At 48.7% G+C, this 232,290-nt stretch overlaps 6 protein-coding genes across 18 annotated transcripts; 4 read left to right on the top strand and 2 right to left on the bottom strand.

Moving 5' to 3' along the window:
• The first annotated feature begins 19,804 nt into the window (after nucleotides 1-19,804).
• Nucleotides 19,805-26,493, top strand: FTH1 (ferritin heavy chain 1). Its single transcript, XM_074998021.1, has 4 exons — nucleotides 19,805-20,044; nucleotides 22,074-22,220; nucleotides 24,239-24,364; nucleotides 26,165-26,493. Exons 1-4 carry the CDS (start codon nucleotides 19,934-19,936, stop codon nucleotides 26,327-26,329), a joined length of 549 nt encoding a protein of 182 aa, XP_074854122.1. The 5' UTR covers nucleotides 19,805-19,933; the 3' UTR covers nucleotides 26,330-26,493.
• Nucleotides 26,253-48,149, bottom strand: LOC142014832 (bestrophin-1-like). 2 transcript variants are annotated; one of them, XM_074998009.1, is made up of 10 exons: nucleotides 48,081-48,149; nucleotides 42,663-42,822; nucleotides 40,506-40,600; nucleotides 40,106-40,339; nucleotides 37,379-37,533; nucleotides 36,679-36,756; nucleotides 33,417-33,569; nucleotides 32,690-32,770; nucleotides 31,340-31,491; nucleotides 26,253-29,919 (listed from the first exon to the last, which is right to left on the bottom strand). In XM_074998009.1, exons 2-10 carry the CDS (start codon nucleotides 42,812-42,814, stop codon nucleotides 28,704-28,706), a joined length of 2,316 nt encoding a protein of 771 aa, XP_074854110.1. In that variant the 5' UTR covers nucleotides 42,815-42,822; nucleotides 48,081-48,149; the 3' UTR covers nucleotides 26,253-28,703. The 2 variants fall into 2 exon arrangements, with proteins under 2 accessions (XP_074854110.1, XP_074854109.1); XM_074998008.1 differs by lacking the exon at nucleotides 48,081-48,149 and adding an exon at nucleotides 46,962-47,188.
• A 21,565-nt stretch (nucleotides 48,150-69,714) lies between these two features.
• Nucleotides 69,715-98,991, top strand: RAB3IL1 (RAB3A interacting protein like 1). Of its 3 annotated transcripts, none has more exons than XM_074998019.1 (11): nucleotides 69,715-69,839; nucleotides 81,420-81,669; nucleotides 82,220-82,315; nucleotides 83,450-83,527; nucleotides 84,808-85,023; nucleotides 90,397-90,525; nucleotides 90,643-90,755; nucleotides 91,855-91,878; nucleotides 94,323-94,422; nucleotides 95,831-95,897; nucleotides 96,221-98,989. In XM_074998019.1, exons 1-11 carry the CDS (start codon nucleotides 69,829-69,831, stop codon nucleotides 96,301-96,303), a joined length of 1,167 nt encoding a protein of 388 aa, XP_074854120.1. In that variant the 5' UTR covers nucleotides 69,715-69,828; the 3' UTR covers nucleotides 96,304-98,989. The 3 variants fall into 3 exon arrangements, with proteins under 3 accessions (XP_074854120.1, XP_074854119.1, XP_074854121.1); XM_074998018.1 differs by lacking the exon at nucleotides 69,715-69,839 and adding an exon at nucleotides 81,295-81,330; XM_074998020.1 differs by lacking the exons at nucleotides 69,715-69,839; nucleotides 91,855-91,878 and adding an exon at nucleotides 81,295-81,330 and having other exon boundaries at nucleotides 96,221-98,991.
• Nucleotides 98,992-99,131: 140 nt separating this feature from the next.
• Nucleotides 99,132-129,955, top strand: LOC142014834 (uncharacterized). Of its 7 annotated transcripts, none has more exons than XM_074998014.1 (3): nucleotides 99,132-110,911; nucleotides 111,249-111,393; nucleotides 127,788-129,955. In XM_074998014.1, exon 1 carries the CDS (start codon nucleotides 105,796-105,798, stop codon nucleotides 107,161-107,163), a length of 1,368 nt encoding a protein of 455 aa, XP_074854115.1. In that variant the 5' UTR covers nucleotides 99,132-105,795; the 3' UTR covers nucleotides 107,164-110,911; nucleotides 111,249-111,393; nucleotides 127,788-129,955. The 7 variants fall into 7 exon arrangements, with proteins under 7 accessions (XP_074854115.1, XP_074854112.1, XP_074854114.1 ...); XM_074998011.1 differs by lacking the exon at nucleotides 127,788-129,955 and having other exon boundaries at nucleotides 99,132-110,528; nucleotides 110,693-110,911; nucleotides 111,249-114,446; XM_074998013.1 differs by lacking the exon at nucleotides 127,788-129,955 and adding an exon at nucleotides 112,034-114,446.
• Nucleotides 129,956-130,174: 219 nt separating this feature from the next.
• LOC142014830 (acyl-CoA 6-desaturase-like) lies at nucleotides 130,175-175,389 on the bottom strand. 2 transcript variants are annotated; one of them, XM_074998004.1, is made up of 13 exons: nucleotides 175,106-175,389; nucleotides 166,853-166,963; nucleotides 165,118-165,315; nucleotides 163,958-164,059; nucleotides 161,026-161,151; nucleotides 151,355-151,415; nucleotides 150,570-150,646; nucleotides 150,282-150,379; nucleotides 148,970-149,066; nucleotides 145,623-145,702; nucleotides 144,367-144,492; nucleotides 141,618-141,689; nucleotides 130,175-132,315 (listed from the first exon to the last, which is right to left on the bottom strand). In XM_074998004.1, exons 1-12 carry the CDS (start codon nucleotides 175,310-175,312, stop codon nucleotides 141,638-141,640), a joined length of 1,335 nt encoding a protein of 444 aa, XP_074854105.1. In that variant the 5' UTR covers nucleotides 175,313-175,389; the 3' UTR covers nucleotides 130,175-132,315; nucleotides 141,618-141,637. The 2 variants fall into 2 exon arrangements, with proteins under 2 accessions (XP_074854105.1, XP_074854104.1); XM_074998003.1 differs by lacking the exon at nucleotides 130,175-132,315 and having other exon boundaries at nucleotides 136,054-141,689.
• A 24,155-nt stretch (nucleotides 175,390-199,544) lies between these two features.
• On the top strand, nucleotides 199,545-222,454 carry LOC142014831 (acyl-CoA (8-3)-desaturase-like). Of its 3 annotated transcripts, none has more exons than XM_074998005.1 (12): nucleotides 199,545-199,868; nucleotides 208,683-208,793; nucleotides 209,382-209,579; nucleotides 210,651-210,752; nucleotides 210,957-211,085; nucleotides 215,696-215,756; nucleotides 215,850-215,926; nucleotides 217,392-217,489; nucleotides 217,823-217,919; nucleotides 218,493-218,572; nucleotides 219,184-219,309; nucleotides 220,032-222,454. In XM_074998005.1, exons 1-12 carry the CDS (start codon nucleotides 199,674-199,676, stop codon nucleotides 220,081-220,083), a joined length of 1,326 nt encoding a protein of 441 aa, XP_074854106.1. In that variant the 5' UTR covers nucleotides 199,545-199,673; the 3' UTR covers nucleotides 220,084-222,454. The 3 variants fall into 3 exon arrangements, with proteins under 3 accessions (XP_074854106.1, XP_074854108.1, XP_074854107.1); XM_074998006.1 differs by having other exon boundaries at nucleotides 199,864-199,993; XM_074998007.1 differs by lacking the exons at nucleotides 208,683-208,793; nucleotides 209,382-209,579 and having other exon boundaries at nucleotides 199,546-199,868.
• The last annotated feature ends 9,836 nt before the right edge of the window (nucleotides 222,455-232,290 follow it).

The following is a 232,290-nucleotide window of genomic DNA, read 5'->3' as shown; positions in this document are numbered from 1 at the left end:
GAGACTGTCCCTCTTTTATCATATGTTACCGTCCCCCAAAAAACTTGCTTGAGCCCTAGGTTCAATAACTCCTCCCCACAGGCTGGGGAAGGGGCCTTCAGACAGACAGGACTCTCCCCAGGACTTCAGTATGCAAACCTCTGTTATGTATTTCCCCTTTTTCCCAGACAGGCAGTTTCTTGAGCTGGCATTTGCTGGAAGTTACTACGTGGCTGAGGACTAGCTATTTGTGCAGTCATGCTGAAAATCTCAGCTGCATGTGAGAATGGATTTTGCTGACGGCGCCTCTGCATTAAGAAAGGGTGCTGCAATTCTGGTTTTTCATGTGATTTAATTGCAGAAGTTGTGTTCATTTGTACATTGCGTCCTCCGGAGTGACAGGGCATGCACCAGGAGACTGAGTCATTCCCCCGCCTCCTGTTATTTCAGCTGATGTCAGTGCTTACATAACTGGCACCTCGTGACTGAGCGGAAAAACCCTTTTGACCCTTCCAACAGCCTAAGAGTGCCCCTTTCTTGTTACACTTACATCAGGGTAAAGGCAGTTAAGCTCTGAAGTGAGGGCACCTTTAAAATGGGATCTGCGGTTCTTTGGATCTGTAAACACTAAATGTGCCGTTAGTGCTCTGTGAAGGGAGTGGGTAGCTCAAGATGGGTTGCATCTCTTTTTTTCCCCAGCCTCAGTCAGTAGAGATGGAAAGGTATTGGCTGTTCAAGGGCTGATAGGGAAATGACTCTTCAGTCCACTTCTTGGTGGACAGTATCAGATCTCTTGAGGGCAGCCATGAGGCTGCTTGGGCTGTTCCTATTCTGGGGATAAGAATTTCACTTCCAGTGGTGTGGAAACATGTTGGGGGTGGGGAGGGGTTGAAATCCACTCTCTTTACTCCTGTCTACCACCCCCTGAGCTGAGGCCAGCACCAAAGGCTAGCTTGGGCCCCTGGCATGTTGAGGATAGCAGCAGACCCTCCCCGCAGCATGGGAAGCCAGCAGTAGAGGCAGTCACGGTGTGAGATGGCAGCTGGGCCCTGGTACAGGGGGCTGGCAGCAGAGCCCATAGAGAGCAGGGAAGTGGCCGGGAGTCCAGGGGCGCTGCAGCATACCCCTGTACTACTAAGTCCTGCGCCTACGTTCACTTCAGGCTGCTGAGCTAGCCTTCCGAGCCTTTGCATGGACTGGGCCTGCCAAGGGATGTATTCTCCAGCGTGGTAGGACTTTCCTCGGCTCGTGCTGGTAGATAGCATCTAGTCTCCCTTTCCCATTGGTTGGGGCTCAACATTCCTGTGGCAGCTTTTTCCTTTTCATGCTTTCTCCTGCCCTCAGCTTGCTTTGTACTTATCCTGTACTCATCCTGCTCTCGCTTGTGTCAGCTCCTAGCTTTGCTGCCCTCGCTGACCAAAGGAAAATCAAGTGATTCTTCTCCTTTGGACACACCTTATGTAAGCACCATAAAAGAGGTTAAAGGCGCTGCATATTTAGCTGCCCCTAGCATGACATGAACGCATCCTACTCAGTCCCCGTCCCCAGAGGCAAAGCCATTGCCTCCCTCTGCATATTTTTGTTCCATGTGCCTTTGGAAAACACTTGACACAGATGAATCCTAGGGGGAGTGTAACTGCTAGCAAAGCAGCTGAGAGCAAGAGGAAAGCATCACAGACTAGTGCTACGACCCCCATGGAAACTGTACTAGTGCCTTCAGAAACTATTTCTACAGAGCAACAAAATAAAAGACAAAGATACAGGCACGAGTAGCAACACTAGTGGTGCAGTCCGCTTCAAGGCTGTGTTGAATAAGTAAGGAACTGGCTTTTGCCTGATGAACTAGAAAGTTACTGATTAACTGTCCTCAGCCTTAGTGACTGGCTCAGTCAGATTATCTTCCATAATTGAATCCATCCTTGAGTTCATGTAACCACAGAGCTGGGAGGGCAAGGAGGGCACGTCACATTTCTCAGCCCAGACGGAAACTAGGTTGGCTAAATCCTAAGGAACCTAGAATGACTAGAGGAGTCTGACAGCCTAGTGGCACCTCCACATACACATTTTATTCCCCCACCCCAACCCCCCAGCTCAGGTTGGCTCTTTGTGTTAGTTATTGGAAATGTGCTTGCAGTAGCTACTGAAAAGTTGTGATTTATGGGTCTGCTCTACTATCCATGGCAGTGCATGGAAAGATAGATCTTTGCTTCAGCAGTTCTTAGGTAAAGACTCTTGAGGCTGGAGGTAAATTCTGCTGGAGCTAATTGGTGTCTTTCAGGTTTTTTTAAGAGGGCTCTAGGCTAGGGTAGAGGGCAAGGATCACTTGCTTAACAGCATTTGCTCAACAGAGATGGTGACGCTCTCATGGGTGAGCCACCTCTTCCCTCCCTCCTTTCTCTATAAACACTTCACCCACAAGAAAACAACTTGCACGCTATACCTGACACCAGGGCTACTGCTCTTTGCCTTTCACCGCTACTGTAATAAAAATGTTAATAATCTACGCAACCCACTCTTCTCCTACGGTGATGCTGAAGTCTGGTTTCCAAGGGATGATGATACTCCTGGGATTCATACTGAGTAAACAGATTGTTTCTTCAGTCATCCCTCAAAAGGAGTATTTAGCCCAAGCTCCATTCTGCAAAGTTGGAGGCTGCTGGTTAATTTGGGGAGGGAGGTAATCCAAGAGCAGCTTCCTGCCAAAGAAGAAGCTGGGAAGTTCTCCTACCAGCTTGTGACAGTTGTAGGCTCTGCCCTGTTGATTTGTACACACATCTCAATTCAGGCTGGAGGAGAGACCCACAAGAGATGGTCTTTCCTGGTGCTCATTACATTGATATGATCAGCTGTAATTTTATTGCTTGAAACCAATCATATGTGCACCTCGCAACGACGCTTGCCACTTCTAAGGCCTTTGGCAGACATAGCATGTGGAGGAATCAGATCAATGTTTGTGTAAGTGATTGGAAAAAAGATTCTACCACTTCTGTGAAATCTCCACAAGCTGCCATCCCAGATAGCTCCTGCTGGCCGAGAGATGAACATTGGAATGAGATGGAAAGAGAGGGAGATTTCTGGGAGATGCTTGGGGCTAAGACACTACCCTGTTGGTGCCAGCAGGTCTTAGGTAAAGACTCCTGAGGCTGCTGGCATGTTACCAGGCAAGAGTGATTTGGGTAATGAAGGGGAAGCAATTGCTTCTGGCAACAGCTTCAGAAGTGCTGATTCAGCCAGCAGCCTGGGCTGGCTGCAGCAGGTTCCAATCCTCATCTTGCTAACGGGTTCCTCCTAAGCATGTCTCACCTGGGGAGTGGTAGAAAAGTAAACTTTTTGAATCAGTGGGCCTGGACTTCATGCTGGTTCCCCCAAAGCAAAGTGCTGCTAATCCAACAGTGGTGCCCTGTCCTGTCATCTACCTTACCTCAGTAGCTGGCACAATGTTCCTGCCCTTCTCCTTGGATACTTTCCTCCACCTGGACTAAGGGCTGGCTGGAAGGAGGGACTGAGCTAGGCTAGGGTACTGCCTGTTCCCCAAGAGCTAGCCTGGTCCCTTGCATCACAGCAGCCCCTTCTTTAAGGCTACACCTACACTAGCACACTACCTCAAAGTAGCCTATTTCAAAGTAAAAACATTGAAATAGGCTACTTCAACGTGTATCGTCTACACATCCTCTAGGGCTGGTGCGTCAACATTCAACATCGAAGTGGCTACAGGAAACATTGAAAGGAGCCGCCACAGAAGGAAATGCGGAGCGTCCACACGCACAATCGCTCCCCATCAAAATAAGGGGCCAGCAAAGCCTGCGGACAGGGTCACAGGCTGGACTAGCCCTTCTGGGGCAACAGCAAGCTGCTCCCTTAAAGGGCCCCTCCAGACACACACACCCGGCACAGCACGAGGTTCGCAGAGCCAACAACCAGTTGCAGACCCTGTGCACACAGCATGGACCCCCAGCCGCAGTGGCAGCAACAGCCAGAAGCCCTGCGCTAAGGGCTACTGCACACAGCGACCACAGAGCCCCGCAGGGGCTGGGCAGAGCGTCTCTTAACCCCTTAGCTGATGGCCGCCATGGAGGACCCCACTGTTTTGATGTAGAGGGATGCGGATCATCTACACATGCCCTACTTTGATGTTGAACGTCAAAGTAGGGCGCTATTCCCATCTTTGGATAGGAATAGCGATTTTGACGTCTCGCCACCTAACGTCGATTTCAACGTTGAAATAGTACACAGCACGTGTAGACATGACGCATGCTATTTTGACGTGCCAGCTACTTTGAAGTAGCCTGCTAGTGTAGACACACCTGAGGTTCTGTTCTCATCATTAAAAGCATGAGAAATTCACAGTTCTATACAAAAATAATAAACACTACAGCTGTTTCATTGCTGAAGGTTTCTCACCAACCTGGAGCGTTTTTTGGCCATGGTCTAAGTACTGTAGGATCATCCAGGGTATTTCTTCTACAATGCATGGCTTGTGTTCTGAAACGTGGAGTCTTCTCGGGCCCAGTCTACTGTCTCTGACTTTAGCTGTTCAGTTCCCTTACTCTCTCCTGCCCCATATTTCCTGTGTGTGTGTCTGCATCTCCCTCCTGAGTTTTCCTGAAACCCCTGCTTTACGACAGAGAAGCTCTGTGTCTCATTCGGGAATTTTCCATTCTCCAAACACCAGCCCCCGGTGAGTGAAGCTGGGGCAACAGTTACTCTTATTCACTCCAAGAGCTGATAGATTTTCAACAATCAGCTGTTGTTTCTAGTCTGGGAGGGATGTGCTTAAATGCTTGTCAGCAGTGGTGGGCACAGAGGAGCATTCTGTGATTTATAAGAATTTCATAGCGTCAAAAAGAGTCCAAACATTATAGACATTCCTCAAATCAGCGTACATACTCCAAAAGGTGAATAAACAGACATTTTCAGATACTCCGGTATATCCTAGCAGGAGCGCACCTGATCTGCAGACGAGTTGAAACCACCCCACCACCTGTGAATTTTTCTCCCCTTCAGATTAAGGTGAGGAAAATCTGTCCAGCTCTCGTCTTCTACGCTACAAGGATAACCAAACTATGGATGTAATCCCTATTGTTCCTCTAAATTAGTCATGAAATGTGTGCCAAAAAAGCACAAGGGCCATTGTCTGGAAGTTCCCCAATAAATACTTCCTGCCACAGAGAAATGGTGACATGGATTTAGATTTTAGTGAGCTGACCTTTGTTAAGGGAAGGACAATGCTGCTCTGTTGTCAGGTGACTGAATGTTGTGAAATGAAGTGGCAGGCTCAGTTCATTTCCTAATGGACATGATTCTCGCATTCAGTGTTAGTGCCTTTGAGCCCAGCCCTGCTTCTTTGTGTAGACAAATCCCAGAGCCTGAAGGCATGTTTGGACATGCTTGAGCAAGTTTACTTATTGAGCAGGTAAAGTGTGAGCTGCAGCAGCTTTCCCACATTGCTTTCCCGAATGTGCCTCACCTCTAAACCTGAAAGTGCTACTCTTAGTTGGGAGGTGAGTCTTAAGTGGCCATAGCCAGTCTTTCTACTGAGACTGAGTATCACTCCCACCCTCTCCCAAGCTCGTGCTGTTCCTGGACTGGACCGCTCCAGGGGAGGGAAGGGGGGGCTGACACTGGGCAGGGAGGCACGTGACTTCCTGTGCCCGCCCATACATCACCTCTGATTCTAGAGCTCCTGTTAGGATATATCGGAGTATCTGAAAATGTCTGTTTATTCACCTTTTGGAGTGTGTGTGCTGATTTGAGGAATGTCTACAACGTTTGGATTCTTCTTGACGCTATGAAATTCTCATAAATCACAGACTGCGAGGGTTCTAGGGTTCTATTGTAACCCACATGTCTGCTGGGCGTCGTTCACTGTCCCATGTAGTGGCACTTGAGAGAGAGCGAGAGAGAGACTGAGTTTCCTCTACAACCTTAGCTGAGCGCCAGATGGCTTTTAGCTCAACTGCGGGGGCTTGCACACTAAGCTCCTGAGGTTGCAAGTTCCATTCTGCCTGTCAGCAGGTACATCTACACTGCAAAATTGTCAACGTAATTTACAGTGGGATACAACCACTGCAGTAATAACATGGTTTGCAGACATCTTCTCTTTATTCTTGAGTTGGTGGTACCTGTTCTCACTAGGAGTGCTTGCATGGATCATGCTGTCAGTGTGGGCTACTGTGGGATGGCTGCTGAACGCAAGTAACAGTTGATGTAAGCAACAGTCTCTAAACTGATGTGGCATTGATCTAATTACATCTACTTTGACTCTACGCTGCACGTGGAGGTGGAGTTATTAAAGCAGAGTAGCAGGGCGCTTAACAGCAACAGGAGCAGAATTTAAGTGTACACTAAATCCCTGAGTTACACGGAGGTTGTGTTCCTGCAACCCTCCGTATAACTCACATTTTTGCACAAGTTGTGGGGTAGAGGGAACCAGGCTGCAATCTGGTTCCCGGCACCCCTGGGCTTGCAGGAGCTGGGAAGCTGACCAGCTCTCTCAGAGTGGCAGGGAGCCGGGAACCGGGGGGCAGCCTGGGTCCCGTCTCCCCACTGTTTGCAGGACCCAGGAAACTGACCAGCTCATGGCTGGTCAGTTTTCCAGTTCTCGCCAGTGCAGGGTAGCCTGGAACCAGACTACTAGGGGACCCAGAAAACTGACCAGCCATGAGCCACAAGCAGCAGAGAGCTGGGAACCAAGCAGCAGCCTGGCTCCTGGCTCCCTGCCACTCCCAGAACCAGGAAACCACCTGTCAGGGGCGGCAGCCAAGAGGCAGGCTGCTGTCCTGATAGGATCAGTAGCCTGACTCTCGGCTGCCACCCCTGACAGGAGCGGTTTCACGCTCTGGTCAGGGATAGCAGTCGCATTAACCCAAAACATGCGCAGTTCGGTTGTGGATATCTTGGGGGTTTACTCTACAGTAAACCCTCAATTTAACAGACTAATAGGGGATGTCCATTAAACCTGAAAGTCCATTTAATATGACAGTTTACATAGCACCCCCCCAGCCACGCTTTCCGAGCTCCCCTCCCCCCAAAAAAATGCCCGTGACTCACCAGAGCCAATGAAGCCACCACAGCTGCCATGCACTCCTCCCACCAGGTGTAGGGTGCATACGCAAGTGCTTTCTGCCCTCACATGCACCCCACCCCTGGTGAGAGGAGCACATGGCGGTGGCAGTTCAGGCTGTGGCAGAACCCCCTCTGGCTTTGGTGGCTGCTCCAACCACGGCAGCTCTGGTACTTTCTTTGGGTGGGGAGGGACTGGTAGATTTAGCAACTTTGGGAACAATTGTCCATTGTTCCCTAAGTCTGCTAAATCGGGATCAGTGAAATCGAGGGTTTACTGTGGACACTTCCATGGTTAGGTTGACCGTAGTTAGGTTGACACAAGCTGCCTAGTATTGACCTAATACCTAGTGTAGACCAGACCTGGAAGGTAATTTATATCACATATTTTGGACCTATTCTGAATTTAAATTCATACTGAAGTATCTTCATTTAATGTGACTTAAAGTTGCTGTTACACTTTAATAACATTTTATTCAAAGGCTGAAAAGTTAATACATAAACATAAACATTGAGGTTCATCAACCATCCATCTATTCAACATCTGCACTAATAATATCTATTGCCAATCCAAAGCTTCATAAAATGCCAGGAAGCTCTGATGTACAGCAGTCCCTTGATTTACACAAGGGTTCTGTTCCCACGCACCCTTGTGTAGCTGGAATGTCATGTAAGTCAGGGAGGCGGCTTCTTCCCCAGCAGAGCACACATTCTGCAGCCAGGGAAGCAGCAGGAGCACCTGGAGCTCCTTTTGAAAGGTAAGTCCTGGAGTGGGGAGGGAGCTGAGGAGGGTTAAGCCTGGAGGTAGGCTGGGGCCGTGGGGGCAGAGGGATTAAGCCTGGGGTGGGTTAGTGCTGCAGGGGGGGCAGGGGTGGAGTTGAGCCAGAGCTGTGGGGGTGGGGGGATCTGAGCCAGAGCCACGCCCAGGGGTAGTGGGCCGGAGCCCTGCTCTGGTGGTGAGCTGGGCCATGGGAAGGGGATGTTGAACTGGAGCTGGAGGGTTGGAACTGGGATCGAGGTGGGGTTGAAGCAGGGCCAGAGAGGTTGAAGCAGGGCGGGAGGATGGAACCGGAGCTGCGCATGTGGGTTTGAACCAGAGTGTGGGTGCGGGGTTGTTGAGCTGGAGCCACACGAGGAGTGGTGAGCTGGAGCCAGAGCCAGTGTGGGGGGTTGCAGTGAGCCAGAGCTATGTGTGGCATGAGCAGGGGTAGGGGTCTGATCCGGGTGGGGGTTGAGCCAGGGCTGGGGCTGGGGGTACGATTTTGAGTTGCGCTTAACTCGTGTTAATGTGAGTTAAGTGCAGCTTGAAATCATGTACTTCCAGGGTTTATTGTACATACAATAAGGCTAAATATGTTCTCTTTTTTTCCCTCCCAAATCCAAACAGAATACCACGTATTAAGAGATGGTATAGCTTCTTTAGCATCTGTGTCTTTGTATCCACATTGATGGTAAGACTGTACAAGAACGAGATACGTTAATTCATTCTCTTCTCTTTTCATAGAAATCTGAAAACAAAAGCTTATCTGAAAAGAAGGATCTTCTCGTGCATATGTGGCAATTAAAGCTACAATGTAATTTCTGATGTCTTGGATGCTGACAAGGTACTAGAATGAAGATAGTAATGGACAGGAGTTGATCAATTTTATGTAGGCAAGAAACAAGTGTGATTTTTGAGCTTAACTGTTTTGTCATTTGAAAGAAATTATTTTAAAGTAAAACAACAAGTTTATGATGTTGCACCTCCATATCCTTTATGGAAATATGTTTTGAATATGACTATGCCTAACTCAAATAAACTAACCTTGTTATCCCCAGCCTTGCTCTGGCTTATTTATACCTGGCTCTGCAGATTTCCATGACCAGCATCTGATGAAGTGAGTCTTTGCTCACGAAAGCTCACGCTCAAAACTTTTCTGGTAGTCTATAAGGTGCCACAGGACCCTTCGTTGCTGTAACTCCAATAAACTTTATGCAAAATGTGGCACATAGCCTGTCACTGAAAAGCTAGTAATCCCCTGAACGTGCACACTGTTATTTGGGAGCCTGTATCATTCCTGCATTTAAAGTTAAACATCTGGGCTATGTCTACACTTGCATTCCTCTTTCGAAAGAGGAATGCAAATGAGGGAAAATGAAAATGCAAATGAAGTCCTGATTTGCATATTGCACACTTCATTTGCATAATCTATTTTTGAAAGAGATTCTTTCGAAAGAAAAAAAGTGTAGACAGGGCTCTTTTGAAAATTAACACTGTCTTCGAAAGAACCCTTCTTACTGAAACAAAACAAAATGAAGGGTTTATTTCAGGGAGAAGGGTTCTTTCAAAGACAGGGTTTATTTTCCAAAGAGTCCCGTGTATACCGCTTTTTCCTTTTGAAAGAATCTCTTTCAAAAAGAGATTATGCAAATGAAGTGTGATATTTGTGAATCAGCACTTCATTTGCATTTTCGATTTCCCTCTTTGCATTCCTCTTTCGAAAAGGAATGTAAGTGTAGATATAGCCCTGAGGTATAAGCCTGTTTATATATTTAGATGTGCTAATGAAAGTCATTGGTAGTTCCCAAGGAACTTAATGACCATGATCCATGAATAGTCTTGTTCTTCTTGTAAGCCTAGACTATGGTTAGTCTGCTAAGACATGTATCGAGGTCACTTGATGCTGGACCCCATTTTGGACATGATGTTTTACCATGGTGGGTATGAAAAGGTTGAAACTAAACACAAAGGATTCCCAGCCTGGGCAAAATCTATTTGTAGGCAGGAAACCAAACAACAGAGGAGTTGCCAGATATCAAGACACCCCCAGCTTACCTCCAAGATACCAGCTGAAAACATCTCAGACTGACCAGAAGCAAGACCAAGACCATGCTAGGAGGCTGCCTAGCTTGTGAGAAAAGATTATTAGAACTACTGTAGCAAGTTTCTTAGATTATTAAGTTTAAGTGGCATGTTGTTTTATTTAGCTTAGTACCTTATTTTTATCTGTCATCACTTCAACCACTTAAATTCTACTTTTTATTTAATAAAATCACTTTTGTGTACTATTAAGCCAGTGTAAATAATTGTTACTCGGAAGGGGGAAACACAACAGCTAGGCATAGCTCTCTCTTTGCTAAAGGGAAGAACAAGTTCTGAACTTGTGCTGTATAAAACTTTTATGCAGAGTAAGATGATTTATCTGGGGCTCTGGTCCCATTGAGGCTATACACCTGGATTCTGTGTCCACTCCCTGTGGCTGAGCCTTCCCAGAGCTGAGCTGCTTTCAGTGTCTGTGCTGCACTGCTCTGGGTGGTGAACCCAACTCTGTGCTGTTGCTGGGAGAGACCAGAGCTTCTGGGCTCAGGAGGTCAGGCTGGTGCTAGGGTGCCCCCCAAGGCAGATAACTTGATCAGCTCATCAAGTGGCAGTCTCAAGGGGATCTCTGTGACTGAACCCATCACAACCTTAAGTAACATTAAACAGAGTTGTTGTGTGCATTTCACTTTTTTTTTTTCAAAATATTGGATAATATGGAGATGAGAAATAAAAAGCAAACAAGAGACACACAAACAATGACAATAATATAGAAAATGCCAAGGCTATGGTGCATGTTTGGTTATGAGGAAATATCAACATTAGATTAAATGTGGCTACTGCAACATAGCGAATTTATTGTTACATAAAACTGATGCTTGGAAATCAGGGATGCTGAAGTCAAAGTCCACGTTAGGTGACGGGGGTTGTTGAATGTTGATTAATTCACTACCACAAAGCCACATAAATCACCACCTAGCAAGCAACAACAAATTCATATAGCTCTGATCAGTTATGAAATAAAATTATATTCCTCTCATTAACTACACAAATGAAAAATAAAAAGGGTATTTATTTGAACTATACGTATATCTAGGCCTCAGTGTGGACAACAGCCACTGTGGGCCCCAGGCAAGGTGGGAGGGGAGGTGGAGTGCCTCACTCCAGAAAGGGCAGGGCCATGGAAGGGGTGGGGCCTAGGACAGTCAGCCCTTAGTGCCACCTGGACCATGGCACTGGCCCCTCCCCCCCATCATAGCCATGCAGAGCAATGCTGTTGCTGCAATTCAGAGGCCAAAAGCTCAGGCTGCTGTCAAAGTAGCAGCCCCCAGGACTAGAGTTCCAGGCCCCTTTGAAACACTGGGCCCTTATGCAACTGCCCCCCTTTTCTCCCCATCAGTGGACTTGAACAGGCTACACTGGAAGTTAGTATAAAATCTCCACAGGTTTCTTTGCAAAAGTGTTCTAAAGAAAAGTCAGACTCCAGAGACCCAGTTTTAAAACCTCTCTCTTTCTTTATGAAATATTTTTTTACCTCACTCTCCTGCACAGAAAAAGTGAAGTCCTCCTACACTCTAGTTTGCATGCTTGGTATTATTTTCTGTACAAAAAGACTTAACAGATGTTCCGGTTCTATTCCTTGCTTAAATGCAGTTCCCCCAATGTAACTTTAAAGCTCCTCCCGAATACATTTTAGTTTTCAGCCTGAGGACTTTTCCCAGGAACTAGAAATCCTTTGAGATCCACCCTTTCATACTCAGCCTATTTAATATGTATTCAGTGAAATGTATTGTCTATAATCTGGATTTCCTAATGTGGAAATCTGCCACTTTGCAGAAATGGCTGTAGAACTTTCATAATATACCTTCTCTGGAAAAATCCACATGTAAAACTGGTGCAGTGGAAGGAGGGATGTTAGAGTAGAGTTGTATTTATGAACTAGCTTAAAGAACAAACACAAACCCCAGATGGTCTTAATAAATTACTTTTCAATCTCTCAGTCAAGGCTGGTTTCAAATTTCCACTCTTGTGACCAGCCTGTGAGCTAAGCTACCTTTGGTTTTGTGTTAATGTTAACAGCTGTAAACTGACTTGCGCTGGTGTTTACCATAAACCATAAAAGGATGGCAATTTTCCAACAGGATATTTCGCTGGAAATATATTTCACCTTGTTTACAAAACTCTTGGTCTCATCTGTAGAAATTGCCATGTATTTTATAACTATGGTACCTGAGGATCATACCATTTTCTGTTTTTGATGGGATCTGGACCTCTATTTTATGTGTAGCTTCAAGTTCTGATCTTCCCTATCTGTTGTTATTTTCTCCACTTAGCCAATGGAAAAATTATTATAAAGCAAGAAAGGAAGTTCTTAATTAAAACAAGAATATGAGGCAGCTGTTACTGGGTGACATTTCATAAGAAGTGACTTTGATGGGGATAATTCTATGAGAGCAGGATCTAATCCTGTCTTGACTCTCTTGCCAGCAGGTATTCCCAGATAGGCACGTTGTCAGAGAAGATAACTTCTGTACAGCATATCAGCCGAGAATGTGCCCCCCAGGAGGAAGTGAAGTAAATTACTTGATCTATTTATTATGTTCCACAAATTGTCCTGTAGCAGCTTGTGAGTCTTTTACGTTTATGTATTGCTCATAGTTATTAACAGAATAATATCTGGAGATAAAAAATTGTACATCAGAGTTCAGAGAGTATTTGAAAAGGGCGGTACAGGCTGTCTTGCAAAATGTGATGGATGTTATCCAACTCCACTTCAAGGTCTTAATCACTGATATCCAAACATTTCCTCTACATCAGCATCCAGGGAAGGGCCATACAATTGTTCAAGAGTGTTTTCCTATCTGCTCACAGCTTCCTAAAGTCATATAACCCTCTCCCCACCCCCTCCAGGTCATTTTGTGATGCTTCATTTCTCCAAACCTTTATTTTGCTGGGCACGTGAGCAATGTGAATGTCAAGCGAAAAAACCTCCCTCTTGAATTTTTCTTCCGAGCTTTCCATCACCTCATCTCTACCTTCTTCCAATGAATACAAGTTTCCTTGAAGACAGGCTCAACTCCTAACTTTTCCACTGTTTCTTTGATTACACTCACAGCATCTTCATGTCTGTTGTCTCTAGAGGCCACAACAAAATCAAGGCACCTTCTTTTCAAAGTAGTGGCAGTCACAGTGTCCATCAACTGAGTTTGTAATTCCTTGATTATAACATTTTCCTGGAACAGAATATCATGCCAAGTCACAACTGAGACTAGAAATTTGAAGTTAGTAATCTGGTTTGCCTGAGTTTGTGCCTTGTGTTGGATTTCAGCCTCGCTTTTACTCAACTGCTCAAATCCCTCAGGTACTGTAAATCACCATCACTTGATTCCTCACTGGCCTTACGCTGTCAATATGGCTCTCTCAGATAGTGTCACTACACAGCTTCATGGTCAGATTCATAACATTGTCTATGAGGATATTCTGTCTGATAGTTGAGGCTGAAAAGCAAACATCCATCCTTTGAAGTACAGTAGACACCTGAGATATGCGCATCTTGGGTTAACAGGACTCTGAGTGAGGGAGGGGGGAACTGACCAGCGCTGCTGTGCTGGTCAGTTTCCCCACTCCTGCCAGGGGTGGCAGCCAAGAGTCAGACTGCTGCCCCTGAGAAAAGCAGGGAAACTGCCCCTGTCAGGGCGGCAGCCTGACTCTCAGCTGCCGCCCTTGAGAGGAGTGGGGCAGCACAGCCTGGAGTCAGGCTGTCACCCCAAGGAGCAGGAAAACTGACCAGTACATTAGCATCAGCAGATTAGTTTCTTGGCTCCGAGTTGCGTGAATTTTGACTTACACGGACAGGGTTGCAAAAGAATGCAACCCCTGCATAAGTCGGAGGTCTACTGTACTCTGAGGAGAGACACTGAATCTAAGATGATGCTGCCACTGACACAGATTGATGGAATAGCACAAAGAAAGCGATTGGATTCAGTGCAACAATCCTTGTCTAAATGCCACCTTTTCTTCCCTTTCTGTTCACACCATTATCGTAGCCCTGGCTGCAGAACCCTGAAGCTTTACTGTATTCTCATTCCAAGAATTCATAAACAATTCTGCTAGGCCTTTCCAACAGACATGTGAACAGACCAGAAACAGCTAGAATGATCCTTTACTTGGGCACAGCCATCCTCATTATCAACAAATCTTACTGTATATAATATCTTTTCACTGTGACTACTGTGGGGAGTGCAGTTCATTATTACAGCACACCACTTTGCTTTGCTGAGCAGCATCACTATGTTATCAAGCACCTTCCCTGCCATAATGTCAGTCAAATCATTCTGAGTTGTTTTGCTGCTGTAATGGTCTTTATGCACTACTTGATGTAGATGCTCATGCATGACATTGTCCTATTTCCCAAGGAGTTCTAACAACTGGGGGGAATTACCATTATGATCAATGAACAACTTATCCAACGAGCCAAATTATTCTTGCAAGGAAGAAAGTAATTAAGATCAAATGCTCAAGCACATTCCTCCCATGTTGGGTTTCTGCAATAATAATATGATGGTTTTCTGCTTCTATGCATTTATGCAGCTTGAGCCTGGTTCAGCCTGCATCCATTTGGAGCAGACCATAAAATCTCTGGGTAGCCTTTAATTTTGGTTCTAAGCATCAGCTAAATTGTGCTAATAACTGTACCCGGAAAGCACATGCAATGATTTGGTATTCTTGTCAAATATTTTGCAACAATAACAGAAAACTTTGTGAGCTGATTTTGAGTGAACTGGCCGACACCAAGTCAGTTTCTCACCATTGTGGAGCTCTCTTGAGCAGTGTGACTTTGAGAAGTGTGGCTTCTGCTCATTTCCTGGCAATGTCCTATCCTCGATTTTTCCTGGCGTCTACAAAAATTATATGATCAATATCAGCAGAATTTATGATTGCTGGCCATCAGGCTCTAATGTGTCGATTTGTGGTGTGAAGTTTTTCTCACTGCTGTTTCTCTTATCCTGTGAGGCTGCTTCTTCTGTTTTGTTCCTCTCCTTTTCGTGTAAACAGACGTTTTTGTCATTACTCCTTTTTTCTTGTGAGCCTGTCACAGGACACACCACTGATCGCTGGACTGGCTCCTCCATCTGTTACTTGGAGATTAAATAGAGGTTGACCTCTCCCACCCACTACTCTGAAGTTTGCACACTCTCTCTGTCTCTGCTGTCTACCCTGCAGCCCCTCTCACCCATTTTAGAACCACTCTGTCCTCTTCAAGGTTGAACACTCCTGCTGTCACTGAGCATATTCCCCCCAGCTCTTGAAATTTAACTCATCAATAATCCCAGGCAGTCCTCTTTCTCGCTGCCTCAGTACCACTTGTTCAGTGGCTAGGAGGGAAACCTGGGCTTGGTTTCTTCTTTGGATTCCAGCCCAGTGACCTACAGCTTAGCAGTCTGGGCATTCTCTCTCTCTAGCCTCACTCCTCTATCCCTGGGCATCTTCCTTCTACTGGTTCCCCTTCCCTCCCTGGGCCTACCAGTTCCCAAAGTCTTCTCCCTCTTCCCAGGGAGTGATTACAGCCTGCAGTCTCCATTCACTCCTCCCTTTCTCCTGGGAATGTCTGCCTTCTGCAGTCAGATCCTGGCTTTATAGATCCCACTTACTCCTACCCAGCTCGGCCTCTTTAATTATGTACTGAATCTGGCCTGCATTAAACCCTGCACAACAAAAACAGCATAAGCCCCTGAAGCCTGGAACCCAAAACAGTCACTTGCCTTTAATCCAGACTTGGGTGCAGGAGTGGGGACTTAGTATTGCTGAGACACATAGTTACTTGGTGTGTTTCAGCTCCCTGACCAGATAAGAACAGCTCTTTATATCTGGTTTCTATGTTTACAAGTTTGAAATTTACATTCAACAAATAGTCTCCAATATTTACTTAAAATTCACAGTTCCAGGCAACCTTCCTGCCCACAAACTCATTCTCTGAGATACTCATATCAAAGGAGACAAAGAAACAGTCAACACGCATTTGATCACATTAAAACCTGAATTAGTTTTCATGGAAACTTCAATGCACAATTTTTTTGCCCAAAGTAAGGCATCTGCCTTGCCATAAAACTTGCTGAACTTTGCACTGAGCCAACCAGGTGTGACTTCTCTTTCATAATCCTGCATTTCAAAGTCCAAAACACGCTCCAGAGCAACCAATTAAACCATATTCCCCACAGATACAGAACTGAGCTCTGCACAAACAGGGCTCCACCCAGCTGCCTTATGCTGGGCACAGGTGCATTCTGAGATCATCCATCCAGTCCTGTAACTTAACAGCACTTTGGGGTTTCAGTAGCACCATTTATCAGAAAACCTCAAAGCATTTTGCTCACATGGTCCTCTTCTTAAAACCCCTGTGAAGAAATTAAGTGATACTGTCCTCAGATTTACTGACACCCAGGCCCGTGTTCTAACCACTAAATCACACTTCCTTCTGTGCAAAATTGCTGAGGTATAAATAACGAGGGATCTGGAGACATTGTTTTGGATGGGCTTCTGTCTAAAGCTACACAAGGATTCAACAATCTGGAGATTGTGTAGGCAGACAATACTTTGATGTTGGTTTGCCAGAAGCATGGGAAATGACTCCATCTTAAGCCCACAATTCAATGGCATCTACCTGCAGAAGCTGCCGAGGACTAGCGTAGGCACTAATTGATGAATGACTGGTGTTCCCCATATGTTAGTTCAGTCTCTGGGCAGCTGTGGGCTACCCAAGTATTTGTATGTGTAACGGGTTACTGTTTCCTTAGAAAGAATATTAACAGAGAGGGAGCCGTGCTAGTCTATATACTATCAAAACAAAAAAGCAGTCAAGTAGCACTCTAAAGACTAACAAAATAATTTATTAGGTGAGCTTCTTCAGAAGTGGGTCTGTCCCATGAAAGCTCACCTAATAAATTATTTTGTTAGTCTTTAAAGTGCTACTTGACTGCTTTTTTGTTTAGAAAGAATATGTTTGGACTTTCAGGTTCTTTTTCCTTGTGCACTCAGTAAAACCACTACAGACCTAATAGGGAGATCAAGAAAGCATTGTGTAAAGTCTGAAAATGATTGTGAACTTGCAGAAGTACTCATTAAATTGAAATAAAAGACTAGGTAAAAACTTTCTTAGAACACATTTGCTTTCAAGAGCATCCAGGAACAGTGAAAGCAAAATGCTACAGAGAGAAGAGTCTGAAGTAAATATGACTCAAACATTACCAGTTCTAGAACAGTATTGGGAAAACAAGTGAAAAACACAACCCTTGAACAGTTTGAATGAATATTTCTGGATAGATGGCCTAGAGGGAAAAAACTTATGCAATGCAATCATAAAATCTATTGAGAACAACAAGAAGTCTTGTGGCACCTTATAGACTAACATATTTTGGAGCGTAAGCTTTCGTGGGCAAAGACCCACTTCATCAGATGCATCAGATCTATTGGCATTACAAATATGAAATTGCTGAATTCGAAGGTCTTCTTCACAAAAGACAATATAAAAACATAACAGCATGAGGTCTGAAATGCTACACTTACTTCATTGTGTCCACCTGGCTATTGAGACGTGTAAGAGGAAGAGCCCAAGATGTGCCCAAGTCTCTGACCAGGCATAAGTGTTGTCGTTAAATCTAAGGTTTACCACTGTGAAATCTACAGTCAATATAGAAAACAGAATGTAAAAGAACCTGTGAAACCACACGACAGCCTTGATCATCTTTAGCCTCAGGATGGCACAGAACTATCTTGAGTTACCTGGGAATGATTCTCTCTTATTACTTCAGTATTTTTTAAATTGTGCTCAGTTTGTTTACCAAAAGATTGGAGAAGAGTAAATAGCACTGGCCCACAATTCACAGGTAATTCATTTTGGCAGTTCTGTTATATTAGTTCAAACATACCTTGTCATTTGCACTCAAAGGGATTATAGCAGGCAAGTTAGTGCAAACAGGAAAATTCTTGATTCATGAGAACTACCACTTTGTAGGATCAACATTAGTATTTCTAAAATGTTGCAATGCATTGCATAATAATTTTAGAGACTCATGAGCAAAATAAGAACTTTATTGTGAACATCTGGCAAACTTCTTGAGCCAAATATAATAATAGAAAACCGAAGTAGTCACAAAGAGAGCACTATGGCAGACAGCTACACATAGGAAAAATCCTGAGACAAGAATGTCAGTTACTTCTTTTACAATTCAAGGAAAATGTAAGATTTCAAACAACAAGAGGTCAGCAACCTGCCACAGTAATTGATCTGCACTAAGGTCACGTGTCATAACCACATGGTCTGATGGTCAATTCTACAGGAGGAACAGAAGACACCTAAACAAAACCAAGAAGGACACTGGCTGTTTTCTTAGGACACCCAGAATGCTTTTGACTGTATTCCTGTACTGACAAATGTAACATATACACACATCCAGTTGCTGACAATGAAAAACATGAGCCACTCACTATAAGCTCTACAAATGACAAGGAATCTGGTAGCACCTTAGGCTACATCTACACTAGACATAGAAGTTGACCGCTGTTACAAAATTTCAGCTATGCCAATTGTGTAGCTAAAAACGATTTATCCACAGTCGACTTCCATGTCTGTCCACACACCAGGTCGACCATCCTTCAACCTTCCTTATTCCTCATCTCTAGCAAGGAGTACAGGGATCGATTTTGACCCCTGGGAGCATAATTTCGTGCATGTGCGAAATGATACTCCCGAAGATTGACCCTGAGCAAGCTGATCTTCTGCTGTAGTGTGGCTCTAGCCTTAGAGATTAACGGATTTAATAGGGCATAAGATTTCATGGGTAAAACCCACTTCATCAGCTGGACTGGTGTGTAAATACAAGGGCAGGTATAGATGTAAGAAAATTACTGCAAAAGAAGTTACTGTCCATCATAAATTAGGGTGATCAGTCAGGGTGGTTGTGGCTATTCATTGTAGCTGATGGGGAGATGTGAATGACCATGGAGGAGAAATCTAAGATGCTACAGGGCTCATTGTTTTTAGAGTATCAGAGGGGTAGCTGTGTTAGTCTGGATCTGTAGAGCAACGAAGGGTCCTGTGGCACCTTATAGACTAACAGAAAAGTTTAGAGCATGAGCTTTCGTGAGTTAACTCACTTCTTCAGATGCTGGTCTGATGCTTGTTTTTAGAGATATGGACTATCATGGCTCTCTCTCTGAGATTATAAACTCTAGACTATGGATCCATCTCGATGACTGGACAAGGTACCTGCAACAGGAACTGTTTTGAAAGCAAGCAAATATTTGATCAGAAACCTCAAAGCACCTGTTCCAGTCATCATGATTTTATCATGAGTCTCCTGACAGTATCAGGATCTGGGCAGCCAGACAGCCCCCAGTAACTAGATCGGAGGGGCGGGGGTCAGATACCATGACAGCACTTATGTTCAGCACTAAAATCTGGGCAGTCAGATGCCATGGCTCAGCACTGGTGCTCAGTACCAGACTCTGGATGGCCAGGTGGCTATGGCTCAGCATTGGTGCTCAGTAGCAGCCCCTGGACGGCCACACGGCTATGGTTCAGCATTGGTGCTCAGTACCAGGCTCTGGAAGGCCAGGCTGCTATGGCTCAGCATTGGTGCTCAGTACCAGGCTCTGGAAGGCCAGGCGGCTATGGCTCAGCATTGGTTAGCCCAGCGAGTACTGCAGCGACGTTCATCGCCCCGCATAGGGCCCGCCGTCCTTGCTGGGGAGGTTGGAGAGACACGCCCGTTGCCATCGCACACCCCTCAGCGGAATGCGCTGAGTCACGCTGAACCAATAAACCCCGGTCCCTCCGCGCGGGGCAGCTCCCAGCAGCCGCTCTACTTCCTCCCCGCTCCCCCCGCCACCGCCTGCGCGCGCGGACTGGGCGTGGCTAGCTGCGCGCTCCGTGACGTGACTCTATAAAGCTGTCAGCAGCGTCCGACCGTTTAGACCGCGCGATCCAGACAGACCCGAGCTCGGAGGTTCCTGCTTCAACAGTGTTTGAACGGAACCGCCGCCGCTCGGTCCCTGCCTCCGCACCCGTGTCCTCTCGGCTCCCGCAGCAGCATCGCCATGTCTTCTTCTCCATCTCAGGTGCGCCAGAACTACCACCAGGACTGCGAGGCGGCCGTCAACCGCCAGATCAACCTGGAGCTCTACGCCTCCTACGTGTACCTCAGCATGGTAAGGGCCGGGCCGGCGATATGGGGGGGCTCCTACCCGTACCTCAGCATGGTACGGGCGGGGCCCTTCCTACGTGTACCTCAGCATGGTAAGGGCCGGGCCGGCGATATGGGGGGGGGGGCTCCTACCCGTACCTCAGCATGGTAAGGGCCGGGCCGGCGATGGGAGGCGGGGCTCCTAACCGTACCTCAGCGTGGTACGGGCCGGGCCGGGCCGGGCCGGGGATGGGGGGTGGCTCCTAACCGTACCTCAGCATGGTACCGGCCGGAGGGGCCTCCTACGCGTAGCTGAGGATGGTACGGGCCGGCCCCCTCCTGCGTGCACCTCGGCATGGTACGGGCTGGGGGTGGGCGGGTGCTACGTGCAATTCGGCATGGTATGGGCGGGGGGGGGGGGTGTCGGGTCAGCCCCTTATGTGCGCTGCTGTGTGGGGAGGGGAGGGTCGCAGCGCGGGGAGGACGCTCCTATGTGTGTGCAGCGGTAGCACGGCGAGGGCCGGGCCTGTTCCCGGTACCCCGCCAGGGTCGGGGGGAGCCCCGATCTGGCCCCGGAGCCAGCTTGGGTGGGGCCTGGGGGACGTAGCGGGGCCGCGCTCGCGCCTCCTTTGTTGTCGAGCCGGCGGAGACAAGAAGACGCCTGCCGCTCCCCCCGGCCAGGTCTGTGCCCGCCGGGGAGTCGGCCCCTCTGGGCCCCGTGACGTAGTTGCTTGGGGGAGGAGGTCTCATGCGGCGGCCTAGCCCGTGGCTATCTTTGCGGAACAGGCTTTTGTTCCCGAGCTGCCCGGCAGGGCTGTTATCGCGCGGAGCCTGCGGGCGGGTCCCTGGCCGCCGCCTCCGGCGGAGGAGGAGCGTTGGCTCCTCTGTTTAAATACACTTATGTGACTGGTTTAGTACCGCTGGTGAGGGGCAGTAGTGAGGCGGTTACGGGCTGCAATCCATGTATATTTAACGTCTCCTAATGCAGTCGGATTCTCCTCAGAGCTGCCACTCTGAGCTAAAGGGAGAAGAGCAGGTTTTTGTCCTTTACCACTCCTGTCAGATGGCAACCAAATAGGTGTCGTCTGCTCTGTAGGCACTGCTATTTTGACCTAGAGAGCTCCCAAATGCTCACCTTCGTTTTAGCTTCCTTGTATCACTTCCCCACTGGCTTATAAAACTGGTGTTGGGATGAAAGAACGCTTGCAAAGGGACTCTTAAAGAGCGTCTCAGTCACTCAGAAGTTGATTAGACTCTTGTAGTTTTCCAAATAATCCCACTGATAAATGGGCAGCTGTCAAAGATGCACTGAGGTGCAGTTAACAGAATGTGGGTTGTTTTTTTTTTTTTTTTTTTTTTTGCAACTTTAACATCTGACCTTAAAACCTTCTTCGAGAAGATAGTGCTGGGCGCTATGCAGAACGCAAAACAAAATTCAGTTTAGCAAAAAAAAAAATCATCTCCAAATGGTCTTCATCGCTCATATGTTTGATTTTTCTCCAAAAGGTAGACTGTAACTTCTATAACTCCCCTTCTGAAAAAGGGCTTAGCAAAGAACAAAGGCACTTGAACCCAAAAATGTGATCTGAAAGGGTTGTGTCTGCTTTTTGCTTCTTTAAACTATTAATGGAGCACAATACTAAACTGTAAGCAGTATCCATTGCTTGCTCGTGATGGTAGAGGTGTGTAACATTTTTCATACAGACTAAAGTAAGCTCTTCAGTTTTTGTTTCTACTGTCATTTTTAACAGTATGTGCTCAGAAGGGATACAGTTCAGCTGTGGAAGGGCTGAGCTATGACTATATGTATTCAGAGAAATCTGGCTTCGTACCTCAGGTGAGAGGGAGCATAAGGGTGAAATGGATGGGCATCTGCCTTGTGTGAATCACCTAGGGTCAGCTATCTAGCTGCAGTTTGCTACAGAGTGAAAATTACTCAAACCCAAGTGAGCTACCTATCTTGACAGCTATTGCATGGAGAATGCAGGCAAAAGTGGGAATGACAGTTCAGTTGATCGAGAAAAGACATGCTGATATCTGAATTTTGCTTTCAGTCTTTCTATTTTGATCGGGATGATGTGGCTCTAAAGAATTTTGCCAAGTACTTTCTGCACCAATCCCATGAGGAGCGTGAGCATGCTGAAAAACTCATGAAGCTGCAGAACCAGAGGGGCGGTCGCATCTTTCTGCAGGACATAAAGGTTAGCAGCAATACTAAGGAGACATTTCAAGGGCAGAAAATGCAGAATGGTAACTTGCTGTTGTGGTCTGTACCCAGGCTGGAAGAGGACCCCTAAAAGCCAGTGTGGGCAATCTCAAATATTGGCTAATCATTAATCCGTCAGGAGGCATGTAGATGTTTTCTATTTTATCAACTCACAAACAGACATGGGAGGTCAGGGGAAGGAAAGTTGCAGTCCACAAATATAAATACAAACATCTATGATCTTTAGAATACTGGTACTGAGGAATAAAAGTCTCTCAGTGTAAAGTAGTATGTGTCGTTTTTTGGAAACCCCACATAGTTCATCTAAGATGACACACACAAAGCTGATTTTATGCTGTACAAGAAAAAAATCGTCTTGACCTGTATCTTGTGGATCATACCAATTGGAGTGCTCCCTCAGCTCAGCTTCTGTTTTATCTTGCCAGTGATGCTAGTGCTCTTACATTTTTTTGTTGTCAGGGAAGTATGAATATTATGGTGTTTCCAGGCACAGGCTGTGCCTTTGAATGCCATGGAAGTAGATTAGGTAAGAGTCTGTAATCAACGTGTCATAAGTCTAAGCCACTGGATAACTTGCATCAGTCATGTGATGTAAAAGACACTATTTTAAAAAAAAAAAAACTTCATTATGAGCTTCAGATTTAAAGTAAGACTAATTAATAAAAGCATTGTTAGCAACAACTAAATACTTACTCCCAGATGCTTTTGAGAATTGGCCTGGCCAGAAGATAGCATGAGTTGTGAGGCCTTTCAGTACAACAGAATATCTCTTAAAATCAGGTGTCAAGAGCACTGGCCCTAGCATAACAAATAGTCTTGTTCTCACTATTTCACCTTTTTGGACATCTGGGTTGGCTTAAAGTAGCTTATCTAGTTGAAGACCAGCTTTCCCTGTAGAGCTGAACTGCTGCTGAGTTGTAAGATACTAATTCCTAGGCTGTACCCTTAGCCAGCACAGAAGCTTCATTTCTTTGATCCTGCAAACAAGGAGGAGCCTTCATCTTCTATCTGAAGGCAGTAACGCCCCCACCTGCGTTGGTGCTGTGCCTTGCCCCCCTACTGATTTGGATAATGCTGAAATCCCTAAATACTAGGCCTTAAATTAGGAGTTATGATTAATGTCAGAACTTCAGGAGGGAGACACTAGTAAGATTACTTGGGTGATGTTTAGATAATATGGTCCTAATAAAAACTTGGATAGAATTTGGACTTTTTACGCTACTGTAGTGACATACACTTTTTGGTTTTGGTTGTATGGGGATGGGGAACCAGTACCCCACAGGCTGAATTCAATCCACCGTTTGCCTTAATTGCTGGCCAGGCTTGAGGCTTGCCCTTGCCCCACACCTACACACACTTGCAGTCTCAACTCCTCTTGCACCCATTGGCCAGGAATTGGAGCCCAGGGGAGCAGAACCTGCAAATGCAAGGTAGTGTGGAGCCACCTATGCTCCCCTAGGTGTCTGTGCCAGGTAGACACCCTGTCCTCTGCGCCTCCCACCCAGGCACTTCATCCTGCTACTGTGCCCTACCTCCTGCCTAGATGCTGCACCATTAGCTTCCTTCTCTTGGTTTTGGCCCCACAAAATTTACTAGTCTTGGGCCACCAGCAAAGTTAACCCGGCCTTGGGGTGGGGATGCTAAGTTTCAGTGCTCCGTTTCCCCCAAGGGGCTGATGTGCAAGGGGTGTGAGGGTTTTCTCTTCTCACTTGGGGGCCACACCAGTGGAGGGGTAAGATTTGCTTCTCTGTTGCATGTTGCCCCAACTGGTTTTTCTATATGTTAGTGTCTCCCAACCCAAAAAGGTTTCCCACCCTGAAGTATCCTGCTAAGATGGGCCATACGTCACAAAAATAACCTGTCAGATTTAAAGGTCTTCAAAGTCCATACTCTTAGATTTTAAGGAACTGAATTGCTATTCCCCTCCTCTGCTGTTGTGTGTAGCCTCTGATGGTAGCTAAGTTGTGATTACATGTGTTCTCCTTGTGTTAGAAACCAGATCGTGATGATTGGGAGAATGGACTGACAGCAATGGAGTGTGCTTTGCACCTGGAAAAAAATGTAAACCAGTCACTCCTGGATCTGCACAAGCTGGCAACTGACAAGAATGACCCTCACGTAAGTGGGAGCTAAAGCTGTGACTGCAGTGTGGTTATGCAAGCCTTTGAGTGGGGGAGGTGTGTAACCATGCAGTCTACAACATTACGAGCTGGGACTTTTCCAAAGCTGACCAAGGGATGGAATTCAGAGTTCTTTCCCTGCTTTGAAGGAGGGGAAGGTGGAAATGCAGTATCTTAGCCCCATTCCTTCATTTAGTCTAAGCACCTTATGAATACAGTTGATGAAACTGATGGGTAGTTGAATGGGCTGATAGAGCACTGTGGTGTGCATGTGGGTGGCATTGGATGGTCTTGAGGAAACAGTCTTGTTCAACTGTAGAGAACACTTAACATCTTCCTGGAAAGCTGACTGATGATGCTTAGGTTCCAGTGATAGGATGAAAAAGCTTGTTAAGCTTACCTCTTGGTAACCTCGTGACTTGCTGTGGAATCCTGAGTCTCAGATTAATATGAATTAAATAGCTGTCTAAGATGCCATGAAGCTTTAGCTCTTATGCATGGCAGATAAAAAGGTGGTTCTTTTTCCCCCCCCCCCCCCCCCCCCCCCACTGGAGACCTCCAGGTTCAGGAATGCTACAGTTTTATAGACTCCTCAAAGCTGGAAACTTGAATAGAACTTGTAGGCAAGTGGGCAGAGATTAGCAATGCAAGCAGATGCATGATGCAAGTCTTCTGAAATTGAATTTTAGAAAAGCAGGAGGAAGCAACAAGATCATGGGATTGAGTAAATGCTTCTAAATGTAGCTAGCCTTTTAAAATAAATGCAACTGAACAGTGTAAGTATTCAGAGTGTAAATAGTAGAGGTTTAGAAATTTAAATACAGGGGGGCTTCCATAGCTCAACATAATGAAAGGTGTAAGACCCAGACTGTAGCATAGTCTTGGAAGAAGGTGAAAGCTGCTTCAGAGTTGGTTATGATGTTCGAATAAAACATCCAGATGCCACATGTGAAACCTGTTTATCCAATAAACACCACAATGTTTACATGGGCTTAGCAGCTTTTGTGTACAGAGCTGTAATGTGGAGTACAGGGCATGATTTCTAAATTACACTATTGTGCATTAATTGATCTGTAGACTTCACTGATGTACAATCACTTGAAATTATGCAAATTAAAGCAAACTAGAGAACATTACAAAGATTACTGATTACAGTAGTGTGTACTGTAGTGGGAGTATATAATGTATACAGAGAGCTCCAAAACCACTGGAACATCAGACCACAATTCCCTGTACATTTGTGTGGCTGCTCAGGGCAGAATCTAGTGCCAACCAACTGATTAGTGGAATGCCAAACACAAACCTAGCTGTTATCTGGGGATGCACACTTAGACATGCTTTGGTGTACATTACTTATTCTGCACATGATGTTAAAGATTAGAGGGAACATTGCTTCAGACATACACAAAATACAACTTAATGAAATTGAGCTTCTGTTTTTCTGGGGTTTACGGCAGGGCACTGGAACATGTCTAGGTGTAGGTGATCTGGGGGGGTCTTCTGCTTAAAATCATTTGGGATGTTTCAACATCACTCTAGTAAATCGAAGGCTTTACTCCTTTGGATCATACTCTTGAATTGCAAGTCTCAATAAGGGAGTGGAAATACAGTTCTTCCCTTAGAACCAAGTGGTAGGAAATCAAATCCTCATGTTAAACTGACTGGTGTAGTGACATGTCCAGTTATGCTCTGGAAAGTTCCAAATTTAAGATCCATTTGATTCCCTCAAGGTAGAATTCACCAAACAGGAGTTTAATGAATAAATAGTAATGAGTTAATGTCTTCTCCCCTCTTTCAGTTGTGTGACTTCATTGAGACCCACTACCTGGATGAGCAGGTGAAGGCCATCAAACAACTTGGTGATCATGTGACCAATCTGCGCAAGATGGGGGCACCCAAATATGGGATGGCCGAGTACCTCTTTGACAAGCATACCCTGGGGGAAAGTGACAATGAGAACTAAAGCCTCAGCATAGGCCTCCCATGGGTTTCAGTAGGTCTCCTACTTTACTGCCCAGCAGTGCATGCATCTTCTGTTTATCTAGATAATGTCATTCTGTACCAAAAATCACACTTTCTTTGTGTTTGTAACACCTTACACCCAATAAAGTGACTCGTTTCAAGTTAGTTTCATTTGCCTTGCATTGCAATACATTAAACCCTCAATTTTTACAGACCCTGACTTAGCAGACTTCAGGAACATCCATTTCTCTCCCCAACCCTTGCTTCCAAAGGTGGCTGGGGTGGGGTGGTGTCTATAAAATCACTCTCTTCTCCCTCCCCCCCAAAAAAAAAAAAAAAAAAGAAATTACTGTTAGTGCAGACTGGAAAAGCTGCTTGCTGGAGCTGCCATGCATATGTGAGAACTCTGCCAACTCCTCCAGGCTGTGCAATGGCCCCTCCATCTGCATGTGGCAAAGCAGCTTCAGCTGTGCACAGTGAGTGACGGTTGGGGAAGAAGGGTGGGAGGAGCCTGGCAGGGGGTTGGTGGGCTGGTAAACCCTTGCATATAATGAACTTCTAGTAATAGTGGACAGCCTCTCCCCCTCCTTCCGTTAGTCTGTCATTTCAAGGGTTTGCTGTAATGGAGGAAATCCTATGTCTGGAAGCTTCATAGCACATCTTACCCTGGGATGATCCATATCAATATATTAGCTGGGTGACTGAGAGAGGCAGATCTTGCATTATTGACTGGGTCCTATGCTTGTGATCAACTCAAAGGAATACCTTCAGCTTAGAGTGAGTAGGAGGGGCAATGTCTACCACTGGGACATACTGTTGGGAGTACCGAACCCATGTGTACACATGCTCCTACATAGGAGGCTTAGCTAATATTGTTGGTACAATGGAGGTGCCTTAGACCTAAAGTCTACAGCGAGGGAAGCTGTGAAGGAGGCTATCAATAAAGAACAATCTCTGCTGCACATGTTCTCTCATTCTCCAGTGTTTGATATCTAGATACCATCCCCAGAAGCTGTTCTTTCAGGCACACATGAGGTAGCTTTTCAAGCCAGGTACTTCAGTCAACTGCTCACATGACAATATAAAAAGTGAGGATTAACTCTTCAGAAGGGGGTCTTCAGGCTGCCTCCAATGACCTTTCAGAGGGAAGGGAGCACCATGCTTCACTTTGTACAAAGGGCAAGCTAAGTGAAATCCTGAGTGTCTGTGTTACGTAGCATAGAGTGAAAAAAGGTAATTCAGAACACCATCAGTGAACAGTGAGTGCATCAGGGTTGTGGGTTCTGAAGCCTGCATACTGCAGTATAGCTCTTTACAGCTTTGACCTGTAAAGTTTATCAGGTTTACTGTAACTTGTAGTTCAAAATTATTCTCAGTGATACCAAATATTTATACAGCATGATTTGGTTTTTAGAGATTTCATTTCAGCTAGCAAAATGAGTGCAACAAAGGCAAGGTATGTGTAGGGCCTTTAAATGGCAAAGCTGCAGGAACTAGATTGAGTGAGGGGAGGTGTGGTCCATCTATGGCTTCTCTTAGAACTGCAATGGGCACCATGTTAGTCATCCCTAGCTTGTTATGTAGACTGATGTGGCTTGTTGAAACTGCAATGAGGAAGTAGAGCACCTGTGTGCTTGGGCTCAGCTTGTTTTCTCTCACTGTGACATAACAGGATGCTAAGGTGGTTTTCCATTCCAAATTATTTTTAAATCTTATCTGCCATAAACTACTTTTTTTAACATGAGCTAACAAAAATCATTAACACACTTAGATTAATGAGCTGGATGAAGGAGAAGAGGTGAAGTATTTTGGGAAGGAGAAATGGTTGGATTGTTGGAGGCTGTCCCTTAGTTATTCCAGTACTTTTCTCCTCTGGACATCTGTCAACCCTACCTGTCCCCAAACTTTGAATGTCTAATGTTTACATATATCTCCTGCACTTGTTATAGTCTCTTTTGTGACAAATATTAGTAAGGTTAGCTGGTGGTATGGTTTGACATTCCAGGTGTATTTAAGACACAGACTTCTGATATAATCTGTTTCTGCATCCAAGCTGCAAAAAGGCAAGTGTGCCATGTTACTTCATTCTCAGGCACTTGCAATTTATGAATGTTATAAGTTCTGTAAAATCATCTGTAGTTGAATAGTTTAACAGCATTGAGTTCATTGCAGTTAAATCTGTGGTGCTGTGAACATGTCCATGGTGTCATCCATCAGGTACTGTAACTCTCCACCCATTGTCAGTATGTGGTTGGGATGGTTGTGTTGTCTCTTTGCGGAAGCCTTGTACATGGTAAGCACCCAGGTTTGGTGTAAAGACACTGCAGTATCAGTGGGTAACACAGCAATCAGAAGGAACCAACTGGTCTCTTCATTTAACTATATCTATCCACCTTCCCTTCATCACGAACATTTTCGCTGGCTTCCATAATCACTTCCATCAGTCCCACGTACTCATCCTCTGCTAAGAAGATACCAGAGTCATTAGGTGAGGGACTATCTGCTCTCCTCTGTTCCTCAGAGTGGTGAGCATGAGCATTTCCAGTTCCTGTCTCTCTCCCAGTCGCAGAAGCCCCTGTGGAACCCTGGACTGGGGCACTAGATGCATTATCTGAGCAGGGACTGGGAACAGTGCCTAAATTCCCTTTGTGAGACCTCTCAAGCACAGGGGATGTCACTGGAGTGAAAGAAAAGAAAGGCCCACTGCTGCCAGGGGTTCTTGTACTGGGAGTATGAAAGTTGCTTGGATTATCTGAGTTTGGTGTGGCTGCTGGTGTCATGTTCTCCAAAGTTAGCAAGGGATGTTGGCGGCCTTTCAAACCCTTCAGGCTCTTGAAGCTGCCCTGTTTTTCGTGCTCTGGGGACTCTGTTACGAAGGGAATTTTGGGGCTTTCCAATCCTATTGATTGAGGTCCTGGAATGCTAACTGAGGCAACCTCATTTGTTTTCTTGTTCAAAGTGTTCTCTTCCGCTTTTACTGTCACCACCAGGGAGTCTGGGGCTTTGTCTTGGTCTCCTGGCCAAACGAAAGTCTGCTTTACTGCAGAACCAAGGGAGCTCTGGCTTTTTTCCACGTCGCTAATCCTGGAAGGGGACATGTTCATGATGTTGTCTCTCGCTGAAGCCGAACAGGCCATGATGCTGGAGAGAGCAGGGGGCTTCTTGCGTCCTTGGCGTCTGGAGGGGAAGATCATAGGGATGGAGCTGATGGGGGTCTGTGGAGCACTATAAAATCCAGGTCTTTCATAGAAAGGGGTTGAAACGAAGGCATCAAGCTCTCTCAGTTTTCTATCATCATTGTCCCATTGCTCCTGTGAGCTGGAGCCGGGGTTGGAGGAGTCTCCCCTTTGCTGATTGGTGCGGCAGGAGCTTACAGGTTTGCCCACATCCTGGTACAAGTAACGAGGGAAGGGGGACAAAGGATCATTCCTCAAGCGTGGCGGGTTCATCCGGGAGGGTGACCTAGAGAAACTAGGTGACTGGACCCCCAGCAGGCGTCCCAGGTGTCCCAGCAGTGGTGTCGAGTGGTTTGCCTCCTCATTCTCTTTAATTTGCTCCAGCGGCTGGAATTCCATCTCTTCCTTCTGCATGCTGGAGAGAGGCAAAACGGGCTTGTTATCTACAGTGACTGAATGCTGGAAGGAATTTTCCTTGAGTGTTGTTGGAAAGGACCTTGAGTGGACTTTTGTCTTCCACTACAACACACGGTAGAGATCTGTGAACCTCAAAGGGGAGGATTCCAGCACTGACAAACCTCAGCCCCTGATGTCTTCCTCTGTATTGCTACATAGTAAGCCCTTGAAATACATGGCTTCAAGTTGTGCGTAACTCATTTAACATGAGTTAAGCACAACTTGAAGCTGCTGTATGGCCCCTTCCATCAGCAGCATTGTGCCACTGGAGGAAGGCAAGGAGAAGCAGCCAAGGAGACTGACCAGCTCTGGTGGGCTGGTCAGTTTCCCAGTCCCACAAGCAGAGGGGAGCTGGGAACCAAGCGGCAGTCTGGTTCCCAGCTGCCCTGTGCTGGTGGAACTGGGAAACTGACCAGCCATGAGCTGGTTGGTTTCCTGGGTCCCATAAGCAGCTGGGAGATGGTTGCCTGCTCCCTGCCACTCTGGGAGCCAGGAAACTGACTAGCCCTGGTGGGATGCTCTGTTTCCCAGGTCCTGCAAGCCCAAGGGAGCCAGGAACCCAGGCTGCTGCCTGGTTCCTTCTCCCTCTCTACTTGCACGAAAATTTGAGTTATGTTGGGGTTTTCCAGTCATGGAACAATTGGACATCACAGCGCTCTCTGAGGAACACTATCTTTTTTACATCATCATACTAACTATGAGGAACATTACTAAAGGAAATGCGTAACTCAAGGGTTTACTGTATGGGGAGCAGTATCAGACACGCAGCTGTTGACAGTCATATTGGAGACAGGCAGAGGCATCACACAAGAGGATGCAAACACAATCATATTTTGACTAAAGCTAGGTCTAGATTTCAGGCTTCTGTCGGGAGACCTCCAGTCTCCCGACAGAAGTCTGCCACTTCAGGAGCCTTCTGCTGGCTTTCTGGTCTTCCTCATTCCGCGAGGAAAAAGGGCTGTGTTAGCAGAGTGAGTTTTTCTGAAATTTGGTCCTGTGGATGGGCCAAATGTGAGGAAAGCCTCTCTTGATGGAAGTGTCAGCAGGAGATACGCAAATGTGTTGTGCAATTTATGTATATTTTGCTGACAATTCTCGGTAATCTAGTACATTTCCTCAATCAAATTTCTCTGGGCTATGCAGCCACAATGTCTCACCATGATTTCACATGCAAAAGAGGATTTGTGAAACGCTGAACTCCAGAGGGTGGACATTTGTGGCAGGGGAAGAACCACTGCCCTCCTAGAAGAACATTTATAAAGTCCAGAGATAATTTGAAATGCTGTGACCCAGGTCTGAGGCATACACATGGCCTCCACTGGTAATTTTGTGTGGTAGGAAAGGGAATTGTTGCTCCTATGGCCTTTAGCTTCACTCACCTAATGTCAAAGGTAGAGCCAAGAAAGGATGTCCGCTTATACTCAGCAGTAGCCGCAGTATAGGGTGGCTGGGGATAGGATTCATTCCAGTATAGGTCCTTCTCCATGAGGGGCAGATCCTGATGCATATCGTCCACAGCTATCAGGGAGACCTGAAGAGAATGATGGGAATCCCTCATTTGGGGGGGGATGCTTTCATTCTGACTGGTGCATTTATACAAACATGCTCTTCCCCAGAGAGCTGGCAATTTGTGTAGGCCCAAAAGGAGAGAAGGAATGCAATAGGAAACCACCCAATGAACAGCTAGCTGGGGTCAGTACACAGATTGTAATGTATCCAGTGTTGTTTAAATTGGAACCAAGGGGAAGGTGAAGGAGGCTGAGAGCAGGAGAGTACACAGCGGTGTGCTTCAGGAGGGATTTGAAAATGTGGTTTGTTGGCTGAGCCCCAGGAGGAGGGAGATTTCTTCTAGGCACAAGAATCAGTGTAGAAAAAGCATGAGGACGTTGGTGAGAGAAGGGAGTGGTGGGCTTGGGAAGGGGCAGGAATGGCATAGCACAGCAGTTCCCAAAGTTTTTCCAGTCATGGAACAATTGGACATCACAGCGCTCTCTGAGGAACACTATCTTTTTTACATCATCATACTAACTATGAGGAACATCAGCTCATGGGAATAAGGGGACTTCGAAGTAAGCAGGGTCCTTTCGAAAAGGAGCCCCGTTGAGACGAGACGCGCGGCGGCGAGGTGCGTCAATTTCGAAGTGCTGCGGCTGCCCGCATGCTAATGAAGCACTGAATATGCATTTCAGCGCTTCATTAGTAAACTTCGAAATGGCCATTTGCGTGACCATTTCGAAATTTGGGGCTAGTGTAGACGTAGCCAGCATGAGCACAGGCCTCATGGATTGGCTAGAGAGGGACACAGCCCCTCCCACACACACACACCAGCCAACATGCAACCATAGCGGTTTATGCAAAAAGTCGCATGCTCCCTGGAAAGGTGTGAGCCAGTAGGGGCAGATCTTGTCCCGCAGTCTTTCATGTGGGCTGTTTTGTCAGCTACTGCAGGAATGAGGCGCTGGGCTGCTTTGTGCAGAAAGTCCTTTTTATCTCTCGTCTGCTTATGCCTTCCCCTTCCTCTGACCCCTTGGTCTCACACACAGCACTTGGCCCATCTCTAATGTATGCTGCCTGCAGTGCCACCATGGGTAATGGAGAAGAGGTGCCAAGTGAGTGCACCTCTGAAATGTCTTCTAGGGTTGGGAGACTATTTGTCTACTGAGTCCCAGAGTGCCCCACTACAGCTCTCATCACCGATGGCTGTGTGTGGGCTCAGGCCCCACCCTTACCTGCAGATTTCTGTCAATGAGCCAGTTGGTTTCAAAATCATCATCATCCTCTCCAAAGGGGTTGATGAGTTGTTCAGCCACCTGCACATTGAGAGCACATGGTTCAAATCCCACCCTAACAGAGTCACCTGTAAGGCCAGTGGGAGTCACAGTGACCCAGAAATAAGCCAGGGCAGCATGTCAACTACATTTCCTTTCCAGGTCAGTGGCAGAGGGGGGCTAACGGGAAGCTAAGCCACCACGTGGCTGCTGGGACAGTGAGTGCTAATGTATACCTCCACTGTTTACTGTTGCACTTTACTAGTCTTGCAGTTGAGATGGAGAAAGCCAGTACTCCCATCCGCCAGCCACCGCATCTCCTGGATTCAGCTGCAGAGCAATTCTCTGCAGGGCCAGTGAAGCTCTCTGCCTCTAAACACATCCGCATGGGCCCAGGTGGTCTGAACCTCGGCTTAGAAGGTGATTCCAGATCTCCTGCAAGGTGCTGCATTCAAATAGAGGGAAGACCTTGGAAGCACCCTCAGCCTCTGCTGACCTAGAGAGAGAAAGCTAAGCACTGGGACTGGAATGTGGGCCTGGTGCATGGCAGAGCCGGGATCACTCAGACAGTGGAACTTCCCCCAGGGCGATCTTAGAATCTCCTGCTGGCGTCTGGAGTCCATTCCAGGCATCCCAGGTTGGGGAAGGAGGGCTCCCAGTGGGTCAGGCCTTGTTTCCTTGGACTCACCTTTAACCAGCCAGCATAGAAGAAGAACTGCAGGAGCGTGAAGACGGGCACAAACAGATCCAACTCATGGCCAGGATACCCCTGTGCTGGGTCCAAGAACTGCCGGCCGATGAGACAGGCCAGAAAGAAGCTGTACACAGCCACTGTGACCACCTGGGGATGGGCAGGGGGGTGCAGTAAGAAACAGCTCTCAGTTCCGAGCTTGCTTTTCTTGCCATCCTTCTGCAGATGCCCCTCCACCCTCCCCAGACCACTGGAAACTGATGAGGTGCTGTTCCCTCTGTGGCTTTTCAAAGACTTTTAAAAAGGCAAAGCCAGGGGCTTCTCTGAGTGGGCACTGCTCTAATCCACCCCCTTGCTCTTTAGCAGGACCGTGTCTTTCTGCTGTAGCCATCTTTAAGTGAACCTGTCCCTCCCACACAATTATCTGGCACTTTGCATTTCAAGTCAGTGCTTGTCTCTCAGTGACTATATAACTCTGGGGAAAAGCGTGGAACTGGGATGGTTTTTGGAGTGGAGAGTGCTGTGCTGCACCCTTCCTTCCACCATCCACCCCTCAGAATTGGGGCCAGCCCCAGGACTCTGTGTGAGGAGCCCATGTCCAAGACCTAGCAGCCAGGGGAGTCCCAGCCCTGGAGCCTCCAACACTGTGCTGGCAGCTTGTTGGTTCCCTGGAGCCAAGAGGGACGTGGGGCTGGGGTGCCAAGCAGAATCTGGGATCAGCAGTGGCACCCTCCAGGCAGCAGCGGGCCTGGCAGCCAGCACCCAGGCAGCAGACATGCAAGTCAGTGGCTAGGACCTAGACAACAAGGGCATGGGTCTAGGATGCCCCAAACCTGGAGGTTCTGCAGTGTCTCCTGCACCTGTACACCCCATGGCTATGAGGGTAAAACTAGACCCAGGGCCAGCAACAAAACCACACCTTCCAGCAGCAAAGCACAGGTCTTTAGAGACATTCAGCAGCAATGCGCCCAGTACCCCATGGCTACGTCTACACTAGTGAGTTTTGTTGACAAAACACACGGCACATCCACATGACAAATGCGTTTGTCGATGGAACTCAGCACTTTCACCAACAGCCTTCTGCCCCTCCTCCATGCAGCACAGTGCATTTCTAGACAGAACCTGCCAACAAAAAAGCTGTGTGGACGCTGCAGGGAGCCTTCTGTCGACAGACAGGGCTTCTGGGTCACTGGACAGCCCTGTCTGCTATACTTCTGGTTGGCTGTTCTGTCGAGAGAGCAGCCGGTCAGTGCGGCAGTTCTTTGTTGACAGAGTGGATCGACCGAGCCATCCGCTTTTGTGTGTGGCTCCAATCCTTCAACAGCAGTTTTGCCAGAAGTTCTCTTCCAATGGTAGCTTCTATTGGCAGATCGCTGTAGTGTAGACACAGCCCTTGAAGGCTGGTGAGGAAATTAGGCACCAATTGCTTGACCTGATGGCAGCTGTACAGCAAGTCAGCAGCAGAGCTGGGAAGCACAATCTGTTCTCCCTCCCTTGCCCCTGGAAAATTCCCCCGAGTGCCCAGTGCTGGGGTGACAAAACACGGCCTTGTGGGGTGAGTCATGCCAGTTCCACCTGCAGGTGCAGAGAGACCAGCAGCTGGGTTGCAACGTGCTTGCCGGACCAATGGGTCTCTTTGCCTACTGGTTCTCAACTGAAAGAAACGAAGAGCAGGCCAAATGCTGGAGTTGGCTACAATTCCCAGCAGGGTCATGGGGAGGCACCTGCAACGTTGCCAACCCTAAAACATTTAAAATTCATGAATCAGGCTGCAGAAAATCATGGGACTGATTTAAAACTCCTGAGTTTGTTGGCTTTTTAACTCACTTTTTCCTTTGCCTTGTGGTTTCTCCACCTGCGGGTTGCACCTGGGGGACATTTTCAAGCTTTTCACCGCAGCCATCAGGGCTGGAAATGCACTTTCTGTATTTTAATGAATACTGATTGAAGCATGTGACCTCCTGAGGGCAGAAGCCGGGACTTTCAGAACAGCACCAAACAGTGGTCTGAACAAACCCCCTGGAAAGCACCCGAGGGACACACAGGGATGTGTGGCTCACAGTGTGTGAGGAGAGGACTCTGGGGCCAGATAGATCAGACAGAACTCCCACAGCATGTGACTGGCAGCAGAGAGAAACTGTTTTCTTTCCATTCTCAAGGCTGAGGAGCCTGCAGAGAGACTCTTCCTCAAGTGCTCAGCCTCCCACCTCAGCTGGCTGCTCTTGCTTGGCATTCTGGGTCTGAAGCTGGGCTAATTAACCTGTGACCCTGTGCCTTCGTTAGCTCCTCCCGGACACGGCTTCAGCTGTGGAGGTCCCTGTTGTTCATGGACAGTTAGTCACCCCGAAGAGCTGAGCACCGCAGAGCTGAAACCGGTAGTGCAGGGCATGTGTACAGCGTGTGCACCGAAGGGCGTGAGCAGAGGTGGTATAGCACTGTGCCATGCACACCAGGAAAGCATCCGATGGCCACGCATAGTTTCATAGCTCCTGTCAAACACTACTGTGACTAGCTGTGGCCTTGACATTCTTGCGCCTTTGATCCTGGTTTGCAGGAGACTCAGCTTTGCACCCGGCTCTAAATAAATCCCACAGTAACCTTTGCAGCCATCTGGAACAGGAGTTGTTCCTCTTTCACAGCAGACCACATTAATGGGAGTGATCATTACCTAAGCAGCTGCATTGTAGCAGACAAAGAGGGGGCTGGCGCCAAGCTGGGGTAGGAGCCAGAGAGCTATCGAACAGTTAAAGAGCTTTGTGCCTGACCGATAAACAACGTTCTCTGCACACACACAGTGCAGACAGTATCTCCCACTCCGGCCTGTGCTGCGTCCCCAGGGCCGGCACAGCTGAGTCCTGGGGCTCAGGTTCCAGCAGTGTGGAGTGAGGGGAAGCTTATGTGTTTCCAGGCTGAGGCACAGGCGCTGGGGGTGGCTGGAGATCGAGTGAGTGGGGATGCATGGGGGCCCTCCATGGGTTTGTTGTGCGGTTCTGAGGAATGAGGATGTGCCTGCCCGGCCTCAGTGCCTGTGTGCTGGGGCACGTTTGCTACCCAGCGGGGAAGGGTGTGTCTGTAGGGTGTGAACTGGGGTTCCATGTGTGCACATGGGGTGTATCTGGGGATTCATTGGGGGGTGCATATAGAGGCCATGTGTATTAGAGAGCTGAGGCCATTTCCAGCACACAGTTTCTCTGAAGGCAGCAAACCTCTTTGCAGAGGCCCTGGTGGGGAGGGGCTGCAGAGGGCCTCCTGCACTCACCTGCGTGTAGACCAGTGGGATGCTGATCCAGTCGTACCCATACAGCCGACCACACTGGCTACGCAAGGTGTTTAGTTCCTGGAGTGGGGAACAAGAGATTAAAAGGAATGGCCCCTCCCCGGAAAAGCTACCTCAGGCTGTCACCCCTTTGAACTGCCCTGCCAAGGGGACCGTCACACTCGGCAGGCCTGGGAATTCACTCTCTGTAGTCAGTCACTCCTGGGCTTTGCCCATTCTGAAATACTGAGCTGCTGGTCCTGCCCACCACCTGTTGGATCTCAGGCTTGCCCCACAGGGAGCCTTTTTCAAGTGGAGTCGAAGGGGATTCAGGGCCTGATTCTCCTCTCACACGGGTGCAAACAGAGTCAACCCTCTGGAGTCACTGGCCCCATCGGGCAGCTTGAGAGAAGAACCACGGTCCTTGTCTCGTGTCCTGGGCCATCTCGCACAATTGCTGGGCTAGCGACCCCCAGGGTGTCCTGCACTATCGTCTCATTTGCTCCCCTCTAATGAATGATCGATTTGAGCAGATCTGTTTCCCATTGCAGTTTACAGTGTTGCACAAGACATGTGATGGGGCTGTCCCTAGCGCTCCCCCAGCACTTCCTGCTCCCTGGACTGATGACCAGTAGGAGGTCCCCAAGAGAAGAGCAGGGCTGGTTCCTTCTCCATGAGCCCTCCGGCTGTGGCTACAACTCACATTCAGGATGCCCTGGAGCAGCACGCTGTCCCGGATCCTGCCCTCATTCCGCGCCTTCACAGCCAGGTTTGAGAACCACACGAAGGGGATCCAGAACTTGTTGTGGGGAGAGTTCAGGCTCTCAAACTTCTTGTGCTCTTCTGGGGTCATGAGGCCTAGATGGACAAAAGGCAACTGGGGAGGAAGACAAGAGAGAGGTCCCAGCCTCTCCTTTCTAGGCTTTCATCGGCATGAAAAATCCCACGGATGCCTGTGAGAGGGATGCTGGGGGACCCATCAGGAGACTCCCATGGAGTTGGGGAAGTTGTGCCACTCCTGGGCTGGTGGCCCAGTCTCTTGTGGCAACTCATGTGCCTGTCTCTCCTTGCCTCTGGTCCCACAAACCATCAGGCCACCCAGCTGAGGGAGCAGTTCAAGGTGCAGAGCCCTACTTAAGGCCTTGGAGCCTAACAGACATTCTGATTGCCTTTCATGGAGTATTGGCAATGCAACTCTGAGCTCTTCACCGCCAGGCCCCCTCCCTCCGGCTGTGTGCCACAATTTCTACTCTACGGGTCACGGTTGCACATCCTGGGTGGAAAATTAGAGATGGGCTTGGTCCTGCTGCTGCATCCCTTGTGCCTCTCACCCAACTGCTCCTCACACCTACGTTGCACTCAATGGCCCAGACCCCTGGGCCTGAGCAAACTGATCAGAGCAGGACCAGATGGAGCAGGGAGAGAGCGCTAAGCCTTTGGCTAAGCCTGTCCAGGCATCAGTAGTGTAAGCAGCTCTAAGTCATGCTGAATAATCTGCACAGTACACCTGATAAGAATTAGTATAGTTCCTTTTGGTAAATAGGAGGAATTGCAGATGGGGAAACAGGCACGGCACAGCTGTGATGTGCTCAAAGTCAGATGGTCAATATGAGAGCTAAAGCAAGCAAATTGCTGGCTTCCAACCCACTGCTCGGAACAAACCCCAGAGCAGATGCTGTTGGATCTAGATCAGTGGGTCTCAAACTGTGGGTTGGGATCCCACAGTTGGCCATGCCCCTGTTTTAATGGGATCACTGAGGCTGGTGTTAGACTTGGTGGACCCAGGGCCAAAGACTGAGCCCCACAACCTGGGGCCGAAGCCTGAGTTCATTAGCCCTGGATGGTGGGTCTCAGGTTCCAGGCCCTGGCCTGGGGTGGTGGGCTGTGGGTGAACAGGCTTCACCTTTTGTCATCAGAAGAGGGGGTCATGGTGCAATGAAATTTGCAACCCTCTGGTCTGGATCAATATCACCCAAATGGCCTTTAAAGTCATGACGTACGATGACATCACTGCTGAGCTCTCTGGGGTTACCTGCATTTACTGGCTGTCAGACTTCTCTGTGCTATGAATTGTCCCGTATGGGAGGGAAACCTGACGTTCGAGGTGCTGATTTGTCTGACTAACAGAGCCAAATCATATTGAACCAAACCAGAGAAAACAAAGTGAGAAAGTGGAGTTGAATGAAAAGCAGTGACCCTCAACGCCACCAGGGGGCGCCCCAACCCCAGAAACCGGTGCAGAACCTGCATGACAACTTTGTGTGTGTTTCACCTGCTTCAGTCTTTTAATGTGCACTTCCTCCATCCCCCTCCAGTATATAAATTGTCAGTAGCCAGCACCCTCCTGAGCATGCTTTACCATGCATGATCATGCACAGCAATTACGGATCGTGGCAAAATCCAGCCCACTGCAGGAGGCCCACAACCACTGAGACTCCTGTGGCAGGCGCAAGCTGTGCAGAAGATGCAGCTGGTCGTTTGCAGGGGCTGTGGGGCATGTCAGCGCAGCTCATGCATAAACCGCAATAAGAAAGGGAGGCCCGAGACCTGAGAGTTTGGCCACTGACTTCAGTGAGAGCAAGAGCCCTGTTCTGCACAGGGACCCCACAGTGACAAACCACAGCCCGGAGCTTCAGCTCTTTGGAGAGCCCCTCAAAGCTGTGGTCACAGGAACAGACTCACAAGAGCACAGCCCCAAGCCTGCAGTAGCCAGAGGGTGTGTCTGTGCATATATGTGTGTGTTTGCAATGGAGGAACAATTAATTGGGGTCAGCAATTAGCTTTCTGTTGCACTACTTTTAGGGATGCCATATTTGACCTTTCAAAAGAGAGGACGCCCCAGGGGGAGTGTATCTGTATCAATATCTACCAACTCACGTTGTATGAATATACTATATATTATATAGCACATTAATACAATGTGAGTTGGTAGATACTGATACAGATACACTCCCTCACAGGGGTGTCCTCTTTTCTATATAGTAACCCTACTATTTTGAAGCTCAGGCAACATGACTTGCTAGGCCTGGGTCCTTCTCAAAGATGCATTGTCTCCTTGGTAGCAGTAACAAGGGGGCTAATGATACAGGGCCAAATCTGAGCAATTCCTGGATGTTCTGGCTGTCCTCAATCCCCCAGAAACCCCAGTGGAAAGGTCTCAGCACCTCCAGCAGTCACTTAGCACCTTACAAGATTGTGCCCATAATACTCTTTGCCTGGCCCTTGAACTTTGTGTTTGGGACAGATAGATTAATTTGGAATTCCCGGATTGTCCCCCTAGCCCTGGTCTCCTGAGCCATGTGGATTCCAGTGGGTATCTGTGTATCATGAGGTTGTTCCCACCCATGCTCATATCAGCCAGTCCTCCCAGGACCGTAGCAGCCTTTGGCTCAGGTGCAGTAGCCGAGCTGAGGATGGCGAGGGCGCCTACCTGCCCTCACGATGTGCTCCATGCTGGGGAAGCGCTTGTAGACAGCGGTGCTGACGGAACGGAGGATCAGCACGCTGCAGAGGTTGCTGTAGCGCATCAGAGTGCGCCGGAGGAGGCGCCCGTACTCGTCCTGCCCATCCACATTGCTGGAGACCAGATTCATGATGCGGTCGGGCCACGGGATGCTCTCATACTGACCCCACCAGCGAGAGACCACTAGGGCCACATAGAAACCTAGGGTGGAATTGGACAAATGAGCCATCTGGGTAGCTGTCCGACACAGCAGGGTCTGAGGGGGAGGAGTGGCTAGCTATCTCCCCAGAGCATCCCAATGGGCTGCAGCGCAGTGTCTGAATAGGAAGGGGAAAGGCCATCCTATTCCCCGCCCCACATGCCTTACCCAGCACAAAGGACACAGGGATCAGCTCAGCATAGTTGTTACAATACAGAGCCAGCTTCTCGAACATCAGCCTTTGGCTTGCATTCAGGATCAGCCTGAAAAGGAAGCACAGTGGCACAGTCTCACTGTCTGCCACCCAGGAGACTTCACCCTGCCCTGGACGGGGGTCCATGAACAAAGCCAATGACAGTCCTATGCTCTGGGGTCCATGGGAATCCCTTTGCTTCTTAATGCAGGAGACATGTCCAAGGGAGCTCCCGGGGACACGCCACATAAATCATCTTGCCCTCTCTTCTAGGAGATATCTGAGCTAAGGAGAATGACCCATGGCCAAGGCAGGAGATACTGCCTGGCCTGCAAGGAGGCAAACTCACAGCCAAACCAAGGCTGCTCGCTTAGGTGCTGCAGTGAGTGAGCCAGTGCTCAGGCATACAGGAGCATCCTATCACCAGGCAGGGCCTGTGTCAGATCACCCCACACGCCTGTCGTAACCAGAGGGACTGAGACCTCATCTGGGGTGAGTGAAGTCTCTGCTCTACAGCCTCAGCTGAGAGCTAGCTGGCCTTTAGCTCACGTGGTAGAGTGCAGGGCTTTAGACTCTATACTCCTCACAGGTTCTATCCCTGGTACCGGCAACCCAGGTCTGTCAGCGTTACATACCCATAGTTCCACAACCCCAGCAGAGCTGTGGAACAGGCTGAGCAACAGCATTACCTGCCAGGAGTTTCCAGCTATCACACCAGACTCCAGAGCTTGAGTCCAGGCCCACATTTGCCTTGTGCCTAGCTGTGATCCCATGCTGCAGCCCCTAGGCCTGACACCTGCTGTCCTCTTCACTGGGCCATACCAGCCAGCCCAGGAGCGCCATGGTGGCCAATAGAGAAATGTTGTACAGTGCCAGAAAGGAAGCACTGAGCTGGGTTTGGAGTTTAAAACCAGTGTAACCTCTATCCTGATGCCCATCAGTCAGTCTTGAATAGTCACAAACTGGGAAGGAGCCACTGCTGCCATTATGCAGAGCTGCTTTCCTGCCTCAGCCTCACTCAGCCACATACACCTTAGCCCAGTAGCCCCAGTCACTCTGGTTGCTCCATGAGAGACGCCAGAGGAAGTGCCATGCTGTTCCCACACAAGGATCTCTTCCCAAAAGTGCCCTGCAGGAGGTTATCCCCTCTGTGTCTACAACCTAAGTCCAGAGACACCATCCTTGAGGGGGTGAGGGCTGTTCTCTGTGAGCGCGCAGCCAGCTGAGCTGGTGTTTTTTTAACCACAAACTGCAGTCTCCTGGGAGGATGGGCATCCATCAGGAAGGAGCATCACTGAAGGCGTCTTCGATGGAGATCGCAGAAGTCCCGTGTTCCCTGGTTTTCTGAGGCTTCTGAGACTTCTGCAGCTGCTGGTGCAGCTGGACACAGGGCTGTCTGAAAAGCTGAGGCAACCTTGGGCCAGCCACACTGGCTGCTGTGTGGGTGGCCCCAGGCAACTGGACCTGGGTGCTGCCCTGAAGCAGTGATCCAGGAGCAACAGTGATGCTCCTGTCTGCCTCTCCTAAGCAGCTGTGGTGGGAACCGTGGGCCATGCCCCTGCCTTGGAGCAGCAGTGGTGGAACCCTAGGCCACAACCTCCCCTCCCCACCTGAAGCAACAAGGGGGGGAGCCCACTTCCCAGAGCATCTGCAGTGCGCTGGAGCCCCTCCCCCTGAGATCCTAATATTTAGTCAGGGTGTTCATAGCACAGATCATGGAGAGGTGAATTTGTGCGTATTGCCCATGAAATTTCCTGTGACTAAATCGTAGCCTTGTTTATCAGCTATAACTTACTTTCCTTCCAAGGAGAAATCATGCTTCTTCTAAGGAGGAGGGTCACCCGGCCTATGTGTATCTCCTAGTTACCAAGGAGAGACTCGACTCCCATTGAGAAGGACAAGCTTTCAGGTAGTATCCTCTTCTGGAGCAGTGGGGAAGGGGCTTCCCTCTCTACACCTCTCGCTGGATCCAGGGAGCAGGTCTTGGGAACCAGAAACTCCATGGTACACCGTCACTGACAGAACTCCTTGCCCAGTGCCGTTGTCCCCATCCCCACTCTGCCCGATCACCCATGGTCACAGTGGGCAGAATGTCTGGCCCTCTTAGGGCTTGGCTGAAAGCGGAAACTTACCTATAAGTGATGCTGATGCCAAAGTAGAAAGTGATGAAGATGAAGAACTCACAGTAGAGGAGTTTGTAGATACTCCCTTTCCATCGGAGCAGAAGCCGTGAGAAGGTGCCCAGGTGGGCATCAGCTACTCGATTTGTGTATGTCACCGTCATCACAGAGCCTGTGAGAAAGAAAACACGGCAATGATTTAGAATTTCATGGCCTGGTCACGGGCAATGCACACAAATGCACGAACTCACCTCTACATGATCTTCTGCAGCCATCAGAAAAACCTGCTAAGGGGCGAAAAGGGGCAGGCCTGGAGCATTATGGCAGGGAGACATGGGACTGAGCTAGCCAGGGATTGCTATTCAGTGTAGGGACACGTATAGAAACAGTGCCAGTATGAGTCCATCCCAGCTGTGCATAGAAACTCCCATTTGTCTCTCCCTGGGGCACACCAAAATCCATCTCAGGGAGGCAGAGAAATCTAATCCAGAGAATAACATTGATGCCCATGGCTCAAAAGCAAACAGTCCAGTCCAGCAGGAAGCAGTGAGGCCAGCCTACACATGCTGGAGGGAGGTGAGCCGGTTAAATTTCCTACCAGTGAAGTTGAAGCTGAGCCTCGACTCTTTAAAGGACAGCTCTCCACTTTCCCCCATTTACCCTTAACTACGTGTTTACACCATGCCCATCATCCCAGGAGCCGTGTGTCTCTGGCACGTGTGGGTTTGCTGTCTCAGGAGAGATGAATCTTGTGAAAACACACCATGTTTTTCATATTTTTTTCTAAGGAATCTTCAAAGGACCCATTAGTGAAAGCCTGGGTCAGACGGGTCTTGTATAACAGATCTGTCTCTACCAACCTAACCCACTGCCTTCTACAGCAGAGCAAATTTTGCTGCAAGCCAAAGCCTGGCCATATCCCAGGCCAAGCAGCGGGCAATGGTGCCATGGGGGAAGCTGAAGGTGTGTCCAGATCTCTTTGGAAGGAACGCTCAGACCTTTTTTTCTGACAAATTCTTACACTTGTAACTGGGTCAGTTACCTGGACAGCCAACCTGCTGCAGGGAGCGAGGGAAGGATTTGCCATTTCCTTCCTCCCTTCCAAGACAACACACTATGAATGCCATTTTGTGTTAGGATTGGTAGCTAGCTATTGCCACTTCCAGCCATTGAGCTATCTTGAGGGCTCAGGGACGGAAGGGGATGCTGTTATTTCAGTGCTTTCAGGTGATGCTGGACTTACAGCCCTGGACTGACAGCATGGCCAATGGCAGTGCTAGCTGCCCCACCCCAAACACCCCTGTCCTGACTTGTAGGGCCCCAAAGTCTTCTTGGTCTCTCTTCAGACATAGCTGCCAAGGGGCAGAGCTGGGCTAGCTGTGATGGTAGCTTTTGACCTGTTCCCTGAGTTCTGGGCTGGGAGCACTAACTCCCATCACTTAGACCTCAAAACAGCCACTTGGTATCAATATTCAGTCATTACCTGACCTAGGCTAAGTGTATACTGTGTCCTAGCAGCAAAAGTCCCTCTGTCCATTACCAGTTCCTTGAGCTCTGTAGTCCCCATTGGATGTGTGGCAGAACCAGCTTAATGTATCTGCAGGCAGGAATGAGAGAGAAAGGGTCACACCTGCTGCTCCGGAAGAGACGGGCGCACAGGCCTTGAGCATGAGCCACTGGTAGCTGCGGTTGGAACGGAAAAGCTCTGAGCAGATGCCAGGGAATCGGTGTTTGGCCCCCGGGGCTATTTGTACAGGGGGAAAAGGAGAAGACAGGTAAAGGGAAGAAGAAAGAAGGGGCAGAGGGGAGTGAGAAAGGTAGATCAGAGAGAGAGCCTGGGGAAGAGGGAGAGAGGTAAAGGTGGGATCAGGAGACAGAACAATGGAAGAGAAAGTTTGGTGGCAAAAGTGAGGGTGGGGCAGCTTGTTAAGAAATGTTTTAAATCAGGCTTAGGCACGTAGCCAGGCCTACGCAGCGATCGTTTAAACAGCTCTGAGGACAGCAAAGCTTTCTGACCCTCAGAAGTGCGCTGCCCCCACAAACAAAAGCTGCAGCTTGAATTAGAGCTCTTTGATGAGGGCACATGGTGGAGGGGTGTGGGTGGGTGGCAGTAAAAAGTCACCCACTATGCTTGTCCCTCTGGCTCCACTCACATCACCTTTGGAGAGTCTTCCTCCAGTGTGACCTCCCCAGGGAGAAAAACGCAAAGGCTAGGAGGCCAGGGAAAGCTTCCGGTAGTTGAATTCTCCTCATAATGCGCTGAAGAGGCTGGGGGAGTTGGACCTCTTCCTTTGAAGGATTACCCTTCCTTCGAGTTACGTCAATGCTTGCAGTTGCTCAACCTCACGGTTTGCAGCTTTCCGGTGTTTATTTTAAGTGTTTCTGCTGAAGGAGGTTCAAGATGAAGACATCTCTGGTGTATGTTCCAAAGCTGAGAAGAATCGGCCCCTTGTTGGCAGCTTCAACATAATGCCTAGGGTCTTTAGTCCATTCGCTTCAAAGGGCCCTGGGTCAGGCCCTAGAAATGCTGCCCAGGGCTGCTGCTCAAACGATGTTCACCAGCATTAAGTACAGTATGGAAAGACTTCAGCGGGCTTTGCATCAGGTCACTGGGGATTTAAGGACCAATGAGACCAATGATCAACCAGTGAGAAAAGTGTGATCCCTGCATGTCTAGGCTGTGAAGGGCAGCACAGCAGCATCTGTCTGTTTATTTGGAAGAAGGTGTATGAACCCCCCCCGCAACACGTTTGTGCCCTGACGCGCACTGAGCATAGGAGACAGGGCCTCATGCAGGAACATGCCTCGAAAATGCACTGAGCATAGGAGATGGCACCTCATGCAATAACATGCCCCATCGCCCCATGGAGAGGGTGGATAATAGACTACAGGTTGAACCTCTCAAGTCCAGAACCCTTGGGATCTGACCGGTATCGAATGAGAGAATTTGCTGGACCACAGGAGGTCAGTATTGTCTACCACCATTACCAACATTCCCACAGCTTACTGGGCCCTGAGAAGAGATTTAGGGGTAAATTACAGCTAAATAACATCACGGAGCACTGAGAGCCAGGACTGGTGGTTGTAAAGCAACTTCACAGGACTGCAGGTAACTTAGCCACACCCCATGATAAGGGGTCGTCTGGCTAATTAAAATCATGCTGGACCACGGACTTTGCTGGACCAGAGGATGCAGGACTAGAGAGGCACAATGTGTACATCCAGGTTGTGAAGGAAAGTGACTCCAACAGCACAATGGACAGAGGAGTGAATAGTTCACAGCAAATAATTAATTTAATTAGCATCAGTTCTTTTTTCTGACCACAAATTGCTTAGGAGCTGCTTACAATGTTCTAGCGTTCATTTGCTACGCCAGGTATTCACTGCCCCCTTACCTAGGAGTGGTCTCATCTCATAAGGACTAAATGATCGTCCAAATGCAAGCAGCATTGGTTAGTTGTACAGGACATAGATCCCGTAAGATGTAGTTTTGGATCCCTCTTTGGATGAGCCTAACTCCTAGAATCAGGTTTGTGAGCTCAAATTTTGCTTCCCACAAATGTTTTCTAATAGTTGCTTAAACTGGTTGCTCTGTTTTGCAGCCATCCTGGCTAGGAAGGGGGTTCCCAGAATAGTTCTGGGAAACTTACACCTGCAGAGTGATTTCTTCTGCACCTTCAAATAAAGGCGACTGGACAACTTTCTGCAGGATTTGCCCAGCACTAGCTAGTGCCAGCACCTTCCCCCAAGGCTGCTGGGTGGACGGGTCTGTCCTGGATTTGAAAGACAGCATAGCATCCCCTGAGCTCATGCGTGCCCAGGGTAGGACTATACCAATTCAAGCAGCACCTCTTCAACCGTCAATTAAATCATAATATCATGTTGAGGGAGGAAATGTGTTCAGGATACAAAATCAGCCACTGCAGTAGCACAGTGTCTGTTAGTGGCATTGTGATGCTTAGTGACTAGGTTTCTAGCACAACCCTGAGTGATGATAATAGTAATTAATAAGAGTTACAGCACCATAAAACTGAGGTAAGGAAAAATTATCAATTCTGGCCTCTACTGGACAGACTAATTCAACTTACGCAGTTAGAGACGTGATTCTTTTTTCACATTCATGAATATTTATTAGCCATGTCTTCAGCTGCTAACTTTTGTCAGCTTGTGAATATCTCACCCCAAATGAGGTTCAGTGTGTGCGCGCGCACGCGCACACACATACACACACATGAATGCACAAACACACATACCCCCTTGAAGTGCCTGCCCCATTAATGCTCCCACACTGCAGATGCTCTTGAAACCAACCTTTCTCCTGAGAAGTAGACCAAGAACGCTGGGGGTCTGCGTTGGTGACCATCTCAAAAACCAACTCGAAGACCCTCCATCCCAAAAAAGGCAGTGTGGTTACTCCTCCTGAAGACGCTACTGCTTTGCCAGTCTATTTTGTGTTGCAGTCCCTGGGACAGTTAGCTGAGTCAGCCCACACTATTATACCAGAAATTTGCACAGCTGGGACTTTTGCCCACCAAATAGATAACGCCTCCTGGAATGCCCATTATACGGGTACATTTTCAGATCTGCTTCAAGGACTGAGAAGGCGAGTTGCAATGTTAACCACTCTCTAACTGCCAACATATTGGCTGTACACTTACACACTTACAGAGCTATTTTGGGGGCCTAGCACAAGAGCTGGCTGCGTTGAGTGGCTTGCAGACACTCCCTTCATGTCTCAAAGCACCCCGGGAGACTCTTCCTTACATAATTCAAATGCAGAATCAATTTTTACCAAACATGGAAAACTTAAGCTCTTCTCTATGTAAATAATGGCTTTTTCCCACCTCCGTCTAATTCCTTTGCTGCAAGCCCAGGGGACGGACCATTTCCCACGTTTTTTCCTTTCACACAGTCACTCGTAGGGTTAGGGTAGCTTCCCTGCCCTCCTGCCCACAGGAGTGGGAATATTGCAGCACGGAACTGGATGGGGAGCTTTCTGTCAAGGGAAGAGGGGGCCGAAGGGCCAGATGAGTGTTGGGACCTATTGGCATCTGGCACAGACAAGCAGAAAGAAAGAAAAACACTTGCATATCAGGTATGCTGAGTCTGCACAGCCAGAGTCCCACCTGCCCTGCATTCTGTCAGCGTGAGGGCTGTTCTCCCAGCCGGTGCCTGGCTTCCCACTGAAGGGTTCTGGTCGTGCCATTTGGCGTGGCTTTCACCTCCAGAAATGGATGGAGATTTACCAGCTCTCATAGCCCTCCCACAGACAAACAGACAGACCCTGTCAATTGGCTATAGCAGACAGACGGGCACTAATATACCCTGGTGATGTGCACCGTGTAATACTACAGGTAGCTCCATCAAGCAGGGAGGCCCTGAGGGAATGTTTCCACCCTGTGACAAAGCCCCTAGGATGCAGGTACTCACCAACACAGGCATCCAGACAGCGCCGGAGACTTGGGAAGTTTGGTTCTGCATGTGTCTTTGCTGGGTCCTTTGTCGGCACACACCACCCCCCTCCTCCCACCGCCCCCTCGCCTCATGGGGGATTGAGCCTGACAGAGACCGGGTGCGCTAAGGAGCCTGAAACCCACTTGGGAGCTGCAGCTGGTCACTTGATTCTTTAATCCCACTCCCATTACAAAAGAGACTCTTTCTTTTGCGCCTTCCCTTCTAATCTTCCGAGTAAGCCCCGTGTGTTTACAGAGGCGGCTGGGGGTGGGGGGAGGCAGGGCCGGCTGCTGGTGGCTGCTGCTAAGTCCTGGCACAGCGGTGGTGGCCACAAGAAGAGAAGCATTTTCCTCTAATTCTTTCCTGTTTGGTTCCTTCCTGTGTGTCACGGTCTCACGGGAGCCTCAGGGATTAAGCGGGGTTGGAATTTTCCACAAATGCTGGAGCATGTCTCTCCCTCATGACCTACACGGCCCCACCACGGCCCAGCTGACCGGTGCGAGGGGGGCGAGAAGCCTTGCCCTTGTGCCCAGGGAGAGGTACGGATCCTCCCCACCCCCTCAGCTGCTCTGTCTGCCCCACCACCTGGCCTCTCTGTGGCCTGTGGTTCCTCCACTTCTGCACTCCCCAGCACCATGGGGCAAAGTCCAGCATCATGGGGCTTTCCCCACTGCAGAGCCATTCTCTCCCTGGCTGAATCCTGCCCCTCCAGCCCTCCTCTGCCCTCTGCACTGCCTCTTCCCATCCCTGACCAGGGCCTTGCCACTGTGCCCTGTTTTAGCTCCTAATGTCTGATTCCCTCAGTCCCCTCCTCTCTCTGCTGGCTACTCTCCTGCGGCCTGGCATAGAATCTGGTAACCTCTGACATCTCACCCTCAGCCCTGTCTGTCTGCCCAGCTAACACCCCGTTTCCCTCCTGCCTTTGCCTCCGAATTCCCTGTGTGCACTCACTCGATTCTCTTTCCTCCAGCTCTCAGGGCTCCCTCTGCTCCCTTTACCCTGAGGAAACCATTCTTGATCATCAATAGCCACTCCTTGACCACACCGAAGGGCCTGTTCCTCCTCCATCTATCTGCTACATCACTGCCTCCTTTTCCTCCATCTTGCCCTGCTCTCCTTTGCCACCCCAGCTCTCCTGTCTCTAACATCTCACTGGCTACGTCTACACGTGAACGCGACATCGAAATAGGCTATTTCGATGAATAACGTCTACATGTCCTCCAGGGCTGGTGCCGTCGACGTTCAACATCGATGTCAGGCAGCACCACATCGAAGTAGGCGCTGCAGGGGAACGTCTACACGCCAAAGTAGCACACATCGAAATAAGGGTGCCAGGAACAGCTGCACACAGGGTCACAAGGTGGACTAGCGCTTCCGGGACAACAGCTAGCCGCGCCCTTAAAGGGCCCCTCCCAGACACACTCAGCCTGCACAGCACGCGGTCTGCAGAGCCATAGGCACACACACCTCGAGCAACGCAGTCATGGACCCCCAGCAGCAGCAGCAGCAGCAGCAGCAGCCAGAGGTCCACCCAGCCGCCCCTGTAGGAGCAGTGCTCGCCCTGCTCCATGCCATGCAGGAGGCAGCTGATCACATCCTAGCCACAGAGGAGAAGCTGCCCGCAGGGGAGGAGGAAGCAACCCCCAACCCTGCAGCCCCCCGGCCCCCCCGCCTCACATGCTGCCGGCTGTGGAGCTACCCCACGAGCACCGACTGGTGGGAGCGGCTGGTGCTCAGAGAGTGGGACGACGACCGCTGGCTCCAGAACTTTCGCATGAGCCGGCAGACATTTCTGGAGCTGTGCCAGTGGCTCACCCCCGCACTGAGGCACCAGGACACCACCATGCGGCGTGCCCTCAGTGTGGAGAAACGGGTCGGCATCACTGTCTGGAAGCTGGCCACTCCAGACAGCTACCGATCCGTGGGCCAGCAGTTTGGCATCGGCAAGGCCACTGTTGGGGCTGTCCTCATGGAGGTAAGAGGACCCACGGTGGGCGGGGGAGGGAGCCCTGGCGGGGGAGGGGAGCCCTGGCAGAGGAGAGGAGGGGAGCGGGGCCCTGGCAGGGGAGGCCACACACACCCTGCACACCCCTCATTGGTGGTCTCCCATGTGCTTCCCCTGCAGGTCGTCCACGCCATCAACGCCCTGCTCCTCCACAGGCTTGTGCGGCCGGGGGACCCGGATGCCGCCATCGCGGGGTTTGCCACCCTGGGCTTCCCCAATTGCTTCGGGGCTCTGGATGGGACCCACATCCCCATCCGTGCCCCGGAGCACAGTGGAGGACGCTACTTAAACAGGAAGGGCTACCACTCAGTGGTCCTCCAGGCCTTGGTGGACAGCCGGGACCGCTTCCTGGACATATATGTGAGCTGGCCTGGCAGCACCCACGACGCCCGGGTATTCTGGAATTTGGGCCTGTGCCGCCGGCTGGAGGGGGGGACCTACATCCCCCAGCGGGAGATCCCTGTGGGGGACACCACCATGCCCCTCTGCGTCATCGCAGATGCGGCATACCCCTCCGGCCCTGGCTCATGCACCCGTACACGGGCCACCTGTCAGCCAGCCAGGAGCGCTTCAACATGCGCCTGAACCATGCGCGCCAGGTGGTGGAGCGCACATTTGGCCGCTTCAAAGGGCGCTGGAGGTGTCTCCTCACCCGCCTTGATGCGGGCCCCACCAACATCCCCCAGATTGTGGGCGCGTGCAGCGCCCTCCACAACCTCTTCGAGAGCAAGGGGGAGGCATTCTTTCAGGGCTGGGCTGTGGAGGCTGGCAGGGCCGATGTGCAGCCACCCGCTGCCCCCAGTCGCCAGGTGGACCCCGAAGGGACCTGGGTCCGGGAGGCCCTGCAGGCCCAGTTCGATGAGGCCGCGGGGTGAACGCTGGCAGGCCCCCCACTGCACCCCCCCCCATCCTCCACAACACTCCCTGCCCCTACGCCCACACCACAGAGCACCCAAGAGCACCCCCCCCACTTTTCTTGTAAATAAAAACAGACGTTCGTCGAACCAGAATACGTTGAACTCTTATTATAATCATACTATTTACAGCCAAAATAAATATTATATATATATGTATTATAAGATGACAGGAAAAAGAGGGGAAGACAAGGAAGGGGAGAACTATTTACATGGGGGGCAGGTATCATCATAACATAACAGGGGTCTAATACAAACTATTTACAAAAGACAACTGAAGGGGATATGTACAAAGGGAGGGGGGCCACGTCCTGGGCCCCACACCCCCTAATGTCCAGCGCTGGGGGTGGGCAGCCATGACCCGCGCCTCGGCCTCAGCCCTGGCTGGGGCTGGCTGGGGGCCAGGCAGACCGGGAGATATGGCCGGCGGGTGTCAGCAGGCCCCAGGTCCCCCTCAGCGGAAGGGCCCTCGGTGGCGGATGGCGGTGCGACGGTGGGTGGAGCAACAGGTGGAGCGGCGGGTGGAGCAGGCAGGGGGGGCAGAGCAGCGGCCGGTGCAGCATGGGGGGGCCAGGTAGTCCGCGATGCGCTCGAGGGTGCACATAAAGGCCCCCCATGCCTCCTGGCGCCAGGCCAGCACCCGCTCCTGCAGTTCAAGGTACCGCTTCTCCACCCGCAGGCGCTGCTCTGAGACCTCCAGCTGCCGCCGGAGGATCGCCAGCAGCTGGGGGGTCCGTCGCTGTCCAGGAGTGCTGGCTCCACCGTCGTCTCCGCCCTGGGGCCGGTCGGTGCTCCACCGAGGGGCTGGCCTGGACTGATGGCCCCGGTGGGCTCTCCGGGACCACTGACACCTCGCCGGCGCTCTCCGGTCCCTCCGATGGTGCAGCTGCGGAACACCGGGGGGGAAGAAGAGTGGAGACAGCCGTTAGTGTGGGCCCCGAGCCGTGGCCCTTGTCCCCCCACCCCTCTGGTGCTGGTTCCCCATCCCCATCCCCGGGAGATGCTGTTGCTGCTGATGGGTGTCCCACCCCCTGCCCCCGGGGGACCATAGGTTCCACTCCCCCCATCCCCAGGGATGGGGCATGGCACTGTTGTGCTGCGGGGGCAGGGGCTGATGCACTCCTCTGAGGGACATGCCACTGCTGTCCTTGGGGCCATGGTCATCTGGGCATGTGGAGGGCCCTGGTCATGTCTGTTACCCCCGCCCCTCAACCCCGGGGGTGTGCACCGGGGAGGTACATACCTGATGGTCCACTCCCACGGTCGGGGGACACCCGGTGGGCGGATGCCCTGCTGGAGCTCCGGGATGGGATGTCTATCTGGAGCCCCCATCGCTGGAGGAGGATCCCCCCCCCTCCTCCTCCTCCGGTGCCCCAGGGGTGGGCTCCTGGGGGGGCCCCTGGGGTGCGGGGCTTACCTCCAGGGCAGACTCCACCTCCGGGGCCTGCTGGGGCTCGTCAGCCGAGGTATCAAGAGTGGCCGGAGGGGAGGAGGTGGGCCGGGGGCCCAGAATGGACCTGAGCTCCCTGTAAAAGGGGCAAGTGACGGGGGCGGCCCCAGATTGGCCAGCCACATCCCGGGCCCAGGCGTGACCCTGACGCAGCTTCTTCACCTTACTCCTGATGTGGTCAGGAGTGCGGGCAGGGTGACCCCGGGCGGCCAGGCCCTCGGCCAGCCGAGTGAACGCATCCGCATTCCGCCTCTTGCTCCCCATTACCTGGAGCACCTCCTCCTCACTCCAGAGCCCCAGCAGGTCCCGAAGCTCAGCCTCCGTCCAGGAGGGGCCCCACTGCCTTTTGCCAGGCTGGCTGCCGTGTTGGGAGCCCTGGCTCCCCTTGTGGTGGGGGTGCCGTGGGGGCACTTGGGGGGCTGGAGGGCGCCCATCGCAGCGGGGGGGTGTCTGTGGCTGCAGAGGGGCGTGCAGGCTGGCCGCATGGCTGGGCTGCCGCCTGCATGCTCTCTCAGCTTCCTGCACAGGAAGGCAGGGGGCGGGGACCTTTAAGGGGCCGCTGCACGCGGCAACCATCAAGCTCAGGGGCTGGAGAGAGCGTCTCTCAACCCCTCAGCTGATAGCTGCCATGGCGGACCCCACTATTTCGATGTTGCGGGACGCGCAACGGCTACATGTGCCCTAATTCGACGTTCAATGTCGCAGTAGGGTGCTATTCCCATCTCCTTATGGGGATAGCGACTTCGATGTCTTGCCGCCTTACGTCGATGTCAACTTCGAAATAGTGCCCGCCACGTGTAGCCATGGTGGGCGCTATTTCGAAGTTGGCGCGGCTACTTCGAAGTAGCCGGCATGTGTAGACGCGGTTACTATCAGACAATCTGTCAGTCTTGTCCTCACTGGCTCCTCCTCCCCTCATCTGTTTTCACTGCTGTTGCTCCTGACTGAGTTCCCTACTCTTGTCAACTTACCCACTCTCACTGGGGCTATGTCTACACTAGAAGCATCTGTGGACAGAAGTTATTGTTAACAGAGAAATATCGACAGAATCTCTGTCGACAGATTGCTGCTACCCACCATGCTCTGTCAATAGAGAACTGCTAGATTGCACTGCCCTCTGGCGACAGAAAGCAGAATGGCAGCTCTTCAAACAGGACTGCCCAGGCAACCAGAAGCTCTCTGTCCACAGGGTGTTATGCCTCATATTTTTGAGGGATAACTCTGTCGAGGTAAACACAGAGGTCTGTCGAGACTCTATCAACAGAACACCCTCTGACCCCTTCCACTCATGCATCTGATGAAGCGGGTCTTTGCCACAAAAGCTTATGCTCCAAAATATCTGTTAGTGTATAAGGTGCCACAGGACTTCTTGTTGTTTATATGTGTAGATGCTCCCTGACAGCCCCGTCTGTTGACAAAACTCTCTAGTGTAGACATAGCTTAGGTAACCTTGTCTGCTCTACCCACTGTATCCCAGGCTGGTGACTTTCCATTCCCAGCCTCTGCTCTGCTGCTCAGTCTTTCTACACCTGCTTCTCCAACACCCAGTGCTGGGAACCCAGCTATTACCTTAAACACTGCAGGATAACCTCAGCTCCTCATCTGTGGTCCAAAGCCCCCCACTCTCCCTGCCTTGGTCATCACCCTCAATACATCCTCTTCTTGCCTCCTCCTCCTTCCCCAGCTTTACAACTGCAATGTCATTCTCACCTCTTCGGTCTCCTTGCTTCCACCCACATCAAGGCAAATCCATGCCAAATTCTACTGCAGCATCTCCTGGGGCATCCCTAAACCCTGTCAGTCCCGGGCCATTCCAGCTCAAACCTCGGCTACTCCAGCCTCCCTGGAACTCCCCTTGCTGTCCTCTTTCCTCCCACAGTCTATCTAAATGCTAAAGTAAACTCCCTGCTTGGGCCTGCTCAGACCCAAATCCCCCCATCACCTTCTACACCAAGTCCAAGCTTCCCATGCTCAGCCTCAAAGTCTCCTGCAATCTCTCCCAGGCTGGCATTTCTGCCCTGCTCATTTTCACTGCTCACCGACAACCACCCCCTTCTTGCCATTCTCACAGTCTCGTGTTCAGACCTCTTTGCAAGCTGCCCTTCAGGCTCAGAACTGTGTCTCTCCTCTCACCTGCCCCTATCGTCCTTCAGGTTCCTCTGTAAAACTCTCCCAAGAACCCTTGCAAGAGAGACAAGCGCAGCATCTCCACAGCTTGGGTCTTGCCCCACCATATGTGCCTTGAGCTATGACATGCAATACTATGCGCGTCTCCATTTAAAGCAACTGGGGCAAAGTGTTTTAGCAGCATCAGGTAACGAAGCTCTTTCTTCTGTGACTGGCCCAGGGTTTCACCATGGATGAATGACAGATTACAAAGGGCAAATCCATGTTCGGACACACATGTGATGACATATTGGCACCAAAAGGGTTAACTGGAGTTACCTCAATTAAGGCACATGGCTGCATCTGGAGGGTGCTGAAGATGAAGCCCAACTGGGAGGTGAGCATAAAGGGAGGAAGCCGGAGGTGAAGGAGGCCCCAGGGAGAGAGTAGAAGAGCTTTGGAGGCCTTCTCTAGTTTCTAGAGAGAAGGAAGGACCTAAAGAGAGAGGCAGATATTCAGGAAGCACAAGGAGAAGCTGTATGAAGGGACCTGAGGAAGACCAATGATGGGAGGAACTCAGCTGATTGTAGCCTGCCACAAGGTGGAGAAGAACTATTGAATTTGGAGCTGAGTCTCCAGGTAAAAAGCTTGGGAGGAGTCACTCCACATAAGAGCAGGAGGACAACCCACCAAGACCAGGAAGGGCTGAAGAGTCTTCAGAGGAATGGTTCTGTATAGCGGCAAGGAGAGACTGTCTCTATCTAATGGCTTATTGGATGCCTTGTTTACTCCAGAGGGGGAAAACCTCCAGAGTGATCTGGTCAGAGGGCTAAGAAATGAGACCACAGCAGGACTGGTATGAACTGTGATGGGTTAGGTCATAGAAACCCCCTTCAGACTGTCACCTGACATGCTGATCCTGCCTACCTGACCTCAGGGGTGCCTTGACACCCTGGTCTGTTGAGCCAGTGCTCTGGTCTCCCCCAGCAAAGGCAAAGAAGTGGGGGTCTCAGCCCACAGCAGAGTGACATAGACACTGGGAGAAGCTCATCTGTGTGATGGCTCAGTCACAAGGACTTAACACAGACCTCAGGTGCATAGCCCCAGTAGGACAAAACCCCCAGATAAATCTGTCCTACTCTACATGAAAGTTCTACACAGAACAAGCTTGTGTTTTATTCATTCCCTTTGTCAGTGACAGAGAGATGCATAGCTGTCAGGTAACAGTTATTTACACTGGGTTTGATAGTAAACAAAAGTGATTTTATTAAATATAAAAGGTAAGATTTAAGTGGTTAGAAGTGAAAACGGACAGACCAAAGTAAGTTAATTAGCTAAATAAACCAGAACACACCAGCTAAGCTAAATGCCCTACTGCATGCTATTTTTTACTTTAACACTAATTTGAATCATCTTTCTCACAAGCTAGGCAGCCTTCTAGCTTGGGCCCCATCCTTTCCCCCATTCAGTCTTAGATATTTTCAGAAGGCATCTAGGTGGCAAGCAAGGGGTGTCTTGGTGTCTGGCAACTGCCAACTCCCACCTATTGTTTGGCTCCCTGTCTACAAGTAGATTTTGTCCAAGCGAGGGTGATAGATAGAGGAGAGGCCAGCCAGCTGCTGGTGGGGGGACTAGCAAAGCTGGAGGGCCAAATCCAGCAGCAGGGGTGCACCACTGCCCTCCTGCACTCACTGGCTGTGGGAGGAGGGAAGTGCAGCAAAACTGAGAGCTGTGCGAATTGAGTCTGCCTTGCTGCATTTCCCTCCTCTCCGCTGCCTGTGAGTGCAGGTGGGGAGAGCGGACCTCTGCTGCCCACACTGGCCATTCAGCCTCACTAATCCCTGCGGCTACCTTGGCTGGGGGACAGCAGAAGGGGTTGAGCCAGGGACCTCCAGCACTTAAAGAATAAGCGACTGCTGCTTGAACAAAGATTAACTCACCTAATTAGCTGCTGTAAGGGATTCGGAGGATTCCCAGGAGAGTTCTGTGGAACACAGGAAGTGGGGCAGATGTACAGAAATTGGGCCATGCCTTTAGTGCTGTGGGTGGGAAGGAGCTAGACCACTCACACCCCCCCATGACTTCTCCAGGTAGCTCAGCAGCTGGTCTCAGCATGTCATGTTCCATACACCCTCGGACTCCATGTTCTACATGGAGTATTATTGAAGGGCACCAGGAAAAGGGAGAATAGGCAGAGTTGTGCTGCAAGCAATGTGACTATCTGGACAGAGCCATGCCCAAGGCTCAATAAACTTCCCTCAGCATCCCTCTTGGCTAGCAATGCTGCCCCAAAAAGCACTGCAGTGCGGGGGCGCTTGGTTAAGGACTGAGTTGTCCACCTCTCCTAGGGTGTTGGGGAGCCCTGTATTTAAATCACCCCTTCAGCTCAGGGGGCAGCACAGCGGGGACTCACCTGGAGAGCAGGACTAGGACAGGGCAGGAGACTGTACTCCCAGCAGTGGAAGTTATGGGAAACATGCCATCTGTCTGTTGGACACCGGGGGGGACTTTGCTGCCCCCATCCGAGAGGAATGTAGCAGGTCTCCTGTGGCTCTGACCTGCTGTGGGGACAGCATAAAACTATGCTGTATTTAGTATCCAAGTAAACAACACTGGGGCGACTAGCTTGCTGATGGTATTCCCTTCTCCCATCCCCAGATGGCCTCAGCACTTGCAGACACATCTGGCCCTGAGCAAACAGCCAAGTTGGTACCTTACCACACACAGGAATGTGTTGTGCTGTCAGGAGAGAAACTGGGCTGACCTTTGTTTTGTTGTTTAATGCCCCTTTGCATCTTACACCTCTAGCTCTCAAAGGCCTTTGCAAAGTCAGGCGGGATCAGGCGGGAACTGGGCCCCAGGGAAGGGAAATGGCCAAAGCTCTGCACTCTGTGACTGGCTTGAGGTGGGTGGGGAAAACTCAGGTATCCTGACTCCCAGCCCTCTGCACAATTTATTGAGCCTAAAGCTGTCCCTTGAACAGATGTTGCTGCCTCGCAAACTGTCCATGAACAAGCTGGTTTCTCAAGCACTAGGTTGTGAAACTCAGCAAAGTTTGTTCAGTTGAGTTTATGGTCCATGTCACTTCCTGGTTCTGAATACCACCACGTTTGGGTTACACAGGCTGCTGGGAAATACTCAACAATATCCCAGAGCAGACTAAGAGAAAAACAACAGGCATGGAAACTTCGCTAGGATGGTATTACGAGAAAACTGGCTTTGAGGTGGCAGCGACCCCTTCACTGCTATGTACGCTTTTATCCAAACCTCAGGCTACTCCTAGGTTGCAGCCTTTATTGCAAGCTCAGAGCTTGACTCATGCTCTGTGGAATCTCATGGGGAGATGGTGGGCCAACTTTGAGTGCAATCTGGTGTCTGGCTTAGGATTCTATTTCCTAATCAGGTGGTTTTCTGGAGTTGGGTACTTGGATTTGTTTGTTACATCTGCTCTCCCAAGGTATGGTGGGGGAGCTTTCTGTTTTAGCAGAGAAGAGAGAGCTGGATTTCTCACACCACTGTTATTCTACCTGACTGTAGCCCCCAGCTGAACTTTTCCTTGAGTTTTCATTCATGGGAGTTCACAGCATTTCACCCTCTCTCAATTCCCCAAAAGTTTTGCTTTGAGTTTCTGCTCCCACAGGGGTGCAAGAAAGGAAGGGATGGTTTTGTGGGTGAGGCAAGAAATCAGAGTTCGAGTTCTGTCTCAGCCACTGACTCCCTGTTTGGCCCACGGCAAGTCACCTAATATCTCTCTGCCTGGGCTCCCAATCTGCAAAACGAGGATAATAAACTTTCATAGATTCTAAAACCAGAAGAAAGCATCAAATCATCTAATATGACCTCCTTTATACCACAGGCCATTCCATTTCATCCAAAAAACAAGCAATCCTGTAGCACCTTAAAGACTAACAATTTTATTTATTAGGTAATGAGCTTTCTAGGGTAAGACCCACTTCGTTAGAATTCATTAAATTTCATCCATTCACTCTTCAGTGACACAATAACTTGTGGTACGGCAGCAGGATAATGTATACCTTTCAGTGGGCACCATTCCAAGTGCTAGGCCTCAGGCCCGCTGATTTCCAGCAGAGTAATTCCTGTGATTCACCCCACTTTTAGACTGCATTTCACAGTTACAGCTTTCCTATTGACAAATTGTTGCTTTAGCTGGCTCAGCTGGTTTGGCTCCTGCTTTAGACTTCCCTGCATGTGCCCCATGAACAGTGTGAAAATGCTGTGACTCCAAGCAGCTCGTTCAAAACACAGTATTGTTAATGTAGCCAATCACAGAGGAAAGCATTAAAACAACACGGTGCCTACACCGAGGTTGTCAGAGCTGAGTACTTCTCCCAAGCCTTGGGGCTTGTCCCAGGTACCCCCCTGCTTTTGGTCACTGGGTTACAGTCTGATCCTCTGCAGAGCCTGCATCCCCATTCCAGCTTCTGTCTGTAGCTGTTAACTGTCTCCAAATTCTCTCCTGTAATGGCTCCCTGCTTGGATTCCCACAGGGTCCCCAGCCAGCCTGTTGATCAGAGTTTTGTGGGGATACTTTCGAAGCTACTGACATCTGTATTATTTAAGGATCAGCACCTGAAGGTTATCTGAAGCCATTGTCTGTTTCCTGCAGAAATGCAGTGTTGAATTTCCTACAGCTATGTCAATCCATCCAGGACTGAGTTAATTTCTGGCACCTCTATAACAGACAGCACCACAGTGATCAAACCGACAAGGTACACATCCCCTTCCTAAAAATGCTACAGAATGATGCCTCCCTCATTCTTCATGTCTTGCGTTGGGCTAAAGGACATCTCCAGAAAGGGCTTCATTCTGCTCTATAGACTAGTACCAGCTCATAGCAAGAGATCCATCCTTATGCCAGGAGCTAGCAGTCCAAACAGACTGACAAGGGAAGTGCTATTATCCCCTTTTACAGCTGCAGCACTGAGGCACAGAGGGACTAGAAGCTTACGTTGGTATAGCTGTGAAAAATCCACACACCTGTGGTGCAGCCATACCAGCCTCACCCCTGGTGAGAACAGCACTAGGTCAGTTCTAGTAGGCCTGATCTACATGAGGAAGTTAGGTTGGTTTGAACTGCATCGCACAGGGATGTGGATATTCACACCCCTGAGTGATGCAGTTATACCTAGGCCCTGGTGTAGACAGCGTTAGGTCCATGCAAGAATTCTCCTGTTGCCCTAGGAGCCGCTCCTTTCGGAGGTGGAGTATCTAAGCCAGTGGGAGAACCCAGGGTGTAGTAGTACTGGGGTCTCCCATTGGGGTAGGTAAGGAAGTGCCACAGTGGTACAGGCCAGGCAGTGCAGCATTTTATGTGTGGACCTGCCTGACGGGCCCAGTCTGTGACGGTATTCAGGCTCCTGGTTAAATAAGCAAGAATTCGGTATCCACAGATCTTTTAAAAATCTAGACTAAAACACCCAGCCCCAGGATCTGAGTTAGTGCTGGAAAATGAACCTGGATTTCACACATCCCAATGTGGTTCCTTTCTATAAATCCAACACTTCTCTCTTCCACCTTTGGCCGAATCTATTGGCCGAATCTAATAAGGAAGGCAAAGTTCAGGCAGAGATTATGTTAGGAGAGGGGGCAGTGCAGTTCTCCTTCCTCCACTCTGCCTCTCCCAGGTCAGGACTGTCTCCTGACTCCCCCTCCTCTTTCAGTTTGCCTTAACCCTTGGGTTCAGGCTAATCCCTGCTGCAAAAAATAGCAAGGTCCCAGGTCTTTCTCAGGAGCCTCTGCACAGCTCCGAGCTGACAGGAAGCACCAGCATGGTGGTAGGTCTCTCTTCAGTGCCCAGACAAGGCAATTTCTGCCAGCATCCACATGAACAATGTGGCACTGGTGTCACAACTGCACCAGTCCTCTGCCCTTCCGTCAGCTTCATTTGGGAATTTTGCTCTTGAATGCTGTGTCCCTCAGCACAGACTGGCTCTTTCATTCTGGTTCCACGGCAGGGGCTGCGGTTGTTGTGTAATGAAGACGGATTCCTTATTGCAGGTCTCCCCTGCTTAGTTTCTCTGAAATCTGAGCTCCCGAATCCAGGGCTCCCCAGGGATTTTCCTGAAAAACATTCCAGCCAGTTGTGCAAAGATTCCACACAGCTGGCTGAGGCGGGGAGGGAGTGCAGCAGAAGCCTGGATTTCCACTCCCTTGTTTTCATTCTCTCATTTTCATGTCAATAACATCCTGTCTGGATTTGCTGGTTTTGGGCTGCCTTTAGTTCCCAGCCAGGGATCCTCTGCTCTGTTACTTTAGAAGTGGAGGAACTGGCTGGTGCTGATCAGCATATTCTCACTCAGACAGGTCCTGTTGTTACCCAGGATAGAGTGGCACCTTGATTACAGCGAACATTGGGTTCCTGGACATTTATACCTTGCTCATAAGCTGGAGGGAGGGGGGAGAACACAGGCAGGGGAGCCGAGCATTGGAATGAAGGAGGGTACAGAATCTTGGGAACAAGGGAAGTATGATGAGGTCTTGGATGGAGCACAGTGCCCAGTTCTGTGGAAACATTTTAGGAAAGATGGGGATAAATTAGTGCGAGTCCAAGAGAGAACGGCTTGGAAAGCCCAACCTTGTGAGGAAAAGTTAAAGAAACTGGGCATGGTTAGTTATGAGGAAAAAAAGATTGATGGAAGGAAGACCCAAATGTGGCACGGGCTGTTATAGAGATGATGATGATGATGATTGTTCTCCATGTCAACTGAAAGTAGAACAATAAGTAATGGGCTTAATCTGTAGACCAAGAGGGGTCTGCCCCAGGAAAGCTTATCACCTAATAAATTATTATCAGATAATTTCTAATCAATTATTATAATGAATAAATAATAAACAAATGAATGTTCTAATAAATTGTTTTATTAGTCTTTAAAGCGCTACAGGACTGCTTTTTTGTTTTATGAAGATACAGATTAACACATCTACCTCTCTGAGATTGCAGATTAAGGTTCTATATTAGGAAACCTTTCTAACTACACTTGCAGTTAAACTCTGGAATTGGCTGTCAATGGTGGTTGTGAAATCCCCGTCCTTGGAAGTTTTTAAAAACCGTCTGGAAAAAACATCAATCAGAGACAGCCTAGGCTTATTTGATCCTGTCTTGGGGCAGAGGGCTGGACTTGATGACTTATTGAGGCCTTGTCTAGCCCTACATTTCTGTGATTCTATGAACTCTAGACCAAAAAGAAACTGAACTAAAACGTGGTTGAGTGCCTTTGGTTTTCAACTCTTATTGCCACTTGTCTCATGGTGTATGTGTGGCATGTACTAGACAATCTGTACTGTGGGGGTCACCTGGTGAAGACATATCAGGGTCAGTCCAATGCTCAGGCCCTGCTGTTTGCAGACTGGGACTAAGTCTAGGCAGCCTGGGGGTGCACATGTAACTCACACACGTAAGGTTGTGGTTAACTGTCCAGTGTAGTGGCACCTGGACCAGTTACACAAAGAAAGAACAAACCTCCTCTACAGCCTTAGCAGAGAGGCAGCTGGCTTTTAGCTCAAACCGTAGAGGCTCCTGCACTAAGCACCAGGGGGTCCCAAGTCCGCCTGTGGGTGGTTACACACACAGGTCCAGTTCTGCCCTGATTGAGCTTAGGATCAGTGTTAAGACCTGTTTCTATGATGAGCTGCAGGTGGGGTGGCTCTAGGCCAGGGCTTGGCAACCAAAATAGCAAGCAAAGCCATTTTTTTTTAATTCAGCAAAAACCTCAATAATTGAAGCGCCGCAACGCATGTGAATACGAGATGGCCCCTAATAAATAACATCAAACCATGTGAATTTTCTGAGTCACTATAGGGCTCATTTGCATACTTGGCTTAATCTAATTCTTGACCTTCCCCCCACTTCTACCCCTCTACTCTCTGATTTGCTCACCTTGATCATTTTTTTCTGATTTGTCCTCCTTGATTGCTGTTTTTGGTTCTCTGTGCCTTAAATATTGAGTCCGTTCTGGTCTGGCTGTGGTCTGAAGAAGTGGGTCTGTCCCACGAAAGCTCATCACCTAATAAACTATTTGCTCGTCTTTAAAGTGCTACTTGACTGCTTTTTGTTTTGATCAAACCATATGGTTTGTAACCCCTGTTTTAAGAACAGCACACACACGACTTGTAATGTGATAAGTGTCTACAGCAGGATGTTCATCATTTATTGAAAATAATCAGGAGATGTTTTTTTTTTTTTTTTAAATTTTGCAATTACAGGATCAGGAGCTACAACAAAGTCCTTAAAGAGTGGAATGCTGCTCTGGAGCCGCAGGTTACAGACCCCTGCACGAAGCATTTATCACTGCCATTGAGCCTGTGCAGGAGGGGAGAGAACAAGAAGGTTTCAGGGCATGAAGCAGAATGGTGATTTGAGTGTTCTCATTTAGAAATGTGTGGACATACCAAGCAAGGGCATAGCCACAGTGAAAAGTGCAAATAAGGCGCAGTGTTAGTGGGAGGACATACAAAACAAGGGCCTGATTCCCCAGCCACTGCCATTGGCTCACTGGGAGGAACTCATGGGCATTGCTTGAGCAATTAAAGCCAGATTGCAAAGGTGTTTAGGAGTCTAAAGATGCAGGTAGGCAGTGGCTGCCTCAGGGCATTCTCACTAGCGTCTAAGCAAGGCCAATGCCTGGCTCCCACTGATCTCACATCCGCTTAGGTGCTACTGAAAATCCCAGCAGGCGCCTGCCTGCCTACCTGCACCGTTAGACTCCTAAAATACCTTTGTAAATCTGGCCTTGGGCTCCACATGCCATGATAACACTGGTGAATTTGGCACCTATTGGGCCTAACCTGGGATAGTGTGTGTGAGGTGAGCGCTTGAACCACAGCTACAGCCACCGTAGCCACAATGGCATAGCTATGGCACCGTGGCGATGCGGCATGACCCTATAGTGGGGCCACACCCTACAAGGATAGAAGGAATTTTTCCATTGCCTTAGGAACACCACTTCCCAAAGTGGTGGTAGTTAGATGGACAGCAGCGTAGTTCCATTGACCTCGCTGTGTCACCAGGGTTACGGCAGTGTAGCCAGCTACACGGCTCGGGGGTATGGATTTTTCAGGCCCTCAACATGGTAGCTAAGTTGAACTACGTTTTAAATGTATACCAAGCCTCAGATGCCCCCAGTGATGGGTGCACTAGAAATACAGACCTTCCTGAGGGAGATGATTAAATGCAGCAGAGAGCAACAAGGGTGTTAATAGGTCTCAAGAATCAAAGGGAAACGTTTAGAGGTTTTGTCTCACTGAAAAAATGAACAGGAGGTGGGGGCAGCTTTAGGCATTCTGGAGAGGACTGATGCTGCTGGCAAGATGGCTGTCCCTGCCATGAGCTGGTGCGAGGAGACAAGGGGACTTGCCAGACTCTCTCCCAATAACGGGTGGTAGGAGAGTGAGCCTATGGAACAAGTTACTGAGAGAGGCAGGCAGCAACAGGAGGGAAGCCAAGATTAACTGAGCTCAGCAGACAGACATTTGGGTGGCTTGGAGAAGAGGAGGACAGTGGGGGTGGGAGGGCAGTAGGAAGCTGGTGGATGTAGATAAGATACAAAAGCAGAGGTGGTTGGATGGGAGTGGGAGCTGCTACCATAGGCCCTTCAGATGGGGGTGGAGTGGAACGCTTGGATGAGGGTATGTGGTTTTTCTAGGTTGGCAACTTTTCTCTTGTATTTAGAGCAGCCCTGAAATGTTCTGTCCAAGTTATTTTTCAATGAAAAATGGGAATGGGGAAAAGGTAAATTTACCTCACCTGTAGCCTGAAACCTAAGAGCATCTGTTCTTTGCTCTCGGCTGTACACTCCTTGCTGTTCTCTCACCCTCACACTCCAACTTCTTTGGGTGCTTAGAGCTTCAGTGTTTGTCCTATCCTGAGCTGTCCATCCTTGGCAGATGGGGTGGTGGGATGGGGCGGGGGCTGGGGGGGGTTGTCCCAAGGATAGTCCCTTCTCTTCTAATGCTCTCCCACTCCGGCCAGTGTCTTTCTTCTTGTCTTTGCCACTTTCTTGGAAGCATTTTCCCTTCCACGTTCCAGGATCCTTCATTCTGATAGCCAGCACTCCTCAGAGTTAATTATTACACCGGGTTGTAAGTTAAAGACCTGCCTGGCTGAGATGACGAGGTGTTCCCTCCTCTCAGCTACTTCTTGAAGATAGCAAAGGTTAGAGCCACGGAGGCCTGGGCTGTTGGGCTCGGCATGGGAGGCTGGCTGGAGCTTTGGGGCTTCCAGGCCTCTGTTGAGGTTGCCCTTGACGATGCTGTGCTGTCTCTTCAGAGATTTTGGCCTGAATGGATCCTGAACATGTTGGAGCCAAGGGCTGCCTGCTGAGCAGTACCCCTCCTCTCCTCTGCGGATGACATGGATTCCTGTGAAGGTCTCTGCCATGTGATCACTCCCCTCTCCCACCACATGCCGTCACCAGCTGTACTTGGCAATGAACTCGGGGACCCCTTGTTCAGCCCCTCTTCCTTCGGCTACCTGTCTGGGCCTGAGACAGGGGACCAGGCTGCTGAGACCCGGAGACCTGCTGTCCTCACATCTGAATGCTCCACCCATGTGCTGCGCACCCAGGAGGAGCCCACAGCAGTGGAGAGGTAGGAAGCAACGTTGAGGGAAGGAGAGGCAGGTAATGAGCCAACTCTGTGGGGGTTTCATTGGTCTGGGGGTGAGGGTGACAGTGGCTAGGTGCCTGGGCCTTGCCTGAGGAATGGCAGAAGGGGACTGAAAGGGCATTTGATGTGGCCTGATGGTGCCCATAGGCTGTGGATATGGCAGAGTACAAGGGAGGTAGCAAAGGACAGCCCATAGATTTATAGTGTGCTTGTTTCCACCCGCAGTATTTTCCCAAAGTCCAGTTGATCCAGATCCCATTGTCCCTCCTCTGTTCCACCTTAGAGGAGTTTGAGGAGGTCTTCAGCTTTCATCCAGATATGGGGAGTGCTGAGGGGGGGCCTTCATCTGCTACTTCCTTTTTATTCTATATGACACCTAAAGGAGTGAGCTATGGTGGTCTATCTTTGGTGGTCTTTGTGATGTAGTGGGGGATACATGTGTGTACCTGAGTGGCTCACAGAGGGTGTGGGGCTCCTGCTGAGGGTAACCTAGGTGACCAGGTGACACCTCTGTACTGCAGACAAAGGAGGAGGTGGAGCCTGAAGAGTTTGAATTGGAACTTGGAGTTTGAAAGCAGTTAGTCTGGGCTGGGAGAGAGAGAGACAAAGGAGGAGGCAAGTCCCCAGCTCTGGGGGCCCCTCAGAGTCTCCTCTCCTCAACAGAGATTGGACTGGCTGTCTCTGCCTGCTCTACTGACTCTTCTGTAAGATGCTGTGTACTGTCAAGTAATAAACCCGCTGTTCTCCTGCTGAGTGAGAGTCACTCCTGCCTGCGGATGGGGTGCAGAGCTTGGGGATGCCGAACCCCATCACAGTCTTTTACATAATTTGGTTTTCAAAATCATTTTTCTTCTCGTTTTCAAACCTTAATCATTGAGTTAGCTGTGCCAAAACAGAGCACTACTCCAAATTTCTCTGTTTTATCTCTTTTCTGTAAGGTCCATTGAGAAGCAATCCTATTCCAAGTTCATCTTATTTTTCTGGCCCATCTTGTTTCAGTCTTTCAACATGCCCCCAGTTAGGTCAGTTTTCAGGACTGTACTTGATCTGGTGATTGTCTCTTTTTTGGCTGATTTTATGAGAAGCAATCCCATCCCAGGCACATCCTGTCTTCCTGTCACCATCAAACCTTTAGTTTGCTATAAGTTAGGATGAAAGGAAGCTGTATACTGGATTTGATAGTCCTAGGTGTTACCATTTAGGAGGCATTCTTGATCAAACTGACAAACTCTCTGAAATATATAGTAGGTATGCAGTAGTCATAGTTGTACGGATTGACCTCCTCTAGTCAGATACCCTCAGGACCTGACCAGTGCCAAACCAGAGAATGTGCCAGACCACAGGAGGTCAGTATTGTCTAGCAGTATTACCAACACTTTCACTGCTTACTGGGTTCTCAGAAGATATTTAGGGGTAAATCAGAGCTGAATAACAGCACTGAACACTGAGAGCCAGGACTGGCAGCTGTAAACAAACTTTGTGGGCCCACAGGAAACTTGGCAACACCCATGATAATTGGACATCGGGCTAACTAAGATCATGCCAGACAACAGCTGTTGCCAGACCACAGAGGGCCAGACTAGAGACATTCAACCTGTAGTATCCAGGCATTGAGTAATTGCAAATACATAACCTAAACAAATGGTAACTTTTCTTCTAGACTTTAAATATAAATACTAGCTTCACAGGCTGGAAAGACCTGAAAATGTGTTGAAACATGAACATAAGCCTGATTCCCTCTGTGCCTTGTCATTCCGCAGGGTGCATGGTAATTCTGCTTGAGTGAGGACTGCAGGAACTGGCCTGCAGACAAGGAGAAATGTTTCAAACCCCTCTAGGATGGGAGCACAACACCCAGTGCAACACAGTGGGGGAGCGGGAGAGGGAATTTGGTCCGATCAGTTACCTGAATCAACTACTTAATACTTTCCGCAGCACTGGGGGTGCGTGTGTACGTGCGTGCGTCTGTCCATCCGGGAACTATGGAGCATTGCCCCCACCCACTGGGAAGAAGCATGCCCTGGTGATTGAATAGTTGGAGCTTTATCCTGGGCTGTGGGAGACCTGCAATCAACTGCTGCTCCACCACAGGCACCCTGCATATGAACTCAGGCAGGTCACATAGGCTACGTCTACACGTGCACCCAACTTCGAAATAGCTTATTTCGATGTTGCGACATCGAAATAGGCTATTTCGATGAATAACGTCTACACGTCCTCCAGGGCTGGCAACGTCGATGTTCAACTTCGACGTTGCTCAGCCCAACATCGAAATAGGCACAGCGAGGGAACGTCTACACGCCAAAGTAGCACACATCGAAATAAGGGAGCCAGGCACAGCTGCAGACAGGGTCACGGGGCGGACTCAACAGCAAGTCGCTCCCTTAAAGGGCCCCTCCCAGACACACTTTCATTAAACAGTGCAAGATACACAGAGCCAACAACTAGTTGCAGACCCTGTATATGCAGCACGGACCCCCAGCTGCAGCAGCAGCAGCCAGAAGCCCTGGGCTAAGGGCTGCTGCCCACGGTGACCACAGAGCCCCGCAAGGGCTGGAGAGAGAGTATCTCTCAACCCCCCAGCTGATGGCCGCCATGGAGGACCCCGCTATTTCGATGTTGCGGGACGCGGATCGTCTACACGTCCCTACTTCGATGTTGAACGTCGAAGTAGGGCGCTATTCCCATCCGCTCATGGGGTTAGCGACTTCGACGTCTCGCCGCCTAACGTCGATTTCAACTTCGAAATAGCGCCCAACACGTGTAGACGTGACGGGCGCTATTTCGAAGTTACTGCCGCTACTTCGAAGTAGCGTGCACGTGTAGACGCAGCCATAGTCTTTCAGAGCATTTCTATGTAGCACAAACCCCACACACCCCAAACCTGGGACCAGCAGTGAGTCTCAGAGCTTGGGGCTGCAGACTTGTGCCTACAGTACAGGGCTTGTGCTAAGCTGCTAAGAACAGCTGTGTAGATGCTTGGGCTTCAGCTCTGAGGCCTGAGTGAGGGGGCAAAGGCAGGGGCCTTTCACAGCCTGAGCTCCACCCCAAGCTGGAATGCCACTCAGCTACTTTTAGAAGTCCTGTGGCACCTGAGAGACTAACATATATTTTGGAACATGAGCTTTCGTGGGCAAAGATCCGCTGTGTCAGAAGTGGGTCTTTGCCCACAAAAGCTGATGCTCCAAAATATCTTAGTCTATAAGGTGTCACAGGACTTCTTGTTATTTTTGAAGATACGGACTAACTCGGCTGCTCCTCTGATAGCTATTTTTAGGGCTGTTGTGTGAGCTCAAGTCTGAAGAACTGGTGCTTGGAGCATCTCCCTTGCTGTTGATTTTGCCAGGTAGGCGTATACCCTCACTTCAGTTCCCCATCTGTCAGATGTTGATAATAAGATTGCACTAGCTCCCAGGGGTGTCGTGAGGATACATATAATAAAGAAGGCAAGGCACCCATTTGCTACTGTGGTGGGGGTCATATATATCCATAGAGACCAGTCGCTCAGGTAAGTCCTTTTGCTCAAGAATTAGCTCATGCTGAGAGTGCTGGAGGACCCCAAGTTCCAAGCACAGGTAACTAGTGCCAGGGGGGCATGACGGGGGGGAAAGGTGCAGTGGGAGTCACCTAGAGGAAGGGGGCTTGATGAAATAACCATTTACCAATTCAGACTTTGGTGGGAGCGTAGGAGGTGGTGCTGTAGGCCTGTCAGGGGGATCAGCTACACAACTGGGCTTGGCCTATGCAAAGCCCACAAGTGCTTGGTTGTTATAGTGCCCCCTTGAAGACACAAACCTCCATGGAACTCAGCTTGGGGTGGAGGAGCTGGACAGATCCAGCGGGGATCCTTTTAGTGCAGCTCTTTTAGCCCAGGTTCTTGGGCTACTAAACTGCCCAGTTTGGCCCTTGCAATGAGCAGGGTGAGACCTGAGCTACGGTAAGTCCATAGTGTAATAATCATCATGCAAGTAAGAGCCTGACTCAACAGCTGCTTCACTGGCCTAATACGCGGAGGTGCCCTGCACAGACTCGGGTCCGAACCGGTTCCGGGGGAGGGGAGAGGCCCCTAGTTTTGCTGTCGTGCCGCTGCCTCCCAGCAGCGGGGACTTCTGCCCAAAGCCTCGGCATTACCCGCTGGCCTGCTCCAGCCCAGAGCAGCTAGGGGACTGGGGGTGCTGCTGAGAGCCACTGCTCCCCCTCCCAGCCAGGGGGCGGCTGCAGCAGCACCAATGGCCGAAGTCTCCATGCCCGGGTCTGCAGCCAGGCCCCGCCACTGATCGCCCTCCAGCCGGGTGGGGGGGTGCAGCGGAGCCCCCGAGTGGCTGTGGTTTACCCGGGACTGAGCGCGGGGCCCTGCGGGGGGGAGGGGGGGGCAGCCGCCGGCTTTGCCCGGCACGGCGCGGGTGAGCCCGGCGAGAGCCGCGGGCCAATGGCGAGTCACCAGGGGCGGGGGACGCGCCCGCTGCTCTCGGAGCCGCCCCGAGGCCATGTGACCCCCCTCCCCCCGCCCCGGCAGCGGCGCCCGGCTGGAGCGGGGGGTTCAGCCGGCGGCGCCGCGCCCGGCGGAGGGATGGCTACGGCGCCCCCGGCGTGAGGACTGTGGCCGGGGCCGGCACCGGCACCAGCATGTGGAGCGGGTAGGTCCGGAGCCGGCGGCTCGCCGACCCCAAACTTCCCTGCGCCGGGGCAGCCGCGCGTGTCCGGGGAGCGCCCGGGGAGCCTCTCCCGGCTCCCCACCGCAGCCCTGCGCCGCAAGGCGGGAGATTCCCCCCCCCCCACCCACTGCGCACCCCGCCCGGCTGGGCGCGCTCTCTGCCTGCCCGGGGCTGCCCCGCACAGCTACTGCTCCTGATCCCGGCCCCGCTGCTTGGGGCGCCCCGCGGGGGTGGGCGCTCTGCGGTCCCCCCTTCTGCGCCGCCCGCTGCAAAGTAGCCAGGCGTGCGGGAGGCCCGCAAAGCGAGAGCGGGGTGCGTCCGAGGAAGGCGCCGGGGGGCGAGACACCCCGATGAGCTGTTGGCCCCCCCCCCCCGCCTCCGCGCGAGGGCAGCGCTGGCCCTGCGCCCCCGGGTTGGGCTGGGGGCGCTGAATGAGTGCTGCGGTCTGCCCCGCAGCGCCTGGGTATGACTGAGCACAGCCGGCTTGGGCGAGCCCTTCTGGGGCCAGGCTGCCATTGCAAAGGGAGGAGGCGTCTTACTCCCCCAGCTGCTGGTGCCTGCCGCTGGCCTTGATCCAAGGGAGCCAGTGTTCTCTGTCCCAGCCCATCTGCGTGCATGTGCATAGAGAGATGTGTGGGCGGGGGCGCGGTATGTCCCCTGGAGCCTGAAAAGGTTTGGAACTGCACAGACCCAAAGCAGGGGGCACATTAAAACAGCAGTGATGGGAGCGGGGACCTTAGTTTCTGCGGGATTCGTAAAGTTTCTAGGTCCACCAATCGAGGAGGTTGTTTTTCTCAGGTCACTGCTGTGAATTTACAGCTTCCAAGCAACTGAAACTGCCCCATCACTGAAAGAGGCATCTGCTGGAACCGGGCTAGTTCAGGTTGCCCAGGCATTTCCATTTGAACCTCTGGGTTTGAGTTTCTAATAACGTGCCACGTGGACTAAATTTATCCAGGTCTGATTTATTTTCTAGAGTGAGTGGGGATGTGCCTGTCTGATACCAAGTCGGTGTAAGTCAATGTACCACAAGAAAGCAGCAGCAGAGTGCATTTATGTGTAGCGTTTTTCAAATGGAAAATACTGGATGTAACCTAATTAGCAACATCTGCAATAACAGCCCAGCCTGTGTCCCAGCTGTTTGCTGACTATAAGGAAAATGCAGGAAAGATGAACTGCAGGCTATAGTATAATTGGCAGGTAGCCAGCTGTTTGTTATGACAGGGCACAAACCTTTCAGAGGCGTACGCAGCGACTGCCTGAGCAGGTCAGGTGAAGCGGGCACATGTCTGAGGGTGTGTATGGAGGCTAGTTGGCTGTACTGTGCTCAGTCGGTACCAACAGTGTTCTGCTTTTGAATCTGCATGGTGAATCCTTCTTCCCGCTGTCTCTGCATGTGTGGTTTTCAGGCCTATCTGTGTCAGGAGATCAGAATAGGAGAGCCAGGATCTGCTGTCTGAATTCAAGTGCAGAGTTGGGCCAGAGAGACAGAGGCTCAGGCAGTTCGTACAGGAAATAGCTCTGTCAAATCAGCTCCACAGGAAACTAGCGAGGCCCGCTGGAAAAAGTGCGGATCCTGCACATTTTTCTCTTTTTCTACAGATTCCAATTTAAAAAAAAAAAAGTTTCTTGCTAGTACTTCCTATTGTGAAGAGTCTACAAAATATCCCCAACCATCTGCGGAGTACAGGTTCCAGCCAGTCTGGCAATAGCAACAGCAAAAGATATGAACCTCCATCACCCTCTTGGACTTGGTGAGATTTTGGTTTTGGATCCCCACTAGAGCAATAGAGAGAAAGGATTGAGTGCCCAGTTGTCCCATTTACACTGCAGCAATGACTGTGCTGAGGGACTAGTTACAGCAGGGTAGTCCCACACAGCAATGGAGCTAGGGGCACGCTGTCTTATGGGACTGCAAGGCTTCCTCAGCAATGGAGTTGCATCGTAGGCAGTGCTAGAAATGTCCATGGTGATGCTGCTTTGTTCATTCCCTGCTTTGCAGGCTAGGTAGCAAAAGGGTTCTCCCAATGGCTTCTCATCTTTGTCCCTTTAGCAAGACGGCACCTGCCCTTCCTCAGGAGAGACTCAAGGCTCCTTCATTTAACACCTGTCCAGATTGCTTGGAGGGGAATTGGGGAGCTGGCTGGGCACAAGGGCTGTTCTCTATTCCTGGATAGTCATCTCTGCGCTGTCTAGAGTAGCAGACCTGGGGCCGGAAACTAGAACCTAGAGCTCTGCACCCTGGCATTCATCAGTGGAATTGTTGCTTGGGAGTCATAAGTAGGTATGAAGTGCTAGGGAGGCAGTGTGACCTACTGGTTAGAACGCAGGACTGTGACTGACGAGCTGGGTGCCTGTGATACCCTCTACACAAAGCATGGCGTGAAGTCTGTTAGATGAGGTTGTTAGTGCAGCAGCAGCAGCAGCAGTCTGGTGTTTGACAAATGGGCTCTTTTATGCTGGGCGCCATGTGTCCTAGTCAAGTGCTACTTCGTCACCCTGTGACTTGGAGAGAGCCAGTTACCCTCTGTCTGCCATAGTGTGTAGTCTCCCTATCTGCAGAATGGGGCTATAATCCCAACCCCTCAGGAATGGCATGAGGGCTATTTAGATAAAATTGGTAAAGAACTCCCCAGTGAAATGGGGCACCCCGGGGTTTGCGTGATCACGGCTGCAGCCTAGTTCCCTAACATAGTTCCACAAGGGTAGTGTCCTGGCTACAGGACAATGCCAGACAGCTCTTGTGCAGTGTATCAGAAAGCGGGTACTGTCTAGCGGGTTACTGGAACAAATACCCGTGTTGACGGCACACCTGTAAATGGTGGTGTTCCTCGTATAGCTGTCACTAGCGACACCTTAAGAGCTTGTCTACGCTCCCACCTTCCTTCGAAGGAAGGATGCTAATTAGGGTGTTGGGAGTTTACTAATGAAGTGCTGCCGTGCATAGGCAGCACTTCATTAAGCATATTCCCCCCCCACGGCAACTTCGAAGTTTTAAACTTCGAAGTACTGACATGCGTCTAGCCGCAGGTCACCCGCCGGTACTTCGAAGTGCTGGGGCAACTTCAAAGTCCCCGTACTCCTCAAATGAGTCCCCTGACTCCTATGCACGGCAGCACTTCGTTAGTAAACTCCCAACACCCTAATTACCATCCTTCCTTCGAAGGAAGGTGGGAGTGTAGACAAGCCCTAAGAGAATTGGCCATTAGGTCCACTGTCCATGCTTGTTTGTACCTTGTTTCCCCTGGACACCTGTAATTCTTTCCTCATCTGTTGGTCTCTGCATTAGCTTTTCCTCCATCTCATGAAAAAGAAGACATAAAGAAAGCTTGACTGGAAAGAGTTGGTAGTTCCCCTCTGGTCTGTTTCCTGATTGGTGAAGGACTGTTCTGGCAATATGTTCTCCAGAACTCTATCCAATCTCATTTAAAATTTTCAAATTCCATCCCACTGTTTACCAGACTATTAACAGCTGAATAGACCTCTCTGTTCGGACAGCTTTGCTGCTTTGTTCATTATTTATCCTTGGTGCGGCTCCATTGATTCCTCCAGCAGTATGCTGGGGAGGGGTTGTCTCATATAGCTGAAATGTGTGTTCCTTTGATTAGCTTCATCTCTTTCCTTCCAGTCATATACCCTGTTAGCTCACCCTGACTAATTCTTCTCCTGCCTTCATGTTTGTACCTTTCAAAGACTCTATTCCCATTTTCTTTGTCATCATTCGGGCAAATTGTACGTATTTATGTTTGCTAGTCTGCTCTCCTACATTAATGCAGCCAAACAATTAATTATTTTTCTTGCTGTTTTCCAAATCCTTTCTGATTTGCCAGCAGGGGATTTGAGCTGGCCAGAGCTACATGTAATATGTATACTTGATATGGTCTCACTAGCTCCGCAAAGAGAGAAGCTGTCTCCTGGCTGTTCGCCATGTAATATTCTTTCAGGTGTGCAATCCTGAAGGTGCTGTAGTTGCTTATTTTTGCTTCCATGGCATTGCAGGCTTCTTTCTGTGTTGTAGATTGCTATGAGTTCACAATGGAAAGAGTCTTGTTAACCTCAGTTGGCTTTGGAGCAGGTTCTGCCTCCCCCAGGTATATTAATGCTTCTCTAGTGCCTCCAGCTGATTGAATAGCTCTGTATGGATTAGTTTTGCTCTGAGGTATTACCTCTCATTTCTTCTTGCAGACACTCATTTAATTTCCTTCCCATTCCTTCACCATACCCTTCTTCACTTGCTGTAGTTTTCAGCACTTTCCAGTTTGGTATAGTCCACATTTTAAATTAGCAAGCTTCCCAGATCATTAATGAGGCTGTTCAGTAAAATCTTGCCTAACATACTGATCTTTGTCATGTTTCGCTGGACAGCAATCCCTCTTGTCAAGCTGCCATTTGTCATTCACTACACCTTGTTTATGGTCCTTCAGCCACTTTTCATTCCACCCATGTGACAGCACTCTTCTATTCAAGCCAGCTGGAATGAGATTTGCCTTGTAACTTTTTGTGTGACTCTCTCATCAAATGCTTCGCTAAAGCCCAGCTATGCAGTCTGCATTCTTTCTGGTTTTGTAATTCCATCCAACATACCATCCAGTTTGCTTGCAATGATGTGTTTTTAACAAAGCTTTCCCATTATCTTTTAGATGCTTAAAGATTTCTTTCTCTGTGTATTTTTTGTGTAATTTTATGTGGCACTTGGGTTGGATTTATCAGGTGGCAATTGCCAGGATCTCACTTTCTTTCCTTTTTCAAAGATTGGTTCCACATTTTCTGTAGTACCTCTCCAGTTCTCCCATGATTTGTCAAATACAATTGTCAGTTGTTATCTATTTCTGTTAACGTGTGGGATTCATGTCGTCCATCCCTTCTTCCCTGTCACTCCCTGTCCTTGCTTTCCAATTATTAATCTATTTATCAACAATTGAGAACAGGAATCTTGTCCTGGCTTGTGAAGAACCTAGCTCCCTAGGGCATGGATCCAACACCTCCTGAGGCTAGTGAGTCTTTTTGTTGCACTGGAGGAGGCTTTGGATTAGAGCCTTCATGCTATATAAACAATAATCACCATAGGCTCTTCAGTGCAGCCTAATCAGCCTAACTTCTTCCCCTGGTTTCTTCCTTCATGCAGAGACTTTTAAAGAGGAATTTTTCTTCTCAGCCTTTTGGGTTTAATCATTCATTTTGCTCTCTTTTCCCCCTCCCCCCCATTATTAATGGCGTCCTCCCTCATCCCAACAACAATGTTTCTGTGGGCCCAATCCTCCTTTTAAAGTCAACGACCCCACTCTTTAAATACCCCTCTGGAACCACCCCCCCACTCATGCATCTGACGAAGCAGGTCTTTGCCCACGAAAGCTTATGCTCCAAAACATCTGTTAGTCTATAAGGTGCCACAAGACTTCTTGTTGTTCTCGAAGCTACAGACTAACATGGCGACCTCTCTGATACTTCACTCCTGTTCAATACACCTTAAGCCGCCAGCAGCACTCATTCTCTGTGCTTTCAGATTAGTGGCTGCTCTTGTCTTTTCCTCCCACTCACTAAACCCCTGTTTCCCTGCTCTACACCTCTCCTCTCGTCACCAGGGTCTCTGAATTGCGTAGGCTGCTGCTTGTCCTTCGCTGGCTTCTGTCCCAGAGCACTTGTGCTCTGCCAGACCCGGTCTCATCCAGCCTTTTCCCTTCTCTCAGCCTTTCTCCTTTCCTTTTTTCTCCCTCCTGATCTTGCTTTGCTGCTTTACCTTCCTTTTGGATCCTGCTCCGCACCCTCCCACGTGCTGTTCCACCTCCCCATTACTCTCATCTCTGTTTCCCGCTTCCTTGGGGTGCAGCCCCGGGAATGGCATAACACTCACCATCCACATCTAGCTCTCAAGGGGGCGGAGCCTCCTCACAGGGCTACAGGCAATGATTATTGCTGGACACCGGGGTCGGCTGCGTCAGTGCACCTGGAAGGCACGCTGCGCTCCCCTGGCTTGTTGTATCTGTGGCCGTATTGTCTGAGAACAGTAGTGGGTTGCTGCTTTCCTGCTGGAGATCACTGACAGATTCCACTTTAGAGCTGTGCATATTCCCCAGCTCCCCAAGGACCCTCACCACTCGTTGGCTTCGCCTGACAGCTGGGTTCCAACCTTGCTGGAGCATTTCCCTCGCCTTCCCCAGCAATGCTGCCATCCATGTCCCTTGTGAATCCCTAGCTGGAAAACGTCCCTTCCTGACAGAGCCCTCTTCCCCTACTAGCTCTCCTGATGAAGAGCTGCTGGGCCTCAGGCCTTGTCTGCACTAGACAGTGGATCAGTGAGGTAGCTGTCAATTTATCGCTTCCACTTTAAACGTGGTACCTCAGTCAATGAGCTCAGTCAGGGTGATGCTCCACCAAGACGAGAAGGGTAGCCAGCACTGATGGGACAGCAGCCCCCACCAACCTTAGCGTGTGTAGCTGAGGTAAATCAGTGGTGCAGGTAAGTGTAGAGGAGGTGTCTCTTGGAGATGTCTCTTCAGGGAGATCTCAACTTGGCACCTGGGCCCCTCTTTCTGCTGTGGATATACTTGCCAGCCCCTGAAATCAATAAAGAGACAAAATAGAGACTCGTCTGTCAGCTCAATGGTAATCCACCGGACCAGGCAGCTTTCTGGGGTAGCCTGCTGAAAGGGCAGTAAATATTTACCCCTCTGCAGTTGTGGGTGGCTGCTGTGCATGTGGTAAGTATGGGTTTGTGCTGGAAGGTGTCGAGGGTTCACTCTCAACACAAAGTTTTGGATCACACAGGAGCCAGTGCCCTTAACTTTAGGTCCATTGTGTATTTGCCTGTATCCCACACAGACTTGCCAGTGTCTTTGTGTTTTTTTATTGTAAATTACATCCATCAGAATTTTGGATCAGGGCACTGGGATTGGGGGCAGAAGCAAGGCCACATCACCAAACCCTGGTGCTATGGCCAGCTTTGTCCCATCGAGTGAAGTAACGGGAGCTCTGCGGTTCACTTCACACGTGAGTCTTGCAGGTGAGACCTTAAATATCAAGGCCAAGGCTTTGAAAAGAGACCACGACTCTCCCCGGGTGGTCTTATTTCATATAACAATGTATCAGGGACTATAACTTTGTGCTTATATGGTACCTTCCCTTGAATGTTCTCAGTGTGCTACACAGACATAAATGAGTTAATTATCCTTGCAGCACCCTATCAGCTAGAGGCAAACGTTATCCGCATTTTAATGGTGGGGAAACTGAGGCACAGAGGAGTGACATGACTTGGCTAAAGGCATGCAGTAAATCAGCGATGGGGCTGGGATTAGATCTTAGAATTCCCGTCCCAGTACTCCAGTCCTGGGGCCATTCTTCCCCTTGTAAATCTGTCACTCTGTCCTTTCAAGCAACCTTCATTGTTGTCTCAGTTGAGATTTTAGCCTCGATGGGTCTCATTCTTGGGCCCGGGAGGGTGGATGTCGTGCTGCTAATACAGTACATGCAGCTTCTCTTTCCCATCCGGGTTTGGCTTCCTGTGCTATGTATAAAGGAGGTTTTTACTCAAGGGTCCATTTCAGATTTTGGTGGGGGGACAACTTTAAATGTGACTACAGGGACGATTTAGGTGCCCTCAAACTCCAGTTGTTTGGCTGATGATAACTTGGAAATTAGTTGATAGGACCATTGTATCTAATTACTCTAGAAAGAAAGCAAATTACGTAAATATTAGACCCACTCTGCTCTGATACTACCCTGTTCTGATTTCTTGTGGCCCATCCTCAAATACAGTGGTTCTCCACCAGGGTGTGTAACCCCCTGGAGGCTCCAAGCAGGTTTCAGGAGATCCTCCAAGCCAGATCCTCTGTGGTGTGGGGCCCAGGCATTTGTCCTTCTTCCGACCCATTAACATCAGCACTAGCTTTTATGTGCAGGAAGCCAGTTGTTGTGGCACCAGTGGGCCATGGAGTTTTTATAGCGTGTTTGGAGGATCTGAGTAAGAAAAAGGTTGAGAGCTCCTGCCTTAAGGGGGTCTGATCAGGTTGAAAATTTTAATGTGTGTTTTACTTTGTTCCTAACTCTTACACACAACAACTGAAACACTTGTAGAAAAATGTGGATAACTTTCCATCACTTTTTTTTTCTGCAGTTCACCAACCTTGGAATAGATCATTTAACTACTGGAAACATCCTATCCTGCCCTAGAGCTGTAGGGGTGTGAGCCCACTACAGATAGTAGACTAGGAAGGTACTTTAAATAGGAATGAAATTGACACTTTCAAGTGACATTCGTAGTATTGCTAGCCTCTGATGTTCAAAAATCATGAATCAGACTCACCAAGAAGTATGAGATTGGCATTAAATTCAAGAGACTATATAAAAATAATAGATATGGAGTTTTTGTTTGTCTTATGTTTTTGGAATCTTTAGAGTGCACTAAGGTCAAATTTTGATACTTTCTCCAAAGGCAGAAGGGCTAGAAACTTTTTTTTTTTTTTTTTTAATGAAAAATGAAAGCTGAAATCCTTACAGATCCTTTTGACTCCAGAACCTGGGGCTGTAAGGAAAATATGTCATGAACATATCCTGAGATTCATGACAAAATCATGACAGCTGGCAGCACTGCTTTAATTTCTGTTTGAAGGCTAGTGACTTTCCAGAAGGCTCTTAAACACAGCAGTGCAATGACTGAGTTGCTGTTAACTGTCACAGGAGAATATTTATAACACTAAGAAAAGATCATGTTTTAAAATCAAGAAAAAAACTGAGAGTTTGGAGATAGGAAGGAGGTAGAAAGGAAATAAAAAGGCATAAGAGGTCTGGGCAATTCTTCTTTTTGAGAGAAGGTTGGGGTTCTCAAATCTTCTGATACTTAAGTAAAATTTCTATTGTTGTCCGTGTCTCCATGCAGAGATATTAACTCAGTAACTGTACACTGATATATCTGAGTCATCTTATTCAGTGCTATACATCTTATATACATTGGCGCAAGGACTACATTTTCTGGCATATTCTGAATAGTGTTGATCATGCAGATGGTGACCAGAGCATAATGCAAATCGTGGCAATAATTGTTGACTTCATGTACTCTGTGGGTGCGATTTCTGTTCTGGAATTGGTCTGGATACAGCTTCAGCCCTAAGAATTTAAGCCATAAACACATTTTATACTCGTACTTTTTCATTTCTTCCTTTTCTCAGCCTCAGAACAAAAAAATGAACAAAATGCTAAAATGACACAGCAGGCATTGCTATACAACCCAGCCTGGAATAAGATCTGCCACTCCTTAGGGGATAAGTGATCTCCCTCATCTGACTCTCATTCTCTCTCTCTCATCCATCCAGACATCTGTGCTGCTTTCCATAATGTCAGCCAGGCTGTCCTTCCCAGCCAGTGCTGGGACGGTTTGCTGGATTCTGAGAGAGTTGGCCTTCTGTCGGTTTTGCTCCCATTTACTGCAGTCTTCTTTTGCAGCTTACAGGAGAGAGAGAGGGTGGTTTGCAGAGTAGAGAGTGAGCTGTAGGTTCTATGTCTGCCCATGGATGTCCTGTCTGAGCTCAGGCCAATGCCCAGCAGTGCCAACAGCCACTGCGGGCCTGCAGGGAAGGTGGTCCTAGCACAAAGGACGGAGCCATGGGCAAAGGGGTGGGGCTTTGGGCAGTCCGCCCTGCCTGCACCCCCGTGCTCCCACCAGGCCACATGCAGAGTGGCAGTACAGCACTCAGCGGCATTTCAGAGGGTCCCGGATCTCCAGCCGCCACTGCTGCTACTTTGGCCCTTTGGAATGCTGGGCTTGGGGGCAGGTGTCCCTGTTGCGCCCCCCCATCTCATCCGCAGAGCTGCCACTGCCTTAGAGACATAGTTACAAACGTTTTTAGGCACCCAACGCCACCTCGGTGCTTTTGAAAATCCCAGGGGGCCGAAATGCTTTTGACAATCTGGTCTTTAGTCTGTGTGGGCCTTGGTGCCCCACGTGTTCGGGGATAACATCGCAGCTCTACCTCCCCGAGGGGCTGTGAGGAGAAATAGGTTAGACCTTGTGAGGTGCTCGGGCTCTCTGGTGATGGGGCCACACACGTACCACAGGGAACTTCTCTGTACCACTGCTCATCTTTCCTTGGCTTTGGGCCTTTCTTTTCACTTGTGCCCCTTGAATCTTCCCCCTTTCTGAATGTAACCTTGGCTCAGAGGGCTTGGCTGTATCTCCGGGAGTACTCGCTACTCCCCGCCCTGGGATTCCTGTTTTACAAGCTCATCTAATGACTTCCAGACCCTTAATTTAATCACCAGCCTTTTCTTATCTTAATCCCCCTACTTCTCTTAATAAACAAAACACTGACTCCCTGCCCTGGGGCCACAAGCTAGGAGTGGCAGCTCTTCTCTGCAGAACTCAGTCCAAGCTCAGTGCTGGCAGTGCAGCACTCCAGATACAGGGGGATCGGTTCAGAGGCATAGCCTCTGTGACAAGTATCAGAGAGGGGGCCGTGTTAGTCTGTATCTTCGAGAACAATAAGAAGTCCTGTGGCACCTTATAGACTAACAGATGTTTTGGAGCATCAGCTTTCGTGGGCAAAGACTTCTTATTGTTCTCTGTGACAGTAACCTGGTCCTTGCAAGAGGCTCCTGGGCCTAGTGTGTGCCCTGGTGATTCTGTCCTGGTCTGTGCTTGGAGACTTTGTGAGTAAGACCAAGTGTAGTCTCTGATCTCATCAGACTAGTACCTGACCTGTTGGAGAGCTGAATGGGAGGAAATGATTGTTTAGGGTTTTCCCTTCCTAGAAACCCCCTGCGGAGGAAGCATGAATGCAGCACTGTCGCCCACAGGGCAGCTGAGCGAATCCTGCCTGTTGCCTTTAGCATCACCCCTCTCTGTTCAAAGCGACGCTGGTATTGGGGAGTCTGTGCTGCTTCTCCAAACTGAGGGCACGTGGGATTGGGATGGCAAGGGAGGAAGGCTGCGAGTTGCCACGCCTTCCTGGTTTTGCCCCTGAAGAGACCAGGTGGGTTCGATTTCTCGTGCAGGGGAGCTGCAGGCCCCGTAAGCATGGAGCCCCAGCAGTCCCTTGGCTGCCTGCTGGGCCTGAGTGCCCTTCATGTTCTCTTCGCCCTTCAGCCTGTTTGCAGCTAACATCTTGCTTGGCCGTCTTGCAGCCCTGCGGCAGTGGGCCAGAGGTGTGCGCTGCTCAGCACTCTGGGACTTCTTTGTGGATTGCCAAGCCAGAGGCAGAGCCGAGCAGCGCGGGGGTGAGATACCAGCACAGCACCATCCAGCTGGCCAGCAAATGCTGCTGGAGACAGTGCTGTTGTGACTCAACTGAGCCTGCTACGTCTCCTGATCTCAAGTACTATGTTGGCCCCTTGTCCTTAGAGCTGTTCACACTTCCTGCATAGTTGTCATTTCCCTAGGCAGTGTGGTCCTTCTCTGCGGTGGCTGTTAGCGGAAGGCTCGTTTCCGCTGGCGGTGGGAGTGGGAGAGCCTTCTGCCAAGAACCCCTGAAATGACGAGATCTAGGTGGGGCCATCAGCTGCTTGCATCCTGCTGCTGTCCACACCCCGGATCCCTGTCCCTTGGCTCATGTTTGATGTGCTTGTGTCCTGCAGCCAGGCCCCATTCAAGGAGAGCAGCCAGCAGCTCAAGAGGCAGCCCGTGGTGGAGCAATGGAAGCCACTGACATCATCCAGTGGTGGGAAGGAGCTGCCGCAGGTGGAGCCTCGCTGCAGGGAGACAGGTGGGGGAGATGACGACCAGGCCACAGCCCAGCTCAATGTCTCCCGCCTGCGCAGCTCCTCGGTGGAGATCCGTGAGAAGGGATCGGAGTTCCTGAAGGAGGAGCTCCACAGAGCACAGAAGGTAAAGCCGCGGTGCGGGCATGTTTGGAAGATGGCAAGCCCACTATGGCAAGAGGGGGTACAGACAGGTCTGCTGATGGAGGAGGGCAAAGGGGGCGGTTCCTCCGGCCCAGAGTTCCGGTCGCTGCAGCCGATACTTTGGCTCCAGCTGCATGCAGCTCTGTGGGAGCGTTGGGGGCGGGAGGCAGCCCCCTGCTGCCACCTTGCCCTAGAGCTAGCGGTGGCTGTCAGCACTACTGGAAAAGACACAGGTGACGTGGGTAGGAAGGGCTGGAGTTTACGTGGGCTGGAAGGTGGGAGCGTGCACTGAGGTAGCCTAACAACCAGTACAGCGTGAGCATCTGGAGTGACTGGGGCGGGAGTCTGGAATCCACACAGATGTGGTGTGGGGAGCAGCAGGAGCCCGTGTAGAGCAGGAGGGGACGGTACGGCACCGTGGGATGGGAGAGAATGAGGCATGTGGAAGAGGGCAGTGCCATCTCCAGGGTATGCTGGGGCCTGGCACAGGCAGAAGCCCAGCATGCCCCAGTCCCCGGGCACCCCCTCTGCAGGAGCTGAAGCTGAAGGATGAGGAGTGTGAGAGGCTGTCGAAGGTCAGAGAGCAGCTGGAGCAGGAGCTGGAGGAGCTGACGGCCAGTCTGTTTGAGGTACTGCTCCCCTCCCACTTGCCCGGTGACTTCCTAGACTGAGCTCGCTTGCTCTGCCCTGGGGACAAGCTCTCTCCTCGCTTTGCCCAGGCTGTGCTGTAGAGCTGGCTGCTGGGGCAGGATGGCAGCTGTGTTAATGGAGAGGGGTAAGCTGGGGCACTGGTATGGGGAACAGGCATTCTCCCCTCCCCCTGCTCTGTCTCCAGTCACCCCGGCGGCTCTGGCAGGAGACATGAAATGAAGCAGGTTGGGTATTCGTGGCACTTGGATTTTCAGCCAGCCGTGCCTGATGCGGGAGCTGTTCTAGGAGAGGCCAGTGTTTGAGTTCCCCTGCTCCCATCTAATGGCTGGTCCACACCATGATTTAGTCAATTGCTGCTGCCGAGGAGCTAGGCAGCTGGGTCCTTTTGCTGGTGCCCCCTGCTTGCTGCAGCTGTTCCCATGTGGCGCATTCTCCAGTCCTTTCCCAGAGGCCAGCACCCAGCCCTTGCCCAGGGAGAGACACCCCAGTGCCCTCAGAGCAGTGCACCCTGGGAGCCGCTTTCCTGCATTCTGGTGGAGAGACCGTGTACTGCAAGGGCACCCATTCTTGTGCCATGGCTCAGAGGAGCTCCCGGGCTGGGAAAAATCCTGTCTTCTAGTAGCCCATGACACTCAAATTCATGGCGCTGGCTAAGGGAAAGTTAGGGCTTTACTGTGCCAGTGGGACCCGCCTGCCCCAGCGGTGCTCCCTCTTGAGCTGTGCGCCTCTGCGTCTGTTCGGGAGAGACTCCCGTGCTGCCCAGCTGAGTAGCAGAGCGTCCACAGCTCGGGTCTTTGTTTCTACTGGCGGCGCACATTCACACCCGCCTTGGTGCACGTCGGAAACGTACTCGGCACTTGGGTGGAACCCTGGAGAGGGAAGGAGCGTTGGCTGGGGCGGGTAGTGCGCTCCGAGATCCCCACTGTCCTTGGGCAGGCTGCCAATCCCGCGGCAGCCACCTTTGAGTACCCTGCCCCCCCCGGGAGAACGGCTGAGCGGCATGCGGAACCCCAGGGTGCAGAGCAGGGGTGCAGCTTGGCTTTGTGGGATGGCTCCTTGCAGGGGCTGCGTGGCTGGGACGGGCGGTGGGTAATGGGCTCTATCCACTGTAGGAGGCGCACAAAATGGTGAGAGATGCAAACACTAAGCGGGCAGCGTCGGAGAAGCAGCTGCGGGAGGCGCGAGGAAAGGTGAGGACTCTCCAATCCCTGGCCGTGCCGTCCCGTGCCATGGTCCGGGGCCTGGGGGCGGCGACGTAGCTGAGGGTCACTTCTCATCCAGTCTCCTCCCAGCGGGACCTCCCAGACTCAGAGCTGTCCCTATCTGTAGGATGGTTCGGGGCAGCCGCCCCAGGCCCTGTGCTTTGATGGCCTCCACAGTGGCCACCTCAGTCACCCTATGGACGGGACCCGCTGGGTTGAGGGTGGCCTTGGAGATTTTCTGGGGGGCCTGGTGTGGGGCGGCATCAGGGTTGGGCCCCGTGCACTCAGCATAGTGGCAGGAGTCAGGGACCTGCTGCCGTGGCGGAGCAGAGCGCAGCGCGCTGGGAAATGGGCTTCAGGACAGGAGCTAGCAGGCTATTGGGGTGTGCTGCTTCCCATGGTGAGTTCAGGGCCCGACCATTGCTTCTGCCCTGCACCACGCCCCCAGTAACCCCCCAGATCTTGTTGCCTGCGGGGGGAGGGCTCGGGGCACTGGGGGCAGGAGGTTGGGGGGTAGGTCTTGGGGAAAGGGTGGAGTGGAGGCAGGGCCTGTGGCGGGGAGGTGTGTGCCCTGGGCCTGGGGAACTGGGGGCGGCGGGAGATCCAGGCCCCACACTCCCCACAGATTACTGACCTGTAGGCATTCAGCCAGTCTGTCGGCTCTCCACACGGCCGCCGCGCCGTGTGGGGAAACGTGCCACTGAAGCCAGCAACGAGTCCAGCTCTCCTATGAGAAACAAGGCCAAGAATTTCCCAGGGGCCCACCCGAGCAGAGCTGAGCAGCAGTGGCAGGTAGCTGCAGTCTGTTGCCTTGCAAATGTGAGGACAAGCTGGTGCTTGGGGCACTGTGGATAACGGAGACTGGGGAGGTAGGGAAAGGATCAGGACGTACCCTGGAGGCACGGCGCACCCCTGCTGCTGGCTCCTCATCGGGATAGGGGAGGCAGGGTCTCTGGCTGTAAGGCTTAACCACTCCCTTCCTGTGTAGGCCGGGCTGTTGGGGTTGTGGCGAGGGATGGGCAGAGAAGGCTCTGCACGTTGTTTCTGATCTGTACTGGTTCTGTTCCCTGGCGTGGGATTCTGGGACGGGGCAGGGGGGCGGAAGAACTGGATGGATGCACTGGACGGATCAGAAGATGTCTCCTAGTTGGAGGGTGTGGCTGAGAGGTGCAGATGCCCCTGGATCCTGGCCATGCATTGCCTGCATGGTGCAGGGGGACTCTGCTGGGTGGAGGGCGTGGCATTGCTGACTCTCCTTTGTCTCCCAGATTGACATGCTGCAAGCAGAGGTGACTGCTCTGAAGACCCTGGTGATCACGTCCACGCCTTCCTCTCCAAACCGGGAGCTGCACCCCCAGCTCCAAAGCCCCTCCAAAGCTGCCTTCAGGAAAGGGCATGGGCGGAACAAGAGCACCAGCAGTGCCGTAGTCGCAGCCACCAGCCAGAACCTGCCCTTGGAGTGCGTTAACGATGAGTGCAAAGAGGTGGGTGAAATCCATTCATCGCATCAGCTGTGGCCCTGCGTGGATGTGAGTCCACATGCTGGGTAGGGAGCTGGTGCAAAGATCTTCTCAGGGATTTCCCTCGAAGTCTACAGAGTCTATGGTTTCTGCATGGGGATGCTCTCTGCCTGTAATGTTCACAGTAATGCCATTAGTGGAATATAACCCAATCCTTGGAGCCTTGCTCTGCAGTTTTTCCCCTAGCAGGATTCATTTCACTGTGGGTTCAGGAGAGAACCTCTGTAACCAGCCTGTGTGTCTTTGCAGGACTTTTCTGACTGTATGGGTAGGGCACTTAGCTGCATTGGCATCAGGCTGTAAGCGCCTACTGGGAACTGGCTTTCTGGGTCAGCTTCTGCAGTCTAGTGGCTGCTCTGGATAATGCTGTTTGCTTTGGTTTTCCATCTGTCTAGTGTGGCCTAGTGGTTCGATCACAGGCCCGAGAACCAGAATTTCTATTTTCTGCTCCTTTGTTCTACCACTGCCTCACCAAGGACCTTGGACAAGTCACCTTCCAGGTCTCATTTCCCTTCGTTCAAAGCCTGAATAGGGCCAGGCTAATAAATGCAAACCGCTTTTTGGATACTCTTTCCGTTAACATTCTGTTAATTTCCTTCACCAAGTTTTATGTCCCCCCGTTTCTTTTGCTCTTCCTGAACTGTGGTGTAAGTACAATGTGTTTGCCCCAATTTCTCTTTCTGCAAACAGGGTTATGGCTAGTTGTGCGAATGCACCTTTGCACGAGCATTCGCACGGCCGTCTGGAAAACTCCTACTGAGTGCGAGAGCTGGCGAACAGGAAGAACTTTGCCTCCACCACCAGCGCTCAGGAGCATTGGTGTGTCTGCAGCAGGGAAGGATTTCAAAAGCAAGGGGGCTCTTGGCTCATTTGGTTTTTATCTAGAATGCAGCCAGGGAGTGAGGCAGCTAATCAGACCAGGGAGAGGTAGCCAGAGAGAACTGGGCTGACCTCTTGGCCGTCTCAGTTGTGGGGTGACTTCAGTGAATAGCAGCAGGGAGTGAGGGAATTCAGTCAGTGCAGCACAGTGTGTGCACATGTTGACTCTGTGTGTGAGTTGAAAATCAAAGGAAAGGTCTGTTAAGTAGCCATAAAGTCTTGCTTCAGAGGTATGCATCCACCTTTCTCTTAACTGGGTAGAAAAGAGCCCACAGACGTTGAAATTAGAAGCCCAAGTAGGCAGCCAAGTAGAAGAATCCTTCTTGTGGCAATAAGGAAGGAAGTTGGTTGTTATGCCCGGCTACCTCTCCCCACATGAATCAGAACTAGGGTGCCCATATCTCTCTGTGCTGAGTATGGGACCCCTGGTAAAATTACTCGTATTCAAGCAAGCTGAGTGGCACTGAGTCAGAAGTATGCAGCACAAATGTTCAAATGAATGGCGAGGTGACTGAGCCCCTGTTTAAAAGAAACACTGCTTAGATGGAGTCTTGCTATTTATAAGGTTTTAGGTTCACACAGGGAGAGGTGAAACACCCCCACATACACACAGGGGAAGAGATGACACACTCCCATAGCCCTCTCTCACAGAGGGGTCGGGGTGTGGCTGTGACTGACCCAAACCTCCCTGCCTGGTGCTCCCCACCCTCCAGGCCTGGCTGGGCCTCCAGGATGGACCCATCTCTCCTGGTACCTGGTGCTGTATCTTCCCCAAGGAAACCTGTGGAAAGGAGGGTGTGCAGGGTCACATGTCCCCTACTGAGATGTCTGCCAGAACATGGCCAGCAGCAGCCTTTCAGCATTTTGCAGGCGGGAAGGGACACAAGATGCTTCCAGCCTCAGGGGAAGCAGGGGAAAGCAATGGCTGCGGGCGGGGGATGCAGGGGAAAGCAATGGCTGCGGGGGGGGGATGCAGGGGAAAGCAATGGCTGCGGGGGGGGATGCAGGGGAAAGCAATGATTTTGCCTGTGTCCTTACAGAACTCATCTCCCTCCTGCTCCATGTGGCTGGAAGCAGCTTGTCCCCTCCTGTCCACGCAGTGTTGAAAGGCAGTTAACACCTCCAGGCTGCTGCTATCCACGGATGTAGCCAGTGGCCAGGAAGTGACTGGGCCACAACATGGGCAGGAAGGGTTTAAGCCCTAAGGATGCACTGTGCACCAGGGCCCACGGAACCTGACTGCAGGAGCATCAGTGGAGGAGGCCTAGGGGATGGAGCAGCCCTGCACTCCCTGGGAGCAGGACCCATGGGTGGATTGGGGGCAAGTGAAGAGGGTGCTAAGCCCCTGCCAGGGGGCTGTTATTTAGCCTGCTGGTTTGGGGTATGTATAGGCTGGGAATCACTTCCCCCTGCATCAGAGGGGCGTCCATATACCAGTGCTGTGTGCAACTTGGGCACATGGAGGGCTCTGCTCCTGGCCAGCACCCTGGGCTGGAAGGTCCTGGGCTTTCCCAGAGTGCCAGCCTGGCCAGAGGTAGTGGAGGAAAGCAGGAGCCTGCAGTCAGACTGCTGGTGAGCTGAGTGCTCCTACCACGAGCTGGTTCTCTGCGCATCCTGGGGAGTGGGAGAGCCTTGTGGGGGAGGGAGGGCACAGAGGAGCTGGGGGACAAAGCAGGAAGAAGGGGAGCACATAAAGGGCTGATGGATGGGCAGCAAATGTGACATGTAACTGGCTTTTGCCTGACGCCTGCCCACACTCATCAGCGCTCGCAGCGGGCAGCCTGGGGTGGGGCCTTGCTGGCTGAGAGCAGGCATGCCACAGGGACTGCATTGGTGGACTAGCAGGGGAACAGCCAGACCTGTGCGCTGCTTCTTCATGCTTCTGTCAGCCATGCATGCCCGTCCCCATCATCCCACTCACCTCTGGTGGGCATGCAGCTGGCGAGCAGGGAGCCAGCCAGCGCCAGGAGGGGACCTGCCAGTACCGAGGAGGGGAGACAGAAAATATGGGACAATTTGCCCGTTTTTAATAAGAAGTCAGAACACCTGCATGAAGGCTGAACTGCAGGACTGTCCCTTTAAAAACAGGACATCTGTCACCCTAACCCGGTGATCTAGGCAGAAGCAATAGTCTATAACTCAGGGGTCCAGTCATGCAGCTGGGCTGGCGACTCGCTGATATCGAAGAGCTAGCACCACAGGTTGTACCGCGTGCTGGGTATTGGCTGAACAATGTGACACGGGGACAAACTTATAAAAGTCCTGTTCTGTTTGTATGCAGTTCATGACCAACAAAGGGCTGTCAGTTGTTTGCTCTAGTTGTGAGGGCCAGTCACTGCAGGTCCACAACTGATGGGAAATTCTTGGATGGGAGGTGCTGGTGTAGTGCCAATGATGATGATTTGCCCTTTCCTGCTCAGTAAGTGCATAATTCTGGTTTGGTGTAAGCTGTGTGTTTATGTAATGCCAACAGGCCCCAGTTGTCTGCAGGCAGAACCAAACCTGGGACCTCTGGAGCGTCTAGTGCATGAACTAAAAGCCAGCTGGCTATTAGCTAAGGCTGTAGAGCAGACTCCTTATTCTCTCTGTTAGTGGTTTTGGTGCCACTGGCTGGGACAGTGAGCCACGCCCAGGAGATGTGTGGGTTACCTTTACACAAGGGATTGCTATTGGTGCAGCTAGCTGCTGCTTAAAATCCAGGGTCTGCAGTTTCAAAGCTGACTAGTGTGTTTGGATGCCCCTGTTTTCAGGTGCCTGACTTGAGGAACATTTATGGAGTCTCAGGGTTGCTCAACCCTTTGGGAGAATCAGGTTTCTTTACGGCAGCTCTCAGTGGGCACCCAAAAACTGAGGAACTGCAAATCACAGGCCACTTGTGAGAACTTAGACCAAAGAGGGGCTGAGGAGCCTGTGACCTTGTGAGAGGCACTCCGCATGCTGACTGGCTGAACTCGAGTTTTCTGCATCTTCTGAGTCACATTTTTGCCTTTCTTTCTCTGCCTGTCCCTCTGAACTGTTGTCTTGTCCGTTTGTCTCTCTTCTCTCCTCTCGTCCTTCAAAGTCTGGGGCACCCACTCTCCTCTCTCTGCTCCTCTGCATTGTCCCGGGGAAGGCCATCCACATCACCTACGAGCCAGGCTGGCAGTCCCTGCTGGCAGTTTCTTCCTCATCGTCCTCCTTGCGGCAGGTAACTCATGCAGCTAGAACAGATGTGGCCTAGAGGACAGGCTGAGGGTGGGGTGGGATTCATCAGTCTCTTACACCTGCAGCGTTTCAGCTCTCCCTTTCTTTTCGCTGACATCCTTTTGTTTTTGTTTGTGTTTCTGTTTCTCTAATTGATTTCCATTGTGTGGCTCTGGAGTGGTCTCCTGGCACCAGGTGAGCAGTCTCTGTAGCACAGAGCTAGTGTGCTGTCTGGGTAGACTGGGGCCTGGGCTGCTTTATTCATTACATTCTTTCCATGCTGGGCTTGTTTTGGTTTTTTTCCTCCACATACTCCTCTAACACACTGTCTGTTGGTTGTTTAAGGACAGGCCCAGGCCTAGGATGGTCCTGTCATGGCTGCAGCCTAGAGCAGAGACATGTTGAGGTTTGCTGTTGGACTGACGGGAATTGCAGGGCATGCCGGGACAAGGTAGAGAAGCAGGATATGTATGAGAGAGACCAGGGAAGAGGCAAGATCTGCCTTGGCTCCTGCACAGCAGCAAATTTGAGTTCCTCTGTAAAGAGGAATGGGTGAAGCTGCTCCCATGCCCTAGAAAATGACTCCCTCTCTGCAGAGAACCCATAGCAGCTCTAATTGTTCAGTGGTTGGAGGGAAGGCTGCTGCTTACAACCTGATTTCCCTTCTGTGCATGCCCTGCTGCTTACAGGCCCCATTTGGGGACTACAACTCCCAGAATGCCACAGTTCTGGGCTGCAGGAGCACCAAGACTTCTGGGTCTGGGCCCATCCTTAAAGATCTGGCACACTCTGCTGCAGAAACACAGTGATGATAGAAAGGGTGATGGCTGTTCACTGGAGGCTTTTCTCTGACGCACCCCGTTGCTGTATGGACCACTTCCTCCTAGGGGATTCTGCCTTCATGTCCTGACCTTCACTGCCATTGTGGACTTAGCCCTGCCTAGCCTCTCTGGGGATGCAAGGGGAATTTGGTCCAGTCGTGTGGTTGGTGGCTGCCTCCACCTGCAGGGCCTCTGGCTTGCCTTTGGGAAACTTGGACACTTCACAGGCATCAGACTGAGCTACCCTCCCTTGGTTGTGTTCATCTGTCAGAGCTGGGTGGCAGACGAGGCAGCTGTGGCGGTTTCCCTGGGAGCGGTTCTGCTTTTCTTGCCGTTCCTGCTTGGGTTCCAGGGCAGCCGGTAGTTGGGGAACGGGTGTGTTAACTCTTGTGGTGTCTTTTCCCCAACCCCCACACCTTCTCTTCTCCTGTGTCTCCCCTGACGCTCACTGCAGGTTGACTCTATCCTGTTCGCCGAGTTCCAGGCCTGGAAGGAATCACCAACTCTAGAGAAATCCTGCTCATTCCTGGAGAGGATTTACCGGGAAGATGTGGGGCCCTGCCTGGACTTCACCAAACAGGAGGTGAGCGCTGGAGCGGAAGTAAGGACTCTGCTGTTGCAGACTGCACTGGAGCTGAGGAGAGGCACACTGGGCGTGAGCATTACTGATCTCAACTCGGGTCTGTGTTTCTTGCTGTAGCTCTCGGAGCTGGTGCGGGAAGCTGTGGAGCAGAACACACTCACCATAGAGCCTGTGGCTACCCAGGCATTGCCTGTGGTGAAGGTGTCAGCGATGGAATGTGGCGGACCAAAGTAAGGAATCTCCTCCCTAGCACTCCTTTAGCCACCACAGCCTCACCGCCAGCCTCCTCGTAGGCGATGGCAGCTTCTGTCCCACGAGTTGGCTCAGCTCTGCCTCAGTCCTCTCTTAGCACCTGAGCAGTACTGGCTAGTAGCTGAGTAGTCGGTGACAGAAATGCCTCTGTAAGATAGTATTTCTCATCCCATATGAAGGCCAGCATGTGATCTGGATCCAGGCACTTACTGATGGGGCTGGTTTAACCATGTGGAGTTGGAGGCTGTGGAGTCCTCCTGAATGTGGATTGGAAAAACTGTTTGCGAGTTCACAAACTCTCTCCAAATGTTTTTTTCCTTTAACTTAAACTCGGGGAGTTGGGAGGACCCAAGGGTGAGTTGTTTGAAAACATCCTCAAGAGCAAAATTTGCTAAGTGCTGAGGTTAGGAGAACCCCCAGAAGCTGAGCTGGAAGGATTGGGTGGCCTGCAGGTGGCGGGAGCAGATCCCCCTCCCCTCTTGCAGTTTTTCTCATGCCTGTGGCCTATTGCATCCAAGTTCACATCAAATTTTTGAACACATGATGCTGCATGCCACAGGTGGGTTTGAATTGGGGCAAAATGAACTCACCCATTTTACCTCCCTATCTGTCACCCCGACCTCTCCTGAGAGCTGCATCGACTGATTTCAGATCACTGCTGTGACAGCTTGGGAATCAAACGTCTGTCTCTCTGCGCTCCTGATGTTACAGGGGATAGCTCACCCAGCAAGGGCAGTGGCAGGAAATGGGTCCGTCCAATAGGGTTGCAAACAGACAGGGGTCAGACTCCTGAGCTTTGCTTTTCTTGATCAAGAGAGAGGATTTCTCTTAGCTATTGTGTTTAGATCAGCTTGGGTTTTTTTCCCCTGCTGCTGGAAGAAGCTGCTGCTAAGCCAGAGGTCATTTGTCATGCCATGTGGCAATGACCTGAATGACATGTAAACTTCATGGCAAGCTGTTCCATATTCTCTTTCTTCCCAAAACAATCACCCTGTGAATATCAGTCCTATGACGCAAACAGGCCATCCTGTGTCTATCCTGACTGGTTACCTTCTGTTCTTTTGTCTTTTCTCACAGTGGGTTCCGGTCACAAATTGTAACGTAAGTGATTTTTAGCCAATGATTAAAGATCTGTGGTCCATTAACAAGTTACTAACTCACCTGGGTACTAATGATCTTGAGGCTGGAGTTCAGGCAGTAACTTTTTTCAATTCTGTTAATATGCTGGAAGGTGAATTGAAGGCTGTACTTACAACACTTTGTGACAAATGACCTAAAAGTGGCTTGTGATTTTGGTACCATCTTGAGACAACAGAAGGGGGCCTGGTTTCCAAAGGGTGGCTGCTCAGTGCTCTCTGAAAATTCTGTCCCTTCGGTCTGTCTCAAAACCCAGGCAGCCCAAATGACTCCTCATTTCAGCAAGTGTTGGCCAGGCTTCTGCCTTTTTTTAGCCAGTTTCTGTTTAAATCCTTGCTAGTGGGGGAGAGAAGATAATGAAAGCTGCTCACAAGTGATCCTGCCATGTCCCCACCTTGACGAATTTTTGTTTTTCTGCTTGGTTTTTGGTTTTCTAGCTACTTTCACAGCTCAGGCACGGTGCCCCATGCAGGCCAAAGGTGTGGGGACCGAGAAAGACAAGATGATGGTTAAATGCTGACAAATCCCTTTTGGGCTGCGTGGAATGATGCTGCAAATGACCTGGAATGTCTTAGAAAATGCCGAAAACTTGAGTTCTCTTCACATGCACTTGAATGAAGTCAGAGATCAGGATACCTTAGCATCTCCTGACCTTTTACCTGGAAGGACCCCCTCAATTTTGGGTCAGGCCTCTTCTGATTATAGTCCACCATAGAGTCCCTTTTAATGTCACTGCCTCCAGGATACCAACTGCAGGCGAGATGTTCAGTGGAATGTAATTGGGGATGAGCCCCCAGTGTGTAGTCCAGGTGGTCATTCAGTGGAGATGCCAGACCCCAAGCATATTCCATTTTTGCAGCAGATGAGATTTAATTTCTAACCCTGGTCTTTTTTATGTTCATGTTTTTTGAAGTTAAAAGTTAATGTTTGAACTTGGTCTCTGTGTGACATCACCCGTGTCAGAACCAACTGACTCTGTACCGTGGGGTCTAGCAGAAGAAAACACAATTCAAAGGACAGTGAAGAAATGATGCACTGACTGGAAGAGAGGATGTGTGTAAGGAGCGACGGAAGGAGCTATGTACTAGCATGCTGGAAGAGTGTAGCCCCTATGTGGCTGGGCCATGGAAGAGGTTATCAGCCTTCAACTGTCTCCAGATAATGGAGTTAGTCCTTTCTAGATCAAGGCTAAAGACCTGTGTTTTGAAACTGCTTTCAGTTCCCACTGACAACCCACCCACTGCGTGGTCCTGTGCACAGGACCAAATGAAGAAGAACTCTGGTAATACTCCCAGCGCCTTCAGTGGAAAAGTTGCTTGAGCAAGGGTCCTGGGCTTTGTCTCTGAGCAGAGTTATTCTGGACTTACACCAGTGGGACTGAGCTCAGCATCTGGCCTTTGGATTATAGATACAGTCAGTACACCAGTGAACTGAGGGGAACATTCACCATCTCAGAAGATGTAGGAAAAAGAACAATGACTTTAAAGTTAAGGAAGAAGGCCTAAGAGGGATGCTCAGAGCAGCTGAGTGCTGAAGGTGCTGGCCAACACACCATCACTGCAGAGTTCCCTAGAAGGTTGGAGACCAATGAGAATGCAGTAGTGAGAGATCCTGCAAAATGCAGGGGTCAGACTGGATGGTCCAAGTCGCTCCAGTCCCTCAGAAGATCTGAATGATGGAAGAAGGAATGCATTCTACAGCCAACCACTCCCACTGTGGGAATAGTAGAATGGAACAACTTGAAGTTTGGAGACGTCTTAGTAGATGTCTAGAATGGAACAACTTGAAGTAGGGAGTATTGTGCCGTGTTTGTACCTGGGGAAACTGAACCACAGTCTAAGTTGGGCATGTGCCTGCAGGCTGCAACCCTGCACTGTGCCGGGTCCCTGGGATGGTGTGGATAGGTGCCCTGTGGCACTCTGACCAAATCGATCCAGCCCTGAGCGATGGAGTAATGGCCTCTCTCCCTTTTACTAGGGCCAAGTTACCCACCCGTGCATGTGTGATGGAGGAGCTGTAGAGAATAGACACAACTCATTACACTTGTTACATTGCTCTAGCCTAACATCGTAACCACTTTTCTTCTGGCTTCTTGCCGGCACTGCATGTCTTTCTGGTTTCAGACCATACACGGGAAGCCCTGAAGTGCAGAGCCCTCAGTCAGTTTGCATAGCTGCTGGTACCTCCTGTGGAAACCTGTTATGATAAAATCCTCCTGTACTTGCCCATTCTTGCAGCTTTTATTCCTGGCAGCAGAGAACTCCCAACTCCATCTTCCTCTTTCTTCTCCTGGGCTCTGACTGCCTCTCAGCTGCTGGGGTTTGGCTTGAGGAAGCTACTCACTGCCACGCTCTGTTCCTCCATGGAGCAATCCTTTGCTGAAGTGTCGCTTTCGTTTCTCCCCGCAGGAAGTGTGCTCTGAGTGGCCTGTCCCGTGCCTGCAAACACCGCATCAAGCTGGGGGATTCTGGGAACTATTATTACATCTCGCCATCCTGCAGGGCCAGGGTGAGTCCTCCAGCATGCCAGGGGCCAGCTGTCCTCTCAGCTTCTTCCAGAAAGAAAGCAAATTAATTTCTGGGGTAGTGCCACAGAAGTCTGTAGGGGAGAATTTGGCTCATAGAGTTGGGTTGGTTCTCAGTCACTCTGCATCAGTCGTGCTCCTGAGTTGTGTCGTTCATTTAAGACAACAGCAAGTTTGAAAATATCTCATTATTCCTCTCCTCTCCTTGATTTGATTGTCTGTGGAGCTTTGGTTTCCTTTGTCAAACACTATAATTAACTGTTCCTTAAATGCCGGGTTTCGTTACTGTGCAATGAGGAGCAATAACTCGGGCTGTTCTGGAAACAGAATCTCCTTTTACTCTGGAGGGCTCTGAAAAGGTAAATGATTCAGTGCTGTTACGGCTCTGAGACAGCAAAGCACTTAACCAAATGGTTATGTTGCAGAAAAGCTCCGGAGCATTTGCCCAAAGTATACAGGCGTGTTTTAAGTGCTTTGCAGCTTGGGGCCTCAAGGAGCAAATCATTCCCCAGAGCACTCACTGCCTGGGGTAGGGCTGTGTGGGTGTGAGCAACAGAGCTCATACTTTGTCACTTTAATAAAAACAGTCCAGTTGAGCACCTCCACTCCTTGCACAAACAGTGTAGTTTTCCATTAGGAAAGAAATTCCCGTGTTATGAAAACCCCCTTCTTTCAGCAGAGCCCAGTTGTTCCTTTCAAGCTGGCGTGTTCACAACGTCTAGGGCATGTAATTCTGGCTCGGGATGTTTCAGTTATAAATATTTTAGTGAACCTTTGCCAGCCCCTTTCTCATCTTCAGGCAGCATTAATTCCTGGTAGCAAATACGTATAAATATCTGCCTCTCTCCTAGCCCCAGCTAAAAATACAGAGGATTGAGAAAGCTGTTTTCATCCATGATTCTCAAAGTTCAGCCGTATTGCTGTAGATGAGGAAATAGAGGCTCAGAGAGGCAAAGTGACTTGCTCGAGGTCACACAGTTCCTCAGTGGCAGAGCAGAAATTAAACCTTCCTCCCCCTTCCATTTACTCCCAGTCTAGCCTCCTACCTGCACTTCCCCTGCATATCCCATTTTATTCCCCTCCTCCTGCCAGGGAGAGGCCCAGGGCTCGGCATCAGGATTTCTGAAGGCCGCAGGGACGCTCATTGCTCCTCTTGCTTCCAGCTGGAGTTGAGGGTGCGCTGTACCTGTGACAGTCAGCCCTGTGAGCACAGAGAATTACACCGAAGCACTGAGATGGACGACAGAGCTGCCAAACTCTGCAGCCTTGAGGAAGAGGGATCCCCCGACCAGTATATCTGCATTTGCCTTGGCCAAGCCCTGCTGAGCCTGCCCCATGCCCTTGGTGAGGCCGTTCTGGAGCAGTGACTCTCTTTCTCTCTCTCTCCCTTAGATCACAGCCGTATGCAACTTCTTCACCTACATTCGCTACATCCAGCAGGGCTTGGTGAGGCAGGATGGTAAGAGGCAGCTGGCAGGGTAGCTGCTGTCTTTGGTCAATGGGAGTTCCTGAGGGCTGCTCCCTCTCTCTGAATGGGACTGGACTCCTAAGCAATGAGGGGGAGAGGAGGATGGAAAGGGCCCCATACTCATAGCTCCCCCTAAGCAAAATCCCATCCTGCAGGGCTGGTTGAGCCGGATGGGTCATTCCCGGGGGTCACTCCAGTCTCTGCCTTCTCTCTGTGTGGAATTACGTCTCACCCATGGGGGAGGGGCTGAGCCTGGTGGTTCACAAGGCACCCAGCCCGGGGCTTGCTAACCCTTCTGTCCTTTTCCTTTGCAGTGGAGATCATGTACTGGGAAATCATGCGGCTCAGGAGGGAAATGTCCATGGCCAAGCTGGGCTTCTACCCCAGCACGATGTAGGCTGGGCTTTGCAGTCTGAAGGGAGCCGCCCAAGCACGAACATCGCGTATTCCAGCAGACAGAAGAGCATGAAGTGGTGCCTCTGCCGATGGGGTTCCCTCCCTTTCCTGGCCTGCCGTGAATCCACCCGGGGGAGGAGCACGAGTTCCCTTATCCAAAGGCCCCCTTGCTGCTGTTCTTCCAATGCCGATGAGATGCAGACATGCTCTCCCTTCCCCTCGCCCCCCAGAGACGGGCTGGTCCTTTGAGCTCTGGGGGCATGGCCAGCTCTAATCTGTGTCCATAGTGGACCCTTTTCTCTCTGCTGCCTATAGCCAGTTTTTAAGATTTTATACGTGACTTCGCTTCTGCAGTTTCTCTTAGACCTTCCACGGAGGAGGAGAGTCCTGGGCTTCCCTGTTGGCCATGTGCCCTTCAGCACCAAAGTGCAGGTGGGCCTGCCCACATCCCTGCCTCTGCCTGAGTGAGGCCAGGGTGCAGTACTGTCCAGCTGTGCCTCCCAGCCCTCACTTGGGTCCCTGCAAACACCTGTACTGCACAGTAACCTCACTGAGCCATACAAAGCATGTCTTCCAAGCGCTTCTCTGCTCCTCTGGCTGTTGCCTCTAGGAGTCACTTTCCATGTGCCCAGTCAGAAAGAGAGGGCTTTTCAGCTCAGGGTTTGGTTTTGTAATGCAGCTCAGAGCTGCTGCTGGAGGAGCTACAGCGTAAGCCAAAACTCACTGCTCAGGGCCTCGGTCGCAGTGCAAGTGGAAATTGCAGAACAGAAAGCTGCCCACAGCTATGCTGAGGTTGGCTGTAAATAGGCTGCAGGCAGTGCTTCTTCATGTCCTTGTGAGACAGTGGTGCCCTGCTCTCGTCTCTGCAGGAATGAGCACCTCTCTATTGCTCTGCTGTGTGCTCCAGTCACTGACTGATGCCCCCTAGCCGCTCCTAGGCAGTGGCTTTGGGCATTCATCTCTCTGCTGTCCCAATACAAATTCCAGCCTGGGGCTGTCTCCTCTCTGGCTGTCTTTATAGCTTCAACTCAGGCACTCACTGCTCAGTGGCCAGTTATAGGCACAGGCTCTAGGCTGTTACTTTTGTGCTGCTCCATTATAGATTAAGACTAGAAGGGACCATTAGATCGCTTACTCCAAGTTCCCTTAGAACCAGGGCTTTAGTTATTCCTGTATCGAACCCTAGCCTTGTCAGTGCTTCCTTGATCTTCTCCCAGCTCCCCACCTGGGAGCCCTGAGACACCACTGCCTGTGCGTGACAGTGCCTGGGGCATCCATCGCCTGGTCCCCTACAGCTCACGTCTCCCCTCTCACTGATGGTAATATAGATGTATATGCAATAGTGCCGGGGGGGCCTTTGGCAAAGGTCATTGAGATCCTTGGATGCTCAGTTAATTATACACAGTGCTTTACAGAACCTTGCAAAGCCATGATCCTTACCTTGGAGTGTTTCTGTAACTGAATAATTAACCTCACCTACTGTTCGTCATCTCAGCTGCCATCCTGTGCTGTGGCATCATCTCATGTGGCACTGCTTGGGCTGCGTGGCTCTGGGATGTAACTTTGCTGCTGTCGGCAGAGCCACGATTCAGCCCGTTGGCACCCAGACTGATCATCTGTGACCTTACAACCTCTCTCCAGAGGAGCTGCTAAACAAGTCACCGGATAACAACGTGCAAAGGAAAACTCTGCCTGAGCGGCCTTCCGTTCTGCTTGCTGGTGGTCTGGGGTTGGGGAGTGGGGTTGGAGGGGAAATGGCAACAGAGCCTCTGTGCTGTTTGCAGGTCAACAGATGCCTCGGTGTGTAAGGGCTTCTTGAGTGCTGGCAGCACTGCTGGGAGAGGTGCTCCTTTCTTCATGCCAGTGCTGGCTGTGCCAGGATGCTTTGCCTGGTGGCCCTTGGTGCCACCCTGAGGGCCTACCCCTGCATGCTAAGGGTTGAGTCATGAGTGAAACAGGGAGTGACCTGGGAGGGTGATGCTGGAAATGCTCCCATTGTATCTGCTCCTGCTTGGAAGAGGGCTGGTGTAAAACAAGCACCCAGCGGTGGCCCCACAGCTTGGCCTCAGCTGCGTTGAGCACCGGTGAGACTGCAAGATCTAATTCCTCTTCAGCTGCTGGAAATACTCCCTCTGCCTCTGGCTGAGAAAATATTGGCTGTTTTCCTCAAGGGAAGATGTTTTACACAGAATTACTGGGGAGGGGTGTTCAGGGAAGAACCAGGCTCGGGGCCGGAGTTTGAGCTGGTATGAATCAGCGTCTCTATGACTCCAGTGGAGCTATTCTGGCTCATGCAGGCTGAGAGTGGCGCCCCCCCTCCACCCCCTCGCCAGGGCTCCTTGGTTCAGATGTCAGCTCTTTCCTTGAAGTGCCACCTGGATCCATTTTTCTTTGGTTCCTGTGGTAATTTGCTATGTAATGTTGCTGGATTCCAGGCTGGAGTTCGTGGCAGGTCAGCTGTGGGTGAGGTGATCCCTCTGTGTCGGTTTTCCTGTCAGTTTGTAAAGTGGTTTGGGAGAAGAGCTAGAGAAATGAGAGCTGTTGGTGTGGACACTGGGTTTTGACTTAACCTCTAAACCAAATGTGTTCACTGCTCTGAAATTGCTCAGTGTAAACAGCAGGATGGCTGTGCTCTTCTCTTTATAAAGAAAAATAAAGCTTTGCCTGGAGGAAGAATCACAATTCTAGACTCCATATTTGGCTTGGCCACACTAAGGAGAGAAAGGAAGCAGTTCAGTGGCCAAAATGAGGAGCCAAATCTGATGATTAGGTGGACTAAGGCTCCTCAGGATAAGCTTATGTAGGGAGCTCGTGGAATTACTCCCCTTGGTACACCACTCTGGTTTCCAGCGCTGCTTAGATGAGGAGATGCCCTGGTACCACTGTAAAGCCACAAATCGGGGATAATGGGACGGTTGCAGTATTGCAATAGGAACAGGGGACACCATGGTGCTGTTACCTTAAGAGTGGAATGGCAGTGATTGTGTAGCTAGTTTGAGAAAGTGAGTCTGTGCCTCCCTCTAGTGGAATAGGATGATAATGTGTCAGCTACCTTCTGCAGCTGGGAGAATTAACTCTGAGCTTTGTCGTCCCCTCTCTTGACCCTGGGGCCCCACAGAACTTAAAAGCACCCCACCACTAAAGTTCTGCTTGAAAAAAAACTCCATCATCATCAATAACCGTGGGCTCAGCGCCCGTGGGTGTCTGATGCCTCTCTCACTATGTCCTTCCATCGTTCCCTGGCCAGTGCAGAGCAGCTTAGTTTCTGTAGACTAGCTCCACACCAATCTCATATCATCTGTCCATTCTCTGTGGGATCTGCCTCTCTTATTCAAACCGTCCATTATGTCAAATACCAGGGTCTTGATTTTTCATTCATCATACATTCTGCAAATATGTACAAATAGTTGTAGCTTCCGTTTTATAACCTTCTGCAGCAGGTTCTCTTTCGGCTGTATCTTCCTATATAATTCCTCATTGGTGACCTTCTGCATCCATCCTATTCTCAGAATCTTTCTATAACAACTCTTTTCAAACGCCAATATTCCTCTTTTCGAATCTTTCGTTATCACCCATGTCTCACTTCCGCACAACATGCTGCTGAATACACATGTTTTCAAGACACCCAGCTTTGTTCTTAAGCTAATTGCTTTGCTTTTCCAGATCTTATCCATCGCCTTCAAACTTGCTCTTGCTTTCGCTATTCTAATCTCTGTTTCCTTCTTACAGTCTAGATCATACGTTATGTTCCTCCCCAGATATGTGAACTTCTCTACATTTTCTAGTTCAATACCATCAACACTGATCTTCCTTCCTATTTTCTTATCTCCAAATACCATTGTTTTTGTTTTATCGGTGTTCATAATCAGTCCGTACTGCTTCCCTTCTTCGTTTAACACCCGCGCCATTTTCGCTAGCTTCTCCTCATCTTCCTCAATGATAACTATATCAGCCCTGAACCTCAAGTTGTTAATTCTTTTCCCATGCACAGATATCCCTTCTACCTCTTCCTTGTTCTTGTCCATTGCTCTCTTCAGATGTGCGATGAAGATACTTGGTGATATTGGATGTCCTTGTCTCGTACCTCTACTTGTTTTAAATCAACTTCCCAGCTCTCCGCATGTGCTCACTGCTGCCTCCGCATTATCATTGATATCCCTCAACAACCGTATCAGTCTGCTATCCACTCTGTATGACTCCAACACTGCCCAAGTCTCTTTCTGATCTGTACTGTCAAATGCCTTTTGAAAATTGACGATGCAAGTGTATACGTTTTTGTTCTTTTGTTGAGCTTTCTCCACTATCAGTCTTAGTGCCAATATCTGCTGTATGGTACTTCTATCTTCTCTGAACCCCACTTGCTCTTCTGCTATATGTTCTTCTATCTGCGATCTTAATCTCTCAGTCAGTATCATCATCGGCACATTATCTAGATGACTCGTTGGGGCAATCGCTCTGTAGTTCTTGCACTCTAGTGTACTTCCTTTCTTGGGGATTGTCACTAGCACAGATCTTGTCCATTCCTTACGGGCCTTCCCTTCTTTCCATGCTATATTACATAGTTTGGTGTATTTCCTGAATCATGCTTTCTCCACCGTATTTGATCATCTCTCCCATGATCTTATCATTTCCAGGGCTCTTGTTGTTCTTTAGTCGTTTCACTGCTTCTTCTACTTCCTCCTTCGAAATATCGGTCTCGCTGTCGATGCTCAGGGGAGATATCTCTTTCAGTTCTTCAGTCAGTTTCTCTGAGACACTCGGGTCCAACTGTGCTTCGTATAGATTGGTGCAATATCTCATCCATCGCTGCACAATCTTCTCCCTGTTCATGAGCACTTCTTTGTTCTCATCTTTGATCACCATGTGCTTCGGTTGCCATTTCCTATTAATATTCTTAATTGTCTTATACGCTTTCCTGGTCTTACGTTCGCCATAATACCTCTCGATATCTTCACATTGCTCATCTAACCATTTCTCCTTATGCTGTCTGGCTGCTTTCCTTACCTCATTGCATTTCACCCTATATTGCTGTTCTGCCACCTCAGAAACATCTCTTCTGATCTTCAGCACTCTCTTCTCTTGAACCAACTTCAGTGTCTCCTGGGTAATCCACTTCTTATTGATCTTTTCTTCTTCTGGAACAGTCTGCTCAATTGCCTCTTCTATAGCGATGGCTATCCCTGTGACTCTTATCCAGGTCTTTCTCTGTGATGATATTCTTAATCTTCTCTTCAAGCGCTGTTCTGTATGCATTCCCTGTTTTTTTCTCACATAGCCTCGCCACGTCTCTTCTTTTCTTAAACTGTATCTTACATTTTTCTTTTGAGTTTTATCTTGATGTTTGCGACCACCAGACTGTGGTCTGAGTCTATATCCCCTCCTTGGAAAGTTTGGCACTGCTGCACTGATGTTATCCATCTTCTTACCAAAATCATATCTATCATTTTCTTGGACTTCCCGTCATTCAATCGCCATGTCCACTTCCTACTGTCCTTTAGGAGTCTCGTGTTGCAGGTCACCATCTCATGCTCTATAGCAAACTCTAGCAGTTTCTCACCTCGTTCGTTTCTTTCTCCATATTCAGACCTTCCCATGACTCTCTCCCAACCTTCATTATCTGTTCCAGCCTTTGCATTCCAATCTCCGATGATCTACACATCTTTCTTCGGTGTCTCCTCCACCGTCTTTGTCAAGTCTTTATAGAATAGCTCAGTCTGTTCCTCCATACTGTCTGACATGAGTGCATACACCTGAATGACTGAGATGTTGAATGGTTTTGCTTCGAATCTTGCTACCGTCATTCTTGCACCACCAGTTTGTATCCTAATAATGCTCTTCTAGCTGTTTTGCTAAGAAGGAATCCAACTCCTACTTCATGCTTTGTTTCATTCCCTGACCAAATGACTTCACAACCGCATATCTCTCTTGATGCCGTCCAATGCATCTCTGCCAGTCCAAGTATATCACATCGGTATCTCTCCCATCTCCTTCCGAAGCAGCTCTGATTTTCCAGTTGCCCACAGTGTTCGGACGTTCCATGTTCCAATGGATCGCATATGTGTTAGCTGTAATTTTCTTTCGGTAGCCAACTTATCGACCCAACCCCGATCACTCAATTGATATCACGGACCTTGTTTATCTGGGCGATGTCTGAGCCGGCATCTTTTAACATTTAGTTGTAGTGGCATCAGATTTCATTCGTATTGTTTGACAGTCAGCGCATCAACACACATCTGACCAACCCTCCTTCATCCAGGCTTGGGACTGGCCTGGAGCTCGCAGTGGCTTCGTGGTGGAGTTAAAGGTTACAAATTCCCTGACTGCCACCACCCACGTGCAAAACACCCCTTTCTAGAGCCCAAGAAGAGACACTTGAGATGCCTCCTTGTGGGTAACTCCAAGCTCTTAACCCTCCCTCAGGGGAGAGAGCTTGATAACAAACTGCAACCTCTGAATGGCTGACCTTTCAGTCCTAGGCTTGTGCACGAGAACATCCTGCCCTCTAAGACAGAGTTTCCCACGCTTAAATCATTTGCATACCCCTTTTGGAAATTCAGCCGTATTGGCGTGTGCCCAGTGCTGTCCCAGTGCTTATCTCCTGATTTTTAATAATTTATTTTCTGCTGTATACCCCTTGAAATCCTTCTGCGTACCACCCGTGGTATGTGTATCACCCTTTGGGGAACATTGCTCTAGGACGCAAGAATAAGATCATAGGTTTGAAAGGTGATTCATTAACAAAACCAAGAAGATGTACTTTGTAATTATACATGGTTGCTCGGTGTTACAGAGCAACTAAAAAAAGTAAGATTAAATACCTGGGATTCAGTTTAAAAGTTAATCAGCAGAGTAGATAAAATAGCCTAAATCCTGCAAACCAAACCCAAAGTTAAAAAGAAACTGGTCACATTTGACTAAACATCTTTCTACTCACATATCTGTTGTTCCAGGAGTCATCTGTAGGTATGAGTGTTATGGAAAATGTCAACACCTGGTTCCAGACTTAATTAATCTCTGCTTCTCCTCTCTCACCCACACAAAGGAATGCCAGGCAAATCACTGCTTCCATTAAAAAAAAAATCACACTCTTCCTATTGGCTAACCTGGACCCTTGCCAACCTTTCCTGGAGATTTTCAGGCACCTGCAATCTCTGGGTTTAACCTTTACAAGTGACTTAGCCAAATGCTGGGACGTTTAAAAAAGGGGTAGTAATGCTCTCATCCATCCCAAGCTCAAGAAGGAATAGATGCTGGTGTTGAAGGTTATTGGGTTCAGACCGCACTGTTATCCAACAGGCAGGTGGATTATAATTGTTCTATGGGTAGGGCAAATGCTGAGTTTTAATGGGTTTGCAGCACTTCTGCCATATGAGGACCTGGTGACTCAGAAAGGAACTCAGCAAATCAAAGGTGAAAAAGGTGCAGGCTGAGGTCAGGGCAAACAGTGTCGAGGAATGTGCTAGAGTCTAAAGCATCCATAGTGTCAGGGTCACCCTGAGCCTCCAGTGGGGACCAGCTGCAAGAGGTCACCTCAGCCAAATGCCATTCCCCATCATTGCTGAGGTCAAAGATGCCCTGGAGGTCAGTTTCACTTAAATATAAAAGGATCCTGGGCACTTTTCAGCTCGGTGCTTTTATAGCAGCTTGTTCACTTCAGCAGATCTGGAACCTGTTGCTATAGCGTCAACGTCCAAACTTCCACTGACTTCCGTGGGGCAGGAGAAGCCACTACAAGCCAATTCCCATTTGTGCATGATCTCAGCACTTGGGCTTTGGCAGGGGGTGTGGGACTGGTGTGTGGCGCAGCGTGGCCTCCACTGCTGGTTAGAACATGCACAACTGAATGGGAGTCACCCTTTCTCATGGGGGTGGGGTTAGAGTTAATTAGTGGCAATTTAGCTTCCTACAGGCTTGGGGGAAGTGCCAGGGGTCAACTGTACTGTTGCATGTACAGCCGGGCTGGAGTCAGATTTACCTGAATCTGTAGCTTGATTTGATTGACCGGAGTAATTAGCTGGGGGGAGAGACTACGCACACTCAGGCTATGTCTACGCTTGCAATTGATAGGTGAAACTTTTGTTCATGGGTGCTTAAATCCTTCCTCCTCTCTCCAGCCCTAGTGACAAAAGTTTTGCTGTAGTGAGTGTGAATGCTGCTTTGTCAGGAGGCACCCTCTGCTCAGGGAGGCTAGCAAGCAAAATACTACTACTTCGAGTGGTCCCCGTGGGTGCTCCACATTAGGTGTCGGGCTCACCCCGGCGCAGTAGATCGGAGACTTCCAGCTGTATCTCCTTGGGTCACGCATGTGCCAGTACGTGTTGGTCCTTCACGTGCTTTCGGTCACGTGCGCGATCCAGGTCCACTCCAGTTCCTCTCAACCGCCAATGGCTGCAGACGGAATCTGCTCCGGCTCCAATGCCTGAGACAGATAAATTTGTTATAATATAGTTACTAGTTTCTTTCTTGTTTTCTAAGACTGTTAAAGTTTGTTTCCTGTATATAGTTTAAAAAAAAAAAAAGAGAGAAAAAGAAAAGGAAAGAAAAGAAGAGGGGGAGAAGAAGGAGGCCGCTGGTCGCTGTCTTGGAGACTGTGAACATTATCTGCTTTGTTGGCTATTAGTAGCCATTAAGTGCCTTACTTAACGTTGAAAGAAATGTCTTCCCCAGGGTCTAAGAAATGTGAATTGTGCGTAGAGGCCATGCCTGTCTCTGATGGCCATAGTAAATACATTCGTTGCTTGGGAGAGGCCCATGTCCCCCAGAAATGTCCTCACTGCTCTAAACTAATGGCCAGAGCAAGGAAGGACAGGGAGATGAGACTAAAAATGATCTTGTTCGACAAGGCCCTCCAGCCTGAACTGTTGGAGATGCCCCAGAAGGAAGGGCCCTCAGGGCCACATAAGAGTAAGGCAACCTCTTTAACTTCCTCTATGCATAAGAAAAAGAAGGTATCCTCAACTCGATCCTTGCCAGTGGTATCTGTGGGCAGGCACAGGGCTGTGAACCGCTGGCTGTTCAAAGCAGTGAGAGGGCCACACAACATAAAGCAGTGCCTGGGCTCCAACCAGTAAACAGTCGGCATCGAGAACCCTGCAGGCACCGACATGGCGGGCACCAGAAGCTATGGCACCGAGAGCACTGGAACCGGAGACCCTGGCATGTGGCCTGACGGTGCCGGAGACAGCTACGCTCACGGAACCGCATGTAGCGGCACCGGGAGTGGCACCGATGGCCGCACCGAGGTCCCAGGCACCAGAGATGGCAGCACTGACCATACAGCCACACGGGCTAGGCAAGGAAAGATCCAAGACCCGGCACCGCAGCCCATCCCCTGACATTCTTGGGATGCCACTTGCTCCCAACTCTCTTCCTGAGATGGGTATGCCAGAACGGGCGGCAACACCACCAGCCTTCCTAAGACCTCCATCTCCATTTCTTCAACTACGGTCTCCCTGGCTCAGACATCCTTCGCCGGTCTCCCTAACGGAACTGCATGAGTGCTTCTATAGAGCATCCCCGCCAATCTCAACATCATCAAGGTGATCACACTCCTCTTGGCACTATGCATACAGACACCGATCGTGGTCTAGGTCTCCATCACCGGGACCCTGCCCCTGCTGCTATGGCCACTCAGCATGGTGAACGTTATCGGCACCGGAGCTCAAGATCGAGGGACAGATCCCTGCCTCAACCTTCAATGCATGGCTACATCTCCTCTCTCCCTTCAAAAAGAGCACATGCCTCTCCAGTGGGGATGGGTCCAGAGTCATTAGACCTCCCCCTAGAATCCTCAAGGGAATGGACACAGAAGGTGTCTGAAGAACCGGAGGAGGTTTATCGCAGCGATGCTTCCTCGTCTTCCCCAGATGAGGTGGTTCCTGGGGATATATCTCCCCCGGACGACCTCAAGCAATTTCAAGAGCTTTTTAAGAGGGTGGTGCACACTCAGAACATACAGATTGTGGAAGTGCAGGAGAAACACCATAAACTCCTCAAGAACCTAAGACCCCCCGCATCATTTAAAATAGCCATCCCACTAGATGAAGCCATTATGGAAGCTGCCACAAATATCTGGCAGACCCCAGCCTCTATTCCACCTACTAACAAAAGGGCAGACAAGAAGTACTTTATACCATCCAGGGGTATGGAATTTCTGTTCAACCACCCCCAACCAAATTCCCTGGTAGTTGAATCTTTGCAGCACAGATCAAAGGCACCACAATATAAGTCTGCGGGGTCCGACAAGGATGCAAGAAAACTGGACTTATTTGGGAGGAAGGTATACTCCTCCACATTATTGCTGTGCATGGCCAACTACACCACCCACCTGTCACATCATAACTTCGACAGTTACACTAGACTTACCTCTCTCATGGACTTCCTCCCGGATGATAAAAAACTGGTCTTGAAGGTAATAGTCCAGGAGGGCTATGCAGCTTCATGCACAGGTGTCCAGATTGCCCTGGATGTAGCGGACACAGTGGCGTGCTCCACAGCCACAGCAGTGGTGGTACGTAGGGAGTTGTGGCTCCAAACATCTGGCATCCCCAAGGATCTGCAAACGAAAATCGTAGATCTTCCGTTTGACAAGGAAAAACTATTCGCTGACTCCACCGATTCAGTCCTACATTCTAGCAAGGACTTGAGGACCACACTCAGGACACTGGGGATGTACACCCCTCCCTATAGGAGGAAGAGATTCTACCCTCAACAAATACGTTACGCCTGCCAACCCCAGCGCTCGCAATGTCAGCGGGGTTACGATCAGGGACGCCACCAACAACAACAGCAGAGGACATCCAGGCGACGTCCCGAACAAGGATGTACATTGTCTGGGCAAACCCCAAGACAGCAAGTTTGACGGTTATGTCGAGGACTGCGTTACCAAGAACATCCCTCACTGCCAATCACAGCGTATGTTCCACCACCAGCTCAGACCATTTTATCGACAGTGGGAAAGCATTACGACGGGCAAGCGGGTTTTGGAAATTATAGCCAAGGGATATACCATCCCTTTCCGATCGCTACCACCACCAAAACCCCCTATTCAGTCCCTCCCCAGGGACCCCTCTTATGAGATGAGGTTAAAGCAAGAGGTAGACCACCTTATACTTATAGGGGCGGTGGAGAGAGTCCCAGATGAATTCCAAGGGAAAGGTTTCTACTCCCAATACTTTCTAACAGAGAAAAAAACAGGAGGCTGGAGGCCAATCCTGGACCTACAGGCTCTCAACCACTATTTGCACAAACAGCGCTTCAAGATGACTCCAGTCGCCTCCATAGTCACGGCACTGGACAATGGGGATTTGGTTCGCAGCCCTCGACTTACAAGATGCGTATTTCCTTATAACAATCCATCCGGCACACAGGCGCTTTCTTTGCTTCAAAGTAGGCACGGAGCACTTCCAATACAGGGTCCTCCCATTCGGTCTATCTTCAGCACCCAGAGTCTTTACCAAAACACTTGCGGTAGTGTCAGCTTACCTACACCGGCAGGGTGTGTTCATTTTTCCGTTTCTGGACGACTGCCTTCTGAAAGGTGTCTCAAGGGCAGATGTCCTGTGCACGATAGACATCACTTCAAGGACCTTCCTCTCGCTGAGCCGAGTCATCAATTTCCAGAAATCGACGATGGAGCCCACGCAGAACATTGTGTTCATAGGGGCACACCTAGACTCTACTACGTCGAGAGTATATCTGCCCGATGCCCGTTTTCGCGCTCCTTAGTGCAGGTGATGACGTACAGCCCCACAGTGTCAATCCTAACTTGCTTACAGCTCCTGGGGCATGTGGCTGCCACCACATTCTTGGTGCAGAATGCCAGACTACATATGCGAGGCCTACAGCACTGGTTGGTGACTGTGTACAGGCCAATGATTCATACCATTCACAAAAAGGTATTGCCCACAATGGAGGTGTGAAAGTCTGTGGCATGGTGGGCAGACCCCAAGAACTTGCTATTAGGGGTGCCATTCCACCAACTTCAAATCGTGGTTTTTCTCAGAACGGATGCGTCCCACATAGGATGGGGAGCACATGTGGGCAACAAAGTGACACGGGAGTAATGGTCCCCCGCAGAGACGGCGATGCACATAAACGTACTGGAACTCAGAGCAGTGTTCAATGTATGCAGGCACTTCCACAAATACCTGTGGGACAAGGTAGTCAGAGTCAGTTCCAACAACACCTCCACAATGTTCTATATCAATCGCCAAGGTGGAGCCAGATCTAGTGCGTTATGCGCAGAGGTGGTCCGACTATGGAATTGGTGCATTGCAAACAACATAACGCTAAAAGCCTCATACCTGCCGGGTGTCCGCAACGTGAGAGCAGACCAACTAAACAGACATTGTGCTCTCACGCACGAGTGGCAAATCCACTCCGATCGACTCTGCAACGTATTCCACAGATGGGGGTTTCCCCAGATCGACTTGTTTGCCACCTACGCCAACAAGAAATGCCCGAAATACTGCTCCAGAGCGGACATTGGACAACGTTCACTGGGGGACACCTTCATGCTCTCATGGAAGGGCCCCTTGCTGTATGCATTCCCTCCCACAAGGCTCATTCACAAGGTCCTACAAAAAGCAAGAAGGGAGAAGGCGCGCATAATACTCATAGCCCCAACACGGGATTGATAGCAATGGCTTCCTCTGCTGCTACACGTCATGCTGCCCAGCACTCCCCCTCCCAATAGTACCGGACCTTCTCAAGCAGAGTCAGGGGTCCATAGCACACCCCCCATCCTCGAATGCTCTGCCTGAAATCATGGCTAATCCATAGCTCAGCACCTCCGAGAGAACATGCTCAGAAGGAGTAAAAGAGGTCCTGGAGTGCAGTCGACGGGCCTCCACCAGGAAGGCTTATGCACACAAATGGAAATGTTTTACATTCTGGTGTTTGTCCAAGGAATTGACTTTTCTGGACATCTCCATTCCCACAATCCTAGAGTACTTACTGGAACTGAAACAAGACGGACTTACTTTATAGTCGTTAAAGGTCCATCTTGCAGCTATATCAGCATTCCGACATATGGAGGAGGGGTTAACTGTATTTGCCCATCCCATTACCACACGGTTTCTAAAGGGGCTCACAAATCTATACCCCCCCGTGGAAACCGTTATCGCCTTTATGGAGCTTGGACCTGGTCCTCGACACACTGTCTAGACCACCCTTCGAACCATTGGCCACTGTACCCCTCCAGCTACTTACCATGAAAGCAACTTTTCTTCTCGCAATTACATCAGCCCTCAGGGTGACCGAGCTGGCAGCGATAATGGCAATGCCACCCTATACAATTTTTTGAAGGAGGCAGTGGTTTTACGATTACACCTGGCCTTCCTTCCAAAGATTGCCTCAGAGTTCCACATTAATGAGCCAATAGCTTTACCTTCATTTTACCCGAAACCGCATACCTCAAGTAAAGAACCCCGGATGCATTCACTTGATGTGAGGAGGACGTTGGCCTTTTACATAGACAGAACTAAGCCCTTTCGGAAAACAGACAGACTCCTGGTGTCTATTGCACCCAGATCAAAAGTGGGAGGCCTCTCATCACAAAGAATTTCAAATAACATTGTATCCTGTATAAAAATGTGCTACGAGTTCCGTAAGACCCCTGTGCTAGTTCTGCCCAGGGCTCACTCCACTAGAGCGATGGTGACGTTGACAGCCTTCTTCAAAGGAGTCGCATTAAAGGACATCTGCAGAGCGGCAACATGGTCATCCCACGACACCTTCGCCAAGCACTATGCGATGCACCGGGTGTTGGATGAGGATACGTGTCTATCCACAGCAGTCCTTTCAAGGGCAAGCTGCACGTAAATCTGGTACCCACCTCCATTTTTGGGGTCACTGCTGGGTAGTCACCTAATGTGGAGCACCCACAGGGACCACTCGAAGAAGAAAGAGAAATTACTCAGTTGTGTAGTAACGATGGTTCTTCGAGATGTGTCCCCATGGGTGCTCCGCTACCCACCTTTTCCTCCCTGCTTTGGAGTTTTGCTTTGTGTCTTTCAGGAGCATCCAGGGTGGCTGATCGAGAAACTGGTGTGGACGGGATCGCACACGAGACCGAAAGTGCACAAAGGACCTACGCACATCGGCGCATGTGCGACCCAATGAGATACAGCTGCAAATCTCCGATCTGCGGCGCCGGGGCGAGCCCGACACCTAATGTGGAGCACCCACGGGGACACATCTCAAAGAACCATCGTTACTACACAAGTGAGTAACTTCTCTTTCAAAAGTGTTGACAAATGGTGTTTGCACATGCTGAACATTTAGTGACAGGGCGGTGTTGACGCAGCCTTGTTGCTAAACACTGCACAGCGCAGACTCACTATCAGGCTGGGAACCGCAGGGCAACATTCCCTCCTCTGCCCCCACAGGAACTGAGGGAGGTCACGCAGAGGCTATGGGTAATGGATCAGCTTCCAGCGCAGCTCTCAGGGTTGCCTAAACCGTTCCCCAGCATCTGGCTGTTGTGAGCTGCCACAAGGCCACAGCAGATTGCTGGGGTGCAGCTCCACCGTGGCTTGTCCCTTCTCGAGCCTGCCAGTGCCTTTCTGCAGCATGAACTCTGTTCCTGGTACTCACGTGGAGGCAGGGTAAGGCTGACACCGCTGGGGTATGAGTCTTCTCTGCCAGGCTTATTCCTGGGTGAGGGAGAGGGTAGCAATCTCAGGCTGGTCCTCTGGCCTTTGTGTGCCTTTGTGTGGGCGAGTGCGAAAGGGGTCCCAGGTAAGGATGAACTTGTCTACCTGCAGCCCCCTCTTGCCCATCAGTGGCAGTTCCCAAGAGGGAACTGAGGCTAATCTCTGAGAGGTTTCTGGTGGGCAGATACTAGCCAGAGGCAGATGGGCTGTGCCAGCTCCTTTCATCCCAAAGTATTCCTAGGATTTTAAATGAAGTTTGCCTGGAAGATGCTTCTTTTCTCCTGAGCAGAAATTAAATCAGAGGCAGCCCCCTTGGGCCCCTGTCATGATGATGCTTCCTAGAAGAGAACTGAACGTCAGCTGGTGCATGCGTTGTCCTTTCCAGAATGCCTACGTGTTTCTGGAGAGACAGTGGCAGCTCCCTGCCTGCGAGTGTAAGTCTCATAATGCCTTCTGTCATGCCACTAATGTACCATATGTGTCTGCAGAGCCTGTCTGGAAAGCCGATGTAAGTCTTCTCCCAGGAGTCACATAAAGTAATTCATTGTCCCGAACTGGGGTGTCCTCTTTGCAGCTCTTGAGTTTCAGTGGGGCTCAGCCTAGCACAAAACAGCCACTGAAAGGAAAAGTTTACCTAAGCTATGTGCTCTTCAGTCTTTCCTACCTCCTCTTCCACCTCCCCCCGCCCCCACCACCACCGTCCCCATCCCACAGCCCAGGCACAGGAGAATGGTGGCTCCCATTACCGCTCCCCCATCTTGCCTCACACAGCGCCCAGGGTTCCCGTGGAAAGTTAATGGACACCTCAGAATGCTTTTAGTCAAAATGCGTTTCCCAGCCAGGAGCCGCATGAAGATTGGGCCATTAGGATTCCTTTTTGGGAGAAGAGAAACAGGGACTTAAATAAACAGTGGCATAGAGGATGTTGGTGTGAAGGGTTGGAGTCTCAAACTGGTCCTACAGCAGGGGTGATAGATGGTTCGATCATACCACCCCCTCACCCACCCATCAAGTGAGGAATCCATGTAGCCCCAGGCATTGGGGCTAGTGTCCTCTTTGTTTTGCTTTTCCCAGGGTCCTCACTGTATCAGCTTCATCATCCCAAAGCTTTGAACTCACTCCTCAGATAAGCCCTGGGAGCTGAATTCTTGCAGCCTGTTATAAGCGGTTGAGTGATGAGATCTTCAGTGGGAGCAGGGACCAGTGCAATTCCAGACCTGGCCAGCAGGAGTCAGGGGAGCTAATCCAGTAATTGGACAAGCATCTGCTGCAGAGGTGGCAGCATTTCTGTGGTAAACCAGCCTACAGTCCCAGTCACAGAGCATTTGGTAGAATTCCTGGGGGGCTTTCAGGTGCTGTGTACCTGGAAAGTGATTCGTTCATCTGAACTGTTTGTGAAAGAGTATAACCTCTTTGATACTCATGCTCTGTACAGCACCTAGCAAATTGGAAGCCTCTTAGTAATATGGTAAATGCTTTTGTATCCGGCAGCCCTGGGACTGGGAGCTTTGCCTGATATTCAAGCATTCTGGAGCCTAGAGAGGTATACCTAGCAATGCAGAACACGAAAGAAAAACAAAATTAGATATTAAGAAACAAACAAAAATGTATGCAGAGTACTTTTATTTTGCAGATCTGAAGAAGTGGGTCTGTTCCATGAAAACTTATCATCTAATAAATTATATTGTTAGTCTTTAAAGTGCTGCAGGACTGCTTTTCTATTTTATTTACCACAGCAGTAGTATTGTACACTGTAAACTTGTACTGCATTTGCTGTATTTGTTTGTACAGTAGGGTCTCAACACTCATGAGAATTCCATGTTGGGAATTACAGTGAATGTTGAATTTTGCAAATATGGCAGCCCCTGGCTGCTGGCGCTCCTGCCTGGGGTCCGGGGGGAAGGAGATGCTCTGCCCACTCATGAATAATTGAATTTGCGAAACATAGGTTTGTGAATCGAGAGACACTGTATTGACTTTCACTTAACTGTACTTACGGAGACACATAACTAAAATTTACTTCTGGCTAAAGTGCCAGTTATTTGAGAGTTGCAGATGATAGAGTGTCAGATATGAAAGAAAGGTGGCCTTGTTAGTCTGTATTCTAACAAAACAAAACAGCAGAAATGTAGCACTTTAAAGAGTTAACGGTGATAATAGCTCAGTTATTTTCCATTCCAGCACTAGATGGCACTATAAATGAGGCATACACAGCTCCCTCAGGCACCTTGATTTCATGTTAAGGTGTGATACAGAATGATCCCTGTAGGCAGCTCATTATAAATTTCAGGAAGTTGTAAAGGAAGTCCTTTAACTCCATTTCTTTCACTCTGGAAATCCAGTGTCCAGCGTTACAGCCTCTCGTCCTGCGCCACCCTGATAACCACCACCATACCCACTTACTGTTTTTTTTTTTTTGACCCAACTCTTTAGTGCAGCACAGAGAATGGCTCCTGTTGCTGGCTCTCTGGGTGCCTGACCTTGGCAGACAGGCTGTGGGGTCTTGCACTTGCTCCTGGCAGGGTGCGGACAAAGTCACTCTGGGCTGTAGCCAGACTGGTGCTTAAAGAACACAGAGGAGATACAGGGAACCAAGCAGACTCCTTCCCTACTGGAGTCGGGAGAGCAGGACAGAGGGACAGTGAAGAGAATCAACCACTGATTCTATAGCAAAGGAAATTACCTTGTAGGCTGTACAGAGCATGGACTAAGTCCCAGATATGGGCACGAGAATGTGCAAAGTGCCCGAGCATCTGTACTGGGGCAGCCTGGATTTCTAATGCTCTGAAGGCAGCAGGTTGCCATTGAAGCCTTCACTCTGATCTCTTATGCATCTGCATTGCAACGCAATCTTTTGCTCTGTTTCACAATGTGCAGGCCCGAATCTCTGCTCCCCCTGCCCAGCATCAGTTGCAGCTAATCACGGGCCTTCAATCCTTGCTTTACAAGGGGTCAGTGGACCCCAAGCTCTATTCTTTGTGTGTTTGCAATTTGTGTAATTGTTTGAGACGCCTGGGTGCTTTTGTTCCATCCTCTCCGGTCAGGACTCTGCTCACATGGTTAGTTAATATCTGGTGTGTCATTCTGCTAAGGTCAGGCCTACTGTGGTTCACCCTGCTTGCTGTACCTAGGCTTCCTGCCCAGCCTCCAGATAACCAAATTATCTGGGGACTTGGAGGGCAGCAGGGCTTGTTTTGAACTTGGTTAATAAATCAGATTTCCCAGAAGGGAAGCTGCCGTTAGCAACGTGAAAGCCTTTTCTGAGTTAGTGAGGAGTCTGGGGCTGGGTGCTGCAGAGCCACCTCTGGCAGAGGGGGCATAGTTAGGAGCCAGCTGGTGCTTGTACACTCTACATCTAGGTGCAGCTGCAAAACAGATGATAGTGTTGTCTTCCCAATGGGACTAGGCTTCCCTACCAATGGGGCCAAAAATAGGTTTGAGAGAGTAATGTGGCAGGATTTTGCATCACTCCTTGTATGTTGCTAATGTAAACCATCTGGAAAAAATGCTAATGAGGCGTGGCTGTAAATTTCCAGTGCCTCATTAGCATACGGTCACAAGATTTGGAATCTGAAAGAAGCTCTTCCGGGCTCCAAAACAGCATGGAGAGGCACAGCACCCGGGGGATCTCCCTGAAGGAAATCCTCCTGAAAAGGAAGAAGGGGCATCTGGAAGGAAGATTTCCTTCTGGGAGATCCCCCAGGGGCCACGCCTCTACACGCTGTTTCGGAGTCAGGAAGAGCATCTTCTGGACTCTGAATCATGTGACCATGTGCTAAAGAGGTGCCAGAAATTTACATCTGTGCCTCATTAGCAGTTTTGGGCCGTTTATTAGCATGCCACTTTCGGAAAAAGTGGCAGGTGTAGAAACAGCCTTTGTTACCTGTTTACCTGTGTATGGATCCACACCTTGCCCCACTGCCTTGTGGGTTATCCTGGGAAGGAGAAAGGCTAGGGGAGTAAACCCTGACAGAAAATCCAGAGGGGAGTCCTAAGGCAGTTTTGTGCCAGCTTCTGGCGTTGACCTGGTAACTCCTGCAGCTGAGCTGGTACTAGACGTAGAGGTTATCCTCTCCTTTGGACTATATCAGTAAAGCCAAGAGGGGGACACTGGCGCCTGGGCAGCCCAGGGTCCCAAAAAAAATTGCCCAGGCTCGTGCCTGGAGAGGTACTCCAGCATCGCTTAACAGTGTTGAAGCAACACGGGAGGTAACAGATACCGGTTATAAGCTCTTGCTCGATTGGCATAGAGAACAAGCGTCAGGGGTTGCCTTCAATGGTGGGAGAGATCATCGCATCTCACTGGACAGTCACCGCCCACCTCAAGCTGGGCAGCCCCCAGCCAATAGGCTATTGTCCCACCACAGTTCACCTCCCTCACTGGGTGCGTGAGGCTTAAGGTTCCCAAACCTGACAAGTGACTGAAATTTGAGCACCAGGCAAACCAATAAGAAAATCAACAAGAAAAGGAAACCATCAAAGTTTTAAGCTTGCTTGCTGGAATGTGCGGACCATGCTGACCGGTTTGACTGAAGATCTTCAGGATATCAGCGACACCCCAAAGACCGCTGTCATCAATGAGGAACTGAAGAGGCTCCAAGTTGACATTGCTGCTCTGCAAGAGACACGACTTGCAGATTCGGGATCTCTAAAGGAAAAGGACTTCACCTTTTTCTGGCAGGGTAAAGCCCAAGATGAACCCAGGGAGCATGGTGTTGGCTTTGCCATCAGAAACACCCTTCTACAAATGGTGGAATTAGTCATGGGCGGATCAGAAAGACTCCTTCAGGTCATACTTCAAACTTGCACTGGTCCTGTCTGCCTGATCAGCGCTTATGCTCCAACCCTGTACACCACACCAGAAGTAAAAGACAAGTTCTATGACGTGCTTAGTGCTGCCATAGCGGAAATACCTGCTCGCGAACAATTGTACATTTTTGGGTGACTTCAATGCAAGAGTTGGAGCCGATCGTGACTCATGGCCTTCCTGCTTAGGCCACTTTGGTGTGAGAAAAATGAATGAAAATGGACAACGTCGTCTTGAACTTTGCACGTCCCACAATCTGTGCATCACAAACACATTTTTCCAAACCAAGCCACAGCACAGAGTGTCATGGAGACACCCACGATCAAAACACTGGCATCAACTAGACGTGGTTGTCACTAGACGTGATAACCTCAAAAACGTCCTTCTGACACGCAGCTGTCATAGTGCTGACTGCGATACAGATCACTCACTAGTTTGCTCCAAACTCAAGGTGAGACCCAAGAAGCTGTATCACTCTAAACCAACTGGAAGGCCCCGCATTGATGCCAGAAAGACAGTAAACTCAGAGAGAGCCGAAAAGTTCAGAGTGACCCTCGAGGAGAATCTGCGCAGCAGCCCTCGGGGTGCCAATGTGACATCCAGATGGCGGCATCTGAGGGATACAATTTACAACACGGCCTTGTCGGTGCTTGAAAGAAGAGCTAGAAACACAAATGACTGGTTTGAAGCTAACTCCGGTGAGATGATTCCAGCCATCAAAAAGAAGCGCGCTGCACTCCTGGAGTACAAACGCTCACCGAGCCAGAGTAGCCTGCAAGCACTCAGAGCAGCCAGAAAAACAGTACAGCAGACAGCCAGGCGCTGTGCCAACAACTACTGGCTTGAGCTATGCAGCAGCATCCGGACCAGTGCTGACTCTGGTAATCTCAGGGGAATGTACGAAGGTATCAAGAAGGCATTAGGACCCACCCAGAACAAGATGGCACCTCAGAAATCCAAATCTGGTGAAGTCATCACTGACAAAGCCAAACAGATAGAGCGCTGGGTCGAGCACTACTCCGAGCTGTACTCGTGCGAGAACATTGTGGCTGATACAGCCCTCAATGCCGTCAAGCTCCTACCAGTAATGGATGAACTGGATCAGGAACCAACTGTGGATGAACTGAAGAAAGCCATCGACAGCATTGCAGTAGGAAAGGCCTCAGGCCAGGATGGTATATCACCAGAGGTAATCACGTGTGCCATGGACACCCTCCTGGAACCCCTACATGAGCTACTGTGCCTGTGCTGGAGAGAGGGAGAGGTTCCACAGGATGTGCGCGACACTAACATTGTAACCTTGTATGAGAACAGAGGAGACAGAAGCGACTGCAACAATTACCGTGGAATCTCCCTCCTAAGCGTGACTGGTAAACTGTTCGCTCGTGTCATCCTCGGCAGACTCCAGAAGATTGCTGAGAGGGTATATCCTGAATCGCAGTGCGGATTCCATGCAGAGAGATCTACCGTCGACATGGTCTTCTCTCTAAGGCAGCTGCAGGAGAAATGCAGGGAGCAGAGGAAGCCACTCTATATTGCCTTTGTCGACCTGACCAAGGCCTTTGACTTGGTCAGCAGGGATGGACTGTTCAAACTGCTCCACAAGATAGGCTGTCCACCACAGTTACTCAAGATGATCCAGTCTTTCCACGAAGACATGAGAGGAACCATCCAATATGACGGCACATTATCGGATTTTTTCAGCATCAGGAGCGGCGTCAAACAAGGATGCGTCCTTGCTCCGATATTGTTCAGGATCTTCTTTGCACTCCTCCTGAAGCATGCCTTTGGATCTTCAACAGAGGGCATCTTTTTGCACACAAGAGCTGATGGGAAACTGTTTAATCTTGCAAGGCTGAAAGCTAAATCTAAGGTGTGGGAAGTCCTCATCAGAGATATGCTGTTTGCAGATGACGCTGCTGTAGTGTCACACACAGAAGACCAGCTTCAGAAACTGCTGGATCAGTTCTCCAAAGCATGCAAGGACTTTGGGTTTTCCATCAGCCTAAAGAAGACAAACGTACTTGGTCAGGACGTTGCTGAACCTCCATCAATCAGCACTGACAACTATACGTTAGAGGTCGTCCACAAGTTCGCTTACCTTGGGTCCACCATCACTGACACCCTGTCGTTGGAGACTGAGCTAAATAGGAGGATCGGAAAAGCAGCCACAACTCTGTCCAGACTCAGCAAGAGAGTGTGGAATAACATCAGGTTGTACACCCACACCAAAATGCAAGTCTACAGAGCCTGCATCCTCAGCACCCTCCTTTACGGCAGCAAGTCTTGGACCCTGTATGCCCGCCAGGAAAAGAGGCTGAACGCCTTCCACTTGCGCTGCCTCAGACGCATCCTTGGAATATCGTGGAAGGACAGATATTGACAACACCGCTGTCCTTGAGCAAGCTGGAATCCCAACCATGCACACCCTCCTCAGGCAGTGGTGGCTCCGCTGGATTGGCCACGTCCACAGGATGAATGATAGAAGGATCCCAAAAGACATCCTGTATGGCGAGCTAGCCTCTGGCAAAAGACCTCCTGGACGCCCCCAGTTGCACTACAAAGATGTTTTCAAGAGAGACCTCAGGGAGGTAGACATCGAGCCAGACAGCTGGGAGGAGCTGGCAGATGATCACAGTAGATGGAAGCAGGAACTACACAAGGGCCTTCAGAAGGGTCAGATGAGGATCAGACAGCTAGCAGAGGAGAAGCGAGACCACAAAAAGCACAGTAAGGACCTGCCAGACGCCCATTACACATGCAACAGATACAGCAAGTACTGTCACTCTCGTGTGGGCCTTCACAGTCACAGTCGGAGCTGCAAATGATCCCAAATGGAACTACGAAGGGCGCGATCCATAGCTACATAGACTGAAGGATGCTACTACTGAGCCACACCTGTCAGCCAAGCAGACATCAAAGACTGACTGCTCAACACAGCTTGGGAAAAACAAAGCTGGATGGGAGCCTCTGGAAACCAGCTAGAGCTAGCGCTGTGCCAGCCAGTGTGTTGGGAGAGAACTTCCTAGTACCAGCCGGAGGATGAAGAATTGGCGTGTCTAAAAAGGAGGCCCTCCCACCAGGCTGGTATTGGGGATCACTGACCGCCCTGGAGTAGAGCGTCCTGTTTCCCTCCCCGACACCTCCCACAGACTGCAAGTGCATAGAGTGTAATATCTCCCAGCGACTCATGGGGCTGCAGCACCTGTTAAGTTGGCACCTTCAGACTCTGAAAACACACTTGGAGAGGAATTCTCAGTATCAAGGCTAGAGAATAAAACGCTCACCCCCAACACCCTTCCCAGCAAGGTGAGCTTGGTGCACTGATGGCCCAGAAGAGTCTCTGGAGCCTGTGGAGGAGAAAAGAAATCCCTCTGAGCAGGTGCTAGATTGGACCGTTGGGGCATCTTCAGGAGTTGATCTTGAGTTGAAGAGCTCTGAGGAGGCCTCAGAGCTGTGCCGGGGGTGATAATGTCCCCTAGATACCACTGGGTGAAGCTGTAACCATGATGGATTCTCCTTGCGTAGCAAGAGTGAGTGGAAATGCAGATTTCTGTGCATTTAGATCTGGGACTGTTACTTTCCAATCATTACTGGAGCCCATTAACACCTTTTTTGCCATTACTGGAGCCCATTAACACCCTCAGCCCTATGGGCTTGATTCAGGCACACGTTGCCAGCTTTGAACCAGAAAGTGCAGCTGCCAGACTGCCAAAGGAAGGCTTCTTAATTAGAGGTGAGGACAGCTCAATGAGTGACACCGGTTTGAAGGAGCAGAATGAGCTAGTAAATGGCTGGATCCTCAGGCTGGATCCAGATTAAAAGGGCAAAGGCCATTTGGCACAGGGCTTGTTCAGCCAGTAGTGAGAAGAGCCAGCTGCTCAGAGCTGAAGCAGCCTCAAGCCTGTTCCATGGCTGCACAAGACTGTGTGGAGAAGGAGACGTTCCTCCCATATCCTCTTCTCAGTGCCTGGGTGAGGAGTTAGTCCATCGTTGGAAGAGGAGTCCTAGGGTAGTGTGAAGAAAAAGAGGGAAATCCCTGGGGCTGGGGTGGGAGAGAAGTGGAATGTCCCCCTGGCCAGCAAGGGATGCTTGTTCAGGTTCATTCCTGAACTTGTCATTCTACATCCCCCAGCGTTCGCTGCATTCTAGCTCCATTTGAGGCGTACCAGCAGGAAGAGTGATATTTCTCTCAGTTACTTATGTAGTCTGTGTTGCCCTCACATCTGAGCACCTCAGTCTTTAATATATGTAGCAGCCCTGTGAGGTAGGGTAGTGCTGATAGCTCATTTCTGATGGGGAACTGCAGCACAGAGAGGCTATCAGACTCCCCCCTGCCCTGTCACACAGGAACTCTGGCAGGGCAACAAAGCCAGGTCTTTGACTAGCCTCTGCCCCGGCGCAGCTCTTCCATTTATTTGTGTATTTTAGAGAAGCGCTGGAGCACAGCACCAACTGTGCCACAGTTCACCGGGAGCTGTGCAAAGGTCCCTTGCCCCTGTTGCTAATGAACCAGGCCCTGTCCCGCTGCTCCAAGTGGAGGAGAGTTTGTTACCCGACCTCTTTCTGTTTCCAGTTGCTGGTTCTGCTGATGCGCTAGTGTCGAGTTCTGCCGGCTGCGTTCCACTGTGGCTGGTCCCCTGCAAGGGGTGTGAAGGAGACGGAAAGGCTCGCTGAATGCTCTCCCAGCATCAAGAGGGCCAACATACTAGACCAGCGGTTCCCAACCTATTCCAGATTGGGGGGGCTCATTTTGACAATTCAGGAAGACTTGGTGACCCAAGGCAGTTCAAAACTGGGGTGGGGGAGTGGGGAGAGCAGAGCCATAACTAGCTAATTTTATGTCTGAGGCAAGAATGTAAAATGGTGCCCCTTATGTTTATATATTCATAATAGTTATTTCATAGAAAAGGGGAAATATATGAATAAAATAACACTGCATTTACTATGGTTAATCAGAGTTGTGGTGGTGGAAAGACACATCCCCAAACTGCTCCCCTTGGCTTAAACCTCACAATCAGGGGTTGGGGAGTCACGCTCAGGGCCTAGAGGGGGCTAGGGGAGTCACACTGAGGGGCTAGGAGTCACTCAGGGGCTGCAGGGGGCTAGGGGAGTCACACTCAGTCTGGAGGGGGTGAGGGGAGTCACACTCAAGGGCCAGGATCAAAACAAAAAGCAGTCAAGTAGCACTTTAAAGACTAGCAAAATGGTTTATTAGGTGAGCTTTCGTGGGACAGACCCACTTCTTCAGACCATAGCCAGACCAGGACAGACTCAATATTTAAGGCACAGAGAATCAAAAACAGTAAGCAAGGAGGACAAATCAAGGGCCAGGAGCCATTCAGGGGCTGCAGGGGGCTAGGGGAGTCACACAGGCTGGGAGTCACTCAGGTGTTGAAGGGGTGGCTCACTCGGGCTAGGAGTCACTCATAGGCTAGAGGGAGCTGGAGGAAACACAGGGACACCCCCACAACTGGAAGCCAGCTGGGGTCACAGAGCCCTGGCCAGCAGTGCCAGCTGTGGGAACCCTGCTGGGGTCTGCAGGGACCCCATGTCCTGCAGAGGCTGGAAGGCAGGGAGCTGATCAGTTCTGCCTGCCCTCCTTTCCAACCTTGGACTCAGGCCCCCACCTTACCTGAGCTGGGCGCTGCTCCTCAGGTATGCAGTTCTCTGCCCTGCAACTGAAATGGTTCTCAGTAAAATTGATTGGTTTAAGTGCCTGACGGCCATTAATCCAATTAAGAGTTAAGAACCACTTCAGGAGTGTGAATGGCTTCTTAAGAGCCACCTGTGGAGCTGCCCATGTTTGGGTTCTGACCCATAGGTTGGGAAACCCTGTACTAGACTCTTCCCTTTGACCCATCTCTCTCCTTCTAGGTTGCTGTCATCCATCCAGCTCCTCATCATCAGCCTTCCTCTCTGACTTTGATTCCTGGCTCTCTTTTTCTCTCTCACCCTCATCCTTAGGGACTTCAGCTTGCATGTTGATCCCTGTAATCCCCTCAACTGCACATCTCGTCCCCTTCACCTCTTCCTTTCTGATGCAGTCTTGGTTCCCCTCTCCCTCTCTTCACCAGGGCTAGTAGCAGAGAGGTAGCCGTGGTAGTCTGTATCTTAACAAAACAAAAAAGCAGCCCTGTAGCGCTTTAGAGACTAACTCAGTAATTTATCAGGTGATGAGCTTTCCAGGGGCAGACCCACTTCTTTAGATCTGGAGATAGTGCTGGACTGGAGAAGGCTGTTCGCTTGACTTGGTCTTTGGCCTCCCAATATGGTATGATATGGACTTGGCAGAACTCCGGGGGAGTCTGCTTTTAAAATTGGGATCACATCACTGTTTATTTTTCAACCTATTTTCAAGTATTGATTTTTAAGTTTTCACAGTTGTGGGATTTGCTGGGGTCTGTGTCAGACAACAATTAATTGATGAGAATTGACATTGAGATTCTAACAGGTAAAGCTTCATCAACCATTGCAACATGTCATGTTGGCAGTTTGTGTTATAACTATAGAGAATAAATATCCTTAAATCGATAATCCTGGTTTTCCTACTCCTTTGCCTGCCCCTCTGTAAAAAGCTTCATTCAAAAGAACGAATTCTGAATTTGGCAAATTCACAAACAGCATTTTTCATATTTCCCGGTCGGTACATTTCAGTCATTATGGATGGAAATTGACTGCCCTTGGTTTGTGTGTGGGTGGAGAAACTGACGTTTCTTGACATATACCAATAAAAATTGATCCTGGCCAAGCCTATTTATAGTAAAACTGCCGTGGTGGCAACCATCACCTGTAGCAGCACCCTCCCTGTGGCAGCTCTCTAACCCTAATCCCTGGGGAGGCTTGAGTAGGGGGCAGGGCTGGAGAGCAAGCCTGCCCCCCACTAACCCCACAGTCACAGCACATACTCTGGGTACTGCAGCTGGGTGCATGGGGGTCACAGTGCCACTCAGGTTTTACCCAGTTGCTCCTTTCTCACTCTCATCCTCCCTTGATTCTTTAGGCCCTCTCTCTCATCCCGAGGTCCACCCCCACTTCCCCAGCCCTGGTTCACCCCCAGCATGCTTCTCCTCTGCTCCAGCTCTCATGCTGTGGAGCATCTTTGGCAGTCCCATGATGACCACCTTGACTTTCTCCACCATAAATTTATGCTCTCCTCTCTCAGTTCTGCCAGAATCCTAGATATACAACTGTACTCGGACTTCATCGAATCCCAGGTCCTCCATTCCCATCTGCCTTTTTGGTCACCTCTGACTCACACCTCCAAATCTTCTGCCTCTATTTCTTTCTCTGCACTGGATCTTACCCAGCGGGGTCATTGCACCAGAACAGGCAGGTGGGGAGGCCCTAGTGTGATTAACTGGGCAGAAATGGCATTAGTTGTTTGGCATTTTTCCTGCATTCTGTTGGATGGGGATTCCGGGCAGGAAGCTGGAAATGCATTGCTGAGCAACAAGTGGGATGTAGCAGAATAATCAGCAGAGGATGCTGTGTTTTATTGTTTGGGTGAACGATACCCTGAAAGATGTGAGGCTTTAAATTGTCCTGGCCAGAGGCCTCAGTCGTGAAAAGAAGCAGTCCACTGCAGGGCAGGGGTGACTGTGAGCAGGGAGTGCAGATGAGAACCTCCATCATTCTGAGCTATGAGAAGGCATGTTTACTGGTGATTCACTCTTCAACATTTGCTCTCTGCCTTGACAAATGTAATCTTGCCCAGCTCCTCTTTATTCAGAATGCTCCTGCAAGCATAGCTTTGCTTTGACCAGTATCAGAGAGGTAGCCGTATTAGTCTGTATCCACAAAAACAGTGAGAGGTCCTGTGGCACCTTATAGACTAAAAAAATGTATTGGAGCTTAAGCTTTCGTGGATAAAGATCCACTTCATCAGATGCATCTGACAACTCTGGTCTTTACCCATGAAAGCTCACACTCCCATAAATCTGCTAGTCTATAAGGTGCCACAGGACTTCTTGTCCTTTTTGCTTTGACCACGTCTTCTCGCTCTTGGAATCCTTCCATTGTCTCCCCCTTCTCTGTAACTTCACACGTAAGCTATTTGTCCTCCGTGATCACAAGATACCAGCTGTCACTTCTGATCAGTCCATGATTCCAGCCTCCATCACCCACTTGGAGAATTTCCAAAAAGCGCTTCGGTGCTCTTCTAAGGCTGCCCCTCATGCTTGAGAGATTCTCCTCCTCATCATCCACAGAGCTGCCCCATTTTCCTACTTTAGATCCTTCCTTAAAACTCCTCTTTGCCAGGATGCCTCAATAGTTTGACAACACCTACCCTAGTATGCAAAGACATTGTCTCCTTGTTCACTTGGACTCCTTCACCTCTCTGTACCCTCCTGTTCTTCCTTGTCTTAGAGCATGAGCTCTTTGGGATGGGGGACGTGTGGCTTCTGTCCAGGGTTTGTAGCGTGCCCAGTGCAGTGGGGTCTGGGTTCATGACTGGGCTCCTCTGATAACATAAATACTTCTTCCCTCTGTCATCAGGAGCTACAGGGCCAGTATGCTCTGGGTTAGTCTTTAACAAGTCAGATTAATCCCTATTGTAACTCCATTGCCTGCCGTGTAGTCCAGACCACAAAAGTATATGTCCCTTGGTGTATTCGCTTTTCTTTATGCCCTTCCCCGACCTGTGCTTTTCCCTCTGGAATCCAGAAGTTGGCAAGCCAGCCTTCTGCAGGGGAGAGCGACAGTGCGTGTAGGGGACTCATCATTCCTCCCAACCCACCTGGCTTGCATTGCCGCTGCAATTATGAAATTCCAGCCACTTTTAACAAGGCTAAGCAGCTGCCCTTTGTGGCTAAAAGTTTCCCAGTCATTTGTTCAGGATAGCTTGTTTGTTTGCATGTTTTGTGATGTGAAGCGGGTTGCGATAGGGGAGGCATAGCTCAGTGGTTTGAGCGTTGGCTTGCTAAACCCAGCATTGTGAGCTCCGTTCTTGTCGGGGTGGTGCTTGATCCTACCAAGAAGGCAGGAGACTGGACCTGATGACTTCTGAAGGTCCCTTCCAGTTCTATGCAATAGGTATATCTCCATAAGATGTTTCTGTGCACAGCATTTTGGTGTCTTTTTGGTAGAGAGCTAGGACGGTGCAGGTAAGTAGGGTGCAGAAGGAAGGATGAGTTGATTATAGGGATGGATTAAGGTAAAATCCCCAGATGCAGGTATCAGACTGGAAGGGGTTATGATCCACAAAACTTGGATGCAGGCACATGGAGCTGAAGGCTGCTACTAGAGAGCTTTAGGAACCAGTGCTGAGGATGGAGAGCAGGAACAAACCATGGGAATGTAAAGGGTCGCAGTCCAGAGCTGACTTCCATTCCTGCTTCCTCCCCGATCACTGATTCTTATTGCTGTATCCGGCTCCTCTGACTCTTAGATAGAAAGCGGCTGTTGCCTGCCCCTCAGTGCTGGCTGCAGATATGCACTAGAAGGATTATCTGAATGTGCGTGTCGAAATGAATGAGTCAATCGTTATCCATGAAAATTTGGATCTTCCAGGATGCAGTTGGCAGGATCTTTCATGATCTCATTCCAACATAGGTGTCTCCTAACCTAGTCTGTAATGGCCAGATGCACGTGCATTTTGACGTAGCTATGCATATGTACCTGTGCACGCTGCTTGGAGATGATACTCAAAGCCTCTTGAGTATCTGCACGTGCCCAAGGGCTCATGGCCATGCAAGTACAGCTAGCCAAAGCATCACCATTGCAGAACTTCAAGAGCAGGCCAGAGAAGCACTGCCTTGGCAAGATCTTCTGAATCATGTGGGGTGACTGGTGTACCAACACCATTTTGAGCGCTGAGCTATGTAGCTCTGCTCTGAGGATGGTGCAGGAAGTAGGCCTCTTGTATTTGTTGCTAAATTGTGTTGTATGTGGAACACAGAGCTAACAACAATAAGAAGTTGCACTTGGTGATGGTGCCCTGGTAGAGTGCGTGTGCTGTTTCCACATCAGGACAAGAGTTTCCAGGGCTGAAAGGGAAAAACCCTTTACGCTTCCTCTCAGTGTGGAGAGGGTAGGTGGCAGGGGTATCTGTGGACCATACCAGCAATACTCCTGGGCTCCAGGGTCCATGGAGGAGCTCCCAATTTATATCCCTGGTAGTTTGTGGGAAACAGGTCAGCCCACTTCACAGCCTTGGAAGCAGAAATCATCTCTTTGTCCACAGAGCTGGCACTGCACCGGTCATGACAAATTTGGTCCCTTCTGTGCTCTGCCAATGTACCTTAGCCCTCATATGGAGTCACTTGAGGCTGGGTGTTATGTGGATGGTGGCCGCAGTAGGAATGGGATGAGACCTCACCCTCTTGCTCTGTTTGGTTCTTAGGCCTCTAAATAGACATCAGATGGTGCCAGCTTCAGTCATGAGGCTTCTGTACTGGATTTGAGCTGTAATCCTAGAGGTGAAAATGTTTATATCCTCTTGCCAGCCCCTGGAGCTCACATTCCCTCCGTAGCTTTACAGGCTAAGGTACCCTGCAGGAAGAACGCAAGTCTGCTCTGGGTTACCTCGTTGAAGTTAATTTAATGGGAGTTTCACCCATATACCTGAGGACAGCACAGACTTTGGGGTGATTTTTGAAAGGTGACTTCTGTGTGAGTGTGTCTACACTGCTGGAGGGGAGGGGGAGGCAGGTTAGGGTGGTGATTGGCAGCTCAGGTGGGTTGGCTCTCTTTATCTCAGCTTGAGCTAGCATGTTAGAGAAGTGAGGACGCTGCTGCTCAGGTAGTGGCTCGGATTAGCCCCCTGAGCGTGAGTTGAGGGGGCCAGGCACACTTGAACTTGGGCAGCTAGCCCAAGCTGAGCTAGAATGTCTACCTGTACTGGGAATCACACCTCCCAGCCGCGGTGCAGACATAACTTGCTGTGCTCAGGGCTATGTACATTTTTTCCCTGTTCACTCAGCTACCCATTAGATTGGGGCTGTATGAAAATGGGGGTCCTTCCTTGCTGGACTTTAGAAAGTCTGATGAGCCCCTCCAGGGAGAGGTCAACATCTCTGTTCCACAGATGTGTTTACCTTGGTCTAGCAGGCAAAATGAAGAGAATTGACTCCTTTGTTTTTCCACTCCTCTCACTCACCAATCCTCTTTCCTGCCATAAAGAACATTCTTATCAAGATTGCGTATTAAGTTAGGGGATATTGCTTTGCAAATCAGGTTTTACTCTATCCCCTCTACTCCCAGGAGCTTGTTAAGCAGCAAAGCATCTGCATGTGACCTTAACCTGTTCTTCCCGGGTCAATTCTTTCTCCTGGAATGTTGTAGCTGGTAGCAGTTGTATCACCCCACACTGAGGGGCAGGCTGGCTGTGTACAAACATTTGCTCTTAGTAAGGGACTGTTGGGTTAGGGCAAGGGATGACACTAGGGAGAACAGCAGTTCCAATCCCAGTTTAGCTACTAATATACAGCTGCATGACTGTGGGCAACCTTGCAGTCTTAATAGACATACATGCACAACCATATAAGGGCCTCTGTGCTGGATACTGAGTCAGAACCAAGAGTCTGTGCCATCTGCTGAACTGCCAGCTCCTGTGTTTTCCAAAGATGTCTGTCATCCAAGTAATGACTAACCCTAGCATCACTAGGTTTGCAAGATCAGATGGTCTGGAGTGAGAAATGAGTGGTCCTGTGGGTAATGCAGAGAGGATGTGGAATCAATAAATCTGCATTTTCCTTCCAGCCTACTACACTCTTTCCTGGGTGACCTTCAGCAAGTTCCTTAGCTTTCTGTGCTTTGGTTTTCTTACCTGCAAAGTAGAGACAGTAATACTTCCAGACCTCCCACCATGGGGTGAGAGTCTCTGAGCCTGTGATGGGTATGTTATATCAAATATGATCATTTCACTGTCATCTGGGCCTCCCCATGCTCTTGGTGTTTTATCAACCCTATTGTATCTCATCCTATTGTAAAGTCTTCAGGCATGGGGCAATTTTCCTACCTGTGTATACAATATCTAGCACAAAGCAACCCAGTATATCTCAATGTGCTTTATTTCAGTGCGCTTTACAAAGGAAGTCAGTATCGTTAGTCCATTCTTACAGAAGAGGAAACTGAGGCATGGTGCATTGACTTGCCCTGGTCACACAAGGCAGTGATACAGCTGGGATCAACACCCAAGTCTTCTCTCCCCCTGACAAGTCTAGTGGATCCTTCTCTATCCTATACAGCTGAGCTGGGGTGGGAGTCAGTGGGAGGGCTTCTGGCTGTGACTGACACAGCTGGGTGGGAACGCAGGATTATATTAGCAAGGGTTTTTTCCCATAAGGATGGAATTGCATTATCTCAAATAATCTGGTTGAGGCTACGCTACGTTCAAGTGCTTGGAAGGGATTAATGTGCTTTTGTTTCTGTGGTGGGCCCACATGTGTAGAATTTTAAACCGATTTTGAGTGCCAGGAAGAGGGAAAGTGAAATTACAAGACTAAAAATGGTAGCTGGCCAGCAACAGTAATTCCCCAGGATTGTCCTTCCTGTCCATTCCCCCCCGCCCCACCAAAGATTTGGACAGACTCTAAAGGAGGCAGACTTTGCAAAGTAGGTCAGGTTGTCCCGCAAGGTACAGAGGAGCGATTTGTGTTATTGTGCTCCTGGGAACCAACAGATGCAAGTTTGTTTCAGATCCAGACAGAGAGGGGCAGACTAAGAACAGATGTAATGCTACAGAGCAGGGTTTTCCAAACTTTATGTAGCTGGAACCCATTTTTTTTCAGTACTTTTTTTTGCAGCCCCAAAATATAAATGCATTATAAAAAAAAAAAAAAAAAGAATAAACGTTCACTGTTTGTTTATTCACAATAATAATAATATAAACCTTGACATAAAATACTTAAGTGACTAACTTATTGTTATTACCTTAATTAAGTGGGAAAATACGAAATGTACCAAATTAATGGGATCGTGCATGATAATCTGTATATTTCCTAAGGACCAGTATTTTTTTCCCATGGACTGGTATTGGGCCGTTGACCACACTTTGGGAAATGCTGTTGTAGAGCATAAGACAGCTCCTTCACAAAGTTTCCAGCATGACTGCAGCCTTTGAATGGGAGGAGAGGACCCTCAGTCTGGCTAAAATGCAAAACAGTGGCAATCACTGCAGAACTTGCAGCAATATATCATTATAGCATCACATAATGCACTTAGCCTGCCACCAAACATTACCTTTCAAGGACCGTAAAGGTTCAGTGTCAGGTTAGAAATCTTGGGCAAGATTGTCTGCAGTGAAAGCTATTTTGTGGGGAGGGAGCACAAAGGAGTTGGAAAGGTGTCCCTCATTCGAGGCCTGGTTCTGTGTAGCCCCAATATAGATCAGAGCAGACAGGTACGATAGGCTGCTCTAGGCAGTTATGACCTCCAAGATAACTGCATGTGCCTACTGCATGTGCTTCCTCTCCCCGCATCCTAGCAGACCCCCTGTGCTGAGGACCATAAGGAGTTGCTGCCAGGATGCAGAAGATGTATGTGTCAGAGTAGTCCGTGGCACCATCACCCAACTACCATCTGTTGGACAAGTGTTTCAGTGTTAGCCTGGTAGCCTTCCTTTAAACAAGCAATGAAGCAATAAACTGCTAAGCGTTAAAAACAGATTTCACCCTAACTGGCAGGGCAGCCAAACTTTGGCCTGTATCACATAGTTTTCTGAATTAGCTGGGGGCTAAAGTGAGCTGTAACATGCAAATGGACAGTTGCCCCACTGAAGTCACATAATGTTCCTGGTAGGTCAGGGCAACTGTTAGTTGCACAGACACCGAGATAACCTTCAGACTGCTGCAATCAGTGGTGCCACATTATTACAGGTCTGTAGGGGAAAGGGGAATCTGGGATCAGAAAGGGAGGGCAAGGAAGATCAGCCATGCAGTGTGAGGGAGAGCAAGGATGGTCTCTCGCTCCATGCCCAGGACCTCTCCACACTGGAAAAGGCTCACATTCTACCACACATGACACCAGGATTCCCTTCTTTTTCCTACTCCTTAACACCCGCCCCCATAGAAAAAGAATGCTTTTGTGAAAACCATGATATTGTTTATGGGTTACATGGATTGGGGTGCACCTGGCGGTACTTTCATAAAGGTCAAGCGCACATCATTTTTGGGGGTGAAACTATTAACAATAGTTAAATGCAGCAGAATCATGTGGCTGTCTGCTCATTCATAAAGCTATTTTTCAAAGCCTCCCTGATTGCTGTTGTTTCTGCATGTGCATTGATGAATGCCTTTGTGTCTGGCTGTGTATAAGCCCTGCTCCTGACATCTGCAACCCAGGCTGGCATGAAATTATCCTCCTTTGATCTGCATATATTACGGAGAATACAGCACACGACATCCATGGTGGGGGATGTTGGTATGGAAAAGGTCCAAATGTGTCAAAAGGCACCTGATTCTGGCTTTCAAATGGCCAAAGGCACATTCCACCATCATTCTGCACTTGCTTAACCTGTAGCTGAAGCGCTCCTAATTGTGGTCCAGGGTGTCTGTGTATATGGCTTCATGAGACAAGGGCACAGAGGATAAGCAGAGCTGCCCAGTATCACTATGGGCATCTCCATGGTGCCAATCTTGATTTTCTGGTCTGGGAAGAAAGACCCATCCAGGAGCTTTCTGTACAGACCTGAATTTCTAAAAATGTGCACATTGTGCACCTTTCCTGACCATCCCACGTAGATGTTCGTGAAATGACCTTTGTATCCACTGACTCCTGCAACACCATGGAGGAGTACCCCTTGTTTATGTATTCTGAGGCTACAGATGGGGATGTATGTTCCATCTATTGCGCCACTGTAGTTAGGAAACCTCCTGGCAGCAAGCTGTCCACTATGTGCTGGGTATTTCCCAGAGTCATGGTCTTCTGCATCAGACAGTGACAGATGACATTGGATACCTCCCTCACCATGGCACCCACTGTAGATCTGTCCATCCTCAAATTGATTTCCTGCTGACTGGTAGCTGTTAGATGTTTCAGATTTCCACAGCGCAATTGCCACTCGCTTGTGAACTGTCAAAGCAGGTCTCATTCTGGTATCGCTGTGCTTCAGGGCAGGGGACAGCAAATCACAAAGTTCCATGAAAGTGGTTTTGTGCATGTGGACGTTCTGCAGCCACTGCTGATTGTCCCAGACTGTCAAACTGATTTGGTTCCACCACTGTGTGCTGGTTTCACGTCTCCAGAAACAGCTCTTCACTGCAAGCAATGCACCCTGCAGCTCTGCATTCCTGGTCTCCAGTTCTTCAGTTTCATCATCCGAATCATCCTCTTTCTCCTCAGCCAACTCATCCTCCCCACTGACTCTGTCTAAATAAATACTCCGTGACACTTCAGGAATTGGCCATAACACACTGTTCAATGGTTATAAGCTGTTGAGGATCCATGAGAGTGCTGAGCAGTGGCATGAGCCAGGAGCAGGCTTTGAGAAAAATTGCCTGAAAAGTGGTGTGAAATCACTTGTGTCAGCTGTTTGTTTTCCAGCAAGGGTGGAGGTGGGTGCTTTGCACTCTGGGATGATGACATCAGACACCCCCAAGCACTCCCAGTGCTTTTTCTTTCCTATGAGACACTGGCACAAAAACCCAGAATGCAACAGGGTGATAGGCACTGTAGGATAAGTATCCATAATGCATTGCTCATGCAGTTAACAATAGGTGAGGCAACTGAGACACACCAAGTTAACTTTCTGAACATTTGTGGAAAGTCAAATTCAACTTTATAAAATCTAGCATTAAAAAGTTGACAAATTTCATTTCATTTCATAGTGCAGACATAGACATAGAGAAATAAAGATAGCGGCTGAGCGGTGTAGCACTGGATACATTCACTTGTCTTGTCACGACTAAGGGTCTGATCTACTGTCCAATGAAGTGTATGGAAAAATACCTGACTGAGTGTTGGATCTGCCCCATAAGATACTGATTCTGCCATCCTTTCTCATGCTGAGTAATACAGTATTTTGAAAGTAGACCCGCTGGATCATACCTGGGCACAGCATGTAAAAAGGCATAAAGATGAGCGACAAAAGGAAATGGAGAGGATATTGAGACAGGAAACCCCGGCAAAGTAGATGGTGCCTGGTAAGTGGTTGAGTGAGGTCATCCAGTGGTAGGCACAAGGGGCTACAAACAATTCCCTGAGGGACTCTTAACAGACAGGTGGAGCAGAGTGGAGAAACTGCAAAAGGAGAGTCTGAAAAAGAAGGCAGAAAGGTCACCTGGAGAGCTACTGAGGATGTGTCTGGTCACTGGAGACTTAATGAAGGTATGTACAGACTCCCAAGAACAGTATGTTGTTCATGGCCTCTGGAGCAAATGTTCGCGGTTGTGGGAGAACTTTGGCAGGTTCATGAGCATATGCAGAACTTGCTATGAATGCTCCTTTAAGACTTCCTGCTTGCAGTTCTATTTATAGTCCCCAATTGTAAGCATTCTTCTAGCAGGAGAGACGCATGGTCACGTGATTCAAAGGTAGCCGCCTTCTGTCCTCAGCTCCTCTGGCTCAACGTGTTAATCTCCCTGTCTAATCACCTTAGGAAGTCACCCTGAGAATTCAATGGAAATATCAGTCACTCTTTAACCCAGTTTGTTATCTCTTTCCACTGCAAAATCAGAGAGACCCCTCCAGTTCTCCTAATGACCTCCAGGTTACCAGGCCAAGTGATGTATTAGTGCTGAAAGCCATCTGGGAAAGTGGTAAGAATTAAGCTTTGTCCAATTCCCAATGAAGTCACTGACAAGACAGTAGCAGCAACAGCTGAGGTTGACTTAATTGAGGGTTAGAGCAGGTAATAAGTAAATCTAGTCTTTCACACCAGTGGTGCTACCACTAGAAGGTCAGGAGTGCTGCTAGATGGGTCTGAAGTATATTAGCAGCGTTGTGTGGGAAGCCTTGCTTTTTGCCTAAACAGTCCTTTGCTTCCATGAACACTGATGCCAGATCTAACCTATATACACAGTTGCACTGAAATCTGTGGAGTTACCTGCATGGATCTAGAAGGGATGCAGTACTGCCGTGCTGCTCAGCTTTCTCTTTTGTTCTCCATCACTTATTGGCCAATGGCATGTGTGCATTTAAAGAAGAATGGTTCAACCACTTGGAGTGGGGAGATATGCAAGCATTTTCTGCCCTGGCCAGCAAAACTGTCCATTTCTGGTTGTACGCTTAATTTGACTTCTCTGTTGCTATGGGCTTTGGAAATTACCTTAACATTTTGTGTAAAGATTAAAGTTCAGTAGGGGGTTATTAAAGCAGAGGTCTTCCAGCCTCTTCTGGCATTACATAACTTCTCTTTGGCTGTGTCTACACTATCCCGAAACTTCGAAATGGCCATGTAAATGGCCATTTCGAAGTTTACTAATGAAGCGCTGAAATACATATTCAGCGCCTCATTAGCATGTGGGTGGCTGCGGCACTTCGAAATTGACGCGGCTCACTGCCACGCGGCTCGTCCTGATAGGGCTCCTTTTCGAAAGGACCCCACCTACTCTGACGTCCCCTTATTTCCATCTGCTCATAGGAATAAGGGGACTTAAAGTAGGTGGGGGCCTTTCGAAAAGGAGCCCCATCTGGGCGAGCCGCGTCAATTTCGAAGTGCCGCGGCTGCCCGCATGCTAATGAGGCGCTGAATATGTATTTCAGCGCTTCATTAGTAAACTTCAAAATGGCCATTTACATGGCCATTTCGAAGTTTGGGGCTAGTGTAGACATAGCCTTTGCGTTCAAAATGGCTGTTGTCATTACGTGGCTTAAAAATAACAATAGTAGCTAAAAAGCTGTATGCTAAATAAAACAACCTTAGAGTTTAGTTCTCGTGAGAACTGATTCTTCCTTTTACATTAGCAGAAGCTGTATATTGACTACATTAGCTGAGCCTGAAACCAGTCTTGAGAGTGATGCAAGGGTGCTCCTCTTCACATTTAACTCTGGAGTTGAGCAGAGCCTTTTCTATACTGAAGAAAGCGTTAAGATGCTGTGGAGATCTCTACCAGAATTTGTAGCATAATAGAAGATGAAACTGTCTGAAAAATCCACCCCAGATATTACATTAGTTGTGTGTTAGTATAGAGCTTCAAATATTTTATCAATGTTGTGTAGATGCAGTAAACTCTTTCATATCTCACAGCACGGAGACCAGGAGATTGCCGGAAATTCAAATATTCTGGATACTAGAAAGGTATACCTAGCAATGTAGAACACTAAAGAAAACAAGATCAGCTATTAAGAAACAAACAAAAATGTATGCAGAGTACTTTATTAACCAACGAGTGGTATTGTACACTGCAAATGTACACTATTTTTGCTGTATTTACTTTCACTATACTGTACTTATGGCAAATGTAACTAAAATTTACTTGTGGTTAAAATGCCGTTTATTTGAGATCTCTGGATGACAGAATGCTGATTATTTGAGAGCTCCGGATGACAGAATGTTGGATATGAAAGAGTTTACTGTACCCATAAAGTGCAGACATGTTCAGTAAAGTTTAGTTTCTTCTGTATTCGGAACACAAGAATGTTCTGTGGCTCCAACTTCATGCACAGAGGAAGGCACTCCTCAAGGTTTACACCCACTAATACAAAAGTGTCCCAGAATCATAGAATTCTAGGGCTGGCAGCAACCTCAGGAGGTCATCTAGTCCAGCCCTCCCCCCACCCAAAGCAGGATCAACCCCAACTAGATCATCCCAGCCAGGACTTTGTCAAGCCAGGACATAAAAATCTCTAGGGATGGAGATTCCACCACCTCGCTCAGTAACGCATCCAGTGCTTCACCAGCCTCCTAGTGAAGTAATTTTTCTAATATCAAACCTACACCTCTCCTGCTGTAACTTCAGACCTTTGCTCCTTGTTCTGCCATCTGTCACCACTGAGAACAGTTTCTCTCCATCCCTTTTAGAACCCCCCACTTCACGAAGTTGAAGGCTATCAAATAGCCCCTCCGCCTTTCCCTCTGCAAGCTAAATAAGCCCAAATCCCTCAACCTTGCCTCGTAGGTCATGTGCTCTAGCCCTTTAATAATTTTTGTTGCCTTCTACGGAACCCACTTCAATGCATCCGCATCCTTTCTATACTGGGGGGCCCAGAACTGGACGCAATATGCTGTATGCATATCTGATGAACATGCAGTATGCTGAGACACGTATTTTCAATGGCTTAAATAATCATTACAAGAACTCATCCCCCACAAAATGAGAGGGCTGGGTCTATCATCAAACAGAGGGCTCTTGGAGAGCATCACAAACCACGCCTGCTAAATATGGCTGGTTAGAAGGTAGTAATTTGGCACAAGCAGACAGACAGACATAACTGGAGCTGTAAATCCTATCCTATCCATCGATGGTCCAGGTGGGTCTGGCCCTCAGGTGCTCTTATGGCTTGAGAGTCTGGCTTGGGGATTCAAGACAAGAAAGAGCTGTTTCTTCTCTGCTGCAGAATTGGAAGCACTCAGAAAGAACACCACTAACACAATGGATCCTGAACGAAATACAAGATTCAACCTTAAATCACAGGGCTTGGCGACACAAGCCATGCTTTAAAAGTATTATGTAAAAGTGTATGGGCCGGGGGGTGGGGGGGTGGAACTCAGCGTGCACCAGCAGGGCCTACAAAGATCAATTAGCAAGCAAACCTGTGCTTTGTTTTAGAAATCACACTCCCCTACTGTGCATTAGCTTCCCCCTCAGGTAAACAAGTTTTAAATCCCATCTTAAATCCATTCACGTACTGGATTTGAACACTTCCTTGACTCAACGCCAGACACATAGAATGACCTGCTGTCGGGCTGTTTATACAGCCATGGGAGTACTTGAAATGTCCTAATTAGGTCAGCTAGTGCCAGGGGTGGGCGGCCAACAGCTGCCATAGACCCAGAGGGCAAGGTGGGAGGAGGGCCCAGCTCCATGCCCTAAAAAGGGTGGGGCCAAAGGAATTCAGCCCTCAGAAGCACCTGGACTGTGGGACCAGCTGCCCTACACTCTATCACAGCAGCAGGCAACAGTGTAGCAGTGCTGTCATGGCAGTCAAAGAGGCTCAGAGCTGCGGCCACTGTCAATGGTGATGACAGGCCCTCCTGGTCCTTTTGACACACCAGGCCTGGGGGCAACTGTCCCTTTTGCCTGCCCCTGCCCCCACTTTGGTGGGGCTGGATAGCTCCTCCTTGTGGCATGCCTCCAGAGTGTTTTTACAGCTGTACCTGCCCAAGAAACATATACCTCAACGTTTCAGTATGCGCAGCAATGCCTCTGAATGGGAGGGAACAAAGGACATTAGGCTGTTTTATAGTCAACAGCTACGAATTTATTGAGAAGAAGATACACTAGAAAAAATAGTTCCTTGATTTCCCAAAATATTTATCTGAAGAATGATACAATCAGGAACTTTTCTAGGATGACTTTTGACTTTGCTGCTTTTTCAAACTGCCTCTAGACAGACTCTAAATTTTAGGGCTCTCGTAGGGCGCCTTTGAGAAGAACAGCTCTTGGAAGAAGCCCTGGCTGATATGTAGCAGCTTGTTACAGAAAGGAATCTGATGCAGACCTCTTTTGTGTGTGGATGGTGTAATCCATCAAACTCTAATCCATGTGGTGCACGAATCCTCAGCAGTAGATCCCTGACTTTTCTTACCCCCTGACCATGTCACAGCTGGGATTTACTTGGAGGGCCAGATCCCCAGCTAGTGCAAACTAGCCCTGATCTAGCGCTAGCAATGGAGTGACACCTGTTTAAGGATCCACCCGCAGCTTTCAGGATGCTTCCTAGCTGGCTCACCCAGCAGGTCCCCCTGCATGCTAGGGACGTACCCACCTCAGAGAGAGATGGAACACCCCATTTGCAGGTTGCTGTGTGCGTCTCTCTCCCCTCCACTGGCTCTGCTCTGCTAATAAGGTGGGAGTAAGATGGGTCCAAACTCCAGGTCCCCTTGGTTGTCTAATATTGGTGCTTGCATTAGACATACCCAGTTTTTACTCATGGAGGTCAAGGGTTGAGAGTGAGCCTTCTCTTCCTTGTGAAAGGGAGCATGTCTCCCTCATGCAGGGCCAGTTTCCATCTAGCTTTGAAGCCTTATCTATCTGGTCAGATAACACAACAAGGATGAGAAAGATAGTGGAACAGTTAATCTCAGCCTGGTTTCCTCGCTCTGCTCACCCTCTATTTCCTGGTTTCTTCTCTCCCATGCTCACATCCCTGTTCCCCTTTCACTTCCGCCAGCTCCTGGCTACCTCCTCTTTCCCAGCTGCACTCCCCATCCCCCTGCCCAATCTTCCTGCCCCATCCAGCTGCCAATCCCAACTGCCACGGAACCTTTCAGCCTCCACTGTCCAGCCTGCCCCTTGCTCACTGGCGGGAAGCAAAGGTGAGACCCCCTCCAGCTCTGCCCATGCGATCGTCCTGTCTGAGCTAATTTCCAAGCCCTGGCCTCTAGAAATGGCCTGCCCACTGCCAAAGGCTGAGGCATCAGTGGCGTGACTTAGGCTTGTTTCTTGAAAGCCGCAACAGGCTCCTGGCATGTGCTTGTGTCTCAGTCAAAAGTAACAAACAAGCGAATGTGAGAGGTTTTCCCTACGTGCTCTGGGAGGGGACTCGTCGCTTGCTGCTGAGGATTTGGGCAAACCATGTTTTAATTTCCAGGGTCACACCCTGAATTTCACCTTGAGTGTCAAGTTCACTGACTTTAGGCTGGTTTGGGGGCCACAGTCATGCAAGACCGCTTCTCTGGTACTTGTCTTCCATTCCAAAGCCTCCAATAAAGCCAGGGCCACTCTGTGCTGCCAACTGCATGGCCCCTCGCAGGCTAACTGCCTTCCCCAAGCCCCAGGGAAGCAGCAGGGGTGGGGCAGCCACCCATGCTCCCCCTGCTTCTCCAAGCCCCAGGGAAGGGGAAAGTAGCCTAAACTGCACAGCTGCTGGTGGAAAATATGGGACAATTCTTCCCTTTTCTAAAATGAGTTAGGATGCCTTTTTGGCATCCCAAGTACGGGCCCATCGATGGCCACCCTCACACCAGAGCTTAGGCTGACTCACTCTGGTGTATGCAGGGAGCCCTTGTCAGTGTATAGAATTGCTGCATGTGGCCACACCTTTGCACACATAAGACTCTCTGGAGATGGAGAAGGAGAGAAAAGAAAAGAAGCCCCATTCCAGCAAAAGCGGGAAGTTTCGAGACGAATGCTGCTGCTTTGGGAAGGTGACTAACTGGACCTGGCCCAGAGGCAAAATTGATAATGCCATAGCTGATGATGTGGCCAACACAGAGAGTTTTCATGAGAGGAATTTGGTTTGCAGGTAGTGTAGCAACAATGATCCCATTAGTCGGCATCAAACTTTTGGATCTAACTGCACAATCCAAAGGTGCATACCTCTTAGCCAATGCCAACTCATTGAGTTCTAGGTGGGCTAGCTGCCACTAGCCAGGGATACAGCAACACAGCAGGCATGGCTCATATTCTTACATCAGGTAAGATAAACACACCTGCAAGTGGAGTCAGTGACCCAATCCTGTGTGGAGAGGACTCTCCTCTTCTAGTAGCTGTAACAGTATGACGCTCAAATCTCTCCCAACTATAAAATGCCAGTTTTTATTTTGTGGGTTTAAGTGACTGAGTTTTCCACGACCACGAATGCTTCTACAGTTTGATCAAAAGCATCCAGCAAGGGGGAAAGAGCCAGTATCAGGCACTTTCCTGTCCCTACTTGTTCCCTTCATGATATTTTTGTTGGTGAGGACCAGGCCTGCATTAGTCTCTAGTAAGCAGATCAATGACAAGTACAAAAGCACATGACTGGAATAAGGCTGCTGGTTTGGGATGGCTCTGCTGGGCCACAGCTCTTCTGAGGTCCCTCTGGACATTTACCAAGCCAAGAGACAACATTCCAACAAGACAAATAGCAAAGACCAAGGGGCCAGAGCTCAGAGGGAGCAGCAGCTGAACCCAGGGTTTGTTCTGAAAACAAGAACTAGAGGAGTAAAGAACCTGAACCTTCTTGAAGAACAACCTGCCTGTTCGGAAGGCAGCAAAGCAGGCGTGGCAGTATGTTTGTGCTTATCGCTGCAGGAGCAGAGAAAGTGAGATACATTCATTGATTCAGAAGGAGACAGAGATTAAGGCAGTTCAAATGGTGTTACTGTAGCCACAATCCCCTGCTAACTCATTGCTATCTTGTTCAAAAAGACAGAATATTAGAGATTTGAACCCTCGGGACCACAGCATAAAAGGTGTTCAAGGCCTGGTTGAACACACCAAGACAAAAAAAGTCATTCTAACCACCTGTAGCAATAAGGTATTGCAGTCAACTGGGTGTTTAAGATCACCCAAATACCTATAGTCCTCTACAATCTTGTTAAGAGTGGATTGGTTAAATTACAAGCTCCACTATACGTTTTCTGGCTTTAGTGTAGTAAAATCAGAGCTTCAGTGAGACATTTTCTAAAGTGAGTTATACTTTCTCAAGAGTCAAGTCCCAACTCTGCAGCTTCCTCTGTGCAAGCTGATCCAGGCTGATTTTAGTCGGGCACCATCTGGGTGATGGGATCTGCCTAGGGAGGATGCAGTTGTAGGGCTGGAACCTCATGATGTACTTGCAAACTTGCTTTAGGTAACTGCTTGACTAAATATCCATTTTCTATGTAAGGACATGTGGCTTTTGAACAAGCAGTGTGGGATGGGCAGAAGTTTGGAAGCCTTTGTAGAAATCTTGACCCTTAATGTTATTGGAATGTCACATTTGTCTTATTTGCAACTGCATGAACTTAGTCTCCAAGCCTAATCTAAAGCCAGCTGCTGTCCATGGAAGATTTTCAGCTGGGTTTGGATTGGGCCATGTGTCATGCACTCTGACCTCCATTAGAGCCATTTTTGGTTTTAGGGTAACTGTGCATCACACAGAAAATAGGTCAAGACCACTTAAGACATTTCTCAGTGCTCTATCATAGAATCATAGAACACTAGAACTGGAAGGGACCTAAAGAGGTCATTGAGTCCAGTTCCCTGCCCTCTTGGCAGGACCAAACACCATCCAGATTTTTGATAGGTGTCTATCTAACCTGCTCTTAAATATGTCCAGCAATGGAGATTCCACAACCTCCCTCGGTACCTTATTCCAGTGTTTAACCACCCTGACAGTTAGGAAATTTTTCCTAATGTCTAATCTAAACCTCCCTTGTTGCAGTTTAAGCCCATTGCTCCTTGTCTCGTCAGAGGCCAAGGAGAACAATTCTTCTCCCTCCTCCTTGTAATCCTCTTTGAGGTACTTGAAAATCCTTTTCATGTACCCTCTGAGTCTTCTCTTTTCTAAACTAAACAAGCCCAGTTCTTTCAGTCTTCCCTCATAGCTCATGTTCTCCAGACCTTTTATCATTCTTGTTGCTCTTCTCTGGATCTCTTCCAATTTCTCCACATCTTTCGTGAAATGTGGTGCCCAGAACTGGACACAATACTTCAACTGAGGCCTAATGAGCTCTGAGCAGAGCAGAGCAGAGCAGAGCAGAGCAGAAGAATGACGTCGCTATGGAAAGTTTCACACCAAATATCAAACGAGAAGCTTGGTGCTAAGCAACCGCAAAATCCTCCCGCTTCCCTGTTAAAAGGCAATTTGTGAACTATATCAGAGCACAATAAAGCATCTGCAATAGGCATGTCAATTTAGTGGGGAGGGGTATTTCAGTGGTTTGAGCATTGCCCTGCTAAACTCAGGATTGTGAGCTCAAGCTCTGCAGAGGCCACTTAGGGGTCTGGGGCAAATAGATTAAAAACAAAAAATTGTCAGGGATGGTCCTGCCAAGAAGGCAGGGGACTGGACTTCATGACCTCTGAAGGTCCCTTCCAGTTCTATGAGACAGGCATATTTCCATGTGTTACGTTAATTTGTTGTCCATGCCCAATCTCATTATTTATTGGCCATCTTCACAGCGTTAAGGGGCCACATGGAAAGGAAACCTGACTATGTGACTGTTAAATTACTCTCGCTGGTTCTGCCCAGGGCAGAATTGCAGATCCCCGTAAACAGGATCAGCAGTAAAAACACAGCTGGTACCTGAGCCGGCACTGGGGATACTGTGCCTTTGCAGAGTCCCAGCCAAGTGAATGGGGGAGTTCAGTGCAGGATTGGTATCATGACCTCTACTAAAGCAGCACTAGGCTGAGAGAGAAAGAGACTGAGAGAGAGAAAGCCGCAGCAGGGCACTGCGTAAAGCAGACAGACTCATCATGCAACACCTGCTGCTCACAGCTGCGCCTACCAGTTCTCCAGGGAGGATGCAGCCGGCAGCCCAGCCCAGCCTAGCGAATTCACCCTTCCATGGGTGAGCAAACTGGCTTCTGGGGTTTTTGTTTTAAACACAAGCAGTGCTGAGCTGTTCCTCCTCGGCACCAGCATCAGAAGGGGGAAAGGGTGTAAGGTGAGCAGGGTTTTCTGGGCTTGTAAATATTGGAACTGATGCTGAAGCTCCCTGAAGCTGGCCTGATCATGTGGATGCATCAATTGCCTGTGTGTGCATAGGGAGTGGGGGAAGGGTTGAGACTAGGGTTGCTGTGAATGGCTGAGAAAGAGGTAGGGAGGAATTGCAATTCCCTTTACTGCCCCACCCCCCCAAACCAGAAAACCCCACTCTGCTTGGTCCATTTTCAGACAGGTGGTATGAGATGGATCTTTTGACTCATCTTCTGAAGGCTGCACCAAACACATTTTAAATCCCGCTGGGTTAAAAATGTCTCCCAAACCTCCTCCCCACCCACCCCAGTAGCATTTCACAAGACAGGAAGCTCCCCTCAAACTGTGCACACAGATACAGGATGAAATCTGACAGTAAACACCAAAGCGACACAGTCCTTCCCCCATCACTTGCACCTTCCCATGATGATGCAGTTTCATTTATGCAGGTAAGCATCCAACCAGAGCTCTCCAGATTTCTTCAGGGATCTACGGAAAGAGAAGAGAGGCACTAGTGAAGCAGGACTCACACCCCTTCCTGCCCAGAGATTCTGCAAAGAGTTGCCGTCTTCTGAAGCCAAGTGGCATTCCTGAATGCTGCGTCTAAAAAGCAATAAGAAATGCCTCTCTCACTCCATGCCCAATTTGACTTAAAACAATGGGCTCAATCCTAAAGTAGCGTCCATCAGAATAACTCCACTAATGTCAGGGGCATAACACTGAGATCCTGACCAAAACAAAACACATGGTAACACCACAAACTGGGGCTCTCACTGCCTAACCTTGCAGAACAAGGTGCACACATACAAGAACTTCTCACTTCTCCCTCTGCATCACCCCTCAGACAAAATTCCCCTCCTCATCAGCTCTCTGAAGACACTTAGTCATGGAGAACGCAACAGATTTGGGCTCTTCTACAGTAAACCGTCGATTTAATGGACTAAGTGGGGGGGAGAAGTGCCCGCTAATGCTGAAAGTCCGTTATATCCGAATGGTTGAATTGCACTAACCTTCCCAGCCCATCACTCGCTCCTGTCCTATGTCCCCTGTTCCGTTCCCCGCTTCACCTCACACCTCCATCTCCCTCCCTCAGTTACCAGAAGAGCAGCTGAATGCCAGCCTGGCTCCTTCCACCTCCTTGTGCTCTCAGTGCTGCGGTTCCTTCAGCCCCTGGCACTGAGCCGCCCACGTGAAGGTAGAGTGTGGCTGCCCCCAGCCTGCCAATGGGCAGCAGCCTCCGACACCATGGCTGCTGCTCAGTGCCATTGCAGACAGTGGCAGCGGGGTGCTGACATACTCCACGCAAACGAGCCTAGTGGAGGAGAGCTCCTGCTATCTGCCACAGCCTCCCGCCCCACTCCTCCGGGTGGCCCCTCCAGCCCCAGCCACTCTGGCAGCTCCTCCAGCCCGGATGGTGGCCCTGGTGAGTCCGCAGCATTTATCTGAGGGGAGGGGGGGCAGGGAGGCTGACAGGGAGTGTCCATTATTTCCAAAGTCTGTTATATCAGGGTCTGTTAAATCGAGGATTTAGTGTAGATACAAAAAATCCTATCAGTGAAACATGGGGCGAGGGCTGGGGATGTCACGCGGGGCACGGATGGGACACTGAACATGGGGCACTTCCACAGCGAGGACTGTCGGTTCTTACTGCCAAATGAGGACCTTACTCGGACCGCACAGCCTGCCTCTCTGTCTACAGGAGGTTGCTGCTGCTGCTGCATGTGACTGGATTGATGCTGTGGGCCAGGTTGTAATACTCTTACTGACAGTGAATCCCAGTCCCTCACTCCACAGGTGGGCTCATGGACTTCAAAGGGGAGGGAAGCTACCCGAAGCCATCTCTTTTTCTGCATTAGGAATTTTCCACAGAGGGTTATGTGCCCTGCCCTTTGTCACAGGAGGACTTTATACAACATGCCAGAAAGTAGTCCCACATGTTCTGCGGTAGGAACTCCCAGTTAACATCCAGGCAACACCCATGTTTCACTGTTTATGAGGATTTGTATGTCATAGCCAAGTGGCCACTCTCCTGAGAAACACGTGGCAGAATCCCCCTGTGCATCAGAGCAGTACTTGATGCAGCTGAGGAGCAGTGGGGAAAAGCAGAGGTCGTTTTCTGCCACTTTTCTATCCTTCTACGAATCGCTCTAACTTGTGTCAATGTAGATTGCAGAGGTGAGGAAAAAGTACTCCGGAAAGTTACTTGAGTAAAAGTACTGCTACGCTGGTGAAAATGTAATTAAGTAAAAGTTGGAATTTCCTCCCGGAAAACTATTCGAGTAAAGGTGTCACAGCTTGATTGCACTCAAGTATCCAGAACCAAAATGCTTTTGGACTTTTACTCAAGTAACTTTTTGGATACTTTTCTTGTCTCTGGTAGATTGGTTACTTAGAGGTGTTACTGCAGCATGTTGTTTCCACATCCCCACAGGCCATCTAGGAATAGGTGTACAGCATCAGTGATGCTATGTTACCAGCTGAGGATTCTACAATGGTGGATGAATCCTCAACTGATCCTTTAGCATACCACTCCTGAGCATATTTATGCATTAAAGCCCCCTCTCTGCTGCTAGAGGTGCACAAACAGGACTCAGTGTGGCTCAAGAGCTGTTCCTTCTATTTCGTTTGTCCAGATGGAGGCTATGGCATGTCTTTGGGGATGCCAGCTGAGCAATAGGAAGTTTTGTCTGTGGTAGCCAGGTACAAAATGGTGACTTCAGGCCTGCAAATATTTGATTTAGAGGGCCAGCCACCTGACTAGCATGGTATGAAAGGTGATAGGAAGGAGTGAGCATCTCTTGGAGGAATTCCGTAGTGACTTGGTGGCCACTGAGCAAATCTCTCGATTTCTTTTTGTTTGAGGGCCAGGGCGGAAGGCAGTCCATGGGTTAAAGAGCTGGAGTCAGCTCTTTTTGAGGTAAAATTTGTCTTTTTCTTCTCTATGACACTACGTCACTTCTACAGAAAAAATCCAGATGCTTTTTCAGATTGGAGCAAAAAGGTTTTCATGCCTACATCAACCAAACATTTTACAGCTCTGAAGATACTGCTCTAGACACAGGTACTTATGAAGCAGAGCTTTTTAGATTAAAATAGACACAAGATTTCTTCTTGGCACTGGCATTCCTGGTTGCATACACCCATGACAGAACTGAAGGCCCCTTACCCAATAATGTCTAGACATGCCTTCCCAAGAGGCTTCTCTTCGTAGCAGACTCCATACTTGGCGCACAATGACTTCACCAATGGGGCAATCTTGCAGTAATTGTGACGTGGCATCCTGGGAAACAGGCTTGAATAAAGAAATAAAGAGAGCCTTGAGAAAACCTAGTGACACATCCCTGGGAACAGACACTTCTTTCTATATCCTCTTAGTGCTAATTACTGCCTCATCTCTCAGCAAAACAGTCAGACAGACCAGAGCAAGAGAGAGAAATTCAAGCTTAAAAGTACTCCCTTAAAGGAAATTCTTTGGAAATGGAATGTATTGATTTCCATTCCTGTTGTGTCATGCCCCAAAACAAAAAATTACTTAGGCCAGGTCTACACTTGGCAGGTAAGTTGATTGCAGATATCTACATAGCTAGAATTGACTTATCTGTAATCGACTTACCTGGCCGTGAAATCGAGCCCCAGAAGAGTGGGCCAATCCTCTGGGTAATATAGACACGGCCTCAGAAAGAATGACAGATCAGACTAGAAAACATTTCAAGATTAGGAGAAATGCATTTATGGACGGCGCAGTGCTAGAAAACAGGAGTGGTGAAATCTCACTCGATCCACTGAGATAGCCGTCCATTCCCTTTGGACAACAACTAATTGTCTTTTGACAAGTTGAACTATCAGGAAGCTCATCGACCAAACTGATAAAGAATCTGTGATCTTGTCACTCCCTCCTGGTCAGCAGGGCTCTCTTTCATTCCATAATTCAACTTTCAGGTCCTTCAGTCTTACCCCATGTGATCTCCCCTCTAATTTTTGTAGTGTCATGAACAGCGTTTTGCATGATCTTTTGTCATTTTTGCTGAACTAGGCTACAAACAGTCCTACGCAGCTGCACAACAGCTACATAAACCAGAGGCTGACTAGACAGAGGGAATTCTTCAAGTGAGTAGAAACACTCCAGACCAAATGAGTCCAAGGATCTGATTCAGTGGCTGTTCTAATCAGCAATTGGTGATGGTGAAAGGGAAATATACTGGTAGCAGTAGGTGAAAGTATTTGTGTTTAGTGATAAAATAAGAGGATGATGGCAGCAGGGTTTTTTCTGATTTCTTGATGCTCCGGGGTCCTCCATTCTTTCCTGCTCATTGTTGCCCCATAGCACTTACACCTCTCCCCCCAGGCCATGCCCTGTTTGGCCAGGTGGTGACCTGATTGTGTCCATTTGATTCCTTCCCATCCCCTTGGGCCCATACTCACTGGTGCTCAATTTGGAAATTCAGGTGCCCGGTGAACCAGTCATTGAAAAGAGACTGCTCGACATTACAGGTGGCTGCCAACTGCAAAGACAAGGTGCCAACAGTAAATTTTAATGCTGCCTGGATCTAAAAGCAACTGGTGCAGGGGTCTTCCTGCGGCATGCTACAGAATGTACTTCAAACCAAGCAGTCATGTGCTCCTCACTGCACTACCAAGCTGTAGGATGAAATATTCTCTCACACTGCTTCTCCTGCACTGACTGTATTCCCAAGACTCCTTTAAATCAGCATTGCCTTTTATTTTATTTAAAGTATAGGTTGAACCTCTCTAATCTGGCACTGTCGGGACTGGACCAGTGCTGGACAAAAGAATTTTCTGGACCATGGGAGGTCAACGTTGTCTAGCAACATCACCACCACTTCCACTGCTTACTGGGCTCTTAGAAGACATTTAAGGGTAAATTACAGCTAAATAACAGCACAGAACACTGAGAATAAGGACCGGTGGCTGGAAACAAACTTCACGGGACCACAGGAAACTTGGCTACAACCATGGTAAGTGGTCATCCAGTTAACTAAAATCATGCTGGATTATTGATGTTGACGGACTAGAGTTCCAAATTAGAGAGGTTCAACATGTACACATTGTGACATACTGTTACATCACTGTGGGTTTGGTTGTGGAGGCTACCATTGTAAGCTTAACAGACTGAAAGTCATTTTTGTGACTTGCTGTAAATGTAGAATCTCTCGGAACCAAAGATAATGACGACATATACATTCACTAATACAAGGTTTGGCCTACTTTATAAGTTTTGTTAAAGTTGCAATTAATATTATGATTGCCCAAGGACATAAAAACTCTATATGTATCAGTGCACAAGTCACACATGGAGTTATACTTACATTCCTGATGGGAGTGTTAGGGTCTGAGGGGTCTCTCATGGCTTGGTAATCAGTACAGGGATGGCTCCTGCTGGGGTCTCCCAGAGGGAGCTCAAATTCCTTGTTTTGGGCAACCCTTTTTTATAACGGAAAGTGTATTGGACTTCTAAGCTGTGAGGTAAGACCAGTTATTCAAAGGTTGTGGGTTCATATCTCAACAAAATCACTTCTGAGCAGGGACATGATAGCAGTTTACAAGTACCTAAAAGAATGTTACAACGAGGAGAATGAAAAATTGTTCTCCTTGGCCTCTGAGGACAGGGCAAGAAAGAATGGACTTAAACTGCAGCAAGGGAGGTTTAGGTTGGATATTAAGAAAAACTTCCTAACTCTCAGGGTGGTTAAACATTAGAATAAATAACCTAGGGAGGTTGTGGAATCTCCATCACTGGAGATATTTAAGAGCAGGTTAGACAGACATCTGTCAGGGATGGTCTAAATGGTGCTTGGTACTGCCATGGGGGCAGGGGGCTGGACTCGATGGCCTCTCAAGATCCCTTCCAGTTCTAGTGTTCTATGATTCTATAATGGAATTCCATCTACACCTACACTCTGCACATGTCCATAAACGTGTTCCTCCTCTTTGCTCTTGTTGATCTGTGTCCCCTGGAAACTTAAGGGACCCCAATTTTCTAAAGGCTGGGTAAATTCCCTTTATTTTCATCAGCATCGATGCACAGCCTATACCTCACAATTAAGACATATGCCTGAGACAAATGCTCCTTTACGGTATTTTTACGATCTAATACTAATCTTTTGGGTAATGCTACACAATGTTATTGCTCCCATAATCTTAGAGTATCAGGTCATTTTCCAGTCACTTATCTCATTATTTCTTGTCTTCAAGGCCTAAAATACCTAAGCTAAGTCTAGAAGGCTTTAACCTACGGGTTGGATTTTAGCTTGTCTTTCTCATCTAATGCATTGTTCAGTATTTAGAGGAACTATCTTATACTTCTATAATCCTACAGATTAACTCTAACTGGCATACAATGAATACATATGCTATTGGAAGATTTACCCAACATTCCTCGGATTAGTAATGTTTTATACGAATCAGAGGGTTAGGGTTAGAGTTAGGGTTAGCTTCAGTGCCCACCCACACTTCATAAAGGGTGCCCGGGGGGTGGGAGACTCGGGTGGGGTTGGGGAATTCAGTATGCAGGCTGTCCCAGGGAGAGAGGACTATCGCAGCCCTCTCTCACTGCAGCAGCTTGGGGGTCAGGTGAGAAGCATCTGTCCATGGCCACTGCAGCTTCAGTGGGCACAGCTGGGGGAGGGTGCATGTTTCCTGGCTGGGGCAGGTCCAGGTTTGTCTGTCCCCTGTGCTTCCTAGCCAGAGTGAGGAATGCAGCTAAATGTGCACTTTCCCCTTACTCGCTGACAAAAAAGAATAGCCTGAACTGTTCCTGTATGAAAGTGGAGGGGAGCTACAGCTCTCCACAGCCTCCTTAAAAGGTGCCCGGAGGGTGGGCAGCTCGTGGCTCGGGCAGTCCCAGGGTGGGTGAGAGGTAAGTGTCCCCAGCCATCTCTTTTCACCTGCCTGGTGATTCCCTCTCTTTCTATATGGTTTTATGAGAAGCAATCCCATTCCAGGCACAGCCCTATTTTCCTGGCACAACCAAATCCTGACTTTGCTTTAAGTTAGGATAACAGGAAGCTGTATACCAAATTTGGTGATTATAGCTCTTATTGTTTAGGAGGAATTCTTGAACAGACAGACACACAGACAGGTGAACTCTCTCCGATATATAGTAGATAACATAACCATAGCATTATGCAATAAATGAATAATGAACTAAAATCAGTGGCTGCACCAGGGGTTCTCAAACTTCATTGCTCTGCAAAAACCTTTTGACAGCAAAGTTACTACTTGACCCCGGAAGTGGGGTGGAACCCAACCCTGGCTACTCCAGGTGTGGACATGGGCTCAGGCTTCGGCCGTCAGCGTCAGTAAGTTTAATGCTGGCCCTGGCGAGCCCGGTTCTCTCTAATTTCACCCACCACTGAGCGGAGTGAACTTTGTTGCATGCACCAATGTGGAGATGATATGCAGCACGGAGGTATTTGCCACGCATCATCTTCATATTGGTGCACCCATCAAAATTCATGTGGAGGTGGGTGAGGCCAAGGGGACCTGAGTGTGGGAGAGGGCCCAGGCCTGGGGCAGAGGATTGAGGAGGAGCGTAAGGGCTCTGGCTGGGACACAGGCTCGGGGGCATGGTGGGGATGAGGGGCTCAGGGCTGGGACACAGGGTTGGGGTGCAGGAATGTGAGGGCTCTGCCTGGGGTGAAAGCTCTGGAGTAGGGCCAGGGATGAGGTTGGGGTGCAGGAGTGTGAGGGTGGCCTCTAGGCCATGGCAGGGTGGTTCTATTATGGGAGATTAACACCGCAGCAGTCACCTGAGAGCTGAGCCAGTCTCTGTGCTTCTCGCAGTCAATTTCCATTGGAATATGGTTCATCTGTGTGACCCACACAAACCAGTGACTCTCCAGAAACCTTCGGAAGGAAGCATAACAATTCACAGTGCAGATCAGGATATCATCCGAGCAGCTCATCCTCCTCATACAGGTTACTGCAGGTAAAGCCAACCACAAAGGAGTGCGGGGAGGGGTGTACAGGGAGCAGCCATGTTGTTGTATGCAGAGGGGGCAATGGGCTTTAGGGGAGAACTTCCCAAGATGAGGGAGCCGTCAGCTTTGTGATTCTCTACAATGAGACGAATCAGCTTTGCTATAGGTTTTTCTTTTTTCCTTTGGGTCTTGGTTTTAGGTTGAGGGATTAACATGACCATTAGGATATGTTACGGTGTTAGCCCTCAGTGCTATCTCTCCTCAGCTCTCCTCACCGGTGGATTACTGTTTTACACTCTTGTGCCTTGACAACCTTTCAGCCCCCTGAAATGTTCCTGATTTACCTTCCTGCTGGCCTTGGACGAAGCTGTACTGAAGGGCTGTGGATGGAACCACAACCAACATTCTTAGAGCTAGTGCTGGAACTCTCCAAGGGTGGCGATGAGTGAGGAAGGGAGGAAAAAATGGAGATTCCCATCTCCATCTCCTGTCACCAGTGGTGCTGGAACAGGGAGTGCGGCCAGAATCCCTGGCTTGACGTAGTAATAGCAACCACCAAACACATGGTTTCCCTCATCAGCACACCTCACTGTCAAAGTTCTTCCAGAACCCCTGGCCATTACTATCACCCAGGCCTGCCAAAAGTGTGTGCGTGGGGAAAGGACAATGGCCAAGGAGCCCAGAGCTCCTGGCTGCTACTGTGGCAGTGGTGGCTGCTGGAGCCCAAGGCCCATTTAAATCACAGCTGAAGTACTACCCCTTTAAAGCCCAGCTCCCCCTGGCCCTGACCTTTCTGTCCTAGGCCCTGTCCCTTCTGAGGAGCAGAGTCACCCTGCCGCCACACCTTGCCCACGAGCCACAGTGGCTGTCAGCCCTGCTGCCATCACCAGGGATTTGGTGATGAGAACCTAAACACCAGACTCAAAGGTGCTGGAGCGGGGGTGAAAAGAAAATAAAAAGGGGAGAGGCTGTGGAGGAGGCTGAGGCGAGAGAAACCAGTGGGATGCAGTATAGATTGGGGAGGGTCAGTGGAGAGAATCTACTGAGGGAGAATGGTATGCCATGGATGTGTTATCAGCATCGCTCTCCATTTGGGCTTTGTGATGCCTGTGTCTGGGGGAGGGGCAGCAGTGGTTCTCACCTGACAAAGGTGAGGAGAAACAGGGATCCCAGAACTCCATAGAAAGGGATGTACGTGATGAAATAGCGCATGTAATAACTGAAGGCCCAGGCCAGGTCCTAGGTAGAGAAAGAAGAGAGAATGAACTCCAGGCAAGGTCCCTCTCTGCCCCCAACACTCTCCGTCAGCCAGCCATCTTCTGCAGAGTGCGCAGCATCCTCTTCTCTCCCTTGCCCTATAAGGTCCTCTCCACCACCCGCAAGGGATCCACATGGTTCAACACACACGCAGAAATGCTCTTTCACTCACCGCCCAGAACCTGTGCCTGATCATGGTCATGATGATTTGCATTTGGAAGTACACGGGGATGAGGAGAGGTGGGAAAACTGAAAGGCAAACAAAAGACAGCCAGTGAGGGAGACAAGTGTGTAGCATGAGGTGAATGGACAAGCTGGGGACCTGAAAATAATAACTGAGGCAAGAGCATGTGATGAGGCAACCAGAGCTCTGCTGCTGTCTCTCAGCAAAGAGAGGCATTTGCTCCATGTCCTGCTCGCTTTCAGATGTGGAAGATTCTAGATTAATACCAAGTAAACTAAAAAGATATATGGAGGTATACATCCCATAGAGCAGGAAGGGACTTTGAGAGGTCATTGAGTCCAGTCCTCTGCCCTCTTAGCAGGTCCAAGCATCATCTCTGTCTTTTTTTAATCTAATTGCCCCTAATTCCTAAAAGGCCTCCTCAAGGATTGAGCTCACAAGCCTGGGTTTAGCAAGCCAATGCACAAACCACCAAGCTATCCCTTCCACCCCAGTCCAGGACTTCTGCTGACATATACATCTCCTGGGGGCTGCCTCCTAACCTTGGTCCCCTGATTTACTTTATTTAATCTTTGTGGTGATGATAAGGATTCACAAAGCTTAACAATGATATCAGGAAGGCACTGGGCTGCCTGCTTCTATTGCAATTAAGACGTGAAAGGGCTCTGACAGGGACAGATTAGTTAGGAAGTGAAGAATAACTCTGCTGAAGCAAAAGGGAGCTGCAAGATAAGCATGCATGTAGGGAAGGTAGGGGGCCAGGGCATACTCACCTAGGAAGAAGTACTCGTGCTGGTGATTGTAAGGCAGGTACTTCAGCTTCTTCTTGCCATACTGGAAGGGGAGACAAAGGACAGAGAACTGTCTCAGCTCGTTCCACCCATGGATATGAAGCAACTTTCTGACAGATCTTTATTTTGTTAACTCCCGTTAGTCAAAGCTGTGGTTTTATGGACTATTCCTACTCTGTTGAATGCAGTCAAGGTTTTGCCGTTGCTTTACATGGACCAAGAGCAAGTCCTTAGAAAGCTGTTTTAGCATAATTTCTTCTCCATAGCTCTGTTTAGAACTGGGAAAATAGGGCATATTTTGAGATGTGGTAACTGATCGTTGTCACGGTTTATCTTGTCCTGCTAATACATGCTTAATCATAACTTCCTTGTCTACAATAGCTGCAAGTTCCCATTTAAAATAATCTATCCTGAGTACTTATTTGGCCCCTATTACTAATGTACCTGAGCACCTCACAATGTTTCATGAACCATGAGGTAGGGAAGTGCCGTTATCCTCCAGCTGCAGAGGAAAAGACACAGGCTCAGAGTTGTAAAAGTATTTTGGTATTGCTCCATTCAGTGTAGCAGTGCTTAACTGATTTAGGAGCCTAGGTCTCATTTTTCACAAGTGACACTGAAAGGTAAGTTGTCTAAAAATGGCTAGGTCTGGACTTCCAGTTTTCAGGTGAGGAGTGGAAAATTGTCGTTACAGTGAGAAGGTACTGTGAAATTTTCATGTCAAATGCCTCCTTTCATCAAACAAAATATCCTGAGGCAAAAAATTTCAACCCACTCTAAGAAGCATGCATGAGTCTCATGCACATCCTTGAGGCAATGGAAATCAGGGGGCTAATTCTCAGCATTATACAGCTTTCTTGGGCAAACTCATTCATTTCTAAGGACTCTTTAAGGACTTCTTTTTGGCTTCTAATCCTATAATTGCAAAGCAAAAAAAAAAAAAGAAACAAACAAAAAGCCTTCTGATTATTTTTGATTAACGGTGAAAGTCTATAAGCCCTAAAATAAAGAACTCTTATCTAAATAGCAAATGATACGTGATTTAAGAATGTTGGATAAGTCCCCTTTAACATGTGCAGTGCACTGTGGGATATGATACTGTATCTGTGCTTTGATTGTGTTGCTAATAAAGTCTTTATTTTGAAAAGGAAGCTTGCATCATTCCTGCTGTGAAGGGCAACATGCATTTTAAGAAAGAAAATTGAAAATAAATGTGAAAAAAATTGGCATAATTAAATTGGGGTTGGAATGGCTTCAAAAAAGTGGAAAATTGAAGATGAAAACAGAATTTTAAACTGAACAAACCCAATCCTTCGCATTTATATCGAGTTTATCTGGGCACCCTTTATGTTCCATTTGCAATGAGAAATTCAGCAACAACAAAAAACATGTTAAAAGTTTGTGAATGTCCTGCAGTAAACATGGCTGCGTCTACACTACAAAAATAACTTTGAAGTTGCTTACTTAAGTACAACTTGGAAGTAACAGATTTCTAAGCTGAGTGTCTACACACACCCTACTTTGAAGTTAACTTTGAAGTAGGGTACTACTCCATTCCCAGGACTGGAGTAAGTACTTTGAAGTTGGGTTCCCTTTCTTCAAAGTTAACTCTGAAGTAAGGGAAAATGTGTGTAGACTCTCTGCTGGCTACTTCGAAGTAGCACCTAACTTCAAAGTTAACTTCAAAGTTAATTCCTAGTGCAGACGCACCCCATATGTCACATTAGATATCATTGTGAGTGCGCTATTCCTAAAAGAGGGGTTACATAAAGTATGGCTTGACATTATTTAATAAGGACTGTCTCATATTCAAATGCATTGTGGGTCTTGAATTATTGAGGTTTTTATTGAATTAAAAAAAAAAAAAGACTCTTTTTGCTGTTTTGGTTGCTGACCCCAGGCTAAACCACGTAGTCGGAAAAGCTCTCTCCCCTCTGAGTGATCTCTCTCATCTGGGTTAAGGAATAAGAATAACCAAATTGGGTCAAACCAGTGGACCATAAAGCCCAGTATCCTGCCATCTGACAGTGACCAATGCCAAGTGCTCCAGAGGGAGTGAAAAGAACAGGGAGATCACTCAGTGATCCATCCTCTGTCATCCAGTCCCAGCATCTGGCAGTCAGAGGCTGAGGGATATCCAGAGCATGGGATTGTGTCCCTGATCACCTTGGCTAATAGCCAGTGGTGGATCAGTGCACCATGAATGTCATAATCATGAGGGTTAGCCAGCAGCCTGGGAGTAAAAGGGTTAACTTCCTTAGCCAGGTGGGGTTGGCCTATATGAATGTAGGTAAAAATTAAATTTTGGCTCCTCCTTTTGTTCTCTGGCTTTTGCTGCTTCTTTCCAGCCAGGAGGGAGAGAGACACAGAATATCTCCCTCCAAAAACAGGCCCTCCAATCTTCTGTAAGTAGGGTAAAGTTTAGACGAATCCATTAGGCTTTATTGTTTTATGGTTTGGGAAGTGGAATCTAATGTCTGTGCACTTTTTAGAAATGTTCTTTTACTCTCCTTGTAACTAAGTTCTAGGCCCATGGTGGAGACTCCCCATGTGTTTTACTTTGTGACTCTTCCATCTAGTCATAAGGCTTGCAACATAAATATTGTTGTAATAATAAAAGTTCTCTCTTTTTCTTTTTATTAACCTGGTATTGGTTAATATTTGTGTCCTGGTTTCTACTTTTCGGGCTGAGATTTCCCAAGTAGTCTCTCCCTGGTTTCCTTATTATTACTTGGGTGGTGGCAGCAAATTTTATCCCCGAAATCTAAGGTTTTTAGAATTTCTGGGGGGAAGTTTATACCAAAACCTGGTAGATAAGGTCCTGGAGGTACTTTTGCTGGCCCCCACTTCTGCATTTATCTTGCTAGAGTGGGGAAGGAGCCATAACAATGAATTTATGTAATACTATTTGAACCCAGTTACAGATTTGGCCTTCACAACAGCCCCTGGCAATGAGTTCCATAAGTTGACTGTGCATTGTGTGAGGAAATATTTCTTCACACAAAGATGGGGGCAGCATTAGGAAAGTTGGGGTGGTGTTGACTGTTCTGTGGGTGGAGGAGTTTCCTGTGCCATCAGTCCAATGCTCATTGCCAGTTGTTTGGGGTTCTCAGCTCAGCGTCCCCAGCTGCTTCCCTTTCTGCAAACTTTTGATTTTCATTCTCATTCCTGTTTCCTGCTTTTTGTTGTCCCAGGAAATCCATTAACATCTGGGTCCTATTACCCCTCCTCATCTGAGGGGTGTTCCTTTGGTTGCTGGTAGGCTCCATCCACCAGCTCCAGACTTGGAAATAGACCAACCCCTGTCACCCGTTGTCAGGAGTTCTATAGGCAGCGTTTCCACATTTGTGTTCTCCTCTTACACGTTTATTTCACTATTTCTTCCCACTCCCTTGTTCATTTCCATGTTGATTGACCCCTTGCTACATTTTGTTCCTTCCCCTGTGATTGAGGGGCAACCTCCAGAGGCCTGGTCCATGTTTTCGACTAAGTTCAAACAGGCTAACATCTTTCACCAGTAATATTCACATGGACACTAAGTCATTAGTGATTTCAGGAATTACAGGCTCATGAGACGGGAATTAAGTGTGGTCCAAGTTCTGCAAGATGGCATCAGGGTAAGGTTTCAATAGTAACAGCACCTCTAAGCACTGATATTCATGCATAGAATCATAGGGTTGGAAGACACCTCATGTCATAGAGTCTACTCTCCTTCTAAAAGCACTACCAACCCAACTAATCCCAAGTGTCCCAGGGTATTTTGTGATGGGGGCACCCATCTTCTGGAAATCATTCATCTCGGAAGACAGAACCAATTCCTTCATTGCTATGAGCACTCACGTTCTGCTGAACTATATGTGCAGTGGTTGGATCATCATCTTATTTTAAAACTTAGCTATCTGGGGCCAGATCTTCAAATGATGTAAATCGACAAACATCACTGATGTCAATGGAGTGGCACGGATTTACCCCAACTAAAGCTCTGACTCCAGACGTTTAGGTAATGGTTGGTTAGTTGTTTGTTATTGTCCAGGGGTGTATGGGGTGTACAGCGAGGGGTAGTACCTCTGTTGGGGAGACTTGTCGTACCCCTCCGGGGGTAGTCCGTTCACTTTGGTCCCCACCTGTTACTCAGCTCTCACTTGTGGCTCCAAGTAGCTGCAGCATGTGCAGTGGCCACACCCCGGGCAATGGCTTCGACAGGCCGGCCAAACCAGGCGACTGTAACCAATGGGGCTCAAACCCTCAATGAATTTTCAGTGAATTTAGGGATGTACCCACCCAGCATGCGAAGTCAGTTCCGGCGGACTGGGCGGAAGAGATCGTTTAGATCCAACGGCCAAGAAGGCGGTTCTGCAATGCTTTGTGGAAAGTGAAAGGCTTGACAAGGCACGAAAGATGTCAAGGCCATCCACTGCTACCAAAGAAGTTACCAGTCATGACGATTCTACGTACCACTGGTGTCTGGCTTCCAAGGTCAAGAGAGTGGGATTGGTCCTGTGCAACGGCTCTACCACTTGAAACGCTTTCATGCACAGGTCCTGTGCAAATCATCATATCATCCAAGTCCTGCAGCGATGGGGGAGGGGTGAAGCAACAGGTGGAGGTTACCAGTGGGAGTCATAGTCCCAATCCTGCATGTAGGCGGCCTGTGGACAAGTGGTCGTCCAGCTCTGTACCTGGGGCAGCAGAGCTGCCTGGCAGCATCCCAGGCGTCTGTGCAGTCCTCTTCAGGAGAGCACTGCTCACCCTAGTAAGGGAGGGGCCTAGAAAAGGTGGCCTAAAAATTGCCTGCCCTGCAACAACAACTGGCCAGCAAGTCGCAGCTGGCAGTTCAATCCTACTTGCGGTCAAAACAAAAAAAAATTTGAGAAGACTTACCATTGGTGTATGGAATGTTCGTACTCTCATGGATCAAGAAGCTCTTGCAAGACCTGAGAGAAGGACAGCTTTCATTGCTCGAGAACTAGCCTGCTACAGCATTGATATAGCAGCATTAAGTGAAACAAGATTGGCTGGGGAAGGTTTCTTGAGTGAACCAGGAAGTGATTATACCTTCTTTTGGAAGGGCAAGACTGAGACAGAGGATAGAATACATGGAGTCGGTCTGGCAATAAAAACCTCATTGATGCGTCAACTCCCAGACCTTCCTGTGGGTATCAATGAAAGATTGCTGAAACTACGCTTCCCACTAAATGCCAAACATCATGCCACCATCATCAGCGCATATACGCCCACTCTAACATGCCCTGACAACTCAAAGGAACAATTCTATGAAGATCTCAACAGACTGATCAAGGCCACACCTGCAACAGACAAACTACTCCTACTTGGAGATTTCAATGCCCGAGTCAGGGCGGACAATGAGAACTGGAAAGGAGTAACTGGGCCACGTGGTGTAGGCAAAATGAACAGCAATGGACTACTCTTTTTGAGCCTTTGTTCTGAAAATGACCCTGCTATTATTAACACTCTTTTCCGACAAGCAGATAAATACAAAATGACGTGGATGCACCCTAGGTCTAAACAGTGGCATCTGACAGATTATGCCACTGTCAGAAGGCAAGACATCTGAGATGTACTGATCACCAGAGTAATGCGAGGCGCAGAGTGCAACATGCTTTTAACATAGCCAAACTGAAGGATGCTCAATGTTTCAACAATTTTCAGAAGAGTCTCGATGACAAACTAACATCCCACGGTCAACTGATCGGTACTGTAACCGAAGGTGGGATCAGTTCAAGCAGATAGTGACTGACACATCAATAACATCGCTTGGACCAAAGAAAAGAATACATCAGGACTGGTTCAATGAGAACCAAGAAGAAATATGTTCAGCACTGGAAGTAAAGAGAAGAGCCTTTATCGAATGGCAGAATGACTCCTCCTCAGTCTCCAAATGGGACCATTTCAAGCACCTTCAGAGCAAAACACAAGAAGACCTCCATCAGATACAAGACAGCTGGTGGGAGAGCAAAGCCAAAGAAATTGAGCACTATGCTGAGACCCACAACTCAAAGATATTTTTTAGTGCTATTAAGACTGTCTATGGACCTTCTAAACCAAGGACTACCCCACTGCTCTCATCAGACAACATAACACTGATCAAAGACAAAGAGGGCATCAAAGGAAGATGCCAAGAACACTTTAGTAATCTCCTTAACAGACCATTGACTGTGAATAACATCCTCAATGAAATTCCACAACAACCCTTCTCGACAAATCTTGACTTTCCACCCACTACAGATGAGATTAAGAAAGCTGTTAGCCAGATGAGTTCAGGAAAAGCTCCAGGAAAAGATGGGATTCCAGCAGAGAGATATAAAGCAGCAGGTCCAGCAGCACTACCAGCGTTCCATAGCGTGATCATCAGCATCTGGGAGGATGAAAACATACCACAGGACCTCTGCGATGCTATTATTGTCTCCCTTTTCAAGAATAAAGGCAGCAAAGCAGAATGTGGAAACTACAGAGGCATATCCCTCCTCTCCATTGGAGGGAAGATCATCACCCGCATCATCTTGAACCACCTAACAGCCAGCATTTCCGAGGCAAATCCACCTGAAAGTCAATGTGGTTTTTCACCTGGCCGGAGCACAGTCGACATGGCGTTTGCTGTCAGACAAATACAAGAGAAGTGCATTGAACAGATCATGCACCTGTATGCTGTCTTCATAGATCTGACAAAGGCGTTTGATACCATCAACAGGGAAGCCCTTTGGACCATTCTAATACGACTTGGCTGCCTAAGAAAATTTGTCCAGATTATACACCTTTTCCATGATGGCATGACAGGCGAAGTACTGTCTGATGGAGCCACATCAGCCCGCTTCAACATCACCAATGGCGTGAAACAAGGATGTGTTCTCGCTCCTGTCCTATTTAACCTGTTCTTTGCATGCGTCCTTAACCATGCAATGAAAGATCTGGACCGAGGTATATACTTGAAATACCGGCATGATGGTTCACTTTTTGACCTCTGTCACCTGAATGCAAAGACTAAGACAGTGCAGAAACTCCTTTTTGAGGCACTCGTTGCCGACGACTGTGCCCTTATGGCTCACACTGAAAACGATCTTCAGCACATCGTCAACAAGTTTGCTGAGGCCTTGCAAATTTTCGGACTAACTATCAGCCTCGGAAAGACAGAAGTTCTCCATCAACCTGCACCTGGATCAAATGCTCCTGTCCCGAGTATCTCCATTGACGGCACTCAGCTTAAAGTAGTGGAGAACTTTAAATACCTGGGTAGTGTCATATCCAGTGATGGATCACTGGATAATGAGATCAATGCGCAAATATCCAAAGCAAGCCAGGCACTTGGCTGTCTGCATGTCAAAGTCCTAAACCACCACAACATCCGGATGTCAACAAAACTGCTTGTGTACAGAGCTGTTGTTCTCTCATCTCTTTTGTATGGGTGCAAAACATGGACACTATATAGACATCACATCAAGCAGCTCGACGCCTTCCACACATGCTGCCTCTGCAACATCATGAAGATCCACTGGCAAGACAAAGTGCCCAATCTTGAGGTCCTCGAGAGAGCCCAGATGACAAGCATCGAAATGATGATTATGACGTCACAACTACGTTGGACCGGTCATGTCAGCCGCATGGATGCCAACAGAATCCCTCTCCAGCTTCTGTATGGTGAACTCTCCCAGGGCATCCGGCATATAGGTTGTCCACGGAAACGCTATAAGGATACCATCAAAGCCAATCTGCAGTACAGCAGTAGCAAACCTAGGGACCTTGAGGACGCCGCCAGTCACAGAACACAGTGGCGTGCAACAGTCAGAAATATCTGCATTGCCTTTGAGGAAGACCTCTGCTGGCGTCTACAAGAGGCACACAAACGACATCACAGAGCATCAGCAATGCACAACCCACTGATTGCGAACTTCCCATGCACCATCTGCGGCAAAATGTGCACCTCTAGAATTGGCTTATATGGTCACCAGAGGGCACACCATGAGACCAATAACAGATGATCTGCATAGATTTGTCATCATCGGATCGATGGACTACCATTACTTATTATTGTCCAATCAGGGTCACTCATTCCAATGCTATATGGTGTGACCTTTCTGTGCTTTAAAAGGCCTGTTTTCACAGAACACCTCTGAGTACCTGTGCAGATAACTAGCCTTTTAGGTCACCTCTCCATCACGTATATGGAACTAGCTACTTTGGCACAGAAGTGGATTGCAGTGGCATGAGTGTGCCCCAGTATCTTCCTTTATGTCTCCCTGTGTTCTGTAACAAAGCCTTTGTGGGGTGTTTCAGAGCCACATGTTGGCTTTGTAAGCTTTTTTTTAGAGGCATGTTCTTATGGCCTTACCTCATAAACCACTACTGAGCTTTATTATACCCTTCCCGTAGGTCTTTGTATAGTAGACAGTAAATATTGTGGCCCTAGAGAGTCGGATTTAATTGCATTGCCTTAACAGATACAGTCACAGTGTGCAGTGTAGCTGACTCAAAGTTGCTGTGGGAACCATGGCTCTGAAACTGAGCTGCTGTAAATCAATACAGCCCCATTGATTCTGAGGCTTTACACAACTGAGAAGCTGGCCCTCTCTCTTTGAACTGATGATTTTTGTAGGACAAGGCTGTGTCCCAATGACTCAGCCCAGGGCTGAACTGCCTCAGGAAGGAATTACATCTCAGCTGTAGTCCCTCTGTGTTCCCTGCTTGCGTGCAGGGTGTAATATACTGCCAATAACTTACTATTCACCTTGCCATACTTGTTCAGCTGTGCTGGCGGGTGGCCTGGGAAATGCAGCCTGAGCTTTGCTTATTCCCTGCCCTACCCCAGCCTGCTCCCGTGAGGAAGTAATGAAGCAGGCAGAACCCCTTATCCCTGCCTGGACTGTCCCCACAGAGAAATAAGGGGTATTGCTCTCCCCTCTGCCCCTTTATGGGCATGCAGTACAACCAAGCTATTGGTGATTAACTCATCAGCACTACAATTGCATTAGTGCAGGCACCCTTGCCTACACTGGAGTTCCTCCATATTTTTCCTCACACAGAAGACACAAGAGGAAACTATTATTCTGATGTTACTACACTATCTGCTCTAAACAGAATTTGCAAGCGCTCCAATTAAACAAGGACCCATTTGAACACAAATATTGCAAGGCACTTCTTTCAATATTAGATCAACTTTTTAAATAAATGTGCTTGACTCTTCACAAGAAGTGTCTGTCACTGCAGAAGTAATAAACCAATGTCGAGCTGGAAATATCAGCAAGAAGCCCTATTTGGTTAAGTCTGCGAGCAGTATCTGAAGTATATATTTTTTCCACTCTTGGCTACCTCAACGGGATTAAAATGTACTACATTTCAGTGTTCTCTTCAGTCTGGTTTCCTAGCTCTCAAGCCACCTAAAATGTAATCCCCTTTGGGGTAAAAACATGTATGAGAAATTATATTTGTCAGAGAACTTTTTGGTCCTCATGTCTTCTCAAATTTTGAGCTAAATGCCTACCAGTAAACATATATGCAGGGAATCAGGGTGTTTCCCTTCAACACTTCCTCAAAGATGAAGTGTTAACAGCTGAGGTCTGGTCCTCCAGACACTGATCAACCCGTCTTCACAGAAAAAAGTTCTCTGAAGTCCACCAACAGCCACCATTCCTTTGGTTTACCTCAACAGGCTGAGAATCTCCTAGGACAAAAATATGCAGCATGTTCACATCTGGGTCCTTTCTGAAGATGTTGGGCTTAGCATGATGTTGGAAGTGACGGTGATTCCACCAGTTTGCTGAGGCACCCTGAGGAGAGGGAGGAAATTTTTTTTTTATGAGATGTCCCCTCATGCTGTGATACCCATACACTTGTATAATCTAAACCACATGTCATATAGTTTGTATCCAATCTCTTAACTTCCTTTGAAATCTTTGTAAGAGCAAAGGGGTTAAATCCTCTGTTCTGACAAGCTGACTGGTATCAGCTGAGGATCTGTCCCAAGGAGATCAGCGATGGGAAACTGCCACAAGTGACCACGAGTGGCCCTCCTTCATCTCAGAGGGCTGCAGTAGCCCTGCAGGCCCCCTTCCCCACATGCCTCTCATGCACTGCTCCTCATCTGCCCTCCCAGGTCTTTCAGAGCATGTGACTCACCTTATTCACGCTCTGTCCTCACTTCTCCCGCTTCCTCCCAGAGCTGGAACTGCCATGCACAACTGATTTGTGGCGTTCCAGCTCTTGGGTGGGGGAAGTGTGGGGATGAAACGCAAACCAAGCAATTCACACACTCTGAAGGTGCTGGAAGGAAGGGGGAGCATCAAAGAAGTGGGGGGCTCTGGTGTCTCAGTACATGAGAGGCACATATGGGAGGGAGGCAGCCAGGGGGTTCACAGGTGGAGTTCCATTGGCTGCATGTGGCCCATGGGCCACAGGTAGCCCACCACTGCTCTGAATTATTGCATCTTTTAAAGAAAGTATCAGCCACTTTGAGAGAGAAAAAGTTAGCCCGACCCACATGTAACCTCTAAAGTGTGTGTGGTTAACTGTCCCATGTACTGGTACCTACACCACTTGACAGAGAACAAATGTGTCCTCTACAGCCTCAGTTAAAAGTCAGCTGGCCTCCAGCTCAAGCTGTAGCAGTGCCTGTATTAAGGTCCAGATGTCCCAGGTTTGAGTGTGCCCATGGGCACGTACATTTATATTCTGCAAAGACAGGCAGACAGCCCACCAGCATGGGAAGCGCAAGACAAACAGTATCTTTCATCTAGGACTTTGTTGTTATTGGTGTCATGATCCCTGTCACTGAAGATACCAAGAATGACGTAAGGAAGGCAAAGCCACGCTGCCTTGTGCACTGGAAGAAAGAAGATGACAAGAATCCCTCTTTGCCTAATGGGAAAAAGACAAAACCAGCCAGAGAAATGCTAAGAAGGTTTTAATGGAGAGTATTTAAAAAGAAGACTGGACAGTGTCCCAAAAGGGTTCTGTGTCCTCATTTTCCCCTGGCATTTGTGACACACAGTACCAAGCTATGCCACTGCCAAGGATGCTCAGGCAGAAGGCCAGCAAACACTTGCCTTGTGACTGGCGATAAGTGTTGTGGGCAGCTGGCAGCTTCCAAGAATTCTGAGTGGACAGAGAACCTCCACCTCACAAAGCTGCCTTTAGTTTAGCCATGTTAATGAGCATCTGGAGGTTACTTGCCCCTGCAGACACATGCTGGAAACTGGTTGCCCCTGAACTGGGTGATCAGAGGGCTGTGCCTGCTACAAATAGTGGGGCATTGTTGGGAAGCTGGCACTGAGGGAATAGCCAACCCCAACGTGGGGGCCCTTATATTTGGATTACTGTGGTAGAAATGCTTTGTGGGCTTTCTGGTGTTCCCTGTTTAGGACTGCAAATGATTATCTAGAAAGTGAAGAAGAAGGAAGAGACAACTGTGAGAAGAGCAATGATCCAACAATGTCCTCTCCCTCTCCCTGGAATCAAAGGAGATTTATCATGTAGGCTATGCCCATCTAATCCTGAAAGATTATCCCTGTTCAGTGCACTAGAGGAAGGGAAATCCTGCCTTGGCACCCAGATCCCTGCTGCTCTCTTTCTATCATCTCTGTGCTCTGGTATTTTGCCTGCCTCCTGCCTTGCTTTTTATATGCTGCCAAATATGCCCTGGAGACACAACTTAAGCTAGAGCCCAAATATGGCAATTTGTTTAATCTTGTTCATGCAAATGAGAATCTCCTTCTTTAAGCCCTTTGTATATGCCTAAAATAATGGGCTGCTCCTGCTAGGACTCCCTATCTGCTCTCCTTGCATTAGAGCAGACTGGGTAGCATGTAGCAGAGGGGTAGCCCTGTAAGCAGCAATTAAACATTATTTGTGCTGCTTGAAAACTGGGAAGTTTCCAGCTGGTACCACGTGAGCTGTGCTTCAAGAAAGGGGAATGGAGGGACACCAGAGCCCCAGCTGGTGTAACTCAGCATAGTTCCATTGGAGTTATGATGATTTACATCAGCTGAGAATCTGGCCACCCTATGTGAGCCTCATAAAAACTCATTAAGTCCTTCTGCCTGCTGTTTCCTCCTCTGGAAGGATGAGATCTAGACCTGCTGATGAAGGTAGGGGGCACAAAGGGGGCAGTCACCCCAGGATCCAGCTATTCAAAGGGGCCTGAGGCTCCTGGTCACTGCTGTCACTACTGCAGCAGCAGTGGTTACTGGAGTCCCAAACCCTTTAAATCACGGTTGGAGCACCGTGCTGTGGGGACTGCACAGCTCTAAGGGCGGATGGGGGTGAGGAAAGTGGGGGTTCCAGTGCCATGTTCTAGACGGCACTGACAGCTGGATGCACAGCCCTGACCCTTTCTCCTGAGGCCCCACCACTTTTGCCTGAGGTCCCGCCCCATCCAAGGTACCATGACAGACTCCGATGCCACACCTTGCCCTGAGCCCCACAGACACTGTCATACCTCTTGGTGTGATCTGACTGAAGGCCTGGGGTTTATGGCGTTTACACCTACAGTCTGTAATGGAGTGGATCCCCAGTCTCTTCTGCTAAAGTTATTTTCCTTTGTGCACTATGCATTCGCATCCAGCAAATGACTTTTACCTTCAGGTGCCCGATGACAAACTTGTGGACAATGTGGTTCCATACAGACTTCTTAAAGACAGAGAGGTGTCCAAAGTCGTGCTGTAGCCACCCGGCCTGGGCCTGCAGAGGAAAAAGGCACAAGAAGGCTAGGGAGACCATATCTCCCTGTCCCAAATTTGGGACAGGGAGATATGGGGGGAAGGGGCAGCTCCTCTGAGGTACACCAATCCCCAGGTAGCTGGCGCCCCCAGCCCCAGCCACAGGGAAGTGGCAGCCGCCAGCTCCACCCGCCAGGAGTCCTGGAGAAGCAGCGATTGCAGGGTCTCCCAGCCCCAGAGCCCCGGGGAAGCACTGGCTGTGGGCACTCCTCACCCAGAGCCCTGAGGAAGCAGCAGCCATGGGTGCTCCTGCCCCCACCTCCAGCCCCTGAGGGCCTAAATATGGGCCAATTTATCCCTTTTAAAAAATAAGCAGGGACGCCTTTTTGGCATCCCAAATATGGGACCGTCCTGCCAAATACAGGCCGGTTGGTCACCTGGAGGAGGGCAAGTATTGTGTGTGTCTGTGTGAAATGTGTACAGTCCTAGACACAGAGAAAATGTGGAAGGGGAGAATTCTGTATTGGAGCTGTGGGAGGAAGATGTGAGACAGGGAGTGCGCTCAATGCATCCAACTGCAAGGCAGCAAATAGGCTCCTGTGACAGTGTGTACCCCACCGACAGTGGCCAAGGGGTTGGGGGCCAGGCTTATTGGGTGGAGAAGGCCCCACCCCCACACAGCTCTGCTGGGCATGGTCCAGCTGCAGCCCTAGTGTAAAGGCCAGAGGAGCCAGTCAGGCTGGGCTAGCAGCAGCCTGAGGAGCAGTACCACGAGTGACTAGGTTGTTGTGCCTGAATGCGAAGGACTCGGCTGTTGAGCCTGAGTGACTGGGCTGCAAGAGGGCTGCTATGCGATGTGACCCATGGGAAGGGTCATGGAGCAGCAGGCTCTGCCATAGACCCCCCTGAGCCAGAGCAAGGCAGTGAAGAGGTAAGGGGGTGCATATGTTCATGTGTGTTCTTCCCAAGTAACTTTTGGCATGAGGCACCATAAAGAGCTCTGCACGACAGGATGCACTGACAGGTTGCCTGTGGCAGAAGGCCATGCACCCCTGTTACTTTGTGCTCACTATTTCTCACCTGGGAGGTTGCAAGGATGCAGGCAAGTATAAAGGTTGTGATCCAGCCAGTGCCATAGTATGAAACTATTAACCAAGCCAAAGCTTCCATCACGATGATGTGACCCAAGTAAAAGGAGAAAAACAAGGGATTTGCTTTGAACAAGTTCATGTCCTCTGCTGTCTTTTTCAGAGCCCGGAAATCGTCCACCAGCTGGGGCTGTAAAATGGAAATGCAGGAGTTAAGGTGCAACTTCTTTACGTGTCAAAATGTTTCAGTTCCAACTTGGGCTGCCACACTAATATTATATGCCTGTCTTGGAGCCATCAGCTTCCCCACAGGGAGAGAAGAATTATAGTCTGTGCTCATGCAGTCTTTGGAGTTTTTGCACTACCTCCCAGGAGCCTGAGCCTATTCCCTACCCTGATGGGTCTCACCCCACTTTCTTGACCTACTTCCTTGAGGTGGAAAACCAAGTAAAGGTCAGATACTCAAGTGGTGTAAGTCATCCAAGATTCACTTATGTTGCTGTGCCTATGGCAACTGACAACAGCTAAGAATCTGACCCATCTTCTCTCTGTTTATCCAATCTTCGTGCTTGGTAATTCGTTCTATATAGGCTACAAAAGAACGTTTCCTCTCTCCTTGCGGAACTCTTCACTTATGCATAGCCCTGAACCTCTGCTGATGGGAAACTATAATGCCAAGGCAGCTCTATTCTCTTTGGGATGTGTTCAGTTCGCATGCAGCAGATCAAGAGGTCATGCAGGTTAATATAGTTACTGCTATTGTGTATGAAACAGGCACGTCATGAACTCCGTCGGCTAAAGAACAATAAGAAAGAGAAAGAGTTTCACTTTAAGAGTCTGGTGTGCAGTGGATAGGATCTGAATAATGAATGAATGGAACTTCTGGGATGTGCTTAGAGCTGGACACGTTGCCATGGGGTGGGGAAAAGGCCAGGCTGTGTTACACCTTCATAAGCACAGCACTCAGAGCAGGCAGTTAGTCTCATCTCCTCCACTGGTGTTTTTTTTTTTTTTCACTCACTCCACAAACGTGGCCATTTACATGGACTTCTCCATCGCTGAGAGCCAAGCACCTGGAGCCCCTGTGAATTTCTGAGTGGTGTTTGCTCAGTCTCTGTTGTCAGGAGGGTAATATGGAGAAGAAGAAGGAAGAGAATTCAAACCTGGTTTAGACAAAAGTGATCTCATTTTGGCAGCCCCATGCTCTTTGGTCCATTGCGCAGAAGTGGGGCACATTATGGAACTATGGGCAGATCCAGGTCACAAGAATTCGAGCAGCATGATTGCTGACTAGAGATGACCTCCAGCCACTAGGACTGGATCCAGAACTTGACCCATATTTATTCAACATTTGTGAGGGTTCAAACTGGTGAATTTGGACTGGGCTCCTCTTCAGTGGTCACAGATCAGGCTTGACCTGCACAGGCAGAGCTGTAGAAGGCCTGCAGGAGGACAGTAACAGGGCATGCTGCAAGTCAGGAGAAATTTGCCTAACCCTGCACCATGAACACAGGGCCACACAAAGTTGTCTGACTGTGGGTGTCTTTCCCTGCACTTTTCTGTACTCATTAGCGCTGCCTACAGTGCAGAGGGCTTGTGAATGGTGTATAGTGGCTTTGCACACAGGAAGCTGGAGAGCAGCTTTGTAGAAAAACTGTGGAATGACCAGAATGTAGACTCTCTCATCCAAAAACAGAGACAGTAGAGAGGGGTTTGCAGCTACTCACATTTTTGACTCGTTCCTGGCTAGGTTCCCCTGGGGCAAGCTCTCCAATCAGCAACGGCTTGAGAAACTTCTGCACAAAGCTGGGGTTGAGGTGAAAAGCCTGGAAAGCATCCTGCAGTGGAAACACAAGTGGACAGAATGGAGTCAGTAAGAGCGATCACTGGACATTGGTTCTTTCCTGTTTGTCCCCAGCAATGCCTTCTTCTCAGGGTTTCCTCCATATTACCCCAACCATTTTCCCAACTCTGGTGCCAGCTCACAGTCAGTATCCACAGTAAACAACAATATTGAAAGATATCAGCTCCTGACCTGTGTATAGCTCTAAAATGTTCAATGAAAATGCTTAAAGAGGGGTGGGGGGGATTGCAACTCTGGTCCTGAAACCTTGAATGCCCTAGCATTAGCTTCTGTCCAAATTGCAACATCAAAGCAATATCTGCATAGCTCTTTTTAATGCACTAGTTTGAATCCTGCCAACACAAGTGTGATGATATGGGTTGGGAGATTCATTCCCAGTCTAGACATACCCTAAAACATCCATAGTACTGAAACAGCGGTATGCCAAAGCACACCCTGGATCTTTGAATGCACAGTAGCAGGGAACACACACCAATCTCTGTATAGACAAGGCCTAAACCTCCTCCTCTGAAATATACTGGGCATGGTAAAAGTTGACCCGAGAAAAGCCTTGGGTTAAAATAAGTAAGTGATGCTCCCCCTGAGACTCAATAAAAGGGGGTTATCCAAATTGTATTCTACTCAGCTACCACCTATATTATTTAGCCAATGAGCATGTCTGATGTTTGATGTCTGATGATTATATCTCAGCTTTAAAATTTGACTAGAACTGCAGCAAATTGATTAAACTGACACCACCCAGCCTCCCACTTATGCACACAGAACATCCATGGGCCACATGGGGATGGGGAGGGTGGCAATGATAAATCCATTTGTCAGAGAGGTTTTCTTCTGAGTTGTCCAGGTGTTGGGTAGTTTCCTCTTTACCATATCGTAACAGGGACCACCCGCGTGTGAGTGCCCCTCTGTGGCAAAGGGATGCTGCATACGGTCTTTGCCTGATTGTCTCCAAGGCTCTGGACCTAGGATCTGACTAGCCCTGTCCATAGAGCTGTCAGTTCTAGGGTTAGGCTTGTGACCAGTCTTTGGCCACTGGGCCTGGGCCTTGCCTAGATCTAAGTTTGGGCTGCACTCAGAGCTATTCAAAGTGCTGGTGGGCTCCCAGACAGCATAGAGACCTGCCTGGGTTGAGCTCCTGAGAGGAATGGCCAGGCCTTAACCCAGCAGCTCCTTTTATAGCTGTCTGCCGGGACCTGATTGGCAGCAGCAGAGACAGATGTTCTATCCTGCCTGGAGGACCTCTTGTCTGCTCCTCTTACTGGGATGGGGTGTTGCAAGGCTTCTGGCCCCCTGTCGAGGGCATCAGGGCTCAGTCCACCACACCACACATATGCAGAATTCTGGCTCTGCTATCAGGAGAGACCTGGATGGAACACAGAGGCCAAGTTGTTGAGTTGGCCAGAATTCTGCCTGTGACTCCCTGGTCAGTGCCCACTGATGTGTGTCGCAAATGCTCCAAAATCTCCTCTCTGTGCTTTGCCAGTTCCATTGGTGGCAAAACCTTTACTCTTTGTCCATCCAGGCCTTTCCTGTTCACTTTTAAATACCCAGCTGCCACAGGTGCTGACAGGGAGCCTCATACTCCTGATGGTATCCTGCCTGGCATGTTAGCTTTACACACCCCACCCTCTGCAAGATCTGGCCAGAATCTGGTCCAAAGTGGCAATGTGTGTGGCTGGGTGGGGGGGTAGAGTTTCTTAAAGGCAGGACCTCTCCCTCCAGTGGAGTCTTTTTTGTTTCTGCAAAATCTGGGATATGCTCCAGCATCTTCACAAAACTCCCACCCAGTGAATTTCAATGGGTACTGAGATCTATTGTCACAAGAACTGCCACCAGAAATCTGTCTGTTTAAATTGCCAAATTCCTTATCTATGGCATTTTCCTTTGCTTGAGAGATCATAATGCTCTCAGGCTTTGCTTCCTTTTTCCCTGGACACTGTCCATTATCTAGTGACCTAGCCTGTTGCCAGAAGGTGGATTTTCACACTTCACACAAGGAGGCTGGCTTATTTGGTCACTCTGTCACACAAAGAAATAAGGCTAAGATTTTCCGAGGAGACAAGGTATTGGCCAAGGGACTCTCAGCCTAGAATAGAATCCAGGAGTGTTAAATCCCATCTATTGACACAGGCATAGCAAACAGAGCAGGAGTCAGGGAAGGGACTGAGGTGATATTCATCTCTTCTTCTTTAAGGCAGGGAACTGGAAAGAAAAGACAAATACAATGACAGCTACTGAGGCAGTCCTGGAAGTGTCTTGAGAAGAAGGAGAGAATAAGACTGGATAAAGAAGCTTTGGGTATAACAAGAAGAAGGCCTGTGGCACCCCATATACTAACAGATATTTCGAAGCATAAGCTTTCGTGGGCAAAGACCCGCTTTGTTGAATGCATGAGTGGGGGATTCCAGAGGAGGGTTTAAACACATGGACTTATGAAAAGGAGAGAGTACCAGTCAACAGGAGGGCCAAAGCTGACACGTTCTGTTCAGTCAGGAAGGATGTGGCCCATTATCAGCAGTTAATGTGGAGTTGTGAACATCAAGAGAGGAGAAATCAGGTCAATTCAGTCAGGGAGGATGTGGCCCATTATCAGGAGCTAATGTGATACTGGGCCACATCATCCCTGACAGAATTGACCTGATTTCTCCTCTCTTGATGGTCACAACTCCACATTAACTGGTGAAAAAGGGCCACTCGTGCATCTGACGAAGCGGGTCTTGGCCCGTGAAAGCTTATGCTCCAAAATATCTGTTAGTCTATAAGGTGCCTCAGGACTTCTTGTTGTTTTTGAAGATACAGACTAACTCAGCTACCCCTCTGTGGGCTGTACAGTATCTTTGAATGGGTCTCTGGGGAAAAGGTATGTACATCTGAAATGTCACTTGTTAAAGCTTATGGCAGAAGAGAAGTGAGTCCTAGCCATCCATCTGAAGATGATGGTGACGTTCAGATGAAGAATTGAAGCCATGACACAGGAATGGAGGGGGAACTGTAAAGGTAGAAGAAATGATAATACAACTTGGATCAAAAACCACTTTGGCTCAACAAATGCCACTACTAATAGTAATGCCCAGTTACACCTGGAAGCGGTAGCTGACAGATTTCTTTACCATACAGTCACTGAGCCCATAAGTGTTGATGCTGTTTTAGACTTGATTTTGGTAAGTCATGAGGACACTATAGAAGAGATAGTCACAAGAAAACCCTTGGACTGAGTGCTGACAACTTGATTCTGTTTAAATTCTATGAAAGGATAATCCAAACAGGTTGGCAGCTGTGTATTTTTACTTTCAAAAGGAGCACTGTCTGAGAAATTAAGGGAACTAGTTAGTGAAGTCAGCTGGACCAAAGAGCTCAGGGACTTCAATGTGGAGGAGGCATGGAATTCAATAGTGCAAAAATTACCTGGAATCAGCATCCCAGACAAGGAGGAAAAGCTTGTAGGGAAGTGCTCCAGATTTAACTGGATGGAGATGAGGAATAAGCAGAGCGCCCATAAAAACAAGAGAAGAGATTAATCAGCTAAAAAAGTTGCATTGTGGAAGCTGGAAAGTGTGAGGAGAAAGGTGAGGACCGCCAAAAGTCAAGCTGAGTTGGACCTTGCAAAGATATTAAAACAAACAGTAAAATGTTCATTAGTCACATAACTAAAGGAGAACAAGGAGAGGTACTACTACGCAGTGACCATGGGATAGAAATTAAAGATAATCTAGGCACATCCCCCAAACTAAATTAATACTTTGTCTCAGTTCTCAATAAACAAGAAAAAAAATTGGGAGGCATTGTCAATGAAGAGGAGGACTAGAATATCACACAGGAAGAAACGAATGGTCTAGAGGACTGTAGAAATAGAAATGGGATGACATTTAATAGTATAAAACTGCAAGGGAGTGATAACAAGAATTTTCTTCTGTCGGCTGGGGCTTCATCAATTGGAAATGATAAGAGGAGGAAAATGACCTGGAAGTATCAGTTGATCACAAGATGGCTGTGAGCCACCCATGTGATGCTGCTCTAAAAGAAACAAATATCATCCTATGAGAGAGAGAGAGAGAGATTAATGTCATTGTACAAGGCACTGGAAAGAATGCTGCTTATAATTATAAGCAGTTTTGTTGAAGAAAGATTAATTCAAATTGGAACAGGTGCAGAGAAGGGCTGGAAAGTTTCTGATGACCAGAATGAGGTTTGGAACCAGCCTTCCAGTAAGGGTAGTGGGGTATGACACACTAACTGATTTTATAATGGCGCTTAGATCCATCGTATGGAATGGAACTATATGCTGAAGTTGCCTATGATAACAAGAGACTGGGGCCTGTAACTTAAAGGTGGCACCACCACGGCTCTAAACATTGAGGGACAGATTTTCAAGTGCTCATTATCCACAACTGACCTTTGTGGGCAATGAGCTCTTTTTAAAATCTGCCCTGAGTTGTGGATGCTGGACTCCCCTGAAAAGACTGGCCTTGGAGCCTGACCTAAAGCCCATTGTAGCTGATGAGTCTTTCAACCCTAAAATTGCCAGGATCACATGAATTTTGCTGAAGGAAGTGGATGAGGATGGAGGAGAAAGCAGGAATGTCAATCTGAGTTATTTAATTTAGGGCTAAAGAAACACAGCAAGGAGGATATTAGCCTCAGGGTAGGAGAAGTAAGAGCAGGAGCAGGGGGAGGGTGGGGAGGGAACCAGCTATAGGTATGAGAGGGAAAAAAACATGGGACTAAGTAGCATGGAGATTAGAAAAGCTGTAACATACCAGTCTCAGCAGGGGGAAAGAGGCAGACCATGTAGCCTACTAGCAGTAAGTAAAGCAAGCCTCAAATCCCCCAAATCTGGCTTATCCAGTGTATATTTTTTCAGGCTATCAGGACTTTCCCGTTAGCTCTGGGAACAATGTGGTCCCTTTCCACCTCAACCAGGGATAAAAAAAAAACTCCCTCATTGGTTTAGCATGTGCTAAAGTATCTAACCACTCCCTATTTGGAATCAAAAGAGAAGCAAGGCAGAACCTTGTTACCATAAGGGATGATTTGCAGTCAATAAGATCAGTTTATCAGAATCAGAAGCTTTAGGGACATCCTGTGATAGCATATGACTGCTTGTGTTCATTCATCAGCAAGGATGTGCATATGTGGCTCAAGAGATATGTTGAAAGGACTAGGTGAGTAGCAATGGTACGAGCTGTCTTGGTGGGCAGCGTGACATCAACAGGTGCTCCTGGTGTCAATGCCCTTGGGAGCTGATTTATGACATCTGAGCTGCGTCTACACTTGCCCCGTCCTTTCGAAAGGGGCATGGTAATGAGCGAGGTCGGAAGATGCTAATGAGGCGCTGCCATGAATATGCAGTGCTTCATTAGCATAATGGCAGCCACAGCGATTCGAAAGTGCTGCTTTCGAATTGCGTGCTGCCTGTGTAGACGAGGGCCTTTTGAAAGGACACCCTGGATTTCGAAAGCCCCTTATCCCTAAAACCAAATAGGAATAAGGGGCTTGCGAAGATTGGGGGTCCGTTCAAAAGGCCCCCATCTACACAGGTGGCGTGTGATTTGAACGTGGCAGTTTTGAATCGCTGTGGCTGCCATTATGCTAATGAGGCACTGCATATTCATGGAAGTGCCTCATTAGCATCTTCCGACCTCGCTCATTACTATGCCCCTTTCCAAAGGAAGGGGCCTAGTGTAGATAGAGCCCGGAAAAAATTGGTGTGGGTCCTTAGGTGTTACCATTAGAGATATACAGGTGCTTTTGGTGTATGTTCCCAGAGGGAAGCCAGTGACGGATGTACAGGTATTGTCAGTGTGTTCCCTAGTTATAACCAAGGATGGATATACAGGCACTGTTAGTGAATGTTCTCATGGGACAACCTGTGATGGATGTACTAGTAGTGTTGGTATATGTTCTCATGGGGCAGCCTGTGATGGACTTACAGGTACTGTCAGTATGTTCCCAAGGTATAGCCCACGATGGATTTACAAGAGCTGCTGGTGTGTGTTGCCATGAGGCAGCCTGAGGCGGAGGTACAGACACTCATGGTGTTAGTGCTTTTACAGCTGGGCACCTTACATGATACAAGAAAATTGCAGAGTTGTGTTTTGACAGCCCTGCCTTCCCTTGAGCACTCCTACATGATAATTTCCCAGAGCAGTCAGGTTAACTCTCTCTAGCCGCGTCTACACGTGCACGCTGCTTCGAAGTAGCGGCGCCAACTTCGAAATAGCGCCCATCGCGGCTACACGTGTTGGGTGCTATTTCGAAGTTGAAATCGACGTTAGGCGTCGAGATGTCGAAGTCGCTAACCCCATGAGGGGATGGGAATAGCGCCCTACTTCGACGTTCAACGTCGAAGTAGGGACAGTGTAGACGATCCGCGTCCCGCAACGTCGAAATAGCGGGGTCCTCCATGGCGGCCATCAGCTGGGGGGTTGAGAGACGCTCTCTCTCCAGCCCTTGCGGGGCTCTATGGTCACCATGTGCAGCAGCCGTTAGCCCAGGGCTTCTGGCTCTGCTGCGGCAGCTGGGGATCCATGCTGCAGGCACAGGGTCTGCAACTAGTTGTCAGCTCTGTGTATCTTGCGCTGTTTAGTGAAAGTGTGTCTGGGAGGGGCCCTTTAAGGGAGCGACTTGCTGTTGAGTCCGCCCTGTGACCCTGCCTGCAGCTGTGCCTGGCACCCTTATTTCAATGTGTGCTACTTTGGCGTGTAGACTTTCCCTCGCAGCGCCTATTTCGATGTGGTGCTGCGCAACGTCGATGTTGAACATCGACGTTGCCAGCCCTGGAGGACGTGTAGACGTTATTCATCGAAATAGACTATTTCGATGTCGCCACATCGAAATAGGCTACTTCGATGTAGGCTTCACGTGTAGACGTAGCCTCTGTTTAGTTTTGATCTCCTTTTACAGCTGCAGGAGGGGGGCATTTTGTGGCTGATGATTTTGGACATAGAGAACAGCTGTGAGCCTGATGCATGACCAAGTCCTGTTGGTTGGCAGCGTTTGGGGGCTGGTGCTTGAATTTGGACCTACAGGGACATCATTAAGCCCCCGATTGGGCAGTGTTGCACCAAGGACCATGGAGTGGGATGGAGCTGGGGAAGGATATACAGCTGCTGTCAAACCCATGTTACAATCCACATAGACAAGCTGAGCGTGAGAACAAGACCAAACAGCCTTTGACTTGCAACTAGAAACTTCTGAGGTGGCTCACACATATTCTAGTGCAACAGGGTCTGGGTTCAGGGAGTTTCTACTGAAGCCAGTCCGTTTATGTTCCCAGAGGGCGTGGTGCGAGGGATGTACAGGCACTGTCAGCGCATTCCCAGGGCGCAGCCCGGTATGGATAGACACGTGCCCTTGATGTACGTTCCCAAGGCACAGCCCATGATGGTGCGGCTGGTGTACGTTACCCGGGGATGCACAGGTATTGCCAGTTCAGGAGAAGGGCTTCAGGTAAGCTCAGGGCCAGGACCTGCAGCCAAGGCACACCTGGCTGGGGAAAGGCAGCCCAGGTCCTGGTAAGGCCGCCAGGTCCTGAGGGCAGACCCGCCTCTCCCCCGCTGCGCTGCGCCAAGCGGGGGAAGAAACGCTCTGCGGGCCCCGCTGTTTGCTACCTCTGCCCTACGCTTCCGGGGGCTCGGCGCGCAGAGGGGCTGCAGTGCAGCGCAGTGGTGCCCAGGCCCCGCGGCTCCGGCCGGGGAGGAGCCGGACTCCGGGGCTGCGAACGAGCCCCCGGAGGCTGATGCTGCAGCTGCTCGGTCCCGCTCTCCCGTTGCTGGGCGGCGCGCAGAGACTAGGCAGCCGCAGGGCACAGCCGGCGGCAGAGCGCTGCGGAGAACTTCCCCGCGGGCCTGGGGGGAGCACAGCGGCTGCCTCAGCCCCCGCGGCAAGAGGCAGCGGGGCCCCGCCCCATGCAGCAGCCGGGGGGTGGGGGGGGCTGCGCCCCAAATCCCAGGCCCCGCCTGGACCAGTCCCGAGCGGCGCGCTCCAGGCGCCCAGCGCTTCACCCGCTCCGCCAGGCGCGCCCTGCGGGGGGGGCCGAGACCAGCGGCGTTGCCCGGCGCAGACGCCTGCCCCCGCGGCCAGGTGCGGCAGCCCGCCCGAGCCGGCCGGCCCTTACCGTGGCATCTTCGCCGGCGTAATGGCTGATGACGCGCTCGCCGCCCGGGTGCCTGGCGGCCCACTGGGTGATGTTGTAAACCTTGCGCTCGATCACCAGCCACTTGTCCGTGCGCAGGTTGTGCCGCTGGATCTCCTCCCAGCTGTAGAGCCGGCTCTGCGCCTCCGGCTCCCCTGCCCCCTCGCCCGGCTCCCCGCCTTTCCCCATGGTGCGCCGGGCGCCCACCGGCAGCAGCGAGCAGTTCAGCTCCGGCTGCAATTCAGCGGATGCCCCGTTCTCGCCCCTTCCCGCCTCTCATGTTGAGACTGGCACCTCTTTGTCCGCCCGTCCCTTTGCCGCCGGCTCGGAGGCGCCCCCTAGCCTGCTCGGTCGGCACTGGCGCGCCGCTCCCGACCCGCTCAGCGCCGGAGCCGGGGAACCCCCCTCCCCGCCCCTCCCCCTTCATTCACACGGCCACGGCGATCAGCAGAGCGCCGCCGCCAATCCCCGCTCGCCCCCCTGCGGAGCCGGCGCTGCCATTGGCTGCGCTGGGTCTTACGAAGGGGAGAGCGCTCTGCTGAACTCCCGCAGCCACCCCGAGGAGCCTTGGTTGCGTCCCAGCTGGACCGGAGCCCGCGGCCTCAGGGCTGGGTGGAAGGGAGAATGGCTCCTGTGGTTTGGAGTGCCTGATATTTACCCCTTGGCGCCGGCTTTGGAAAGCCGGTGAGGGCCGGCATCGCACTGGCAGTGAGCTTCGGCTCTGGGGCATGGAGGGAGGAACTGAAAGCAGCATAATTGAGTCGCTTTGATCTTGCTGATTTATGGGCAGAGCTGCCGGTTTCTCCCAGGGCCAGGACCTTCACCTTCCTCCAGAAGTTGTCTAACCTGGGGGGTAGCAACAGGGCAAAGCCCCGTCCGTGGGGTTGTGGTGGAGTGGGGTGTGTAGTGATGAGCTGTTTGAGGATACTGAATAGCACCTAAGCAATGGAATAGTAACAGAGAGGGAGCTGTGCTAGTCTATATACTATCAAAACAAAAAAGCAGTCAAGTAGCACTTTAAAGACTAACAAAATAATTTATTAGGTGATGAGCTTTCGTGGGACAAACCCACTTCTTCAGATCACAGCCACACCAGAACAGACTCGCTATTCAAGGCATAGAGAATGGAAGCAATGGAAGATCCTGCTCGCTGTAACCTAGGCAACCAGGTGACACCTTTGTTCCCCAGGAAACAAACAAAGAGGTGGTGGAGCTTCTCTGGTTTGAACTGGAAAGGGGCAGTTGAAGATGGGTGGTCTTGGGGCTGGAGAGGAACAAAGGAGGCAGGCCCCTGGATTCCGGGGGGGGGCCTTCCAGGCCCCCTCTCCCCAATATAGATTGGACTGACTGTTTCTGGTTGGTCTACTGACAAGTCTGTACTACATGTGTCTCTGTTGATTAATAAACTTTCTCTTCTACCTCCTGAATGCGAGTCACATCTAACTGCAGATGGGGTGCAGGGCCTGGTGCCCCCCACACTCCATAACAGGGGTAGCTCACAGTCCTGGATACAGCTGTCCCCAAGGCTCTTTCCAGCTTTTGTTTAAAGGGGCAGACCTACCCCACCCCTTCTTTGCAAGCTGCCTTGGCAGGAGTGGTGACTGGCAGGAATTGTGTGCCTCTGGTGGCCCCTAGCCCTGCTGCTGCTGCATTGCTATGTGGGAGCAGCAACCCATGTAAATTCAGCTTCCTAGGCAGCTGTTTATGTGCTCTACCCCTAGCTGCAGCCCTGACACCATTCAAGAATGAGTCTGGTTTCCATGCTCAGCCATGCTTCCAGTGTGCAGCAATCCACTCAGACTTGCGTGTGCCACTCTACTCAGTTGCCTCTTTAACATGAATCATTTTCGGTCTGCTTATAGGTATTATTTCAGAATGGCATGTAGTCGCATGCCATTCACTATAACTGCTACCAGCCAAGGTATCTGCTCCCAGACTCTAGAATATCTCTTGGCATTGAAGAATGTAGATCTTGTATTTCTGCAAGTGGAGAATCAAGCTCAGTTGTCTGCATGGTGATGTGCAGAATGATTTCTCAGTAATTGATTCAAGCAGTTTATAGGCCCACTCGAATGTAGTGTGACAATACTGACAACAGTGCCTGCGGCCAAATGCAATTGACTGTAGCTCGATTTCTGTCTTTGTTTGGCATGGATAATTTTGATGTGCCCAACAGCAGCCAATCCTCCTGAAGGGAAACTGCAGCAGGTCCATTGTCAGATGCATCTGACTCTCTGTGACCTGTTGCACTGAGATTCACTTACCCAGCAGAGGGATCTAATAAATCTCAGGGTATATCTACACTACGAGAGTAAGTTAAAATTAGTAAAGTTGGCTTTTTAGCGCTCAGTTTTGTAAAGTTGAGGGTGCATATCCCCAGTGGCATATGAGCTGATGGAATGCATCCCCAGCCAGGCAGGCAGATTCGACTTTGTCAGTAATACACTGTGGGTACTTATCCCAAAGTTTCTGCTGCCCCTTGCACTCTAGGTTATGCTCCCAGTATCTGATGGGACAAAATAGTGTTTTGGGTGAATCTGGGTATGTGTCATCAGGCTCCAATAGTGCACTTATTTCCTCCCCCTTCTGGGGGGAAGGCAACAGCAAACAGTGTTTTCACCCCTGAGTATCCATGCAGACACAATTGCAAAGCTAGCAGGACCTTGTCCAGCTTCAATCTATTGTGGCAAGTGCAGTAAAGTCCCCACATTCGCAAACTTAATGTTCATGAATTCAGTTATTCACAGGTGGCCTGCCTCTGCTTCCCAGGGCTCTGGTGGGGAGTGCCAGCTGCTGCCACTTCCTGGGGCTCTGGGGCTGGAAGCACCAGCTGCTGCTGCTTCCCTGGGCCCCTGGGCAGGAGCGCAAGCAGCCGCTGCTTACCTGGGGCTCTGAGCTCCATCCCATTCGCAAAAATCAACATTCACGAGGGTTCTGAACACAGAACCCTCGTGAATGTTGAGACCCTACTGTACTGAGAACACCTCATATTATGCTGCTGTATGGGCAGAGACTAAACAGCAGCCACCAGAGCTGACCCTGAGGAGGACACAGACATACACAGAGGTGAAACACTGGAAGGGAGGAATCAGCAGATGCTGGCTGCACTTGAGGCTGTGTACACTTTGTACACTGTTGAATGCAGGTTCTCGTGCTGTGAAACAAGCTGAGACTGGTGACCCCACCTTGTTATGTGGGTATGGAACGATCAGCAGTGGCTACAAAACTTTTTTGTGCATAAGGCCCCTTTTGGAATTTTGCAAATTGCTTTCTCTCCACCCGGAAGCTCAGTAATACCAGAATGCGACCTGCTCTTGTTACCCGCACAAATTTTCTCTTCCCTTCCACACTCAGGGATGTACACACCTTTACCCAATCCATAGGGCTCAAGGTGTGACCCTGTAAATTTGAACTCCCACCCTTACCCAATTCCTAGGGCTCAGGGCATAATTCCCTGCGGGTATGCAGGATCTGTGCCACTGAAAAAGCCTTACACAGTAACATTCTTATTCTCTATTTATTTACAATTACCAAGAAAGCAGAATACATGCTAAGCACCCAGTATCATGCTCACCTTTCCTGATAAGGCAGGCAGGCAGACTTCCACTGTTGGGACAGACAAAGTCACTCTCTGGATGTTGGTTGCTGCACCTCAGGGTCTTGGGGGGGCTCTTGAGGGTGAGTCCTTTAGGTGTTCCTTCTTCCCTCCTGTTGGATGTTCTGTTCTTTTTTCCCCCCTTGGACCCCCTTTTTTTTTAAGTAGTGAAACCACTAGTCCTGCTTAGCTATACCTTGACCAATTATTTTAGTACAATTTTACTAACCAATAATAGCCCACAGAAACAGAATTACCTAACCAATTATAACCCACCATCTTAACTGATTTACACTTAACAAAATTAATTATACAGCAGACAGGAGCACTTACAAACCAGACAGAATATACAGAAAACAGTAGAAAAGTGAAGACAATCATCAGAGAATGGTGGTTCCACCTCAGCCATTGATAAGTCGTTGCCTGCCAGACGAAATGCAGTTAATTAAGCTTTCTTTACCCATCTTGTGAGCTGTTGTAACAGTGGGTGGCACTAGGATGTGGTCTTCTTAGCAGCCTGACATGCTACTATTGTGCTGAAATGTAGATGGAATGTGAGTATGTGACTTGTAGCTTCATGGTTAAGGGCTGCTGCTCTTTAGTCTGGCTGCAGACAAGCTATAGGCCTCTCAAAATGACTAGAGAAACCATATTGGTTATACTGTTACACTCCCCTCCTTAATGATGCTTTTACTAAAGCTCATTACTATTCCAGGAGTCCAATACTTAGACTCAGTGAGCTTGGTCTTGCCTCCTGGGTGCTTGCAAACAGGGTGATTGCGAACAAGAGGGAGTTTTGAGAAGGCTGTCCTGGAGAAGGAGGAGGCAAACCACAGCAGCTCGGGGTAAGTGGCTCTCTGTAGTGGCTCTCTGTGGTGTGTGGCTCTTTGTATTTGGGGGTTCTGGGCTTGTGTCTGTCCGTTTGTTTGGAGTTTGGCATGCTGAGCTGTCTGTTTGTTTGAAAGGCCATGTGCTCAGGGTGGCAGTTGGAAGCTGTTAGCCTTGATTAGGTTTGAATCAGAACACTGTGGCCGTGTCTACACTAGCCCCAAACTTCGAAATGGCCACTCAAATGGCCATTTGGCCAAATGGCTTCGAAATTGGCGTGGCTTGTCCTGACGGGGCTCCTTTTCGAAAGAACCCCGCCTACTTCGAAGTCCCCTTATTCCCATGAGCAGATGGGAATAAGGGGACTTCGAAGTAGGCGAGGTCCTTTCGAAAAGGAGCCCCGTCAGGACGAGCCACGCGGTGGCGAGCTGCGTCAATTTCGAAATGCCGCGGCCGCCCGCATGCTAATGAAGCGCTGAATATGCGTTTCAGTGCTTCATTAGTAAACTTCGAAATGGCCATTTGCATGGCCATTTCGAAGTTTGGGGCTAGTGTAGACATAGTCTGTGTGCTGATTGGCTGAGCTGAGCTGTAGTCAGAGGGAGGGGCTATCAGGAAGGCCAGAGCATATAAACCCTGCTGGCAGGCGACCAGGGAGCCTGCGACCTGGTGCTTGTGAACAGGGTGATTGCGAACAGGAGGGACTTTTGAGAGGGGAGTTTACGGGGGAGCTTAGAGGGAGCTAGTTATTCTATTGCCCTTAAACATAAATCTTTACAATAATCCCTATCTGAAGCATTTACTTAAAATCCCCATATATAATTAAATTAAATTAAATCAGAGCAGGCAATGGAGGCAGAAGCCCAGCAGCAGAGCGGGGGCTATCCTGTTTATTGTGTCGAGTGTAATATATATGACTACCTGCCCTGTGGGCGGGTGGCTTATGTGCGCACTCGATGCAAGGAGCTCCTGACCCTCAGAGACCGAGTGCGGGCTTTGGAGGCCAGGGTGGCTGAACTGGAGAAGCTAAGGGAGGCAGAGAGCTATGTTGATGAGGCTTTCCGGGACATAGTAGAGCTGTCCCACCTCCAGCCTGACAGCCCTGATGCTGTTAAGGAGGATGAAAGGCTCGGGGAAGGAGAGCAGTCAATGGGAGCAGAGGGAAACCATCCCATAGTTGGGACCCTCCTTCCAGAGGGTGCTATGTTATCCTCTCGTGCCGAGGATACCTCTCCAGGGGAGGAAACGCCAGTTGTTAGGAAGAGGCAGGTGTTAGTAGTGGGGGATTCGATCATTAGAAATATAGATAGTTGGGTTTGTGATGACCGGGAGAACTGTATGGTGACTTGCCTGCCTGGTGCGAAGGTAGCGGATCTTTCGAGGCATCTAGATAGACTTATATGCAGTGCTGGGGAGGAGCTGGTGGTCGTGGTACATGTAGGTACCAATGACATAGGGAAGGGTAGGAGAGATGTCCTGGAAGCCAAATTTAGGTTGCTAGGAAGGAGACTGAAATCCAGGACCTCTATGGTGGCATTCTCAGAAATGCTTCCGGTTCCACGTGCAGGGCCAGGTAGACAGGCAGAGCTACAGAGTTTCAGTGCGTGGATGAGACGATGGTGTAGGGAGGAAGGGTTTAGAGTTATTAGGAACTGGGGACCCTTTTGGGGTAGGGGGAGCCTATACAGGAACAATGGGCTCCACCTAAAACAAGGTGGATCTAGACTGCTGGCATTAAACATTAAAAAGGTCGTAGAGCAGTTTTTAAACTAAGAGATGGGGGAAAGCCGATTAGTGCAGGGGAGCAGGTGGATCAGACAGAGACTTCTCTTAGACGAGACTCCATTGATAGAGATTACCTAGAACTCAGTCAGAAAGAGAAGATGGGAGATGGTAAAGTATGGACCAGATCAGATGAGAAACAGTCACATGAAAAAAACTAATGCATCAGTGAAGGGCAGACATGTAGATAGTGGTAGTTTTTTAAAGTGCTTTTACACAAATGCTAGAAGTCTGTCTAATAAGATGGGTGAACTAGAGTACCTCATATCAAAGGAGGAGATTGACATAATAGGCATCACGGAAACCTGGTGGAATGAGGACAATCAGGCTACGTCTACACGTGAAGCCTACATCGAAGTAGCCTATTTCGATGTGGCGACATCGAAATAGTCTATTTCGATGAATAACGTCTACACGTCCTCCAAGGCTGGCAACGTCGATGTTCAACATCGATGTTGCGCAGCACCACATCGAAATAGGTGCTGCGAGGGAACGTCTACACGCCTAAGTAGCACACATCGAAATAAGGGTGCCAGGCACAGCTGCAGACAGGGTCACAGGGCGGACTCAACAGCAAGCTGCTCCCTTAAAGGGCCCCTCCCAGACACAGTTGCACTAAACAACACAAGATCCACAGAGCCGACAACTGGTTGCAGACCCTGTGCATGAAGCATGGATCCCCAGCTGCAGCAGCAGCAGCCAGAAGCCCTGGGCTAAGGGCTGCTGCACATGGTGACCATAGAGCCCCGCAGGGGCTGGAGAGAGAGCGTCTCTCAACCCCTCAGCTGATGGCCTCCATGGCAGACCCCGCTATTTCGATGTTGCGGGACGCGCAACGACTACACGGTCCCTACTTCGACGTTCAACTTCGAAGTAGGGCGCTATTCCCATCCCCTCATGGGGTTAGTGGCTTCGACGTCTCGCCGCCTAACGTCGATGTTAACATCGAAATAGCGCCCAACATGTGTAGCCATGACGGGCGCTATTTCGAAGTTAGTGCCACTACTTCGAAGTAGCGTGCACATGTAGACACGGCTTCAGTGGGACACAATCATACCCCGATATAAAATATATCGGAAAGACAGAACGGGTCGTGCAGGTGGTGGAGTGGTACTATATGTGAAAGATAATATAGAGTCAAATGAAGTAAAAATCCTAAATGAATCAAATTGTTCCATAGAATCATTATGGATAGCAATTCCTTCCTCTAATACGACTATGGCACTAGGAATATATTATCGACCACCTAACCAGGACAGTGATAGTGATGCTGAGATGTTAAGGGAGATTAGAGAGGCTATCAAAATAAAAAATTCAGTAATAATAGGCGATTTCAATTATCCCCAAAACTTTGTCCACATATTTATTCTGGGGATACCATCATACTATGTTAGTTACAAGATCAAAGGCACATTCTTGTGCACTTCCAGCAGCATTATATATGCCATTATGTGCCAACAATGCCCTGCCACTATGTACATTGGACAGACTGGGTAAAACCTTCACCAAAGAATAAATGGACACAGAGCAGATGTCAAAAAACTCAATACACATAAGCTGGTCAGTGAACACTTCAATGGAGTGGGCTATTCTGTTTAAGACCTGAGAATTTGTGTCCCAGAGCAAAAAGAGTTTAAAAACAGATTAGAGTGAGAAATTTGTGAACTGGAATTCATATTCAAATTCAACACATTAACATGTGGTATGAACAGAGACATCAGTTACATTATTACATCACTGCAGGGACTGCTTCCCTTCCTTTGATGCTTGTAATTATCTCAGGCAGGACAATTAACATCCCCGCCGCCCCTCATCCCCTCCTTCAGTCCTATGTATTTGGTTTGTCAGTTTTTATTGCAATTTTGTTTTGGTCCTCTGTACTTATAAATGTCAGTCTGTATTGGCAATGAGAGTGATCTAATGAAGTGGGTCTGTCCCACCAAAGCTCATCACCACATAAATCATTTTGTTAGTCTTTAAAGTGCTACATTTCTGCTGGGTTTTTTAGGGAAAGAGAGGCAGTAAAAGGAGAGAGGAGGAGGGCAGGGCAAGGTTGCTGTCAGAGGATCCCTGGGCCAGGACCCAGCGTAGTTTTCAAGTACCTCAAAGAGGTGCTTAGTCCCCCTCCTTCCCTCTTGTACCATATCTAGCCACACGAAACAGTGGCCATTATGAGCTGTGGCTTGCCCCTGAGGGGAGGGGCTAGGTGAAGGCTCCAGCTGTGTATGGTGGTTGGTGCCCTGAGCCAGGACTGCTAAGTCTCCCAGAAAGGGCTAAGAAAGTGTAGGGCACTAACTTAAACTGCTCCTACCATTCTGAGAGGTGATTTGCGAGGTGGCCCTGATCCTGGTGTCCATTGGTTTTCTACAGCAGCCATATTTTGCAAGACTGAAGAGAAGAGGTTGGCTGTGCATGACATAACCAATGTGGATCTGTGCCACCTGTTGATCAATAGGTGCATAGCTCTGTGGAGGTCAGATCCCACCCCCTTGAAAAATGAGTTCCATTCTTGCATTTTCCATTGTGACATTTCTGTTGGGCAAATTCCTATTCTTGTGTCTTTCTGCATAGCACAAAAGCCCTCTCTGCTGTTTTCCTGTGCCCACTTCTGCGTGTCCTACTGTTTTCTTTTCCCTCCTGGGTACATATGCATGTGATCAGTTACACATGATCAACCATTATTACCAGCTGCTGTCAAGCTACTTGTATAGTTCCTTCTGGCTACATTGATTTCTTTCCCTAGCACAGGTCCCTGATTGGGCAGTTTGACTCTAATCTAAAGAGAACTTTTGCGAAAAGCTACAACCTGCATTTTTCTTTAACACCAGTCTGACACCGGTGTCGCTCCATTGACTTTAATGGAGTTATTCCTGGATATTATGCTGTATTGGAGCCTTATCCAATTGACCTGAGTGGTTTAGATTATTAGGCCACAATCAATAGGTGAAGTAGGTTCTATATATCTCCAGGATGGCAGCTCGAGCAGCTTGGCTGAGCATTTGCAGAGGAAGCCTCTTTGGTGGAGAGGGTAGCCACCCCATTGCAGGCAATCATGCATAAACAATAAAAAAGATATTCTGTTGCAGCCAGCTAAAATTTACATATCAATTCTATGCAAATAGTGATTCAAATATAAGGGGGATATGTGTGCCTTTGCATAGCCTCTGTATCATGGGTGAATGTATTCAGATGCATTTTGATAGCTTATCTGTTGCAAAAAAAAAAAATTGCTGAGGTTGGGTTTTTGAGTTTGTTGCAGCTGAGAAGCCTGGGGATGAAAGCAGGGTTGGGCCTGCAAAACATGCTGAGTTATCATAACTAATGGCAATAAAATCTTGGAAAGACTATTAAACTTTGGTCTTCGGGGTTGAGACAATCTAACTATTTGAAAGTGGGTTGAGAGCTATGTGGAGAGTAGATTATCCAACATCTGCCTACTGCTGCATTCTCATACCATTCTCTGCAGTGTCTGGTTCTGGGCATTCCCGGAGAAAGGCTGTTAGATGAGTTGCCCCTTTTTCTGATTGATATAGAATCACAGAACACTAGAACAGGAAGGGACCTTGGGAGGTCATTGAGTCCAGTTCTCTGCCCTTTTGGCAGGACCAAGCACCATCTAGACCATCCTTGATAGGTGTCTGTCTAACATGCTCTTAAAAATCTCCAGCAATGGAAATTCCACAAGCTCCCTGGGTAATTTATTCCAGTGTTTAACCACCTTTACAGTTAGGAAGCTTTTCCTAATGTCTAATCTAAACCTTCCTTGCTGCAGTTTAAGCCCAATGTTTCTTGTCCTATCCTCAAAGGCCAAGGAGAATAATTTTTCTCCCTCCTCTTTGCAACCCTCTTTGAGGTACTTGAAAACTACTATCATGTCCCCTATAAGTCTTCTCTTTTCTAAGCTAAACAAGACCAATTCTTTCAGTCTTTCCTCATAGCTCATGATCTCTAAATCTTTAATGATTCTTGTTGCTCTTCTCTGAACCTTCTCCAATTTTTCCACATCTTTCTTGAAACGTGGTGCCCAGAACTGGACACAATACTCCAACTGAGCTCTAATCAGTGCTGAGTAGAGTAGAAGAATGATTTTTCATGTCTTGCTCATAACACTCCTGTTAATGCATCCCAGAATCATATTTGCATTTTCTTGCAACAGCATCACGCCTGACAGTCCCTGTGTTCCTGTAGCTTACAGAGCTGACTGCATGATCTTTCCTCTTCTTTTCTGGTTTGCACTATTTCTTTTTTTCTGACGATGTCTTAGAGGACATGTATGGTCACTGTCAGAACTCTCACTGGAGTGGGTCTTATGAAAGCTTTTAGAACTGGATCAAGTGCTCGAGTTTTGTGAGTGGGGAGAACCCATATCCAGTGCCTCTCCCTCAAAGTGCATGGGAGTGAAGGAACTGTGCTCTGCACCACCTTCCCCCCATGCTGCAGAAATCTGTTCTAAGTTGCGCAAATCATGCTCTCTCCCTCTGTAGGGAGAGGCTAAATGTGATGGGATGATCACTCCTACACCTTTGTCCCCCTCTAGCAAGTGACCTGCCTGTATGTTTGGAGTGTTACTTCATCCACATAGTGGACCTGGTCTGGAGGAGATGACATTTCTAGTGATGAAAGTCCATAGCTCCAACCCACTGACAGCCCAGGTATATTACGGCTTACGGCTATTCACAAAATCAAACTCTAAGCCTCCAGCTTTTTCTGAATGAACAGATCTTTTCTTAAAATAAACCCTCTGATGAGGAAATAGGTAGGTTTGGAAAGCCATTGACCTGCTCCTGCAGGGTCCCAGCTGCAGCAGCTGTGCTGAGACCCGTCCATTTGTCATGCAGGATGGCTTATGGCAGTAGCTATTTAATGTAATCACAAACAACTGAAAGGTGCCTAGTTGCCATGCAGTAACTGCCAGAAGAACAGCATTGGCACCATTATCCAACTCAGCACTCTGGTGCTGTCAGGAACTATCTGCATCCATCTCCTCCATCAAGACTGTGATATGAATTGCTTTGGGTCGACCAGCACAAAGCAGCTGGGGGAGATGTGAAAGCGAACTATTGATTCTGATCCCAGTTTCAGCAGCCAACTAGGTGAAAGGCTGCTCTCATTGTTGCACAAGCTTGGGAGCTGGGCATGTTAATGACACAAAGGATCCTGTCGAATGCAGGGCAAGGGAAAGTTATAGAGAGAAGGGAGAGGAGGGAAGCCATAAACAGGAAGGAACAAGAGAAAGAAAGGAAGAAAAAGAGGGACGGGAGAAAGAGGCACAGGAACAAGAGGAGAAAGAGACAGTTGAAGAGGCTATTGGATAGACAGAGCAGGGTTGTGTGTGTGTGTGTGAGAGAGAGAGAGAGAGAGATCCCCATGGGAAAGTCTGTCAATTTAATAGAAAATGATCACAGCCTTATAGGTTATTTTTATACCTTCCTTAGAATTTTACATTCTTGTTTGAGCTTTGCTAGGGTTGGGTTTTTTTTATAATCAGAAAGATTTTGCTCCCTATTAATGTCTGTCATTGCTGCAGAATCCTGTTAAATGTCGGTAAAACCCACTGAGTCCATTCCTATGAAATGTGATAAAACGTTTTTCAGATGTGTGAAAATGATCATGAGGAAGAGTCAGAGAAGATGCTCTGGAGTTTAAGTTCACACCTCTGTGACTCATCACTCAGCATGTCAGATTCTGACTCAGTGACACTCCTCAGTAAGCAGGTGTCTCCTATGCAAGCTTACACATCACCTGTAAGTATTGCTCAGTGAATCTAGAGAAGACTAAAGTGGTGTGTGTAGCAAAACCACAGCTTACAGGAGGAAGTAAGCAGGTGTAAATTAAATTAGGGGATGGTAAGGAAGTGTATCAGGTATTGTTCTGAAGTCCTGGTATAAAATATACCTCATGTTCTTCTTGCTGCCTTGGAGGATTTAAAGTGTGCTCAACCAAGCAGCATGAACAAGGGTCAGCAGGTGTATGGCATGAGCTATAACTGGACCAGCTGGTGTTTCCTACAGTGCTGTGAAATAAACAAGGCAGCTCCAGAACAGCTGGCCTAAGGGAGCAGCCATGTGCCTCGCCTATGAGTGTATCTCTGGTTACCAGTTTAGTTAAATCACATTCCTCACAGTCCATCACACCAAGGTGAAATCCCACAAAATATGTGAGCAGCTGGCATGAGCTGTGAGGGTGTGAGATGTTCCCTTTCTGCAGTGGCTCAAACAGGCAGAGGCATGCTCTGGGTTATGCCCTGTTAGCTGAGGATGGGCAGGAGGTTCGGCTGAAGATGGGCCAGATTCCATGGCAGTTGGGCTGGCATTTGGAGGGGGCAGGAGGGAGTGCAAGGGGAGCAGAGGGATGGAAAGATGGGAATAGGCAAAGATATGGTGGGGAGGGGAGGTAAGGAGCTGAGGAATGTGGGGAGGAGGCAAGGCCAGGAATGGGAGTGGGGAGAAAGAATAGGAGACGCACCAGCCCCAGGGAGAAAAGCAGACTGAGGGCCAGATGTCTAAAGGTGTTTAGGTGCCTACAGATGCAGAGAGGCACTTGGTGGGATTTTCAAAACTGCCAAGGTGCCAACTGGCATCTTCAGCTGCCTGAACATCCATATAGCCCTGAGAAACCCACCTGAGAAAGACACCAGATTATTGCTTCTTTCCCTGCAATGGGAGGAGAGGGACTTTGAAGGGCTGATGACTCTGGAGCTAAAAGGGGTTCATTGGGCCAGGTTTGAGGTGGCTGGAATGGCTACCTGATCTGGTGGGATTTGGGGGCGGGGATGGCGGCCTGATCCTGCATTGAGGTGGCTGGAATAGACACATAAGATGGGGGAGGGGAGTTGGGGGCTGGAGTGGCTGCCCAATCCTGAGTCAAGGGGTTTTGCATGACCACCTAACCTGTCTTGTGGTTTTTACCAGCATAAATATGCAAAATTGACCTCCCCACCCCTGTCTCTCAGGCAGCGTTTAATACATTGTGTGGAGGGAAATGGGTTTGAAGGTCCATAGGGCAGCAGGGTACGTGTACCATTGAATTCACAGCCAGGAAGCTATCATGCTGAAGTCACCCTAAAAACACCAAAGACCTTTCACTTTTCTGGCCTGGAGCCCTGTTTTACCTGGGCTGGCTGGCAGCATTTTTTGTAGCCCACAGAAAGGGACACATAATCCATTCAGGGATGATAGCAGAACCTGTCAAAAGGGCAGGGTGAGGCAGCACCTTTTGGGAATATCTCATCACTGTCCATAGGGCTGAAGGGGGGATCCAGTTCTTTTAAGATGGTAGAAGAGAAGGCTTATGTGAGCGTTTGATGATCCTGCCCCATGACAGCCTGAGATCCCCTCTCAGCTTCCTTTCCACCTGGAACATGGGTTAGCATTTCGACTGGGTATTAACACAGCTACTTAGGCATGTTTAAGCCACTACCCCATGTAGCTTTTGTTTCAATAAAAAGTTCACAGGCAACTCAGCCCGCGAAAGCTTGTATAGTATTGATCCCAGTGCTGCTCCATCCAAAGTGTTCTGATGACTACTAGAGCCAAGACCATTGTCCAGATAGCCTCGTTGTTCGCTTACTTTTACTTGTCCTCCCCACTCTACATCCATCTGTTGTGTCTTGTGGTATACTTAGGTTGCAAGCTCTTTGGGAGCGGGAATGGTATTTCTGTTTTTTTTTTTCATGCAGCCTCTAGCACAGAGGGGTGCTGGTCCATGACAAGGATTCCTAGGCATTACATTACATTAATAAAATAATACATGATAAAAGTACATCATAACTAGAGAGAAGGCCAAATTAAAATTTGAGATACAATGACATTTTCTAAACTTTGGAGTGCTGCAATATTTCCAAATCAGCCCTGTCTGAACTCTGGTTGGCCACCTGACTTCTGCACAACTATCTCTGTGAGACCTGCTATGGTTTCATTGTGAATATGTGCTCATTACACGGCATACCTATTTCTGACCGTCTACACACTATGGCTGTGAGCTCCAAAATGAAGTGTGTCCAGGGAGCATGTGAAATTTGAAAATTGGGAAGGGAGGAGCCTAGAAGAAAGGCTGATAGAATATTTGAATCTGTTCAAATGCAATTTGTAAGCTGCTTAGGTGATCAGACTGCCCCCAATGGTGAGATGATTGTGGTAGATAAGTGGTATGGTATAAGTACCTTTGCATGGAGAAAATACCAGGTCATAAAGTGCTATTTCATCTGGCAGAGAAATGCAGAACAAGAACCACTGGCTCAAAGTAACAGCCAGATAAATTTGGAATATGAAATCAGAGACTGAGCCTACGTCTACACTAGCCCAGAAGATTGACTCACTCAGGGTCAGCCTTCTGGGGTTCAACTTCATGCATCTGGTAGGGATGCATGAAATTGACCTCTCAGGGGTCACAGTCGACCCCTGTACTCCTCCCGAAACGTGAGGAGTAAGGGATGCTGACAGGAGAAATTTTGCCATCAACCTTCTTCAGTGAGGGTGGCCAAGTAAGCCGAGCACAGATTTGTTGATTCCAGTTATGCAATTGCTGTATTTAGAATTGTGTATCTGCAGTCGACTTATTTTGATTAGGTTAGACATAGCCTGACTTTTAACAGTGAAGGTGATTTACCATTGAAATAAACAATGAACTCCCAATTTCTTGCAATCTTCACATCAGAACTAGAGGTCTTTCTAGAAGATATACCTTAGCTCAGGCCCACTGGCTGGGGGAAGGGAGGGAAACAAAGGAGGCAATTGCCCCAGGGCCTGGCAATTCAGAATGACCCACGGTTCAAGCCACAGCCCTGCTACTGCAGCAGTAGCAGTGGCTGGAGCCTCAGTCCCTTTAAATCACTGCCAGGAGGCTGCCCAGTGGGGCATGGTACTGACACCAGGCTGCCAAAGCCCCACCCCTTCTATTTGAGGTCCTGCCCCTTCCAGGAACATGGAGCATCCCCCTCCACACCTTGCCCAGAGGCCCAGCTGCTTTAGCCAAAAACAAGTTTTTGGGTTCAGTGCTGGAATAACTGGATGAAATTCTATGGCTTGTACTACACAGGAGGTGAGGTTGATCCATGAAAGGGGAGGAAAGGTTAAGACTTCTTTGTATCTCTATTACATTTAAATGAAACTATAATCAGAAGATGACTGTGCTGGGAAAAATAATTATGGTTCTCCATATTTATATTTTTAGTTATTTTGTATAAACTATGCTCAGCATGTGAAATGGGAGGTTTTCTGTTTCAAATTTATGGGCTATGTAGTGACTCAGCTGCACTTTCAAATGGATATGTAAGCATCTAAAATAGCTATTGGACAGCCCAAGTTTCTGGTGACCATCTGTCCCATATTGGGCAGGACAGCCGTGGATTTCGGGCGCCAAGAAGGCTCCCTGACTTATTTTTTAAAAGGGGCTAATTGCCCTGTATTTGGCCTACCACCGGCTGACCTTTTCCTTCAGCAGCATGTGCAGGCGCAGCTGCTGGCCAGAGAGCAGGTGGCGAGCTTACATGCTCTCAGGCCACAGGAAGAGGGAGCCAGCAGGGGGCCTTCCAAAGATTGGGTAAGTTGGTGCTCCACTTCCCTGCACCTTTGGGAAGCCGTGAGAGCACCCGCAGCTGCTGTGTCCTTCCCAGTTTCTGGAGGGTCAGAGAAACTGGACAAGCACTGGCGTCTTCCACCCCCTTCCTGGCTCCCAGAGGCTCGGGGAGCTGGTGGGAGCACAGATGGCTGCCGCCCACTTCCCGGCTCCCTGAGCTTCGGTGGAGCCAGGAGGAGGTGCTCTTCCCCCACCAGATCTTCCTGTCCTGTATTTGAGACAGAGACATATGGTTGCCCTACCCAAGAGCCTGACTTAAGTACACACTTTAATTTTAAGCATGCGTAGTCCCACTGAGACTACTTATGTGCTTTGCTGAATCCTCTCATTCCAAATACATCATTACAGCCTCTACTTTCAGTGCCAAGGAACTGAGTCTACTCTGGAAACTTACTGCACACCCTGAATAGCATCTCCAGCACAACAGGGAACATCTGTCTTACTCTCATATCAGACCAATGGTCCATCCAGTCCAGTATCCTCTCTGACAGTTGCTGGTTTCAGATTCTTCTTAAGAACTTTAATTCCTTCATACTACGAAATGATGCACTAACATTCCAGAAAGGAAGATTCTTTCTGGCCCTAGAAAGGGGTTTAAATCCCTGGATGGGATTTAATGGCTGGGCACATGTAGCTAATGTTCATCCCAGCTAGAAGCTGAGACTTGGCAGTGGTAGTACTTTTTATCAGGTAGTATCATTTACATATATAGCCCTCACCCTGGATACCAGCTCTGACTGTATACCCCGGGTACCGTGTCTCTGGATGGTAATCTAGCACTTACCCAGGTATCAGGCCTGACTCATTATAGGTTGCTGAGCTAACATATGTTTTGTTGCTTGATTTGAGGACAAAACTAAATCCAATTTATGTGTGATGCCACCAAGCAACATGTTCCAACCCCATGGTAGAAATGTAAATCTGTTGAGTTGGCACTGCTTTCTGCAGACATGGGAAACTGGGCTGCAGCTGAGTAGCTATACAAGCCCAACAAACAGATGGCAGAAAGTCCTATTGTGTTTTCATTTCTGGCCTGAGTTTTACATTCCAAAACAGGCACTGGAAGGGCCATGTGGCTTAAGCAGGGCCAAAGTGCAGGCTGGCTTGGCTCCAAGGGAGCAGAATTTAGTCCCTTGTTTCTCACACATCTGTTTTATGTTTGTGCAGTTTCCTTCCCTTCTTGGACATTTCAAAGAGGTACTGAGCGTGGGGTTTGATTTGTTTTAATGGCTCCTTAATTGAATGGTGGGAACTGAAGAGTGCATCAGATAAATATTTCATTGTAGAACTATTGATGCAAATGACAGAAAATGTTTATCTTATTAACCTTATAGATAGATAGATTAGATAGATAGATAGATAGATCTTTTAAAAGCTGGGATGCCATGTTATAACTACAGGATTGTCAAGTTCTGTTATAACCCAGCTTAGTCCATAGGTGAGACAAATCTTTGCTGTAACCTTGACACTGAAACATTCTAAACCAATGTAAGGAGCAGAGGCTTTTGATTGGAACTAGTCAACATAGCAACAGTTCAGGAATCTTAAAGGAATGGATGTGATAAAAAACACCTATACAATCTCCTCATGAGTATGGGTCCTCAATATAAGCATCTGCTGCCTCTGTTTTGTCTGAGCCGAATGCAAAGTCCTGAAGATGGCTGAGAAGTTTTTGCACGGTATAAGACAAGTGCTACAAAATGGTAAAACTCTGAGAGTAATTTTTCAGAGGCCAGGGAATGAACATGCACTATTGAAGAACCAGGAACACTTGTGCAGTCATAAAAGGGAGACATTGTGCCCCCAATATCTCAGGGACTTCTCCCTCAATTCAGTTGCATGACTAATACCATCTCATTCCTGATCTCTCCAAATTTTTCTTTGTGGTTGTATCACTAAACAGGGGAATGTCCCCTCTCTGTAAAGTCTGGCGAATATACTCCCCCTATTTTAAAAAATTATGACACTAAGGCTGTTTGGAATATTTTCCTTAACTGGAATTGTGGACTATGTCATGGTGATTTCGGTGAGGGAATACCCTGGTTACTGGCAATTGCATCAGATAAAGGTCAGTAGTGATGTAACTATAGAGTAATTGATTAATGAGAATTTCATCTTCCTTATGTGCTGTGAGCATCAGCAGCTGGGACAGGTTTCCCTTGACCCTTAAAACTTTGTTTTGAAATCTGAAAAAACTTAGCAAAATGACCCCAGGCTACTCAGCTTGGTAGTGTTACTGCTGCACTTAAGGTTAACCCTTAGAACCCAGTGAAATACGATATCCATTCTCAGAACTCTTTTTCTCCCCACATTCTTCCCAGACCTGTAGTGTGTCTGCCTCCTAGCTGATGATCTACTCCTCTTCTATTCAAATGACCTGACTCTCACACTCACTAACTTTCCCACAATACCCCAATCCCTGATTCCTTTTCTGTGCCTTCCAGCTGTGCACCTGATGACAGCTCAGATGGTTGTCTTACTAAGGGTATGTCTAAATTACCCAGAAGATCGATCCATTCAAGGTCGATCTTCCAGCTTTCGATTTTGAATGCCTGGTACAGACGCACGAAATCGAACTGTCTGGAGTCTGCAGTCAACCGCTTTATTCCTCCATGTCTCAAGCAGTAAGGGAGCTGAACGGTAGAAACTCTCCCATCGACCTCCCTCTGTGAAGACGGCCAGATAAGTTGACTGCAGATAAGTCAATTGTAGCTATTCTTTTGCAGTCGCTAGAATTGTGTATCTCCTATCGACTTACCTGCCTAATGTAGACCAAGCCAAAGCCCTGCTCATGAATGAGGTCAGGAGCTGCCGTGAGGAAGCAGGCTGTGTCAAGCTGTCCTGCTGTGGTTCAAATGTCTGAGTACCAGCCTCAGGGCAGACCATCAAGAGTCAGTAAACAAGCTCCAAACTGACTTGGAGTTCTATACTTACACTATGTCTACACTACAGGTTTTTTTCAACGTTACTAATTTTGAGGTTGTAATGTCTAAAGATGTCATAAAACCGCAATCACACAGCCACAGCATTGCAAAGGGGAGCGTTCTCTTTTAGAGCTACAGCATTGCAAAAGGAGCCTTCGCATGAGTGGATAATAGCGGATAATATGTTCAGTATCAGGGCCCTGGTACTATTTAATGAGTACAGTAAACCCTTGAAATGTGTGATTGTGAGTCAAGCACAACTCAAAATCCTACTCCGCCCAGCCCTGACTCAACCCCCCACAGCCCCATTTCAGCCCCCCACCCCGGCCCTGGTTCAACCCCACCCCCGCAGCCCAGCTCACCACCCCTGCATGTGGCTCTAGTTCAACCTTCCCCACCCCCCAGCGCAGTTCAGTCCTCACTGCACGTGGCTCCAGTTCAAAGCCCCTGTGGCCCAACTCAACCCCCCCCCACACTGCATGGCTCTGGCTCACCCCCCCACGAGGCACAGGCTCAACTCTACCCCACCCCTACCCCCTGAAGCCCTAACCCACCCCAGGCTTAACCCCCCTACCCCCCCATGGCCCCAACCCCCTGCCAGGCTTAACCCTCCCCAACTACCCCCCGCCCCAACCCCAGGACTTACCTTTCACAAGGAGCTCTGGCTGCAGAATGTGCGTTCCACTGGGGAAAAAAGGCATCCCTCAACTTAGGAGAAATTTGAGTTACAAAGGGTGCATGGGAGCAGAACCCTCGCATAACTCAAGGGACTGCTGTATTTCCATTCTTCCCCAACCATCCAGTCTACAGGGTACCAGAGTTCGTGTTGTATGCTGGGTTCACTCTGTACCACAGAGGGGTGTACCAATGTTTCAGAGGGTGCAGCGCACTCACTAGGATAACAGAGCTCATGTACCACCATGGGCTCACATGGTGCCTCAGAGTAGTCAGTACTAATAACTGGGAAGATCCAGAGCACTCCCCGGATGGGAGGTTTTTTCACACCTAGTGCCAAAAGTTTTCTGAGTGCCACTGTTTTAGAGACAGCACAAAAATTGCCTCTCTGTTTACTATTAGCTCAGAGCCTGTCTGCCTCTGGCTTCTCAGGTGACATGCAGCCCTTGCTGAAGAACAGCTGGGGCAGAGGGCACGGTGCCCTGGGTGCCAAGGGACACACTGGGGAGTCAAATACTTCACTGTATTTTTATTTGTTTGTTTGTAGGTGCATGGAGCTGCAGAGTGGTGGTTCTTCTTCTTCTTTTTCTTCGCTCTGAAGTTTTCCTCCTGTGCATTGGGAGTTTATTTTTCTCCAGTGCCAGGGCTGCAAGCTGTGGGGGAAATCTCGCTCTGCCTGCCGGATCACTCAGAGTTTTTCTCTGGTGCTATGGGCTGCAGGAGGTGAAAAACCCCTCTGCCTGGCCAATCACTCAGGCTGTATCTACACTTGCATTCCTTTTTTGAAAGAGGAATGCAAATGAGGGAAATTGAAAATGCAAATGAGGCACTGATTTACATATCACGTGGCTCATTTCCTTAATCTATTTTTGGAAGAGATTCTTCTGAAAATAAAAAAGCAGTGGAGACGGGGCTCTTTCAAAAGTAAATCCCATCTTCGAAAGAACCCCTTTTCCTGAATTTGCTTTTCCCCCGTGCTGATGTTCTGCTGCTGGTGCAGAGGGCTGCAATGGGGGAGCCCCCACCTTTTAGGAGTCCTCTGAAGTTAAGAGCTCTGGGACAGTCCTTCGGCAGGAGTCCCCTGCAGACTGAAGTGCCTGCTCCATAGGGAGTTTTAACATCAGGCCCCACTTCCTGTGAGACTGCCCTTTTAGCTATAGCAGGTGAGGCACTTTTTGTGAGGCTTCACCAGATGGCAGACACAGTGAGAGTGTCTGGCTTTTACAGGACCACCTCTCCGTGCCTAGTAGTTCCAGCCATGAGTAATGCAGCAGAAAAATTTCCTTCTCTTTCTTTTCTTTCCCTGAAAAAGAAACAACTACTCTTCTAATGGCAGGTGTATGTGTGTGCATGTGTGGGGCGGGGAGGCCACTAGACAGGAGAGAAAAGAAAGTAAGGTTCTGGGGTTTTTTTAAATGCCGAAGGGAGTTAAAATGGGAAATATTAGCTAGCCTGGATGCAGACCACATGGCAGGGAGAGCATGTGCCTGGGCTCAGTGGACACTGCTCCCAAAAATCTCCAAAGGAGGCACATACACTGAGGCTACCTCTACATGACAGAGATCTTTTGAAAGAAGCCCTTCTGAAAGGTCTCTTCTGAAAGACTGTCTTTTGAAAGACAGCATCCATGCACAAAAAAGCAGATGAAAAGAGCGATCTGCTCTTTCAAAAGAGAACGGCTACACGGCCCTCACTCTTTTGAAAGAATGGGCCAGGGTTTGAAATATCAGGCCCCAGGAGGACTGCTTTTTTGAAAAAAAAAAGAAAAAGGGTCTGCAGAGTGTCTACACATGGTTTCATTTGAAAGATGGCGCTCTTCCTGAAACGGGAAAGGCAGAGCGATTTCGAAAGGAGAGCCACATTCTTTTGATTTACTCTCAAAAGAACACTTTTTGGCTACGTCTAAAATAGTGCCTTCCTTTCAGAAGGGGCATGGTAATGAGCGAGTTGGGAATATGCGAATGAGGTGCTACCATGAATATGTAGTGCATCATTAGCATAATGGTGGCTGAGTCATGCACCGCCCGTGTAGACGGTCCCTTTCGAAAGGTTTGGTTTTAGGAAAAAGGGGATTTTGAATTCCGGGGGGGTCCTTTCGAAAAGCACCCATCTACATGGGCAGCACGCAATTCGAAAGAGGTGCTTTCGAAGCACACATGGCCGCCATTATGCTAAAGAGGCACTGCATATTCATAGCAGCGCCTTATTAGCATGTTCTCAGCTAGCTCATTACTAGGCTCCTTCTGAAAGGGGAGGGGTAGTGTAGGTGCAGCCCTGCAGTGGAACACCCATAGGGACACTACTCCATGTGCTTCTACGGTCTGAGGCTGAAGAGGGCTGCAGGAAGGCACAGAGGGACACCAAGAGCTGCCCAGTGCTAGGGGGAAGGGCTGCAAAGGCTGGAAAAAGACATGCTGGATTGCATTGAAGACAATTTTTTATTCCAAAAGGTTGGAAAAGCTACCGGGGGGAAGCTGTTCTAGATTTGATTTTAACAAATAGGAGGCAATTGGTAGAGAACTTGAAAGTGGAAGGCAGCTTGGGTGAAAGTGATCATGAAATCATAGAGTTCACAATTCTAAGGAAGGGTAGAAGGGAAAACAACAAAATAGAGATAATGGATTTCAGGAGGGCAGATTTTGGTAAACTCAGAGAGCTGGTAGGTAAGGTCCCATGGGAAGCAAAACTGAGGGTTAAAACAGCTGAGGAGAGTTGGCAGTTTTTCAAAGGGACATTATTAAGGGCTCAAAAGCAAGCTATCCTGCTGTGTAGGAAAGATAGAAAATATGGCAAAAGACCACCTTGGCTTAACCAGGAGATCTTGCATGATCTCAAAATAAAAAAAGAATCATATAAAAAATGGAAAGAAGGACAAATTACAAAGGGTGAATATAGGCAAACAACACAAGAATGCAGGAGAAGGATTAGAAAGGCTAAGGCACAAAATGAGCTCAAACTAGCTACAGGAATAAAGGGAAACAAGAAGGCTTTTTATAAATGTGTTAGAAACAAGAGGAAGACCAGGGACAGGGTAGGGCCATTGCTCAGTGAGGAGGGAGAAACCGTAACAGGGAACTTGGAAATGGCAGAGATGCTTAATGACTTCTTTGTTTCGGTCTTCACTGATGAACGAATACCTAACATAGTGAATGCTAGTGGGAAAGGGGTTGGGTTAGAAGTTGAAATAAAAAAAGAACAAGTTAAAAATCACTTAGAAAAATTAGATGTCTGCACGTCACCAGGGCCTGATGAAATGCATCCTAGAATACCCAAGGAGCTGATAGAGGAGATATCTGAGCCTTTATCTATCACCTTTGGAAAATCATGGGACACAGGAGAGATTCCAGAAGACTGGAAAAGGGCAAATATAGTGCCCATTTATAAAAAGGGGAAAAAGAATAACCCAGGAAACTACAGGCCAGTCAGCTTAACTTCTGTGCCAGGAAAGATAATGGAGCAGGTAATTAAAGAAATCATCTTCAAGCACTTGGAAGGTGGTAAGGTGACAGGGAACAGCCAGCATAGATTTGTAAAGAACAAATCATGTCAAACTAATCTGATAGCTTTCTTTGATAGGATAACGAGGCTTGTGGATAGGGAAGGTGTGGTACATGTGGTATATCTAGACTTTAGCAAAGCATTTGATACGGTCTCACATGATACTCATAAAAAACTAGGCAAATACAATTTAGGTGAGGCTACTATAAGGTGGGTGCATAACTGGCTGGATAACCATACTCAGAGAATGGTTCTTAATGGTTCTCAATCCTGCTGGAAAAGTATAAGAAGTGGGGTTCTGCAGGGGTCTGTTTTAGGACTGGTTCTGTTCAATATCTTCATCAATGATTTATATATTGGCATAGAAAGTACGCTTATTATGTTTGCAGATGATACCAAGCTGGGAGGGGTTGCAACTGCTTTGGAGGATAGGGTCGTAATTCAAAATGATCTGGATAAACTGGAGAAATGGTCTGAGGTAAACAGGATGAATTTTAATAAGGACAAATGCAAAGTGCTCCATTTGGGAAGGAACAATCAGTTTCACACACACAGAATGGGAACAGACTGTCTAGGAATGACTACAGCAGAAAGGGATCTAGGGGTTATAGTGGACCACAAGCTAAATATGATTCAACAGTGTGCTGCTGTTGCAAAAAAAGCAGATATGATTCTGGGATGCATTAACAGGTGTGTTGTGAACAAGACACGAGCAGTCATTCTGCTCTACTCTGCACTGGTTAGGCCTCCGCTGGAGTATTGTGTCCAGTTCTGGGCACCGCAGTTCAAGAAAGATGTGGAGAAATTAGAGAGGGTCCAGAAAAGAGCGGCAAGAATGATTAAAGGTCTAGAGAATGTGACCTATGAAGAAAGACTGAAAGAACTGGGCTTGTTTAGTTTGGAAAAGAGAACACTGAGGGGCAACATAATAGAGGTTTTCAGGTACCTAAAAGGGTGTCATAAGGAGGAGGGAGAAAACTTGTTCTTTTCGGCCTCTGAGGATAGAACAAGAGGCAATGGGCTTAAACTGCAGCAAGGGAGGTTCAGGTTGGACATTAGGAAAAAGTTCCTAACTGTCGGGATGGTCAATCAGTGGAATAAATTGCCAAGGGAGGTTGTGGAATCTCCATCGCTGGAGACATTTAAGAACAGGTTTGATAGATGCCTATCAGGGATGGTTTAGACAGTACTCGGTCCTGCCATTGGAGCACAGGGCTGGACTTGATGGCCTCTCGGGGTCCCTTCCTGTCCTAGTGTTCTATAACTCTATGGAGCTGCCTCTTCCCGCCAGCAGCGGCGAGGGAAGGGATGCTGACAACCCTGGGCGTTCTCTTGAGAGCAAAGCGAATAGGAAGCACAGGGGCGTTCGGCTGACATGACTGACAAGAAAGTAAACCAATAAGATACTGTGGATGGACCGGAATGACTCACCATCCAATTACATTGCTGATCTCTGTCAGGGTGAGGCTCCCCGGCCTCCAATAGGTGATAGCGGGGTGAGGTACCAGAGCACACAAAGAGCTCGCGAGTAGGCGGGGCTGGGGGAGTCGCCAGCCAATGACCGCCGAGGGATGTGGCCGCGTTCTAACGGACAGAGAATGGCTAGGGTGTTGAGCCGGCGGCCGCTCGCGCTGCTGCAGTTGGATTGAGCGCGGCGCAGCAGCGAGGGACGATGGGGGAGCCCGGGGTGGACGCCTCCGCGCGGCGCTTCACCTGGGAGGAGATCGGGCTCCGCACGGGCCGGGGGCACCCGCTGCAGGAGCGGTGGCTGGTGATCGACAGGAAGGTCTATGACATCAGCCAGTTCTACCGGCGGCACCCGGGGGGCTCCCGCGTCATCAGCCACTACGCGGGGCAGGACGCCACGGTGAGGGGTCGGGGCTGCCCGCTGGCTCAGTGCGGGGATGCGCGGGCGCCCTGGGGGTCGAGAGCCCTAGAAGTTGAGGGCTGGCAGAGATCGAGGAGGCTGTCGAGTCCAGCCCCCTGCTGAAGGTGGGACTCCCAGATGCGTGGCCCCAGGCAGGGCCGTGCCAGCCCTGCGGCACGAGGGGGGGCGGTCCCTGAGTCTCATGTGTTGGATCCACCCAAGCTGGGGTCGGATCAGGTGTGCGGGCATTGCCTGATGGGGGAAGAAGCAACTCTGCATACTGCTTGCTCCCTCTGCCTTGGGCTGGGAGGGGCAGCACAGAGAAGCACCAGAATTGCAGCCAATGGGAACTACTGGGGGGCAGTGCTTGGGAGCAGTGTGTGAGATGGGGCACAGAGCCGCTTGTACCTTTGGGGATCTTCACAGGTAAGTACCCCACTATCGACCTCTGCACTTCCCTGCCTAGATGGCCACCCCCCACCCACTCCTGCACCATTCCCACACCTCCATCCCCCTCCCACTCCCCAGCAACCCTCCTTCTGCATTCTAAGTCCCTCATATTTGGCCCCACCCCAGAGTCTGGGGGGCCTACAAAATCTACTAGCCCTGGGCCCCCAGAAGAGTTAATGTGACCTAAGGGTAGTCCTAAACTGTGGTGTCCTTCCTTGTCTTCCTTCGTGGGCCTGGAGCTTTTTTGCTTGTGGTTTATGTGTGACTCTTGACTGATTTTTCTGTGGGTCATTGGCCTTTACTGGAAAAAGATTCCCCACCCTGCTTTATCAGGCTATGGTTGTCAATATTATCCTCAGCTCCCTCATTTAGGCCCCAATCTAGTAAAGTACTTAACCATATGTCTGCCTTTAAGCAAGAAGTCAGTGGGGTTGCTCACACACTTCAAATGGAGCATGCTCTTACCTGCTTTGGTAGACAAGGCCTTTAAAACACATTTACTTTTCAGGATTTTAGTTCTGATTTATTTTTTATATATAGGGTCCTACTAAATTCATGGCCGTGAAAAATGTGGCCTGGATATGAAATCTGATCTCTATGGAGATTTGAACCTTTATGTACTTTTACCCTATACGACACATATTTCAAGAGGGAGACTGCACTTTCCCAAACTGGTGGCTCTGACTCAAAAAGCAGAGTCACAAAGTAATTGTAGGGGGTTACAGTATTGCCACACTTATGTCTGTGCTGCTGCCTTCAGAGCTGGGCAGCTGGAGAGTGGCAGATACTGGCCAAGGGTCCAGTTCTAAAGGCAGTGCAGACGTAAAGGTAGCACTGTTGTGACTCCCTCTCCCCACCATAACCTTGTGCCCTTTGTGGGTCGGGACCACCATTCTGGGAAACCCTGATCTCCCCAGTGAAATGTGTGTGGTATTTGCAGACCTGTAAATTGTAAGGTTTGATGATGATCCCAAATGGAACTATGAAGGGCGCAATCCCTAGTCTACGTAGACTGAAGGATGCTACTACTACTACTACACTTTTTTTTTATTTTAAATAGTAAGGAAACTCGAAAGGCTATTTTAGTTACGTACTCCATTCCGGATCCAATAGACTACTGCATCCCCAGCCCATAGTACAGTTTACCTCGCCAGGCCTGAGATTCCTCACTTGTAAACTGGGGAGGTGACAACGATAACGTCTACCAAAGAGAACACCCCAAAATACTGAATTTAACATCTGCATGGCCACATGTGGGTATTCCATTTCACATGTTTGGAAACTGAGACTTAGAAAAGGTCAAGATGAACTTTTTTGACTGTGGGTGCCTACTGGTTTCCATCTGTTTAAGTAGTCTTCAAATGACGGATACAAAATTTGTGGAATTATGTGGAATTTATGGCTTTTGGAAATGGTGACCCTAAACCTGTAACACTTCTGCAGATTTAATTTTATTCACCTAAATAGAGTGGTTCCATTGAGATAAGCATTTGCTGTCAAGTTCTTGGGTCTTATCCTCTCTTAGCTGCAGTTTCGTCATCTTTAGTAAGGGGATTGTGAAAAATACCTATTTTATAACTAAATACACATCATAGGAACACTTAAATTTGGCATTTGTTTTTGGTAACAGTAGTATTTGTAGTGTTACTAGATACAACAGATTTGCAAATTTATAAACACCAGAGTTAAGAACTGACCATGCAGCTGCGTATCTTATTTGGAACCAGAAATATGCAATAAGGGAGCAGTAGAAACAAAAAACAAATGGTCAGCAAATAAAGCACAATGCTGTGTTAAATGTAAATGAAGATATACCTATCTTATAACCTGGAAGGGATCTTCAGAGGTCATTGAGTCCAATCCCCTGCCCTCTTGGCAGGACCAAGCACCATCCCTGAGATTTTTTTTTTTTAAATCTACTTGCCTCAGATCCCTAAATGGCCTCCTCAAGGATTGAACGCACAACTATGGGTTTAGCAGGGTAGTGCATAAACCACTGAGCTGTCCAACTTAAGAAAACCCAACCAACCTAGGAGGCAGCATTTTTCTTCTATGCAGTAAAGTTTCAGAAGTTGTAGTAAGTTCAGTTGTAAACTTGTGGAAGGATGACCATAATGTTTTGTTCAGAATTACAGACATATCAGAGTTAACGAACAATCTGTGTTCCTGAGGTGTTCATAAGTCTTTGGTTCTACTGTATTGTCTGCGCTAAGCGAAAGATACTGTGGGTATAAACAACTACTCACAGGAGCAAAAACTATTTAAAGCCGGCATGTGGAACCTACAGCCTGCGTGGGGAGCCCACACTGGCACTCCATCCCCCTCACCCAGCGCTGGCTCACTCCTGCTGGAGGGAGAGGAGCCTTGAGCCTCATGGGCTAGATCCAGGCAAGATGGGTCCAAATTGGCCCACAGGCCCTGCTTGGTGCAGGGGAGGAGGCAGCTCTGTTTGCTGTCATTCTTATTCCTCATCTCTGGCTGGAGAAACAGCAGCTGAGGGATGGACTGGCCTGGAGGCTTTTCAGCTGCTGTTCTTATTGACCAAAATCATGGCCAATGGGAGCAACAGGGGTGGTGCCTGGGAGCAGCAGGGGATGCAGAAGCATGTGTGCCCCTGGGGTGCTGTGAAGGTAATCACCCACACATCGCCTCTCCTGCCCAGCCCCTTCATGCCTATCCCACTCGTTTACCCTGCTTCCCACCCGGACACCACTCCTGGACCCCACTCCTGGACCCCTCCCTGCCCAGACTCTCCCCCAGCCCACTTGTGCCACATCACTCTCACCCAGCGCCCCTATGTTGCTCCTGCATGCTACTTGCTGCCCAGATCCAAACCCCTAACTTCCTCACTCACCCCTCCCACCCATACCTCACACCCCCACCTCGATCCTCCACCCTCCCTCCTGCCCAGACTCTGCACTCCCAGGTTCATCCTGCACCCTTGTCCTACCGCCCAGTCTCCTCATCCTCCTTCCCATCCCACTCCCTGGCAACTCCCTCCTGCACACTGAACCCCTTATTTTTGGCCCTGCACTGAAGCCTAGGGGAAGCCCACAAAAATCTGCTAGTGCCAGAAGAGTTAGTCTGGCCTGGGGGAAGTTGTGAACCTCAGTCCTCAGGGGAGTGAGGTGTCTGTCGGCAGCCACGTAACGAGGGTGGGTTTTTTTTCTTTTTTGTTTTGGTTTTGCTTCCCACTTTTGTGTGGTCTCCAGCTGATTTTTCTGTAGGTCAGTGGCCCTTGATCCAAAAAAGGTTCCCCACCCTGATCTAAGCCAACAGTGGAAGATTTTTAAATGCAATCTCTATAACGGGACTGATTTTCAAAGTTAGATGCCCACTCTTGCACAGATGCATTCAGGGAAGGACAGCTAGGCTACATATGCATATAAATTCTTGACTTGTGTATACAAAGTGCACATTAAGTGTTTGCCTGAATAAATTAAACGTGCAGCTATATGTGCACCATTATATTCCTCTAATTTTGAAAATCTAGCCCAATGTATGGAAAGGTCTATTGAAGTGCAGAGTATTATTAAAGGGAACTGTCAAGTTAAAAATCACCTTAGTGTCAGAAAATATTTCCCCTGCTACTCTTACAAGAAACCATTAAGGTAGAACTGGAAGAATGTGTATAATTGGGATCACCTACATAGTCCTATCACATTCGTTTTTTCCTTCTGTAGTCACTTTCTTTCTGTTGGCTGCCCAGGTCTTTCACGTACAGGGGAGAAAACCTTTTTAAAAAATTGGGTCAGTCAGGTTATAAACCACCAAATTTGGCATGTGGACTTGAGACAGACATAGGACCTGAACCTACTCTTAACTTATTGTGATTAACTACATTTGAATTACATTGTGTCCATTTTAATATTAGACACTGGTAGGGGTAAGAATAGAATTTGGGCCCTGGGGCCTTCCAGGGCTGCTCAGTATGGGCATAGCCAGCAGCCCAAGGCAATGTGCAGACCTTTGCAACGTGCACAAGATCATGTCAATTTCACCCATTTTAAGCCTTGTTCCAGAGAGGGATATATGAGAAATGAGTGAGTCCTAAGGATTACTGGTACCTAGTATTGCCTGTATGTGATATTGGGTGTTAACAGATGGGGGAGCAAACTGTGACAGATATTGGGTCTTCTTTCTGATCCAGCAAAAAGGCAGATCTCTTATCCAAGGATGGAGGGGGGGGGGCGCGCTGGTACTTGGGAGGGGTTTGGGATGTCTTTGGCCCATTCATCATTATCATCAATAACCGTGGGCTCAGCGCCCGTTGGTGTGTGATGCCTCTCTCACTATTTCCTTCCATCTTTCCCTGTCCAGTGCAGAGTGGCTTAGTTTCTGTAGACTAGCTCCGCACCAATCTACTATATTATCTATCCATTCTTTGTGGAGTCTGCCTCTCCTATTCGAACTGTCCATCATGCTGAATACTAGGGTCTTGATTTTTCGTTTGTTGCTCATTCTGCAAATATGTCCAAATAGTTGTAGCTTCTGTTGTATAACCTTCTGCAGCAGGTTCTCTTTCGGCTGTATCTTCCTATATAGTTCCTCACTGGTGACCTTCTGCATCCATCCTATTCTCAGAATCTTTCTATAACAACTTCTTTCGAGCACCAATATTCTTCTTTCCAAATCTTTTGTTATCATCCGTGTCTCACATCCGTACAACATGCTGCTGAATAGACACGTTTTCAAGATGCTCAGCTTTGTTCTTAAACTAATTGCTTTGCTTTTCCAGATCTTATCCACCACTTTCAAACTTGCTCTTGCTTTCGCTATTCTAGCCGCTATTTCCTTCTTACAGTCTAGATCATACATTATGTTGCTCCCCAGATATGTGAACTTCTCTACATTTTCTAGTTCTATACCATTGACACTGATCTTCCTTCCTATTTCTTTATCTCCAAATACCATTGTTTTTGTTTTATCGATGTTCGTAATCAGTCTGTACCGCTTCCCTTCTTTGTTTAACACATGCACCATTTTCTCTAGCTTCTCCTCATCTTCCTCAATGATAACTATATCATCCGTGAACCTCAAGTTGTTAATTCTTTTCCTGTGCACAGATATCCCTTCTACCTCTTCCTTGATCTTGTCCATCGCTGTCTCCAGATGTGCGATGAAGATACTTGGTGATATTGGATCTTGTTGTCTCGTACCTCTACTTGTTTTAAACCAACTTCCCAACTCCCCACATGTTCTCACCGCTGCCTCTGCATTATCACTGATATCCTTCAACAACCGTATCAGTCTGCTGTCCACTCTGTATGACTCCAACACCGCCCAAGTCACTTTCTGATCTATACTGTCAAATGCCTTTTGAAAATAGATGAAGCAAGTGTATATGTTTTTGTTCTTTTGTTGAGCTTTCTTCGCTGTCAGTCCTAGTGCCAATATCTGCTGTATGGTACTTCTATCTTTTCTGAACCCCACTTGCTCGTCTGCTATATGTTCTTCTGTCTGCGATCTTAATCTCTCAGTCAGTATCATCATCAGCACTTTACCTAGATGACTCATTAGGGCAATCGCTCTGTAGTTCTTGCACTCCAGTGTACTTCCTTTCTTGGGTATTCTCACTAGCACAGATCTTGTCTATTCCTTAGGCACCTTCCCTTCTTTCCATGCTATATTACATAGTTGGTGTATTTCCTGAATTGTGCTTTCTCCACCGTATTTGATCGTCTCTCCCATGATCTTATCATTTCCAGGGCTCTTGTTGTTCTTTAGTCGTTTCACGGCTTTTCTACTTCCTCCTTCGAAATATCGGTCTCACTCTCGATGCTCAGAGGAGATATCTCTTTCAGTTCTTCAGTCAGTCTCTCTGAGACACTCGGGTCCAACTGTGCTTCGTATAGATCGGTGCAATATCTCGTCCATCGCTGTACAATCTTCTCCCTGTTCATGAGCACTTCTTTGTTCTCATTTTTGATCTCCATCTGCTTCAGTTGCCCTTTCCTATTAATATTCCTAATTGTCTTATACACCTCCCTGGTCTTACATTTGCCGTGATACCTCTCTATATCTTCACATTGCTCCTCTGACCGTTTGGGGTACTATAAAACTTGGGTTCCTGTTATGAGCAAAGAGTGGTAGAATGAATCACAAATCACTGGAGAGCCCCTGGGTGGACTTTTCAGAGCCCATGTTGGAGCTGGGGTGATCTCTGGTAAGCATATTACCATGCCTGTAGTTCTTTTATTGATTTAAAAAATGTTTTGCCCCTAAGAATTGCAGTCCTGGCTTAAGACGGAGTTGCGTGGTAACCCACAACTGTTGGCAGTTACCTCTGTAGAGAAAGCAGAGCACACATCCTAGCTTGTTGAGGGAGGCTGTTTTGCTAGGGAATAGGAGAGCATAGGCAGGGAAATGTCCAGTCTGGAAATATCCCTTCAGAAGGGAGTGAGAGGCGGCTCTCTGCTCAAGAGACCAATGTCTGGGGAGCCAGAAGCCTAGAGGAGATACAATTGCTGGCCCATAGAGGAGGGAACTGAGGAGCAGTTGCCCTGAAGCGTGACACACACTACAAGCGTTATGCTCTCTGTTACTCTCTGAAGAGACAACTGGCTGAAATTGAAGTGACAGGAACCGGATTGAATCCCAACCTGTTGAATATTTCCATACTGGAAGTCAATTGTCAGATCCTTAGAAAAAAACAAGAGGATAAGAAAGGAGAGGAAAAAGCACTTCCCCTTTAAATGTGTGGTTTGCTGCCTCAGTACCATGGTTCCCAGAAAGTGCATTAATGCCTGATCAATCCCCTTGTCCCCCCTCCCTGCCAGGTTGTACAACTACCATTGTAATGATTGGTCTAAACTTGTGGTACCATCATCTCATGGTCTGCCCAGGTGCCAGCCCCTCATTCGCCCTCTTCCAATAGGAAAACAGAGATGAAATTACCCCTTTCCCCTGTTTAGATAAGCCTGAGCAGGGAGGATGCCCTCTCTTTCTTGATTAAATACAACAAGCCTGAGCTAGAATTGGCTGCATCAGCCACATTTGAAAACGGTTTGTTTCCTGGTTAAGGGCCGTTTAAAGGGCCAGCTCTTTGCAAAAGAACACAAAGCCATGTGGGCAGCTGCAGTGCTTAGAGCAGTGTGCTGGAAACAAAGACAACCAGGAGTGGGGGCAGGGATTCCCTTGAAAGGAAAAAGCAAAGTTAGTCCTGGGAAGACTGTAACTGGAGTGCCAGGACAGACACAGGGAGAGGAAATGTAACATGAGACAAAGAGGGAGACTTTCAATGTGAGAGAGGCACCAAACAAACATGTGTCTCCCTCACCGCCCAAGTGGGTTTGGAATTGAAAGCAAGCTGGACTATGAATATAGTGATATGTGTATATAAACCCCAGCTTGCTTGGTTGGAGCCAACTCTTGTCCAGAGAGTGTACAGGGAACATGCTGCTGCTAAGCGATTGACAATTTTTCCTTGCAGGGCTCTTCCAGGAAGCAGCATGCAGGTGGGGGTGGATTTGGGAGCCCTTTGTCTTGGATGCAGTGGTGGATTAAGTTGAACAGTGGCGCTTGTGTTTGGGAGTCCCCTGGAAAAATAGGTGTCCCATGCTCCTGCTCCCTGGCAGGAGTGCTGGGCAGGTGCGGGAAGCCCCTAAACACTGACTTAGCTCCCTGGCAGGTGCGTTGGAGCGGGACTGCAGGAGGAAGAAGTGGGGAGGGACCCCACAAGCCCCATAGCTGTCTCTGGGTGGATGAACTGTGCTAGTTAGCCTTATGGGGAAGTACACAACATCCAAAGTAGTGATGCCTCTTGGAGGCGCCCGAGCAGTTCCTGTGGTCTGAAGGAGCAATTGCAAAGTGAGCTTTGCTGCCACCGTTAGGCCACTGGACGTGTGAAAAACTGAGGGAATGAGAGTAAGCCATTCCCTGAAATGTTGAGAGGCAAAGGGGAGCAGTAAATAGGTTGTTAGAGAAGCGGTTGGAGTGCAGAAGATTATATGTAAATTCATATGTTGAAAGTGGGGGGTTGGAGCCAGGCAAAGAAATGGCTGGCATCGAATGAAAGGAGAGGAAATGAGGCAGAAGAGAATGACATCCAGAAGACATGATACAGGTTGAACAGGAAAATAAAGGCTTCCAGTTTAGAGATAAGGAGGAAGAGTGAGTGCCCAGCTACCATGGTGACATGCATAAGAAATATCTACCTAGATAGCATCAGAGAGCTTCAACTGCCAGGTATCTGTTTTGGCTTTGAGAAGATTGCCAAAATATTGGCCAGGGCAAGAAGAAGGTTTTGGCAGGTGCAGCTCTGGATTAATTCCTGTTGGACTGGGGCTGTTCACATAGCATCTTTCCTGCTTCCCTACCCCAGTGTGTGATTTATCTAATCCCATTCCCTTGTCTATATTCTAGGATCCCTTCACAGCATTCCATCTTGACAAGACTGTAGTGAGAAAGTACATGAGATCACTGCTGATTGGAGAACTGGCACCAGATCAACCCAGCTTTGAGCCCAGCAAAAATGTGAGTGCCTTAAAAGCTGGACGTTGCGCTGGGATTGTGGCAGGAGTGGGAATGTATTGATATCTCTCACTGGTGACCAGAATTCTTAGTAAATGGAAAAGCACGTTGTTTCTTGGGTTCATGCCTGTTCAAAGCTTCCCCGTGGTGTCATGGGAATACTAGCTTGGAAAAACAGGATCTATTGGTCTAAGGTTCTTCCTGTGTTACTGCAACCCTTGGGCGGGGACTGGGGGAGCCGAATGGATTAGCTGCAGACTCCCCTCAGTAATTTAGAGATGCAGGCCTAATAGGACAGCTCTTATTGGCAAGGGATCCCTTTGGTGTCAGAGGGACCTTAACCTTAGGGTGGGAGTGAGGAGGACAGATCCAGTCAGCCATAGGGTCTCCCCTCTGTCACAGAGACTCTTCAGCCACCCAAGAGTCAGAGCATGTCAGCTGCATACTATTCCCGATGTCATGGCTGATGCCTCTTCTGGGATCCCTAACCTTCCAGAGCTGCTGCAGTGATCCCTCTGGAACTCCCAGGGCTCCTGAGGCTGCTGTCCTGCATTCCCAGGGCAGAGTTCTGGATGTTGGGTCTTCCTGCAGAAATTGCTGGTAGAAGATTTCCGGGAGCTGCGTGCCACCGTCGAGAGGATGGGACTCCTTCTCCCCAACCACCTCTTCTTCTTCCTGCTTCTCTTTCACATCCTGCTACTGGATGTTGCTGCCTGGCTCACCATGTGGTACTTTGGGTCGTCCTTCCTGCCTTTCCTCTTCTCTGCATTGCTGCTGGGCACTGTCCAGGTAAACTCCTTGCGGACCATCCTGTTCTTCCACAAGCTCAGGAGCAATGACTTGTCTCCAGGTGCTTCAGTCAGTACCCATCAGGCTCTTGTACTCAGTGATCCAAGGAAAAATAAACTTGAAAATGCTTCAGCAATGCTGGGCGTGGGGAGCTGAAAGCAACTGCATTTTTAGTCTCTTCTAGAAGGAGAAGTATTAAAGTTCTGCATGTGCAGAGCTCACAGCTTCTTCTTTCCCTGCCTGTCCTAACAGGAAGGTCAGAGCAGTTGTTGGGGGAAGCTTCCAGTTATTTTTGACGCAGCCTCTCTTAAGAAGAGGGACTGTTGGAAGTATGCCAGAAGCTCTGGGTGTGTCAGGATCACAAAAATTCCAGTTCCCTCCCTTCCTTTCCAGAGTGGGATTGAAGGGAGGGGATGCTGTCCCTTGACACGTGCTTTTTTAGTGATTGGAGTTAGAATGAGTATCCTACGTATCTTGTCCCCATAGTCTGCACGAGTGCTTTGTTTGCTCTGGCCTTTTTGTGGCAGCAAGGCTGTACTTCTGTGGTTTATGTGAACTTTGAGAGATACTAGACAGAAGCCACGCCTTCCTTGTGTTCTTGTTCCATCAGAGGAGCTGTGGGCATAGCACTTCTGAAAGCCCCAGTTATTCCTCCTCTGCCCAGGTGGTCCCTCTGGAATTACATACACTTGGAAGAGGCAGCCTTCTCCTCAAAGGCTACTTTGTTGCAGCGCTCTGGCCAGTTTGAAGAGTAAATGTCCTGATTCTTAGGTCCATAGCCTTTTCTTCATCATCCTCCTTTCCCCACAGAAATCACTCGCCAGTGCCTTGTAACTTTACCCGGTCTGGGCTGCAGTCTAGTGGCTGTACAGCGAGGGAGTGATGTTTGGGATAGTGTATACAGAAAGGAAATGTCTCACTGTGATGAATACAGGGTTCTCCTGTCTGCTTGAGGTGAACAGTCAAGAGAGCAGGAATGTTGTTCCTATCACTGTACTCGTGCAGAATGAATTCTGTTGAGAAGGTCATGGAGTTGAGGCTGTTTTCTCTGTGATCTCTTTTGTCTTCCAGGCCCAGGCTGGGTGGCTCCAGCATGACTTTGGGCACCTTTCGGTGTTCAGCAAATCCAAATGGAACCACTTGGTGCACAAGTTTGTGATTGGCCATCTGAAGGTAAGTGTTCAGTGTTGAGAACAATCCCCCAGAGTTCTCACAGGATTCATGAGCAAGGGAGTTCCACAGGTTCTCTGAATGTGATAGGGAGGGGAATGTGGTGCGGCTCTTGGAAAGGGCCAAAGAGTAAATAAGTGGTGGAGGAGTTGACCTATTTTTGGCAGCATTGACATTTGAATCCTCTGATGTGGTTTGTTCCTGCAGGGTGCACCAGCAAGCTGGTGGAATCATCTGCACTTCCAGCACCATGCCAAACCTAACTGCTTCCGCAAGGACCCTGATGTTAACATGCATCCCTTATTGTTTGCTTTGGGAAAGACATTGTCTGTGGAGGTGAGTCTGGGGGCAGGTTGGGTCACTGGATGGATGCAGTGCTAAAAGGAGCCAAAATCAGGAAGAAGCATCAAGCTAGGGAGCCTATGGAGCCTGGCTAGCTCAGTCGGTAGCACATCAGACTTTTAATTGGAGGGCCTAGGGTTCAAGTCCTGATCAGGCAAGGCCTCCTCTCCTGCTTGTGGAAGCTGAGGGTGTGGCTCCATGGAGCTGGCCCTTCTCCTGCTTGTTGCTTTGAGGGGAGGGATAGCTCAGTGGCCTGCTAAACCTGGGCTTGTGAATTCAATCCTTCAGAAGGCTATGTAGGGAGTGGGGCGAATAGATATCAGGGATGGTGCTTAGTCCTGCCAAGAGGGCAGGGGACTGGATTAGATGCCCTCCCAAGGTCCTTTCCAGTTCTAGGAGATACATATCTCCAACTATTAAATTAAATTATTATGCAGAGCTGCAGAACAGCTGTGCTGCCTTTGCATTTCAGGCATTCTGGGAAGGAGTTGGGCAGGACAGACCTTTTGCTTAAAATCCAATTTTCTGTGAGAGATCCTGAAGTGTCAGTAGCTCCCTGTAGCTGCGGTTGTAACCAGCTTCCATTATTTTTTAAAGATTGATTTAGCTTGAGATTTTCCATATTTGCTCATGTGGCCAAAGAGAGATTATTAAACTGCTTTTGAATCCATTTAAAAATTACTCACATTTGACATTTTGTGCTATATTTAATATTCCACATAGCTTGTTACAACTTCAGTAAACTTTTCATAGATTTAAACTTCTTTAAAAGTAGCTGTTTTGCTACGTTTTAGAATGTTAAAGATTGTTTCATAATTCTAAGTCCGTATTCGTTTCCTCACCTGGCGGAGGACTGTGACAAGATACAGATGTGGATACAAGTTGCTTCGTTTGTTAATTTTTAGGTTGGTTTGTCTAATTTTAGCATTCTGGGAAACACCAGCTAGCAAATAAGAGTGGTTCAAGACTCTTATGCGTTTCATCCAAAACACTAGCTAATTCAGTGCTGGACCCCATGGCCCACTGAAATCAATGGGAATCTGCCAGTCAGTTTCAGTGAGCTATGGAATGGGCCGCAGAAGGAGTGAGAATGCATCTCTGGTATAACACTCCTAGAAATGGTTTTGGCAGTTGGGTTTTTTTAAACATGAACCAAAATGAATACAGTGACTGGCTTGGACATTCTGATTTTTCCCCTCTGGAACTGAGGAATTGTTAGTTTAGTCAGAGCAGAGAAGCAGTACATGTGATATATCTGGACTTTAGAAATGCTTATATGATAACAGTACTATAGTATGGAGATGTGCATCTCATAGAACTGGAAGGGACCACAGGAGGCATCAAGTCCAGTCCCTTGCCCTCTTGGCAGGACCAAGCACCATCCCTGACAGATTTTTTTTTTAAATCTGTTTGCCCCAGAGCCCTAAGTGGCTTTTCTCGAGGACTGAGCTCACGACTCTGGGTTTAGCAGGCCAGTGCTCAAACCATGGAGTGATACCTCCTCCGACAGTGCCACCATGTTGTTCTTGTAGGAAAACTAGGGTAGCTGGTCTTGATGAAATTAGTGCAGAACTGATTAAAAGACTAGTCTCAAAGGTAGTTAATGGTGGCTCACTAGCACAACCTTAGGGTATATCCAGTGGGAGCTACAGGGACCTATACTGGTACTATTCAGTATTTTCCTTAATGGCTGGAGTAATGGGGTAGAGAGCATGCTTATAAAATTTGTGGATGATACGTGGCTGGGAGAGGTTACAAGCTCTTTGGAGGACAGGGTTAGAATTCAAAGTGATCTGTTGGAGGATTGATCTGAAATCAGTATGATGGAATTCAATAAAAGCAAGTGCAAAATACCCAATTTAGAAAGCATGAATTAAATGCAAAATTCAAAATGAGAAATAAGTTGCTAGGCAGCAGTACTGGAGAAAAGGATCTGCAGGTTATAAGGGATCACAAATTGAACACAAGTGAAGAGTGTGGTGCTGCTGAGAAAAAGGCAAAATATCATTTTGGAACGTATAAACAAGAATGTCATAGGTCAGACTCGGGAGGTAAGTCTTCCACTCTGCTCAGCTCTGGTGAGGCCTCAGATGGAGCGTTGTGTGTCCTGATTTAGGCACCACCCTTTGAGAGATATTGACAAATTGGAGAGAGTCCAGAGGAGAATGACAGAAATTATTTGAGGATTATCAAAATCTGACCTGTGAAGAGAGGTTTAAGAAAAAACCCTGGGCACTTGGGAGTGTAACGAAAAGAAGGCTGATGGGGAACGTAACAGGCTTCAGATGTTAAAGGCTGTTCTAAAGAAGACAGTGATTAATTGTTCGCCTTGTCCCCACAAGGGTAGGATAAAAAGTAATCAGCTTAGTTTGCAGCAAGGGAGATAGGTATTAGGAAATAAGTAATTAGGAACAAGATATAAATTAGATATTAGGGAAAACTTTACAATTAGCACTACAGCAGCTTACCTCAGGAGGTTGTGGAATCCCCACTACTGGACATTTTAAAGAACAAATTAGGCAAACTCCTGTCAGGGATGTCAAGGTCCTATGTGGGTTTACACTGGCACGAGGGACTACGCTAGATGACTTCTCCAAGTTACTTCCAGCCTCAGGTTTCTATGATTCAGTATATGTGGAGCTAATGGAGTTGTTTGAGGATGGCAATGAAATAGTCTCATTTATTTATACATAGGGCACTGAAAATCAAGCATCTCCAAGACAGGAGAATGTATTCACGCTTGTTTCTATGGAGATTGTCTACAGCAGAGGTGGTTATCTGTCTCTGCTTTGGAGGCTAATCTGATGTGGGTGGACGTTCTAAACACTGCTACATACATTAATAATATCATGTTTTATTTTGGTTTCTGATGTTTTGCACAGCATACGAATTATGCTGTGTACCACGTGCATTTTTCCAGTTCTAGGAAATGTATTAAGCAGTTGTACTAGACACTACAACCCTAGATGATGTCAGCTTCTGCTACCAATAGCAAGTTAGAGTAGAGAGTAAGATCCCAGTCCAGCATATGCTTAACTTCAAGCACATGACTAGTCCCACTAGGCTTCAACAGGACTAGTCGCATGAGTATTGTTGGTGGTACAGATGAGTCCATTGCAGATCCAGGACTCTCCTGCTCTCTCGTTTATTCCAAAGCATTACAGAAGGCAAAATTCAACTGTGGGTCACTATGTTGGCTTATCTGTGTTATCCAGAGGATAAGCTCACTCATGGTGGGAGCTTTCTGGATTAGAATCACCCACTTGGAGACATTTTGCTGATCTTCATTGGAGGAAAGATGGAGCAGAAGAGGACCATTCATCCCTTCTCTACAAAGGTGACCGCTCTAATCAGAGCCTGCTTCTGATTTTCCTTATTAGCTTAGAAGTAAAAGGTGGATGAGGTAATACCTTTTATTGGACCAACTTTGTTATTGAAAGAAAGAAGCAGTTGAGCTACACCAAAGTTGTTCTTCAGTTCCCTCTGTGTAGCTCAGAATCTTCTCTCTTTCACCAACAGTAGCTGGTCCGCTACAGATATTATCTCATGCATCTTGTCTCTCTGATATCTGGGGACCATCATGGCTGCAACAACACTGCAAATATTAATAATTTAGGGTACACAGCAAAGCATTCATATTTTCTGAGCCGTAGGGACTCTGAGTTGAGGGATACCAATTGGGTGATGGTGAGAGGCATGTGTGTGTGTCTGACATCTTAACAGTCTTCTCCTGGCTAACAGGCTGAGTATATGGCTTGTTGTTAGGTTATTAACTGCCAGTGAGAAGCACAGTCAGGAAAATAATTCAGATACTTCCCTGATGGATTGTTTTTTCTAGTGGACACCATACCCTATATTCTCAGTTACTGAGGGCCAGGCTTCACTCAGTGAAGATTTCCACAACCAGCTCTCTGTATAACGTTTCATGAATAGTGTAGCCAAATGACTAGATGCCACTATCCAAACATTATTGTAAAATATGTTCGCCTAACTTTGGGTTATTGCTGATTATGTATATGTATCATACAACTTTTAAACCAGACTGTGAATAATCTAAGCAGTATACTCAAACTCACTTTTCTTAAACTGTGTGTCACTGCGTGTAGGTTTTTTAACAAGAGCATTGATGCAATTTAATATCAAGTGGCATTTTTTGTCTTTGTGGCTGTTATCAGCTCTGTGGTCTCTAGAGAGCGCTTGTGATAAAATAAAATCTTGGTAGTGATTGTAATAAATAGAATTACATTTGTGTGGCTTCAGCACCCTGTGTGGGTGGGGAGAGCTTGTGCATGTCAACATTCACATTTCAAGAGCCTAGACTAGACCGTTGTGCATCAGAGACCATGCAGGGAAGGGTCTCCCTAGGAAAGATAATATAGATATAAAATAGGAATAAGTAGTGTTGTGGGGATATAGGCATGAAGAGACAACTAGTGGGTATCTGCCACAGCCTGTCTCTGGGAGGTGTCTAAGCAGGTGTTTCTCCTCACAGAGTTGGTAGGGCTATGTGAATCCTCTCCCTTGCTCAAGGAGGGCAATGAAAGTACCTGTATAAGTGTGTCTGTAGCCTAGATAACCTGCAACATTCTTTTTTCCTTTCACAGCTTGGGATGGAGAAGAAGAAGTTTATGCCTTACAATCACCAGCACAAATACTTCTTCATCAGTGAGTGTCTCCAGTCCCATGCATTACCAGTAATCACCAGAATCCTTCAATAAATGCTACATGTGTCTTCATTCTTCTTTTTCTCTCCCCTAGTTGGCCCCCCGGCCCTGGTGCCCCTCTACTTCCAGTGGTACATATTCTACTTTGTAGTGCAGCGCAGACAGTGGGTGGTGAGTATTTCCTGTTTTGCTGTGCCTGGTGGCGCCTCCCTCTAGTTTTGTGGATAAAGCTTGGTGTAGCAGGCCACCAGGCTCCTGCTTTACAGCCCAGCATGAGAGAGCATCTAGAGCAGTGCTAGGCCCTTGTGGCAAAGATCTGCTCACATCTGCCACTTCTCCCTGCCCCCAAAAGCTTTGTTAGCCCCTACTTTACACTGCTCAGCCTTCTCAGTGACCTTGAATCCAGCCCCGCAGAAGCACAGAGTGGACTGGACAAGGGAGAATATGGGAGGGGGGAAATTCATGAGCTGTTAGGGAAGGAGCATGGTGGGAAGGGGGTTTTGCTAGGACAAGGAGGGATAATTGGGGCTGGCAGGCAAATCCAGAAAAGGAAGAGCTCTTAGCTGAAATTTAGATGCAAAGAGATCTGATTCTTGATGTAGAAAAGCAGGTGAGAGAGGATGTATGCAGGAAAGAGAATAAGCTCTAGAGAAAAGCCCACAGGACAGTGAAGAGGAACAAGTACTGGTGGGAGGGAATGAGGCCGAACCAGGCTGTCTAGAGCTGCTGCTGCTGCTTTTTCCTTTCCACTTTGTGAGTCTCTCTTGTCTGTCCTCACTGCCCATTCAGGCTTCAGAGGTGACCCAGAAACGGCCCTTCAGCAGGCGCCTTCTTTTGGTCTGTGGTCCAGATAAGGCTGATTGGCTACGTCTACACTGGCACACTACATCGAAGTAGCCTATTTGAATGTAGCGATGGAGAACATTGAAAGGAGCCGCCCTGGAAGGAAATGTGGAGTGTCCACACACACAAGAGCTCCCCGTCGAAATAAGGGGCCAGCAAAGCCCCAAGCCGCTCCCTTAAAGGGCCCCTCCCAGACATACTCGCCCTGCACAGCACGAGAGCCACAGAGCCAACAACCAGTTGCAGACCCCGTGCACACAGCATGGACCCCCAGCTGCAGCAGCAGCCAGAAGCCCTGGGCTAAGGGCTGCTGCACGTGGCGAGCATAGAGCCCTGCAGGGGCTGGACAGGGCATCTCTCAACCCCTCAGCTGATGGCCGCCATGAAGGACCCCGCTATTTCGACATAGCGGGACACGGATCATCTACACGTGACCTACTTCGGCGTTGAACGTCAAAGTAGGGCGCTATTACCATCTTTGGATAGGAATAGTGATTTCAACATCTCGCCACCTAACGTTGATTTCAACATTGAAATAGCTCACAGCACGTGTAGACGCTACGCATACTATTTCGACGTTGTGCCAGATACTTTTAAGTAGCCGGCTAGTGTAGACGCACCCATTATGTTGTAGGGAGTTAAAGCATATGGGCAGTAAGGTCAGGAGGAGGGGGGATGTCTTCAGGGCTGCATTTCAGATAGTTTATGCTGCAGGTGGGGAGGAGATACTGGGTATTATAGTGGTGGTTCTGTGGCTGCCAGTGCAGGTTTCTCTTTGTCTCCTCTCTGACAGGACCTGGCCTGGATGCTGACCTTCTACATCCGATTCTTCCTCACCTACTTGCCATTACTGGGGGTGAAAGGACTGCTGGGGCTCTTTCTCCTGGTCAGGTATCACTCACCCTCCTATCCCCTGTGGCTGCTTCAGCTCATAGCTGTTCTCGATCCCTCTGCTCCTTCACCCTTCCCATCACCCTTCCCAGCTCTCCTTTTAATCTCGCTCACTCTTCTGCCCACTGGGACTTCCTATGACCTGACCAGGGAGAATATTGCCCCTGTTGTCATCACCTGTATAGGCCTATGGCTGTCCCGTTGGTTGGAGTCTATGGGAGGGTTTTATGGAGCAGTTACTACTTTGTCCCAGTATAAATGTTTGTTCCTGGGCTGTCACAGGCTGAGTCGGGCATGCAGGGAGTGACCACTTGGTGTGTGTTTGTCACACAGGTTCATAGAGAGTAACTGGTTTGTCTGGGTGACGCAAATGAACCACATCCCCATGCACATAGATTACGATAAGAACGTGGACTGGTTCTCTACTCAGGTAAGAATCTCTTTTTCCTTAGGAGCTAAAGGCACGTGGGAGTAAACTTAAAACCAGGTGGCACTTTGCCATTGGTGCTAGAGCTCAGCAGGGAGCCCAGAGGGTGTTACTGGCTTCAGTAGGGACAGGTCTTGCGATCACTCTGGAATTTGCGGTAATGGGGTGGGAACCTGCACCTCAGTAGGGCTGACATGGTGATCTGGGATTTTACGTGGAGTTCTGCCTGTGAAAAAGGCTCCTATGTCCTTCTCTTTCCTTGTTCCTGAACCTTGTGCCTATAAGTGTGAGGAGGTCTCCATAGAGGAGAGTTGGGGTAGATTAGGTCTAATCCTTTTGGTGAGACCAGTTCAGTATTGGTTAGGAATATGATCCCATATCACAGCATGCTGTTCGCACTCCCAGCCTGGTGTCACTGTCCTCAAGAGCAAGAGCTTTCACCCCTATCCTCAACTGGCTCTGTTCAGGCAAGATCAAAGTGAGGATGACAGATTGACTCAAGGTTATCCCAGTGTTCAGGCAAATGGTAGATGAGCATTCATGGAACCCCACTCACTGCTCCTCTTCTTCCCACAGCTCCAGGCAACATGTAATGTAAACCAGTCTCTGTTCAATGACTGGTTTACTGGACACCTGAACTTCCAGATTGAACATCAGTGAGTATGGGTACATGGGTGAGGAAAGGTACTTTAACAAACATCAGTCACTGTGCGCACTAGTGGTGAGCCCGGGACCCTGTGGAGCATCAATAAATACAGGCACAAAGGACCAGAAAGCTGTGGGGCCGCAAGACATGGAAGAAGAGTGGGAACTGTATTGGGAACCAGATGGAAGGGCAGGAACTCTCTTGAGGCCCCAGTGCCTACATCCATTGAGGGAGATAGAGTGGGAGCTGTGTGGGGTATCCGTGAGTACAGGAACCGTGTTGAGAGAGAGGGACACTAATAGGGTGCGATATGGTGACAATAAGGCATCTGTGAAGTTTACTTCTTGAGGGAGGCCAGGAAGCCTATGAAGCACTGAGTGAGGGGCCAGCTGTCTTGCAGGTTTAAACTGGTGTTATTGGTGGATTCTTTGCAACCTGAAGTCTAATAATTTTTGGGGATGCCACTAACGCAGCCAGAGGCTAGGGTTCTATTACAGAAATGGGTGGATTAGGTTCTGTGTCCAGTAGAGAATGTGCAGGTCAGACTAGGTGATCACAATGGTCCTTTTTGTCTTCAAGTTCTTGAGATCTCGCTGAAATATCTTCCCTCTCTTTCCACAGCCTTTTCCCCACAATGCCACGACACAACTACTGGAAGGTGGTCCCCCTGGTGAAGTCCCTGTGTGCCAAGCATGGCATCGAGTACCAGTGCAAGCCTCTGTTCACTGCCTTTGCAGACATTGTATAGTAGGTATCAGCCAATGTAAATATGTTGTGCAGTAGCCCTTGGCAAGATGGGGACACTGAGCCTGTGGGAAAAGAAGTCTGCTAGAGATGTGGGGAGGGAGGGCTACAGCTGAACCGAAGAGATGCAGTAGAAATAGGGTTAGATGGTTCAGGGCTCTGAAAATGGAATCTGGGCCCTTTTGTATGTTGCCACTGGTTTCAATCAGATGCAGAATAGCTAGTGTGGAGATTCTAGTGGAGAACCCTCTGCTAGCAGCCTCTTCTCCCAGCTCAGGTGCCTCCCCTACTGTAATTCTATAATTTTATGTCGGTTTGTGTGTGGGGGGGGTCTCCTAGACAGGCCTGTCTCAAGCCTCATTCATTCCTTCGTTCTCTTTTTGTAGCTTTTATTGTGGTCTTGAATCCTAACCTGTCCATGTCTTCTCCTTTGCTTGCCTCCTTCCTTGTCATCTCCTGGGGTTGTTTCTTGAACCCTTGGATCATACAGCAGTTCCTTGTGACTCCATAGTGACTTGTCATGTGCCTTTCCCAGGATCTATAGCGTTTATTACTGTGTCTTTGAGGGTCTCCCTGAAGTGTTCCATATAAGAGACTTGACTATTGCGCTAGATTTCATTGTCCTCACCCTCAAACTTGCTTCTTGATCTTTAATTTCCCTATGCTGCTGTATTTCATCATTTTGTTGCTAAACTAATCAGACTCCCTCTCTCTGTCCCCTGCAGCTCTCTGAAGGATTCTGGGCAGCTCTGGTTAGATGCTTATCTACATAAATAAGCGGCAGCAGCTCCACACGGAGGTATTCCCCACCCTCGCTGCCTCCCAGAAGACCTAGCACGGAGGGCAGAGATCTGGCAGAGCCAGAGGTGTGCAGTTGGGCAAGCTTAATTCCAGTAAAGAGTGTGGGGTTTTAAATGTGTGTACTTAGTCCTTCTCATGCTTCTTCTACTCCTCCTTTGGTACTGAATAATAGAGAGGATATCACCTGTGTGGTAGGAGGAGCCTGTAGGTCAGGAAATTAACACCCTTCAATCTGGTGGCATTTCACTTGCTGTGTCTGTAGGAGAGAAACCTTTCATCTAACATAGCTATTTCTGAGATGTCTGGCACCTTGGTAGCTAACTCCTGCCATGCTCCTTCCCCAGAAACTGGCACAGTCCGAGGTTAATGAAGATAAGGGGTGGGTGGGAAGAGGGAGAAATGCAAGCATGGGAAAGAGCTGTGTAAGGGCCATGTTTAGCATCATTGTGCATTTAAGAATGGCAACCCAAGTCCAAACCTTGGCGAAGCAGGGAAGAGAAAAGGTCAGACTGCTGGGGAAGGGCTTAGACAACTTCATAGGGATGAGTTCGAGAAGAGAGACCAAACCACAGGGCAAGAACAGCTGGGCTGACAGAGCTGTTCCCTAGAGGTGGATGTATTCTGAGCCAAATGAGAGTGTTGTAACTTACATGCCTTAAGTGCTATTTTTTTTTTTTTTTGAACCCCCTGGATCCTTAGTGCAAAGGGAGCCTCTCATCTCCCCGAATAGCTGCTACAATGCCCCTACCAGTTTAGATTAGGAATAAAAAGACAGCGTAAGCAATCCATAGCCCCTTACTCTCGTAGTTCAAACATTATGCTGCACATGGTGGCCACTGAGGATTTTGTGAATAGGGAGAGAACTCAGGATTTTCTACATCTAAAGCACAGGATGTTCCTGTGTGAGCTACAGGCAAATCTTTTTCCATTGCTGAGGCACTAGTGTTCAGGACACCACTGGAACTTGTTTGACACTGCAGCCAGCAGAGGGCAGTGGGAGCACACATTACATGCACACAGGCCAGAGTACCTCTGGTCTCTATGGGTATGTATGTCTGTGCTGCAGTAAAAGGCCCACAGCACTCAGTCAGCTGACGCGAGTATGGGGGGCTTGGGCTGTAGGGCTAAATGTAGATGTAGATGTTTGAGCCATGTAGCCAGAGCCCTGTAGATGTTTGAGCTCAGACAGGAGCCCAGGCTCCAAGACCCTTCCTGCAAGATCCATCCCTGGGTCTTTGACTGCAGAGCACACACCTTATTAGGTAGTGTGCACCCAAGATCCTCTGGCAGGGTGTGTGCTTCACTGAAATGTTGCCAGAATATTAATTAGCTTTACGATGGTTGCTGATACTGCCTACAAGGCCAAATGCCCCAACTGCCAAAGTACCTGTAGCACCTCACCTGACTTCTCTACAGGCTGCAGTTTGATCACTCAAACCCGCCATATCTTTTTGTTTGAGCCTCCCCTGTCCAAAGGGCCAACCTCGATCCTTCTCTCTTTGAGTTTTTTAAATGGATGAGTGTGAGGTGAGGACATGACCAGTCTTCCCTGCCCTCCCCTCACTCCTCTATGGTACCTACTTCAGCCAGCCAGCAACTTTTCCCAGCAAATCATTCAGGCTATTCAACAGACTTCTGCTGTCACGGCAATACGAAGTGTAATTAAAAAAAAAAATCTGTAGTGCAGCCACAGCTATACCAGCAGAACTGGGGTTTCCTTAGGCTTGGTCTGTACTAGGCAGGTAAGTTGATTGCAGATACACAGTTCTAGCTACGTCAGTTGCATAGCTAGAATCGACATATCTGCAATCAACTTTACCTGGCTATCCTTATGGAGGTTCTCCTGTCGACCTCCCTTACTCTCCCAATATGGTGGAGTACAGGGGACGACTGCTGACCTGAGAGAGTTTGATTTCACGTGTCTCTACCAGGTGTGTGAAATCTAACTCCAGAAGATCGACCCTGATTAGGTCAATTTTCTGTGTAGGTCTAGACATACTGTCAGATAGCTGGTTTTGCCTGAGGATAGGCAGAAAAGGCTGGAATAAGCTATACCATTACAAAGCCTGGTGTTGTCCATATAGCTGTAGCCATGCCTAGGAAGCTTGGCCAGCAGAGTTTTCTGCTGTCATTATCCCAGCAAAGTGCACCTAGTGTAGACATGGTTATAGTACTTAAAAAGGAATTTCTGCTCTCTGGCCATCTTCCAAAAGATTGGTGGGCCTGTGAAGTGGGGGTGGTGTCACCTCACAGTTGACAACGGCTGGGATGAGAATTCATTTTTTTTAATGGAATTGAATTCCCATTAAATTGTAGATTTGAAACATTAAATGTAAGTTAAATTAAATCCTCTGGGTTCCTATGGTTCTTTTCTCTCTGTCCCTTTTGTTTTCCATCATTGTCTTTCATGTGGGAGACTAGTAAGAAACCCTCCTGTTTGCCCCCATCCCTTCCAACAGAAGGGTAAATCTCATCTGTGCAGGGGATGTGGCTTTCTGGGCACTGGTATACAACTGTAGAGTGAGCTCCCACAGGAACTAAAGGTCATTGCATACCTTGCTACCCTCTGCTCCAAGTTCAAGGCGCACTTCTTCAAGTCGGCCCTCTCTGGCGTAAACACAGAGTAGGACAATTATAATTTTATGTGTGACTGTCTTCTAGGTTGGGGCCTTTCCTAGAACTTTTCTTGTAACTCTCTGTATTTTCTCCCTCTGTCTCATTGAAAAAAAAATGTCCACAGTGCAGCTCCCCAGCAGGCAGAGGGAGAGGTGGAAAAGCTGAGGGGAAGCCTTAAAATGCAAAAGGAAATTGAGTCAAGGCCAGAAATGTTGCATTTGCTGATTCTGCTCCAAGTTACCCATCTGTACAGTGATCCTAAAGCGGAAAGTGTGATAGTTTCACCTTTCTGTAGCAGCTTCCATCATTTTGGGCTTCAGAATCCACAAAAGCAAGTAATGTTGAGACTTTAAATGTCACTGTTCAGACACAGCCTCAGTTTCAAAGTATTTTTCCATTGGGTCATTCATGTCTTTAAAGATGCCTGGGACACGTTATCTTGGTATGCCATACGTTCCAGAAGAATTCTGGGGATTTTTGGTATCCTTGGCTTCCCAGAATTATTGAAGTCAGCATGCTGATTTCAGCTGATAAGGCACAAGTAGGTGGCGGTAATATATTTTACTGGACCAACTTCTGTCGGTGAAAAAGACAAACTTTTAAGATACTCTGAGCTCTTTCTCAGGTCAGTCCAGACCTCAAGATCTCTGTGTAGCTTGAAGGCATCTCTTTCACCAGCAGAAGTTGGTTCAATAAAAATACTACCTCATCTTGCCCGTCCCAGAATAATGCAGTCTGGAACTTTTCTAGTGAATCCAGAAAAGTCACTGACCTTTCAGAGGCTGAAATTTCCACTCACACAGAACTGCTACAGGGTTTCTTCTATACATACTTGAGATGGTTCAGAAGGAAAATTAAAATGTATTCACCTGATTATCCTGATGGTGAAGTTTAAATGAGCATATAGAACTGTTGTCCTTTCAGCTGTGGAGGTCACTGGTAACACAGCCTTAAATGAATAACATGAAATGGCCACGCAGTAGTAACAGGAAGGAGAGGAATTTGGAATCCCTTACAGTATACTTAAGATACACAGATGAATGCTTAAAGGGTCAGAACTTTGTTCGAAAAAGCAGTAATCAAAGCACAGTTCAAAACGTGCTTTTGCTAATGTGAGAAAAGAATTCCTAAAACGTGCTGAACACTGTTAAGTGGGAGAGATCAGAATATGTATGAATGCATTGAAATAACCCTTTACTGGAAGAATGAATAGCTTAGGGGTCTTTCACATTTGCATCACTACATCTAATTCCATTTAGATCAACAGTGAATAAAAGTGATTATAAAGGAATATTTTGTACCCAATGCATATTTGATGTGCATACAAATCCATTTGAAAGGTATCTCGAGTTCCAGCCTATGCTGCTAACGTGTTTGTATAACGAGACCCTCCAGGACAATCGGCGCAGCAGCCCTGGGGGTGCCGATGTGACATCCAAATGGCAACATCTGAGGGATACAGTTTACAACACGGCCTTGTCAGTGTTTGGAAGAAGAGCTAGAAACACAAACGACTGGTTTGAAGCTAACTCCGAGATGATTCCAGTAATTGAAAAGAAGCATGCGCTGCACTCCTGGAGTACAAACGCTCACCGAGCCAGAGTACCCAGGAAGCACTTAGAGAGGCCAGAAGAACAGTACAGCAGACAGCCAGGCACTGTGCCAACAACCACTGGCTCCAGCTATGCAGCAGCATCCAGACCTGTGCTGACTTTGGTAATCTCAGAGGAATATACGAGGGTATGAGGAAGGCAGTAGGACCCACCCAGAACAAGATGGTACCTCTGAAATCCAAATCTGGTGAAGTCATTGCTGACAAAGCCAAACAGCTGGAGCGCTGGGTTGAGCACTACTCCGAACTGTACTTATGCGAGAACGTTGTGGTTGACGCAGCCCTCGATGCCGTCGAGCTCCTACCAGTAATGGACGAACTGGATCAAGAACCGACTGTGGATTAACTGAAGAGAGCCATCGACAGCATTGCAGCAGGAAAGGCCCCTGGTCAGGATGGTATATCACCAGAGGTAATCAAATGTGCCGCGGACACACTCCTGGAACCCCTACATGAGCTACTGTGCCTGTGCTGGAAAGAGGGTGAGGTCCCACAGGATATGCGCAACGCTAACATTGTATCGTTGTATAAGAACAAAGGAGACAGAAGCGACTGCAACAACTACCGTGGAATTTCCCTCCTAAGCGTCACTGGTAAATTGTTCGCTCGCGTCATCCTTGGCAGACTCCAAAAGATTGCTGAGAGGGTGTACCCCGAATCGCACTGCGGACTCCACGCAGAGAGGTCTACCATTGACACGGTCTTCTCTCTAAGACAGCTGCAGGAGAAGTGCAGGGAGCAGAGAAAGCCACTCTACATAGCCTTCATCGACCTGACCAAGGCCTTTGACTTGGTCAGCAGGGATGGTCTGTTCAAACTGCTCCACAAGATAGACTGTCCTCCACGGTTACTCAAGATGATCCAGTCGTTCCACAAAGACATGAGAGGAACCATCCAATATGACGGCGCATTATCGGATGCTTTCAGAATCAGGAGCGGCATCAAACAAGGATGCGTGCTTGCTCCGACATTGTTCGGGATCTTCTTCTCACTCCTCCTGAAGCATGCCTTTGGATCTTCAACAGAGGGCATCTTGCTGCACACAAGATCTGATGGGAAACTGTTTAACCTTGCAAGGCTGAAAGCTAAGTCTAAGGTGCGGGAAGTCCTCATCAGAGACATGCTGTTCGCAGACGATACTGCTGTAGTGTCTCACACAGAAGACCAGCTTCAAAAACTACTGGATCAGTTCTCCAAAGCGTGCAAGGACTTTGGGCTTACCATCAGCCTAAAGAAGACAAACGTACTTGGTCAGGATGTTGCTGAATCCCCATCAATCAGCATTGACAACTATATGTTAGAGGTCATCCACGAGTTCATTTACCTCGGGTCCACCATCACTGACACCCTGTCGTTGGACACTGAGCTAAATAGGAGGATTGGAAAAGCAGCCACAACTCTGTCCAGACTCAGCAAGAGAGTGTGGAATAACAACAAGCTGTACACTCACACCAAAATGCAAGTCTACAGAGCCTGCATCCTCAGCATCCTCCTTTATGGCAGCGAGACTTGGACCCTGTATGCCCGCCAGGAAAAGAGGCTGAACGTCTTCCACTTGCGCTGCCTCAGGCGCATCCTTGGAATATCATGGAAGGACAGAGTGACCAACACCGCCGTCCTCGAGCAAGCTGGAATCCCAGCCATGCACACCCTCCTCAGGCAGCGTCGACTCCACTGGCTTGGCCACGTCCACAGGATGAATGATGGAAGGATTCCAAAAGACATCCTGTATGGTGAGCTAGCCTCTGGCAAAAGACCTCTCGGACGCCCCCAGTTGCGCTACAAAGATGTCTGCAAGAGAGACCTCAGAGAGGTAGACATCGAGCTGGACAACTGGGAAGAACTAGCAGACGACCGCAGCAGATGGAGGCAGGGGTTACACAAGGGCCTTCAGAAGGGCGAGATGAAGATCAGACAGCTAGCAGAGGAGAAGCGAGCGCACAGAAAGCACAATAAGGACTTACCAGACACCCACTACATCTGCAAGAGATGCAGCAAGGACTGTCACTCTCGTGTGGGTCTTCATAGTCACAATAGACGCTGTAAATGAAGCCCTCAATTGAAACTTTAAAGGGCGCGATACATAGTCTATACAGACTGAAGGATGCCTACTACTACTACTATATTACACAGTGCATTGGAAAATCCACAGTCCTGAGTGATGCAATTATACTGACCCAAGACTTCCTATAGACAGCACTGTGTCAACAAGAGGGCTTCTCCCATTGACATACACCTTCGGGGAGGAGGGGTACCTACACTGATGGGAGAAGCTCTTCCGTTGGCATGGGTAGTGTCTTCTCTTTGCTACAGTCTGGGAAAGACTGTCTAGGAATGACTACAGCAGAAAGGGATCTAGGGATTATAGTGGACCACAAGCTAAATATGAGTCAACAGTGTGATGCTGTTGCAAAAAAAGCAAACATGATTCTGGGATGCATTAACAGGTGTGTTGTGAGCAAGACACGAGAAGTCATTCTTCCGCTCTACTCTGCACTGGTTAGGCCTCAGCTGGAGTATTGTGTCCAGTCTGGGCACCGCAGTTCAAAAAAGATGTGGAGAAACTAGAGAGGGTCCAGAAAAGAGCGACAAGAATGATTAAAGGTCTAGAGAATGTGACTTATGAAAAAAGGTTGAAAGAATTGGGCTTGTTTAGTTTGGAAAAGAGAAGATTGAGGGGAGACATGATAGTGGTTTTCAGGTATCTAAAAGGGAGTCATAAGGAGGAAGGAGAAAACTTGTTCTTCTTGGCCTCTGAGGATAGAACAAGAGGCAACGGGCTTAAACTGCAGCAAGGGAGGTTTAGGTTGGACATTAGGAAAAAGTTCCTAACTGTCAGGGCGGTCAAACAGTGGCATAAATTGCCAAGGGAGGTTGTGGAATCTCCATCTCTGGAGATATTTAAGAACAGGTTAGATAGATGTCTATCAGGGATGGTTTAGATAGTACTTGGTCCTGCCATTGGGGCAGGGGGCTGGACTCGATGGCCTCTCAAGATCCCTTCCAGTCCTAGTGTTCTATGATTCTATGTAGATGAGGGAGCGAAGACTAAGGCGGTGGCTTTGATAGGTTTGCCAAATTTCTAATTGCAAAAAAAGTGAACACCCTTGCCCTGCCCCCGTTTTCTCCCTTCCCTCACTCGCTCTGGGGCAGCCTGACTCACGTTCACCAGGCAGGGGCAGGAGGTTTGGGGTGGGTGAGAGGGTGAGGGCTCTGGCTGGGGATGTGGGTCTAGGGCGGAGCCATGAATGAGGATTTTGAGGTACAGGGGGCATCAGGCTGAAGCTGAGGGGTTCACAGTGGGAGGGGACAAAGGGCTTGAGCAAGAGGTTGGGGTGCAGGCTCTAAGGGAGAGTTTGGGCACAGGAGGGGGCTGAGGGCTCAAGCAGGGAGTTGGGGTTCAGGCTCTGGGAGGCAGTTAGGATGGGGGAGTGGTTCCAAACTAGGGCAGAGGATTGTGATGGTGAAGGGAGTTTGGGGTGTCAAGTCAGCAGTGCAGCAGGGCTAAGGCAGGCTACCTTAAATAAAATACGTTGTCTGCCATTACAGGCTTTTTCTGATTATAACTCCTGACAAGAGCTCACATGCCCCAGTTTGAAAACCGTTGCTTTAGCGAATCTAAGAGCATCTCAACTTTCATGGAGGCTGGAAGGAACTTCAGTAACTGCAGCTAGATTGGTTAATGATTAGTTTTAAAGGAAATGTGCTATGTTCACTCAATAGTCAGGAAGGGGAAGGGTCTAGGAGCCTTTATAATAAGGGAGAAACACTGTAAATAAGTCACAGTTTATTTAAGAGAACAGTTTTCTATAAATAATAGAAGACAGTGGCTATGCACTGAGTCTTTCCTGCAGACACCATCACTGCCTTCCCTGGTGTGTGACAGTCTGCAAAGTTAGATACCTCTTTCTACCTCGGTTTTCCAGGTGCTAGACTACCTCGTTTCCCTGAAGCAGCAAGGCATTGCTTCTTCCTCCATGAAGGTTCAGCTGGTTGCCATCTTGGGCTTCCATCCAGGGGAGGGAGGGCGCTCTGTTTTTGTGCGTCCTGTGGTGGGGGCTTTTTCAAGGGCATCGACCATCTTCACCCACCAGTTGCTCACTGGTCCTGGCTTGGGGCCTTAACCTAGTGCTTTGGGTGCTCATGCCCTCCGCCACTCCTTTGAACCTCTGGCCACTTGTTCTCTCCTTTACCTATCCTGGAAAGTGGCCTTCCTGATGGCTACTACCTCTGCCAGAAGGATGTCAAAACTTGGGCCCTCATGTTGGAGCCCCTGTACGCAGTGTTCCGTAAGGACAAGGTCCTGCTCCACCATCATCTGACATTCCTGCCAAAAGTGGTCACCAGATTCCATACTAGCCAGGACATTTTCCTGCCTGTTTTCTATCCTAACAGACGTACCGAGATATCCCAAAATTGCTCTGCTGTGTAGACAACCAGAGAGAGTAAGGGAGATGAAAAGTGGGATTGGGAATGCTGAAGGGTGCTAAGGGTGGGGCAGGGTGCAGAGAGTGAGGTGATGCTACCTCAAAGGTAAAAGAAGGAAACAGGCAACTTGTTGGAAGGCAGAGAAGGAGGCCCTTCTCCACTCCCATTTTTAGATCTGCATTTCCTGTTTGTTTCAGGATGAATTTTCATCCAGAGACAGGTGCAAACCAGGAGTCAGGCGGATGTCAGAGTGACTAGAGACAAAAAGGGCCAAATAAATGGCATGATTTTATGTAAAGATGTGTACTTGTGAGAGTGTGATTGTTCTCATTTCTTATAACTGGCAATTCTGTCAGGCTGGATAACTGAAAAAGGCTCTTACAAAATCCATGTTGTAAGAACAGTGCATTCTTTAGAAATATCTGATGTGTGTGCCTGTCTAGCCTAGTATATTTGGGCCTGCTTCAGCATAGGGATTCTGATTAGATAACTTCACAGGATCCCTTGCAACCCTGCACTTCGATGATTCTGTAGCTAACAAAATGGCATGCTTGCTGCAGTAGAGATGCATGCATTCATAGACCTTTGTGGCCTAAATACCAAACCATAAATGTAATCCTACTAAGAATAAACAAAGAGAAAAATTAAGTAACTCACAGCTTTGGCAAGTTACAGCCTGCTATCTCCACTGAGCTCTTGCAAGCCCAGCTGAGACGCTAATGAATGTATTGCTACATTAAAAACAACTAGGTACAAAATGCAAGAAGCTGCCCACCCAGAAGATAGATGAAAGAGTTCTGGCATCAAAATAGTGCAAGAAGTAATCAGCTTGCAATCTTGTGAGCATGAGATGAGTTTCTGGTAGGTCAGGCTGAATTTGAAAAAATTAATAATGGTGCCTTATCCTTCATAGGTTACCGAAAAAACCAAAAACCTCTTAACTGTCAAGTCCTTGTTTGCTAGAGAGAAATTGAATTCAGACCTGTATGCAGGAATTTCTGGGGTGTGTGCATTTTTCCCTTTCCACTCACCACATTCCTCTTCACTGTTGCGGCTAGAGAACAAACATTTGAATAGGAGGGAGATGGTGGTTGTACACCAGGATTGCATACCTTTCCCAGAGTCTCCTGCATCTTCGTCATTTTCTCAGGGTAAGTCGGATCATGCAAGCAGTGCTTAATGGGGACTGCTGGGGCATTAAACCATTTTAGCACGCCTTACAGGTTATCATACATGAATTTGCACCATAATAAGCTGGCAGCCAGCTGCACTATCATATTTTATCAAGATGTGCTAACAGCCTAAACATCATTGTATAATGCTGCAGTTTGCCCAAAAGCAAACTCAAATGTGGCATCAAAATAAGAAGGCTGAGCACAGGGGAGGTCAGGAAAACGAGGAGAGTATAGAAATAGTCTCAAAAACCACGTTCAGCCCTGAGGACTGGGAATTATTGCTGAACGTGGTTTGCTGAAGGCATGAGCTTATGCTGTGAACAGTTACTCAAATGGAGCTGCAAGGTGTGTGGGTGTGTGAATATGGAAAAGAAATGCTCACACAATTTATTACCCCACTCTGCCAGATTAATATGGCCTGCCCTCACAAGCTGCACAAGAAAGAAAGGTTCAGAGAGATACAGCAGAAGTAAGAAAGCAGTGCAGATGTCTGTGCAACCTGGCAGTTTTCAAAACAGAAGTTGGGGTACAATGAAATTAGCAGAGAGTTAGTGAGCAGCACAGAGCAGAGGTGCTCCCAAGTCAGTTGCATAGAATCATAGAATCCTAGGTCTGGAAGAGACCTCAGGAGGGCACCAAATCTAGCTCCATGCCCAAAGCAGAGCCAATCCCAACTGCATCATCCCAGCCAGGACTTTGTCAAGCTGGGACTTAAAAACCTCTAGGGATGAAGATTCCATCAACTTGCTAGGTAACCCATTCACCATTCTTCTAGGGAAATAGTTTTTTCTAATATCCAACCTAGACCTCACCCACTGCAACTTGGGGCCATTGCTCCTTTTTCTGCCATCCATCACTATTGAGAACACTATCTCTCCATCCTCTTTAGAACCCACCTTCCACTGCCCTTCAGGAAGTTGCAGGCTCTGCCAGATGGCACCTTTAGGAGGATGCTTCCATACCCATTTGCAGTTTTGGTCTCAGGGAGGGGCTTCCATTTTTAACCAGGTAGGTAGTTGAACAGCCCCGAGGTGCCTGCACTTGATGGGCACTGCCCAGGTGCCAGATTTGGCAGGACTAGGTGGGGTCACCCTAGCTAGCCTCATGCTGTGGGAAAGAAGCAGGGCAGGGCAGATGGCGCCTTCTAGGCAGCTGCAAATGGTCTTGATGTGCCCAGCAATAGGTAAGAGGCTGGGCACCTAATAATGCTCCAGAGAGACTTGGGGCAGGGAACAGGGTGAGAGTGAATGGGTGCACCCCTTTCTTCTCACACCCCTCAGCCTCCCTCCACCCCCTGCCTTTTGCTGTCCTTAGCAATGCCAGTGTTTCCCATGGTGGTGGTAGCAAATGGGGCACAGCAAATGACTCGTGGGAACCTCTGATGCAAAGGATAAAAAGTAGTTGTGTTCCTGTCTTTTGCATCCCCCATCCCTAGAGGGCAAAAGTCTGTGGGGACCAAGAATAGATAAGGCTAGCAACACAGAGAAATACCTGGATTCTATGAAGGGCAGGTGTGCCTCAATATATGTACGAAATAAATGACTACGCCTTTCCGTTAGCAATATTTAAGTTCAGGTTTGGTAACAGAAGATGAGCATGTGTCAAAAGACATTTTCTTGGAACTGTGACTTCACCTTCCAAATGCTTTGCAATATGTATTACTCACTGAGCTTCCATTCAAGTTATATGTCTCCTGTTGGCTGCCATTGAAGCAGACATAACTTTAATGGAAGGCCAGTGAGCTCCATCATGAAGGGCACGTTTCTGTGCCAGGGTTGATCACAGAGCTAGTACAAAATGCTCCCCATTTGCTAAAAGAAATAAAGTTAATGTACCCAAACGTATCTCCCAGCCTTCAAAGCTGCCAACATACTGCACAAGCAGTCCAAACAAGTGACCAACCCTTGAAAAGCAGATCATGTATTTTATTGTACATCACTCTAAAACTGACAGGTTATAATCATTGTGTAAGCCTAAAATTATAGGGTTTAGCTTTGCAAGTTGTTACAGATGAGGGGCGGGGGCTTGTCCTTACTGAGATTGTGTGCAGACAATGTATTTTTGGGAGGAGAGAGGCCAGCCCTGGGTGACCACTCCCCTGTATGCAATTAATGTAATTAACGTAGAAGTCATGTAATCAGGTAGGGCAACTCTATCTGAAAAATACTGGGCTTTAAAGACAAGAGTGTGGTTTCTTACATCAATGGTTTCCGATACAGCTATCTGCAATGATGACACCCAGAGAGAAACCTATGAGTAAATGCACTTGGAACTTAATGATTCTGGCCCCTAATAGTTTCTCTCCTGGCTGGAGCCTGACTTTTCTCTCCACTAGGATCACTCTGTGCTGCT

The sequence above is a fragment of the Carettochelys insculpta genome, chromosome 6 (genome assembly GCF_033958435.1).
Source record: "Carettochelys insculpta isolate YL-2023 chromosome 6, ASM3395843v1, whole genome shotgun sequence".
Classification (NCBI taxonomy): Eukaryota; Metazoa; Chordata; order Testudines; family Carettochelyidae; genus Carettochelys; species Carettochelys insculpta.
The sequence above is the reverse complement of the archived record's forward strand: the minus strand, read 5'-3'. Positions and strand labels throughout refer to the sequence as shown.

Coding starts and splice junctions, on each gene's coding strand:
- FTH1 (XM_074998021.1), top strand. CDS start 19,934: ATGTCTTCTTCTCCATCTCAGGTGCGCCAGAACTACCACCAGGACTGC. Junction 20,045..22,073: donor CCTACGTGTACCTCAGCATG/GTAAGGGCCGGG, acceptor TTTTGCTTTCAG/TCTTTCTATTTTGATCGGGA. Junction 22,221..24,238: donor TCTTTCTGCAGGACATAAAG/GTTAGCAGCAAT, acceptor TCCTTGTGTTAG/AAACCAGATCGTGATGATTG.
- LOC142014832 (XM_074998008.1), bottom strand. CDS start 47,013: ATGGTCACCAACGCAGACCCCCAGCGTTCTTGGTCTACTTCTCAGGAG. Junction 33,570..36,678: donor TCCCACTGGTCTACACGCAG/GTGAGTGCAGGA, acceptor GCCCATCCCCAG/GTGGTCACAGTGGCTGTGTA. Junction 32,771..33,416: donor TCTATGCTGGCTGGTTAAAG/GTGAGTCCAAGG, acceptor CTCAATGTGCAG/GTGGCTGAACAACTCATCAA.
- RAB3IL1 (XM_074998018.1), top strand. Junction 81,670..82,219: donor AGCTCCACAGAGCACAGAAG/GTAAAGCCGCGG, acceptor CCCCCTCTGCAG/GAGCTGAAGCTGAAGGATGA. Junction 83,528..84,807: donor TGCGGGAGGCGCGAGGAAAG/GTGAGGACTCTC, acceptor TTTGTCTCCCAG/ATTGACATGCTGCAAGCAGA.
- LOC142014834 (XM_074998017.1), top strand. CDS start 105,796: ATGAGTGCTTCTATAGAGCATCCCCGCCAATCTCAACATCATCAAGGT.
- LOC142014830 (XM_074998004.1), bottom strand. CDS start 175,312: ATGGGGAAAGGCGGGGAGCCGGGCGAGGGGGCAGGGGAGCCGGAGGCG. Junction 161,152..163,957: donor TTGTCATCGGGCACCTGAAG/GTAAAAGTCATT, acceptor CCCTCTCCTCAG/GGTGCCTCAGCAAACTGGTG. Junction 144,493..145,622: donor AATTTCCAAATTGAGCACCA/GTGAGTATGGGC, acceptor TCTTTATTCAAG/CCTGTTTCCCAGGATGCCAC.
- LOC142014831 (XM_074998005.1), top strand. CDS start 199,674: ATGGGGGAGCCCGGGGTGGACGCCTCCGCGCGGCGCTTCACCTGGGAG. Junction 208,794..209,381: donor GCTTTGAGCCCAGCAAAAAT/GTGAGTGCCTTA, acceptor GTCTTCCTGCAG/AAATTGCTGGTAGAAGATTT. Junction 217,490..217,822: donor GGGCTCTTTCTCCTGGTCAG/GTATCACTCACC, acceptor TTTGTCACACAG/GTTCATAGAGAGTAACTGGT.